At 43.2% G+C, this 248,346-nt stretch overlaps 1 protein-coding gene across 11 annotated transcripts; it reads right to left on the bottom strand.

The window, feature by feature from the left end:
- Positions 1-17,720: 17,720 nt before the first annotated feature.
- On the bottom strand, positions 17,721-211,384 carry HTR1F (5-hydroxytryptamine receptor 1F). Of its 11 annotated transcripts, XR_012154089.1 has the most exons (6): positions 211,068-211,384; positions 179,066-179,254; positions 133,755-133,888; positions 43,648-43,810; positions 20,097-31,153; positions 17,721-19,543 (listed from the first exon to the last, which is right to left on the bottom strand). XR_012154089.1 is itself a non-coding variant. In XM_073304247.1 (4 exons), exon 4 carries the CDS (start codon positions 31,113-31,115, stop codon positions 30,021-30,023), a length of 1,095 nt encoding a protein of 364 aa, XP_073160348.1. In that variant the 5' UTR covers positions 31,116-31,153; positions 43,648-43,810; positions 133,755-133,885; positions 211,068-211,384; the 3' UTR covers positions 17,721-30,020. The 11 variants fall into 11 exon arrangements, 3 of the variants coding, with proteins under 3 accessions (XP_073160348.1, XP_073160379.1, XP_073160388.1); XR_012154088.1 differs by lacking the exon at positions 179,066-179,254; XR_012154060.1 differs by lacking the exon at positions 179,066-179,254 and having other exon boundaries at positions 133,755-133,885.
- Between the last annotated feature and the right edge of the window lie 36,962 nt (positions 211,385-248,346).

Here is a 248,346-nt window from a genome sequence, read left to right as displayed (position 1 = left end):
TCAGTTTTAAATAATAAAATCACTCCTATTACAACATTTCTTAACATCCAACACTGAATATTCTATGTCATTCCTTAAAATAAACATTTAAGGACATGCTTTTAAAATTTCATTTCTTTTAATTCACAGGGGAGGAGATTGCTGCAAGGGGTGGGACTAGTTTCATATCCCTGATGAGGGACAACACATTGGCCAGTTAGGAAAATGCTGCCTAGTCATATATAATCACAGCTTGAGTGATGTTTTCATTTCGCCTTCCCTTCCTGTGTCCTCTCCATATAACAACATAGTATCTGCAGTGGTCAGTATTATGGGGGTGCTGTGATGCCCTCACATCTCAGTGGAGACCCTCCTTTCAGCACCGTAGAGGATGACTCTCATTGCTTATTGGCACATGTGTCTGATAAGAACCTGACAGGCAGAACAATCTGCAGTGAGAGGATGTCCTGGAAATCTGGAACTGATCATGAACTTGCACTTAAGGTTGAGCCTGTGAGACTCACTGATGGGGGGGAATTTACAGCTGTGAGATTGCAAGGAGTGATGGAAACCTACACTGAAGCTTCTATCAGATTGTTAAGTAAGGAACACCTTGAGCATAGGCCCCGGGTTTATAAAAACAATTTTGTGAGGCCCAAGGGGGTCAGGAGCTGAAGGTCCTAGCTGGGATGTAAGGGGCAAAGCCCCTACACTTGGAGGCCTGGGGGAATGAAGCCCCTCCAGTAGGTGTAGCATGACAGAGGTGTGGCTCTGCCAAATGTGAGTGGCATTGCCATCCTGTGTGCTAGGTCACAGTGCCACTCAAATTTGGGGCGGATGGGCAAGTAATGTGGGCCCCCTCCTTAGCAAAATTCTGGTTGTACCCCTCGTTCAAACATTGGTGCGATTGAGCCCACTTCCCAGAATATTGGACCCCACAGGTCCATATAACTCAGTACCTATGACCGTGTCTCACATTCTCAACAGTGGGGCAAAACCCCAAACTGGTCATGAGAATCATGCTGCTGAGTCACACCCCATGAGTGAAGGGGAGAAATTGTCTGTATTCTTTGGTTACTATCAATCACAATGGTCAGGGGAAAGAAAGAGCTGTTCACTTCCTGCTGCCTCTGCCACTGCTGCCCTCCGCCTCCCATCCCAGCTGTTTAACCCTCCCTCTTTCCCTCTGTCCCATCTGACTGGCACTCAGCTCTTGAGGAAGTGGAACTTCAAGAGGCCATAAAATTGATTTTGTAAATCTTGCAGTGGCGTTGTCCAATAGCAGAGCACTGCGCTGGTTGAGGTGGAGGTGGAGTGGTAGGAGGGATGAAAAGAGAAGAAACCTTCCCCAGAAGCAATCTTCCACCTAATAGCCAGCAGCAGCCCCCATGCTGGCATTGCCCCACCCAGAACCAATACCTCACCTGCCGAGCATGAAACTCAAAACACTGACACACAGGTCCCCCAAGCAGCACCAGCTCCAGGAAACAAGCGTGCACACCCCAGCTCCCAGAAGCAGGCATCGTTTTTGGTAAAGGCTCAAATTACATAATCACAGGATTGTGGGATTGTGTGGGTGGCAGCAAAAAGATGCTGATATATTTAGGATCCCTGGTGGAAGCAACTTGAGAACCACTAGTACAAATTACCTGATTGGCCTCTGACCAACAGAATCCCGCTCCTCCTCTGTTGCAGAGAATATTGCAGTTAGCATTTCACCACTGGAAACCTGGGATAAAATATTGGTTAAGTATTATGTGAGTTTGGTGTCTTCGATTCAGTTCCTAATAGTTTGACCCATGTTACCTCTAAAATTCAGGATGAGCACAAATGATCAAAGCTTCATCAGCCCCCTTTCCACGTAATTACACCACAGTGGAGCCTGTCTGATGAGTAGATGAGCTTTCAGTTAGGTCCATTTTGTTCCCGGAGTAGGAATTTTCCTTATTTACAGAAAAATTCTCTTGACTATTACGGTTCCCAGCTTCCTCCTTTGATGCTGTAGCCAGATCACACTTGAGTCCAAAATATGTTCTAGGACTGATGTAAATATTTATTCTCTTGGTTCTTTGCTTCTTATGTCACCAAAGAAGAGGAGCCAGAATCTGATTATGGACTCCGCAAGGCTTCATGCCCTAAGATATTATCTGATCCAGATGGGGGACTCCTGAGGTTTTCACTCATCCTGCATACAAGCACCTAAGCTTTTCACACGCCGGTGATTCTTAGGCATCTATGATATGAATGTAACACTTGATGGAATAATTCCTTTATCCCATCTGTCTGACTCCTCTCACCATCGTTATCCCCACTCCTTCCTGCACTGATCTCCTTACACAGGACATAGGTATGGGGCTTCTTCCAGGATAGAAAACTGACATGAACATTTTCCCTCTTGCCCTCCCGTACGGTCCATCCTGAGGTGACACTGACTCTAGGCAGCTGTGGGATTTCTGTGTACAAAGTTCCTGCAGGGATAAAAGCTGTACAGATCTCCTGGGTCCCAACTGGAGACCCATGCCAATGGGAGGTTGACTGTTCTAAATATATACAGGGTCAACAGCACCTACATTAACAGTGTGACTTGCTTTATCTAGCCTCCAGCAGGGACATGGAACAAGACCATATAACTCCTGCCAGGTGAGTATTTTCGCAGTAACTGGTTTTAACTTTTAGTTGGTAACTCCTTGCTCATCAACTCAGGCGAGTGGCTTTCTATTTAAGTGGCAATGTAGATTGACAATGAGCTGTGAACCCCTGTATGTTTTGAGACCTGGCTACCCTGTGAGACCATCTCTCTCCATATGCATTTTTATGGCAGTTGAGATCAGATGATTCATATTGAGTCCCTTCATGTGAATTTATGTCTGGAGGCTGCTGGCAAGATTTACTCAGTGGAGAACAGTCAGCTCTGGGACTCACTTCCCACATTTATCTACCAGATACCAAGACTGTTCTCCACCAAGGCCCAGAGCAAAACCCACCTATTTTCCAAGACATTTGTCTGTGTCAGGTGGAGGCATTTATTTATGCTTTGATCTACTATGTGGTTTTATTTAGCTAACATTGTTAGATTTAGTTGTTTGAATTGATGCATGCGTCCAGAGATGGCAACAAAGGGGAACAACGACGATACAATAAAAAGTGCCAGCTGGAACGGTGAGGCCATGCACGAGGTTGCTAGGGAATTCAGATAATTGCTGTTCCAATATGCTCCATAATACGTTCATAGATGGAATCGAGCCACAGAGCTATTCTTAAATGGTTTTAAAGAGAAGTGGAGATGTTTTAATTTGTCTTCCTGTAGAACGGCCTAGCTTTTCCATGAAGTGTTCTTTGCAAAATAATCTGCAGTGATGCCAGAATCTCCCCTTTGTTTTTGAGTCTTCATCAGCAGAAGTAATCTGCCTGTTGCTCCCTTAACCAGCTCTCAAAAGTCCACAGCAGACCTTCTACCTGAGTCACTAAGTGCATGGTCTGGTTGGAAATCTGGAGTGAAATCCTGGTCCAGTTGAAGTCGATGGGAGTTCTGCCACTGATGACACTCTGCCCAAGATTTCACCCCTGCTTTCCAAAATGTTTAAAATTCTTAACTGGGAAGAGGAGAGTTTGAGCTCAGAGCACTCTGGGGTGGGGTGGAAGTCAGCCTTACAGATGTTAATACAATGGGATGCATTTTATTTGCTCACACCAAATTCTGTTGTTAATTTATCATTATGGATACAAGTGGGAGTCACTGAATTCTATACTTTACCCCTATTATACTATGCCAAGAACTACCCTAATGCAATGTTAAGATTGACATTTTAACAGCACGAAGGTCAGTGAATTCAGAACTAAGGCTGACCCAGCATTCTTGCAATGTGACAGGATGCATGTATTGGCATCAGAATGGCTGCAGAAGTTTCAGGGAAGGATAGTGGAAATAGCTGCATGCTGGTGCACAGCATTGTTTGGAAGCAGCTGGCGAGGGACCAACTATCAAAAGTCACTGAGAATATTATTATCATTATATTCTATCATCTGCCAATGACTGGACCTCCTGGTTCAGCATTTGCTGGTAGCACAATATGTTCCTGACTGTAACATTTAAAAAAATGCTATATTAATTCCTTTTCTGGCTGTAAGTCACTCACATATATAACATCCTGACAATTACCCACACATTGCTCACCTCTCTCTTCCTTCCCTAACACTCGCTCTTTGCTAAGCAACTACCTCTCATACTCACAACTCATAGAGATCCAGCACTCCTCCTCTCACTCTGCTGTGCATCAAACACCCCGGCACCACTCGGTGTCAATTGCCCACCAGGGCTTATGCTTGTCACTTTTCTCTTCATTTTATTTCTTCCAGAAATTCTTACAGAGTTTTCAGAGGATGAGCTCGTTTCCTCCATACTCCATTATCTCCTCACAAGACTTTCGTTCTGTATTTTCATCGTAGTACCCATTTGAGGCTACAAGTTATGATGCCAAGGTAAGTCACTCGGAACCTAGACACTGACCGCTCTTGGACCTAGAGAAATGCCTCAGTGCCCTGATACCAACTAGGTCTCAACCCACAGAAATGCCCTCGTGCCTCATCCCTGACAATGTACAGTGGGAAGGAAACGTCCTGTTTCCCTCTTGCCATTTGTGCTGGGGTGCATGCTTGGGCTTTATTACACTGTCTGGGCCTTCATATGGTGGTTGTACCCTGATGTACAGTCTCTGACGTGCCCTTTTAGCCTCCAGCAGATGTGAAAGCCTGACATCATAGAGGTATTAAAGGTAAAAGAGACCAGTATGTGCTATTTGAGTATCATTTGTACTTTGGGGCTGAAGAAGAGGGAATCTGAAGTTTCTCTCTCCAGTTCCCTTCCTGGAGAAGAGCAAGAATGATATATCTGCTTTGTGTTTATAGCTTGGATTCTGTTACTACCCCCTCTTCTATGTTTCCTGGACTCCTGGAGTACGTCCCTCTGGCACTGGAGGCTAGATTCACAACAAAACTTAACAGACTCTCAATTAACGTTTAGGCACCTAGAAAATCACTGGGATACACAAAGCCTGAGCCGTGTGCCTAAGCTCCCGATACAGTGAATGGAGGGAGATAGGCACCTCAGAATGGGATTCACAAAAGCCAGCACACTAGGTTGTTCTTTGCCTAATTAACTAATGGGAGCTGTGAGGGACGTGTGCTAAGCCCCTCCCACCATTTGGAGAATAGGTGCCTAAGTCCAGCCTGCAGGGAGGTGACTCTTTTCGCTTGGGATTCTCAGCAGCAACCCTGGCTTGACACTATCTGTGCCATTTTTGCAAGAAGCGGAAGTGTGAGGGTAGGGAGAGAAGCCCACCTCCCTCATAATATTTAGCCTAGGGGTTAGGGTCCTCCCTTGGGATGTGGGAGACCCCTAGTTCAAATCCCCCCCACCAGCTGAGGGAGAAAAGGGATTTGAACAAAGATCTGCTCTCTCTCTGAGTGCCTTAACTACTGGGCGATGGGATACCCACACGTGGGGTTCCCTCAGTCTCTCCTGCTGAAGCTGTTCCACTGTGGATAAATAATTTAAAAAGTAACTGGAGCAGGGGAACAGGATGCTGGGCCTCCTACCTCCCTGGTGCAGGCTACAGAGTCATTTTCATGCTTGTGCGTGCGCTCTCTCTCTGGCCCAATGATCCTTTCATTATTTATCCACAGTGGAACAGCTTCAGTAGGAGAGCCTGAGGGAGCCCTATAGCATAGCTCAGTGGCTAGGCCACTGGCCTGAGAGGTGGCAAAACACTGTTCAAAGCTCTTCTCCCACTCAGGGAGAGGGAGGAGTTGAACCAGAGGTCTCCCACGTGAGTACTCGCAGGTGAGTACCCTAACCACTTAGCTAAAAGTTACAAAGGAAGTCAGCCTCCTCCCACCTAGCGTCTCTCTGTAAGCTCATCTATAGGCACCAGATTCAGGAGGCGAGCTCTGAGAATGCTTACCCGATTGGGTCCCCCAGGCAAGTTAGACATAGGAACACCTGTCTTCTGGTGTGTGAATGGCTTTGGGGATGAGGTGGGGTCCTGATGCCTGGAGGGAAGCAGCAGTGTGCATGCACAGGATGAGAAAACCAGGCACCCTAGGGAACTTTACTGCAAATATTTAGGTGCTGAGCAAGTTTAGGCTAGGGTGACCAGACAGCAAGTGTGAAAAATCGGGACTGGGGGTGGGTGGGTAATAGGAGCCTATATAAGAAAAAGACCCAAAAATTGAGACTGTCTCTATAGAATCGGGACATCTGGTCACCCTAGTTTAGGCACCTTCAGGGTTTTGTGGCAGCTGAATGGGAGCTTAGTGAATCCCAGTGGGGCCTGACTCTGGGATTTAGATGTCTAAGGCAGTAGTTAGGTACCTACGTTCTTTTGTGACTATAGCTCTGGGGCTTTATGCAAAACTCCTGCTGGTCCAATGCTTTCTGAGTAGGATGATATCCTCTTCCTGAGCAGGCCTCAGGCACTTCTACTGATTTTCATAATTCAGGTCCTCTTTCTTCTCGAAAGGTGGCACAATGGCTGGTTAGGTGAATCCAAAGATGTATTACCTGTGGGATACCCCAGGCTGGGGATCAGTTCTGTTTCCTATTGTAAGGTGGTACGATAAAGGTGAAAACTGGAGTACAGCCAGACTTTAAGGTAGGTAGGTATTACCAAATGGAAGAACGGCAAAGTTACATGACACTTAAAGCCTAATCTTAACAGTTTCCTTTACATCTCCTGCTGCTGTTTTCATTCACAAACCTTGGCTTTTTGCTCTCATTGGTCATGTTTCTCAAATGACATTGTGAGTATCTCTGGGCTGGGAAAAGAGAAGACTGGGACTTTTTAAATGGGTTTCAATCAACATTAGAGTAATTAAACATTTTGTAGAAACAGGAAATAATACAATGATAAAATCTGTGGAAAGAGACATTAAAAGACTGAAAACAAAAACATAAATTAAACTACTGGGTTCAAGAGTGTTAAGCTTAGTCTTCCAGCTGGCAGTAATTGTGGGCAGGTGAGATACTAATTGTATCAGTGAAGCCAACTTCTTCCTGTCAACCCCGTCTTAGCTGTGGGGGTTTTGTTCTGGGTCCTCTAGTTCTCTGGGCAGAACGCTGTTGCTGTTGTACTGCTGGGGGAGGGTGTAGTGTGTCCCTGTTTCATGCCAAGTGTATTTGTTTTCATCTTTTTTTCTTGTTTCCAAATGTGAGGGTTGGAGTCTGTTGACTCACGTCTCTGATATTTGCTGTGCATGTGTGAGCCCAGGTTTCAAAACTGGCCACGTAAATTAGTACCTGCACCCATTGTGTAGCCAAAGTCTGTATTTGTGTAGACAAAATTGGTAAATGTGTCCACCAGTGGGCATTTCTGCATGTAAAGATTGCTGTATTTGGTGTTAGAAAGGAATTTCCCACCTGGGTCCCACCTTGGATTTAAACTTGGAGAGTGGTCAGTTTGGATGAGCTATTACCAGCAGGAGAGTGAGTTTGTGTGTGTATGGGGGTGGGGGAGGGATGTGAGAAAAACTGGATTTGTGCTGGAAATGGCCCACCTTAATTATGCACATTGTAGGGAGAATGGTCACTTTGGATGAGCTATTACCAGCAGGATAGTGAGTTTGTGTGTGTGGTTTTTGGGAGGGGGGTGAGGGGGTGAGAGAACCTGGATTTGTGCAGGAAATGGCCCAACTTTATTATCATGCACATTGTGTAAAGAGTTGTCACTTTGGATGGGCTATCACCAGCAGGAGAGTGAATTTGTGTGTGGGGGGGTGGAGGGTGAGAAAACCTGGATTTGTGCTGGAAATGGCCCACCTGATGATCACTTTAGATAAGCTATTACCAGCAGGACAGTGGGGTGGGAGGAGGTATTTTTTCATATTCTCTGTGTATAAATAAAGTCTGCTGCAGTTTCCACGGCATGCATCCGATGAAGTGAGCTGTAGCTCACGAAAGCTCATGCTCAAATAAATTGGTTAGTCTCTAAGGTGCCACAAGTACTCCTTTTCTTTCCACCTGGGTCAGATTGTCAGAGACCTTGGGAGGTTTTCGCCTTCCTCTGCAGCATGGGGCATGGGTCACGGGTCACATGCAGGTTTAAACTAGTGTTAATGGTGGATTCTCTATAACTTGATGTCTTTAAACTGTGATTTGAGGACTTCAGTAACTCAGCCAGAGACTAGGGGTCTATTACAGGAGTGGGTGGGTGAGGGTCTGTGTCCTGCAATGTGCAGGATTCAGACTAGATGATCCTGATGGTCCCTTCTGGCCTTAAAGTCTATGAGTCTATGTGTATGCAGTGACCATTTTTTGTATGTTAATCCTAATGGAAAAACCCTATAGACTTTAATAGACAGGGATAACTTTTATATTGAAATTTTTAACCATCTCGTGAAATGCAATAGAAAATTACTGTATATCCCTGCTATAGAAGTCTATGGAATGGCTAAAACAACTATGGAAATGATATAATTCTTTCTTGAATTGTTTAGGTTTTAAGAGAAATTTCTGTCTGATCCTGTTGATTTTGTCCCTATTAAGGCTCAGATCCTGCAGACACTTACATAAGTGTTTAACTTGACTACCATGCGTAGTCCCACCGAAATCAATCGGCTTACTTATAATAGTAAAGATAAGCACATGGGTGTTTGGAGGATTGGGATCTAAATTGTAGGAGACATTTTTATAAGGGTGGTGAAAGGATTTAACATTTGCAGAGCTTATTGGAAAGTCCAACAAGCCTACGTTTTCCAAAGTGATTAGTAATTTTTGGTGCTCAACCTGAACCTCCTTCAAGAGGTCTGATTTTCAGAGGGTGAGTACTTCAGGTCTTTCTAAAAATCAGGCCCTGTTAAAGTGTTTCAAGTTGGAAGCACTAGATGTTACTAATGTTGTTGTCCCAGGATATGAGCAAGCCAAGGTGTGTGAAGTAACATCTTTTACTGGACCCGCTTCTGTTGGTGAAAGAGACAAGCTATTGAGTTCCACAGAGCTCTTCTATAGGTCTGGGAAACAGCTCTGTGGAACTCAAAAGCTTGTCTCTCTCACCAACAGAAGTGGGTCAGTAAAAGATACTACCTCACCCACCTTGTGTTGTCTCGCTTAAAGTTACCAGTCACTTTTGAAAATTTAGGCCACAAAATTTAGTAGGGATGAAACTAGGCCCTCTCCTTTCTTCTTCTATAAAATCAGAAGGAGTTAAGCCTAACCTGACTACTCCTACAACCAACTTCTCAAGCCATTGCTCCTTCGAATGGCATCTAGTAGGTTGGTTGGTTGGTTGATTTATTTTTTGTACTATTATTTATATTACAGTAGTGCCATGAGGTCCCATAATCTCTACAGTATGCTAGTCTCAATCTGCACCCATATTTCTGCAATATTTTATTATCACGAGTTTAACGGTGACACATTGCAGAGCATGGCTGTAGTTGCAGGGTAAAGGAGAATCATTAATTCAGAGAGAGGGTGTAATCAGAACGCACCTTAAATATGAGGGATTATTTTATAGCGCAATCCTTGAAGGATAGAAGTAAAATGTACAGAGAGATGACAGGCAGAGTAGGAGGAAGTCTGCTGCAATTACCAGACTGCTCATTCCTGAATCACAGCTTCACATGGAAGCAGCCCTCATATACATTTGGGGAACAAGTGTAGAACTTTGCAAGTACCATCCTTCCTTCACATGAGAGGTTGTTAGCATATTTCTTTCCCCCGGCCGCATTGTCTCATGGTAGATTGGTCACTCTTCTGTATTGCTACCTTGCTTCTCTCTGCCTGGCAGGGTGAGTTTTCTCTGGAATTTGTGAAAGAGGTTCTCAAACTCTCCCTGTGCGTCATTACTGTTCACTTCTCATCTGTGTTCTGACTGAGCTGGCTTTAGAGATCACAGATCTCCAACCAAGGGTAGTCAATAGACGGACTGGAGTCCAAATACGGACCGCCAGATGCTTTTCGGTGGATCCCAGGGGCAGAGGTGATGTGGGCGGGGTATGCCTTCCCCCCTGGTTGCTCTGGATGCCTCTGAAGGGCATGCCCAGAAGCGAGGAGGTGGCAGTCCCCGTTGCAGCTGCAGTGGGGGCAGGGAGCAGGGCAACTGGCTGAGCTCCCGCCCCGCCCCACATGGGGCTGCTTCACCTTCTCTGCTCCTGGAGTCCCAGCACTGCTGCCTACTTTGCAGACCATCCACGGAGGTGAGTCGGGGTGGAAGCAGAGACAAGACATGGGACCCCAGGAGCAGGGAAGGCAAAGCAGCCATAGGATCGTCCTGGAACTAGGGGTGTTGGGGATGCTGCCGCACCCCCTGGTGTGAAGTGGTTTGCATCATATACAGGGGTTACAGTTTCGGTCAATGGCTCTCAGCACCCCTACTATACAAATGGCTCCAGCACACCTGGAAGCAGCCCCATGTAGTGGGAGGAGAAGGAGGAGCTCAGCCAGCTGCCTGCTCCTTCCTTCCTCCCTCCCCGTGCTGCAGGGACACATGGAGAGCGCTGCTCCTAGGGGCAGAGCTGCTTCCTTGCTTCTGGGTGTCCCGAGAAATCGGGTGGTGGGGGGGCACGTGACCCCCCCCCCAGAACTTTTCATCTATGCCTCTCTCCCACTAGCCCCAGCTATGTGTCACCTCTGTGTACGGGCTTAAGCTGAGTTGGGGCTCGAGCCATCCAGAGTCATGCTTGTGCTCCGAGCAGCCCCGGAGCCCTCTGCCCCTGAGTGGTCCCCAGACTCCCCCCCCCAGCCTTGTGACCCCCACACCCGAGCAGTCCCTGGAGCCCCCCACTCACCCAGGTCTCATGCCCCCTCCCCCCAAGCGATCCCAATAGCCCCTGACCCTAGCCTTATGCCCTCCCCATCCCTGTCCTTCAGGGCCAGCCCCCCAACCCCATTGGCCTCTTTCCCTTCCCAGTCTGCCTCCAGTCACCCGCTTCTGCCACATCTCGGCCTCCCCCCATCTTCCTAGGGCTGTTATTTGGTGTCTCCTTGGTCCCTCCTGCTACCCAGAGCCTTCTTCCTGCCCCTTTGCTATCCCAGCCCCCAAAGATACATCACACCACAGGCTGGATCATAGTCCAATAGCTTCACCTCCTGGCTCCAAACTCACACCCTGCTTTGCTGCCCACACCATTCCTCTCCCCCTCAGCCCCATCTCAGCTACTTGGCTCAACTGGGGGCACGGAGAAATGTTTGGGTGGGCAAGCGGCAATGCCAGGTGGCTACGGTCACTCCCATGTGTCCCATTTTCAGTTTAGGGAAATAAGGTCACCTAACTCTCCAGGCAGGGCAGACGGGGAGCTGGCGGGGGGGGGGGGGGCGAGGGGGGAGAGGCATTGGAGGGTCAGGGGATGGGAGCTGGGTGGATGTCTGGACCTTGACTAGACCTTGACCAAGAAATTTAAACCCTGACAAAAAATAGACTACCCCTGGGAGTCAGCAGTGCCAGTAATCTCCCGCAGGAGAAGTGGGACTGTTATTCTCTCGAAAGGAAACTGTATCCCAGCACTGCTCACTTGTAACACTGAAACTGAACTGAGTGCTTGATTAATGATCTTCACCTTGTGCCTCTGGAGACCGGATTGGTTCGGAATGGGAGTTTATTTGATTGCCGATGATTCTGTGTATTGCTGCTTCTTCCTTTGCTTTCATAAATGCTGATATAAAGACTGAATTCTCTGCATTGTGTAACTGGTGATGGTAAGAATCTAAATAAATGGACAGAGTTCTAATTAGATTTTGAATCATAGAATATCAGGGTTGGAAGGGACCTTAGGAGGTCATCTAGTCCAACCCCCTGCTCAAAGCAGGACCAATCCCCAATTTTTGCCCCAGATCCCTAAATGGCCCCCTCAAGGATTGAACTCACAACCCTGGGTTTAGCAGGCAATGCTCAAACCACTGAGCTATAGTAGCCATGTCATCCATTTGAATAAGACCTGATAGGATATAGGTGTTTGTGGCAGGCAGCACAGACCCTTTGGGGACTCAAAAGGGGGTCTTTAGGGTGATAACTCCCCTAATCCTAGTTCCCTTTGTGAAATTATGCAATATCTGTGTGAGAGTGAGATCCTAGAACCCAGAGGAACTCAGGTGCTCAAGGGGGAGGAAGCAGGGGCAGCTGGACTCAATTAATTTGCTAGCAGTTTGCCTGTAGGAAAACCAAGCAGAAAGGAACCAACTCCTCTAGAGAGAAACAACTCTTTGTCCTGGCTTCAAATCGTATGTATTGTGTTAGTGATTTGGTTTGTTGTAAAAGTAGCTCAGAGGGACTGAGGCCCTTTATCTGGAGAGAGTTTCCTGGGTGTTTGGCTCTTTTTGTTCCAACAGGGAGTTTTCCTCAGATAATCTGTCTCCTGTGGGTAGGGTGGGGAAGTTTCTTATCTCACCTCATTGCATCTTGTAAGGGCATGAGGTCCCTCCTTTGTGTGCCCTCCCTGTTATTTTGTTAACTATAAATGTGTACAAAGTCCCCCCAAATCCCCCTCTACCCCTTTGGAAGGTTACTTTGGCCTCTGGTTCACAGTTAAATTTAAGTTAGGCCATGTGGGTTTAGGGTTTATTTAATCTGACTTTAGTTTATTTTTAGGGAATTATTTTTTTAAAGGAGTAAGAATTTAGTTTTCCTGAATGGCTTTAAAAATGCTTTTCTAGGTTGATATAAATGAGCTCAAAAGGTCCATTCTTTCTGACTGAGCTCCCAGAGAGAAAGAAGAGCCTTCAAGAGTCTACCCACCTCCCTGCACCCACCCAAGTGACATCTTTGCAGTAATTTTAGTGTGCAGTTAAACCAAAAATTCTCAATTATTTTGCTTCAATTTAGTATTTGTGTAGTACATCTTATAAACCACTAGAGGGGACTACCAAACCAGGAAACAATAACTGTTGACTGTATGACAAGGTGTTTGAATGACACCTAGGGTGACCAGATGTCCTGATTTTATAGGGACAGTCCCAATATTTGGCTTTTTCTCATATAGAAGCATATTCCCCCGCCCCCCCCCATCCTGATTTTTCACACTTGCTGTCTGGTCACCCTAATGACACCAGAGTTTAGAAGGCAGAGAAATGCAAAGTTCAGCTTCTGAGATATGCTTAGCTTGGCATCTGCTTGCTCAGTCAGAAGATGATTTCCCCTTTACTTCACCAGGTACGGCTTCTGTCTATGGACTGCAACAGTCCTGGTCTGAGTCTTGGCTCTGTTAATGGAGTATAGGGTGTGTTGGTTGCACGATGAATATGTGGAGAGTATATTCATCAGAAGGAGAATCTGCTGATTTGTTCAGACTGGCTCTACCATCTGCTGATGACATCAACTCTAGACCCAGGATAGCTCTGGGGCTAGGAGATGCTGGGAGCAGGAGTCATGATGGGAGTGCATGAGAAGTGGGCAGAGAAAGGCAGAAGGGACTCTGGCCGATAACTCTCCCACTGTGTGTAGAGAGACATTAGAAAAACTTTCTCCTACCTTACCTGACATATGAGTCCTCTCTGCAGAATGATTGGTCCTGATAAACCACAGTGTTACCAAAGAGTTGCTGTTTTCTGTCTTGAGAACCGAACTAACTAACATTAACAGAAATGTTTTGGAGCTGGTACCGGCAGCTAAAATGGGGGTGGCTCCTTTAGTTTCTCTGACAGATCTCAGAGGACAGCACAAGGTACACCCGCCCCAAAAGGCGTCTTGTGCTGTGTTCTACAACTTCGATCTCGTCATTCCTTGACTTTAATGTGCACATGATGCTCCTCGGAGAATTCGAGCAGAGGTACAGGCTGCAGTGCCTTGAGCTTGCTTAGAATACCCAGATTGACATCTTCAACTCTTCTGCCCGGGTTGGGTTGGGTGAGCATCTTACCTAGCATCTCTCGGTGTAATAATTGTTCAGAGAGGAGGGCTAGCTTGCAGGTTGGGGGAAGCGATGAGAAGAAATGATGGAGGTGAAATGAGCTCCCTGGATGGAAGGAGGAAGTTTGTTGTTTGTTACTCAGACAAAGTGGAGGTCTTGTTAAGTAGCAGCAGTAGGGGAAGCTGCTTTTTTCTCTCTGAGCTTGTGTGGAAGGATAGGGCCCTTCTTTCGAAAATGGGCCCTACCACTGGTGGTCATGCTTGTGCGCTACACGGGGCTGCATGTTACAGGCGCTGCCTGTAGGTATCAGTGTGGAGTTCAAGGTGCAAAACCCTAATTGGTTTTGGAGCTGGTTACTTGAGACACTGCTTCTTCCCATGCCAGACCCTGCAGTTGTGCTCAGCAGAGGTGCTCAAAATGGAGCTTCCTTGATCTAGACAAGGGAGATGCTAGCAAGGAGGTGTTCTCTAAGAGCAGGTTCTTAACTTGGGAGGTCCTTTCCCTGTCTTGCTCTGACATAGTTCAGACCTCCTGGTTTTCAGGAGATGTGGAAAAAGTCCTCTGTTTTCCTCGGATTTGGGAGAATGAGGGGTATGGAGAGAGCTGGTAATCGTGGGTAGAGGGGAGCAGTGCCTGGGCTTGTCTTTCATACTTTGGTTGGTTACTTTCCGGTTTGGGGTGAGGAAAGACTGCTGGTTTTATCCTTGTTGGTGTGATTGGTTTATCAAAGGTCAAAAGCAGTAAGGCTCAGATCCTCAAGTTATTTAGGTGCCTAACTCCCATTGAAATCAATGAGAGGCACCTAGTGGGGTTTTCAAAAGCACCCATCTGCATCATTATCTATAATATCTTTTTTTAAGAAAAATCAGGCCCTCAAAGCCTTAAGAGGAGCTCCGTTCTAATATGTACACCCAAATACATAAAAATGAAAATCTGCACTGATGTGAAGAGAGCAGTAGAGCTTGAATGGCAAGGCAAATAGTATAGATTGTGGGGTCTGATCTGCAAAGCTATTCACTGCCAGATTGTTATGGTAAGATAGCAGAGATGTTACAGGGATCTTTCTGGGTGCTTTTTATTTTTATTTTTTTGATAGATTCACAGGTCAAACAGGACCACTGGGATCCTCTAGTCCTACCTATTTCACGTATGCTATATAGAACTTCCCTGAATTAATTCCTGTTTGAACTAGAGCATATTATTTTAGAAAAACATCCAAGCTTGATTTAAAATTTAAAATATGCCATGTGGTACCAACTTAAATGCCTTTGAGGTCTAAGTACATTACATCAATTAACTTCAACCAAACTAGCCATCTCTCTTTAAAAGAAAAAATCCAGTTAGTTTGACAAGATCTATTTTCCATTAATCTGTGTTGATTGGCATCAATTATATTACCATCCTTTAATTCTTTATTAATCAAGTCCCCATCAGCTATTTCATTATTTTGCCTAGGACTGATGTCATGCTGACAGGCTTATAATTACTCAGGTCATCTTCTTTACCCCTTTTAAATTTGAAACAAAATGAGCTTTTTTTCCAGTCCTTGTACTTCCCCAGGGTCCTAAAACTTACTGACAATTAACATTAATAGGACGGAGAGCTCCTTTTAAAACTCTTGGAGGCAAGTATCTGGGGACCTGATGATTTAAACACGTCTGACTTTAGTAGCTGTTGTTTAACATCCTCCTTAGTTACTGTTGCGTATTGGCTTTAGATGCCTTCTGAACCATTTTTAAAAAAAAAACTTTGTGAGGCCATTTTTATGCTCTGAAGGATCTTGTTGGATTTCTCTGTGGACTAGTTTTAACTCCCTGTGCAAGGTTTTGTAGTTTTTGGACCATGTTTGGTGGTCCTCGTTTCAAAGGAGGTGATGACTACAACTGAGTCTCTCTCCCACTCTCCTGGGAAGGTTGGAAGGTGCAAAGCTCCCTAGGTGTAGCAGAGTGGGGCTCTTCCCCAAACCCATTGCCAAGCATGCAGAGGTTGCCCTTTGTAAGGTCCACACCTTCAAAACCCTGTCAGAGCCCTCCATCTATTTTACTAGATTGTCATCCATGTACAACTGTGCAGTGATTCGTCCTTTCACTGCATCCTTTGGCTGTTTCTGAATCATTGGTAACTGAAGCAGTGAGATGGCGCCTGTAGAAATAGCATGGCCAGTGCAAACATGCTGTTGCTTCAGGTGCAGTTTTAGATGTCAGGGAGACTACTCAAAGAGAAAGGTACTGCTCAGCCTGAGTGAGTCAGGGTGGGGGTGGGAATCAAGCCCTAAATGAATAATCTGCTCTTGTCCTGTTGGATTGTCTCATCTTCCTAGATTATTTATATCCTCTTTCACAGCATGTACACAAATACTTAATTCCCCCACAACCCCAGTATACTCTTTGCCCCTGTACAAGTTCTACCCTCTCATCCTTTGCCATATTTTTTCTTTGATTTCCTACCCTACTTCATCCCACTAGAGATTCTTTCAAATGAGCTCTTTTGTCTAATTATTTAAAATAAATGAAATTCATGTCTCTATTTAAACCGACTCTCTTGCTTGCTCCATTGTGCACATTTGCTGTGGGTGGGAACAGCCAGGACTTGGAGCAGGGTAAATGGAAGGGATGGATCACAGAAATGTTACTCAATTTTATATTTCATTGTATGTAGGGAGAGCTCAAGTTTTTGTCTCTCCAAGCTTCAGCCTGCAAGTGAAAGAGTGTTTTCAATGATTTCTCATTACTTCAGTTGAGGGGGGGCGGAGGAATGCAGAAAGCAAAGTGAGTTTGGTTCTACTGTGTTTTAGTTCCACACCAAGTGAACTGGAGACCTGTGTAGGTTGGGCAAGAGAGGAAAATAGTTGTTGTGTGATTCTGTCTTTGTGTCCCATAACACACGTTATTGGCTGCACTGTCTCTCCTGGACCTCCTCCGAAGGTTGTGTGCATGCCGCCTATCACGTCCAATGTAGATGAGAATTTTGCCCTGGCTTAGAATTCCAGCATAATCTGATGTTGGATCTGCCTATCTCTAGGGGTGTTAATATGGGGGAAGACTTTTCAAGGGCACAGATGGCATTCAAGCATTAGTTTTCACTGGTTTTTAATGGCAGTTAGGTGCCTAAAGGCCATTTATGCCTTTGAAATTATCCTTTGGTCTGTACCCAGGCCTGTGGGAGGCCTGCAGATCACAGCACTTAGAAAGCTCCTAGGCACACACAAACAATGGACTAGCTGGGGCCAGTAATGTTATCTGAAAGGATGCAGTAAGTAAAGGTGCTAAGTGCAGTGGTGACTCTGAAGGGGATGGTGTCTGTGGCGGCTGGTCGAGCTCCCTGTTCAGTTCTCTGGAGATGTCGGCTGACTTTGGAGTGGGCCTGCATAGCTCGTACAGAAGTGTAGCAAAGTCAAGGAAGTGCCTTTGTGGCTAGTGGATCTCATTAGGAGATTCCTGCTGAGCCTCTCTCTCCCTCTTGCCACCTTCCCCTTTTCCTTGAGTCACCTCATAACAGGGTGGGTTGATCTAATCATAATTTCACCAAATGGAAAGTCTTGACTTAAAATTGATGATTTAAACCACATTTCCATTTGACTTCAGTAATTTTCTAAAGAAAGGTGCATTCTCATTGGTTGACAGAATTATTAAAATATGTTGATTTTTCAACTCAATAGAGCCTTTACACTAGCCTTGGTACCTCGTTTTGCTTCCTAGAAGGGAACACTATAACTACACACATTTATTCAAGGAATTGTATAGCTTAATATTTTCAGATTCTTATTAATTGTACATTTTTTAGTATACTAGAAAATGGTGAATGATATTTTTTTATTTACTAGAGAATTAACTTTTTGCTTATTATTTGTGTCAGGCTACATTAGGATGGAAACTAAAATGTAATTGAACACAAAACAGCATATAAAATATATTTTATTAAACAAAACAACCTTAAATGTTTTGGATACATAAATTTCTCACCAAAACACATTTCACATTTACAGCTAAATGATTTATTAAACAGAAGGATTAACTGTAGTTAGTGAATTAAATTGGTTATTTGGGGTCAGCCTGGGCAAATTTTCAAATATGCCTACGTGAAAGTGACTGGAACTTAAGGTCCTACTTGCCCAAGTCTCTTGAAAATGAGATTGTTTCCTAAATTACTCTAAACTGTCTTTCAAACTTTTCAACTAGTAGATCTCATCCTCTCCCTCCTTACTCTTATTCATAGACTAGAAGACACAGACAAGTTTTTGTGTTGTTGTTTTTTCTCCAACTCCCAATTGATTTCTCAGTTTGGAATGAATGAGTCCAAATAAAGAGAATATTTTTTTCTGTACCTGCAGAAGAGGCTACCACTGTCTAAAACTGGTTTAGCACTTCATCAAAGTCTGGTTCCAGGTGCTTAGCTAGTGATTTCCACCAGTTCAGTGGTGTGACTTTCTTTAAACCATCATCAGCAAACATGTACTGCTTGAATGGTTCACGTCCAGCCCTGAAATTTATTATTGGTATGATTAGTGATACCCCATGTCATAGCAGCTGCTGCTTCTTCAGCAGTTACATATATACCTGGTAATTGGCAAGAAAATTAAGTGCAGTAAGTGCTTGATCCATTTGTTTCTTTACTGCCTGCAATTTAACTTTGTAGTTGAGTATTTCTTTTTTTAATGTCTCAAAGTTCTTTCCAAATTTCAACAACTTCAGCAATACAGCAGTAGTCGTTCTACTGTTTGTTTAAGGCTATGAAAATAGATATCTGTATTTCAGTACATCATGTATATTCTCTTTAGTCTGATGTTGACTACTTTGGCTATAGTAGTTCCATCTGTTTTGTTGCAATTTTCTTCACAAATTGTCATCAGAATAGGACAATTCTTAATAAATAGCTCAAAACAGTCAACCACTGAATTCCATTGTACGTCATAGAGGAAAATTAGTTTAGACCCTCCTGTTCTCTTTGCTGAAGCGAACTGGTGGTGATGAGAATATTTTGCAATTTCAGCAACGTTTTCTCTTATTCTTGGAGTTGTACGTAAGTCTTTGGCTAAAAGATGCAGCAAATGAGCACTGTACCCATAATGTTGTACGTTTCAGGTTTCCTTCATTATCTTCTAGATTTTGTTTAATCTTTGCTACATTTGCAGCATTGCCTATGACAAAGGTATACACTTGAATTTTTTGTTCACAGTTTATCGATTTTACTGCTGCTTAAATATTCTGCTAAATGCATGTTTCCTGATGGATCAATTGTTTCTGTAAGATAGACAACTCCGTCTTTGTCACACAAGCACAGACTACTGGATCATTGTGTACATTGCTCCACCCATCAATTTAATGAATTTCCTGTCAATATTTATTACACACTATTCAGTTTACTTCTTATAGATTGTATCCAGGAACCTTCCAGGGATGTCTGCTCTGTTGGGTGGAGTGTTGACTGGTCGTAATGAGCGAAACTTGTCAATGAAACGTTTGTTCTAAACAAGACAAAAAGGAGGATGTGTTGCAAAAGTGAACCAAGCAATCTTTTCATCTCTGGTGTCTTGCTGGAATTTGCTGGTCCTGATTATTAAGTCATCTAGGGTGTTACCGGATGATGAAGAAAGGCTGTGTGGTGTTTTTTATTACAGGTAATTTACTGTCTGACAAATGTGTAGTTGCCATGCTGCTTGTGGTGTTGGCAGATGACTCTGAAGTTGCAGACGATGGACATTCGTAGCCCCTTATGTGTAACCTGGACTCTGGAAAAAAAATATGGTAAAAAAAAAAAAAAAGTCACGGTCACTCCCTTAGTATTACTCAGTGCACTGCTTTAAAAACATGAGATTGTAAATGAAAGATTCCTCTTACTGCAGCTATTTATACCGCTGTTGAAGCAATACAATTAATTCTAAACCCAGTTCATACTGAAAATAATTAATCTAGTGCAAGGATTATTTAAATCTGTTTGAACCCTTATCTCTAGCACCATACCAAACATATTGGGGGAAAAACACTTTTTATATGTTAAAAGTCATAAGTGCCTAATAAAACTTTACTATTAAACAGGAAATCTTCACCTAGGATGATTGCACTATTGAGCAATAAAAAAATCACTTCAGAAGTCCAGCAGTATCAGTAAAAATGTAATTGATAAATACTCCCACAACTAATTAACTTACTAATTATATTTTGAACACAAACATTTTGAAGTTCAGAAGTAAGTAATCACCCAAAACACAAATGTATCTTTTAGCAGCATAGTAAGACATGGTGGGTCGTCCATAAGAATGGTGCAAAAATAAGTTTACTAACCAGTTGATCCAGATAGTTCAGACCTGTCCACATCTTCAAAGTCATTGCCTCTTGAAGAGCATTTTTCATGTTGTTTTATTCTGACAACCAGGCCTTGCAGCTCTTTCTTGCACTGCTTACATTTGACACATGTTCCTTTTTACCCAGAGGTACAGGAATTTCTTGAAAATATTCCCCGATAGGGGTCTTTTTTACAACCTGCCCCCATGGCAGGTTTTTTCCTTCAAGTTCCCAGGTGTTGAAATCAACACTAGAGGCTGCACTCTGAAGAATGTTGTCTCTTCTTCCCCTGGTGTCCTGCTTTGGCACCAGTTTTGCTCCTTGCTGGTTGCGCCCTCTGCTCCTGCTCCCTTGTTACGAACTCCTCTGCCCCCAGAAAAGCACACCAACTACCAGCAATTCAAGGCTTCTGCCCGTAATACCTACATGCCTTTTGCACTGCAGTATTTGATTGTTTAGAGATGGGGGGGCAGTTGAGAAATTAATGGATTTGTGTCTCTCTGCAAGCATGCAAGGACACAGACCAAGGCCATTTACTTGAAGTGACCAGTCACCCAGACACAATGTCTGGTAGTTACTGAGCAATCAGTGTTTTAACATGAGCTGGAGAGTAAGTGCCCATGGTGGTTGAAGTAAAAAAAATTGTAATTTATGAACTGAGCCAATCAGAGCTCAGGTAGGGAGCCGCTATAAAATAGGAGACTGAGACCACCCAACTGGGCTAAGTGGATGATCCTGTTGATGTCTCCTAGAGTAAGAGGCTGTCCCCCAATGCCTGTGATGACTTTGCCAATTTCTTGCACCAGCAGCACTGCCTCTGGGTCCCCTACCAGATCAAGCCCTTCATGAAAGACCTATTGTGCCCTATTTATAGAGCTTTGTTTCAAAAGTTTAGATGCTTTCCCCTGATTCTTTCTTTCTTTCGACAAGCACACTTTTCAGGCAACGTTTTTGATACAGGCTCATGGGTTCAGCATATTTTTTTTTAATTTAAATGTCTTCAGAGATTACAAGTAGAATAGGCCTTAACCCATTTTGTATTGAAATCAGGTTTCATTTGAAAGAGGTTTATTTTTTTTTAAATGTATAATAGATCTATTATTTTTTTAAAAATACACCGTGTCTCATGATGTATACATGGAACTTGGTTAGGTGCGATACTGCGGCCTCTCCACATTGCTGTCCTGCTCTCTCTCAAAAGTTGGGTATGTCAGCCACAGCCCTTTCTATCTCTTCCCGGCCTTATGTAGCCCCTGCCCTAATCCTGACTTTCCCTCCTTCCCTGTATTAATTCTATAAACCCTCACTAAATCCTGTGTTCGTTTTCTCTCTCTCTTCAGTGTGTATGTGGGTCATTGCTCTGTGCACCATCATGGTTTAAGGGTGCACAGATTGCAAGCAACCCATCAGGGCTGCTATTTAAATAGCTTTTGTTGCACCTCCTGGCATAGTCCATTCTCTTAGTACAATTAATTTTTGAGCACCTGGTGCAGACCTTTAGCATTTTCAGGAGTTCACGGGGACACCTAACTGGGTGCCTGTGCTCAAGCCATTGGCTGCTCAGTTAGCTTGGGTGTGGACCAGTCACCATCTTTCAGCCTCCTGAATGGCACCCAAATGACTATTTGCTGCTGTCCAAGCTTTTGAAAATGTTGGGCATTAAACTTTTCTTTTTTCTGTGCTTTTTCACTCATCTGTAAAATGGAGATAATACCTACCTACCTCAAAGGGAGGCAGTGAGGGTTAGTTACTTAATATTTCTTCAGTGCATTGACATCATAAAGTGAAATTATGGGGAGATAAGACTCAATAGTTGAGGTTGCAACAATCTTCTAATGTAAAGTTCAGCTTTAGCTGCAATAGGTTGCCCGCCTGGAGAATTGATTGGGGACATTGGAAATGATCAGATTTAACCTGAAGGCAAATGTGGAAGAAAAATCCATCCAACTATTCTTGAGATACAGGTTATTTAAAAAAATAGCCTAATTTGAATTTTGTACTTCATGCTTATTTGTCTTTCCCCATGTTTAGAACTGGCTGGCTGCTTTACTACCATTTCAGATTCTTCAGCATTGTGCCCCCTTAAATTGCATACTGTTTTCATTTGAAGAAAATAGGTTGTAATTTGTGGCAGTTTTTGTTGTGGGTGGCTAGAGACCCCCCCTTTGTTCCCACTGATTCAGGATCTGTGTGCTTGTGTATGCGAGTGGGAGAACATGTCCTCTTCCATCAGCTGTTTGCAGCACAGAAAGAACTCGAGACCTCCTATGGCTGATCTTTTAGCTCAAATAGTTGAGGACTATTCCTTGGAGTTCTGTAATATAATGGAAACTAATTGTAAGTAGAGTGACCGCTAGCAGGCACCACTAATTAGGTGCAGCCTTCAAATGCTGGGGTGTTGCCAATGAAGCTCTAGATATTGCAAAAATTGTCTACCACTGGTTATATCCTAAAGCATGAAGATTATTAGTTCTTCTGATTACACCTTAATTGTTTCACTAGTGCTATAAAAAGGAGTAACTGCTGTTTTTAAAAAGCTAAAGGATAAAGATTAACTTGAGTTTCAATGCAATGGATATTTAGAAAGAAGAAAGCAATGTTTAATTTTGGGATGGTGACACGTTACTATGGACCTAGAAGCCATCTTGGGCTATAAGTGGAGATGAGAACATATTTGCTAATACTGTTCATTTTTTATGTAGCAACTTCTTATATCTTCAGAACTGGAGCTAAAATTATACCTTCCCTAAAACATGGATTCAAGTGATTTGAACTATTATTGTATTAAAAATATCATCACTCAAATAACTGATGTGATTCACCACTTAAATACTTTTTTTGGCATTATTCTGTCTCGAGAATTTTAATATGCAGTTAGTATGTCAGCTATTTAACTAACCAAGCCAACTGTTCTTTTATCCAAAAATGTTTCTGTTAGAAATGTCTTCAGGGGCTCGAAGGTTTATAGTTGAAACAAAAATTGATTGGAACGTAAGAGAGAGGAGAAGCCTCTGATTTTTTAGACTCCAGATTCAATAAGATTGTACTAGTGTTGTTACTTTGCTCCGCTAACATTATTGACTTGCTCAGCTACAAGGTTTGGCACCAGATCATTTTGACACAGATGAGTTTCTGTTTAGTGCCGCATTATTCACACTGACGTTACTGACTTCCTTCTGCACCATTTTATATGATCAAAATCTGTAACCTGGTGCCTCTTGGCAAACCTGTGCTGCATCAAGTTTCCCAAGTCTTGAAAATCTCCTAATATGTCATAAAGCCCCTGAGCCAGGTAGCTACACAAGAGAATCAAATTTCACTTCCAAAAATGTTTATAACCCTCATGATTGCACAAAAAAGCATGAAAATAAAATGTTTATAACCCTCATGATTGCACAAAAAAGCATGAAAATGTGACCTAAGTGCACCCTGTGGTTGGCAACAGTGGAAGGCTTAGAACTTGGATCTAACTATGCCCCTTTATTCAGAGACCAATCCCACCCTGTCCCATGTGGTGCATTGTGGGGTTTTGCATACCCACAGCCGGTGCATGAAGAAACACTCCAAGACCAAACCTGTACATCTACCCTCTGCGCCATGTGCTAACTCCTAACTTACCCCTCTGCTTCTCAAATGTGTGGCCATAATGGCAAGTCTGATGTGGACTGAATCTGGGGATACCGGTGGGCAGGCATCTTTGTAACATATCTGTGTCAGCAGGGATCCAGGATTAGGTATGCGTGTATTCATGTATAATTTTGCGTGCGGGGGATGGGGGAGGTGTGATTCATTGTCTTTACTTATGGCTACCCAGAAAAAACTGCCTCTGCACTCTCTCGCAGCTAGAGGAAGTGGCACAGGGCCAAAAGAGTGGGACGCCCTACACAATCCTGGTCCCTAGAATTCAATGGGTTTGCTGCTTTGGGCAAAACCTCTTGGCTGTTTCAGGATCTGACCCGTAGCAATGTAGCATTAAATGTTTGCCTTAATCTTTACAAGGTTTCTAACGGTCCTTTTCACATACCCTGTATAGGGGAAAAAAGGAATCTTCCCTCACACTGCCACAACCAGGGTTTTATACTGTCATAGTCACATGGACAGCAAAGACCAAGTGTATTCTGACAGGTATAATATGTTGAGTTTGGAGTTGCCTGTTGAGTGATTTTCCTCTCATTGTTACAAAGATGGCACTATTAATACTGCAACTAATGGCATTAAGAGTTTAGAGGATGGCTGCAGATCCTGATTGTCCAAAAGCACGCTCTGATCGATTGGATGGGGGTGTCTCTTGATGCAGTTGTGCCCCAGCTCACAATGGTATACAAGTGAGACCTCCTCACTAAAATAAACATGCTCACAAATCTTCATGCCCTTCTAAGGGGGGTCAGGGAGACATTCAGGGAGAAAAAGAACAATAAAGCAACCTGGGGAGAGGAAAAAGTGACCCAACTGAGACTACCTGCTCTCACATACTAGGTGTGGCCTCTTCAACTACTTCATTTTTTACAGTAAAAATGAATTTAAACTGGGGACTAACTGTTCAGTATTCCAAATTGTTTCAGAATAGCAGGAACTAGTAGCACGATCTCTTAAGGTTGCCTGGCAGTTCCTAATATAAGACACTGTTTTTAATTGCTTTTACCTTTATCAAACCTTAACCATTTGGGCTAAAATGTTCCATGTGAGGTAGGTGTCTCAGGCTGAACATTTCTGGAAAACTTCACCCAAAAGGGCTCGGGTATTTCTGAGAATGAGGCTAGGAAAAATGTTGGTTTTGCACATGTTAAATTGTTGAGATTTTTTTTCTTTGAAAAGTTCTAGTGGCCATGCTTTAGGGCAGGGACTTGAAATATAGCAAGGAGGTGGCTGGTGTCAAGGATGTCCCTTTTGCTATCCCTGTGAAAATCCACCCAAATGTAGCCAAGGCATAAGGCTTGGCCGAATTCAATTTTTATTTTTTTCATGGTGTGGATAGGTTATATCAGTTGATTTCTAAGCAATCTTTTTTTTAAAAAAGATTTTTATAGATGTAAATGTTCACCATTGTGATCTGACCCCCTCCCATTTTCCACAATTGACAGTAGATGTTGAGAATCAAAAAGCTGAAGCTTTAACTGTTAAAACACAAATTGCCAACATCATATGTCAACATATAAAAAGTAAAACTGTGTTCTCAGGCAAAGAAAGAGAGAGTGGTATTTTATCTGTAAATTTCAATGATCATCAATGAAAATATTGTTTGTTTGGTGTATACACAGTGAAATGGATGTTTACCAATTAAATCTAATCCATCCCAGCCTAGTTCTAAGCCTTTGAAAAATCACAGTTCACATGTTCAGACTTCAGAGATTTTTGTCTATTAACATTAAAGATTCCATGCACATTGAGCATGCTCCAGCCTCTCATGGCTCCCATTGCTGATCAGATGGCATCTGTGCCATCCCCACAGAACTGAGCATGCTCGGGTCTCCAGCATCAAAGCTGAATTTTCCCTCTAATTAATCCTCCAGGTTGGGGTCAGGCTGGGCAGCTGCTTTCAAGAGCAGGGAGCCTGTGACACTCTCTTCCCCCAGTCTGTGCCCAGGCAGTGGTGGGGGACGAGAAAGATGCCCGATTTGAAAGCAGAGGGGACAAACAGCAGACTAGGGAGAGGAAAAGGAGATTGGGACTGCAGAAGGGGAGACAAACTGACTGAGAGTTTGGGGAGGGGGAGCGTTGGGACTAATTGGGCAAGGACACTAAGACCTGGTGAGGGAAATGGGGTGGACAGGAGGAGAGAAAGGAACTGTGAGGCAGTTGGCTGGGTCATGGGTAGAAACACTGAGATCTGAGGAGGAGGTGGGGGAAAGACTGGGACTGTTTGGACAAGGAGACTGGGCCTAGGAAGTCGTGTGGGAGGGAAGAAAGATGTGACAAGGCACTGGACTGTGGGGGGAGAACTGGGACTGCCAGGACAAAAAGCCGGGAGGTGGTGGGAGACAGATTAGATGCTGAAGGGAGACACGGACTGGAAGCCAGGGAAGGGGAGAAGGAAGGGAGGAACTGGGACTGGCTGGGCAAGGAGACTAGGACAAGGAACCAGAGGTGTGGAAGAGACAAGACAGGGACAGTTTGGAGGGGGTGGAGCTGATCCAACTGTGACCTGCTCCTAGCAGAAGGGGTCACACTTGATGGAATGGGGAGAAGTCTGTACCTATGAGAGACCACTCACCACCAGGACCTGGAATGGAACCCAAAGTTCCTGAGTCTCACCCTTTCTCTACTGCCAACAAAGAGCTGTGAAATCCCCTGTGTCTATCCCCCTCAAGTGCTGGTCCACAAAGAGGATGATAACCTACTACTGCTATCAATTACTCCAGACAGAGAATGAGGGGAGGGGGCTATAAAAAGCTTCCTATTTTGATTTTATATATATCCATATACGCACACTTTTTCCCATTTACTAAGAACCTTTTCATAGGGGCAGGTTACAGGGTAAAATTTCAGTGAGACTTAAGTGCAGTCAAATTTTAGTTGGATGCCTAAAATCATGCATTTAAAAACAAATGAAATGTAAAACCAAGGTAGCCCATTCTGCTAGCAAAACGTCAGGCCAGGGTATGCCTATTGCTGTTGATGTACTTTTGCGTGTGAGTGAAAGCACAAGGCTGTATACAGCAGAGGTACTGAATCACGTGATACAGAACTACTTCAGTCCAAGAAGAAAAACTCTTACACACACGTACAGCATGCTGGAGAAACACCAGAGGTGAAACAAATCGTGTGTGTGTATGAGGAGGGAGATCCTGGATGCTGTTAGAGAACTGGAGGTGATGGGAAGCAGCTAGCCACTAAAGAAATGGTACGCCATGATCTGCAAGTGGGGTGGGTTTTTTTTGTTTTTAAATAGGAAAATTACCCACTAATTACCATAGATTTGTTGGCGTCATATCTTTCACTACTGGTGTGTTCAATGATAAGCAGATGCAGCGCTGGGAAAACAATACAAGGAAACCACCTCTGCATCTTGTTTAGCAACTTAATTGGAGTTAGTGTATACTACTAGCAAGATGCAAAAATGACAACTCTCTCTTTATCTGTATATTGTGCCATTCTTTGAGCCTGAGCCATTGTATCTAGATCTGATAGCTTCAGGACCTTTCTCCTCAACAGCAATGCCTATTTTTGTCTGTCATCCGCTTTCACAATGTGTCACCAAGTTGCTTATAAGTGAAAGTAGTATACTCTGGCCCTCAGCACCAGCTCTGAAAACAGATGGGATCCACCACGCACTGCTCAGGTAGTAGCACTCTGACTTCTGGGTTAGCAGCTCCTGGGTTCAAGACCCACCCCAGGCTATCCAAGCTGGAGATGGTGGTAGTCGGGAAGCACTGCACTGTTGGAGGTGAAATCCTTCCATTGAAATGTTACAGGGAGATGCCTTTGGTGGTGTATCTTTTTGAAAGTTGGATTCCATGGCACTGTTTGCAGAGAGTAGGGGACAAGCTATCGGGGGGGAGGGATAGCTCAGTGGTTTGAGCATTGGCCTGCTAAACCCAGGGTTGTAAGTTCAATCCTTGAGGGGACCATTTGGGATCTGGGGCAAAAATCGGGGATTGGTCCTGCTCTGAGCAGGGGGTTGGACTAGATGACCTCCTGAGGTCCCTTCCAACTCTGATATTCTATGATTCTAAGTTATGTTCACTTGCAGCACAATGGATTTGGACATTACAGACTGTTGCTAAGGACAGAGTGGCTGCTGAGTCAGTGTACACTCACTGCGATGCTTTGGGTTACCTGGAGCATGAAAAGTATTTATATGCAGCCACGATCCATTCTGTCATATCCTAGTGTTTTTAAAATCTAACTCAGCTACGTAGATGGTATAGCTAAGCTTTGAATTGGATTCCTAGACAAGCTGGTGGATATATGTCTGGAATCAATAGTGAGGCAAATTTGCAGTTGCTAATCTGACACACCTGAGTAACCTCAATCAAATCTTGGTGTGGAGGCAGGAACCCCGGCAATAAATTCAAAGTGGCAGAAACATAAGCTAAACACAACAAGCTTTGAATCCAATAGTTGTTTTGCAAGAAATGCCTCTTTTTTTTTTTTTTTTATGTTGTTGCTGTCTCAGCTGGTAACTAGCTGACAGAATACAAAAGGCTGTTAATTCTAGAGTTCAGCATACACGAAAAACAACACTGCTTTCCTTTGGTTACACACAGGATTTTTTTGTCTAATACTTTGAGTGCAATATGTCTCTTAAAATTAAAGATGAGCAACGCTTTATAGAAGCAACAGTTCTTCAAACCAAGGGTATAGGTACCAAGTACTGTACTTCAGGCTTTTGTAACAGATGCCCTAAATTACCGCACCCTGTGTTAGCTAGGAACCTCACTGCTGCTGCTTGCACTCTTGGCTTTGACATTAGGAGTAGCCCAAGTTCCAGTGGCTGTTAGAAGACACAGTTGGATGTTGTAGGCAGTGTACACAGGCTAATAAAGCCAATGGCTTAGCCTGGCAAACTGGTATATTTAGTCCTGAAAGGGTGTGAACCACTGGTCTGAAGTTTTTATAGCAGTCTAACAAGGGGCTCTGTTGTGGCTTTGAGCCATAGACCTGCATTGGGGGTGCAACCAACAGTCTTTCAGGGGTGGTAGTTTCCCTGCATACCCATAGGTGCTGGAGTGAGGGGTGCTGCTGCACCCCTGAGCTTGATGTGGATTCCATCATATACAGGGAAGATATGTATATGATGGAATCCATGTCATGTATGTATATTTTGGTTCAGTGGCTCTTGCATCCTCGCTATAAAAATTGTTCCAGCCCCCCTGGGCTAGGGCTGTACCCCAACCCCACCTTTGAGATGGCTGGGGCACTAAGGGGTATTAGCAGGGAGCAGCCCTGGGCATCGGGAGTACAAGGACTGTGCTTGTGCCTGTCATCTGAGGTCACTGGGGAAGGAGGCACAAGCAGGGAGGCATTTTACACCTTCCTCACCACTTGCACTCCCAAACCTTGGCCAGCTGCAATCTGACACTTCAGAGACTCTTCAGTTGCTGCTACTTGTCACCATTTAAACAATGAACTGTACTCCCCTCATCCTGGGTGCTCCGGCTGTTGGTTCATCTTACCTAGGTCAAGATTGCGACCATCCTCTGTGTGGGCGTGAGAGACCATGGAGAACACATAATGCTTGTTCTCACTGGACTACTTTGCCGAGGCTTGCGAACAGCTGGAGAGCCTTCTGTGCTGCAAGGGGGTAGTGGTCCCTCAGTGCATGCCCAGAGGTACACTTCATCTCAAAGGGAGGTGTGAGGAGACAGGGCAATAGCTGCACCCCAGCAGGCTCTGGTAGGATGCTGCATATCCTAAGAGTGCCCCCTACCTAGCGTGGGATAGGGTGGCTCCACACTGCCCCCACTGCAGGCCTGTGCCTAAACGGTATGATCGAGCCCTTAATGAAAACAGGTATTCTCCCTTTTCACAAATGCTTTATGGACCAAATCCTGGCTGTGTTTTACTCGATCGAAACACCCATTGATGGCGGTAAGTTTTGCCTAAGCAAAACTTTAGCAGCATTTAGCCTTGTAGTATGATCAGTGAGTGATGTTTTAGGCTCCGATCCCGCAAAGACTTATGAATGAGCTTAATTTTAAGCATATAAGTGGTTGACTAAGACTACTTGTGTCTTAAAGCTAAGCAGCTGCATAAGTCTCTATACAGGATTGGGGCCATACGGAACCTCTCCTTTTCTAGCACAACATTGACCCCAGAGAATCTGTCTCTTTACAGCTTACCTTTGTATCAGTCGCACCTTGCCATGTATGTGTATGTCTTTCCTAAACACAACAAATGTCTCTCTTTAGAAGTCTTATCAATTTATATATATTTTAAAAAAAATCTCTTTTCAGGTTCAGTGTTAGAAGACCAAATACTCTGTCATTGCTTGCATTGCACAAGCTTCTGAAATGCTTTCTTGAAGTCTTCATTAAAGATTGTATAGATTAGCGGGTTAATAAGAGAATTGATGTATCCCAGCCATGTCAGGAAATTGGACATTTCTTCTGAAATGTGACATCTTTCACAGGTGTTAACAACAACTTCCTTTACAAAAAAGGGGAGCCAGCAGATCACAAATGCGCCCAAAATCAAGCCCAGGGTAGTTGCTGCCTTTCTTTCTCTCGTGCTGGAGATTCTTTGTTTTTTCCAGGTTTTCTCTTGTTTGGCCTCTGACTTAGGGCTTCGCAATGTGGTATGGATTTTATCCAAGTCTGTCGAGGGATCAGATGTTTTATCTGTTGTGTAGTGCGTCAAAGCCAATTTGGTGCTTCTCTCACTCGGTTCCAAGAGGACTTGTCCATTTACCTCCTCTCTTACAATGCGGCTTACGCTCCTTCTGTGAAATGTCTTTGCTGCTTTGTAGATTTTATAATAAAGGATCAGAATCAATGCCAGTGGGATGTAAAAGGCTCCAAATGTGCAGTAAATAGTGAAAGCTATGTGGTCGTGTTTGATGATGCATTCGTCATCTTTGCTGGTTGTCTGGTGCCTCCAGAACAAAGGAGGCATAGAGATAAAAATGGATATGATCCATACCACTGCAATCATGATGCCTGCATGTTTTGGTGTTCTTTTCCTGGCATACTCCACAGCATCTGTGATTGCTCGGTACCGATCCAAAGCAATAGCAGAGAGATGCAAGATAGAACAGGTACAGCACATAATGTCAACGCTCAGCCAAACGTCACACATTATTTGTCCCATGATCCAGGTCTCCTTCACAATATACACAATGCTGAAGGGCATCACTAGGACTGCAACTAGAAAATCAGTGACTGCAAGGGAGCAGATTAAATAGTTGGCAGGGTGATGGAGCTTCTTTGTCACAATTATTGCAGTCATCACCAGAGAGTTGATGGCCGTTGTCATTAGTGCCAGCACAGAAAGAGTAAATGAAACAAGAATCTTTGATGTCACTGTTTTAAACAGTTCTTCTGATGTGTAATTTTGTTCAGTTGAGTTTATGGGATCCATGTTTCCTTTTAAAGGTGACGTTTAACCAAGGAAGACACCTGTGGAAAAGGAAACACAATTCAGAAAGTGTGCCCATAAGGGTCTTCAGGAAAGGCAACCGGCAACATTTTAGAAGGTGCCTAAGTCCCAGTTACAAAAGCGACGTAGGAATCTGTCTGTCTGTCTGTCTACACTGGAGCTAGAAGGTCTGATTGAGTGTAGCTGTGGTGGCAGGAGCAGCTAACTGCCCTGAGCACAATCCCAACCAAGACCAGCGGTCCTTACTTGAGCGGCTACCTCTTCTACCGCTGCAGATACGCTTCTATTTTTAACTTGATCAGAGAGAGAGGGAATGTCTTTGCAAACTGGAAATGACACCTTCCAGCTCAGGTGCAGATATGCCCAATGTCCCATGGAAAGCCCCATAGGTTTTCTGAGCTCAGTCATAAACCATACCCTCACATAAAAGTAAACAAGGATTGGTTTACACACTATTAGAAGTTGTGCAGGAGAAAATTTAGCAAGGAAAATATATTGCACTTAAATACTAAGAAAATACATTTTAAAACCTACTTTAGGCTAGGTACAGTTTTCAAAAGTACCTAAATTATGAACAGAAAATTGGCATATGTATGTATAGTTCATACTTTAAACACAATGATTCATCTCTCCCTTTAAAAATATATAAACTCCCAATTTATTTTAAATGAACAGAAACATTTTTCCTTCACCATCACATCAGTATTATGTTAATACCTTCTGAAGCAATGGTAATTAGCAGGAGAAATATTATGGGGATAGTAATCTTTTAGGGACTTACTAGTGAAATAAAGTGTAGTTATTTTAGTTGAACAAAACTCATTTAATTGCTTTTAAGAACAGTTTTCTCAATATATTTCTTGGTGAGAAGATTCCAGCAGCTAGTCTTACCTTAGAAAGCTTTAACTATCCAACATAGTCAATTATCTTATGCATTTCAGACTGCCTGATATTATTACTAAATTACCAGCTCGCAAAAAGCAATTTGTAAGTAATGAAACTTGAGTAACTGGTTTGGAAAGGTAGGGCAGGCTTTATGTAGGAGCCAGTGGAGCATGAGCGAGCTCTATCATTAAGAAAAGTGGCATAGGTAGATTCACAGAAATGGAGTCTGGGTTTTTTTAGATGACAGGCTGTGCATTCCTCCGGCTAGATTTGCACTGAGAACATACTGCAGGAGCTTTATGGGAGAATAACGACCATATGTCTCCTTACCAAAACAGCACTGTATATGCTTTTCTACTGGTCCCGTCTTGCACAGGCGTATGTGGATAGTTTAATACCTGCTAGTTTCTACAACACTACAACAGCCCTCCTACTACACTCGTGGTGCATATATACACCTTCTTGGGAGTCTTCTCTTCTGTTTAGAGAGGCATCTTCTCAGCTAAGCTAAGGTCTGTCCTTTTCCTGTTGTCCTCCTGGCAATTTACCCATTGTTTGTACTTGGTGATTTATAAGCTCTGCTATGGTTGAACTGCACTTCCATTAGAGCACTATGAATACCAGTCCAGATGTTGCTGTTGCACAACTAGGGTGTGCCAACTAATCTAGCAGCATCTGAGACAATGCGTCCTGGCAGTAAGAACTAGATTTGCCTTCCAGCTGGTGACTTCCAGCTATAGGTTAGAGATCCATCCACCTGCTCATGCCACGTGGGGTTGGATCTTTTGAAAATACCAAGCTCTGCAGGCAAGGTTTCTTGGATTTCCTAGCGTACTAGGCTGGTGAACCTGTTGTTGTGGAAAATGAAAACGAGTCACACCATCTATTTGGTTCAAACAGTCTGAAGCCCTTTTTTGAATAAAAGCATGCAGGGAGAAGGAGACAGATGGTCACATGCAGGTGCCACCCTGGTGTCTCTCTGCCCTGCCCCTATAATACCAGACTTATATAGGTCCAAATTCAAGCCAAATGATACATTTCCTTACCACTCAAGCATTATAAATAAAGCCTTATAAGGAATTAACAGAAGGGCAGTTTCATAACTGACGCACTGTATCATGAACAAGGTCAGCTCCCAGACTGCTGCACTGAGCAGCACAGCATGGGGAGGAGGTGACCAGCCCTCTGTGGAGAAAGAAGTGGTTTGGGACTATTTAGAAAAGCTGGACGGGCACAAGTCTATGGGGCCAGATGCGCTGGATCCAAGAGTGCTAAAGGAGTTGGCGGATGTGATTGCAGAGCCATTGGCCATTATCTTTGAAAACTCATGGCGATCCGGGGAAGTCCCGGATGACTGGAAAAAGGCTAATGTACTGCCCATCTTTAAAAAAGGGAAGAAGAAGGATCCTGGGAACTACAGGCCAGTCAGCCTCACCTCAGTCCCTGGAAAAATCATGGAGCAGGTCCTCAAGGAATCAATTCTGAAGCACTTAGAGGAAAGTGATCAAGAACAGTCAGCATGGATTTACCAAGGGCAAGTCATGCCTGACTAATCTAATTGCCTTCTATGATGGGATAACTGGCTCTGTGGATGAGGGGAAAGCGGTGGACGTGTTGTTCCTTGACTTTAGCAAAGCTTTTGACATGGTCTCCCACAGTATTCTTGCCAGCAAGTTAAAGAAGTATGGGCTGGATGAATGGACTATAAGGTGGACAGAAAGCTGGCTAGATTGTTGGGCTCAATGGGTAGTGATCAATGGCTCCATGTCTAGTTGGCAGCCGATATCAAGTGGAGTGCCCAAAGGGTTGGTCCTCGGGCCAGTTTTGTTCAATATCTTCATAAATGATCTGGAGGATGGTGTGGATTGCACCCTCAGCAAGTTTGCAGATGACACTAAACTGGGAGGAGAGGTAGATACGCTGGAGGGTAGGGATAGGATATAGAGGGTCCTAGACAAATTAGAGGATTGGGCCAAAAGAAATCTGATGAGGTTCAACAAGGACAAGTGCAGAGTCCTGCACTTAGGACGGAAGAATCCCACGCACTGCTACAGACTAGGGACCGAATGGCTCGGCAGCAGTTCTGCAGAAAAGGACCTAGGGGTTACAGTGGACGAGAAGCTGGATATGAGTCAACAGTGTGCCCTTGTTGCCAAGAAGGCCAATGGCATTTTGGGATGTATAGGTAGGGGCATTGCCAGCAGATCGAGGGACGTGATCGTTCCCCTCTATTCGACATTGGTGAGGCCTCATCTGGAGTACTGTGTCCAGTTTTGGGCCCTACACTACAAGAAGGATGTGGATAATTTGGAGAGAGTCCAGCGGAGGGCAACAAAAATGATTAGGGAACTGGAACACATGAGTTATGAGGAGAGGCTGAGGGAACTGGGATTGCTTAGTCTGCGGAAGAGAAGAATGAGGGGGGATTTGATAGCTGCTTTCAACTACCTGAAAGGGGGTTCCGAAGTGGATGGATCTAGACTGTTCTCAGTGGTAGCTGATGACAGAACAAGGAGTAATGGTCTCAAGTTGCAGTGGGGGAGGTTTAGGTTGGATATTAGGAAAAACTTTTTCACTAGGAGGGTGGTGAAACACTGGAATGCGTTACCTAGGGAGTTGGTGGAATCTCCTTCTTTAGATATTTTTAAGGTCAGGCTTGACAAAGCCCTGGCTGGGATGATTTAGTTGGGGATTGTCCTGCTTTGAGCAGGGGGTTGGACTAGATGACCTCCTGAGGTCCCTTCCAACCCTGATATTCTACGATCTATGATTATCAAGATCTTATCAAGATCTGCGGCTTCCTGTGGCAGTGTTTTGACTAGAGACTTTTTCAGGGTTGAGGGTGCATATAATGGACTGCTAGGGACTCTTCTGGAGGCCCTTTTGGTTCTTTTCTAGTTAGAGATTGGCCTCGTTCATTATCTGGGTCAAGTGCCACAGCCTAGCATACGTAAATGCTTTCGCTTAAGCCAAGTCTTAGAGGATACAGGCCTGTGGGCCTCTTGCGTTACAGCTTTTGCATATGTTGCATATAGCGCATAGATTTTGCCACAGAATGGGATGGGGTCAGTTTCAACAGCAAGGTTAATAGCAATTTCCCCCATACTGTTTAAGTCACTGGAATTTATACAGGCCCAGCTGGGCACTGGACAGCACTGAACAGCTAGCACACTGTATAATAGACACTTCCAGGATGTGTTAGCCTTGGGTATTAATATGCTAAATTCAAATCAATCAACTTCTCACTCTGCCACAGGCTTCTTGTGTGAATTTGGGAAAGTCACAATCTCTCAGGGAAACTAAAGCACAATGGTGATGGGTAGGCATGGCTGGGAAACAAGAATTCCATTTTGTAAAAGAGAGGTTTCAAAACTTGTTTTTATTCCACATCAGATCAGAACAAAGCCCTTTAAAAAAATTTTGTGGAAAAACCATGAATCATGCACCAAGATACCTGCCTCAGAATAGTCAATAGTCTAGTGGTTAGGGCACTGAGCTGGGAGAGCCAGGTTCAAAGTCCCTGCTCTTAATCAGGCAGTGCAGGGACTTGGGATGTGGAAGAGCCAGATCCCAGGTGAGTGCCCTAGGCTATTGGTGATTCTGGGTTGGATGTCTCCTCTCACTTGCAGCAGGAATTCCATCCTGGAACTGAGACACCTTCCTGATAATTTCATTGAAATAGAGAGGCTTTCATGAAACATAGTTTTGATGTTAGAGGTTTTTAAGGCCCGGCTTGACAAAGCCCTACTTGGGATGAGTGAGTTGGGGATTGGTCCTGCTTTGAGCATGGGATTGGACTAGATGACCTCCTGAGGTCCCTTCCAACCCTGATATTCTATGATTCTGCATTCTCCAGGAAGGAAAAATTCCTGACCTCCTCTGACACTATTTTCATTCTCCCACCCTTTCCTATCTATATAGTCCTTGCACTGAAAAGTGTACGCTACCTACCACAATGAAGCTAATCTCAGTTGGTGTTTCTAGATGCTTTAATATTACTGAACATAGGGCTAAGTGCAGACTTTGTTGTTACTGCGATGGGATCACACTTGTGTGAGTAGTCAACTTCAACTTCCAGGTCTCTGCATGAAAATTTATCACAGTGCAGAGGCTGCATGCAAGGCCCTATTTATGACATAGGTCCTTACACAATATACAGAGCATTTTATAGGAGCCTCTTCATCTGTGGATGAGTCAAAACAAACCATCTGTGTTCATGCTGTATTGAAGAGGGTTCACATGGTAAAAGTGATTACGGAGACAGTAAAGCAACACACTCTATGTACTTATACAAAACTATTTTCAAAATCCAAGCTTCTTGCAAGCTTGACAAAAGTGGCCTTGAACTCCATGCTTTGAGAGGGGGACTAAGGTTACAGTATCCATGGAGAGATTTTTCACATATAAGGAACTGTGTTCCATTTTTAAAGGGCAAGGGTATAAGACAATAGCAGATATTTGAAAGACTTACAGCATCTGCTACAGGGTATTGCATTATGTTCTTCCTCAGAATCAGCTCAAGAATCCCTGCCAGTTAGCTTCGTATTTTCCCTGCCACAATAAACGTTAATGCAATTAAGAGTATTTTACAAAACCGCTATTAAAACATGAATTTGCTAATTCAATTGATATTCAGTTTCTGGCACTTAGACCAGAGCCTCTCTCAACCCTATGTGTGTGGGGAGGGGGGTGGAGAAGCTGCAATTCACTAAGAACATTCACATTTGAATCCGTTGTTACTGTGGATACTAATACTGCTGCCTGAGGAAGCATCCAGTTCTAGGAAAGGCCGTTATTATTATTTTGCACTGCAATGACTTGTAGTGTACTATGACAGTAGGTACGGTGTTTTACTATGCGAGTACATGCATTTTACCATACTGGCAATATGTAGGATGCATATGGAAAATGCATATACAGTACAATGTAATCAAGAAAAGATGCATATAATGGGGTGTATTAACAGATGTGACATACCAAATCTGTCTATTGGGGAGCCAGAAAAAACAAGAACTGGGCAAGATTTCTCAATTTTGTACAGGAGTTCCCCTTCCCCCCTCTAGCCCCCTCAAAAAACACACCCCACCCATGTTTACATTTGATGCAGAAAACTTAACATGGTGTTAGTGGGACACGGGTTCAGGATGCCTTTGAGAAGGTTGAGCTCCACCCCCAGTGTTATAGATTAAGGTTAACCTCCAAGGTGAAGGTTTATCCAGAGTTATGGAATTATTTTACTTTCCTGCTATAACCACTAACAATCCTGGGAGAAACCTTGTTGACTGCAAGTTTTTCCCCATGATTTCATCTTGGCTTCCTGTCTGCAGGTATATTAAAGTATTGCAGTAAACAGCATGTCCAGCAATACCAAACAAACACATACACCACAGGGATATGTTGCTGGGAGAGCCATACCTCTATGTTTAACTCTGTTATGCCTTGCAAGTATTAATGTATTTTACTCCAGGAAATATTTATCCTCTACTGCATCCTTTATACTAAACAACTTGCTACATATTACAGACTAACACGGCTGCTACTCTGAATCTGCAAAAAGAAAAGGAGGACTTGTGGCACCTTAGAGACTAACACATTTATTTGAGCATAAGCTTTCGTGAGCTACAGCTCACTTCATTGGATGCATGCAGTAGAAAATACAGTGGGGAGATTTATATACACAGAGAACATGAAACAATGGGTGTTACCATACACACTGTAAGGAGAGTGATCAGGTAAGGTGAGCTATTACCAGCAAGTGGGGTGGGGGGAGATGATAAAACCTTTTGTAGTGATAATCAAGGTGGGCTATTTCATAGAATATCAGGGTTGGAAGGGACCCCTGAAGGTCATCTAGTCCAACCCCTGCTCGAAGCAGGACCAATTCCCAGTTAAATCATTCCAGCCAGGGCTTTGTCAAGCCTGACCTTAAAAACCTCTAAGGAAGGAGATTCTACCACCTCCCTAGGTAACGCATTCCAGTGTTTCACCACCCTCTTAGTGAAAAAGTTTTTCCTAATATCCAATCTAAACCTCCCCCACTGCAACTTGAGACCATTACTCCTCGTTCTGTCATCTGCTACCATTGAGAACAGTCTAGAGCCATCCTCTTTGGAACCCCCTTTCAGGTAGTTGAAAGCAGCTATCAAATCCCCCCTCATTCTTCTCTTCTGCAGGCTAAACAATCCCAGCTCCCTCAGCCTCTCCTCATAAGTCATGTGTTCTAGACCCCTAATCATTTTTGTTGCCCTTCGCTGGACTCTCTCCAATTTATCCACATCCTTCTTGTAGTGTGGGGCCCAAAACTGGACACAGTACTCCAGATGAGGCCTCACCAATGTCGAATAGAGGGGAACGATCACGTCCCTCGATCTGCTCGCTATGCCCCTACTTATACATCCCAAAATGCCATTGGCCTTCTTGGCAACAAGGGCACACTGCTGACTCATATCCAGCTTCTCGTCCACTGTCACCCCTAGGTCCTTTTCCGCAGAACTGCTGCCTAGCCATTCGGTCCCTAGTCTGTAGCGGTGCATTGGATTCTTCCATCCTAAGTGCAGGACCCTTACTTCCAGCCCATACTTCCTTAACTTGCTGACAAGAATACTGTGGGAGACTGTGTCAAAAGCTTTGCTAAAGTCAAGAAACAATACATCCACTGCTTTCCCTTCATCCACAGAACCAGTAATCTCATCATAAAAGGCGATTAGATTAGTCAGGCATATCCTTTGTTGCAAGGATAGTCAGGCATATTTCCAGCAGTTGACAAGAACGTGTGAGGAACGGGGGGCGTGGGGGGGGGAATAAACATGGGGAAATAGTTTTACTTTGTGTAAAGACACAGCCACTCCCAGTCTTTATTCAAGCCTAAGTTAATTGTGTCCAGTTTGCAAATTAATTCCAAGTCAGCAGTCTCTCATTGGAGTCTGTTTTTGAAGTTTTTTTTGTTGAAGAATTGCTACTTTTAGGTCTGTAATCGAGTGACCAAAGAGATTGACAGGTTTCAGAGATGGAAGTGTTCTCCGACTGGTTTTGGAACATTATAATTCTTGATGTCTGATTTGTGCCCATTTATTCTTTCACGTAAAAACCGTCCAGTTTGGCCAATGTACATGGCAGAGGGGCATTGCTGGCACATATCACATTGGTAGATGTGCAGGTGAATGAGCCTCTGATAGTGTGGCTGATGTGATTAGGCCCTAGGATGATGTCCCCTGAATAGATATGTGGACACAGTTGGCAATGGGCTTTGTTGCAAGGATAGGTTCCTGAGTTAGTGGTTCTGTTGTGTGGTTGCTGATGAATATTTGCTTCAGGTTGGGGGCCAGTCGGTAAGCAAGGACTGGCCTGTCTCCCAAGATCCCAATGGCCCATCTTGATCATCACTACAAAAGGTTCTCTCCTCCCCCTTTTCCCCCCCGTAATAGCTCACCTTACCTGATCACTCTTGTTACAGTGTGTATGGTAACACCCATTGTTTCATGTTCTCTGTGTATATAAAGTCTCCCCACAGTATTTTCTACATGCATCCGAAGAAGTGAGCTGTAGCTCACGAAAGCTTATGCTCAAATAAATTTGTTAGTCTCTAAGGTGCCATAAATACTCCTTTTTTTAACTTGCTACATACAATTCATAGTGCATAGTCTTTAATGGCTTACAAATGTGTAAGCCCTGTTACTTGGCACAACATCTGCAAGAGAAGTTTACTGTGTCATTTCTTGGCAAATAAAGGGCCTGAGCTTGCAGACTTGACTCATGTGAGTCAGGGTTGTAGGATTGGGCTCCTAATACAGGTTTCAGCTTGTTCTTTTCTATAACGGACATGGTATGCCTCAAGGTGAACCAAACCACATATGCAGTCCTAGCTAAGGCAACTTCTGGTTGAGTGCCTTTATGAATGTCCTTTGATGCAGCAAATGACTGTTTTGAGTCATGGCATATCATTCAGTAGGTTGCTTGCACCTAGGGTGACCAGATGTCCTGATTTTATAGGGACAGTTTTGATTTTTGGGTCTTTCTTATATAGGCACCATTTACCCCAAGCCCCTGTCCTGATTTTTGACACTTGCTGTCTGGTTACCCTACCTGCACCTACAGGAAACCCACAGAGCATCTTACTCCGCGTCTATTTATGTACATCAGACATGCAATTTACTGATGCATTAAGAAGTTTAATCTAAATGTTTTACCCTTATAGGGGGAGTACCTATCATTGCTAGTAACTTTGGATGTACAGCAACAGATAGAATTAATCTCACTATTCCATGTGAGTTTGTATCTTCATGTTTCCCAACAGTGACCATCCCTGCTGTCTCTTCTGTTTATAATCTAGATGACTGATATTATAGAGCACTATACTCTTTGTTTAGACTTTAACAGCCTAGAAGGGAGTTTTCAGCTTCTGATGTAGAGGAATCCCCCGGTGTTGAAAAGCACAGACGCACAGGGCCAGAAACTTGCACCACCAACTTCCCCATGCGGTGCAGAGGGAATGCTGGGGTGAGCTAGGACTGGAAGGCACTGTGCTTCAGTGTCCTGGACTGGTGGAACAGCTGGTAGAAGTTACAGAAACTGGCTGACCATTGGATCAGGGAAGGTTGAAAGCGGCCTCCCAACCAGCTGCACAGACTGAGGTCAGCACAGAAGAGGATCAAGCTCCTTCTCTTTGTATTTCCTGTAAAGCACCAGCTGTACTTCTGGCATAGCAACAGCAACTTAAAAAAACCCAAAGAACTAGACAGGATCTTTGTAGACAACGTATTTTGTTGACAACGTAATATGTTTAGAGTCAACATACCGTACAATAAAATATTTGCAAGTGGAACACATTTCAAATGAGTAGAAACTATCTGCAATATATTTCTAAGACAAAGGGATCTCCTCACATTTATTGATATACACTCACATTTATTGATATCACAAGGTATATGCAATTCCTGGTGGCAGGGCTCAGAGAACTATATTGCATGATATGTCACCCCACCCTATCAGCTTAAATGCAGTTGTTGGTGTGGGTGAGGGGGAGTTGAGTTTTTGTTTAAGGGATGAAGCAGGAATCAGAAAATATTTTACCGCATGGTACTAAATTGCCTGGTTAAATATACTTCAAAGGTTTAAGTCTGTCTTTTTCCCTAAAAGTAATATTCCCTATTTTCTGGCTGCAACCGATATTATTAATGTATTAAGAAGCTGATTCAGGTATTTTTTTTTATTGGACATTTTTAGGGCTGAAAAGGCTGTAGGAGAGAATTTCTCTCTAAAATGAGGCTATTAATCTCTGCAGTTTAAATACCCCCTTTTCTGCTCCATATATTAAAAACTTACTAATATAATGTAGAAAGCTCTTGTCCATAACTTTATTTAGACCAACTTAATTTGGCCTGAGAATGATAAACTCAAACTTCTAATTGGACACCTTGTCCCTATGTCTTAAGGAAGTGTGACCTAGGGACCTCTTGGTTCCAACTGGCTTGTTTTCTTCCTTCTTAACCCTACAGGACCCATCCTAAGGCACAGCCATGTCTCCCCAATACCTTAGGAGTCAATCCTGCATACTACTCTCCCTCCAGGAAAGACTCCATACCCGTATGAAGGTCTATTCTGCCCTCCTGCTGGTCCTATTGCTAGCTTCTTTGGTCCAGGATGTAAATGAACTAAGCCTGGTTTCTGGATATCAGGTAAGTTCAATACCTAATCACCCACTGGTACCTAAACTAAGGCCATGTCTACGCTACCTGAAATCAATGCAGCGGTGTCGATCTAATGGGTCTGGTGAAGACATGCTAAGTCGATGGGAGAGTGTCTCCTGTCGACATAGATAGACTTACAGTGGTGTCTACACTGCGATAAGTTATGCCAGTTACGTAACTAAAGTTGACATAGCTTACAGCAATATTTTAGAGCAGCCCTAAAATGAGTTTTTGTAAATAAAAGATAAAATTATCAGGGCACTTAAAAGCCTAACTCACTTTTGAAAATGGGCTGATGCATTTTGACCATCCCCATGCCCAGACATCTACAAAACAAAAATCTTTGTTATCCAAATGGCAGTTGCCCAGTGAGGACCACACCCAACAGAAGGAATGATGGGAATTTACTGGAAGGCAAAGAATCCTTTTGGACTAAGCCAAGTAGGTAAACTCCTTCCTGACCTTCAGTCTGGTGCTCACTAGTTTCTGGTGTGTACCACTGTAATAGCAAAGGGGGAAGAGCCTGGCAACTCCGGAGCAAGAACACTTCCATCCTGGAGTGATCAATCCCAGAAGCAGTGGAAGCTCGCTTTGAATGTGGGGTCAGAGAGTCAAACAGAGGAGGGGAGGTTAGGTTGTCTGGGGATAGCTGCTCCCAGTTCCTGAGAATGAGGCAGGGCTTGGGCCTCAGGGGGCGGTGTGTGATTGATTGGGGGGGGGGCGCAGAAACATAGAGCAGCCCCCACAATATTTCTATTGAGGAGGCACAAACCTACTCATCACTGTGTTCCCACACCTGCCTAAGACCCAGCTCCCAATGTTACGCTTAGCCAAATAGTGACAGATTGGGAGACTCTGCCATTTCCATGGTCCTCAGGCATCATGCAATTCTACCCCTGGACAAGGAGTGATAGAGAACATATGAGGTATCTGTGCACTGGGGGGTCAGGAAGCTGCCATCCATGGCATCCCGACCAGAGCCAGTCTTCTCTTCAGTGTGAACTACCCTGCTCAAAAGTAAGCTATCCAGTAACATTTGCCTTTTTTTTAAGCAGAGTATTGTAGTCTGAGGAATGTTCAAGGACACCTCTCTTGCTGCCAGTATTTCTAGAGAAACACCTTCTATGTCATCTGATTTAAAAAACAAAGATGATAACCTTTGAAGCAGCCCAAAGTGAAACACTCCACAAATAGCTTTAAAACAAATATTCTTGAGGCAGGTAGTGAAGCTGAACCTGGCTTTAACCAGATGGGGAAACCCCTCTGCTATTAGCTTTTCTCCTGCTGGTATTTGGAGGAATGTTCAAGGGCACATCGGCTGTTGTCTGCATTTCTAGGTAGTAGATTTTGGACCTAAAATTTACTGGCCAGCTAGAAGAACAATACTGCAAAACCAATTTAGCTCTCACAGCTGAGCCTCACTTAACTGGAATTATTCATCCTTTCAGCTTGCAGAAATGGGTCTATGGTGGCCGCCTAGGCCCATACACCAAAAATAACTGTAAAACCACAAACGTATCAGCAGAACTAGTGTCAACTAAAGATAATAAAGAACTTCATCATCAAACCACCCTCTTGTGATAAGCCTGAGTAACAACAGCACATTGCATGGCCTCTGAAAGCCAGTGTACCAAGAGGTGAAGGTAAAGTCTAGAGTCCCCTGAGAATGCCTCCCATGCAAGATGTACAAATCCATGGGCTATTGACTTGAAGTCCGCCACACTCTGATGTCCGGGGTAATATACTAGATGTATAACAAACCTCCTTCAGGTATTTTTTGTATCTATATAGTAGGTCTGTAAATCTAGCTAACAAATTTCTCATCAATGTGTGTTGGGGCAGACACACTGTAAAAAGTGTTCCTTTTCAGACAGCTCTTTAAATGCTCACTTTCAGCCAACAGAAAAAGAACCGAGGCAGTCACAGATGGCTAGTGAACTCACCTCCATGTTTTACTGAAACTGTGGGCACTATGGAGTGATGTAACCCTGGCTGTCTTTTCATGACCGTCTTTTCTTAGTCTCCTCAGACATGTACCTCTCCGGAGTGGCGGAGTGCCTGCTGGGGTAATTTTCAGGGATTAGTGACTGCTCCTTGTTTCCCCATCTGTAACAAAAGAGCATCTTCAAGCAAGAATGTGATAACTGTGTACAATAAGCATTCTCAAACTGTTTGGTGTTTTAGCCTGGATGGGCTCTTATGAGAGCTAGTGCCTCAGGGACACTGCCCCTCACATTTGTGATAGTCTGACTCATCTCCCCTCCCACCGCGGTGGCAACGACAGCAATTGCTTACAGGGAATAATAATACTGGGAAAGTTATTTATGCATGCCTGACTGCTTCTTTTTTGGGGAAAAAAATTAGTCACGCTGTGTTTGCTCTTCGTTTCATCTCCCTGTGCCATCTGTTCTAAGCCGGCGGAGAAAAAACAAGGAGGAGAGCCAGGTCCTGTTAACCAACCAGCCCTCCATGGAAATTCAACAAGTATTCCATGGTCCACTGTTTGTGAAACTTGGATCTATGTAAACCACCTGATTTACTTTACCCTGTGTAGGAGGCTGCCCCTCACAATTCTCAACTGAACTGGAACAGGGATGGTTGAAGAGTGAACATACCATAAAACATCTTGATTTATGTTGTGAACCCTAGGGGGTCATGAAAGGCACTGAAAATTTACTATCAGCTAAAGCAAAGACACTTTTTCTTCCCACTCCCAACCTTATCCTTCATGTCCAAGTATCCTCTATCAACCTTTTGAACACACACACACAATTTCAATAGGTTTAGGATTAGTGCTACTGTACAAGAGTAAAAAAAATATGTAAGGGGGTTGGGAACACTTGACTTTGAATAAGGGGTCCCTAACCTGCAAAGGTGGTGGTAAGGAAAGATGGTCCTTTTCAGTTAAATATGTTGGTGGACCATCTACTTTGACTTTTATAAAACATGTGCACTCACTGCCTAAGCCTCTAGCAAACGTACATTAATACTTCACGGCAGCATGTCAAATGTGACCGGCTAACACTTAACTGAACACAGTGGAGTCTTGGCTCCTTAAAACATGTGTTTCTCGGTTTGATCTATAAAAACTTGGGCAGTTTAAATCATTCAAGTGGCAACAAATGAGCTCTATTAACACAACACATGGCACAGACAACCCCGTAACTGGCAAAGATCCATATATTTCAGTCTACAGAATTAGAAACCTGCACTTTCAGAATATTGACTGGCCCTCCAGAAAGATTCTATTTGCTCACCAAGATACCTTTGAGATAAAGCTGCTCTCATAAGTATTCCATTGGGGTCACAAGCAAAAACGAGCATGCCAGTATTCAACTGTTCTGTGCAAAACAGGAGAACATTAAGCAGTGTATGGTTAACCCTGGAAAACGCCAAAGTTAAAATTTGTATGTACAATCCCCACTTTGCTCCCTTTATAGACAATCATAATCCATAAGCATCAGTGATGAGCTGCCAAAATCTTAATGGGTTCCCTCCTCATCCCACGAGGGGGTCGTTGCCCACCCCCCCCCACCCGGAGCCCTGTCCCCTGAACCGGGCAGGAGGGTATTGTGGGCCACCGTAGTGAGTGCCCACCCCATCCCTAAGAGCCAGAGGCACCCGCCAGGGGGTGAGGTGGGGAGTCCCGGAGGTGCTTACCTGGGGCAGCTCCCAGGAAGCATCTGGCAGGTCCCTCTGGCTCCTGGGAGCAGTCGCTCCCACACTGATCACATCAAAAGTGGCACCTTAGGCGCTGACTCCCTGGGTGCTCCAAGACTGGAGCACCCACTGGCAGCTCCTCAGCCTGCGCCCAGGCCTATATCACCTCACCTCTGCTGAATGCGCTGCCCCACTCTGCTTCCCCCCCCAAACCACAGCTTCCCATGAATCAGCTGTTCCGGCGGGAAGCCTGGGAGGGCTGAGAAGCAGACGGCAGCTTCACACTTAGGCCGAGGGTGGAGGAGGTGAGCTGCGGCGGGGAGCGGTTCCCCTGCGCTTCCCGCCCCCACCCCAACGGGTTAACTGCTGCGGCACGGGTGGCCCTCCTCGCGCTCCCCTCCGCCTCCTGGGCCTGAGCAGGAAGCCGCAGCCTGCTTCTCAGCCTGCCCCAGCTGATTCATGGGAAGCCTGGTGGGGGCAGAGAAGCAGAGCGGGGCGGCGTGTTCAGGGGAGGAAGCAGAGGCGGAGCGGAAGTGAACTGGAGTCGGAGGTGGGGCGGGAAGCTGCCGGTGGGTGCTCTTCATCCACCAAATTTTCCCAGTGGGTGCTCCAGGGCTGGAGCACCCATGGAGTCGGCGCCTAAGGCGCCACTTTTGGCTGGTTAAATTTAGAAGCCCTTTTAGAACTGGTTGTCCCTCACGGACCAACCGGTTCTAAAAGGGCTTCCAAATTTAACAACTGGTTCTTGCGAACCAGATCCAGCTCACCACTGATAAGATTACATAACGCTTCTCAAATCGTATCATACAAGTGTGTCATCTCGTAGTTTTGTCCCTTTTTATTTACTCTAACTTCATCATTGTCTAATATCGCTAATATCATTGACTTGGACTTTTTATATGGTGGTAAGCTTTCCTCTCTCGCGATGGTGTCCATTTTACAGGTTCTGTAAACATTCATGTGAGACAGACAGGGATATGGTGATTTCAAAATGTGAACTTGCCCAAGGGCAGCTTGTTGTATTGCATTCTAGACAGTTGCTCTGCCTGGGAAAGCTGTTTGATGCCTCGCAGAAGTCCCATCAGTGAGAGCAATCTGGAGCTATAGCCTTTGAATGAGACTCACCGATAGCATTGGCTGTGAAAAACGTTGAGGTTTTGGAAAAGTCCCACCCTACCTGAGATGAAAAGCCAAAACATTCACCTTTTTGTGTGGAAGTCAAATTCCAAAATTTTGTTTCAGAAAGGATGGCATGTTCTGACACTGGGAATGTTTCCCAAATGAAATATGCTTCCCACACTCCCTGGGCTCCCGAAAGCCTGTGCTGCCAGGGAAGCAGCTGGGTGAGTTGGCCAAAAAACAGACAGGTTTCTGTCAAAAGTTTTGTCAAAAATCACCACAAACCTGTAGAGCATTTAGATTTCAGCAAATTGGCATTTTCTAACCAAGAGGGAGTGTCTGTTAAGAAATTCTTCTGCTACACCTGTGTTCCTTGTCTTTCTGCCACGTTACCCCGAAGGAGTTAAACTAGTAACCAGGGGGCCACAGCCTAGGTGCAACTTTGGAGAAGTTGTGCGTAAGCAACCAAGAGTGGGATTGGGGGAAAGCTCAGGAGGTCTTCCACTGACAGTCTAACCTACCTTTATAGTGCATCCCATGTCCCCAGGAAGGGAGTTAAACAAGTGATCTGAGCCTGGGAATGTGCCTTAGAGGGACAGTCCTAAAAACAGTGACTAGACTCTGTCTAGACCCCCATATTAGGGTTTTCTTCCTGGAAAGCAATTATTTGCTGCTCCCATGTGCTTTTTTGGTAGATTAAGGTCTAGCCTACGCTAGAAACTTGCAAGTATAATGGTGTCTGTTAGGGGTGTGATTGACTGAATTTACGACATTTCTATACTGGCAAAAGCCCGAGCGCAGAGACCGTTACACTGACATAAAGGTGCTTTTGCTGACATAGCTTATTTGTCTCTGGAAACAGGTGGGAAATGCCACAGTTAGAATGGGTAACACACTCTAATTCATGGAAATATATTTTGTACAAAAGTTTGCTTTTAAGAGGAGTAATACCAGCAGGAAATGGTATCTGAATGTAGACCAAAGAAACAGGTAAGAATTATTTTCTACAGGAACTTTTCTGTATTAATCTCACTTCTGGGTATGTCAGGCCTTCTGTTGGAGACACTTTGATTATTAAATCAGGCCTTTTAAGCTTCTAGTGCTTGGTGAACTCATTTTCATTTCTGATAGGAAAATAACAGACTGTCACACAAAGCCTTTTCCTTTGCATAATTTTCTAACATACTTGTGACACATGGCATAGATGACAGTGAAAGACTTAAAATTTAAGCTGATGATTCAGAATTAATAATGAGAAAACTTTATTATTGTCTCGGGGATTCAAAACAGGTTGCTGATTGTCTAACACCATTTGCACAACTTTAAATGGCATACACACAAACCAGGAAACCTGTGCTTCATTAGAACTGCTAAAATCTCAAATCATATTGTAGCCATAGGATAAAACTACCTCTAGAAGTGTATTGCAAGTTTTTATACTTTTTTCTTTTACTTCAGAAACCTTACTAGTGTGATCTTTTAGAAGATATTCAGAAGAGTGCCAATAATGCTGCAATAGCAAAGCCTTTAAATACCTCAAGACAAGAAAGCTTAAATTCTGCTTTACGTTCGGACTGCCAAGGATGCCTGTAGACTGCTTCCCCACACCCTTTTAAGCCGCTGAAGTAGAAAATTCTTGGGTAGTCTGATGCTGTTATCTTTAGATCTAATGAAGACTTTCAAAGCCTGTTGCATAAGAAAATTCTAATGTAAAGGAATGATCATTTCACAAGCTTTGTTTTTTCTGGACATTAGAAGCTAAAAAGAACGGACATTTTCTATACTGCACAATATTTCTTTGAAATGCTTCACTTTGGTGCAAGACAGCACACACAAATTTCACAGCTGGGTTTGTTGACAATGTTTAAGTGAATCAGAAAGCGAAGAAAAAAAAGAAATACCAGAGATAAAGTAGACCCCACTACAAAATGAGGGAGCCAAAAATCAGTAAGTCCAAGATGGCTAAACAACTGACCAGCTCTTTTATGATCAGCCTTTAAGAATATAAGGAAAAGAGGATTGAACATTTTGAAGTAACAAAGAGTTTGTCAACATGCAGAAGCTGCTGATTACAGAATAAAAAGATGAGGAGATGCTTGGGAAAACTGATGATTTGTAGTAAGACTTGTTTTGGGTCTTACAGTAGTACCCACTGGCCTCTGTAAGGATCAGGACCCCATTGTGCTTGGCACTGTAAGGTCATGTCTACACCACAGACTTTGGTTGCTGCAAGTTAAGTCCGCATAAAGTTGCTGCAGTCAGTATATTGCTTGTGCACACTCGACTCTTTGTGTTGGCAGTGTGTGTGCTCACTAGGACTGCTTGTGCCAGTGCACCATGGGTAGGTATCCCAGTGTGGAACCTGCCAGTGCAGTGTGGTTTGGGAAGTTTTGGCAATGCATGATGGGACAGAAGCAAGTCACGCAGGGGTGACTGGGAACAAGGGGTCAACTTCCCAGCATGCAATTGTCTCCATCCCATAATGTCCTGAATCAGTTTGGTGCCTTTGTTAAATATCTCATTAACCCGCATGGCCTTCCTTGCCGTCCACCATCTCTGACAGAAGCCTGGAGTCTGCACAGCTCCGCATGATTGTTTATAAGTGTTGCAAGCACAAGGTGTGTGATCCTCTGGAGTTTGCAGAGCCGTAAGAAGAACCTCATCAGTGTAGAGCATAACAGTTTCTTGGAGGACAGATTGCTCTGGGACACAGCAAGAATCAATTCAAAGTCACTGGTGGCATTCTCAGAGCTGCTGCAGATGGTGGAGTGCTGCTTCTAGGCCTCAGAAACTTGGAGTAACTGGTGGGGTTACATCATAACACAGGCCTGGAATGATGAGCAGTGGCTGCAGAACTTATGAATGCTCAGGGACAGGAGAATGAGAGCTGCACTGACAATGGAGATGCGACTGGAGATCGTACTGTGGAAACTTCCACTGTGGGAGCCGTTGTTAGGCAATAAATAGTTTCCTGCTATGCAAGACAGTGATTCTTGGCAATGTGCAGGACACAGGATGGTTTTGCAGCTATGGGGTTCCTGAACTGTGGTGGAGCAACAGAGAACCCATACATCCCTATTTTGGCACCAAACCACCTTGCCACAAGCGTACAATCAGAAGAAAGGGCTACTTTTGTATGCTTATTCAAGCACTGGTGGATTACCAGGGATGTTTCATTGCTGGCTGGTCAGGGAAGGGGCATGAAGCTTGCATCTCTAAAGAATACAGAAAGCTACAATCAGGGACTTCCTTTCCCCATGGGTGGATTATCATTAGCAATGTTGAAATGCCCAAAGTGATCCTGGGGACCCAGAATACCCCTTGCTCGTGAAGCCCTATATCAGCCACCTTGACAGCACCAAGGAAAGATTCAGCTATAGAAGAACCTCAGAGATACGAATACCAGAGTTATGGACTGACTGGTCAACCGGACACCATAGGGAACTGGAAGTAACCAATCAGGCAGCAGCAGAGATTTCCCCCCTGCCCCAAATACTATACTATGCCTGTATTCCATCTTAAAGGTAGGCACATCTGCGCTGCCTGTCCCCGTCCCCATCCCTTACTGCCCCTTGCACGGAGCAGCCACTTACAGGTAAGAGGTGGTGAACGCTGTTTTCCCCTCTCCCTGCATCCAATGCAATGTGGAAGAGTGGCAAGGGGTGTGAAGGGAGGCGCTGTAATGGAGTTCTCCATGGACTGCGAAAGGAGGTGAACCTGTGATTGTTGAACATGTAGGGCCACAAGAATCTGCAGCATCTGTGATTCCAAATTATGTCCTGGTGCATCTCCCTCTCCTTCTGCTGAGACTCTGGGACCTTTCTCCAGTCTACCTCTTCAAACTGTCTGCAGTATTCACCCTCCAAGCCCTTTGCGCACTGTCTTACAGGATCTCATTGAACAAGTCATCCCTCATCCTTTTCTTTCTCCTCTTTATCTGGCTCAGACATTCCATAGCTGTGGAGAGGGGAAATCCCTCAACGTTGCAATGGCAGCAGCTGCAGCTAAAACGCCTGCAGGTACCATTGTCAGTACTGTCACAACAGAAGTCAAAAGTTAAGATTCAGAACTTCCTTCCCTTGCTCCCCAGAAGTTTTACACGAGGCATGCTTATTGACACTTCTGCTTTGGAGTGCTTGTGCCCAGTGCCATGCAGAGCACCAGCCCCGCTGAGTATGGCCTGCCAGCAGTGAGGAAAATGAGGGAATTGCTCAATTGCATGAAACTATGAGTATAGGGTGCTGGCAATGAATACTGGCACCATCTCCCACAGCCCGGGATGATTCCAGCTGCTCGCTCACTCCAGAGGGTAACAAAAGCAAAGAAAGCATGATTGCTGCTAGTGCCCTGAAGCCACCCAGGCCCATATGGTGCATGCCTGTGTTCCTTCCCCTGCACTGGGACTAACTGCATTGGGGTGGAGTCTCAAACAGGTCAAGTGAGCTGTAGCTCACGAAAGCTCATGCTCAAATAAATTGGTTAGTCTCTAAGGTGCCACAAGTCCTCCTTTTCTTTTTCCGAATACAGACTAACATGGCTGCTGCTCTGAAACAGGTCCTGGTTTACCACACAGCTGCACCTCCCAATCTGCATGTCAACCATCCTCCACCTCCACACTGTTCATGCTACAGGCCCGTGACTCAGGCTCCACAGTGGTCTGTGGGATAGGAGTGGGGTCTCTGCCAAAAGGCTCAGCACTGGATTGAATGTTGGCCTCTGTAGCCTTCTGTTATATGCCTGCCGCAGTTCCTTTGTTTTCATGCAGCACTGCTGCTCATCCTTGCCGCATCCCTTACCCTGTCTCCCCCGTGCAATCTGCTTGTAGATGTCCATTCTTACAGTGGATCCATAGTGGTGCTTGCACTGTCTCTTCTCGCCACAGGCCCAATGTCTCTTGTCTAGTCCAAACGGGAGTGTGCTTGGAGTGTGTAGCCAGCATGGGCAGCTGCACACCAGAATGGAGAGCTGCTACGTGTGCTCACCAAGCTGGGCAATCAGGAAAAGGCATTTCAAAAATTCATGGGGCTCTAAAGGAGAGGTGGCCCTTCCGGTCTCCGTGACCCTGGGGCAGTGGAGGTCACAATTGTGAGCAGAGCAGTCAGCATCGGGTATTGTGGTACAGCTGCTGGAGGACTATGAGGATTAACATCGTAATGTAGCGTCTACTCTTGCACTGTGTTGACCTCGGTACACATAGACTACGGCTCAATGCCACTTGGGGAGGTGGTGGTGCTGTGTTGCTGTAATGGGGCATATACGTTGGCAGGAGACGCATTTAAGTGTAGACACGTGCCCCAACTAGGTTGACACTAAGTGGCTTAGTCAACCTACCTTTGTAGTGTAGACCAGGCCTAAGAAACACCTAGTCCCTGCTCCTAAGATCTAACAATCTAATTTGCATGTCAGTTCCTAGGGGAGTTAGCAACTGCAGTCACTCAACCATGGCTGCTTTTTAAGAAAACAAAACAACCGAACAAGCAAAAAAAAGCCCCCAAGGCATTGGAAAAGAACAAATGTGACTCCACGTTTGTTTTTTTATCTTGTAACTTCAGTCCTTGGTAAAATAATTGATTAAATGAGAGAGAGAGCTTGAACTTCAGTATACGGGAACCATGTATAATAGACAATATGGATGTGTCAACAAATGCTGCAAGGCAAAGTTGAACGCTCTTTCATTATGGAACAGCAAAATTAGTGCACAAACAATTTAATAGGCATAGCTGCAGAAAGGAGGGTGAAGTGTTGCAGGGGGAAGACCCTGCCTATAAGCTGTGGTATGAGCCAATGCGCTGGAGAGGGAGCCAGGCCAGAAGCTGCTGCGGGGTGAGCTTCCACTCCAACATCACCCGGGACCTCTTGCCCCTGGGGACAGGGCCCAACACCTCTGCAGGCCTCCTGCCACACTTTAAATGGTGCTACCCAGCCGCTGATAGGTCTAGTACGCCTACTAAAAGAAATTATGGTTGAAAGTGCTTCAAAGGTATTAGTCTAACAGTACCACAAAATTAAACTTCACATACATTCTGCAGCTTCAAAGAATATACAATGTTAGCAAGTCTGGAAATGAGCAATTAAGGGATCCCGCCAGTTCTATGCTGCCATATCATCCTTCTTTACTCCACCTAATTTAAGCATTGCCAACCCTAAGCATTCAGTCATGAGATTTTAAAACAAAATGTTGGGGTTCTTTTAATTTGTCCTCTGGATTCTGAGCCTTTAGTATGCACTTGGGTTGCATTTTCAAGCTTTTACCCACAACTCAACTCTCCCTGCCGCCTTCCCAGAGATTCTCCTGTGATCACCTGGCTACAGGAGTTGGGGCTTTAAGAAAATTTTTTGTAAAACTTGCAATAAAATTGTTAGTTGGTAACATTGCAATTACACCACCCACCCAGCCTTAACTTCGCCCCCTTGTTTTGTTCTGTAATGGATATACCTTGTTGGATGCATTCTCCTGATTTTATATAATTATTACTGAATGTGTAGCAAAGATTTAACGGAATATATTCCCTGGGTACACCTGGATATGCCAGAGTTCTAGATGTTCTTATAGTGTGCTGTGTTGGTGGAGTGGAAAACTTGTATCAGTATAACTAACCATTTTGGTGTTTATGTACTATGCTGATTACATACATAAATCTAAAATATGTAATGTTATTCTTGAACGTTCATATTTTTAACTATACAAGCATAATTAAGTTTTATTGCAGACTCACTTAGAATTTATAAATGTTACTGTACCATATTGAAAATGGATCTCCTGCATAGAAAACAAGATCCAGGAGCTATTGGAGAGACAAGGTGAGATGCAGGACTGGATGGAAATAAGTCAGGAGTGGAGAGGAAACCCTGTATGTCACCAGCACAGAGCTGGCAGTTAAAGCCTTATGAATGGATACTGCCCTTTAGAGAGTGTATGTAGAGGAAGAAAAGGAGTGAGCAAAGGACATAGCTTTGTGGGAGGACCTACTGGAATGACTAGCGTTATAGAAGAGAACCTGGAATGAAAGAGTCCAGGTCTTCACTACCAAATTTTGCCAGCAGAGCTGTGTCACTGGGGGAGGTGGTTTAACTATAACGGCAAAAGAACTGCTTTTGCCAGTGTGCACTGCAATTCTGCTACACCAGCAAAGTTATATAGTGTAGCTAGCCCTGAGTCATGCAAAGCAAAGGAGGACAAGATTTCAAGAAGATGGGTATGAAACACAGTATCAAAGCAGATGGAAAAGGTGTGAGGTTTATGCAGACCACTTGAACACTGGGCAGGCACTGCCTGTCATAGATTGGCCACCTCTAAGTTAATGCACAAAGGACAGTTAGGCTTAACATTGCAACACCTAGCTGTAGGCACCGTGCCACCTAACAGAATCCACAGTCCCAAGTTAGATGTCCAGGCTCCCTGTACAATGAATGAGGCCACTTAGGGAACATCTACACCACAAAAACAAAAAAACACCTCACCTGCGGCAGCAAGTCTGAGCCGAGGTCGATTGACAGGAGCTAAAGATAGCAATGTAGACATGGTGGGCTTGGACTGGTGGAGGGGTGGGCAAATGTTTTGGCCTGAGGGCCACATCGGGGTTCTGAAACTGTATGGAGGGCCAGGTAGGGAAGGCTGTGCCTCCCTGAACAGCCTGGCCCCTGACTCTCCCCCTCAGAACCCCAACCCACCCTGTCCCCTGACGGCCCTGACCCCTACCCATACCCCCCAACTCCTGACAGGCCCCCCGGGACTCCCAAGCCTATCCAACCGCCCCCTGCTCCCTGTCCCCTGGAACCTTCTGCCCCTTATCCAACCCCCCTTATCATGCAGCTCAGAGCAGCATGAGCTCACAGCCCTGCCGGAGCCAGCCCTCCCGGAGCCAGCCACGCCACCCGGGAGGAGCGGCGGGCCAGAGCGCGGGCAGCGCAGCAAGGTGGGGCTGTGGAGGAGGGGGGACAGCAGGGGAGGGGCTGGGGGTTCAGGGGCTCGGGCAGGATGATCCCATGGGCTGGATGTGGCCCACGACCGTAGTTTGCCCACCTCTGGGCTGGAGCCTGGGCTCTGAAGCCTGCCTCCCCCACTGGATTAGGGCTTTTCTTGAGAAAAACAACATGAGGTGGTGATGGCACCCCTCTTACACTCAGTGGTTAGAGCATTTGCTCAGGATATGGGAGACCTGGTTGAAATTCTTCTTCTCCCTAGTTCAGAGCAGGGACTTGAAGCCACATCTCTTCCCACCCAAGTAAGCACCCTGACCATTGGGTTATGGAGTATTCTACGGTGAGTCTTTCAATCTCTCCTGTGGAAGTTGTTCTATTTTGTACAAAATACACAATGAGCCAGAGATAGTGAGAATGACTCAATAGGTCAATGGTTAGGGCATTCACCTAGGAAAGCTGAGTTCAAGTTCCTGATCTGAATGGGGCCAACTGGGGATCTGAACACAGGTCTCTTTTGCCATGGAAGAGTGCTCTAACCAATGAGCTGTGAGACATAAGGGATTTGGGCTGCCACCACCAAAACCTCCTCTGTTTTGTGCAGGGCCCAAGCTAGTCGGCCATCTTTAAGGCAGCTTCTGAATAAGTCTAGCAGATCAGGCACCGCAGGTGAGACAGGTGGAGAAAGCCTAGTTTGTGAATTAGTCTGGGGCTTAGGCATGAGCTCAGTGTTGGGTGTGTCAGGACTTTGGGCATGCCTATCAGCAGAAATTTAGGTGTCATGGGGACTTTACCACTGGAAACGTAGGCACCTGCAGAATTTAGGTACCTACAGGGTTAGGTGGCAGCTGAGCAGGGGTTTGAAGGATATAAATTTGGGACTTGGGTACATAAAGTGGCAGTCAAGAACCTAAATGGCTACGTGGAGCTTGCCCTGAGTAATTCATCCTACTGCTTTGGCTGGGTCAGACATGATTGAGACCTAGTAAGTAACACTCAGGTCTACAAGGGCTTGGTAAAGTGAAATTTCATAGGATGGGGGAACAGAGAGAAAAAAATCCTCTGGAAGAACATCTGCACAGTTGCCGTGAGGTTGCACTCATCCCTACTGTGTGGCCCTGATCTGGCGAGGGTAATGGTCAGCAAATTCACAACAAGCAGCCTAAACTCCTATCCTGCTCTCCAAATTAAATCCTGCTATGCAGAAATGTGACCGGAATCCCTATGTAACCATGCTACCTGATCTACATGGGTGTGCCCTCCCCTTCCCCATGCAAGCTCAAGAAATCTTTCACTTCTCTGTGGTCAAGTGGTTCCATTGGTGGTCAGAATATGCAGGATTTTACCTGATTTGCACATTGGCAGTCAATTTAACTGAATGTTCATAAGGAATATAAAACCACTAAACTAAGGAATCTCATAAGAATATTCTGTGTGAACCACAGGGAAGCAGCACACATGATCACAAAAAAAAATTCTCACTAGGAGAAGACATTTACTCAAAATCATCAAACTTGCATATTAAAACACAAATACTGAACAATTAAAATACATATACTTTACCAGAAAGTTTATGTAACTCTAAGAAGAACAAAAAACAAGTCTGTGATAAATACAAAGTGATATTTTCTTGAACTACAATGATCTTATCAAAATCCCAGTATGGCTCACTTAGAGTTTTCCCTTTTGGCTCCGCAAGTGACAAGCAAATAATTCAGCGACTGATCGCACCTCTTTCCCTTTCCAGTAAATGTATGCGACTATCATTTGATGCTTTAAGTACAAGGGTAACCTACTTAAATAAATGAACAGGAGAAAACACGTTGTATGGGTGTTACACACAGTCCTATTTTGCCTCAAGTCTATCGCATATACAGATTCTTAAATGACCATTTAATATAGGACCCCTCAACATCCCAACCAGCTAAAATGTGACAACCATGATTCATTGCACATAAAATGGCACCTTATATCACAAGCTACATTAATTAACCTGTATAATTAATTACAAAATTTTATAAATATATTTTACACAGACACACCTGCAAATTTAAAATTGTAGGAATGACTCCTCTGATTCGCTACACTACCTTTCATCCTTGTTGTCTCTGTTTTTTCCCTTAAAAGTCTAACACTTGGTTTATCTAATTCCAAGCTTATTTTTTAAAATTTATAGATGATATTTTCCTATGAATGTTTTCTCTTGTTTATTTTATCTGCATTGTTGTTCTCCAGTAGTTTTACCTTAGCACTTAGAGGGGAAGGGTGGTCGAGTGGTTAGGGCACTAGGCTGGGATATGGGGTTCAATTCACTAAGCCATAGGTAAATCTTTTTGTGCTTCAATTTCTCACCTGACTGGGGGGTTGAGACTAAAAACATTAGACAATTGTGAGGTACTCAGGAGAAAGTCTTAAAAATCTCACATGATTCCTTCTTTTAACAATCTCTCCAGCTATTTGCATCAAGGCACTTCTCAGGACTAGCAATGCGCGGGCAAGAGATGAGCCTTGCAGCATGCCCTGAAGGCCACTGAATCCGGGCTTTTGTCTGAAGGGAGATCCCTCACTGAGAATGCCCTTCCAGTAGCCCTACCTTATTAAAACCATGGGACAACTAGCTTGGATGATCACAAAAGCCATGGAATCGCACAAGGAAAGAGAGGGTCTCTAAACAAGCCAAGCCTGTCTTTTGGGCTCGGTAGGGCAAAATCAACATCTAGGACTTCATTTGGAAATCAACTGGCAGCAACAAAAGATCACAGGCAGGGCGTGCTCTTTGCATAAAACACTACTTATTATAGACCGTAGTTGTACATTTAGTATCTTTAATTTCCAAAATGGACTTATGGGGTAAGGGTACTTGCAGCCTTGTCCAAATATTCTAAGCTGCTCGGTGAGCTATTTGCTTTGTTGTTGAGTTTAGTCAAAGAATTTCTTGTTCTGGACAGAGGCAAACTGGAATGACACTGCCGTACAATTATACTGCTGCTCATCCATTTATAGTTTGAATACATCTGACATTGTTTAATTCTGCCAACATCTATAGCAACTTTGTTTTCTTTCAACTACTACTTTGTAGAATGAAGAATGAAGACAGCATAAAAGTCTAGTGTTAGACTGTGCAACTTAAGAGAATGTACTTGTGCAAGATGCAGCTATAGTTTGGCTGTCACCATTAAGCAGCACCGGGGGTAAAATTGGCACAGCCTGCAGGGGTAGAATCATAGAATATCAGGGTTGGAAGGGACCTCAGGAGGTCATCTAGTCCAACCCCCTGCTCAAAGCAGGACAATCCCCAACTAAATCATCCCAGCCAGGGCTTTGTCAAGCCTGACCTTAAAAACTTCAAAGGAAGGAGATTCCACCACCTCCCTAGGTAACCCATTCCAGTGCTTCACCACCCTCCTAGTGAAAACGTTTTTCCTGATATCCAACCTAGACCTCCCCAACTGCAACTTGAGACCATTACTTCTTGTTCTGTCATCTGCTACCATTGAGAACAGTCTAGATCCATCCTCTTTGGAACCCCCTTTCAGATAGTTGAAAGCAGCTATCAAATCCCCCCCCATTCTTCTCTTCTGTAGACTAAACAATCCCAGTTCCCTCAGCCTCTCCTCATAAGTCATGTGCTCCAGCCCCCTAATCTTTCCAGTTTTTCCACATCCTTCTTGTAGTGTGGGGCCCAAAACTGGTATTAGTCATAGAAGTTTATGGATGGGTAGGTGGCACCATAGACCCATCATATCCATTACACCATCAAATTTGTGAAGGGGGCAATCTGGCTCCACCTGTAATACAAGTATAGCAAGCCTCATTGCCCAGCATGATCCATTCTGGGAGCTATTGGAAAGCTTAATGCTCCAGGCATTGTCACATGCGTGGTGCATCTCCTCCCCAGGCCTAGCACTACTTTTCCTCATAAGGAGGATAATTGAGTCCTGAAGGTCCAGTTAATGACTCTCTTCATTAGAAGAAGCTGTTGGAACAGATAAAATTAATGCAGCAGCCAGCATCCGAAGAGATAAAATGTATTGCACAAAAGCTCTCTCCTTTCTACAAACATTTACTTCCCCATATTTTTAGGTCAAAATTTTTCTACAACAATTAGCTGCAGTTCAGAAGCTTGTCACTGCCTGACCTCTACTGCAATATTTATTATCCTTAAAGACAGTTCAAATGGATTGCATTAGGCAGAAGGAGAATATTGCTATTATTGAGATCATTTATTCCAGTGACTTTTTCCTGTTATATCTGATGGTAATGAAAAAACTTCATCACCAAGCAGATTAGCACAGCTAAATTGTATTCTCAAACCCTTTGAATTTGCTGAGTCAGAAATACAATTTTAATGAGAACACATGCTTATAATTTTTTCTCTGATCACTTTAATTTAGCTGGGGATGGCCACGGTGCTGACCTTCACTGCGCTTAATCCAGGTCAGGCGTGTACCCAGTGCTGTCCAGAAGAAAACCTCTTAAGGGAGCCATCTGCACAGCAACTAGTTGCAATTCAATTCAAATCATACAGGATGTTATGAGAGTACAGCATTATTAGCAATGTGCAAAATTTTTAATTGACAGCCAAAGAAGGGGGAAGGAGGAAAACCCCCACTGTACTTGCAGTCTTAAAAGTATTGAAAAGACTTAAGCTATGTCTACACTACTGCCAGATCAACACTCCAGCGATCGATGCACCAGGGGTCAATTTAGTGGGTCTAATGAAGACCTGCCAAATTGATCGCAGATTGCTCTCCAGTTGACCCCGGTACACCACCCCGAACAAGAAGAGTAAGGTAAAGTGACGGCAGACACTCTCCCGTCGACCCAGTGTGGTGCAGACACTGTTATTCACGTAGCTGGAGTTACGTAACTTAGGTTGACTTAGCCTAGTTGTGTAGACATAGCCTTATTCTCAATCCTGATCCTATACATTTTTCAGATAGCAATGGAGGGAGCACAGCAAATCTGGTCCACAGATTTCAAGCATTCTGAGCCCTACAACCATAGTACACATCAAACTGGATTTGAGTGCATAATCTAAAGATCATCAGTATTTGAGGGAAGCTCGTGACATTAGAAGCAAGGAATAAGCAGCTTTTTATTATGCCATTGCTATATGATTGGGTTTTAATGAAGGCAGTCTGTTTTGTCTTTTAAGAATTGCACACTGCATACACATTTGTTCCCTTTAGAACCAGTGTGTCCTTTCTATACATTTGTTTCCTATCTCTATACTGGGAAATTCTTCAAGAAATGGTAACCGCTTTCAGAATGGTAGGAATTAAAGGGGCCCACTGTATACAGATAAATATGCAGATCACAAATATTTAAACCACTAAGAGGTGGTATCACGTAGATCAATCAGAAGTTCTGTATAGTATAGGGAATAAATGTAAGCAAACACTTAAGTCAAATACAATCGGAGTTTTATTCCAACAAATCGTAAAAATAATGTGGGATATACAATTATGACACAGTAACTTCAGTTTATGATACACGTGGTTATGTATGTATAAGATGAATACTCCAGTTGCATTTAATAGGGTCACTAAACTACTACATACCAATCTTATGATATGTACTCATGTAGGGACTGCATGTCAACCTCATTTTAAATAAATGGGTACCAGACAAGACTATCTGTTCTTATTTCTGCTGTTTATGCTGGCTTTTCAATTTTTTGCTGTGCTCATGGGGGTGGGGGAGGGGGAATGCAAGGAAGACGTATCAACCAGTGAGGAGTATAAAAGTTGGGATGATTTAAAAAAATATGTTTATATGCAAATGATGCTTTGCTTCTCTCAACAGATTCAGAGAATGCTGATAGAGACAGTGATAATTTTCTATGCTGTAAATTGAGAACGAAGTCAGAAAAAGTGAGATACTGCAGTTGTCAGACTACTGTGCCCTTGTATAATACCTTTTCAGTGGCAGTTTAGGGATTCTCCTCAGTAGAGCCTTAAAAAACATTATGAAAAATATTTATCCACTGTGCAATGACATGCAGTAATAAATTCAAAAGAGATTCAGTTCACTCGGAGGGGCAGAATGCAAATCTTCCCAATGATAACTGATCCCACATTTAATTAGGTTTTCAGTTTGGTATGGCACCCTGACAGAGGAAGGCTTTCATGATGGGTCTGGTCTTGTTTACACCACAATATATTTTCACATACATAAAGGCCACAATAAGAATATACATATTAAAATAAAACCATGAAAATTGCCACTGTCTGATGATATGAATCAACCATGCTGCTGATCTTTTCCCAGACTGGCTGCTTGCAATTCTAGGAAGGCTCCGCAGCATATAGAGGAAGGGACTTTGGGTGTAAACTAAAAAGGTACGCATCTTACTCAAAGTAAAATGATGATTTCCACAAAAACTCTGCTGCCCTTCTATACAAAGTGTGCCATATATATAAAACACATAATGAAGAGAACTGTCTTTATGGTCCAGTCTCGAATCATAGTAGCATTTCTGTCCTATATTCCCACAAGCAGCGCTATAAAGCTACCAGGGTGCACTACATTTCCCGGGCTCCTGGAAGAGACCAGATAGGAAATATCATGGGACATCTTCCCTCTTCCTTCAAGAGTTCCACCCGACTCCTCCAGAAAGTCCAGCATTGGGCCTGAAACTGGTGACTGCAGAATGGGCTTTTTACAGTAGCCCCATATTGCCTCCCTGAGGCCATTTCCTCCCCACAGTGACAATGACTCACCCTCCTCATCCTCTGGACCCCAGGAGAAAGGATGGGCTCTAGCCCAGGCCATGACACCGGAGTTCAATTCCTCCTCTTCCATAAATGGCCTTGGGCAAGTGACTTAGTCTTTTTGTGACTCAATTCCTTATCTGTAAAATGGGGATACCTGTGCTTTCCTACATCACAGGGGCGTTGTGAGGGTAAATACATTAAAGACCATGCTGCGCTCAAATACTACAGTGACTGGGGTCACATAAAGAAGATAGAATTCCTGAAAAGCACAGAAGCCAGGATCTGGTTCAAGTGGTCTGTCACTTTATATACAATCCATCACTCTCTCAGACCTGATCATGGTCAAGTTTTAATTTAATCAGCAGATCAATTTAATTTCAACAGACAGTACTCAGATACTTTGGTGCAAAGTGTCATAAAAATCTAGATAGTCCAACCACAGACTAGCTCTAAAATAACAAAATTTAATACTTACAGATATTGCCAAAGTAAAACGCTCACATGGTGCATGAGAATCCCTTATGGAGCTGAGTAATTATTGAAAGCCTGGTTCACGTCTAAATCTGAAACAAACCTGAGGTCCCACAGCCAGAGCCATTTAAGAACCATGGGAAACCATTCCATTAGCACCATTTTCTCCAGTAAAGCAGCAAATACACCTCATCCCTCTCTCTCCTCCACCATCCTGGGAGCATAGATAGGTCACATGACTAAACAATAAGATGGGTTTTTCCCAAAAGAGCTGTCAGGCATTGGAAACACAAGCTGATTATTTCACAGCTCGTTCCCCGAGATAGCTCTCTTCCCAGCTAGTGAGACTGTGTCTGTTCCCTTCAGCGTTCCACGTCTATCCCATGCCCATAATAGTGTTAGTTAATCCCTTACTAACTTGCCGAATGGCTGCCAAGTCAGAGAGAGAATAGCAGAATTGTTTTTAAAGACACAAATAGTCTCTCTCATACTACTGTTACTAACCAGTCCCTTGGACCACAAAGCATGCTGCAAAATCTCCTCAAGATGGAATACCTACAAATGGTAGCATATGAGGTTTGATTGTTTCTAAGTCTTGTGCTCTGGCTAACATACAAAAATCAGAAAAATGGTACCTGAGATTCAGTCCTTACTCAAAAGAAAGCATTAGCAGAGCTGCTGAATGTTTTAGTGGGAAAAAATAGTAATAAACCTAGAATGCGGCTCAGATGCATGATGAAAAAGGAGTCATGACAAATGAATGTTTAAAGTATAATTGCTGAGATAGTGGGATGCAGACTATCAAACCAATAGTACCCTGGGCACTTGTACTATTTGCTTGATTATGTAGCAAGATGAAACTAAAGGATTTTTTCAGTCTAAGACTAAGAAGTTGTAGTTAGTAGACTAATGGACTTCTGTATGCCTTTTTCTTTAATATCAGAAACAAGAGATTATTTTGCAGGCTGCTTCAGCTGGTTTTGTTGGCTGTGCTGGAGGCTCATGATAAATAATACCTATTGAGTTGCAGATGGATATTTTCATATGGGAATATTTATTCATTTTAGTGCTCTCAATTTGTCATAGTTGATGTTTATGCACTTGTGACTTAAGATCAGTCATGAACAGCTAGCAAAAGGTACATCATGAGAAATACAACTGCCTTTGAAAAGTTTTGTAAGCAATGCTATTAAGTATTTATATGGGTTACTTTTTATCTATTATCTTCCTAAAGAATCTCACACATGTTGCTTGTGTCCCCCAGAAGTGATATTTGGAGTTTATGTAGCCAAAAAAGGGACTGTCAGCTTTCTTCTGGGTATAGTAAAAATGTCAGTCTAGGAAATTCACACAGTATGTTCATTTTTCAGCTTTTCACTTGGTGGTCCAACTGCCCTTTAAAAACATTTGATCAAAACACAAAAGACACATCTTCAGTCAGTATCCAGGGCACTATTTAACTCCTGTATTTATCATTAATTCTTCGGCATCTGTAGGTTCAATGAAAAAAAAACAAACAAACCCCAAACCAAAACTAAAACCAGACTATTTCTTCCTCCTCCTGGGCTTAGTCTTATATGGCATAAATCAATGCTCTGCTGTATTTAAAGAGCCCTATAAACACTGTAATTATGGTAATCCAGGGGAATGTGAGAGAACCATATTTTCTAAAAAAATGACAGCCAACATTTTTCACACTTGTATTTGTTAACCTTAGCCAAAGGGAACTAGGTGAACCACTTGTTTTTGCTTGAACCTCGGTTTACAGATTCATAGATTTTAAGGTCAGAAGGAACCATTATGTCTGACTTCCTGCACAGCATAGGCCAAAGAACCTCACCCAATAATTTCTGCATGAAGCCCATAACTTCTGCTTTGAGCTAGAGCATCTCTTTGGAAAGACATTCAGTCTTGATTTAAAGATTTTAAGTCATGATAATTCGGTAACAAATTATCCCCAAACTTCAATTCTATTAATTTAATAGAATTAATAGTAATTTAATAGTGCCTTTGTCATCTGCTTATTATATACATCTGTTGACCCTCCTGTTACACTTAGAGCTTATCCACACAGATATTTAGTGTGTGGCTAACTGGGGTGTAAGGGCTAGTGTCACAAAGAAAGCTAGACGTGGTGATGCTGAGTGGCACCATGCCTAACTTTTAGGCACCTCGAAAATCACCGGGATTCACAAAGACTGAGTTTGGTGCCAAGACTCCCGATACAGTGAACGGAGGGAGACAAGTGCCTCAGAGGAGGATTCACAAAAGCCAACGTGCTGCACAGCTCTCTGCTTACGCTAGCCAATAGAAGATGCCAAGGCAAGAGGTGTGTCCTAATCCTGCTCCTCTCAGGGGTTTGATGTCTATATTAGGGATGTAAAAGGTTAGCATTAGGCTTACCAGTTAACCAACCTTAACCGTTAACCCCAGCTGGGCCAGCGGCCAGAGCAACCCAAGCCCCAGCCCACGCCATGCCAGGCCTGCCGGAGCTACCTGTGTAACTGTTAACCGGTTAAAAGATATAATTTTAATTGTTTAATGGGTTAACTTTAACCGATATTTACATCCCTAGACTAAATCAGGGCTGCAGGGAGGCACCTTCACTTGTTTGGGATTCTCAGCTATAAACACTCTCCTGGGGTTAGCAGCCTCTGACATTTTTACAAGAGGCCAGGCAGAGGAGGGGAGAGGAGGAGGACCTCCCTCATAACTTTTAAACCAATAGTTAGGGTACTCAGCTGTGATGTCGGAGACCCCCAGTTCAAGCCTCCCCTCCCCCCCCACAACTGAAGGGGAGAAGAGATTTGCATCTCTCAGGTGACTACTCTAATCACTGGGCTTTGGGATACTCTGATGTTGGGCTCCCTTAACTACAAATTGACAGAACACTCCCTTCTTCCCCCCCCCCCCTTCCTAGCCCTCACTAATGAGGAGATGAAAATCCAGGCTGTGGCATGATCATATATAGATCCTGAATTTAGTTAGAACAATGCACAGGTTAATTCACTGACTGTGTAGCAGATAATTCAGCATTAAATCATCTGTAAGTGTTCCCCAGTTTGGGAAACTTTAAGTACAACTCCTTCTGAACCTCAAATTAAAAGCGTAGCCTGCTTCCCTGCCTCAACAGGAGCTCAGAAAGGTTGAGGCTCCTTTTGTCAACTATTACAGTACTATCCTCTGAACTCTTTCAGGCTGTTTGATGTGGAGTCAGTGTACAGCAAAACACGCTGGCTTGGGTTACAGAGGGGATGAAAGTACAGTGGTGGGCTTCTAGAATTAGTAAGGAACACTGAGAACATAGGGACCATTTACGGAACCTGGAGAACTGAACACATAGGAACTTCAATAAGTTTCAAGGCTGCCCAACAAACCCACTGTGACAAGGAAATTCACAGTTATGGATGACTATTAATGGTTCTCTGTATTTATGTATTTCATCTCAAAGCATCTTCTAAGCCCTACAATATCTTGTGAAGTAGATAAACTGAGGCACATATAAGTGAGTTTCCCAAGGCTGCAAGTTAAGTTAGTGGCCAGCTGGGACTATAACCTAAGAATTCTGCTTACTAGCCTTCTGCTCAAACCATGAGGAAACACTTGCTAAAAGAGCACCATCAGCTGTGCCATAATACTGAGTGGGATATAGTCATTAACTGTGAATTTGGTTTTCTGGATGTGTCTCACTATAGAGCTAACATTATTTACTTTCTGAATTTTAGATTTCCAGGCTTATAGATCCAGCCACCGGAAGGGGACAAAAATTACCATGCTCTAGGTAAGGCTGCAGTTAGTGACTTTGCCCCCTAAGCCAGGAGAGGGCAGGGAATGAATTGCAACTCCAGATAGGGTCTCGGTTAGACTAAAGTGGTGCATAGCTTTGTACTAGCTCTGTACACAGGTGTGAATTTCACCTTGTGGGTAGATGCTTATCGTGCAAGTACTCTCAATGATGTCAAAGGGACCACTCTGATGAGTAAATATTACTCCTGGTGAGGAAAGATGGTAGAAAGGGACTCTAGGGAAAATGGTTGTATTTTTTTTTTCTTTCTTCTTGTTATAGCTGAGGCAAAGCATACACCAGGGCTCCAACCATTCACGGCAAAGCCTGGGATAATTTCCAGCCAATAAAGTTTGAAAAACTTTTACTTAAAATCAAACTTCAACAGATTTTCCCATGAATGACTTTTTTGGTACTAAATTTGTATCAGTACCCCTTATATTGGCAACCTATGGCTGAAAAATGACAATTCACAGGGCCAGATTCTGGCACCCTTTCTTCAGTCACATCCAGCTCGGGTAAACAGGATCGAGTGAGAGCACTAAAAATAGAAGCATAGCTGTGGAGGCGTGAGTGGCAGGAGGGGCAAGCCAACCTAAGTACGATCCCATCTGAAACCCCAGGCATGGATTTGGTCTGGCTCCCCTCTGGGTGCTTGCATTGCTGCAGATGTGCTTCTGTTTTTGAGTTAATGTGAGCGATGTTTACCCGAGAAGGAAATTACACATCCAGATCCAATGTAGATGTGCCCAATGAGCTCATTCCTGCTCCCATTCAAATCAGTGGCGAAACTCCTATGGACTTCAATGGCCTCTGGCAGACAGCACCCCTGAAATCAATGGGGTTACTGGTGAAGGAAGGACTAGCCAATTGAAGTAACGATGGTGGAACCTGGCCCCAGATTAGGCAGCTTCCTTGTCATCCTCTTAGCAGTTATTCATCCCACACATTGTGTTACAGACAGTTACGACTCCTCTGTGGCCCATCTGCACACTTTTCTTGGCTTTAGCAAACAAATCATACACACTGAATTTAGAAAGGAGAAGCAGCCTTAAAAGCTGCACAGATTACTCTGACTTTTAAGTCACATTTAAAATTGGCAGACTCTCTCTCAAGTAGTGCTTTATCTCAGTGTTTCAGATGGAGTAGGCCTCAGTCTATCTCATCAAGAGCCTGGGGAAGGATTAAAGCAATAGCAAGCATAATTGATACTGTTTATATGTTTTGCCATTTCAGTCCCTGACATCTGTTTGCATCAGTGACTGAATACATAACTCAAACCCCATTTGATAAGTCAGCGAATACCTCATATATAGGAATACATACAAAATCTAGAAACAGACCCCCTCAAAAAGTGTTTTTGCCAGGGTAAGTGCAAAATGGGTCTTTAGGCATAAATTCCATGCAGTGGGGAAATGGATTCCTAATGCCACAAATTAATATTTAATACTAACAGTATCATAGCGCAGATTCCTACAGATCCAATAAAAATAGCCAGGTTTGTCTTTATCAATTGCTTATCACGCAAGGTATAGTCTTTTTGAAGCTCAGCTAGTTCCCAAGATGATGCCCTGTTGGAACTGGCTAATTTTCAGATGTTGTAAAACAATCAGATTAGGGGGTCAATGCTGTGGAGGAGATAGGTCTCTGGACACAGCATGTCAGAATCCTTGTTAAAGCCAATCTCAACTCAACTTGCATCCTCTTTCCTGGGAATGTCCTATTCAAGGACCTGATCCAAAGCCCACTGAAGTCCAATGGAGAGACTCTGGATCTGGATTCCGCCTGCTGGTGCCTCCTGCCATAACCCCAAGACTTGCATCTGTTAAGTCTAGGAGCAGGACTGAATCGGATCATGGCCCTGCCTCCTCTTTTGCACTGATCAGTGGGGCTGAACTAGTACAGTGGAGCAATCTATATTGTTCTTTATTAAAAAGTGTAGGAGTGGCTGCTGCGTTGTTCACTGTCCTATCACTCCTTGCATTCACTCCTCATCGCCTCCCCTACTGTAAGCTGTGGCTTGCAAGCCACCCTAACCCCCCTAGTGTCTAGTACTTGAAAGGCTTCTATCATAGCAAATTAAGTCTGACATTCAGAATTTATAAAAATAGAACAGTAGATAGCAAACTGAAAGTGAATTAAAATCTAAGATGAGCTACTAATGCACATTACTCGAACTGATCCATATTAAAATAAAATACCAAAGAGCATGAAGAAAGTTGGGCATATTATTAAAAAGAAGGCTAGAAAATGCAGAAAGACTAAAAGGCCACATCAGTCTGCAAATCCAGCCACTGTAGGCCTGCTTCATCAACAAGAGCAAATTAATGTTCTCATTGCCCGGTTGAATCTGCACTGTCAAAATGAGAGCATGTCCATAGCTGAATTATTTAGCATAGCACCAATTAAAATGCCATCCAATTACTGTAAAAGTAGTTAGCACATGATCAAATGAGAAGGGAAAATACCAAGTGTTAAACAGAAGATATATACCAAAGGTGACGAAGGGCTTCCAAGAGGAATTTTACTATGTCACCAACAGCATCACAAAAATCAATGCCATCACAACTGGCAGTTTATCGGAGAAGGAAATATACCATAGAAACATTTAGAGCCTCTGTAAACAATTTTCCAATCTAGTCTTGCCTAGCTGCACTAATGAAAAAGATAGCTAATCCAATATGAAAGTATAGTAAGGATATACAAGTAAAGGAACATACATTGATTTTTATTCTAAAACCAAAATTAACTCATCACTCTTCTGCTAGTCCTAGAACAATGCACAAATAGCTATTAAAAGTAGATCTGAGGTAAGGTTAACATCAGGGATTGTTTCTCTTGGAAATTTAATATCAGAAGAGTTTCCCAGTTACCTTTGCATCCTTACAAAATGGGTTTAACTTGGGAAGCAATTATGAGCTAAGGTTTCATGTAATTTCAGTTTATCCTCATGACTGTTTGCTTAGATCACCTGAGCTCTCCTATAACCCTTTCAACATTAAAACTTTCCTTCTCCTCTTCTCATCTAGTCAGAAAATGTTATACAATGCCACTTGGGACATGTCGTCATCCTACTTTTGGTAGTCTCTCAAAGAAAGAGAGGTATACCAGTTAAATGTGTGCTCCAATGAAAGATAACGGTCAGACAGTGGTGTACAAAATCTGCAGGCAAGTCTAAAATGAAACTACAATTTAAAATCTCAAAGAATTTACTAGGCTCATGCACAATCAATGGCATGCACTGATGATGGAGGGATTGAGGTGACAGTCTAATATTAGGAAATTGCCAAATACCTATTTAGTCAATGCTGTAAATGTTAAGAAAAAAAAAGTGTGGCATTATAAGTTGCTCTATGAGTTGCATGATTTTTCATCAACATGTGGGTCCAAAGATTTGTACAATGTAGATTGCAATTGCCCTTGACTGTGTAAAAACAATGATTCTCAGGAGATGGAAAAGCTCATGTCCCATTTTTAAAAGACCGGTAACTTTAACATGGCAGAAGTTGCTTCATATGAGACCTTTTTCATTTATTTTGTTAATTTTTTGTGACACAGAGAAACTTTTCTCTCACAGAGGAAATCATTGCCGGGGGGCTGGGCATTTGAGGCCAGGAGGTCTCACTGTGGTTTTGTTTGCAAAGCACTTGTTGCTCGTCCATAGTTTTAAGTCCACGTATACACAAGAACACTGTTTTAAAATCAAAGAAGGGAGAACATATATCCTTCCCACTGTGTCTTCATAGAATCATAGACGGTTAGGGTTGGAAGGAACCTCAGGTGGTCATCTAGTCCAACCCCCTGCTTGAAGCAGGACCAATCCCCAATTTTTGCCCCAGATCCCTAAATGGCCCCCTTAAGGATTGAACTCACAACCCTGGTTTTAGTAGGCCAATGCTCAAACCACTGAGCTATCCCTCCCCCCTCTTCCTACTCCCTATCCCAAAGGTATCTGCATAGAACTAAGACCTTGCTACCTCATTGTTCGTGGGATTTCCATGCGTTTCCTGGATACAGCTTGCTGCTGGAGAGAAACCAATGAACAGAGTCAGATGGGACAAGAAATCTCTTTCAGCTTCCCCTTATGGTGTTTCCTACCAACCATCCCTTCAAAGGCAAAGGGCATTTTGGAGTCTGGCTGAGGTCATAAGGCGAGAACTCCTAATCATAGGAATCCTTCAGAACCATAGCCCCATGGACACAGGAGCCATCTGCACAGACAGCTACCCTTTCATGCTACTTGATTGGCCCTTCTCTTGCTGACAACATAGTTCCACTAGGAGCCATGCTGCTTCTGACCTCTTAATTTGCCATTTGCTTGTGCTGCTCCGATCTCTTGCTGACAACTGCAAATGGGACACAGGGACAGTTAATACACCTCCATAATGTATTAACTCCTCAGAGAATGGCCCAGCAGAAATCCAGCAGGATGGGGGATGGCACCACTGATGTGGCTAGTCTTCTTCGTCTTGTCCCCAGCCTCTTTGCTACCCGCAAGGACTCCACCGAACTCCTTCAGCACAGGGGATTCTGTAGGGTTTTGGGGAGGAAGGGGATAGGTGGATGATGCTATAGGAGTAACACTTTTTCTGTGGGACGTCTGTTCATGGATCCCAGGCATCTGATTCAGTTCTCAGCCTGGCTTCTATTAGACTATTAGAGAACGCTGGATGCTGGGCAGACTCATCAGCACAGAATCTGTCATTATCACAGAATAACTAGGTTGACTGTTCCCAAGAGGACAGTAGGAAAAAAAGAAATCTAAATTAACTCATAGTGGTACCAATTCAACCAAATGACACCCATGCAGATTTTGGCTTCAGCAGCCCTAACGGTTTTCTTTAAGACTTTTACATCCACAACATTTACATCCATTGCAAAAGCACAAGTTACAAAACCAAAGAAGTTACTTGGAAAAAAAATATTCTGTGCCACATCAGCAAAAAACTCACATGAGTGAGACTGGTGAAGAAGGAAAGAAAAGTGCGTTGGTACACAATGCAGAAAATGGCCAGATGATTGAGAACATAAATTGCAGAGAAGAAACTTCTCCTCGGGAACACTCATGTTTATTTATGACCTGTTTTCACAGTGTGCCAGGTTAAACGAAAAGCAGGATGAATAATACGTCCCCAACTTTCTAACTAATATGAATAAACCAAATCTCAGGTGGAGGACACTTTATTTTGTATCAACCAGATTAATAAAGTACACCCATAAATTTTAACTCATCTATATACACAGTTCTGTACAATATATTTGATTAAGTCCTGCAGGAGGCAATTGACTACATTTTGGGTGCCTAGAAGTAGATAGGAAACCACTCTCTTCCAGATTAAAAATTCTCTCCTGCCTGGTATGACTGTGGTTCATAATTCCTCTCAAAGACTTCTTCTACCACCTTCCTCTTCGACCAAACCCACATATTTTCCCCCTTTATTTGCTTACCTCTACTCTGAATCTCTATACTGCAGTCATAACTCTCCCTTCCTAGCCACAAAGTTCAATGCAACTCTTTCTGGAGATCTACAGTGATGCTCCTTGAATCAGCTGACATAAGATTTTCTCTCTCCTTTTTGAGGCTGTGTGTGTTTCTCCCAAGACTGATAAAAAAAATTCATTTTGGGGGGAAAATAATCAAAAATTGGATTATTTTTATTTAAAACAGATTTTTTAATTTAATAATGTTTTCTTTTTAAAAATAACCCTGTTAAAATGAAAAGCTATTTTAATACAAAATATGTTAAGGCCTAAACTTATTATAATCTCTTAAAATATTTAAATTGAAAATAAATATGCTGAACCCATGAACGTCTATCAAAAACTTTGCGTTAAAGGCTGCTTTTTTAAATAAATAATCAGGGGAAAGTACGTAACTTCCGCCACCATAGATGTTCTGGATTTCAGTCTCTTTCCTAGCAGTCTAAATTTGGTCTCCAGGATGTCTCTCCTACCCTTCCCTATGTCATTGGTACTTATCTGTACCACGACCACTGGCTCCTCCCCAGCACTATACATAAGTCTATTTAGATGCCTCGAGAGATCTGCAACCTTTGCACCAGGCGGTCAAGTCACCATACGGTTCTCCTGGTCATCACAAACCCAGCTATCTATGTTTCTAATGATCGAATCTCCCATTACTAACAGCTGCCTTTTCTTAATGACTGGAGTTCCCTCCCCTGGAGAGGTAACCTGAGTTTGAGAGGACACTCCAACATCATCTGGAAGGAGGGTCCCAACTATGGGAAAGTTTCCCTCTGCTCCCATTGACTGCTCTCCTTCCCTGGGCCTTTCATCCTCCTTAACAGCACCGGGGCTGTCTGACTGGAGGTGGGACAAATCTACAGTGTCCCGGAAAGCCTCATCAACATACCTCTCTGCCTCCCTCAGCTCCTCCAGTTCCGCCACCCTGGCCTCCAAAGCCTGTATGCAGTCTCTGGGGACCAGGAGCTACTTGCACTGAACACACACATACACCACCCGCCCACAGGGCAGGTAATCATGCATACTACACTGAGCACAATAAACAGGATAGCCCCCACTCTGCTGCTGGGCTTCTGCCCGCATTCTCTCCTACAGCTACCTAGGTTAATGGCAGGAGTTTTTGTTTAAGAAAAAAGAAAAGGAGTACTTGTGGCACCTTAGAGACTAACCAATTTATTTGAGCATAAGCTTTCGTGAGCTACCGCTCACTTCATCGGATGCATACTGTGGAAAGTATAGAAGATCTTTTTATACACACAAAACATGAAAAAATGGGTGTTTACCACTACAAAAGGTTTTCTCTCCCCTAACCTCACTCTCCTGCTGGTAATAGCTTATCTAAAGTGATCACTCTCCTTACAATGTGTATGATAATCAAGGTGGGCCATTTCCAGCACAAATCCAGGGTTTAACAAGAACCTCGGGGGTGGGGGGTAGGAAAAAACAAGGGGAAATAGGCTACCTTGCATAATGATTTAGCCACTCCCAGTCTCTATTCAAGCCTAAGTTAATTGTATCCAATTTGCAAATGAATTCCAATTCAAACAGTCTCTCGCTGGAGTCTGGTTTTGAAATTTTTTTGTTGTAATATCACAACTTTCATGTCTGTAATCGCGTGACCAGAGAGATTGAAGTGTTCTCCGACTGGTTTATGAATGTTATAATTCTTGACATCTGATTTGTGTCCATTTATTCTTTTACGTAGAGACTGTCCAGTCTGACCAATGTACATGGCAGAGGGGCATTGCTGGCACATGATGGCATATATCACATTGGTGGATGTGCAGGTGAACGAGCCTCTGATAATGTGGCTGATGTTATTAGGCCCTGTGATGGTGTCCCCTGAATAGATATGTGGGCACAGTTGGCAATGGGCTTTGTTGCAAGGATAGGTTCCTGGGTTAGTGGTTCTGTTGTGTGGTATGTGGTTGCTGGTGAGTATTTGCGTCAGGTTGCGGGGCTGTCTGTAGGTAAGGACTGGCCTGTTTCCCAAGATTTGTGAGAGTGCTGGGTCATCCTTCAGGATAGGTTGTAGATCCTTAATAATGCATTGGAGGGGTTTTAGTTGGGGGCTGAAGGTGACGGCTAGTGGCGTTCTGTTATTTTCTTTGTTAGGCCTGTCCTGTAGTAGGTGACTTCTGTGAACTCTTCTGGCTCTATCAATCTGTTTCTTCACTTCCGCAGGTGGGTATTGTAGTTGTAAGAATAATTGATAGAGATCTTGTAGATGTTTGTCTCTGTCTGAGGGGTTGGAGCAAATGCGGTTGTATCACAGAGCTTGGCTGTAGACAATGGATCGTGTGGTGTGGTCAGGGTGAAAGCTGGAGGCATGTAGGTAGGAATAGCGGTCAGTAGGTTTCCGGTATAGGGTGGTGTTTATGTGACCATCGTTTATTAGCACTGTAGTGTCCAGGAAGTGGATCTCTTGTGTGGACTGGACCAGGCTGAGGTTGATGGTGGGATGGAAATTGTTGAAATCATGGTGGAATTCCTCAAGGGCTTCTTTTCCATGGGTCCAGATAATGAAGATGTCATCAATATAGCGCAAGTAGAGTAGGGGCGTTAGGGGACGAGAGCTGAGGAAGCGTTGTTCTAAGTCAGCCATAAAAATGTTGGCATACTAAGTTTTGATTATAGTTTAGTTTAAAAGGTTGTAAAGAATGGCAAGTGTACCTCGCTCCCTTCCCACACCCCCAACTCCCTCTCGAAACTCTCTGTTAGTGGCCCGTGGTCGTTTGCTCACTGCTTTATAAAGCCCTGGCTTCCTTGATAGTCTCGCCCCCTGACTAAGGCTCAGCCAATGAACAGAGGCTTCTAGATTTCAAACCTTGTTTAGAAGCTCACAGCTTCCAACTGAAAATAATATGAAAGATTAATATTAAACAGAGCTGGGACTGACCAGGATAGATAGAGAAGCCCCCAAATCTGGACCTGGCTTTAGTGTCTTTCTGCCCCAGCTGAGGGTGTGATTGTTAGTATTTTTCACTGTTTTGTGGCATTATCCTGGGGCAGCCTGGCTTGCATTTTTGTGAAGGTCACGTATTCCAGTTATAGGTGCATGTTCAGAATGTAGGTTTCAGTTCAACCAATCCATTCAAACACTTACATATCCATCAGTGACCAGTACAAACTCCATCTATTTCAAAATGTATTTCCCCAATAAGTGACATGCTAACAAGTCTGAAAATAAAGTATTTGCTCCTTTATTTTTTTCAAAATGGCAGCTCAAACTAATGGCGCACATGAGTGTACAGATTCAGTTCTAACGACAGGAAAGCCCTCAACATCTGTCTTTAAAATGTACCATATGCACTATGGTAATTTCCAATATTTTAAATTTATAAGGAGTTTATTACTTCATCCATTTGTTTAAAATAACTTTGCTATTTTTGGGGATTTAAAAAAAAATCTGTGCATATTAACTTACTTTGATATTACATCCTCTGAGACAGGCTTCTTGGTAGTTTTAGTCACAATTAGCCTAACCTTCCTGACGCTGTATAAACTGTACTAATTCAAGCAGAGTTTATTTAATTATCTCCTCCAATTCATCCAGAAATATTATGCAACTTTCTCCACAGGTAATATCAGATTGACTGGTCTGAAATTTTACAAGCATCAAGAATATTGGAAAACATCTGCTTAGGTAAGATGCATCAATGTTCATCTCTTCACCTTCAGATATGTGTTGTCTTCTATATTAATTTCTCCTAATCTCAAAATACTACATAATAGTACAGCTTTCTGCGGCACCTAACATTTTCCCCAGACTTGCAGATTTGTTCTAATAATTAGAGAGATGACGACATATGAATATTTCCTACATTTGAGCGGTCTGAATGTTATTGGCAAATGGTAGACTTTTCTTCATCTTCAAATAATGTAACACTCCTATTCATGTAGCTAAGATTCTCCGGAGCATCTTAATATTCAGCATACTAGTTATATTTCTAAAAAGCCGTGGGCCAGATTATACTCCTACATGATAATAACTGCATTAAGGGACAGGGAACCTTGCTTGGCTCCCCTTGTGTAGATCCTCTGCATTCGTTAGTTGGGATTGGTGGCATCCCGTCATCAGGGACCTCTACTAGCTACAGAAGGTATTGGCTTTCCACATGTGAAGGACCTATGCCTCTACACGAGCTCGGACCACCTCTGCTGCACATCAGGCCTTGCTTCATGACTGCATAGCTCCTTTGAAGCTCTTCTACCAGGGACCTCTCTAGGCACGGCTGCCCTCAGGATCCCTTTTAAAGTGGGGGATATTCACCACATAGGAGGGGCAGCCTCTGACTGTGTTCCATTTCTGGCAATCTCCACTGAGTGCAAGAGTGATGGGAGATTATATGGGCCCCACCTGGTCTGTCTTTCTCCCTGCAGAGATTCCTTGTTCTGCAGAATGCCTTTCACAGATTCTAGAGGAAATACTGCAATGGAGGGGACTGTACCTCCTTTCAGAGTACACTTTGCAAAATTATCTGCAATATCCATATCAGAGAGTAAACTCTAGAACCAGAAACTTTATGTTGTATCCTATAACATTCATTTGTCCTCAGACAAGAGAACTGCTGAGTTACTACGAAATTCCAGCTGCAGAATTTAATTACTTGGCATTACCATTCATTTTGACTGTTATCATGCAAAACATTTTGTTTTTAAAGCAGCAATTACATAATTTATTGCATTATTTTTTGTTGCAAAAAGTATTAAAATGTGGACAATTGTATGTGTACAATGAACACACATATGAGTGAAGCTAATGCTTAATGATAGGGAAAAGCTTATTAGCAAATCTCTATTTGCCATTAAGAATCACTTATATGCAGACAAAATTATCTAAATGAGCACATTTTACTGGCTAGATAAATTCTTTCTTGATTTGTTTGACTGTTGTTTTAGGTCATTTCTCAGGTTTTTAAAAGGATTTTAAAATAAATTTTTAAATTATATTTTTAGTAATAAGCCAAGTAAAACTAAGTGTACAAATAGATTCTTAGTGTACAAAGGTAAACAGTGGAGATTATGGCATACACAGTGAATTGACCACACCTTGGGTCCATTTCTGTGCTCAGAATACATTGTTGCAAATCCAGAGTTTCAAAGCTTCAATGGAATTGCTCTTGATTTATACAGGTGTAACTGAGGCTATGTCTACACTGCAATTGGTGTAATTTGCAGGTCATATAGATGTACCAAAGTAGCTTTAATCTAGCTAGCTGGGTAGAAATATCAGTGGGGACATAGTAGAGGCCTAAGCAGGCTTGTGCAAACCATGCTGATGCCAGTGTCATCATATTCTCATAGTTATTGTTACCAAGCTAGAAGGAGGATGCTTACATAAGCTGCAAATTGCACCCCCCAGTTGCACGGTAGACATAGCCTACTAATGTAAATATGGACATTGTTCATAATACAGAATTGTTAGCCACAGGCCTTTCCACCTCCCACAAAAATTCCACCTACTGAATGCTATCAATTTCTTCCTAACCTAAACTTAATGAGTCCTTTTCCAGCTCATATGGCTGGGAGTCGAGGGCGGGGATGGGGGGTGAGGGGGAACACACTTTCCAAACACAAACTGAGGGTAAACCAATGCAATGCTGCCTTTCTAAATCTACATACTGCTTTACTGCCTTTGTCGCTATTCAGAACTTCTACAAAAGAAACATGAAATAAGACAAAATGTAGCAGTTGTAACAAAACCTAAAACCAGCTGCGCTCAGCCAAGGTCCATCAAAAGGTTCTCAGAGGTTCACAGATGCAAGCAAACTTGTATCTAATTAAATGTTGTGACCGAATGATGCAGTAAAAACAAACAAACAAACAAAAAAAACCTCATGGGTTGTGACTGCCAAAGGTCAATCATTTCTAGTAGACAGTACAAATTTTAACAGGACTTGAAAGCCTAAGTGAATGAATTGTGCTGCCTTTTTTATGGTTTTCTCCATAATATCCAGTTTGGGGCACAGAATGTACAGTTGTAGCCGTTTATTTAGATTCCTTTTTCAAAAATGAATGAAGGATTCCCAAATGAAATTTAAATCTTCTTCTTTACGTGTGGGTATGAAAGTCACCTTTTCGAAGGAAAAGGAGCTTGCAGGTCTATTTCAACCAGCCCAAGAAGTGTAATATGTTTCTTCTCCATTATAACAGCAATATGTACTAATATTTATATGTTTAATCGTAATCCTACTGAGCACATGCAAAACATATAAGTTTGAAGCTTACAGGGTGGTCTCCTTGAGTACACTTCTGGAAATGCAGTCAGCTATCTCCTCCCACAAGAGATTAAAAGAAAACTTGATAAATTGTGGAAAAGCTAAATGAATTATTTGCAGTGGACTTCACTGCAGAGGATGTAAGGGAGATTCCCACACCTGAGCCATTCTTTTTAGGTGACAAATCTGAGGAACTATCCCAGATTGAGAAGCTAATGTAGGTGGTTTTGGAAAAAATTGATAAACTAAACAGTAATAAGTCACCAGGATCAGATGGTATTCACCCAAGAATTCTAAAGGAGCACAAATGTGAAATTTCGGAACTACTAACTGTAGTCTGTAACCTATATCATTTAAATCAGCTTCTGTAGCAAATGACAGAAGGATAGCTAATGGCATGCCAATTTTTAAAAAGGGCTCCAGAGGTGATCCAGGCAATTACAGGCCAGAAAGCCTGACTTTAGTAACTGACAGATTGGTTGAAACTATAGTAAAGAACAGAATGATCAGACACAGATGAACATGATTTGTTGGGGAAGAGTCAACATGGTTTTTGTAAAGCCTCACCAAGCTATTAAAATTCTTTGAAGGGGGTCAATCAAGTATGGACAGGGGTGATCCAATGGATATAGTATACTTGGCCTTTCAGATAGCCTTTGACAAGGTCCCTCACCATAGGCTCTTAAAGTAAGCAGTCATGAGATAAGAGGGAAAGTCCTCTTGTGGATCAATAACTGATTAAAAGGCAGAAAACAAAAAGGTAGGAATAAATGGTTCAGTTTTCACAGTGGAGAGAAGTAAATAACATGGTCTCCCAGGGATCTGTTCTGGGACCACTGCTGTTCAACATATTCATGAATGATCTAGAAAAAGGGGTAAACAGTGAAGTGGCAAAATTTGAAGAAAATACAAAATTACTCAGGATAGTTAAGTTGAAAGCAGACTGTGAAGAGTTAGAAAGGGATCTCATAAAACTGGGTGATGGGCAACAAAATGGCAGATGAAATTCCATGTTGATAAATGTAAAGTAATGCACATTGGAAAGCATAATTCCAATGATACATAGAAAATGATGGGGTCTAAATTAGCTGTTACAACTCATAAAAGAGATCTTGGAATCATCATGGATAGCTCTCTGAAAACATCCACTCAATGTGCAGCAGCAGTTGGAAAAGCTAGCAGAATGTCAGGAAATATTAGGAAACGGATAGATAATAAGACAGAAAACATCAGAATACCACAATATAAACCCATCATACACCTGCACTTTGAATACTGCGTGCAGTTCTGGTTGTCCCCTCTCAAAAATATATATAATAAAACTGGAAAAAGTACAGTGAAGGGCAACAAAAATGATTAGGGGTATGGAACAGCTTCTACCCGAGGAGAGATTAAAAGACTGGGACTGTTCAGCTTGAAAGACACACTAATAAGGGGGATGGGATAGGATAGAAGTCTGTAAGGTCACGACTGGTGTGGCGAAAATGAATGAGGAAGTGTTATTTACCCCTTCACATAACAAAAGCAGCAGGGGATCATCCAATGAAATCAATAGGCAGCAAGTTTAAAACAAACAAAAGGATGTGCTTCTTCACACAACGCACAGTCGACTTGTGGAACTCGTTGCCAGGGGATGTGGTGAAGGCCAAATGTATTAACTGGGTTCAAAAAAGAATTAGATAGGTTTGTGGAGGATAAATAGGCTGTCAAGTTTCCTCCCCTACTTTGAACTCTAGGGTACAGATGTGGGGACCTGCATGAAAAACCTCCTAAGCTTATCTTTACCAGCTTAGGTCAAAACTTCCCCAGGGTACAAAATATTCCACCCTTTGTCCTTGGATTGGCCGCTACCACCACCAAACTAATACTGGTTACTAGGGAAGAGCTGTTTGGACGCGTCTTTCCCCCCAAAATACTTCCCAAAACCTTGCACCCCACTTCCTGGACAAGGTTTGGTAAAAAGCCTCACCAATTTGCCTAGGTGACTACAGACCCAGACCCTTGGATCTTAAGAACAATGAACAATCCTCCCAACACTTGCACCCCCGCTTTCCTGGGAAATGTTGGATAAAAAGCCTCACCAATTTGCATAGGTGACCACAGACCCAAACCCTTGGATCTGAGAACAATGAAAAAGATTCAGTTTTCTTACAAGGAGACTTTTAATGATAACAGAAGTAAATAGAAATAAAGAAATCCCCCCTGTAAAATCAGGATGGTAGATACCTTACAGGGTAATTAGATTCAAAACATAGAGAACCCCTCTAGGCAAAACCTTAAGTTACAAAAAAGATACACAGACAGAAATAGTTATTCTATTCAGCAGAGTTCTTTTCTCAGCCATTTAAAGAAATCATAATCTAACAAGTACCTAGCTAGATTACTTACTAAAAGTTCTAAGACTCCATTCCTGGTCTGTCCCCGGCCAAGACAGAATATAGACAGACACACAGACCCTTTGTTTCTCTCCCTCCTCCCAGCTTTTGAAAGTATCTTGTCTCCTCATTGGTCATTTTGGTCAGGTGCCAGTGAGGTTACCTTTAGCTTCTTAACCCTTTACAGGTGAGAGGATTTTTTTCTCTGGCCAGGAGGGATTTTAAAGGGGTTTACACTTCCCTTTATATTTATGACATAGGCCTATCAATGGCTATTAGCCAAGATGGTCAGGGATGCAACACCATGCTCTGGGTGTCCTTAAGCCCCTCACTGCCAAATGCTGGGACTGAACAACAGGGGATGTATCAATCAATAATCACCCTGTTCATTCCCTCTGAAGCATCTGGCACTGGCCACTGTTGGAATACAGGATACTGAGCTAGATGGACCATTGGTCTGATTCACTATGACCATTCTTATATGTTTAGGTTCTCAGCCCCTTCAGAGTCTTCAAACTCCAGTTTCCCACAGCAATTTCTCCATAAATCAGTTTAGCACTGACAGTGCAGGACCGTGCTATGTGCATTAAAATCTTGAAGAGCTTTACAAATATTAAGTAAGCCTTGTTACAGCCCCATGAGGTGGGTACTATTCTAGTTTTACAGATGGACAAACTGAGGCACAGAAAGACTAACTGATCTGCCTGTCATCTCACTCCAAGTCAGTGGCAGAATTGGGAACAGAACCTAGATCTCCTGGCTCCCTCAGTCCAGTGCTTTAAACATTTTAACCAAACAAGGGTAGTGCTGGTTCTACAGGGACAATATCCAGATAAATGACACTTGCACTTATTTAAAATAGTTTTGTTCAAGCTGAAATAAAAAACAATTAAAATAATTGCTTGAATAGATCAGTCTATGAAATCATGTACATTATTCTGGTTCAGAAAACAATGCTGGGTGGAAAAACAACACTCTCTGGAAAACTCTCTTTCGCTACTGTAAATAATCTTGCTGACGTAAGGTAGCTAAACTGCCATGCATGCACTGGGTTACCTTTTTAAGGAAAGGCTCAACTGACTATAAAGAGGCTCTTCACTTATTTTCATTATTGGCATTTGTTACAATAGCACACCACTGGCAGAGTAAGTGTTAACAGCAGCTGGATGGAGCACCCCGATTCTGTGGAACACAATGAGTTCTGCTCTGCTCTTCTGGTCAGGACCTTTGTTTTATAGAGACCAGCTGGAAGCTAAATCCTGATGGCAGGAGCTATTCATTGTACAAATGACACAGTGAAAGGCACTTTGCAGACCCACCATTCAACTAATGGCAGCACAAAATATTTCATAAACCTGTATCTGAGTCTACTGATGTTTGACACTCAAACCCATGTTTTAACAGAATTGTCTCCTATATTCCAAGATTAGTCAGTACTGTAGCAACCCTCCCCCCCGCACACCCTCTTACATAGAAAAATTAAATCTGCTTGTGGGAATAAAAAATGCCCCAAAACTATTAACAGAAGGGCCAGAACCTCAGCTGGTATAAATGGGCATAGCTCCAATTTACACCATCTGTGAGGATCTTGACTAGACTGTCTATTATCCTTAACTCTTGAACAATAATATGCTCCCACAAGAACAGTATGGGTTTAAAAAAAAAAAGAAAGTTGAATCACTACTAGGTCTCTACTACTTTCTCTCCCTGACTGTAAACTTGGGGCTTTACTAAAAATCTGAGGTCAGTATTTATGAAGTATTAGCCAGTTACGTAGGTCTCTTTGGATGCTGCCAGTTTCTCTTAGACTATGAAAATTACTCCATTATCAGCTAAGCCTACAAACTGATTTTGCTAGACAGCGCTTACTTTCTGAAAACTAAAATGCCTCTGCTCCTACAGCTGGACTTTACTGTCTTGCCACCTCTGCTGAAAGGGTCTGTCAGACTCTGCATATCTGCAGACAAGCACATGAATTATTAGGAAAGTTTAAGTTTGGGGGGGGGGGGGGCAGGAAGGCAGTGTCCTCTTTTCCTTTTCACAAAAGATGCCAGCTCTAGAGCATCTAGCATATAGATAAAGATGAGCTGACTCTGCAACAAGTAAGCACCCAAATTATCAGCAGGGTGTAGTGATCTCCGTCCAGTGGAAAGATTTGGATCCAGAGCTGCTCTGCTGGGTTTATTCATTCCCACTGGGGCAGGGGAGAGGCAAATGACACCTCCCTTAGGGAGCAGCAACTGCTACACTGGCAGAGTTGGCAACGCTGCATCTCCCTGAGGTGATCCACGTGGAGAGGTCAGCTTTAACCCACGGACAGTGCACCCAAGAGCCCTACTGGCAGAGGCTGCCTAGGGGATATAGTGAATAGGAAACATCCCTCAGCTGCTTTGGCTCCCTCTTCTACTTTGAGGTTGTGCTAGCCACCACAGAGGAGGCTCTGGGCACCTTGTGTCAATTCAAACCAAGTCCAGCTAGATGTTTTACAACAAGGGGGCCCATAGCTATATCTAGCTCATGAAGTCATTCAACCCACCATGTTCTCCTCTGCTGAGCTGCATCCAAACATCATGGTCTCCAATGTGGCAACCACAATGGGTGATAGCATGTGGTGATGCTACCTCGCATGAATCTGCACGCCACAAATCCATTCTGATTTATTACACGCAAACAGTCGTCACGTCTCCTTTCCAGTCCCTCACACCATGGAACTATCAATGATTTCCAGAAGTCTGAGGCCACAATGAAGTTTAATAATGATCTGGCTACCTTATTTTTAGCAGTTACCATAAGTAAACTTGTATGCTGTCTGACAATAAGACGTAAGTGTTCAGTATTAAAGATTACAAGCTGCTGTACACCTAAACAGTATTGTTTTATTCATTATTTTTAAAAGAAGCTGAAAGTCTATTTTCTACGCAGCAATGATTGCTGTCATCTGACCTTTTCACCCTCAGATTGGCCAAATATAATTAATCTTGATAGGACAAGTATTTCAAAGTAGACCAGCTGGGTACTTGAAATGACTTTCTATCTGGTTCGCACAACTGAGGGCTGTTTCCCTCTAGTGTGAATTAACTTGACTCTTATAGCATTTTGAAACTATCAATTCCAGTTCATGAGCAGTACATTTTGTGATATGACAACCTGTTGTCAATAATCTTGCAACTTCTCACTCTTTTATACTTCTATAAACAGAGACAGGACAAAATGTTTTATTCACCATGGGACAGCTGTGCATAACAGAATCTCCTCCTCTTGCTCAAAACATGTTTCAAAACAGCACTGTCCTGTTATGACATGGATGAAATGACTATTTTTGTACATCATGTTGTTCAAGTTTTCAGTGCTCCTCTCTTGCTTTATAAAAATCTCGGGCACACAGATTTTCTGTGTACTGGCAGGCCACTACTGATATAAAATGGATTACTAATATACGACTAATAGGGATACTTTGCACTTCTATAAAGCCTTCCATCACAGCATTTCAAAGCACTTTACAAATATTAGTGAACCCTAATCCTCACTGTTAAATATTATCCTCTTGTTTTCACAGAGGGGAAACTTGAGGCACAGCAAAGTCAAGTCACGTAGCAGAGCTGAAAGAAAAGGAGTACTTGTGGCACCTTAGAGACTAACCAATTTATCTGAGCATGAGCTTTCGTGAGCTACAGCTCACTTCATCGGATGCATACCGTGGAAACTGCAGCAGACATTATATACACACAGAGATCATGAAACAATACCTCCTCCCACCCCACTGTCCTGCTGGTAATAGCTTATCTAAAGTGATCATCAAGTTGGGCCATTTCCAGCACAAATCCAGGTTTTCTCACCCTCCACACCCCCCCACACAAACTCACTCTCCGGCTGGTAATAGCCCATCCAAAGTGACAACTCTCTTCACAATGTATATGATAAACAAGGTGGGCCATTTCCTGCACAAATCCAGGTTCTCTCACCCCCTCACCCCCCTCCAAAAGCCACACACACAAACTTACTCTCCTGCTGGTAACAGCTCATCCAAAGTGACCACTCTCCCTACAATGTGCATGGTAATCCAGGTGAGCCATTTCCAGCACAAATCCAGGCTCTCTCACCCCCCCCCCTTTTTTTTTCCCCCGGGGACACAAACACACACACACACACAAACTCACTCTCCTGCTGGCAATAGCTCATCCAAACTGACCACTCTCCAAGTTTAAATCCAAGTTTAACCAGAACGTCTGGGGGGGGGTAGGAAAAAACAAGGGGAAATAGGCTACCTTGCATAATGACTTAGCCACTCCCAGTCTCTATTTAAGCCTAAATTAATAGTATCCAATTTGCAAATGAATTCCAATTCAGCAGTTTCTCGCTGGAGTCTGGATTTGAAGTTTTTTTGTTTTAAGATAGCGACCTTCATGTCTGTGATTGCGTGACCAGAGAGATTGAAGTGTTCTCCGACTGGTTTATGAATGTTATAATTCTTGACATCTGATTTGTGTCCATTTATTCTTTTACGTAGAGACTATCCAGTTTGACCAATGTAAATGGCAGAGGGGCATTGCTAGCACATGATGGCATATATCACATTGGTGGATGTGCAGGTGAACAAGCCTCTGATAGTGTGGCTGATGTTATTAGGCCCTGTGATGGTGTCCCCTGAATAGATATGTGGGCACAGTTGGCAACGGGCTTTGTTGCAAGGATAAGTTCCTGGGTTAGTGGTTCTGTTGTGTGGTATGTGGTTGTTGGTGAGTATTTGCTTCAGGTTGCGGGGCTGTCTGTAGGCAAGGACTGGCCTGTCTCCCAAGATTTGTGAGAGTGTTGGGTCATCCTTCAGGATAGGTTGTAGATCCTTAATAATGCATTGGAGGGGTTTTAGTTGGGGGCTGAAGGTGACGGCTAGTGGCGTTCTGTTATTTTCTTTGTTAGGCCTGTCCTGTAGTAGGTGACTTCTGGGAACTCTTCTGGCTCTATCAATCTGTTTCTTCACTTCCGCAGGTGGGTATTGTAGTTGTAAGAATAATTGATAGAGATCTTGTAGGTGTTTGTCTCTGTCTGAGGGGTTGGAGCAAATGCGGTTCTATCGCAGAGCTTGGCTGTAGACGATGGATCGTGTGGTGTGGTCAGGGTGAAAGCTGGAGGCATGTAGGTAGGAATAGCGGTCAGTAGGTTTCCGGTATAGTGTGGTGTTTATGTGACCATTGTTTATTAGCACTGTAGTGTCCAGGAAGTGGATCTCTTGTGTGGACTGGACCAGGCTGAGGTTGATGGTGGGATGGAAATTGTTGAAATCATGGTGGAATTCCTCAAGGGCTTCTTTTCCATGGGTCCAGATGATGAAGATGTCATCAATATAGCGCAAGTAGAGTAGGGGCTTTAGGGGACGAGAGCTGAGGAAGCGTTGTTCTAAATCAGCCATAAAAATGTTGGCATACTGTGGGGCCATGCGGGTACCCATAGCAGTGCCGCTGATCTGAAGGTATACATTGTCTCTAAACCGAAATCTCTTGACTCCTGCTCCTGTGCTTTGATGACAAGACATTCCTCCTTTCTCCCTGGCGTCCTTTAACCCACTCAGAGGGTACATTCTCCAGTGGAGTATGTACACCAGCCTTGAGTGCCAACCACAAGGCCCACAGTCAAAGAGGCATGGAGACAGCAGCAGCAGTATCTCTGCTGGATGTACTGGACAATGGCAGGCCTAGCCATGTGGGTCAGAGGCATTTTCTCTTCTTTCCTTTTTTTCTTCTTGGCCTTTCCCTTCTCTCTTTCCTCTTCTGTCTTTTGGACTGAACCACACCCCACTAACTACTGGATAAGGTTCTTAGTGCAGGAGGGCAGAGAAGCTTGCCCCAGGGAGTGGGCCACCAGTGTGATGCCAGAATGTTTAGCCTGACACACCCTAGGCACCCCATTTTTGTCGCTCTTCTTGACTGAAAAGAACAAAAGCTGGAAGAATTCTTCCAAAAAGAAGGAAGGCGGAAGCACCTGCCCTTTTCAGTCCTCAGAGAAAGCACTTCTAAAGGACTCTCCTCTCCTTCCTGAATATTAGACGTCGTGCTTAAGGGGCCTCCCCTCATTATTACCTGGCACTTTATTCAGCAGGTATCTAACTTACACCTCCTCCTGGAATCATACTTGCTTAGCTTCAGACTCAGAGCAGCCTGACATCCCCTCCCCTCCAATGTCGCCATGAGAGGAAGGCCAAAATGAAACACTTTGAACCCTATAAGGTGTAAATACTCTAAAAAGCCAAAAAGTGTGTTTTCATTTAAAAGAATAAAGCAAATGCATTTCCCTCCTCTGAGGAGTGTAAACTTTCTGTCCTTACTCCTTTCAGTCTGCAGGAGTCTGACAGCGACAGACTCTTTCAAGGTAAAATGGTTGGATTAACATCCACTGTCATTAAGACACTGCGCATGAAGAAGGAAAAGAGAATCCTTTCAAAAGTGCTGTAGAATTTCCTATACCTGAGCCATTACAAGGTATTGTGGTCTCAGAGCACCTCAAGAAGAAGAAATCTCTCAGAGAGGCGTGCCAAAAAGCATCACACAACAAAAGGAGACAGAAGGAGACCAATATCCCTATGGAGTGTGCTGCCTCTCTGAAGAACCTAGATGACAAGCAGATTGAACACGACTCAAGCAAAGACTATGAAGTCTGTAACAACTTTGAAGGGCTCGCTGACTAGCATGGTTACAGCACAGGCATTGCTCACCTGGGTTAAGCTCCTTGCAAAGATGCTTACAGCAAAAGTCAAACCCAAATGCATCAGAGAGAAAATTATATCCCTCCCCACAGTCTTTGTTTGTGATGAATGTGATGTGAAAACACCCATCATTTTTCTTTCAGTCTCCTTTGTTCCACTGTAGCTAGACTGAATTATTTGGTTCAGAGCCAGGAAAGCAGACAGTGGGTCTGATTCTGCTCTCACTTATAATTGTATGAATAAGAAGGAATTTCACAGGTATAAAACCAGTTCAAGGGACCAGGATCAGACCGCACTAACCTGACAACCTGTCATAACCAAGGTCCTTTTGATGGGCAATACCTTTTTTGGAGAAACTCCGGACAAGGGAATTCAATATTCTTCTGACCTGAGAAAGAAGCACTACGAGAAGTTAAAGAGGTTGCATACAGATTTAAATCCTTGCAGGTTTCCTCACAACTCCAGAAGAGACTCTTTTCCTTATTCCAGGTCCAAGTCATATTTCTCATTCACCAACGTCCAGTATCAGGTCTCCTCCTCTGCCAATTGCATCCACAAACAGGAGCGAAGACTTACAAACCACAGCCTTGCACATTGGGGCAGCCATGACTATCTTTTCACCCAAGCCTGGAAAAGAATACTCCAGACCGATGGGGTGTAGAAATTATCCAGCACAGCCACACACTGTTCATGTCATTCTCATTTCAATCCACCTCTCTCCCCACACAACCTTCTTTGACCAAAAATAAATAAATAAATAAATAAATAAATAAAAAATCACCCTTTCCTTTTACAAACCAAATAACCTCTTCTTTCTACTGCAGTCAGAATAAGTGATCCGAAGCATATGAGGATTCTATTTTCAGATGGGTCAAAATGGTCATTCATGTAAGACACCAGTGCCAACAAACTCACCTCCATCAGATACAAGGATTTGTTTTGCACCCAGCTCTGAACAGAACCTCTTACTTGCACTCTTCACTTGAGCTATCATTCACACACCGCATCATAAAGACAACATCCAGTCCTTAGTCAGCACGGCCTTTAGGTGCAGAAGATCTCACAAATGGAGGATCTCTACTATTCGTTCTGCTTTATCCTTCCTACCCCACTATAGACCAACAGCCTGTTCCCTCCTTCCACAGTATCTGAACCTGTGACAGTTTTGCTATACCTAAACATTGGTCTTTTCATAATTGAGTGCATCTGCCAATCTGAAGTCCACTCCCTCCTTCACCCGTTTTTCTCTCTTGCTGTATGTATTAAAGGTCAGGAATAATCAGGTCCCTTGAAATCTCTCATTCACAGTCTCCAAAATGTCCTCTTGCCCAGCAGGAAAAACAAAAATCCCTGTGTTGCTTCTGTACCATTCTGATTATAGTCAGACCATACCAGACAGGCAGATGTACTCCTATGAGAAGACTAATTAAAAAAAAAGAAAAAAAAAAAGGAGGACAAAACTGTTTTAGTGCCAATTGGAGAACATGGATAAATGAAAGTCTAAATGCTTCTGGGGAAATTTATCACCACATTTTAAAAAGGTTAGTCATTTAAAAAACATGCAATGCACCTCTCAGCATGAGACATTTCAGGTCAAAAAGCAATGTTTTGTAGCCCTTGAAAATTAAAATATCTCAACCATAAATACAACATCACTACCATGATGTGATAATAAAATATATAAATGCTTCAATGGGTTTATTCTTTTCTTGGATATTTGTTTGAAAAAGATTTTAATTATAAATAACGTTTTAAAGGCTTCAGCACAGATTGATGTAATCTTTCCACACACAAGTTTACTCTCTTCTCCGGAGGGGAGAAAGACAAATATAAAATATGTAACTGTATAACATCTTCTTGAAATGACTATAATTCATTCTAGTTGCATAAAAGCCAATATCAAGAGGTAGCCAGGAGGGAGAATTTTGTTCAAAGTAGGAAACTAATTAATTGAAATGGAAATGAGGGTTTTCCCTAGAATTTTGGCTCCAAAAGATGCAAATATCAGATGCAATTTTCTGCATTGTAGAAGACTTTATAGGTAGTCCAAAACAAAGATTTTATTATAAATCATTAGCCTGCCTGGTATTTATATGAAATTTTATTATATTAAAACCAACAGCTATCAGGATTCACCAGGGGCTAGCTCTACTGCACTCAAGTATTCCCCTTCAGAGGCTAACACAAATACACAGAAATTATTCAAAAAGATAGCATTAGCATAGTGAACAAGCAGATCCAAGTAGGTTAACTTCTTCTCCATCCCCATGTAAAAACACTGGGCTTCTAGCCCCAGCCCTGTTTCCCAAATTCTCCTCTCTCTCACAAAATCATATGCTCGGATTATCCCAATACGTAAAACGAAGAGAGTTGAATTTCTTACTGCCATTTCATTAAACTTGCTGTAAAATCAGTATAATAAAATCAATTCACTGTGGTAGATCTCCCTCTCCCCCTTCATTCTTCACTCAAATTGGGGGAGGAGGACTGGCTGCAGCTAGGAACTTATGTGGCCCCCCTCCCCAACAATAACAACAAACAAACCACAAAAAACACACTCAGTGGTAAGGGTAGGGGAAATATATATTTCATTTCTATTCTCTTGTGCTCATACATTAAACATGCTGAGTGTAGGGATATTTTTTGTTGCTGGAGTGAAAAGTCCCCAATTGTGCACTGCTACGATATCATCAAAGCTTCCTTTCCTTGAGCTTCATAGTTTAGCTAGTCCAACATGCAGACTTTACCATGTAAACAGGAAGCACCTTTATATTGTTACTTAAACATTCTTAATGAGAAACAGAATTGTGTAACATGCCTAAATGTTGGTATTGCCAACTCTATTCTACAATGCTTAAATCGCATATAACCAAATGTGGGAGATAGACAACTTTAATATGGTCAGTGGTATCATTTCCAGTGTTGTACATACTGTGTTTAAAATACCAGGGGTAGTACGTGAAGATGACGGCTAATTACCGTTTTCTAAATATTTAATTCTATGTTAAATATTATTGAAACAAACTGCTTTCACAAAACTCTACCAAAATCTTTTCTATGTGGTCCTACTGAGGAAACCATTGTTCTGTATCATGATAATCTGCTTAGTTAAAAATAATTACACAGAGTCTAACATTTTCTTCTCTATTTAAAAAACATGACCAGTCTTAAGGATATAGTTTAAAGAAGACAACATAATACAGGAGAGTTATTTACAGATGCTTAAGTTCTAAATATCCAGAACTTAACTAATGGAAATAAGAATGAAAAAAGAATACCTATTAATATATTAAACCATATCTGAGGTAGTGTAACACACTCCTGTTCATAATAATGGAAGCTTGTTTGTCATATACCAAACTGTTTGTGTCATTAATGGCACTCGGCAATGACTTTACTGCATAGATTTGCTAACTGCTCTGCAAACAAAAGGGGGCTAGACTTTAAATAGGCATTATTTGAAAACCGTGGAGAAGAGGGATGGAGACATGTGGCATGTCTGTAAACCTTTAATGGAGACTCTAGCTGGGCTTCCAAAATAAGTAGCCACTTGAAAATTTGAGGCACTGTAATTACTCTTTGCCATGAAGTTAGCCTTCCACTTATAAGGATTTAGTAGAAATTACAGGTATTGAAGCAAAACTACAGTGGAGTTATACTGGTAACTTCAATATAATTATATTCACTTTATTTCAGGTTTCTTATGCATGAAGTATTCTTCTGTTAAAAGGGACACACAGTTTCCTGGGTTTTGTAGACTTCATATTTCAAAGCCCTTAATAACACAGATTATTATAAAGCAACATTGAAGTTGTGAAATAAATCCAAATATGCAACAAAATGCAAATGCAAAGTGGGCTTATAACTTTGAAATCTTCCCCTTTCTTCCTAGGCATTGCAGCACATATGTTCTTCCAGGTATATATTATCTGCTGGGGACGCAGGGATCCCTGACTTATTAGCTAGGCCTTGTAGGGGGAGGGGACATCAGATTTTCCTATAGCAGCAGTTCTCAAACACCCCGGGAATAGAAGTTGTTTGTAACTCTGACACGTTCGTAATTCTGAACACAGAGTTCTTTCAAAAGTTTACAACTGAACATTGACTTAATACAGCTTCAAAACTTTACTATGCAGAAAAAAAAAGCTGATTTCCTTTTTTTTTTTTTTAGTAGTTTACATTTAACATAGTACTGTACTGTATTTGTTTTTGTTTTTTTTTCTGGTTGGTCTCTGCTGCTTCCTGACTGTGTACTTCTGGTTCCAAATGACAGATGTGGCTGACTGGTTAGTTCATAACTCTGGTGTTCCTGACTGTAAGGTTCTACTGTAGTCCAGCTTGTCTGGGTGGTAAATGAGACTGGAGCGCTTAGGGGACTGTCTGTAGCTCCATGGTGAGCTAGTTTAGTGCTCCAGGAGCACAGTTTATTGCTGGTTTTGTTACATCTAATTATAGAATATACCACCAGCTTGGAGTGTGTCTGCCCAGTTGGGACAGTCTGACCTAATACTGGCATTCACAGTTGTAACCCACACTAGACACTGTTGACAATTTGGCATAGTTGGACCAGGAGTCGCACGCCACAGTTCAATTGGGCTTAAAGATCAGAACCCAACACTAATATAAAGTTTAAATTTGATAATGGAGAGTTTCAAGGGTGGGAATACTATGACAGATACAGAGGCAGCAATGGTAATGACTCAAGTAGTGGAGGACACAATGAAGATGACTGGATGTGGAAGCTGTGTTATGTAAATGATACTGGAAGGAGTACCTGGAAAGAGTTTCGTCTGCATGAAGTGCCGCTTGGTAAAGCTGATGGAAGAAAAGATCTGAGGATTGGAGATGCAGGTGGAAAGTCTGGTTGAGTTTAGAGGGGGGTTTGAGCAGATTATGGAGCAAAGACACAAGGCGGCTGAAGGGAAAAGCTCAGACTTGCAGATGGAAGCAGGACCAAAGAATTCTGAGGGGCGACTGCTGGGTGAAGAAAATGGACAGTGTAAGCATGTGACTAAGAGAACCAGGCAGAGGAAAAGACGGGCAAGTGAAGGAGAAACAGAGCTCAAGAACAGGTTTGCACAGTTGGAAAATGAAGAAGGGGTACAGGAGGTGGACACTGAAGGTGGAAGGGTAAGGAAGAAGAGAAGAGCGGCTAGTCCTATAGGAAAAGGGGAAGAGTCAATGGGGACAACATCAAATGTGAGCCCCAGGAGGCTACAGGATGAGTTGAAGAGGATTACAAGGGAGAATAGGAATGGAAAGAACTTGCAGCCAGAGGGAACAGGGGACAGACCGGCAAATTGCACCTTCACCAGGAAAAGGCAGGTCTACGTGACTGGGGACTTCTTACTGAGAAGGATAGACAGGCCTGTAACCAGCGCTGATCCAGAGAACAGAAGGGTGTGCTGTCTACCGGGTGCTAAGATACGGGATGTGGACCTTAGGTTGAAGAGGATCCTAAAGGGAGCAGGAAAGAATATACTGATCATCCTTCATGTGGGAACAAATGATACCGATAGATTCTCGCTGGAATGTATCAAGGGAGACTATGCCAGGCTGGGGAAGACGCTTACGGAAATCGAGGCTCAGGTGATCTTCAGTGGGATTCTGCCTGTTCCTAGAGAAGGGCAACAAAGGTGTGACAAGATTATGATGCTCAATAGATGGCTCAGGCAGTGGTGCTATAAGGAGGGCTTTGGGATGTCTGGCCACTGGGAGGCATTCATGGACAGAGGACTGTTCTCTCGGGATGGACTCCATCTGAGTAGGGAGGGAAATAGACTTCTAGGATGGAGGCTGGCACAACTGAGTAAGAGAGCTTTAAACTAGGAATTTGTGGGAGATGTCCAGGTGATCTCCATGCCAGATTTTGGCATTGAGAGGGAAGAAAATGAAGTAAGAAAGGATACAGCTGTGGGTAGGAGAATGGACATAAAGCAGGAAGGGCAGTGTGGATACCAGTCCAATAGGTTATACTGGCTGTAGAATGGCCGTGCCTAATCAGGTGAAGAAAGTGAGTGAGGCCAGACAGCAAAAATTAAGATGTTTGTACACCAACGCGAGGAGCCCAGGTAACAAAATGGAGGAACTAGAGCTACTGGTGCAGGAAGTGAAACCAGATATTATAGGGATAACAGAAACATGGTGGAACAGTCGTCATGACTGGACGACAGCTATTGAGGGGTATGTGCTGTTTAGGAAAGACCGAAAAAAAGGTAAAGGTGGTGGAGTAGCACTGTATATCAATGATGAGGTAGACTGTAAAGAAATAAGAAGCGATGGAATGGATAAGACAGAGTCTGTCTGGGCAAAAATCACATTGGGGAAGAAAGCTTCTAGAGCCTCCCCTGGGATAGTGCTTGGGGTGTGCTATAGACCGCCGGGATCTAATGTGGGTATGGACAGAGACCTCTTTAATGTTTTTAATGAAGTAAATACTAGTGGGAACTGTGTGATCATGGGAGTCTTTGATGGGGATCAATATGAAAACTGAAAGGTGGATAAGGAACTGGTTAAAGGGGAGACTACAGAAGGTCCTACTGAAAGGTAAACTGTCAGGCTGGAGGTAGGTTACTAGTGTAGTTCCTCAGCGATCAGTTTTGGGACCAATCTTTTTATTACTGACCTCAACACACAAAGTGGCAGTGCGCTAATAAAGTTTGCAGATTACACAAAGCTGGGAGGTATTGCCAATTCAGAGAAGGACCGGGATATCATACAGGAAGATCTGGATGACCTTGTAAACTGGAGTAATAGTAATAGGATGAAATTCAATAGTGAGAAGTGTAAGGTCATGCATTTAGGGATTAATAACAAGAATTTTAGTTATAAGCTGGAGATGCATCAATTGGAAGTAACAGAGGAGGACAAGGACCTTGGAGTATTGGTTAACCACAGGATGACTGTGAGCCACCAATGTGATATGGCTGTGAAAAAAGCTAATGCGGTCTTGGGATGCATCAGGCGAGGTATTTCCAGTAGAGATAAGGAGGTGTTAGTACCGTTATACAAGGCCTCACCTGGAATACTGTGTGCAGTTCTGGTCTCCCATGTTTAAGAAGGATGAATTCAAACTGGAACAGGTACAGAGAAGGGCTACTAGGATGATCTGAGGAATGGCAAACCTGTCTTATGAAAGGAGACTCAAGGAGCTTGGCTTGTTTAGCCTAACCAAAAGAAGGCTGAGGGGAGATATGATTGCTCTCTATAAATATATCAGAGGGATAAATACCATGGAGGGAGAAGAATTATTTAAGCTCAGTACCAATGTGGACTCAAGTACAAATGGATATAAACTGGCCATCTGGAAGTTTAGACTTGAAATTAGATGAAGGTTTCTAATCATCAGAGGCGTGAAGTTTTGGAACAGCCTTCCAAGGGAAGCAGTGGTGGCAAAAGACCTATCTGGCTTCAAGATTAAGCTCAATAAGTTTATGGAGGAGATTGTATAATGGGATAACATGATTTTGGCAATTAATTGATCTTTGACTATTAGTGGTAAAATAGGCCCAATGGCCTGTGATGGGATGTTAGATGGGGTGAGATCTGAGTTACTACAGAGAATTCTTTCCTGGGAATCCGGCTGGTGAATCTTGCCCACATGCTCAGGGTTCAGCTGATCGCCATATTTGGGGTTCAGAAGGAATTTTCCTCCAGGGCAGTTGGCAGAGGCCTTAGGGGTTTCTCGCCTTCCCCGGCAGCATGGGGCACGGGTCACTTGCTGGAGGATTCTCTGCACCTTGAAGTCTTTAAACCACGATTTGAGGACTTCAATAGTTCAGACATAAGTGAGAGGTTTATTGCAGGAGTGGGTGGGTGAGATTCTGTGGCCTGCGTTGCGCAGGTCAGATTAGATGATCATAATAGACTTTCAGGTCAGAAGGGACCATGAGTCTATAAAAGGGTTAAAGATCAGTTACAATGAGTGAGCCATGGACATATGAGGGTCTCGACAGAAAAAACCTTGAAGATTTGTGCTCACAAAGGGGGGTTACCCTGTAAGAAGAAACCCCCAGATCAGGAACTGGGAGCTTTGCTCATGAACTCTGACAAGAAAGTACGTTCTCCACCTTCCCCTGCCCCAGTTGCCAGCTACAGCAGAAGTGATCAGAGTGTAGATAAGGGCAGCCGAGAAAGGACATGATCAGGAAATGCAGATGGTGGAAGCCTGGATGAAAGAAAAAAGCAGCTGAGGAAGTAGAGAAGAGAGCTCACGAAAGGAATAAGAAAGCCCATCAAAGATGGATGAAGCAGCTGGAAGCTGAGAAAGAAGCCCACCGAATACGCAGGAAGTGGCTGGATGTTGAGGAAAGGGCAGTCTCACCTAATAGTGGCACTCACATATGTGACCCACACTAGACACCGGTGACATCCTCCATAATAAAAACTCTCTCTTTAAAGTTCAGTTAAATATAGTCAGAAGGGCTGCTGGGAAAACTGCCTTCAAAAATCACAATGCTAACTAACGGCTGCTGTGGTCTGCATGCAATTTAGCCCAGCCTATGCTGTGAAAATGCCTGTGCTTGAAAGCTATTTTCAGGAATGGCTACGGAAAGTGGTTACAAGTAGCACAGTTGTGCCAGCCACCAAGGACAAGGATATACAATTTAAAATTACATTTGAACCATGTTCCCGAATATTGGCTCTTAAAAAAGGATTCACAATCTGTTTATATCAGTATGAATGTATCCATAGACTAAAACAATAGCATTAAGCAGGGCGTGAGCTTCACCCTTTCTTTTTAATGAGATGTTAACTTGGAAACTTGATTGTGAGCATTTAATGCCGGTTTTATCGATTAAATTACTGCTGTTAAACATACAAGAATCATTCAACTAATGCTTTTGTGCAATAGGGACGGAGGGAAGCCATTTCACAGAATGAGGTTAGGGAATGATATGGTTTTTTTGCCCATGTAAGATTTTATTCTTTTAAAAACAACAATTTTGTTGAGATGCTCTACCACTTCTATTCTCCAGAACAGGACTTTTAAATCTAGCAAAGGGGCAAGGAGGGACGTCACCTTGCTATCAAGGATGTGCCTTGTGATGTTCAGGTGAAATGTGGCCAAATTTAGCCAAGTTATGAGACTTAAAATATCTGTTTGCACATGTTCAGTTAAGATGTTAAACTTTGGCCACTACATTCTCTGAAGACCCTGTATGCACTCAATGTGCTCCATCACAGGGCTGAAGGGGCTGAGCCTGATTTTCCATGCAGTTGCTCCTCAGCACTTTCAGAAAGAAGCTACGGTGGTGCATGGCACCAGAACTGACAGCAGGGAGACTTTCTCTTAGGTGCACTCAGTGCTCTCCCTGCTGGTAGCCAGAAAGCATGGACGAAAAGGGAGGAAGCAGCCTGACTGAAATGTAGAGGGGTGAGAGGCACGGCCTGGAGGGCTGGTGAGTCAGGAGATTGAGATATATGGTGGTGGGGAGACTGGGATTAACAGCCGAGGTGGTGGGGGACTGGGACAAGGACAGAAGGGTCTGTAATAACTAGAGTACAATCCCTCAGAACTTGGAATAGAACCCGAGATTCTCTAATTTCGACATTCCTCTACTGTCCAAAAATAGTGGTGAAGCTCACCAGCAAAATGTGGGTTTTGTGACACACAGGATGGCAACCTTCTATTGCCAACCTTCCACACAAACTTCCTTGTGGCTGGACTTTACAAAAACTAGACAAGACATTTACAACACACACTTTGCTTCTCTACAAAAGAAAAAGGACACTAAACTATCTAAACTACTACATGCCACAAGGGGCCACAACAGTGGTTCCCTTAACCCACCCAGCAATATTGTTAATCTATCCAACTATACTCTTAGCCTAGCAGAAGAATCTGTCCTATCTCGGGGCCTCTCCTTCTGCCCCTCCACCCCCACGAACATGATACAGTTCTGTGGTGACCTAGAATCCTATTTTCGACGTCTCCGACTCAAGGAATATTTCCAACACACCTCTGAACAACATACTAATCCACAAAGACCTTCCTACCAAGACTACAAAAAGAAGGATTCTGGGTGGACTCCTTCTGAAGGTCAAAACAACAGACTGGACTTCTACATAGAGTGCTTCCGCCGACGTGCACGGACTGAAATTGTGGAAAAGCAGCATCACTTGCCCCATAATCTCAGCTGTGCAGAACACAATGCCATCCACAGCCTCAGAAACAACTCTGACATCATAATCAAAAAGGCTGACAAAGGAGGTGCTGTCATCATCATGAATAGGTCGGAATATGAACAAGAGGCTGCTAGGCAGCTCTCCAACACCACTTTCTACAAGCCATTCCCCTCTGATCCCACTGAGGGTTACCAAAAGAAACTACAGCATTTGCTCAAGAAACTCCCTGAAAAAGCACAAGAACAAATCCACACAGAGACATCCCTGAAACACCGACCTGGGGTATTCTATCGGCTACCCAAGATCCATAAACCTAGAAATCCTGGACGCCCCATCATCTCAGGCATTGGCACCCTGACAGCAGGACTGTCTGGCTATGTAGACTCCCTCTTCAGGCCCTACGCTACCAGCACTCCCAGCTATCTTCGAGACACCACTGACTTCCTGAGGAAACTACAATCCAGCGGTGATCTTCCTGAAAACACCATCCTGGCCACTATGGATGTAGAAGCCCTCTACACCAACATTCCACACAAAGATGGATTACAAGCCATCAGGAACAGTATCCCCGATAATGTCACGGCAAACCTGGTGGCTGAACTTTGTGACTTTGTCCTCACCCATAACTATTTCACATTTGGGGACAATGTATACCTTCAAATCAGCGGCACTGCTATGGGTACCCGCATGGCCCCACAGTATGCCGACATTTTCATGGCTGACTTAGAACAACGTTTCCTCAGCTCTCGTCCCCTAATGCCCCTACTCTACTTGCGCTACATTGATGACATCTTCATCATCTGGACCCATGGAAAAGAAGCCCTTGAGGAATTCCACCATGATTTCAACAATTTCCATCCCACCATCAACCTCAGCCTGGACCAGTCCACACAAGAGATCCACTTCCTGGACACTACGGTGCTAATAAGCAATGGTCACATAAACACCACCCTATACCGGAAACCTACTGACCGCTATTCCTACCTACATGCCTCCAGCTTTCACCCTGACCACACCACACGATCCATTGTCTATAGCCAAGCTCTACGATACAATCGCATTTGCTCCAACCCCTCAGACAGAGACAAACACCTACAAGATCTCTATCAATTATTCTTACAACTACAATACCCACCTGCTGAAATGAAGAAACAGAATGACAGAGCCAGAAGAGTACCCAGAAGTCACCTACTACAGGACAGGACCAACAAAGATAATAACAGAACGCCACTAGCCATCGCCTTCAGCCCCCAACTAAAACTTCTCCAACACATCATCAAGGATCTACAACCTATCCTGAAGGACGACCCATCACTCTCACAGATCTTGGGAGACAGGCCAGTCCTTGCTTACAGACAGCCCCCCAACCTGAAGCAAATACTCACCAGCAACCACACACCACATAACAGAACCACTAACCAAGGAACCTATCCTTGCAACAAAGCCCATTGCCAACTGTGTCCACATATCTATTCAGGGGACACCATCAGAGGGCCTAATCACATCAGCCACACTATCAGAGGCTCGTTCACCTGCACATCCACCAATAGTTACCCTATTAGCTCAAGTGTAGAGGTCTGGGCTAGGGATGTAAGGGTTTAGGCCCAGCTGATGGCCTATATGGGTATCAATATAATGCCACTTGAGGGAATTTCTGTGTTTTTAAAGTTTGCCTCAGCTTTTTTAAGAAAGCATTTACACAAAAAAGTACCCTACATCAAAACAAATTGCTAAGCTTGTAAAGTCAAGCACTCCAAGGTTAGGAAGTACCAGAATTAAGGTTGTGTGTATACAGGATGGATGGTGCTCCTGGGTTGTGTAGTGTAGTGTAGGAAGTAGAGGACTGCAGGAAGAGAAAAGATAGTTTTATGGCTAAGACAGTTGAACGATGCACTGGAGAAATGGAGTCTATCCTTGCCTCTTCCACAGAATTCCTCTGTGATACTTGGAAATTCACCTAAGCCAATCTTTTCACAAGTGGTCACTAATTGTATGTTCCCCATTTTCTCAGTGCCCAACATGAGACCCTGCGGTCTGATTTGCAACTGCAAACTGAAATCAATGAGATAAATATCATGCTTTAAAAATAAAGTGACATAAAATACTAAGGTAGCTGGAAAAATCAGGCCACTGGTATCCGAAAATAGGTACCCAAAATTAGTGATCATTTTTGACAATGTGTCTGGGCCTCAGTTCCCCATCTGTAAAAGGGGAATAATATCACCTAAAGTTGAATTTAGTAAACGTTTGCAAAGCACTCAAATATTATAGTGATGAACACCATGGAACAGCCCATGAGGAAATGAATAATTCTGGTTTTGGAGCAGTATTTGAATAATGTGTAGTCAATAAGTCACATGGCTTCACACTGAACAATGGGGATAAAACAAAATAGTGAATAGCTGCTCAATCAGTGGGTGCTGTCCATCCCATGCACTGAATGAGGTATGATCCTGTAGATAAAAGAGTTTATTGGCCAAAATGAAAAAAAAAGTTTTGTTTTTCTTTTGTTTAGGATCTACCTGAAACTAATTGTTTTGACTTTCCTGAAAAACCACGGGGCGGGAGAAATGGTTTCAGGTTGACTGAAACACTTCATTCATGTGACCTGAAAAATCCAAATGTTTGGATTTCAGCCACTCTCAAAACTGAGGTGGCGGCGGTAATGGTGGCCTCCTTATACATTACAACCCTGTAATTAGAACACTCACCCTGGGATGTGGGAGACCCAATTTCAAGTCCCTGCTATGAGAGTCGGGCAGACTGGGGACTTGAACCTGGGTCTCCCTCGCTACAGATGAGTGCTCTAACCCTGGGGGTGATGGGGCATGAAGGAGTGGAGGATGGTCTGTGTAGCACCATCACCCCCACCTTCTCCATTTTGTGAATGGCCCCTAATCTCTCTTGTGAATCTAGCTTCCCCCCACCTCCCCTCCAAAAACAAAAGTTCTTGGGCCAAAACTATTCAGTGAATTTGACAAGAATTTGTCAATAGTTTCAGGTTGTTCGAAATTGCATTTTTCATGACTAAGTTATTCATCCTAAAAAATGTCATCCACTTCTAACAATAATGCATATGCTCATGGGGCCTGAATTAAAGTTGCACAGGAAACTTTAATTTAGGCATTTCCTACTTTCTCAGTGCTTCATTTTGCATCCTTAATTTTCTTTTAACGCAGTTTTTTTTAATATGATACTATTAATGTAGTATACATGTACATGATGACTCTACTTCCCTTCCAAAAATAAAACAAACAAAAATCACAGTGCTATATTTGGGTGTTATACTGTACACTGAAATGCATATGTTATGCACAAAACAAATCTCAAAAAGCAATAAAGTATAAAGAAAAACTTCTTAATGGATAAGGATTAAAAACAGAAGAGACCTCCAAGAATTATTCTTCTTCAGTTTTAACAGATTCCATTCAGACGCTGCAGTTGTGCTGGGGGTGTCTAGAATAGTTTTTTCTACGTTTATAGCCAGCAGAAACCATCTCTGCCCAAGATCAAAGAATAAAAGTAAGACATACATCTTCCTTCATTTTATGTCACATATTAAATCCAGAGATTGTTCTAAAGATATTTTTAACGGTTTTGCTTGTTAGAAACGTCAGCCTGCCAAGTTTTCTATATTTCTTGGATATGAAGCATAAAGTTAAGTCATGCAGAACTATGAAAAAGAGCTTCTGGTTTAAACTGGAACTTCACTCTGCATGAAATATTTTTTAAAAGATTTTAATTTGCTGTTTCTTAACACACACAAGTATCTGAATCCTCAGTTTATGAAGTTGTTATTGGGAGCATGGAAAAAAACTAATTAGACTGAAAAAGGAAACATAATATCCATTTAATTATCTGGGTGCCATTCATAAGCTATGCAGAAGACAATCTGAATAAGACAAATTTTCAAGTTAATTCTACCCCATCATGAAATCTTAATGCACTTCTGTTTATAGCTTTATTATTTTTGTACAGCTGAATGCCTCTATTTTAATAATTACAGATTCTATTTCTACTGCCTTTTCTCAACCTCTATCCCCAAACCAGCAACACAATAATTAATTAATCTGTCCCCTATTACTTTAAATAAGAAATACAATACAAAAATATAAAGTCATTCCTATTTACTGCCCTTTATCAAGCTGTGTGTATACATAGTAAAATCCCTGTCCCCTTGTTGGATGACCACAGCAAAAGCTTTGGGAGGACATGAACAGTGATGTCACACAAAGCTCTAACCAAAGTTGCAGCTCTGTCTCTCTCCATCGGAGGGAGGAGGAGATGCTTATCCTGGGACTGTCAGATGCCCATATCCTGACTGGAAGAATCCCAGTACATTAAGGCTGGCATTAAGGTCAAGACATTAACTGATGCCTGTTCTGCAGAGTACGTGGGAGTAATATGGGGATGCCTGCTTTTCTTAAGAGGTCTCTGTGGTAATCTCAACACCACCTGCCTTGGTATAGGTGATGCAATAAGGTTTCTCTGATTCAATTATTATATTTTCTAGATCCACAGAAATTTAATTAATGTGTTTCCTTTTTGATGCCTACATACTGATGAGGACAGGTATAACCTTCTTGGTGGTCAGCAAACAGGTTACTGCCTCAGTTCAGGTTGTTTACCTGCTTTGAGTTTTTCAGGGATTAACTATAGAGTAAGGCAAGTTAAAATCTTCAGTATTGCAAATAAATTCAGAGCTCAAGTAAAAATTGATTCGGAAGACTTTGCCATACATCCTTTGGCGGAGGGGTGGAGGGGTGATGGTAAGTCTGTAATCATTGCTTTCTCACTCCATCATCACAGAATTAAAAAATATTAACAAAACAAAGACGTTTGTGGGATCAGTTTAAAATGTGAATGGATTTCAATCAAGCTATCGGAGTGGTGTTTCAAATTGGTTTTCAGCTCTTGGGTAAGAAGATGAAAAATCATCAGTAACTTCTTTTATTCTAGAAGGAATGGGTGGAGTTATCTATTAACATAAGTATAAAATCAAACAGTACAGTTTAAAGCCTGTTTAAATTTGAAAGTCTTACAGGCAAACAAGGAACCAATACAGGTCAGTAAGGTGAAAGAAAATGGTAATGAGAGCAAATTGTTGTGCATGTCAAACGAACTATCAATGGTAGATGAGGAAGAGTACCAGAAAGTCATCTGGTGGTCTAAATAATCTATAGTTTCTCATAGCAAAACAAAAACATAGAAATCATTATTGTTTTGCAGCTTTGTGGGCTTTGGAGTAGCTTTGTACTACGCCTCATCCATATACTATAACACACAGTGTTCTTATTATGAAAATAGCTACCACTTATCCTTGATAATAACGCTTTCAATGCATACTTGACTGAACTATAAAAACCCATCTGGTCAAGTGCTGTTTTTAATATGCAGAGGCACAACCTCACAAAACGCCATAGCTTGTTTCCATAAACTACAATTTAACTGTCAAGATTTAATTACCAAACAGACTGTTTGGAGGGGCATAGGGATTAGAAATATCCCTCTTCGGGTACAGATGCCCTTCAAAAGTGTATATGGATAAGTATTAATGAACAAACCATCCACCTTCCAATTAATGGATCATACATTACTACTCCACCTCACTGTCCCTCTCAAAGGGCCTCAAAGGGTTAGTTAATCAAACCCCATTAGTATGCCCATTTTACAATTTCAAAAAGCTGATACACAGACTCCCAACTCCCAGTGCTGTGCTTTAACCACATGACTTTCCTCCATCCCTAACATAAAAACATCATCTTCACTAATCTATACCTGAATAAGCCTCCCTCTACTTAACCATCAAATAAATGCTCACCATGTCAAAATCCCTCCCACAGCCATTCTCCCTCTCTCGTTAAAAGTCTTTGGAGGACTTTGGTACCCCTTATCCCAGGTATACTGCCATCTGGACCACTGTTCCTCTACCCCTAAGTCTATAAGGATCTTTGGAGTAGGGGAGGGGAGGGAAGATGGAAACAGTCTACCCCCCTTTTCTTGTGGTAGCAGGTGCTACGAAATGCTCTTGCTCCAAATTATGGCCATCTCACAGAACAAGACCAGGGCAGAGACAGTTCATAATCCCTAACATGGTAGGGATGAGTTTTCTTTTGCCTAGCACTCCGTTGCTAAGGAACACATTAAGTACCAAGCTAGATGTATGGGTTCTCTCTCTTCAGCCTCACTGTGTAAACTGACTGCCATGGGGAGTATTTCCCAACTCTGCTGCCTTAAGGAGGCTTCCTGCCCCAACAGAAGATCCTGATGCAATTGGGGACAGTGGCTCAAATAAGGCAGTACCTGCAATGAATCTTCTTGGTAGATGAGGAGTAGCTACTGAGTATCCCCAAACACCCAGCTCAAGGATGGGAGGAGGTCCGTCACCTTGCCAAACCCTTAGGAGAGATCAAAAGGCATTGAGATGATCGGAGGTTCAAATGACATTTGCATGGAGGATTGGGAAATACAGCAATAGATGAACAGCATTCTCAGGTTCAGGGACCTCTCTCAGATCTCACTGGATTTTCACCAAGGCAAGACGACACCCAACTCACAATGATTTTGGATGAGTTCAGGGCTCTATTTCAAACCCTTGCACAGTCCTAATATGGATAGTTAGTCTTCAGATGTTCACTGTTCTTGTGGAGAAAGAGAACCTTCATGCCAGTGTTCCCGATGTGACCCCTAGAGCATGCACGGGGCCCAGGCTTTAAAAAGCACAGTCTTCCAGTGGCTGGTAAGACATGTAGCGGGTGAGACAAGGGCACTGGGAGACCAGGGAGTTAACCAGCTGAGTTTGCCAGTGGAGGAAGACAGTTTTTTCTCAAATGGTCAACAGGAGCAGATCTCCACAGATGGGGAAGAGGACTCACCTAGCCCTAAGGCTGGGATGCTCATGGCCACCACCTGTGAGGAGGAGGCGGCAAAGGGTGGTAGTGCTAGGGGACTCCCATCAGAGGAAAATGGAGGCAGCCATTTGCTCACCTGGCATCCTAAGAGGTGTGCTGTCTGCCTGGAGCCTGCATCCAAGATGTTATGGAAAGGTTGCCAAGTCTCATCTAGTCCTTGGACCGCTACCCCATGCTGCTCATCCATATGGACACTAACTATACTGCTAGGTATCGTCCTGAGCAGATCAGCAGTGACTACAGGGCTCTGGAAGCAAGGCTGAAAGGGTCAGGGGCACAGGTGATATTCTCATCCATTCTGCAGGCTGAGAACAAGGACCTGGGCATGAACACACATTCTGGAAACGAATGTATGGCTGTGCACATGCTGCCATAGGGGGGGCTTTGGCTTCCTAACCGTGGGATGCAGTTCTGTGAAGGAGGACAGCTAGAAAGAGATGGAGTCCACCCGACAAAGAAGAGGAAGAACATCCTCAGCCACCAACTCACTAAACTAGTGAGGAGGGCTTTAAACTAGATTCAAAGGGGCCAGGTGATGAAAGCCCACAGGTAAGTATATAAAGAAATTGACCTTGCCAGAGGCCTGTAAGTTGGAGGTGGGAAGGAAATGGAAAATTACAACAGGGTCATAGGATCAACAAGAGGGAATACAGAGGGGGAATGTGGTCAACATCTTAGACATCTATACATAAATGCAAGGAATATGGGGAATAAACAAGAAAATCTGGAAGCCTTAGTACACAAACTAAAGTATGACTTAATTCGAACCACAGAGACTTGATGGGATAAATCTCATGACTGGAACGTTGGTACAGAGGGGGACAGCTTATTCAGGAAAGACAGGCAGGGAAAAAAGGGAGGTGGTATTGCATTGTACATCAATAATGTTCTGAGGTCAGGTCCTTTTTCTGAGGTCCTGAAGTAGGAGAGAGGCAGACCAGTTGAAAGTCTCTGGTAAAGATAAAAGGGGAAAAAACAGGTACAATGTCATGGTAGTGGTCTACTACAGATCACCAAATCAGGAAGAGGAGGTGGATTGGCATTTCTAGAACAAATAATAGAAATATCCAAAACACAAGACCTGGAAGTAATGGGGGACTTTTTCCAACAGACGTCTGGATAGTTAAAGTTCTATGGGAAAGGACAAAATATCCAACAATTTCTTGGAATGTGTGTGGGACAACTTATTGTTTCAGAAAGTGAAGGAAGTAACTAGGGGGCAGCCATTTTAGACTTGAAGAATCTAGTGGAGGAATTGTTTGTGAATCTGAAAGTGGAAGGGAACTTGGGTGAAAGTGATTATGAAATAATAGATTTCATCATTCTAAGGAAATGAAGGTGTGAAAGCAGCAGAATCAGGGCAATGAAGCTTTGTTCCCATGGGCCACTAAGGGAAAAATGGGTTAGGGAGCGTTGGCAGTTTCTCAAAAAGACAATGTTAAAGGCACAACCACAAACTATCCTGGCAAAAAGGAAAGGCTGGAGCAAGAGACCAGCACGGCTGCACCAGGAGCTCTTTAATGACCTGAAAATCAAAAAGGAATCCTACAAAAAGAAGAATCATAGACCAGTTGCTAAAGAGGAGTACAAAAGAATAGTGCAAGCATGTAGGTAGAAAATGAGAAAGGCTAAGATACAGAATGAGTTACACCTAGCAAGAGACATAAAAGGCAATAAGACAAGATACTATAAATGCATGAGGGGCAAGAGAAAGATGAAGAAAACTATAGGTCCATTACTTATCAGGGAAGGAGAGCTAATAATGGATGATACGAAGAAGGCCGAGATCTTTAATGTCTATTTTGCTTCAGTCTTCATTAAAAAGGCTAATTGTGAAAAGATGCTTAAAGACATTATTAACAACAAGGGTGAAGGAACACAAGCCAAAACAGGAAAGAAAAGGTTAAAGAATCTTTAAATAATTTAGTAAGTCACCAGGGCCTGCTGAACTTCACTCTAGGATACTTTCGGAACTAGCTGAAACACCTCAGAACCATTAGCGATTATCTTTGCAAACTCATAGAGAATGGGTGAGGTCCCTGAGGACTGGAGAAGGGAAAACATAGTACCTATTTTTAAATAGGGGAACAAAGAGTACCCTGTGAATTATAGGTCAGTCAGCCTAACTTCAATAACTGGAAAGATACTGGAAGAAGTTAACAAACAATCGGTTGGTAAACACCTAGAGAATAATAAGGTGATAAATAATAGCCAGTGTGGATTGGTCAAGAAAAAAATAATGCCAAACTAACCTAACTTTCTTCTTTGACAGCACTACTGGCCTAGTGGATGGAAGGAGAGCAGTAGATGGGATGCATCTTGATTTTAAAAAAGATTGTGACACAGTCCCACATGACATTCTTATAAGTAAATTAGGAAAATGTGGTCTAGATGAAATTGCTATAAGGTGGATGCACAACTGGTTGAAAAACTGTACTCAAAGAGTAGTTATCAAAGGTTCATTACCAGAGTGGGCGTACGTACCTAGTGGAGTCTCACGGGGTCAGTCCTGGGTCTGGTATTTTCATTAATGACTTGGATAATGGAATGGAGAGTACGTTTATCAAATCTGCACATGATACCAAGCTGGAAGGGATTACAAACACTTTGGAGGACAGAATTAGAATTCAAATGGATCTTGATAAATTGGAGAATTGATCTGAAATCAACTAGCTGCAACTCAATAAAGACAAGTGCAAAGATTATATTTAGGAAGGAAAAATCCAATGCACAAATATAAAATGGGGAATAACTGGCTAGGCAGTAGTACTGCTGGAAAGGATTTGGGATATAGTGGATCACAAATTGCATATGAGCCAACAATGTCAGAAAATTGCAAAAAAAAAGATAGTATTCAGGGGTGTATTAACAGGAGTGTTATATGTAAGACACAGGAGGTAATTGTCCCACTCTACTCTGCACTGGTGAGGCCTCAGCTGGAGTACTTTGTCCAGTTCTAGGAGCCACACCACTTTCAGAAAGATATGGACAAATACAAGGGAGTCCAGGGGAGAGCAACAAAAATGATAAAAGAGTTGAGACTGTGACCTCTGAAGAAAGGCTAAAAACATAGGATATGTTTAGTCTTGAGAAAAGAAGACTAAAGGGGGACCTGATAAGTCTTCAAATCTGTTAGAGGCTGCTATAAAGAGGACAGCAATCAACTGTTCTCCATGTCCACTGAAGGTGGGACAAGAAGTAATGGGCTAACTCTGAAGCAAGGGAGATTTAGGTTGAATGTTGTTAGGAAAAACTTATTAACTATAAGGATAGTTAAACTCTGGAATAGGCTTCCAAGGGACGCTGTGGAATTCCCGTAACCGGAGGTTTTTAAACAGGTTAGACAAAACATCCATCAGGGATGGTCTAGGTTCACTTGGTCCTAGCTCAGCACAGAGAGCCAGACTATATGACCTCAAAGTCTTTTCCAGTCCTACATTTCTATAATTTCATGTCCAAGAATTAGAAAAGCTCTCACAAAGGGCTAGTCTGAATTGGGAAAAATGTTACAACACAACACTAAGTATACACAAGAACTGCCATTATTAACATCATGTCAGCTGGATGAAGTTAAGTCTAAGATCCTTGAATCACCCACTGAATGTGTTAGTTAACATGGTGTAATTTTCCAGTGTAGACAAGCCCAAGAAGCAGCTTAATTTTACTTTTCAATTCATTGTTTTCCTTCTCCAGACCCCATCCTGTAGACCGACTGCTGCTATACTAGGGATAAATATGGGAGACAGTTTGGTGCTTACTAATGCTCACATTGTTCCCATTAGCAGTACAGTATGTCTGTACTAGATTAAGTTTTTGTGCCTGGCTACATGTATGCATCTTCAGATGAATCATTTGTACTTTACACAAACATTCAAACTTTGGTATCTTCCATAAATATTGTAAATAAAACATGGAAAAAAGTTATTCCTAGAAAGTCTATGAAACTAAAAGTGTGTTTCTCCAAAGACAGCTAGGTCCTAACATACATACTGTTTCTTCGCTCACTTTTCATAGTGCACTGGATTGACAAAGCAGCACTCAGACTGCAATAGGTACAGCTCAGAATTCTACATTTTATGCAGTTCCAAGAGTGATATGTATCAATGTAATACCAGAGAAGAATGCATTCTCCCTGGCAACAAACATGGGGTTTTGGCTCCAGCACTCCATTGCGTGGCAAGGGAGTGACACTCTACAGAAGGAAAGAAGAAAAAGTATGGCAGAGTTAAAGTGTTGAGGCTGAGCAGAGAGGTTGACACAATAAAAGGCAAAAACAGGTAAGTCTGAGTTTGACCCTCTGACCACCCTCGTCTCACCAAATACTATGGTTCTATGAAGAGACATGTGAGAGAAACTCAGTCTGTGCAAATAAATACTCTGGTGCAGCTGCTATGTCCACCTCTAGTTTCCTCCCATCCCTTTCACTTGGGATCACTGTTTTCCCATAGGTGACAACGTATCATATCTATCTAATGGACACTTTTTAATACATCATAAGTTTAGCCAGACGTGGGCCCCCATTTGCTCTTTCAAGTGTAGTTTGTATAGTTTCCTGTTACGCTGTTACAAAACCACAAGCAGTAGCGTAAGTTCCCCATGATGTTAGATGCTTGCTTAAAGCTATATTGCTCTATATCACCAATTGTATTCATGCTTATGAATATGTAATCAATTAATGTAAGGAATGAGTGAGATAATGTGAACAACAGCCAATGGCAAAACAAAGAAGCAAATATCACCTTTTATGGAATCATGGTATTATCTTGGTGAAGGTATAAATCTCGAGACAGGCAACCAGGAAGGTTATCAACAAGGAAATGTAACAGCACGCTAAACTCAGGACCAGACTGGAAGCAGTAGAGCCCTCCCACAGATCCGAAGGGACTTCGGGGACCCTCGTCGCCTTGCGGCCAATCTCTGGGCAGCTGTCGCCTGACCAGCCTCAGCCACCTGCGAAATCGAAACCAACACCCGCGCCTGCAGCCAGCATGAATGAGTTGTGTGTGTGAGTATAAAATTGCACAAATAAGGGAAGCAATAAATAAACCCTCAGTGCTGCTCTAGTTCACTCTTTCTTCGTAGTTATTTCTTGGCTGGTTCCAAGAACGGGTAATAACAAGGTAGGTACATATACCACCATGGTACTTTTGGCTCATGAGAAAAGAGAGACAAGACTTATGCCAATGCTGCTCTATGAATGGATCCCATTCAGCTGCTGCTCAAGGGACCCTATACAAAGGAGGTATCCCCAGTGTAGAAGCCAGGAGACCTGCAGAAGATTTAATGCGTTAGCAGGCTGCATTAACTCTTTAGTTGGTTTGCCACAGGGCTTGAGAATAATGGAGAGTTAATGATGGATGTCCCTCCCCCAGTCCTCCTGCTCCCACTCCTTTCCATCCTGATCCTGTCGAGGAGTGGAGGGGGTGTTTCCTGAAAGTTCTGTGGCAGAAAGAGGCTGTCCCACAGAAGCAGGTGAGCTCCCCCTCTCCTTGGAGATGGGAGAGGATCCATATGGAGGGTCCCCTGTGAAACAGCAGGAGTGTTTCAGGCAGAATACAATCATTATATATGGCATTTCACCACTCTGCACTTCAGTTTCCCCATCTGTAATGGAACTAATTCTAACCTAATTCAGAGGGGTGTTGAAACAAAATTTGCTTTGAGATCCTCAAGTATGAAAAGGGCTAAATAAGCACGAGTTACTCACTCTAACATTTATCCCAAGACTGTCAGTCTGACTTAATAAATAGCTGTTAAAAAGTCAACCATGTTTCTGCTCCTGCTTTAATGGGAGGCGTTGACTGTGGAAAGTCAGTGACCCTTAGATTAAATTGAAAAACAATTTGTATTAACTGTCACCATGCAGGAGCGCTCAGGGCATTGTACAAATGTAAATACAAGTTGATACACAAAACACTCCCTTAAAAGGGATACTAATCCTCCCAAGTTGGTGCGCTTCAGTTTTTGATTTAGCTTTGAAAGGAGGCACTAGCTTCTGATGTCACAATCCCATTACTGAGATGGAAAAGGAGGGAGAGCTAGTACAGACTACACTATGCTCATCTGAGATCTATGTAGCAGATTTTTTTCTCTTTTTTGTGAATGAAAGCTTGCTTGACAAATTATATATATATTCACACACAATTTAAAGAAAAAAAGAACCACTAAAACAGACACAAATGATGATAAAATTACAACAAAGAAGCCTAAAGAGTGGTTAGACATTGTTCACTGACTCACAGTAACACAAATTAAAAAACAGTTCTACTATAAACTCAATATATTAAGGCTAATTGCTATTTACTGTATTATCCATGAACATATAATGGGAAAAGTTCATTATCTGTTTCAATAAGGCTAAGCTAATTTTAGCTGTCAAAGGTTGTAGTCAAAGACCTATAAAATAAAGATCCATTTCCTCAGTGAAATTAGAAGGGACATTTAATTTGTTTCTGCTCTATTAACCGTGCTTCCAAAGAAACCATTTTGAAACAAATAATGATTACAAACAGGCTCCAGACTCTCTCCATGGCCTTTTAAATTATAAACACTTTCCTAAGATTTTGTAAAGCGGAATTTGGAAAATGGACCCAAGGTTCTCTCTCATACTTAGTAAAGGTCTTAAAGTGGTTGTGTTCAGAGAAGATACATGATCCTTTAAAGCTTAAAAATTTTAATACATAAGAATATTTTTAAAGTAAACAAAATTAATTGACTGCTTAGTGCTAAATGCCAGTGTGAATGAAGCCCCAGCAAGGGATTTCAAAACACAAGTTACCGTAAATACAAAGTTTTTATTGTTGTAACCAAATTGTGTATTAAATATTAATACTTTTTATACAAATCCTATAGGGTTTTAACAGTATTGTCTCATCCCAGGTGGTTATCACTGAGAGTGTGATCATAAACTTGGATAAAGTTTAACAATTGCAACTTCTATTCTAGATGTGATTATTTGAAGATTAGTCATGTTGTATTGAGCTGTTTAATATTAAAGAGGAAAGCTATAAATAACAAAGTAGTCTGCCAGACCAGACCATTATTACTACAATATAGCATATGCTTAGCTTACTAAGCCTAAAGAGGCCAGTTCTGATCTTAGTTACGCAAGTATAAATTCAGAGAAATTCAACTGCACTACAGATGTACACTAGCATAACTGAGACCAGCTTGTGGTCCCTTTATCTGTATCCAAGAGCAGCTACCTTCCTTGTGGTGTGAATTCCTGGAAAACATTCAAGATTTGTCCCAAACAAAAATATTAAGATACTTAGTTTGTCACTAATGGTCCTTGTGGTAATGGTTATGAAGCTATGGTTACGGTTATGGTTATGAAGCTACAATTTTCAGTGGTGCTAAGGTATGTTGAACACTTCTGTGCTGCCTATTCTCAGCCCTGCTTAGTGGTAGGGGCTCCCCTATCTCTGAGGTTGTTCCAGTTTCCTACTATCTTTGGGGAGGCAGAAATTCACCTAGGAACCACTCTGGGTAAATCTATCCCAACACCTTTATTAGAATGGATAGAACCCCAGTCTCATTGAAAAGAACAGTCAATGGGAGAAGGACATAAATTCCAGATGCCTAAATGAAACTCTACCTCCATCAGTCACAAGGAGTCTTGATAGATCGTCTTGCCTCCATTCATTTGTCCTTAAGCTACCTCCTTCCTTTTGGGCATTGACCAATTCTTACATGAGGTGCAGGCTCAGAGGGACCACACACTCAAGCTGCAACCTGGCCTGTCCCCCAACCCTAAGCTCGGACTCTTAGCCTGCTGCACCCTTGCATTGCAGCACGTGCCCTCTTCTGTAACCTACACAGTTCCTCCTCCAATCAGAGGACAGCTTACAGCACAGAGTAGGAGTGGGATTTCCTGCCAGCCAGGCACTTAGGGTGTTGAAGAGGCCAATTTTTTCCGGTCTACCCATTCCTTAGCCAATCAGGGTTCCAGGGGGCAAACCAGCCTTCACAGCACAGTTGCTGATCTATGGAGAGGGGGCTCAACCGAAGCCTATAGAACTAATCTGACTTACTTGATTGGTTAAGGTTAGCTATGTGAACAGAGAATTATTGTTGCTAAAATTCTAATTGGTGTTCAGAGTAGAGGAAAGAGCTACTCTACACTACGCTACACTACATTCATAGTGAAATGCAAAACCACTTGAAACTGAAGTTCTGGTATTTCATTATGTACTAGATTAACAGGTGAATTTTCCCAAACATTCATACTTGGCTTCATTAATTTGAAGAGTCAAGCAACTCGCTTTCTTAATATACAGTCCATCATCATTTATGCTTTTTTGACCACTACTCTGAACTGAGCAGATATTTCTACCGCAGCATTCAAATTGATACTGAAGTCTTCTTCCTGAGTGGTTAGTTAATTTAGAATCTGTAAGTCTCTGACAACACTTTCTTTCTTTACTACCAGCAAAGGATAGCTACAGGAAAGGTATCTGCTCATCATCTTCCATGGTGCAATGTTATCCTCAACTTGGACTTCTCTCCTAACTCACTGGTCGTCTAGCACAGTGGTTCTCAAAGCCGGTCTGCCGCTTGTTCAAGGAAAGCCCCGGCGGGCCGGGCCAGTTTGTATACCTGCTGTGTCCGCAGGTTCAGCCGATTGTGGCTCCCATTGGCCGTGGTTTGCCGCTCCAGGCCAATAGGGGCTGCGGGCAGAGGTGAAAGTAAGCTGGTACGCCCCGGCACGGCATACAGGCAAGAGCCAGTGCACCGTCCGGGGTGGATTGGCTTCCCCACGTGTAATTTGAAGGGCCTGCGGCTCCCAGCAGCAGCTGGAGCTCCCAGCCCTTTAAATTGCTGCCAGAGGCCCGCTGCCAGAGCCCTGGGGTAGCGGTGGCGGGGCTGAGGTGTTGATTTAAAGGGCTGGGGACGATTTAAAGGGCCTGGCAGTGGTGGCCGGAGCCCCATCCCCAGAGCCCTGCTGTCGGAGCCCCGGGGAAGCGGGGGCTCCGGGGACGATTTAAAGGGCCCAGGGCTTGGCCGCCGCTACTGCCCAGGGTCCTTTAAACTGTTGCCAGAGCCCCCGGCTGCCGCTGTTAGCCCAGGGAGTGGGAAAGAGGCACTTGCTGGTACAGGGTGGGCCAGGGCTGGCTCTGACCTCCCCCAACCCCGCCCCTTCCGCCTGAGGCCCCGCCCCTTCCAGGGGACAGAGCCAACCCCAGCCCAGCCCCGTACCGGTAAGTCCCTATACTTACTTTCACCCCTGGCTGTGGGAAGGGTGGCCAGCACATCCCTCAGCCTGCGCTGCTTCCCACAGCCTCCATTGGTCTGGAGTGGCGAACCACGGCCAATGGGAGCCGCGATCAGCTGAACCTGCAGGACACAGCAGGTAAATAAACCAGCCCGGCCCGCCAGGGGCTTTCCCTGAACAAGCGGCAGACCGGCTTTGAGAACCACTGATCTAGTAGACCCACCCACTCTTTCAAGTTTCTTACTACCGATATGCGTAAAGAGTATTGCTATTTTTATTTTGTTTGACAGGGGAAGATTCTCTACTCTGATCTTATTCCATGGAAAGGTAAAAATTCCACCCTTGATATATGTAAGATGCACCTATCCTGTTGCTTTAACAAAATATCCACCTTGCTTTTGTGTTAGAGCATAAAAAACTTATTTTTAATTTGTTTTGAGTTTGGTGGGCTGCTACAACACGTCTTTTAGTCTTGACAACTAGACATGGAAAAACATGTTTAGGTCATCTAACGTATCCATTGGCTAGATTGTTTCCCACAATATATTTCTGTAGGGCTCTTTCCAGTCTTTTTATATCTTTCTTGCATGTTTTCATAGGAAGTAATTTAAGAAGTTGGAAAATAGACAGAATATCGGAAAACAGTTTTTAATAAAATACTTATTTGTAAAGTTATGTAACAAAGCTTACTGACAAGAAATACTGCTGCAAGTTTAAACCCAAATTAATTATAAAATGGGTTATTGTAAAACATGTAGTACATTGCAGTGATGTAAAAGACCTATAACAAGAATAGAATAGGAAGTGCAATGGAATTCTCATATTTAAGCTAGAGTTATTTTTCCAGATGGTTAATAGACTCATCTGAGGTAGAGCATGGGACATATCAGTCTTGGAGAATTGGACTGGAACATTTTATTGTTTCTCAAACTTCATTTGAAGAAATAAATGGTGTGGGTTGGGATGATAGAGACTGAAGCAAACAGCAGTATTAATTATAATATCGGCAAGCATAATCTCAGTTTCCTGCAACTATGTATGGTGTACAAAATGACCACATATAGGTTACAATCACAAAAACATGGTAAAATCAGCAGCTTTGGATTCAGTTGTAGTTTTCTCGACTGCCGTTAAACAGAATCCTCTGGCATTTCCATTCATCTCTTGTCTCAATGCCAATTTGACCCTTTCATCACTTGCCTCCAATCTAAACCTTCACCTTCCCCAATTGAGAATAAATGATACATGCTGGCATCATAATATTATATACTGTAACATTTGAAATATGCGAAGGAAGTACCTGAACCCATACAGCATCAAGCTGTCAGATTAAGATGAGTCACTTACTGTGGTCTGTAACAAATAAGTAATAGGAAAGCGATAAAAGGGTCAGTGCATAAGGCTAGCATTTCAACCCAACCCACGGCACAAAAAGTCTCTGATGAATTTTAGTTTCCTAAGACTTTCTTCTATATGCTTTAGATGTTTATAGTTTGACTTACAAAAGAAGATGCTAAGTAATAGGGATTTTTTCCCCCATCTTTCCCTAATTTATTACTTGTACTTTCTCTAGAATGTAAGAACAAGCTGCTTACCTAGCATAACACCACTATTTACCACCATAGTTAGAATACCAAGATATGTGTTTCTGCCACGTGATATGTTTAAAATTCAGCACATTTGGAAAAATATATAAATACAGGTTTTTTATTTTACTCTTAATATACTAAATGCAGAGATACAAAGCAAGCTGCTATAGTAGCACTAGCCTTGGCCATGGGATGCCAGCAATGGAAGAGGCCTAAACACACACTCATCTGGTCTTGCCCTCCTTCTGAGAGACATTCAAATAAGATGAAGAGGGAACAGAATGGCTCAGACTCCCTGTTGTGATCAAGATAAGTCTGAGTGGCACAGTGGATAACTAGGAAATGCCATTCTGTAATTTGTGATAGCAAAAGAAGTTAAGGAGGAGATTTCCTGACTGAGACTGACATCCCCTTGGGGGAAAACTGAGATAAGTACAAAGAGCCACCTTTCCTTGTAAAAATCCAGGCAGGATAGGACAGATAGGTCACAAGTGAGGACCAGCAGTTCACTTACTCCATGGACAGAAGTGATCTCTATTAAAAAACTTCTTGAAGGGGGCAGAGAAAGGGAGGGACCTGAGGGGTTCAAAGGGATCTGAACACTGTGCTTTAGCTCTCAGTTTGAAATTCCAGGGAGGGACTGCAGACCTAATGGTAAGCTTTAGGTAAGATTGTACTTTTTGAAATCTAGAGATCACGATTAATATTTATTATCTTTATTGCAGTACCAGCTAGGAGCCCCTGTTATGAACCAGGTCCCCACTGTGCTAGGTGCTGTACAAACAACAACAAAAAAAACAGTCCCTGCCCCCAAAGAGTTTACAATCTAAGTATAAGACAAGCAACAACAACTGGATACAGAGAGATGGGGTGGCACAGAGAAACAATGAGACAGTACTGGTCAGTCTGACATGCTGTGGTCACAGCACATCAGCAGCCTAAACATTGCCAAGTATTTTTGTAGGCATCGCGGCACAAGTGACTGTTAAGGAAGGATGTGAAGGCCAACAAGGTGGATTTGTTCATGTTTATGGAGAGCTCCTTCCAAGTGTGAGGGACAGCATGGGAGAAAGCACAAAAGGTACTTAACTGAAAATTGAACATGTGTTTGAAAAAAGCTGGCATTCTTAGCAGATGGGAGGCAGAAGTCTTATCCATCACAGATATGTATATAGTCCCCCATTACTGTAGTATCGGAGTGCCTCATTCTTTAATGTATTTATCCTCACAACACCCCTGTGAGGTAGGAAGTGCTATTACATATGGGGAACAGAGGCACAGAGAGACTAAATGACTTGCCCAGGTCACAACACTGAACTGAGTCCCAGGCTATTGCCTAATTACTGGACCATCCTTCCTCTCATAATCCACATCTCAATAGCATATGAGAGAACAGATCAGGGGTAGGAGGATTAGGCCAGGAGAGTGAAATTAGTTTATGTATGGCATGATGGATATGGTGGATCCACTGAAGGGATATAGATAGAGGAGTGACATGGTCAAAGCAATGAGATAGGAAAATGATGTTTGCCACACCATTTTGAATCAATCAATCTGAGTGGGCAAGAGTGCCTTTGTCAAGGCCAGAAAAGGGGGGCATTGCAATAATTCACAAAACGATGAGGGCCTGGATGAGAGTTTTGGCTGTGTGGGTTGTTAGGCAAGGCCATATCTTAGAGATATTATGCAGGTAGAATTGGCAAAATGTACACAGCCTGGATGTGAAGATCTAGAGCAAGGTCCAAGTGAAAGAGAACACCCAGGTTAAAGGCCTGAGTGACAGGGAGGATGGTGGTGTTGTCCAGAGTGATTGAGAAAGGAGGGAGCATGCAGGGACCAGGTGAAAGATGGCACTTATTTCAGTTACATAAGAACTGAACTGTCTAGATGGCCAGAGTTACAGATCTCCCATATTAATTACAACAGCAAGTTCTTGGCCAATTTCCTTGCAACACACTTTAAAATATTGCCTACCCCACTTAGTCTCCGCTCATCTTGCAGGAATCATATTTCCCAAAAAAGTCTAAATTGATACAAGCCAGAAGTTAAGGAATTTAAGTCTGAATACACTTGGGTGCACACGGTTGTAACTACATATATTTCAAAACCAATTTTAGTTAAACTGGTGCAAACTGTGTGTGTAGACAAGGCCTTAGTCCCCTAGAATTTGATTTATGCTCCTTTCCCCTTTTCTTTCCTACTTAGCTCTTTGGAGAAGAGACTGCATGTTACTCTGCATCTGTACAGTGCCTAACACACTGGGATTCCCGGCTAGGTTGGTCCTGATGCACTACTGTAATGAATGTGATTAATAAGTAACCTCCAAAAGGTATTTCTATATAATGTAGTATACACGCATTCTCCTTGTACACACTCACTTGTATCTAGTCATTGTTTACAGTATAGTACTCTGTCAAAATATTTCTAGGTGTAATGCAACAATTAATTAAGCTAATCATTAAAATACTCACTTGGAGGAGCATGCAGAAGAGCTTTATTGATCATATTTATCTGCAGACTCAAAACCGCACAGCCGTTTTTGTTCCTTTAGAATGGAAATTACCAATTAAGTTTTAGGCTCCATTTCTGCTTTTTGAAATAAAAGGGGGAAAAGATGACAAACAAGCACATCAGAAATCGCAGCGTCTCTCTCTGACAAATCTTGCCCTTTCTTTCTCGTGGATGTGGTCACTTTCCATTTTCCTCTGCAGGCTACTGGCATATCAGCAATGCTTTCACATACCATGGTCAGTTTATTTTGTCTTTTTATAGTCAGGGTTTCAACTTAAACATCTGCCGCAGTCTGGTTGACTAATCCACAACAGGTTTCCCATTCTTTTCTTTGCCAGATGTAACAGACCAGCACACAACTGCTCATTGTATTAGGAGACGAATAAACAACATGGCTGAAACCAAAGGGTTCAAACAGCTTTGGCAAAATACGTATGGACAGAATACAGAGTATTTTCCCCTAGTTCTCATCTCTTTTCTGATTTACAACAACAAAATACAGACACCCTAGCAGTACAATTTACTTGATCAATATATATTACATTTTACATAAGCCATTTCTAGTGTTAGGTTCTCCTGTACTCCTCATGGGGTTTGGAAACAGTTAAAAGGAAACTGTTCACTTTTTTCCCCCCAGCCCAGCAATGTGAATGTTCAAAAGTTAAGAAACTTTTCTCAACGTGAATAAAAAATTAAAATCTCTGATAACAGACATCAAATATTTGGCCTGTTTTTGCTCCTAGTCAAGTCAATAGCAAAACACCCAGTGATTTCAGCCAGGGAAGAGCTAAGCCCATTTTTCTTTTCATGGGCAGCGTAGGTAAATGCTATAGTTAAAATTGCCTGACAATTTCCATTCTAAGCTCCTGTTTTAAAATTGCTTATTAATTTGCCCAATTAATTATCTAGGCTGAAATTTTCCATGTTAGGTGTCTGCCTCAGGCTCATATTGTTTTACATATAAATACATATTTTAGCAAATATTGCTCAGCCATTTTTCAGAATGGGATTGGGGAAAATGCATTGTTTTGGCCATGTTAAGAAGTTCTTACAATTGTTTCTTTGATAAGCTCTAGCAACTCCGTGCTCCACAACAGGAACTTGAAATTTGGCAGCAGATGTTCCTGGTATCAAGGGTGTGTCATTTACTGCCCTTGTGAACTTTCACCCAAATTTGGCCAAGCTGTAAGCCTCTGAAAATTGCAGTTCATAAATGCTCAGTAATTCTCTGAAAATTCCATTTGTACTGAGCCCCTATGGGCTGCATGTGAGCCATCACCAGAGAGTGACTGAGCATGCTTCATCCTGGGGTTGCAGGGACTGAGCAGGCCTTATGCCATTGCTGCTCCCAGTAGTCAAAGGTGGCTGAGGCACCTAGCACAGAAACTGAGATCAGGGAGACTCTCTCTCAATGCTTCACAGGCTGGTACGTAGGCAACGTGGAGAGAAAGGAGCAGCCTCACTGGAATGCAAAGGGTTGAAAAGCTGGGCCTGGAGGGTGGGAAAACTGGGGCATGGAGATGGTAGGGAATGGAGACAGGACATGGAGGAAATTAATAATTTTGTATTTAGAGCTGGGTTTGGACAGTGTGCAATAAATAATGCCTGGGACTACACGTTAAATGATGATGATAAAAAGGATTACTGAATAGCTACTAGTGAGCAGTGTTCATTCTGTGCACCAAACAAGGCAGCATCCTGTAGGGAAAAATAGTACGTGATCATGTGATGGAGTGTATCATAATGCACAAGGGGGCAAAAGCATATTTGCACACGCAACCTTAAATCTGGCATTTCCTAACTTTTGATTGCTTGACCCTTAATATTCTTTTAATTATCTTTGTATGTATTATTGGTATTTGTATGGCTGTAGAGGCTAGAGGCCCGAACTTGAGATCAGATACTGCAAAAATACATAGAAAGACCCTGCCCATTCCTTGCAGAGCTTGCAATCTAAAAGACAAAACAGACAAATGGTGACAGGAGGAAGAGAGATGAAGGGTCTCCGGAGGCCATGGATCACATTACTTCCCTACTTTCCAAGTGGAAAGTGCTTCCTATCTTTGGAATTTTTCAAGCGCTGGTCTGAGCAAAATGAATATACAAGGTGGGTACAAATTTCTAAAGCGACTTAGGAGCCCAAGTTCCATTTTCAAGTGACTTAGGCTCTTAGGCTCAGCACTGCAATGCCTAACGTTTAGGTGCCCTGCTGCCAAGCGGAATTGACAACTCTGAATTAGGCACCCATAATCCCTATACAATGTATGGGGAGAGTTCGATACCAAAGAAAGGGAGCACAAAAACGAGATTGCTGAGTGAGGAGCTGTCTAAGCTAGCCAATGGGAAATGTCAAGGAGAGGGGTGTAGCATCAGGCCTGCCCCTCAAAGGGATTTAGGTGCCAAAGTCCAGGCCAGACGGAGGCCCCTATCTTCAATTGGAATTCACAGTTGTGAGCTTTCTCCTGGAGTTAGGTGCATAAACCATGTCAGCACTTTCTCACAAACAGGCCAGTGTTTAGCATACTTGCCCAGGATGTGGAAGATCCAGGTTTAAATCCCCATTCTGCCTTACATAGAAAAGGTCTTTTACTCCCTGGTGAATGTCTTATGTACGTGTATATCTCAGCCTTTTCTGTTGAAGCTGTTCTATTACAGTATTTTATATGACGTGTTCATTGCATGATGGGGACTGGACCTGGACTCTCCGATATCTCAGGAAGATGTCCTACCACTGGGCTACAGAGGCACTCTCACTCACTGTCTGCCTCAATGGTTATTTAATTATTCATACAAAGTGGAACAATTTCAACAAGAGACACTGTGAGTTCCACCCCAGAATATCCTATAGGCCAGTGGTTAGGGCACTCACCTGCAAGATGGGAGGCCTGGATTAAAGTCTTCCACAACATGCAGAGAGGGATTTGAATCTGGGCCTCCCACATGCTGGTTGAGAACATAAGAATGGCCACACTGGGTCAGACCAAAGGTCCATCCAGCCCATTGTTGATTTATAAAAATATCCTCAACTTACTTTCTTTTGACTCAAATATAAACATCCCTGTTCACATAGGGCCAAAATCATCCCCACTGGAATTCTAATGACTTCAGTGAATATCTGACATGGATGAATTTGGCCCTTAGAGTCTACATTGACTATAACCTATAGCAGTAACAATGCATTTCTTGCAATACCTGATAAAAGAAGCAATTAACAGGGTAAGCTTTTCAGACATCTTTTTGAAATGTCACTAAGTATAATCTTCTGATATGACCGTGTCAGTTTCTAAACCAAAAATCTGTAACTTTTGATATAAATAGATAACTTCTAGTTAGAATAATCTGATTTGTTTAAAATAACTTCAAGATCAAATTTGAGAAGCTAGCAGCTACTTTAAAAAGTCAATTAATAACCCCCCCAACCCCCAAACAACTTCTTAAAATATGTGCAAGTAAAAGGGAAAAATATTCAAAATTGCCTGTTCTTGGGAGTATACACATAATTAACACTGCTAATTTGTGTTTACTAAAATTATCCCAAATATCTAAAACAAAATATTGCTGATTTAAATTATTCATTTACATAAATTGGTATAGGTCACACCAGAATCAAGCCCATCAGTGAACAAAAGGCCTATCCATATTTTAGTATAAAATTTGTAAATCTTATTTTCTTAATGCTAACTTCATTTACCATAATGGTAACCTAAAAGGCATCCGAGTGAAATATCAGTATGTCTGCCAAAGAGATACAGCTATTGAGACAAGGTCTGGCAACAAAGAATAAACCAGATGCCATACAATTTGAGAAGAATTTACGGCCACAGACTTGCTCTCAATCAGTCAATATTTTAATTTGTGTCAGATGTACCTTGTTCAAAGCAGCCAAGAGAAGTGCTAACACTGACTCAGTGACGTAATACATGAACATCTATAGATCAGAGTTTCAGTCTGCCAAAATGCATGTGCAAAACAGAGAAGGTGGTCATTAGACAAACTACAGAGTTCATGCAGACAACCGCTCATGTGGACAACTACATAAAGAAAACAGCTGTGTTTTGGAAAAGAATCAGCTATACAAAAAATTGCAAGCCAGTGTCCAAATGCTGCCGGAGGTGGTCAAGTTTATTGATAATGCAGCAAAGTATTTCACAATTCTCTAATTCCACTATCAGCATTGTGGCAATTATTTAGGAAATTCCACTGAGGATTCACCACTGATCTGCTCTCCATGCGGGACACTGCATATGCGCTTGATAAATTGGCAATATAATACAGTACTTAAGTAACAGAATGCTTTGTAGAGTATTCTTGCATATTTCAGAGGATTCAGAGGCACTAAGTGATTTGTACACATTAATACCACAGAATCCCAATCTTAGAGACCTCTGGAACTTTTGTAAAAATCCAGGAGTCACATAATCATGGCTATGAGGGAGCTAGAGCACTCCAGATCTCCTAAGCTCTGGAAGGCTGAAGTTAAGCCCCTGTGGAGCTCTGCAGGACTGAAACTCCCTAGCAGATCCCCAATTGAGATGTAGAGGAGCATCAAAGATATGGGCACTGAGTGTCAGTCAACGTGACTCCTGCGGGATATTCCTAAGCTTTTGAAAACTGGGAATTTCAATTAACCAGAGTTCAGAAAGTCAGAGTTGCACTGAACTCAGTTGAAGGGGGTGTGTGTGGGAGAAACAGGACCCAAAATTAAAAAAAAACAAAAAAAAAACTGAATCACATACGAGATCAGTACCAGTGACTTATAACCCAATCAGAAGATGGTTTAACATGCTGTGTTAATAAAAACAACAATAGTACCCTGAGAGAACATTAAAAAGTCCTGGCCATATTCTAACAAAAACAATGACTTGGATTTTGCTCACATTGGCTATAATGCATGTAAATATTCAAAACAAGTAGAAGAGGGACAAGATATGCCTGCCTGATGTTGAAAGATGTTAGTGTTTACTACATTGGAGAAAGGATTCAAGAACAGCACATCCCTTTGAAATATTATCCTTGTAATGTGTTCCAAGGACTGGGACTTCAAAAGCTATCTGCTAGGCACAGAACTTATGTCAATTTTGACCTTACTGAAATATAAGATATTTATGAACAGGATCTTTAAGTTTGGTCTACAAAGCTGTTAAGAGTTGAAATGCTAAAAAGTTAGTAAGTAATTTTTCCCCTCATGCCAAAACTTCACTGACAATTTTCTGTTAAAACATGCAATTAGGTGTCTACATCGTTTTATTTTGAATTGCACTTGGCAATGAAGCAACGCATTTTCACAAGAGCCTTTCCTGCATTACTTTTTAGTAAGGGTTCATTTAAAAAAATAATATTTTAAGAGAATACATGCATCGGAATAAGAATACAGAGACAAGATAACTGAAAAAATAATCATGCACTATAATCTCAACATTTAGTTTAGAAGTCCTCAACACTTTGAGGATAACGAGGAAAAACGTTGAGCCTCTTAAAGTAAGCTAATGGCTATTGCATTACTGGCTTAAATGCATCCGAAAGTAGCTACTGACACTTGTTCCAAAATGTGACTGGAGAGAATTAGATAACACAACATCAGAATCATTTTGGTATTTTCAGAGGACTACACCATGTTATAAAAAAATAACCTTTACTTTCAATTTTGCAGGAAAGGAGTACAGAGGCAGAAAAGAAAAACGTCATACCCAAAAAATACTGTTTTTCTTCTCATTAAAGTAGCCTTTGAAACAGTCACGAGCAATTTTATTAAACAAAATATTCTCCTTCCTTTCCCAGAGATGATTTCAGTTACACTTATAACAAAAAGAGTGCTCCGCAAGACCTGTTGCGGCAGTTCTCAGATTATGGGGCAAAAGAGGCATGGGAATGTGCCAAGGGAGGCACGAGCTGTGTGTCTTATGGTTGGTTTGTTTTTGAAGAGCTCTGACTGTCAGCCCCCGGTTGCTGGGCCTCATGTCGAAGGGCCATGCACACACAGGGATAAAAGGGACAGTCAGAGCCACACCAGCGGAGCTCAGTCTCTTACCCCTACCCCATCCCTCACCAGGAGGCAGCCCAGGCTTGGGCTCTCCTTCCACCTTCCTTCTATGCCTATGCTCAGGCTCTCCTTCTCCCCCCTCCCAACCTCCAGTTCCTCATCGGGAGGTGGTGGCAGGGCTCCAGCTGTCAGCCCCAGGGTGGCAGCATCAGCACAGGAGTAAGGGTGGCAATGGGGCGCTAAGTCTGCTGTGAAAAGTGATATTGAGAAGTATCACTTTTCACATTCCCACCCTTACTTCTGCGCTGCTGCCCTTTTACTTCTAAGTCTGCTGTGAAATGCGATACTGACAAATCACATTGCTACCCTTCAGAGCTGGGTGGCGGTATATATGTGTGTGTGTGGGGGGAGGGGAGGGCATAAACAACTTCAGACACAAAGGAGGGGGGGCTGATCAAATAAGTTTGGGAAGCACTGACTTAGTGGGTGGTAATGAAATCAATGGCAGTTTTACCATGACAAAGTATAAAAATAGAATAGTGCTCTCTTAGCTAGAGAGAAAACAAATGTAAACAGCTTATTGTCAAAAAATTGAACTGCTGAAAGTTATCGGGGACGAATTCTCCACTAGTACAGAGGAGCAAAAGAGGAGAAAGTGGAGAGTTCAGGAAGGAAAAACAGAGCTTGAAAGATACCTCCCTGCCTTTCCTTGAGAGTACTCACACAGCCCTTCAAGCTACCACATCTCTTCCCCTTGAGTCCTGGAAAAAAGAAGAGGCAGCGTGGTGCTCGGAAGCAACCATTAGTCTCGAGGGTTTATTGCTCTGGGGACAAAAGAACTGTCTGAATGGAAATGTGCATAGGAATTAGTATTAACTTCCTTCCGCTACTTCTGGCGGACCTGTTGCGAGTACTCAATGGCAGGAAATCTAAGAGGCCTTTGCTGCCATGTATGAGATGAGCCCCAGGGTGCAGAGCAAAGAAAAAAGCCCCAGAACTTGCACATCATGACTTTGCTAGTCTATTAAACCACCAGTTCCTTCCTTCCTTTCTAGGGGAGGATGCAACTTCAACTCTGAGGTACCAGCAATGCTGGATTTATCATATTCCCCCTACAAGCCTTCGATGATGTGCAAGGAAGAGTGTCTTTGTTTATCTGAGAGACTGTCTTGTAACAAGCTGAGTACAACTGAAGTTCATGGGTTTTTAGGGCTCATGTCCCATATAAGACCAGTGCAAGAATTTCTGCCAATGATTTGTAAGAGCCTTTTCAATGTGAATCAGTGATATATTACTTTGCCTTATTGACTTATTTTTCATAGCTTCCCTTTTAGCAGCTAGGCTAAGTTCAGTGATTGAGGTACCTGGCACAATGGTCTCTGACACAGGACATCTGATCTCATCAGGAGATTGATCGGAAAGCACGCTGACATCTGTATTCTCTCTTTAAATCATGGTCTCTTTGGCCAGTGTGGGTCAACGAGTATGACCATAGCTGTTTTCCTCTACACCTTCTGCATTACCTTGGCTACCAGAGGTACTAGGGGATATGTATATATCAGTTATGGTGCATCAGAACACCAAGTCTGGATGACTTTCTGTTGACTGGCCTGGAGAAGAACACTGATATTAGGAAGTTTTCAGCTGAAGTGAATCGATCTATCTTTGGAGCACCCAAGAATCTCTCCCCACATCCTCTTTCTGGTTCAGGGACTATTCCTCTGGCTGTCAGCAGCTTTTGTTCAGGGAGTCCACTTTGGTATTTGAGACTGGCTTTATGCTCTAAGGGACGGGCTTCCATACAATGAAAAAGACTTATGATCTCTGGATGCTGTTTTATCCTTGTCAGTTCAAATACCAGACTGTGGTTACTTTAGAGAAAAACCTGAAAAACAGTAATTTTATTAGAGTCAATCTTGCATCCCTCAGCTCCATGAAGCTGATGTGACTTCTCCTATCATTTGACCAGATTTGCTGGACTGAGGCATCTCCGGAGCAGGCTACCCACCCTCTAAGGTAGGCGCTGCATTTTAGGACAGTTGCACTGGCTGCCACTAGTGGTATCTCTCTAAAGTAACCTATTTTAACTTCAGTCCACCAAGTCAGGAAATATTTTACATCTTCCTGGATTTTTATGTGAACATTCAATGAAGCTGAACTCTTTCATTTGAAAAAGAATGAACCTCTGAAAGGACCTTATTCTCCAACATGCCCACATGAAATCTTCATTAAATTATAGAACTATCCACTAGAAGGAATATGACAGATTTTCGTGACCGATTTACTGTTGGATTTGACTTAGGTAATTGTTATTCAGAGGTTTAAGAATGGTTGGTTGCTCTAGTCCATATTGATGATAATTGTCCCTGAGGGGCTGATGTGGTCAGCTCATTGAAAGACTGGGAAGAGGCAAGAAGTTTTTTTTAACAGGACTGATTCATTTTCATGGATGTTGCTCATGAAAAAAAGATTTAAATTCTAAATCCCCATCCTCCTATGATCAAGCAAAGCAGCTTTTTCTACAATTTTTTTAAAATAAAACTTGAACAGAACAATCACCACGTACTAAATTGTCCTGTACTGTTATAGTCCATACGCTCTCTCAGAGAAGACAAAAAGCAAGCATAACTAGCCAATTATGAGTTAGTCATGGGTCTAATGAGCATAATTAAATAGATTTCTAATCAAAGAATCCAGTATTTATTTTTTTAAAAAAATCTATCAACCTCAGAGATGGGAGAGGGGAGCGGGGCATGTGTGCCTGCATGATCACTGTTGGAGGGGGGCGGGGCTAGATGTACCTGTGTCCCTCTACCTTGCTACTGCAGCTCACTGGCATGGAAGGGTAGGGCTTTTTATTATGCATGAGGCAGGCTAGAGGCACAAATGTAGCAGCCCTGCCTGAGTTATGTAGCAGCCCTGCCTGAGTTAATTGATTCAATCTCTGAGGCACAAATGTAGCAGCTGACTCTGTAGTTAATAACATTGTTAAAGTTGCTGTTGATGGTTAATTGAGCTCACTCTCTGAAGCAGAAATGAAGCAGCCTGACTGTTAATGTTAATGTTGCTATTGTTAGTTAACTGTTCCCATTCTTAGTCAATTCCCCCAGAAGCATAAAACCTGTGAAAGTTTTAAGGCCCCTACATTGCTAGAGTGATGTAAAGGAGTCTTATTATAAATGATGTAAGGGAATCCTCAGCTAGGAAGATCTATGTGCTTTCTTACTTTTTTCCTGTGACCAAGGGGCACAATGGGGTTAGATTATAGCTAAGGATTTAATTTACTTACCCACTTTAAAAAAAAAAAAGAGACTGAGGGCAAACAAAACATTTACTAAGCAGTCAATAAAATGTCAGGACAATCAGAACCAAGCATTTCCCAAAGTACCCAGCCAGGTCCAGATGAAGTTACCAAAGGGCAAAGAGATATTCATTCTTTTGCACAACGTGAATGTCCTTCACATCACGCATCAAAAACAGCTACTCTAGCTTCTCGTGCTCACGAATTTCCTACAAAACTGCATGCGGATGGGGACAAATTATTTTGCACATTATACAATGTTGTTCTCAATCATGACCGATGCTCTGTAATTGTGGATAGTTTTCCATAAAAAAACCCCACAAACTGAAGGAAGATGCGGCTTAAGAGGAAGGCAGAAAGAAACGTTAGAAGACCATTATAAGTACACTTGAAAACAAAACACTGGCAGAGAAAGAACATGTGGAGGTGAGTGGAAATATAAGAAAATGTTATAATACAGAAAAATAAGATAAGTAGCATAGAACAGTTATAGTGATGGGGTCTCTTCACTTGCTCCGAGATCTTGAATAGATATCACTTACAAAAAAGTAGTTTAAAAACAGAGCTAACTGTGTGATCATTTACTATACTATAAATCTAAATTAAAATCTAGAAATTCAGAAATATATGAATAAATTATTAATCTAAGATTAAAGATGTTAGATGGATGGTAAATATCTGTGCTCACTCAAGACTTATCTAATTTCTTCTACGTTCAGATTTGTACAGCATGGGTGAAGACACTAGCAGGTGCCAACATCCCCTTGTCAAAGACTGACCACCCACTTGTGAGGGAACTTCTTGACAGCAGGGTCCACAATGGTGGTGCGATTCTTGGTAGGACACAACTGACTGAGACATACCCTCAAAGGAAAGGAAAACTTAAAACTGAGGCTTAAAGACAAGAAAATCGCTGTTCTCTTTGATAAATGTTGTGATGATGAGGCAAGATCAGTTCTGAATGTATTGTTTGCACCATTACAACCTGATTGCAGTGGGCATGGTTAACACTGTTCTTAGACGCTGTTAATCACTCAACTGTTTCACAGGCTGTAGTCAAAGGAGTAAATGAGTACCAGATTGATTATAAAAATGTTGTAGTAATTGAAACAGACAATGCTAGTTACTTGAAAAAGGCATTTGATTCTGTGTTTTCTACACTGTTTCCAAATTCTGTGCATATAACCTGTTTGGCACATATTGTTAATTTAATTGCTGAATCATTTAGAAAATCTTTTCAGTTGGTTGATACATTTGTAAGGTGCTTCAAAAACATGCTCTATAACTCGGGTAGTCAGAAAGCAAGGTACCTCTATTTCATGAACCAGAAACTACAAGAGGAGTCTCCAGATGCCAAAGCATCCATGCCTCCTAGTTCAGGTAGAACACGCTGGAACAGCTGGTTCCATGCTGTCCAGTATCACGCTAAGAACTTTCAGTTCTACAAATAATTCTTAATGAAGAGTGTAACAGCAGCTCCCCAGTTTCTGTGCAAACTATTCAGAAAATGCTGAATGAGCCAACTAATTATGCATTGTTGAAAGTACAGATCACTTTTCTAGCACAGAAATATGAACAAATTCTCAGTTTACATCTGGCATTTGAGAGCAGGAAGCCTTGCACAGTTAAAGCACCTTCTGGAAGAACAACACATATATTTCAGATCACACCTAGAGCTCCCTTCAGAAAGCACCTCAGAGTTCTTGAAATTTATGGAGGCAGAAAACTTATCTCATATTAAAAGATTTGCCTGTCTAGATCTCCTTAAAGAGGCATTCCATGCAGCATCTGAAAAGCCTGACAAATATTTGTAATTTGGACAACCAGGTCTAAATTTTCTGATAGCTTGTAGGTTATTTGATCCTCATTGTGTTTATATCCTGCACGAACACTGTGAATACTTTCAAGTAACACCTGGTTTCTCTGAGGTACCGGAACAGCAGCTAAAATTGTACAGGGAAAAGATTGTGCCTGAAGCTATTCAAAGTCAACCTATTTTTGTAGATCTGCAAGTGTTTTGGCTTTCAGTGACCGAGAGAATTCCAAATATTGCCAAGCTGGCCTTGAATTGCATAAATACGGTCTCAAATTCTGCAGATGCAGAGAGAAGTTTTTCACTGTACAATTTGATCTTTTCTAGCAGAAGGAAATCACGAAGTGAGAAAAAGTTGAAGGTTCTTTGTTTTCTGTACTATAATTTAAATGAAAATACTGGATTGCACTGAAATACAGGACAATGATTTGCAAAACTGTATGACTTTCATGTGAGAATGTCATTTTAAATTGATCAGACTTTCAATTTTGTTTTTGCTGTTTGATGTTCTGTAATGTAATTTAAATAAAAATCCAGAATTATAACTGAATTCAGGGTATTAGTTACCAAGTGTTTATAACTTAATTTTCATGTGTTTAGGAAATGCTGAATAGTTATTGTGACTTTTTTTTGTGCTGTAGTTTAAATAAATTACCAAAACAATTGAAACTAGTGTGATTATATTGCATTATTTTGACAAATAAAATATGCAGAATTTTGAAACTTTTGGTGCAGAATTCCTCCAGGAGTAGTATTTATAGCTTTATAGATTCTAAGGCCTGTGCAGTCCCAGAAAAGCCCTCTAACCTGGATCAGGCTACAGATGTACTTGTTGTGGAATGGATACCATTAGTGGATAAAATGGTCTGGATAAGGATTTGAAGGAAAGCATCCCTGAAGGGAGCTGAATAATGAGAGGTTGGGTCTCCTACATCTAGTACAGCAGGGAGCTGACTCGCCTTCATTTTACATCCCCCTTTCACCTCATGTGAGGGAGGGCACTGGAGTCTCAGCAGCAGGATGTTTGGGACCAGCTTGGGGATTATGTGGAAATGGTTAAGGAAATGGTTAAGGAAATGAGGTACTTCCAGATACTTCACTTGACTAAACTGCAACCTAATTAAACCACATCCATTACTGCCTGTCTTTCTTCCTGCATGGCTGGACAAGGTGGAGTTGAGGACTGGAGACGGGAGGGGATGGTTAACTTGTGCCCCCCCAGATATATACTGTTCATTCATTAAAATCTATATGTATAATTTGTTAATTAAACCAGTTAAATAACTCCCTCTTTCAGGCATTTTACAGTAATTGTTTTTGTTACGTAACAATTTATTAAATACCAAAAAAAACCCTTTTCTTTTTGAATAAGAATTTCAAAAGGGCACTCTGCCAACTCTTTCAAAAACCACCATTATGGGCATGATCATGCAAGGGGCCAAGTACCCTAAACTCCCACTGGAGACTGGGAGCAGTCAACACCTGGCAGCATAGGGTTCTTTTTCATGCTACAGCAGGACAAGTAATGAGACTGGATATGACACTCTAGAAAAGGATGGGTTATCTAGAATATTAAAATATAGTGCAGTTCCCTACTCTCTGTGGGTACGTGCAATTTCAGGAATTTTATGAGCAATCATCTCTTTATGTGTGATTGTTGCAGACAACTGACTTGAACATTTACATTTGTTCCATGGTATATTATCCTCCATGTCTCTATATGACAAGATAGTTTTCTCTCAACAGAGTGACCTGCAGTTTTACAGTTCTGTTTTTAAATATTCTTGCATTTATACCACTGAAATACTTTAAGAAACAAGCATTTATCATTAAACTATTGCGCTTGAATCTTATTTTCTGGAGGGGTTTGTTTATTTGTTTGTTTTAAAAAATTCCTTGCAAAATGAACACACTGTGCAGGGATATAAAAACAAAACAAAAAATTACATAGACCTACAAATGCAAAATGAGTATAGGACAACATAAAAGTGATTAATCTTTGCCCAAGGAAGCTCTGTGATCTGTTAACATCAAAAGGTTTAGGAGGTCCATTTAGGCATTCTGCGGTTTGGTTGGTTAGAGTACACAGTATCACAGTACTTTTCATCTTCACAGTGCTTTACAAAAGTTAACTGATTCTTCACAACATCCCTGTGAAATAATTAAGCATTATTATCCTCCCCCACTCTTTTCTTCCCTCCCAGATGAGGAAGCTGACACTGAGAGTTTAAGTAAGGTGCTCAAAGCCATGGAGGGAGTCTTGTCAGATCTAGGAGTACAACTCTGGGCTTTGACTCCCAATTCTGTGCCAGGCCTCAAATCCCTCCAACCTTCTTTTCAAAGATCCGTTGTCCTCCATGACCTCTCCTCCCAAGCAGGCCTACAACTTTCTGTATCTCTACATATTTTGATCTCTACCAGGTAGGCCCACCGACAACCCTATCACTAAACCTTCCCCCTACCTCTGATTTCTCTCTCTATTCCCGAAGTCACCACCTCAGATCACACTCTGGCACCACTTTCTAGCCTAGCTGATCTCACAGAGGAGGCTCAGCACAACTCTAAGCTCTGTGCTAGATCCTCTATAGTTCAGTTAGTGGGCACCCCATTAAATAGTTTAGGTAATCCCTAGCTCTGCACACAGACTAAATCCCACACTGGCTCCCAGCAGATGGCGAGGGCAAGCAATCCATCATTTTCCATGTTTAGACTAGCATGGAAATTCTACCCCTATTCAAGAAAGTTTGGGAGTTAGACTGGAAGCCGGAATTAATTCACCCTTGACTAGACTGGATGTTACCAAGTGCCTACTATAAAGCACAGGGTTACAAGTATATATGACCTCTAGGAAGCTACTGCGACAAAGAGGAAGTAAAAATCGTAAGCCTCAAATCTGTAATTTCCAGGATTTCTTCATGTACCAAACTCCCAAGAATGGATACAATGGGTCAGTCTCTAAAGGTGTCGCAGTTTATTTCAATGAAGCAGCGCAGTTCACAAGACCCTAAGCTCAGCTATCTGAAATTCTCTGGCGTGTAAAATTCAGTTAGAACTCTCATGAAAACAAGCTCTCTGGCAGTCGCCTGTACTTTGGCTGTTGGCCCCAAATAGAAATGAAAAGAAGAAAGGTGAACCAGATTTTTCTGTACTTCAACATTCAGACAAAGGAACACAGGCCTGGATTACTTTTTATTGTAGCCAAGCCAGCTGAATTTATCCTTTGTTGTCAAGGTGGGCTTGATACTAAAGTGCTTTCTGTGAGGTGCTGAGGACCCAAAACTTCCATTAACTTCAGTGGGAGTTGAGTGCTCTGTACTTTGCAGAATCAAGAACACATGCCATTAATGTGTCAGCACATGAGTTCTTTGAATTACATGATATTGTATCCTGTGTAATCAAAACATGGAAAGGTTTGTTTTTCCAGAGAGAGGTGGCTCAGTTATGCAACCATCCAATGAAGCAACGTGCAAGAAAACGTGCAAAGCAAAATGAGAAATACATCTTTTCTACAAAGAAAAGATGATTCCAATTTTTAAAAAAAAAACTAATAGCTAATGCATCTAAAAACAAAAAGTATCAGATACCAAAGATGCTTTCATTTCAAAGCATAAGCGCAATAACTAAAACAAATTAAACAAAAGAAAAAAAACACCCTGTTACCATACCAAAAATAGATCAAGGCCCTCTAGAAAGGTAAAATAAGCCATTTCTCACATGTTATCAAAGAACAATATGGTAATTAATTCAGAATAGAATTAAAATGAAAACTAACAGCAAGTGCAGTTGAATACGATTTCGCTAGGGATGAGTTTTCACAGCACAAAAGCTACAGGACCTTCTCTGGTAAAGATTTTCAGGATAGTAACATATTGTTGTACAACTTTACACGACATTAAGGACCAGATCCTGATTCTGCTGTGACAGAGTTCCTTCAGTTAGGCAAGGCAGGTTTGGACACGCTGGGCCAGATTTGCTGAACTAACTGTTAGACACCTAGATACCTTTAAAAATTTGGTCCATAATTCTTAACTACTGCTAAAAGTGCTAATGAAACACCGTGAAGGTACCCACTGAATTTAGAATTACAGACTCAGTCATGTGCATCAGTGTATTTAAGGTAAGTTCATTTTGCAAAAAAACATTATGAAAAAGTAAAAGCCATTTAAACCCTGCTAGTGTATTTGTCTTAATGTTTGTGAAATATTTTAAAAACAGTCTCCTGCCTAGTAATGGATAAGTAGCCAACAAAATGTAATTGTCAGCAATATTGTATATTTTAAAATGTAACCCTAGAGCTCCCTCTCTCAAGGCTTGAGTTCAGTGTTCAGCATTTCTGCAACTCCACAAAGACCTGAGCAAGGTAGAATGGATCAGAGAAGACTGAGGGCAGCACAGTTTAGCACTGCTGCAGAAATGTGCAGAACGTGCTCCCTCAGCACCTACTACTTATATGCAGCACTGAGCCCTGGTCTACATGGGGGGGGGAAGGGGGGTTTTGGGGCGAGGAGAGAAGAGGATCTAAGTTACGCAACTTCAGCTACGTGAATAACGTAGCTGAAGTCGACGTACTTAGATCGACTTACCGTGGTGTCTCCACCGCAGTGAGTCGTCTGCTGCTGCTCCTCCGTTGACTCTGCCTGCGCCTCTCGCAGCACTGGAGTACAGGAGCCAATGGGAGAGCGCTCGGAGACGGATTGCTGCCCGCTGATCCAGCAGGTAGTGAAGACATACCCATAGTGGGTGGCTTGCAACAGCCACAAGCCAGACGTGATCAGGAGAGTTTTATGACAACATTTACCCAGGCTTCAGCATGGAAGGTAAAACCTTCCTTTTAACCTTGGGTAAAACCTTTCTTTGTCCCCTTCCCACTAGTGTAATCTCAAAGGACAAGGGAGAACTGGGGCCTAAATTAAAATACAAGAAACAACCAGAGCCAGGATATTTTGGGGGACCCCTTAAAATAGCTGAAAGGATTTCCATCTTCAAAAAGCTGGCTTAAGAGTGCGGAAGTGAACTCTGATCTTGTCTAAGCTCCTCTATACCAAATTTCAGCCCAAAGTAAGATTTTATGGCTAAAATAATTTCTAGGCTCTGGCCAGATATTCCACAGACTTCACCTCACATTTCTAGCCAAAGTCAAAGCTCTATCCCAACCAAACTCTAGACTGTCCTCTAACAGGCCCGTCACCTGATGCCTCTGCTTCTCCCAGGTGTCCCTCTTAAACAACCCATTCTGATTCCTTGTACTCATCTTCACACCTTCTTTCACACTGCTATTTATGCCTGACCTTCCGTGTCCCAATTTGCATTGCAAGCAGCCAACTTTCTTTACTCAAATCTTGCCTAAAATCACACACACACACTTTTTTCTGCAATGATAATCTCCCTAAGGAAAGAAGGCTTTGGTTATTAGAAGAATCAGTAGAAGAATCTTCTAGATGCCATAGTTGCTCTTTGGAAATCAAACCATCAGTTCATCATCCAGTGTACGTCACATTATGACTCCGAGCGGATTTTCTTTACTAAATTACAAGGCAAGTCAGTCTCTTGGAACATGGACCAGATGTTCCAGTCTGCTGTGTGTACAACAAACTTCATCAATGATTTGTAACTAGAACACTAATAGAGCCTTACAGCTATGCTATAATAAAACAAGTCCTGGTCCATGTATCAAATCCAGGTCCACATTTCAACTCCATGTCAGATTATGACCCTTGCTAGAACAATCAGTAAAACATACATTCAGTCAGTAACCTTATGATTTAGAGTTACTAACAATCCAGGTATCAGATCATTTCTGGAACAGTTATCCCGATAACAGATTACAAAGAGGGAGACTTACCATAAATTGTTTGAATGGGGACTTTCGGAATCACAGTTAAGTGATTTACAACCCAGGTAATTTTTCTTAAGGCAGGATCCCCCAGGGTATAAGAAAAGGCTCCTTAGAAAATCTCCATTTCAAAATCCTACATATTCTTTGTTTTCTTGTTTCAGAAGGAGAAACCAACATTTTAATGGTTGATCATACTAGTTTAAACCACAACATATAATTCTATACAAACTAACCGGAACTCTTTTTATACAAAGAAAGCTCATTCAAGATCTGCCTAATATCCTGGTGTTCCCAATTAATGAATTAAGTCACCTTACCTTTAGATAGAAAGCCCAGCATAAGCACATCTGCATCTGCCTCCAACTCCAGATTGAACACATCATTTCCATGGCTCAACAAGCCTTCAAGATTCTCCTCCTTCCCATACTGAAAATGTATTATCTCAAATCTGCTAAGAAACAAATAAATAAAATCATCAGTTCCTCCTTTCCCCACCGCCAGCAAAAACGGCGATGTTGTGAGGACACTGGACCTAATGGGAAGCAAAAGAAAAAGGTCTGTGAAACGCATGCAATATGAAACGCAGGTCTTTCGCTATTTAACCATAGCAACTGCAACAATTCCATGACAGTCTGGAAGGGATTTTCTTACTCTGCAGAGGATGCTAAATGAGACTTCTAAAATGGTATCCTCCATTAAGATAATTATGGGGGGGAAAAAAACATTCAACTATACATGAAAGCTACAGCTATATTAAGACTTCAGCTGGCAGCACAATTTGCTACAGAGCAGAAGACATGGATTCAGTATCAAATACAGGATTTCTGTCTTCCCACAAAGCCAGAGGTGACACAAAGGGAATGACAACTTCTGCAGAAGGCAAACAGAACTCATTCTGTGATCCTTCTCTGAGATTGCCCATCCTGTGGCATGAACAAGGACAGTGAACAGAGGCAGGGGATTAAAAGTGGAAACAACTGCATCTTCAAATGACAGGTTGTCCTTACTAGACTGGCATGAGTTTGGGATGGGTGTTATGTTTTTCTTAATTTATACTAACCATGAAGGAAGTCTCAGAAAGTGACTGGTCAACATGATTATATAACTCCTCAAAAGGAGGCACGTGGCACATCTTTTTAATAACAATTCACAAAAGTCTACCAGGAGAAATCAAAATCCACAAGGGCAGCAGACTGAGCAGAATAAAGAGGGATTCAATATCCTGAACTCCAAGGTTGACAATGTCCAGAGGGCAAGTACAGAGGATGGGAAGCAAGAGCCTACGCTCAAATGCCAAAATACTCCCTGCCTCAAATCAGACAAAAACAGTCAGCTTTCGATACGTGCACTTTGCACAGGCAGAGGAAGCAAAAGAGGAAAGAAAAGGAGAACAGTACTGAGCATAAACATAATTTTTTACTTATAAATGTAGGATGAACTGTTAGCAGATCTCATCTGCAATCAAACAGTGGATCATTTCAGAAAACTACTTCAATGAAATTTAATTAACCCTTTAATACTTGGTGGTAAACTGTGGAAAAAATAGATATCTAAAATTTAAAAAAAGAATATAAGTGAAAGATTAAATATATAGGAGGGTTTCCTTTATGGGTGCAATTTGTACTTACATATTTGAAACTCTAAGTGAATCGCAGAAACAAATCTGACTATGACTGTTGCTCCTCTCATTACCTGATGGGGAGTGCAAATAAGCTGGAGGCACAAGCAATTAATTTTGCAGGCGTAAACTGCATCCACTAACAGACTGAAAAAAGTTAATTAAAAATACACTCATTTTTCTGGAAGAAATTCTATTTAGACATAAAAATCAGAAAACAAACTACGCAGGGATCTTTCATTTCCCCTCAGCTTTATTACTAACTGCATTTGTAAGATAAAGGGATTTTTGTTCCATCTGAGCTTTGCTGCTCCTGCTGCTGATTTCCCACCTGAAATCATAATAGTCTGTTTGTGATGTCTTGGTTGGTTGTGTGAAGAGGAGCACAGTAGGTCATCACTGACTGAGGAGGAGAACTTCAAGTGGGAATATGCAGGATCAGAAAGACTCCTATAGAAACAAAGATCTCGAAAGCCTCAGCTCAAACGGCCTGTAGTTTTAACTCTATTTCGTCCATGATGGTAAACTTGATCTCTCATTTGTCTGCGTCTCTCTCAACCATTCTTTGCCTTTTTCTTTGCCTCAGCTTCCATAGGAAATACGCTCTGTGCTGAAAGACCACTATCCTGTCCTTCAGATCCCTCCTCGAGGCCCACTTCTGCCATAATGGCTACACAAACTAAGTCAATTCACAACAGCATGAGAGTGGAGCAGTTTGGGATAGCCAATATTTACACAGGTTTTACAGTGTTATATTCTGATTTTTAGAGTTTTATTCTTCTCCTCTACCATTTGAATCTTTCTGGTATTCTTCGATTGTAAACTCTTCTGAGCATATGCCCTACGTATATGTTCAGAGTTTATAGCACATTGTGTGCACTACCATGCTACAAACAGCAGTAGTTATGTACAAATAAATCCTAGCCAGCCGCAAACAATGCTTTTTGAAAAGGTAACAGTGGGTAATAATTTAACTAATATTATGTAATTCTTTTAACATTTTACAGCAACAACAAGCTGGGACTGTATGCCAGGGATGGATCACTTGATAATTGCCTTGTTCTGTTTGTTCTCTCTAAAAAACATCTGGCATCGGCTACTGTCAGAAGATAGGATACTGGGCCAGATGGAGCATTGGTCTGACCCAGTATGGCCATTCTTATGTAAACATACGTCAAGGTTCCTCCCCCCACGCTGAACTCTAGGGTACAGATGTAGGGACCTGCATGAAAAACCTCCTAAGCTTATCTTTACCAGCTTAGGTCAAAACTTCCCCAAGGTACAAAATATTCCACCCTTTGTCCTTGGATTGGCCGCTACCACCACCAAACTAATACTGGTTACTGGGGAAGAGCTGTTTGGACGCGTCTTTCCCCCCAAAATACTTCCCAAAACCTTGCACCCCACTTCCTGGACAAGGTTTGGTAAAAAGCCTCACCAATTTGCCTAGGTGACTACAGACCCAGACCCTTGGATCTTAAGAACAATGAACAATCCTCCCAACACTTGCACCCCCCCTTTCCTGGGAAATGTTGGATAAAAAGCCTCACCAATCTGCATAGGTGACCACAGACCCAAACCCTTGGATCTGAGAACAATGAAAAAGCATTCAGTTTTCTTACAAGAAGACTTTTAATAAAAATAGAAGTAAATAGAAATAAAGAATTCCCCCCTGTAAAATCAGGATGGTAGATATCTTACAGGGTAATTAGATTCAAAAACATAGAGAACCCCTCTAGGCAAAACCTTAAGTTACAAAAAAGATACACAGACAGAAATAGTTATTCTATTCAGCACAATTCTTTTCTCAGCCATTTAAAGAAATCATAATCTAACACATATCTAGCTAGATTACTTACTAAAAGTTCTAAGACTCCATTCCTGGTCTATCCCCGGCAGAAAACCAGCATAAGACAGACACACAGACCCTTTGTTTCTCTCCCTCCTCCCAGCTTTTGAAAGTATCTTGTCTCCTCATTGGTCATTTTGGTCAGGTGCCAGCGAGGTTACCTTTAGCTTCTTAACCCTTTACAGGTGAGAGGACCTTTCCCCTGGCCAGGAGGGATTTCAAAGGGGTTTACCCTTCCCTTTATATTTATGACACGCCCCCCAAATCACAGCTAGGGTGAAACACTGGCTGGGATTTCTTCCTGGAGCTCTAGGAAAAACAGAGTTAATAAGACACATGCATCTCTAAATATACTACCAAGTACATAAAGACTAACAATATTTTCTACATCTCAAGGACGATTTTAACCAGTTGATTCTGGGAAACTTTCACGGGAGAGTGCATCAGCCACTTTGTTAGAAGCTCCTGAGATGTGTTGGATGTCGAAATCAAAATCTTGGAGAGATGAACTCCACCGAAGAAGTTTTTTGTTAGTTTCTTTGACGGTGTGAAGCCACTTCAGGGCAGCATGGTCGGTTTGCAGGTGGAAACGCTGTCCCCAAACATATGGGCGTAGCTTTTCCAGAGTGTAGACAATGGCGTAACATTCTTTTTCAGTGACTGACCAGTTGCTTTCCCTCTCAGACAGTTTTTTGCTGAGAAACACTACAGGGTGGAATTCTTGATCAGGTCCTTTCTGCATTAAAACTGCTCCCACACCACGCTCGGACGCATCTGTGGTTACTAGGAACGGTTTGTCAAAGTCTGGGGCCCTTAGTACAGGGTCAGACATGAGTGTCACTTTAAGCTTGTTAAAGGCCTTCTGACACTTTTCGGTCCACTGAACAGCATTTGGCTGTTTCTTTTTGGTTAGGTCTGTCAGTGGGGCGGCGATTTGGCTGTAGTGTGGTACAAATCGTCTGTAATAACCGGCCAAGCCTAAGAAGGATTGAACCTGTTTCTTTGACTTTGGGACAGGCCACTTTTGGATAGCATCCACTTTGGCCTGTAGGGGGCTGATAGTTCCTTGACCCACCTGGTGTCCAAGGTAAGTCACTCTGTTTAGGCCTATTTGACGCTTCTTAGCCTTAACAGTTAGTCCTGCCTCCCTTATGCGCTCAAGGACTTTTTGTAAATGTTCCAGGTGGTCTGCCCAGGAATCCGAAAATATGGTCACATCGTCAAGGTAGGCGACTGCATATTCTCCTAATCCCGCTAGGAGACCATCTACAAGTCTTTGGAAAGTGGTGGGTGCATTTCGCAGCCCGAAAGGGAGTATATTAAATTCATACAGCCAGAGATGTGTGGTGAAGGCTGACCTTTCCTTGGCAGATTCATCTAGCGGTACCTGCCAGTACCCCTTGGTTAAGTCCAAGGTAGAGATGAACTGGGCCCGTCCCAGTTTCTCTAATAGTTCATCTGTGCGTGGCATTGGATAGTTGTCTGGGCGAGTTACAGCATTTAGCTTATGGTACTCCACGCAAAAACGTATTTCCCCATCTGGTTTGGGAACTAGAACCACTGGAGATGCCCATGCACTTTCAGAGGGGCGGATTACACCCATCTGTAACATATCCTGGATCTCCCGTTCTATAGCAGTTTTAGCTTGAGGAGACACCCGGTAAGGTTGGACCCTAATTGGGTGAGCATTACCTGTGTCAATGGAGTGGTATGCCCGTTCAGTCAGTCCTAGGGTGGCTGAGAACGTTGGTGCATAGCTAGTGCACAGCTCCTTGATCTGCTGTCGCTGCATATGCCCAAGGGTCACGGAGAGGTTCACCTCTTCCACACCACCAGTACATTTCCCTTCGTAGTAGACACCTTCAGGCCACTCAGCGTCGTCTCCTCCCTGGGCTGTAAACTGGCAAATCTTTAATTCTCTGGAATAAAAGGGCTTTAGAGAATTAATATGGTACACCTTAGGCTTTCGGTTGGAGGTGGGGAATGCTATGAGATAATTAACAGCTCCCAGGCGCTCCTGGACCATGAATGGCCCTTCCCACGATGCTTCCATTTTATGGGCCTGGAGCGCCTTTAAGACCATGACCTGGTCCCCTACTTTGAAGGAACGCTCTCTGGCATGTTTATCATACCAGGCTTTTTGCTCTTTCTGAGCATCCTGTAAGTTTTCTCTAGCAAGGGCTAAAGAGGTTCGGAGGGTGTTTTGTAGGTTGGTTACAAAGTCCAGAATGTTAGTTCCTGGAGAAGGTGTAAATCCCTCCCATTGCTGCTTCACCAATTGCAATGGCCCCTTAACCTCACAGCCATATACAAGTTCAAATGGGGAAAACCCTAAACTGGGATGTGGTACAGCTCTGTAGGCAAAGAGCAACTGCTGCAACACTAGGTCCCAATCATTGGAGTGCTCATTTACGAATTTACGTATCATGGCCCCCAAAGTTCCATTAAACTTCTCCACCATGCCATTTGTTTGATGGTGGTAAGGAGTGGCAACCAAGTGATTTACCCCATGAGCTTCCCAAAGGTTTTCCATAGTTCCTGCCAGGAAATTAGTCCCTGCATCTGTGAGGATGTCGGAGGGCCAACTTACCCTGGCAAAAATGTCTGCTAGTGCCTGGCACACACTTTTAGCCCTGGTGTTGCTTAGAGCTACTGCTTCCGGCCATCGGGTGGCAAAATCCATGGAAGTCAGTATGTACTGCTTTCCTCTGGCTGTCTTTTTCGGAAAAGGACCCAGAATATCCACAGCTACTCGCTGAAATGGAACTTCAATGATGGGGAGTGGCTGGAGAGGGGCTTTGACCTGGTCTTGGGGTTTTCCCACTCTTTGGCACACCTCACAAGACTCGACATAGGTAGAAACATCCTTGCCCATTCCCTCCCAGTAGAATGACCCCCCCAAACGGTCTTTGGTCCTGTTCACCCCAGCATGGTGATCATGAGCTAAGCTCAAGAGCTTGGCCCGGTATTTAGTTGGAACTACCAACTGTCTCTGAGGATGCCAGTCTTCCTGGTGTCCCCCAGAAAGAATTTCCTTGTATAAAAGTCTTCTTTCTACAACAAACCTGGATCGATTAGAAGAGGTGAGAGGCGGTGGGTTGCTCCGTGCCGCCGCCCAAGCTCTCTGGAGGCTTTCATCTGCTTCCTGTTCGGTCTGGAACTGTTCCCTTGATGTTGGAGACATCAGTTCCTCATGGGATTGTGGACCTAGGCTTGCTCCCTCTGGAAGTGATATAGGGGATGGAGCTGTTTCTGTTGACTGTGAACCGCTCTCCGCTGGTGCACTATGTTGGGATTCAGGCTCCGGCTGAGCCTCTTGTGTAGGGTTATCGGCTGCTGCCAGTTCAGGGTCGGTGGGGCCCTCTGGTGTTGAGGTTGCAAGTATTGGATTCAGTGCTGACACTTGGTCTGGTGTTGGTTGTTCGGCTGGTTCTGGTTCTGGGACTGGTTCCGTCTGGGTCTCTGGGACTGGATCCACTACTGCTGTTGCATACATTGGCCTGGGGTCCGGGTCCATCACCTCTGACCGGGTCCTGATAGAAGTTTCCGGAACAGAGCTAGGCCTCACGGCTTGTTTAGCCTGGCTGCGGGTGACCGTTCCCACCCTCTTGGCCTGCTTCACATGATTGGCCAAGTCTTCCCCCAACAGCATGGAGATGGGATCATCATCATAGACTGCAAAAGTCCACATTCCTGACCAGCCCTTGTACTGGACAGGCAACTTGGCTATAGGCAAACTGAACGAGTTGGACTTGAAGGGTTGAATTGTCACTTGGATCTCTGGGTTGATTAAATTGGGGTCCACTAAGGAAGCATGGATAGCTGACACTTGTGCTCCAGTGTCCCTCCATGCGGTGACCTTCTTCCCGCCCACACTCACAGTTTCCCTCCGCTCCAAGGGTATCTGGGAGGTATCTGGGCCTGCGGACCTCTGGTGTGATTCCGGTGCAATGCACTGTAATCTGTTGGGGTTCTTGGGGCAGTTGCCTTTACATGCCCCAGCTCATTACATTTAAAACATCGTCCAGCTGACGGGTCACTGGGGCGAGGTGGGTTGCTGGAGAATGGGGTGGTGGGACGATAAGGGGTCTGGAGGGTTCTTTGGGAGGTAGGTGGGGCCTTGGGCGGCCCCCGGTAATAGGGTGTGGTCTGGGGTGGTTCCTTCTGGTCTCTGCTCCAACTGCGACCAGTTTTCTTCTTCTCTGCCACCTCCACCCATCTGGCTCCAATCTCTCCTGCCTCAATTACAGTTTTGGGTTTCCCATCTAGGATGTATCTTTCTATTTCCTCAGGAACACTCTCTAAGAATTGTTCCATTTGCATTAGGAAGGGCAAATTTACTGGAGATTCAACACTTGCTCCTGATATCCAGGCATCCCAATGTTTCACAATGTGGTAGGCATGTCGGGTAAATGACATGTCTGGTTTCCACCTTAGGGCTCTGAACCTCCGACGAGACTGCTCGGGTGTTATCCCCATTCTGACTCTCGCCTTGGATTTAAACAGTTCATACTTGTTCATGTGTTCTTTAGGCATTTCAGCTGCCACCTCAGCTAAGGGTCCACTGAGCTGCGGCCTCAGCTCTACCATGTATTGGTCAGTAGAGATGTTGTACCCAAGGCAGGCCCTTTCGAAGTTTTCTAGGAAGGCCTCAGTATCATCGCCTGCCTTGTAGGTGGGGAACTTTCTGGGATGGGAAGTGGTACTTGGAGAAGGATTGCTAGGGTTGGTTGGGATATTCTGCTGAGCCTTTATCTTCTCCATCTCCTCCACATACTTCCTGTCTTTTTCCTTCTCCTCCAGTTCTTTGTCCCTTGCTTCCATAGCTCTCCTGTGAGCAGCCGCTTGGTGTTGTTCTGCCTCTCTCGCTGCCTCCCTTTCTTGTTCCTTCTTCAGCTGCATGAGTTCTGTCTGTCTTTCATGTTCCCTTTGTCTTTCCGCAGCCTGAAATCTGGCTAATTCCAGCTTGTGTCGAGCCGTGGATTTTGTCATTCTAACCTCTCTGTTTTAACTAACTTTACACCCAAGGTTTAGAAATAAACAAAACTTGGCTGTAAAATTTTGCTGTGCTGGAATAGAATACCTATTCTCTGATAGTGATTGTCAGCCTACAGAAAAAGACAATTCCCTTGTCTCTGCTCTGGGCCCAAATCAAAGCAAAAAACCTCTAACTACTTGGAAACCTGCTTACCAGCAGCCCAAAGGAAAAAAAATTCCTTTTTAAACTTGTGCTCCTTGTAAAACAAAAAAATCAAAATCCTAAAAAAAAAAACCCTTGCCACTTTTGTCTCCAGGCAAATGGGTAGAACACCCCCCTCCCTATTTACTTTTAGGGAAAAAAAACAACCTCTGGGTTGGAAGACGGAATTTCCCTGCAGGAGTTAAGTACCCTGCCTACAGGCAAAGAAAACCTGCAATTCACAAATATAATCCCCTTTTGTCTCAGCTCTGGCTCCAAAGCAGAGAGAAAACGAGCTTCTTTTCCAGCAGCTCCAAAGGAAAAAAAAATTCCTTTTTAAAATCTGTATTTCTAGTTAAAAAAAATCTCAAAATTGATCTCAAAATGATTTCAGGTTAATCCCACCACTGTGCCACCATGTCAAGGTTCCTCCCCCACGCTGAACTCTAGGGTACAGATGTGGGGACCTGCATGAAAAACCTCCTAAGCTTATCTTTACCAGTTTAGGTCAAAACTTCCCCAAGGTACAAAATATTCCACCCTTTGTCCTTGGATTGGCCGCTACCACCACCAAACTAATACTGGTTACTGGGGAAGAGCTGTTTGGACGCGTCTTTCCCCCCAAAATACTTCCCAAAACCTTGCACCCCACTTCCTGGACAAGGTTTGGTAAAAAGCCTCACCAATTTGCCTAGGTGACTACAGACCCAGACCCTTGGATCTTAAGAACAATGAACAATCCTCCCAACACTTGCACCCCCCCTCTCCTGGGAAATGTTGGATAAAAAGCCTCACCAATTTGCATAGGTGACCACAGACCCAAACCCTTGGATCTGAGAACAATGAAAAAGCATTCAGTTTTCTTACAAGGAGACTTTTAATAACAATAGAAGTAAATAGAAATAAAGAATTCCCCCCTGTAAAATCAGGATGGTAGATATCTTACAGGGTAATTAGATTCAAAAACATAGAGAACCCCTCTAGGCAAAACCTTAAGTTACAAAAAAGATACACAGACAGAAATAGTTATTCTATTCAGCACAATTCTTTTCTCAGCCATTTAAAGAAATCATAATCTAACAAGTACCTAGCTAGATCTTACTAAAAGTTCTAAGACTCCATTCCTGGTCTATCCCCGGCCAAGACAGAATATAGACAGACACACAGACCCTTTGTTTCTCTCCCTCCTCCCAGCTTTTGAAAGTATCTTGTCTCCTCATTGATCATTTTGGTCAGGTGCCAGTGAGGTTACCTTTAGCTTCTTAACCCTTTACAGGTGAGAGGATTTTTTTCTCTGGCCAGGAGGGATTTTAAAGGGGTTTACACTTCCCTTTATATTTATGACATAGGCCTATCAATGGCTATTAGTTATTGACATTTTCGGGCAAAGGATTAATCAAACTGATGTTAGACTGAAAATTTATCACTTCTTTCTCACGTTTCCTGTTTACGGTTTCTCAGCACACAGAAAATACATGGTGTTCTTCTGCCAGAATTCTAAGGTAGAATTTATTCCATCATGTCAAGGTTCCTTCCCCACTCTGAATGCTAGGGTACAGATGTGGGGACCTGCATGAAAACCTCCTAAGCTTACTTTTACCAGCTTAGGTTAAAACTTTCCCAAGGTAAAAACTATTTTACCTTTTGCCCTTGGACTTTCACTGCCACCACCAAACACTTAACACTGGTTACTGAGAAAGAGTTCATTTGGAAACGTCTTTTCCCCCAGAATCCTCCCAAATCTTACCCCCTTTTTTTCTGGGGAAGGTTTGATAAAAATCCTCACCAATTTGCATAGGTGACCAGAGGCCCAAATCCTTGGATCTTAATAACAATGAAAAAGCATTCAGTTTCTTAAAAGAAGAATTTTAATAGAAGAAAAAGTAAAAAGAATCACCTCTGTAAAATCAGGATGGTAAATACCTTACAGGGCAATTAGATTCAAAACATGGAGAATCCCTCTAGGCAAAACCTTAAGTTAACAAAAGACACAAAAACAGGAATATCCATTCCCTCCAGCACAGCTTATTTTCTCAGCCATTTAAAGAAAACAGAATCTAACACATATCTCGCTAGATTACTTACTAAGTTCTAAGACTCCATTCCTGTTCTGTCCCCGGCCAAAGCATCACACAGACAGACACAGCCCCTTTGTTTCTCCCCTCCTCCAGCTTTGAAAGTATCTTGCCTCCTCATTGGTCATTGTGCCAGCGAGGTTATCTTAGCTTCTTAACCCTTTACAGGTGAAAGGGTTTTTCCTCTGGCTAGGAGAGATTTTAAAGGTGTTTATCCTTCCCTTTATATTTATGACACATCATAAAACTTTTCCATTGAGGTCTATGAATAGCACAAGCATTTGAATCCAAGATTTAATGCTACAAGAGCTCTGATGAAAGCAGTGATGTTATGGGCAATATGTAGACAATATTTTGGTTCCACTCTCAGATACCCACCTCTTCAGTGAAAATCCTAAAATTGGGAGAAAAATTCCCCAAGATCTCTTAATACATAATAAAGAAGGAAAATCATGAGGTAACATTTTTTTCCTTTATGGCTCCAGGCTCATGATTTCCTTGTCCTTGGGCTGAACAGAAGGCAAGTTCTTATTTGTCCATCACCATATGACTAATTCCTCCCCTCTCTGGAAAACCTCTTCTCCTCTCCCACCCCCAAAAAAGAGTTTCCAAAGCTGTAACATTGTACATAGTACTCAGGACAAACAATATGAAGTTTTACTTAAGAATTACATTTTCCTGAAATATCCTTCCATGGAACTCACCATTACTGAACTTCCACTTTTCCTACAAGGGTGAGTAGGAATAGGAAGCCTGCTACTGAAAAAAAGAAGATGATCAGGTAACAAAGTTTTCCTTTATATATTACATCTAAGCTTGCTGTTCCTACAAAAGCAAAGTCCCCACGAATGGAACTTTAACCTGTGAGAATCAGAATACTGGTATCTATGAAAAGGTGATCCCTATCGCTCAAAGCATCTTTCTGCTGTAGATGGCATGTGTCATGGCTTGGACATCCAGGTTAGTTTTTTGAGAAAGTATGAACTGATAATCAGTGTCTGCCCTGCAGATCTCCTCCTGAGAGGCAAAGGAGCATTAACGCTATCCACAATGCATTTCCTTTGAAGTCAGTAGCAGCACTGGATCTGCTCCTGGTGGCAGTGCTGGATCGGCTCCTGGCAGTACTGTTTTCTTCCTCTGCTGATACTCTGTCATAGGACTTGATCTGCCCATGGCTGTTCTAACATAGAGCGGACCAGCAGCCAGTAAGTAGTGAAGCTAGACCAGAGGTGGGCAAACTACAGCCTGTGGGCCACATCTGGCTTGCGGGACCATCCTGCCCAGCCCCTGAGCTTCCGGCCGGGGAGGCTAGCAGCCGTCCTCCCCCCCACATAGTGATGCTGCCGCGCCGCATCACCAGCGCTCTGGCCCGCTGCTCCTCCTGGGCAGCGCGGGCAGCGTGGCTGGCACCAGTGGGGCTGCAAGCTCCTGCTGCTCTGAGCAGCATGGTAAGGGAGTGGGGAGCAGGGGTGTTGGATAAGGGGCAGGGGATTATGGGGGGCAGTCAGGGGAGAGGGAGCGGGGGGGTTGGATAGGGAGTGAGGTCTCAGAGGGGCAATTAGGGGTGGGGGTTCCAGGAGGGAATGGTCAGGGGACAAGGAGCACGGGGATTGGATGGGTTGGAAGTTCTGAGGGGGGGCAGTCAGGGGACGGGAAGTGGGAGGGGGCGGATAGGGGACGGGGGCCAGGTTGTTTGGGGAGGCACAGCCTTCCCTACCGTTTTGCAACCCTGATGTGGCCCTCGGGCCCAAAAGTTTGCCCACCCCTGAGCTAGACAGAACCCCCTCTCCCTCTTAGGCTTGTTCTGGTCAGGCGCGTCTACTATGCTGAGAAGTAGTAAGGAGGAGAAGAATACAGAGGTACCACATGGAGAACAAAGAGCCAAGGGAACTGATGATTTTGAGGCAAGAAGTACCTGTATAGATTGAAGACTCTAGATGGTCAGCATTGCTGAATTTAGAAACAAAAAGATAAATTCCTAAGAGACAGCTCTGAAAACTAGGGAGGAGTCTCAGTCCAGCTTTTTGCTGCTTTGGGAGCAGAGAAGTCTGTAGGAGGATATCCTCTAAGCTACTCCCAAAGGTCCCATATTGTCCCTCCCTCCAATTCAAGCTAAAAGGAGAGGGAACCCAGTAGGAAGACAAGTGGACAAGACTGTGCCAAGAATGGAAGAAAAACATAAATCACCATTATTCCCTTTAAATGGTTAAGGCACACACCCTCAGAAACTGAGCAGAGCACTAGCTACAATGCCCTGTTATCTTTGCACAGGATACCTTTGCATCTGATTGGTCTTGTTCAGAAAAGGTACCAAAGCTGTCTATAGACGCTTGAAAGCACTACAGCCTCAGACTCTCTTATGCTTTTTAACTGAAGGAAAAGCACAGAAGATAAGAAATGTTGTACTTATTTGGAGGGGAGGGTTGCTTTAATTTTTCACATTTTTATGTGAGCCTTAAAAGTTATCTAAATTCCAACTGCTATAAAATCAACAGTGCAACAGAACAGCAGCAACATAGCAAAGATTTATCCAGCAGCTCATCCAGCAAGAGCAGATCACAGAGAAACTGTAAAGGCTTGGAGATTTGAGAGAGAGAGAGAGAAGAAGAAAAGCTATGCAAAAGACAAAAAGAGTTACATAAAAGTTGCTTCTAAGTTGAACAAAGGAGAAGCAACACAATGAAACTTACACAGGTGAGAGATTTAAACTCCAGAATTAAATGGAAAATGTGCAAGGGAGAGGGAAATGGGCAAAGAACAGAATGTAGGGGACATTCACAAGAAACAGGACAGAAACATAATGAGCAGGTGCTTAACAAGATCTAGTTTTAACTTTTACCTCTTCACTAATCGTAAACTGCAGCCCTCTTTGCAGTTCCCCCAGGAGGTGGCTCTTTGTGGCTGTACTTTTGGTACACTGATACCCCAGGGGATTTATTCTAGTTTTTATTTCTGTCAAAGTGTTTTTAAAAAATGTTAACAGGCGCATTTGTATCTTATGACGTCTAGGCCTCAGGCTCTATGTTCTTTTGATCTCTACTACAGTGCATCACTTCCTCATTAGAAGTCTATTAAATTGCACTAGTGTAAACTCAGCATGAGATCAGAATAAGGCCTGGTATTGGTACCTTGTTCTGTTCTTTACTAGAACACCAACGGGAGGCAGATTTTTATATCTCCATGCAAACAAACTAAATCTGTCACCCAACAGTTAACAAGTCGGGCCGACTTTTTATGATCATTGCACCTAATAAATAAATGCTGTTCAATATTTCAGGTACTTCATGTTGCCTTGTGGGATCTTTGCTTTAAAGAATAAATCATTGCCTAGTGGTCTCCTCATGAGAAATGGGACAATGCATCATTTAAATGACTATCAATCATGAAAGAAATTCCCTGTTTAATTTTTTTCCTATCAAAGGGCTCTCCCCCCAAAGGCATTTGACACTGTTCCTTGGTTATAACTCTATAAAAGAAGCCAAAGATGATAGAAAAAAAATTTTTTTAAAGAGATTCTGTTTTAACATCATCATGTCTGAAAGCTCCTATCTGAATTTCTTCTCATAATTGGGAGTCTATGGAGAAGAAGTTATTATAAGTAGGTCTCCCTGAAAGCACCCCATTTCCTTAGGGCAGGGGTTCTCAAGTTTTTCCACAGTACAGACCACATCTTACTACAAGATTGCCTCAGTGAGCCTCTCCTCGAATTGAGCCATGATCCCCTTCAGAATCGCACTACAAAAAACGCTCAGCAGTTGCTTAAAGCAAGTCAATCCCATGAAAACAATCCCACTCCTACCTCTCAAGTCATTATGTTCAACTAATGCTATCTATCCACCTGCATGATCATAAATCTAAGTGCTTTGCTCGGACTGGCACAAAAAGAGTGTGCATGTACGTCGGAAAGAGCCTAACATTTAAAAAAAACATTTAGAGCCATAGGGAAAGCGGTTATCCCTGGAGACAGAACACTGTCCTTACTCCTGAAAGTGCTGTTCTATAAGTTTTTGACAACCTACAGTAAATTCCTCTTTGGAAATGATGCAGATTGTGATGCACTTATTACTCCAGGCCTCCAACACTGACAAATTACAACACAGAGTCATTGCCAGACTCTGTCTGATGAGTTTTTAGCAATCAAAGTTAAATCACTGTCTTCTCATGGATTATCGCACTGCAACACGGGCTGACAGCGTCACAGGACAAATATTTCCCAGTTTCAAAGCAAGACTTTTTTGGGTTTTTTTAAGCACCAAAGGCTTCATGAGTCAAAACAGCTTTTAAAGTGTCATCTCAAGAAAGTGGTCTATTACAACAACTTAGATCGGGGTACTCAGTAAGTGCATCGCGGGCCAAATCTGGACCGCCAGACACTTTTGAATGGACTGCAAAATCTTTTTATTTACTTATCATAATCATTATTGTTATTCTTTTACTCTGCAGTCTGGACCCTGACTATACCTTGACCAAGAAATTTGTACCTTGACAAAAAATTGATTACCTCTGTCTTAGATGCGCTTCCCAGGATCAAAGCCTAGAGATGATCATAGCTCAAATGCACAGAGTCCCCTGTTCTAATCACAACACTCCCTCCATAGCCTTAAGCAAGTCACTTAAATTCTGCCTCAGTTTCCCCATCTGTAAAATGTGATGACAATACCCACATATCTTGCTCTCAGAAAAACTGAAGACTTTACTAATTAGTTAAATGTTTGTAAAGTGCTTTTATGATTAAAAAATAGTGTATTTTCATCACCATCAAGGCTGCCAAGCATAAAAGCAGATAAAAACAAGGGCTTCCAAATCAAACAAAGCATCACAGAAGGGGAGTTCAATCAGTAGAACCCAGCATCTGATCCCAATCCGCAAACCTGGATAAGCAGATTATCTGCAGATTTGCAGGGCTCAATCAGTTGGAAGCTTAAGAGCAGTTTCCAGTGTTATTCTCTAAAATACCAATCCAAGTCTCTTCAACAGTCAAAGGACTGTACAGCAATATGTGGATCATCTCCCGAATTTCTTAACACACAGTAAAGTGTGAGTAAAGCCCATTTTTTCTTCAGCATTGGAAGCTAAGCAATGAAACAATGGGATCTAACAAATACCAAGTGTCAGAAACCTCTCAGCAAAAAGCCACCATAGCAACCGTATAATATTTCATGGAATGTGTCAAATAGGCCTCTCAGTTGGTGAATTGACACAGCTAATTAACCTTGTAGGATGAAAGCTAGAAAGCTCAGACAGCAGAATGGGTGAGAAATCTGAAAAGAAACTAAGCAAAAGTTAATAAGAGTAAGAAAAGGTTTTGCTAATTCAAAGATGCAAAAAGAAAGCCAGCCATTGATTCTCTGTAGAGGAAGTTAGATGCAATAGACTTCAATAACAAACAATCTATATTCACCTGAAACACTTGCTGTCTTTTTCAAAGTGCACAATTTAAGCAAGCTTACCCGTAAATTAAGTTTCTGTGAATCAACCACAATGATCTAAACATTCCCATCCAGCTTTTGGTGATAAGGGCCAACTGAGGTAATGGTTGTAAAAGCTTTTCCTTCCTGTTTGGTGCTTCAATCATAATTTTTCAAGTTAAGACTAATATTGGGAGCAGCATTACTTAAATCCCTGCTCTTTCCAAATAAGAGCTGCAGTTTCCATGGGCTACGTGTCACTCACCAACTGGACTAATGGCAATGGCACTTGGAACCTAATAGCCCCCGCCCTTTTAAGAGCCTAACAGCCCCTCATTGGTCATGTTTTCTAGACCTTTAATCATTTTTGTCGCTCTTCTCTGGACTTTCTCCAATTTGTGCATATCCTTCCTGAAATGTGGTGCCCAGAACTAGACACAATACTCCAGTTGAGGCCTAATCAGTGTGGAGTTGAGAAGAAGAATTACTTCTCGTGTCTTGCTTACAACACTCCTCCTAATACATCCCAGAAGGATGTTTGCTTTTTTTGCAACAGCATTACACCATTGACTCATATTTAGCTTGTGGTCCACTATGACCCTCACATCCCTTTCCACAGTACTCCTTCCTAGGCAGTCATTTCCCATTTTGTATGTGTGCAACTGATAGTTCCTTCCTAAATGGAGTATTTTGCATTTATGCTTAGTGAATTTCATCCTATTTATTTCAGACCATTTCTCCAGTTTGTCCAGACCATTTTGAATTTTAATCCTATCCTCCAAAGCACTTGCAACCCTTCCCAGCTTGGTATCGTCTGCAAACTTTATAAGTGTACTTTCTATGCCATTATCTAAAACACTGAAGATATTGAACAGAACCAGACCCAAAACTGATCCCTGTGGGAATACCCTTCCAGCATGACTGTGAACCACTGATAACTACTCTCTGGGAACAGTTTTCCTACCAGTTATGCACCCACCTTATAGCAGCTCCATCTAGGTTGCATTTCCCTAGTTTGTTTATGAGAAGGTCATGCGAGAAAGTATCAAAAGCTTTACTAAAGTCAAGATATACCATGTTGTTGGGGACACTGGGCATGGCCACTAGGTAACTCGAGGGGATGGAAGACCACGAGTGTCGATGAAGCCCCCTGGCACTAGGCCCAAGTGTCCTTGGCCCCCCTGCCCGGAGGCACTCGCAGCAGTCATGCTGGGGATTTTACAACAATATGTTGCAAAGTCAAACTGCCTGAAACTAAACAAGGCCAAACAGGGCAAATATGGCAGAACAATGCTGAACAAAGCAGCTTTATGTCTATAGTTTAATAGATGGTACAAAAAAACAAGGGAACTCGCTGGTAACTGGATTGGCTGGCTATATGGATACTATTGCTATTGGATAAGTATGCTAAAAAAAGGATGTATAAAAGCCTGTGTAACTTCCTGCTCTGTGTGCAGGATTTGAGATTCTATTCTCCCTGTACCTTCTTTGAAGCTTCAAATAAACTTTTCCGCTTCTCCACCCCGTTGGGATTATTGGGTAACGCACACAGGGCAACGAACCCCCGCTGTTGCTTGCCTCTGGCACTGGGTGCCGGCAACAATGTCTACCGCTTCTCCCCTATCCACAAGGCTTGTTACCCTGTCAAAGAAAGCTATCAGGTTGGTTTGACATGATTTGTTTTTGACAAATCCATACTGACTGTTCCTTATCACCTTATTATCTTCTAGATGTTTGCAAATTGATTGCTTAATTATTTGCTCCATTATATTTCCAGGTACAGAAGTCAAGCTGACTGGTCTGTAATTCCCCAGGTTGTCCTTACTTCCCTTTTTATAGATGGGCGCTATATTTGCCCTTCCCCAGTCTTCTGGAATCTCTCCTGTCTTCCCTGACTTTTCAAAGACAATTGCTAATGGCTCAGATAGCTCCTCAGTCAGCTCCTTGAGTGTTCTAGCATCTACGCTATGGAGGTTATAGTGACATTGCTGCAGCTGCACTACTGTATGTAGTGCCCATAGTGCAGACATATCCCAACAGATTTGCTTCTGTCTTGCACAGCTCAAATCACATTTAACACTGTCTTCTTCGGCTAATCAAGGAGCACCACTGACTAGCCCTTTTGGGAGTCTCGTTTACTTCACCTTATGCAGACAAAAAAGTTACCTTGATTCATGCCTCAAAAGCAGGGGTGGAAAGCTGAGGTTCACAGGGTCTGGGGAAAATATGCATTATTTAAATGACATGTGTCTGTTGAAAACATATAATTACATAGTAAAATACAGTGTCTCAGTGATATTTCCATAATGCATTTCAAATGCTTACTATGGTGTCTCAGGCACGTAACATAGAAACAGCCCAAGTGTGATTTCACATGCACGGTCGCTAGCCACTTTTCAAACTTCAATTTTTTTTTATTTTTTAATGTATTTTTTAAAAACAATGTGCTGCACTAAAACCAAATCCACTACATTAAGGGCTAATTATTTTTCCGATTTAATTTTTACATTTCAGTACCTCATTCTTCACTTTTTTTTTTACTGGGCTGTTTTAAACACTCCCCTCAACGTATATTTTAATTACGGAATTTGCCCTGTTCATTTATTCAAACTTTTAAAAAGCACCTGAAAACTAATCGGAATACAGCAATATAGAGAAAAGTTATTAACATTCATACTGTTTACAAACTAACCCAATTATTACAAGAGAGAAAAATGTGATATCAGAATCAGATCTTGCATGCCAAGTTCATAATTTTAGAGCTAATCTAGTTAGAGAAGAAGCAAGAGAATTATCTTCCTTCTGCCTGAAAACATTAGAAACAGTCATGTTTAGAGTTCCCTAGGGTATATCTATTTCTGCATACAACTTACTGTTTGGAAATTAGATGTATACAAATTCTTACCTAAATCTTTCCCAGAAGAGTGGTCAGACTCTCTTTCGTCTGTAAGGAAACTACCAGCCATTTCAGAATGCATTTTGCCTGATAATAAAACTAAATATATACTTGGCGTTGCTACATTATGCACAATACTTTGCACAAGGCGAACAGCAGCAATTGCAAACATTATTCTGGAGATCCAATGGCTCTTGCCCACAGGGTGTTCTATAGTCTCACAAAGGTGTTGAGAGAAGCCAACAGAAGCTGACTGCAATGGGAATGGAGGGAATTCAGCAACTTTATGCACCAAGTCTTATTTTCCTTTAGTCAGTTTACAGTGAACTCCTTTAATGAATCACTCCAGTTCCAAAGTTAGCTCACTATTTTCTCTTGGATTTCTAAAGAAGTTATATATTTCTGTTACGGTTTAATCTCTTCCGAACCACTAAATTTGTCTCCAGCTACTGCAGAGCCCTTGGTCCGTGTGGATATACTGGAATACCATGAGGTAGATTCCCCACTGTAATAGCTCCATTGAAGTCAATCCAAGTATGACAATTTACATCAGATGAGGAGCTGCTCCCCATCTCTTTAAATGAGAGAGATGTCAGTGTATATTATGCATTTTTCAGAGAGGCTGGGTATCACAATGCACAACCAAGATTTCAGAAATCAACCATGGTGAAGTTCCCTTGGGGAACTCAGTTTCTCCTCCACTCACCAATCTAACAGGGCCAAAGTTCTAAAGACTGAACATGAAAAATTCCAGTCACCCAACTGAAGGGGAAAGTTAGAACTAACATCTCTAGTTTTGCTTTCTGCTGGGATGAAGCCACTGTTCAGGACGAAAAGCATAAATTAATGGAGTATATCTGACCAATTTAATAGAAGAGAGGCTTTAAAAAAAAAAAAACAACAAAAACTGGAACAAAGTTCTTCCTGTTGGCATATTTACTTAACTGACCATACCCTCCTCAGACAAGTACTTCCAGAGCTGTAGAGATTTATAGTATTACAATATAACATGAAGAAAAGCACAACCATTTGTTGCTGTACTTGTGACTGGTTAGCCCCACTTAACATTCCCTCTTATCCTTATTTAAGATTAAAGAGAATTCTATGCTAAACCATATATATGAAACTCAAGGGAATCATAAGATCTATCCAAAGCAGTGTAGCTATATTAAGAGAAACCAAAATTATATGTAAACAGTTAAATTAGGCCTCTCCCCAACAGTGAATTCTGTGAGTTATGACTTCTGCCCAGAAAGTGGAAGTAGCAAGCAGTGGCCATCATCCACCAGCCACAAAGGGAAGCACAAGTCCATGGGGTCGGATGCGCTGCTAAAGGAGAGTGCTAAAGGAGTTGGCGGATGTGATTGGAGAGCCATTGGTCATTATCTTTGAAAATGCATGGCGATCGGGGGAGGTCCCAGACGACTGGAAAAAGGCTAATGTAGTGCCCATCTTTAAAAAAGGGAAGGAGGAGGATCCTGGGAACTACAGGCCAGTCAGCCTCACCTCAGTCCCTGGAAAAATCATGGAGCAGGTCCTCAAGGAATCAATTCTGAAGCACTTCAAGGAGAGGAAAGTGATCAGGAACAGTCAGCATGGATTCACCAAGGGCAAGTCATGCCTGACTAATCTAATTGCCTTCTGTGACGAGATAACTGGCTCTGTGGATGAGGGGAAAGCAGTGGACATGTTGTTCCTTGACTTTAGCAAAGCTTTTGACACGGTCTCCCACAGTATTCTTGTCAGCAAGTTAAAGTAGTATGGGCTGGATGAACAGACTATAAGGTGGATAGAAAGTGGATTGTCGGGCTCAACGAGTAGTGATCAATAGCTCCATGTCTAGTTGGCAGCCAGTATCAACTGGAGTGCCCCAAGGGTCGGTCCTCGAGCCGGTTTTGTTCAATATCTTCATTAATGATCTGGAGGATGGTGTGGATTACACCCTCAGCAAGTTTGAAGATGACACTAAACTGGTAGGAGAGGTAGATAGGCTGGAGGGTAGGGATAGGATGCAGAGGGACCTAAACAAATTAGAGGATTGGGCCAAAAAAAATCTGATGAGGTTCAACAAGGACAAGTGCAGAGTCCTGCACTTAGGACGGAAGAATCCCACGCACTGCTCCAGACTAGGAACTGAATGGCTAGGCAGCAGGTCTGCAGAAAAGGACCTAGGGGTGACAGTGGACGAGAAGCTGGATATGAGTCAGCAGTGTGCCCTTGTTGCCAAGAAGGCCAATGGCATTTTGGGATGTATAAGTAGGATGTGACAAAGTTCCTGCTCTACCTTGGTGGGTCTTGTGCTTATTGGTGGATTTGCTCGCCTTGGAGCTTCACAGCATCCCTCAGTTTGCCGTTTTTCTGAACCCACAGTCGACTCCTCCTGTGTCTGACATGGAGTTGGGAGAATTTGGGGGGAACCCCCGCCCGCCCTCTGCTCCAGGTTCCAGCCCAGGGCCCTGTGGAATGCAGCTGTCTAGAGTGCCTCCTGGAACAGCTGTGCGACAGCTACAACTCCCTGGGCTACTTCCCCATGGCCTCCTCCCAACACCTTCTTTATCCTCACCATAGGACCTTACTCCTAGTGTCTGATAATGCTTGTACACCTCAGTCCTCCAACAGTCCGCGTTCTCACTCTCAGCTCTTAGTGCCTCTTGCTCCCAGCTTCTCTCACACACACCACAAACTGAAGTGAGCTCCTTTTTAAAACCCAGGTGCCCTGATTAGCCTGCCTTAATTGATTCTAGCAGCTTCTTGATTGGCTGTAGGTGTTCTAATCAGCCTTTCTTAATCGTCTCCAGAAGGTTCCTGATTGTTCTGGAACCTTCCCTGTTACCTTACCCTGGGAAAAGGGACCTACTTAGCCTGGGGCTAATATATCTGCCTCTCCTCTATCCATCTGGCCTGACGTGATCATTCCCCTCTATTCAGCATTGGTGAGGCCTCATCCGGAGTACTGTATCCAGCTTTGGGCCCCACACTACAAGAAGGATGTGGAAAAATCGGAAAGGGTCCAGCGGAGGGCAACAAAAATTATTAGGGGACTGGAACACATGACTTATGAGGAGAGGCTGAGGGAACTGGGATTGTTTAGTCTGCGGAAAAGAAGAATGAGGGGGGATATGATAGCTGCTTTCAACTACCTGAAAGGGGGTTCCAAAGAGGATGGATCTAGACTGTTCTCAGTGGTAGCAGATGACAGAATGAGGAGTAATGGTCTCAAGTTGCAGTGGGGGAGGTTTAGGTTGGAAAAAGGAAAAACTTTTTCACTAGGAGGGTGGTGAAGCACTAGAATGTGTTCCCTAGGGAGGTAGTGGAATCTCTTTCCTTTGAGGTTTTTAAGGTCAGGCTTGACAAAGCCCTGGCTGGGATGATTTATTTGGGGATTGGTCCTACTTTGAGCAGGGGGTTGGACTAGATGACCTCCTGAGGTCCCTTCCAACCCTGATATTCTATGATTCTATAGATTTTAGCTAACATTTTAAAAAAATATTTTCCAAACTGTCCCATCTGGCATAGCAGTAAACAACAATCCGTATGTTGAAAACAATGTTTGCTAAAGTATCTAATAGAAGACTAAGATTTATCCATTAATTAACTATCAATTACAGTAGGTTTGTAAACGCCACAGTGTTGACACTAACACCCAGATAATTTCAAAAGTATTAAAATAATACTGGAAAGAACTTTGTAGCAACATATTTAAAGCACTCATCTTTATGTCTGAAGATATACACTCTGATAGGTTTAAGAATGTTTATCATAATATTTACTTTGATTCTCATTTATATAAAAACAGTCTGTTGAAAATGTACACATACTGAAATATAGGGAAGACATTTCCACCTAAAAGTGTAAACACCACCTGTGGGTAAAAGACACCGTGATAACTGGATGATTTTCTGAATGAGTTAGAACTAAACATGTGCTCAGACCCTGGTCAGTGACACTGTTTATTTGTTGCCCACTGTGAAATATATTAGGCATGTGCGTTCAATCAAAGCAGCCTTTTGGGGGCTTTATCGCTAGACCAATATGTACTTTGATTTTAAAAAGAAATATAAAAAAGGGATCAGAATTATTATACAATATGACAATTATTAGTTACTGCTTTACAAGAATGAAGAAAATGAGACCCTCAATTCATTGTACTGAAGAGTTCTTCTTAAATACTGAAAAGATATTAGGAAGGTTTCTGATCTCAGCTGTATCTGCAATTCCAAGTAAGTCCATTAATTTAAGATTTAAATTTAAACTGATGTAATCAAGTTTGGTATCTAACCATCTGATTTTTTCTCCTTAACATATTCATTGTGTGGTGGACAGTCTTCATATTTATTATCTGGTCTATGAGAAATTAACAGCTTGTCCATTTTAACAAAATGAGAAATTACTTTGAACTTAATACTGAATATCCCTGGCTGCTTACCATCCATGCTATTTCTTTAGAGCAACACAGTGGATCTAAACATTAAGTCTTCTGAAATTTAAAGCAATTAAAAGAAATAGAAATTTTAGAAAGTGATCTTTTTAACACTATTTAATGTGTTATTCAATTGAAGAACAAAAACAACTTTTCCCCTGGTAAGTCTTGGTATGGTATCATAGAAACTAAAGACAATAAAAGGAATATATTTTATTTATACAGTAGAAATAAATGTGAACAGCAGCAGCATTAAATCCCAATCATTCCAAAATTTATAATCGAGAGGATAAATTCTTTCTCAAAGTCTATAGTCTGAAAAATGATTGACATAAATGGCCTCTCACTCAGGTATGTTATTTATGTGTATTTGGAGTCATACCTAACTTATTTTTAACACTAACATTTTCATAGCATTTTCTTATGTTAGCTGTATGGCGACGGACATCTGATACAGCAGACTAGATTCAAATACTTCTATTACATCAGAATTGTTTACCAAGTTCTGGACAGTAACAGCTGAATCAAGCCTTAGCTGAATATATTAAATTAAATACAACATAGAACAGAGAAAAACATGCTAGAAAACTTTATTCCCAGCTAAAATAGTCTGTCAATCAAACCGAATGGTAGAACTAATGATGAATTGTTATAAAGGCAAACTACATGGAGATAACTCAAGAGAACAGATAACTATACTGGTTTCTTATACATTTTATTGTACCTATATTTCTTTATTTCTAAATCAAATTATTTATTCAATCCTGAGATCCTCTATCCTTTTTCACTGAATAAACACAATAGAAATATGTATTGCTTATACAAGATGGTTTTGACACTAATTTTCAAGAAGAAAGTTAATGAGGAAGTTAGAATCAGGCTGAAAGCAGAAATCACAAAATTGAAATTTATTACATATATTTACAATTGCTACAGAAGATAGTACATTTAGAATTAATGAAGATACCATATGCACTACAAAATAATAGACATGAAGGAAAATGGCTTGGTTAAACAGAGAAGTACAGTTTACCTGGATTAAAAATGCTAACAGAAACAGAGAATTGTTGGCATGCAAGATACATAGATAAGAGTGCAAGGGCCCAAACCTTGTAAATACCAATACCCAACTGACCTTAGCCGGACACCCCCCCCCCCAAAACAACAACAAAAACAAACAAAACTGAAGGGTGACCAACTTCTAAAAAGCAATTCTGGAAATAAAACAGATTAACTGTACTTTTCATTCACATAGTCCCTTTCATCATAATCTCACAAAACTTTACCAATATTAAATCTCACAACAAATTTGAGCGGTAAGCCAAGTCTGAGTAAAATGAGGCAGAGATGTTATTTGAATTACCTAAACGACAGGCATCAGTAGCAAAGGATTCTTGATTCCCAGTTCCCTGCTTTAACTGTGAAGTACTCTAGACAAAAATAGCAGTAGTGTTTGCTCAGTAACATTTAGAAATAGGCCATATCTATACTACAGAGTTTACAGCTGTGGGCATAGCTGTATCGATGCAGCTGCACAACTGTAAGATCTCCCATGTAGCCGCTTCATGCCGATGGAAGAGAGCTCTCCAACCGGCAGACTTCAACTATCCCCAACGAGCGATGGTAGCTACATCAGCGGGAGATGTTCTCCCACCAACATAGCACTGTCCACACCGGCATGTCTGTCGGTGTAATTTATGTCGTGCAGGGGTGTGGTTTTTTTTCCACACCCTTGAGCAACCCAAGTTACATCAACAAAACTGCTAGTTTAGACATAGCCTTAGCTAAGGTTGCAACAGGACATCTCTCATCCACTCAAAACCCTAAAAGCATGGAAGAAAGAAGTGAAGGGGAAGACTTGTGAATTCCTTTCCACCTTCACGTTGCCTACAATGCCGTCAGTAACTCCACCATTCTACAGAGTTTACACTTCCATTCCCAAACACATACCCCAAAGCAATACAGTACATACTCCAACTTCATCAAACGTGCAGTCCAATGAAAACCCTTCAGTGACCACCTATGTTTATATCCATTAGATCAACAGATCTGCCATTTGGCTATCACACATTCCATGCATTTGAGAAGTTATTCTGAGTTAATGCTGCCTAGGTCATTGTTAAGGTTTTGTATTGTTCTGATCCTGGTAGTGAATGAAGACAGACATGCGGATGAGTTTTAAGTGACAGGCCACAACTTTACTAAATTTAGCACAGGGGAGGGATGCTACCCACCCTTTCACCCAGACTCTCACGTACAAGGCATTTTAAGTGACTCCAGTGTGGTGGTTGTGGGGCTCCTTCCATGTAACCCATAACTCGGGGTAGCCTCTGCTTAGCCTATCCCAAGGAGTCAACTTGCTCGGCTGAGTCCTATCACCCTCCACTCCCACAAAGGGGACAGAAGGTACTAAAAAGGGAGAGAAGATCTCAGCCCATGAAGGCCACAAGGTTGCCCCCATCCCAGGAGCATAAGCCCCGTCAGCAAAATACCATGTCTTTTACAGCTGGGAACTGGTATTTTAACCACACTGGGAACTGGCCATAAGTTGCAACGAGCTAACACCTCTATCAAGTACTATCACTAATTACTAAATCCTATTGGTATTTAACTTAACTGTGCCTCCAGGATGCTGCAAGGAAGGTGAAGAGAAAAAAAAACAAACAAACCCCACACTGGGCCTCTGTCAACTTGGCTTTAACGGGAAAGAAAAAAATTCCTTCCTGACCTCAAAACAGGCAAACAAACAGTTACACCCACAGCATCTGCAAAACACAGCTCTGAAACTACAGTTACTTGGAGGAAATGAAACAGAGACGATTGTCATGGTCCAAGCTAAGGTTTAAATTAATGAAAGGCTAAAGCAAGGGACCAACCAGCTCCCTACCTCTTCCAGCAAGTCATCTCTGAGTTTCCCAGCAACCTTATCTCCTCCCGCTTACTACTAGGGCTGTCCCAATCACCACTGGTCCCATCAAGATTTTCACCTGTTGATGCAGGTATGTAGGATTCTGAGTACAAGACTGTTCTAAAGAGGTCTCCTTACTTGCAGCCATGTCATTTCCCCCCACCAAACACACACCACCCCCAATAGATCAGCAGCAGGGTTTGAACCCCTTGATGAAATAGTAAAGACTTAAGTTACAGGAGTAATTATCAGCCCCTTTTTAACCCAGCCACTAGAGGATGACTTGACATAGACCTTCCCAGTGGATTACACAACTATTTACTAGTCAGCAGTAGAATATGGGTGATGAGAAATCCTGGATTCTGTCTCTGGAGAAGACTAGCGTTTACAGTGGTTAAAGACAGGATAATCCAAACTGATTTAGTGACTGAAAAGCATTTAGACACAGTGGATAAGACTAAATTTTGTCATGCTGGAGACCTGAGCTTTGCACAGAGTGACCTTGCATTAGCTGTCTGCTAAATTACTTAAATAAAGTGGGAGAGCATTCAGCAGCCCTTCTGTGTTTTCTATGTTGGGGTTTACAGCTGTAGTTAATAATAACAGTAGTGAAGTGCATGGGAATTGAAACAGCAGTTAGAGGTGAGATTAGACTTCCTCATGTCCCTTCTTAGTCAGGGAAATACTTGTATGCAATGAAGTTGTAGCCATGTCAGTCTCAGGATATTAGAGAAATAAGGTGGGTGAGGTAATTTCTATTGAACTAATTTCTACTGATTAAAGAAACAAGCTTTTGAGCCACACAGAACTCTTCTTCAGGTCTGGGAAAGGTACTCCAAGCATCACAGCTAAGTGAAAGGCGGAACAGATTGTTAGTATAAGTAGTTAGCACATAGGGACCATTCAAGGTAGAGGGGCTGTTCAGTCCATGATGGACTGAACAGACACACTGGATTTGTGTCTTAATACAACAATCTGTAACCCACTGGCCCACTCTTTCAGTACCATGAATGCAGAGGCACTAACGGGCCACTGTACCTTGAATGATCACTTAGAATGTATGCTAAATGCTTATGCTAAACAACATGTTCCACCCTGCATTTAGCTGTGCCACTCGGATTCTTACATGTTGGAGTATTATACAACAGCAGTTTAGAAACATTTAAGCAGCACGGAGCTGGTGATAGTGGCCATATCAGAGGAAAAACTAGTATAACAGTAGACTTTAAATAGCAAACTCATAAGTGAGGAGAATACATGGCTTAAATAGAATTCTTTATGTATAGAGCAGTATCACGAATTAAGAACAAAATACACACACACACACACACACAAATAAAAGCTCATTTTCAGGTGAGCAATACCATGCTATAGTTCACAACTTCCAGATAAGATGATTGCAGGATGCTCCTGACAACTACTCGGAAGCTTTAGTTAGCAGAGAACGCAGCCTCTTGCTCACTTAGCAAAGCTAGCTGCTTGAAGCACGGTGGATTTGTACTCTGGTTATCAATTTTTTTTTCTGGGTGCAAATCAATATGCTGATTTTGCTCTATAAAGACCTACAGAGCTTGGATCTTGGATACCTTGCGTGTCAACTTTCCCTCATGCACCATCTCCTCAGTTGTAAACAGATGCAGTGCTCTTGCTAACGTTCCCAAGTTTTGAACTCAGTGGGTGGGGCACTCTCAGCTCTGGAATTCACTGTCCCTGTTGATTTGACAAACCATGAGCTTGCTGAGTGCAAAGTTAATCTGTTTTTTCTATGGGTAGGTCTATACTGGCAGAGTTCTATAGGTCTATACTGGCACCAGCAATTACAGCACCGCTCAGAGAGTGCTGAAAGGAAACTGCTGTTGTGTGTTCACACTGTCAGCTGCCTGCGCAATAGCATGTTCACACTTGCGGCACTTGAAGTGGTATTTGGAGCAGTGCACTCTGGGCAGCTATCCCACAGAGCATCTCTTCCTCTTCTGCCACTAAGAGTTGTGGGAAGGCAGAGGGGGCATCCTGGGTTGTGTGTGAGAAGAGGGTGATTGAGTGGGAGAATAAAGACTATGATGGGGTGAGGACAGCTTCTTCAGGTAGGCAATGTTTTTTATATACTGTTTATACTGTAAATATACCCAGAATTTTAACAATAGGTTCATTTGTATAAGTCAACAATAGATTTAAGCTTATATTCCCTTTTTGATGGCAACTGTACATTTTAAGCACCAGTACACTGAATACTTATGTTTCCGTTTTCCTCTCTCTTGCCCTTTGTTTTTATCATTTCTTTAGCTAGATTCTCAACCTCCTCTCACACTCTTTTTATTCTGACTCCTCTTTATTTTATATTGCCTTTTGTTTCTTCCCATTCCATCTTTTTCTTTCATCTTTCTGGTATTCTCTCTGACCTACCTCTCAGTTTATTTTTAACTCCTGCTTTCAAACGTATTTCTTGCTTCACTTGTCTCTCTTTTGTAACACTAAGCTCTCTTTGTCTTGAATATTTTGAAGGAGAGGACTTCCAGCATTGTCGGGTCTGTATTGCCATCTCATCATTAAAATGGACTGAGTGGAAAGTCCACTTTACAGCATCTGTTGCCTAGCAATCTGCTTCTCAGGTTCCTTCAGCTCAAGAGTAGGCTGAATGATCAAAGATTTTTAAGGCAAGCGGAGAAGAAAACAGTTATTGCAATCAAAAAATAGTGCTCCCTGGAAGACTTTGCATAGTAGTTTTTTAATATTACAATGACCAAACCCTGGTATTATTTTATACCCTATTCGCCACCACAAGATACCAACAGTTTTAAGATGTGATTCATTTTGCGAAGTGTACAGCAGCAGCATGTTGCACTAAACGTTCATTACTATCAACAATTGTTCAATGGCCTATCCGTATGTGACACAAGTTAATAGTGTTAGTCCAATTCCTAGCAGGCAGGTATTTACATCACCAAAACCATTATCACAACTGGCATCTTGGTTGGTAATCTCAGCGGAAGCCAAGGGCTTGACATGGTATGTCCCACTAGGATACTGCTAAGGCACACTAAATGGGGTAGCTTGGAAAACTGCAAGTTACACTCTTGATCTCCATATTGTACACAACACTTAACTTTGTTTTAAAAAATCTGCTGTAACAATGCTTTCTAAACCAATTTCCCATGAGAAGAGAAAGTTTTTGATACTGCTGTGATAAGTGGCTAAGTCTCATCCAAAGAGCCCACACTGAACTTGCTGTTATATGGTCCCTGACTAGTACCATTTGCCACCAAATCCAAAATTAAGCCATTAGTTACTAGCTTTGTACTACTCAGCATGCTGCTAGATAGCAAAAGAGAACAGGGAAAATCCTGCCCTCAGTTACATCCCTGCAAAACCCCACTGATCTGAGTCAGGACCCATGGATGAAATCAAAGACTGAATTCAGACAATATACCCCAAGGACATACGTTTTTTGGCAAAAATTTTCAAAAGCATGAAATAACTTAGGAGTCTAATTCTCACTGACTTACAAATGCAATTTTACCCTAGGAGTTACTCACAAGTCCACAACTATGTTCTCCCTATATAAACACACACAAAGTACATAAAGAGGAAAAAAATCATGAGCAAAATCCTAGGTGCAGACATTTCCAAAATGGTAAGAGGTCAGCCTATTATGACTAATCACATAGTTATCTTAGGTTTCAGAGGAACAGCCGTGTTAGTCTGTATTCGCAAAAAGAAAAGGAGTACTTGTGGCACCTTAGAGACTAACCAATTTATTTGAGCATGAGCTTTCGTGAGCTTAGTGTTCTCTCTTCATAAGGTTGCATCCAGTAAGAGATCTGATCATCAGATTTTTCAAAAGCATAATATAGAAGCACAGGGGAAACAGAGATCTCAAGTTCCAACACTCCAAAGTGTCCACACTGGCTAAAACAGGTAGGTATGTATCTCCCTGTTCAGAAGATGCAGTTTTTCCTTTGCAAAATAACTTTGAAACCCCATAATGCCACTTTTACACACTCATTTTTCCCTCTCTGAGGTACACTCCTGCAACCTAAACCTGGGATCTGAAAGGACACCTGCATTCTTTGTGATTGGAAGGTGATACTACATAAATGAAATTTCAGACCAAAGAAAGTCCTCCTTTATAAAAGTAAAACCAATTTTTCTAGTTACACAAGCCTAAGGATTTTCATTCTTCTAGACCTAATTAATGGGGTCATCTGTGCTGTATCAGATTCCTTTCAGACTGAAATTCTGCTAAACAACTACTTTCTAGAAATTATTTTTAATAGCCTTTTCTATTATACTAAAAACAAGGGCTTAATTAGGTTGGGTCGTGGAGGGTCAGTGAGCCAGTTGAATGTTCACATACTGAACTCCAGAAATCTGTATATTTATTTAAGTTTATTTTTAAGTTTCCATTCTTTTGTTTGCAAAATTGGATTTCAAACTGAGAAACAAGAGTAAATCAATGCAGTGATCTTCATTTGAGTCTACACAGAAATTGAAAGTGCTCTGAGAGGAGTGTGAATTGCCTCTATTCATTTCAATGCAGTGCTAACGCCCGAGCCTAGTGATAATTTAAAATGTCAATATTTCACCACTCAAAGCATGCAAGGAAGGACAACAACCAGCTGATATTTCTGCATGCGAAGCATGGAAAAAGAATGAAGGTAATTTTATGAAGATGTGCAGAACCTATTGTGAGTGGCAAGTAATCCTGGTGTTCCACATAGGGGTTAGGGAGAGGGCTGAGATTGTACCATTATTCCCTGCCCCTCCCCACCCAGTTTTACTCGTGGCTATGGCTGAAATCCTAGTCATCTCCCCATGCAATCTTATCTCCAGCTATGGGTGAAATCCCAGGCACATCTGCTTCATAAAGCCCTGAAGACCTGCATAACCTGCTTGGGGTCCATAGGACACCTGCACAGCTCTTAAAGGGTTCATCTCCACAAGGCAGCTACACATTGCTTATGGAGATACTTAACTTTTCCCTCTTCCACTTCCTGTATCATATCAAACCTGATTCCCACCTATGGCAATTAGGCCTCTGGATCGAAGATCAGGGCAGGCAGCATGTATAAACAATTTCCTCCCTTGGTGGTTTGGTGTTTAGATGTTGCTTGTCATTATTAGAATTGGGAGCACTGGCTGTTGGGAGTCTGAAAGGACAGGAAACAGGAAGGAGGGGAGAGGAGTTGAAGAGGCTGAGGGAGAGCTACTGAGGGTGCAGCAGCAGCTTGGAAAAGAGGTTTCCACTTTAAAAAATAAAGTCCTGTTGAAGTTTGTTAGTACATTGCCTGCTACTACAACAGGTGGTCAGTTAGTAATGGAGAGACTGAATGGCTGCTTGGTCAGAAGAGAGATCTCCTGGCTAACAGTTCCAAAACAGAGCAGCAAGCCAAGTAGAACAGAGGAGGGTCCATGAGGACCCATTCCCCAACATTGTCAACAAAGGAGGAGAAGATTCACGCCAGGAATGGTCCCACACAACAAAAGCAGAGACCCTGTTTCCAGTCTCTCTCATTCTCACCTTGTCCACATAGGATTATTATTTTTTGTTCTGCAAGAGCTTTCATATTCCCCATTAGTACAAATAAATAGCAAGACAAGCTCCCAAGAGCTAAGTAGAGTCTAAGTAGACTAGAGTCCACAGAGATGCAAGAAGATGGTTCCGGGGATATCTGTCTAAGGCCTTGGTTACACTTCAGAGTTTTTTCACCAAAAGGCAGCTTTTGGAAATGAAACGGTGCAGGTGTACACACTCCAATTCCACTTTCAGTGATAAAACTCTTCAGTGTTGGTGACAAAATAAAAACCACCTTGATGAGAGCCACAGGGCTTTTTATGCAAAAGTTTTGTTGCCAAAGTGCCAGTGTAGACAACGTATTTAATTTTATTGCTTTAATTGGCTTCTAGAAGGTGTCTCACAATGTTCATCCTGATCACTCTGGTCAGCAGTTCCAATTCTGCTGTCCTGCAGCTAGGTAAGCAGCCTTCTGCTCTCCCCCTTTAAAGCCCTGTGAATTTTTGAAATTCTACTTCCTGTTTGCTTGGCATGGAGAGCTCAGATCGCATATTCCCAGCTGACAATGGTGGCTCCATGTGGGAAACGCTCTCCCGTTTGGACCAATGCAGAGATTCTGGATCTGCTCAGTATTTGGGGAGAGAAGCCTGTGCAGTTCCAGCTGTGCTCCAGCCATAGGAATTTTGATACCTCTGGGCAGATTTCTTGAAGCTTGTGTGAAAAGGGCTATGATCAAGACATGCTGCTGTGCCGTGCAAAGATCAAGGAGCTGAGGCATGCGTACCAGAAGGCAAGGGGGGCAAACTGTGCTGTGCCACAGATCTGCCATTTTTATAAGGTGTTGGACGCTATCTTCGGCGGCGACCCCACCTCCACTGCCAAGAGTCCCGTGAATACTTCGGTAGGGCTGGAGCTGGCAGAAAGTGGACCTAACTTGGAGGACGAAGTCATCAATGAAGAGGTGGAGGTAGACGACAATGTGGAACCCATGGCGGGGTCGCCTGATGCTGCATGCAGTCAGGAGCTGTTTTCCACTCCAGAGGTGTCTAGCCAGTCTCGGTAGTTGCTCTCTGGCGAGCGAGAAGTGGGAGAGGAGACCCCTTGTAAGTGGTTTTGCTTTGTAAAGTGCGGAGGTGGGTTGAGGGCATAGAGATATAGAAGGCTTGCTGTGTTTCTGTGTGCTGGACATTTCCCCGTACAGCTAAGCAGTGTGGCGGAACAGGGTGTTGATGCACATCGTGATTTCACAGGAATCCTCCAGAGAGAGCTCTGCATAAGAACGGCCATACTGGGTCAGACCAAAGGTCCATCTAGCCCAGTATCCGGTCTTTTGACAGTGGCCAATGGAAAACTTTCCTGGAGGTACTTGGCAATCCTCTGCCAAAGGTTCTCCTTGGAAGAACTCTTCTCCTTGGAAGAACTGTTTTGTCCCTTCCCCCATGGAATCACTTGCATAGGGACCAAAGCAGCACACAGGCGAGCAGCATAGGGACCGGGGCAGAAGCTGCAAGCATGTAGCAGATGCAGCCTTGCTTCCCTGCTTACCCTCAGGAGTGAGATATTTGCTACAATGACCCCCGCCTGTGGAAAAGGGTGGGAAACTTTAGAATACTGTCCCTAGTTGACTGCAACACGACCCTTTCATATTGCTTTTCTCCCTATGTACAATGCCCCTTGCCCCAGGGAAAATTCACCATGCTTGGGGTGTTCGCTAGCATGTGTGCTTGTTAAGGGTCAGTGAGAAAGTGACTGGTATGCTACCAGAGGTGGATATTTTACGGTACTGTTTCAGTGCTGTACGTGTACTTACTCAGGCTTCTGTACATTGTTCCTTGTGCTTCTGCAGATATGGCCTTCAGAGGCACCCCTTACACCACTGGCAGAACTCCTCTGCCAGATAAGGAAGTGCCTGAGAGAGAGCAAGGAAGACACGTTCCAGGAGGTGCTGCAATACTCAGATGCAGAAAAAGATGGAATGCAGGCAGTGGAGGGAAATCGAAAGGCAGGACAGAAAAGAAAGTGAGGCATTTGTTAGGGACACAACTGAGAGGATGATTAAAATTGTGGAGCAGCAAAGCAAGATGCTGAAGTCCCTCATAACGCTCCAGACTGAGCAGATGTTTACCCACCTTCCCCTTCAGCACATTCAGAACTGTTTCCCATGCCCTCCCCAAACTCCACCTGCACATTCCTTTCTGCTTTCTCGGATTTCTCACTTTCCCATTCACTCCACCCCCACAGACACCTTATCAAATGATAGTTGGTCTTATGCATTGCTCTGAAAGTCAGCCCTACCCTGACACCCCCTTTTCTCCCCAAGCATGTGTGTATATGGGGGAGGGGGGGAGGGTATATTTTTTGTGCAGTAAAAGCAAAGATTTTTGAATGATAAGCAATCTTTATTTGTCTCCTGCAAACTGTGATGGCAGATGGCAGCAGCATGTAAACAAGCTGTTTGATCATCTGCTTACATTGAATCTTAGGCCACACAAATCACAAGTGCTTCCTTGCAAAACTCAGTTTCATTAAGCATTGCAGTCCCAGGCATAGTAACATATATTACTGGTTCTCATCTTCAGAGTGTTGCCTCAAAGCCTCCCTGATTCGAATTTCCCCTCCCACCCCCCAATAGCCCTGGTATCTGGCTGCTCAAAAGCAGCGAACAAGAGGTCTACACCTCAGCAGTCCCCTACTGAAACACCTTTATCACCCTTATCTTCACAAATATTGTGCAACATACAACACGCGGCTATGACCATGGGAATATTATCCTCACTGAGGTCTAACCTGCCATAAAGGCAGCACCCAGTGCACCTTTAATATGCCAAATGCACATTCCATGGACATCCTGCACCTACTCAGCCTATTGTCGAACTGCTCATTATGGCTGTCCAGGTTTCCCATGTAAGCCTTCATGAGCCATGGCATTAAGATGTACTCCGGATCTCCCAGGATCACTGTGGGCATTTCAACATCCCCTACTCAACATCCCCCTAATCTTCTTGTCTGGAAAGAAAGCCTCCACTTGCAGCTTTCTGTACAGGCCAGTGCTCCTGAAGATACGTGCATTATGCACCTTTCCGGACCACCCTGCGGTGATGTCAATGAAACACCTGTGGTGATCCACAGGCTCCTGCAACACCATGGAGAAGTACCCCTTCCTATTGATGTACTGAGTTGCAAAGTGGTCCGGTGTCAGAATTGGGATAAACAGGCCACCTATCACCCCTCCACAGTTAGGGGAATGCATTTCTGCAAAGCCATCCACTATTTCATGCACATTGCCAAGAGTCCCGGTCCTTCACAGCAGGATGCGATTAATGGCCCTGCATACTTGCATTAACGCAGCCCCAACTGTTGACTTCCCGACTCCAAACTGATTCGTGACTGACCGGTAGCAGTCTGGAGTCACCAGCTTCCACACTGAGATCTCCACTTGCTTTTCCATCGAGAGGGTAGCTCTCATTCTGGTATCCTTGCACCACAGTGCTGGGGCGAGCGCTGCACCAAGTTCCAGGAAGGTGACTTTCCTCATCTGAAAGTTCTGCAGTCACTGCTCATCATCCCAGACCTGCATATGATGTGATCCCACCACTCAGTGCTAGTTTCTCAAGCCCAAAAGCTACGGTCCACCATGGGCAACTGTTCTGTGAATGCCAAAAGTAATCTAACGTTGCCCCTATCAATGTCAGACAGCACATCAGGCAACTATGAATCCCGTTGAGTTAGGAACTTCACTATTTGCTACTGACAGCTAGCAGAGCACTGAAGAGCAGTACAGGATCCATTCTTTCAGACAGAGATGGCAGGGCAAGCATAAAACAAGGGATGTTGAAAAATGCCACGAAACAAAGATGGAAGCACATGGAATGTTGGGACAGAAAGCAATGGACCATGGGACATTGAACCTGGACCCATGATGCGCTGTGATCTGCTCCACCTTCCCACAAGACCTAGAGGCAGAAGGTGGAGAGCTGACCTGTGGGATAGCTACCCACAGTGCATTGCTCTGTTGTCGATGCTTCTGCCTCATGTGAGGAGGCACTCTGAAGAGAGAGGAAGACAGTGTGAACAGGTAATAACGATTTTCTTTTAGTGCTTTTTGGTCGTTGACCAAACTTTTGGTGAAAAACCTCTGCCAGTGTAGACATGGCCTTAGGTACTTATCTGGCCCCCACTACCAGGATACTGGAGCACCTAATAATCTTTAATCTATTTATTCTCAACACTCCTGTGGAGTGGGGAAGTGCTATTATCCCCATTTTACAGATGGAGAACTGGGGCAAATCACTTAGTCTCTCTCTGTCTAAGATGACACAAGAGATGTGTGGTGGTGAAGGAAACTGAACCTAGGTTTCCCAAGTCCCATATCAGCATACTAACCCCTGATCCATTCTTCCTGCCTGCATTACACAATCCCTGCTAGGGGAAGAGACAGCATTGTGTTCTGCACAGGACTGGAAGTTCATTTACATAATTTCTTCCTCCCCCAAACAGTTCTGTGCTTGCTCCTTGCTGTGCCTGCTCTTGTTCTTTTCCAGCACAGCCACCCCCAGAACTGGTCAGCACATTGTGCAAAAGGGTTGAGGTCATAAAAGAGGTTACCAGGCTCCTCAATGTCATGAAACAAGGTCAGAAGTGCCCCATAGCACTTGCTGAGAGGCTAGATTACGGTCATTCTGAACACTTAAAAAGAAGCCATATATAGCTATCAGGACTAACAGTGCGTCTACTTCATCAAATTTATCCTGACTCTTGTTCATCACCAATCCCAGTGAGCTTCTTAACAACATACAGTATTCCCAGATGAAACTCAATCAGTTACTTGAGTGTTAAAGCCCGGCAAGAATGTCAATGTTATCAAAAAGCAAAATGCGAGGAAACTAGGAAGATGAAATATATAATGGTAACTCAGTTTCAGTTTTACTTGTAAAGATTTGGTCACCTTGCTATCAATTACATACATACTATTTGGCAAAATTAAATAATGGGTTAGAAAATTCATGGCTGACATTTATTTAAAGGTTAAAAACCACACACCTAATAGAACTCCTATCCCAGTCTTGGGAGCCCTTGTTATCAGGTAAAATTTCCATAAATACAGTCGTTAAGAATCAAATCAGTACCACATTTCCCTGTTTCATACCTACAACCACCAGGCTGCAAGATGGAACTAAATCAAGATCTTCCCTCCCACAACTTCCCAAAGAAAGCCCCATTCACAGCCCCCTCAGCCTTTCCCAAACATCGCTCAAAAAAGCAGGAAACTGCAAAGGGTTCTGAAGATTAAAGAATGCACGCAGTTCTTGGACCAAGACGGAGGCGAGTGCATTCCAGAATCATGAGTTCCCTCACAGAAAACACCTGGCCAGTAGCCTCTTATCAAGGGCACCCTGCCTCCAGTAACTCTCACGTATTTAGCATTTTTTAAGTTAAAATCACCTTACACTGCACCAGGAAGCAAGTGTGCAGTCATTGCAGAGGGGCATCATGTGCTCACAGTGTGACAGTTCATTCAAACAAGCTGACATGTCATGCAGTAACTTCAGCTTTTAAAATGGCTTCCAAGTGTAGTAGAGTGTCACCTTGGTCTGGCTTGTCCTCGTCCATCCCTCCATGAATGTAAGTTGATGCCACACCATTCTGTTTTGTTGCAAGCATGTTCTTTCCATTTCTGGCCAAAGAGTTTTGTCATGGGATTGGCCCAGCATATTTCCATCTGCCCAGCGATTGCTTATGGTCTCTGGGGATCCAATCACTGATGTGGGTTTTCCACCTATTGTCTTACCTGCAGACTACATAACCCACCCACCTTAGCTTTGCATCATACATTGCCTGCACTACACTGGTCACCTCTGTATGCCTTCTGATCTCCTCATTCAGTTTATGATCATGAATGAGGAGATCAGAAGGTATAGAGACTGAAAAAACATGGACTGCAGTAGGAAGGTCTGCCCTTAAGAGAAAGGCATGCAACTTCCTTGCTGGACTCTGATAGGGCAGAAAACAAAGTCTGAGTCAATGACTCTATTTGATCCTCTTAGGAAGAGCTGGGAATCTAACCAGACTCAAATTACAAACAAATAATGATAATAGAATAACCTCCAGAGGGTAGATATATATCTCAGCCAACTCCTGCAATTGCTTCCTTCAAACCATCATGGATCCCTTCAATCTAATCTGGATTGAATCTCAGCCAATTTGTTCATACACATGCCCCAGTCTTCCCTAGACACTGGGGAAAAGATACCAGACTACATTCTCTGGGCTGGATGAAAAACATATGGATTGCTGAGTTTCTGCAGCATGCTGAAGAGCTCTCCTCCCATCTCTCTTTACTAAATGCAAAACATTTAGGAGCATATGCCTCAAATGAGAAAAGTAGCAGCACAAATCTTTGTTGTATCCCTTACAGGAGAGGAGAAAGAGTAATTGCCCAACAAGTATCACCTTGTTTTGGAATGGGTTTGGAAGGAGAGGCATTCTCCTGTCCCCAAACAATATTATTCATTCCTCCCTCCCTTGGAGATTAGCATGTTTCATCTCCAGGCAACCTGTGCTGCCCTTGGGTGCTTCTGTTGGGTACCGCAGCTATTGACGATATGGCAGCCACCACATGGTGGGAAACGGGGGCTTCTCAGGGAAAGGGCCACCAAAATCTTAAAATAATTGAAATCAAGATTAACCACTTACCCACCCTGACCCTTATGAGAAAGTCACTGATTGCTTCAGTCCTTCAAAGGTCATCTAATCAGTACCAGCATTCAGAGGACAGTCATTAGTCCAGACAATTTGTGACAGAGGGAAGAGGAACATGATCTCTTCCGACTACCACAAAACAAGGCTGTTTTAATCAAAACTGAACATTTGTTTAGCCGATTTTCTGTCTCTTAATTTCTTTGCCAATTTATTAAAATATCCTATTTTTTCATTGTTCATATCCTTGGAATTGCTCAGGGGGGTCTCAGAATGGCGATTCCTATAGCTCATGCTGCACAACAGAAAAATCTCTGTAGATAAATGGCTTTATTTTCAGGCTGATTTTAGTCTTTATTTCTTTAAATGAAAGATGCTTCTGTGGGTAAGACAGATGAGCCTCCACTCAGTACACAAAGAGTTCTCATTTGGGTCATCATCCAATAATCGTATACAATTATAATGAGAGATTTATAAAGTCAGTGAGAGGACACATCTGTATTGCACATTAAATAATCAGTGAACACATTACAGAATGATGCAATTCAAAAAGGAGTAGTTCTCATTAAGAATTCAAGTACACTCTTACAAATGGTCAGGCCTGGGATAAAGTAAACATTTATAAGTGTTCCCAGTGTGTCACGGCTTAAAAAAAATAAAATAAAAAAAATCCACACAATTCAGAGGCAGCAAAAGAAGAAAGCTCTCGTGTCTGAAGTGGTCTTCTGTATATTAGCATTGGTTTCTTCTGCTTAGCTGATGTTCAATCCATATGGTCAGTGCACTTTGTTTCAGAAATATAGAGAAAAGCCACTATTACCAGGTTGTCACTCACTTCCAATTTTTGTGTCTCTCAGCCATTTTTTTTCCAGTTGTTTTCCACGTAGAGATTCCCAAATTATAGAAATATGATTTAAAAACAAAGAGGACAGCATACTATGTTGTAGAAAATGTCAAGCAGGTCTCATCTTCAAGAATCTTAGGCTATGTCTATAATGTAATCCCATGGTTCGATTACAGCTCGAGTAGACATACCCAAACTTTCTTTAATCGAGCTATCTTGGGTCCTGGAAGCTGCAGCAGCACACGTTTCAGCATGGGCTCTACATGCCGGCCCTAAACCTTGGATAGCTACTCAATGGACTAGTCAGTGCTGAAGCACATAATATCAAAGCTTCACTGCACCAGGCCTCAAGCTTAGCTAGGGTACATCTACCTGAGCTGCAATCACACCTCACCGTTGGAGTATAGACATACCTCAGTTATTCAAGTCCTCAATACCTTTACAATTCTATGCAATATTAGTGCGCCCCTCTATCTAGATTCTTACATCACACACACATCTATGCCTCATAAGTTATTAAAGACAAAACCTATGTATTTCTTCCTCTCCTTCCCCCTTGCTGTACACAAGCTTTTGTTGTTAAGTACTAGACATGTGAGAGTTTTTGGTGAGGTTACTGCAGGAAGACAAAGCTATCTTCATTTTTCTCTGCCTTCTGGTCCCATTCAAGAATCAGGAAAGCAGAAACGAAACTGTGGCAGAACCAAAACTGTGGCAGAACCAATTTTTCCAATAGCACCCAAAAGAGCCTGTTCTTATGAGTTTTCCAGGAAAGATGTCAGAGTTGGCTAATATTTGAATCACCAAGAAAAGATCAGTTTGAGTCACGGGTGAATGTTCAGGTTTTTATCCAAACTGATTGTTTATGCTCCATTAGTCCTGCTTACTTGATCCCCAACCCACACCCCAAAACAGCAACAAAGAGGCTATTTTGGGCCCAATCTTCTGAGCCAAACCACTAAAGCTTCAGGGCCATTATTAGGCAATGCCACAGCTGGTATAGTTTCTATAGCACCAACTCTACTTCCTCTTACTGGTTTCTGGTATTTGAAAATTTCTATAAAAACTTCAGTGAAAATATTGACCATTTCTATAGTGCTTTACAAACATGAACCAATTAATCCTCACAACATACCTGCAAGACAGAGCAGTATTATCCCTGTATACAATACAGTGGTGCACAGACTAAGTGTAGGGGATAATTTCCTGATGCAAGTGCTGGAGGAACCAACTAAGGGCAGAGCTCTTCTTGACTTGCTGGTCACAATCCGGGAAGAATTAGCAGGGGAAGTGGATGGGAACTTGGGAGGCAGTGACCATGAGATGGTCGAGTTCAGGATCCTGACACAAGGAAGAAAGGAGAGCAGCAGAATACAGCAGAATACAGACCCTGGACTTCAGAAAAGCAGACTTTAATTCCCTCAGGGAACTGATAGGCAGAATCCCCTGGGAGAACAACATGAGGGGGAAAGGAGTCCAGGAGAGCTGGCTGTATTTTAAAGAATCCTTATAGAGGTTATAGGGACAAACCATCCTGATGTGTAGAAAGAATATGTAAATATGGCAGGTGACCAGCTTGGCTCCACAGTAAAATCCTTGCTGATCTAACCACAAAAAAGAAGCTTACAAGAAGTGGAAGATTGGACAAATGACAAAGGGAGGAGTATAAAAATATTGTATAGGCATGCAGGAGTGAAATCAGGAAGGTCAAATCACACCTGGAGTTGCAGCTAGCAAGAGATGCTAAGAGTAACAAGAAGGGTTTCTTCAGGTATGTTAGCAACAAGAAGAAAGTCAAGGAAAGTGTGGGCCCCTTACTGAATGAGGGAGGCAACCTAGTGACAGAGAATGTGGAAAAAGCTAATGTACTCAACGCTTTTTTGCCTCTGTCTTCACGAACAAGGTCAGCTCCCAGACTACTGCACTGGGCAGCACAGCATGGGGAGGAAGTGACCAGCCCTGTGTGGAGAAAGAAGTGGTTTGGGACTATTTAGAAAAGCTGGATGAGCACAAGTCCATGGCGCTGGATGCGCTGCATCCGAGAGTACTAAAGGAGTTGGCAGATGTGATTGCAGAGCCATTGGCCATTATCTTTGAAAACTCATGGTGATGTGGGGAGATCCTGGACGACTGGAAAGGCTAATGTAGTGCTCATCTTTAAAAAAGGAAAGGAGGAGGATCCGGGGTACTACAGGCCAGTCAGCCTCACCTCAGTCCCTAGAAAAATCATGGAGCAGGTCCTCAAGGAATCAATTCTGAAGCACTTTGAGGAGAGGAAAGTGATCAGGAACAGTCAACATGGATTCACCAAGGGCAAGTCATGCCTGACGAATCTAATGCCTTCTATGACTAGATAACTGGCTCTGTGGATGAGGGGAAAGCAGTGGATGTGTTGTTCCTTGACTTTACAAAGCTTTTGACATAGTCTCCCACAGTATTCTTGCCAGCAAGTTAAAGAAGTATGGGCTTGATGAATGGACTATACGGTGGACAGAAAGCTGGCTAGATTGTCGGGCTCAACGGATAGTGATCAATGGCTCCATGTCTAGATGGCATCCGGTATCAAGCGGAGTGCCCCAGGGGTCGCTCCTGGGGCCAGTTTTGTTCAATATCTTCATTAACGATCTGGAGGATGGCGTGGATTGCACCCTCAGCAAATTTGCAGATGACACTAAACTGGAAGGAGAGGTAGATACGCTGGAGGGTAGGGATAGGATACAGAGGGCCCTAGACAAATTAGAGGAATCTAATCAAAAGAAATCTGATGAGGTTCAACAAGGACAAGTGCAGAGTCCTGCACTTAGGACAGAAGAATCCCATGCACTGCTCTAGACTAGGGATCGAATGGTTAGGCAGCAGTTCTGCAGAAAAGGACCTAGGGGTTACAGTGGACTAGAAGCTGGATGAGAGTCAGTGTGCCCTTGTTGCCAAGAAGGCCAATGGCATTTTGGGATGTGTAAGTAGGGACATTGCCAGGAGATCGAGGGACGTGATCGTTCCCCTCTATTCAACATTGGTGAGGCCTCATCTGGAGTGCTGTGTCCAGTTTTGGGCCCCACACTACAAGAAGGATGTGGAAAAATTGGAAAGGGTCCAGCGGAGGGCAACAAAAATTATTAGGGGACTGGAACACATGACTTATGAGGAGAAGCTGAGGGAACTGGGATTGTTTAGTCTGCGGAAAAGAAGAATGAGGGGGGATATGATAGCTGCTTTCAACTACCTGAAAGGGGGTTCCGAAGAGGATAGATCTAGACTGTTCTCAGTGGTAGCAGATGACAGAATGAGAAGTAATGGTCTCAAGTTGCAGTGGGGGAGGTTTAGGTTGGATATTAGGAAAAACTTTTTCACTAGGAGGGTGGTGAAGCACTGGAATGTGTTCCCTAGGGAGGTGGTGGAATCTCCTTCCTTTGAGGTTTTTAAGGTCAGGCTTGAAATAGTCCTGGCTGGGATGATTTAGTTGGGGATTGGTCCTGCTTTGAGCAGGGGGTTGGACTAGATGACCTCCTGAGGTCCCTTCCAACCCTGATTTTCTATGATTCTACAGATTGATAAACTGGGGCAGACACATTTCCTGCTTTGCCACAGTCTCTCCGTGTGACCTTGAGAAAATTACTTTGTTTCTCTTTGTGTAAAATGGGGAGAAGAGTAACCTTCCCTACCTCCCAGGAGTGTGGGGAGGATTAATATATTAAAGGATTTTGAAGCACTCAAATATTATGGTAACGAGGGCCACATAAGTACCTATGATAGAGAACTGACTCGCCCAAGGCCCTACGAGTACAGTAACAAAGACACAATTGACGGTGCCTGACTTTCATGCTAAATCCGCATATACTGGTAGACGTGAATACAAACTATTTCTAGAATTTTTGTTTACTTGGATGCTACCGACAGGGATAATTCTTCACATGGTCCTTGCTTTATTTTTCAGACATTGCATTGGATAATTTTAACAAATAGGTTTCCAAAGAGATTCATTTAATGGGCTTTTCTGAATGTATATATTTAGAAAAAAGGGGAAGACTGTCAAAAATATGTTTCTACACTTAAATCCAACTAAGGTCTGGAAGTTTTGAATTTTAGAGCATAGAACAGTGTCAAGATATTTGCTTTATATATACAGTACACATTTATTCCAGCAGAGGTCAGCTTCTGAAGGGTTGTTTCTTTTAGTTTTGTTTTTCATGGGTGTGAAAAAAATTCTACTGGAAACTCCAACCTGGTGGGAGTTGCGTATGTATGATCACAGTACACATTTCTTCCTGTTTCTCCCTTGTACTTTCTACCTGAAACCCATTTCCCTCTAATGCACAATGCTGGAGAACTGGAAATATTCACTATAACGATCGGACATGGTCATGCTGGAGAGTAGCATCTGCCAAAAGAAGTCTTGTAAAAACAAGGGATGAGGGAGCCTAAAAAGAAGAAGCAAATTAAGTCAAGGCAACCAGAAGTGCTCTTTTTCTTGATGCTCTTGTGGAATCACTATTCTTAGCAGAGGAAGAGAGAACACCTGAAATGAAGGCATAGGAATGTGTAATTTGAGAATGGACTGGTTTATATTTGAATTTGTATGAAATTGGAAGTCTGCCATTCGGTGTCACGTAAGCGTTGGGGCAATGTGTTCATTCTTCTCGGAATAAGTGATGTCTCTTATGCATATAAATTTCTCTTCCTCATCCCTGCTCTGTGGTGATTGTTTAATATCTATCTTTTCCTTGTTGCATGAGACATAGTTTTCACATTCCAAATTCAAGATGCTCCTATTTTCAGTCCTTGACCTGTAACAAAGGAACAATGATGATTCACTGGATGGTGACAACAGTTAATTTCTACTGGTGGAGCCTTCCCACATTTTGAATAGGTCTGCAAATATGATTTCCCCATATACTTTCCCCATATACTTATTTGTAATCCATTTTACCCATTTGATCATCATTTGCCAGTAACGGGACTTGTGCGTAAAACACTGTGCATGCTTTCTTCTATAGTCTTACTGTCTTTATGCATGCCAGAGGTTTCTGATGGTACTTGCTGGCTTGCCTCTCTACTTAGCGCAAAAGGGATTTCACACCACAGGCAATTGGGATAGTTACAAGCAATCCGCTGTATGCCAGATCTTCAGAAAATGAATAGAGGTGATTATTTCCTTATGTGGACCCTTCTACACTCACAGAAGCTGTACTCCCCATCTGAGGCTCATATGATTAGTTTAAAAAAAAGGCGGGGGGGAGAATGGGAAACTACAGTGCTTTAAATATTTCCCTACTGCAGCATAGATTTTGTTTCCAGGAAATAAAAGAGAAGCTTGTGGTAAATCCCATGATAGAAAGCCAGAGATTTAAAAAAAATCCAAGTCCTGCCCAAGATAGCTTTAATATCAGAAATAACATTCAAAAGTAGTGTGGAGAAAAATAAAATATATTTCTTTGTAACTGGGTTTATATTTCCTGCAGAAATCTTTACTATATTGTTGACGCGCATCCATTCTCTGGAAAAGTATGCAACAAAATAAGGCCACAATACCCTTGCCCCAGAAAAGCATTTCTTTATAGTCAGTGTATCTTTTCCTCTAAAAATTCCAGCAGCAGAAGTGACATCAATATTCTAAAGTTTCTAAAACAAAGTCAGAGTTTTCTAAAATAAAGTAAATAAATAAATGCTTCCCCATTTGATTAAGCTGATTGATCTCTCCCCCACTTCTTTTCCAAGTAGATCTTTTACTAAAAAAAGACACACAGAACTCCAACTACTATAATTCTCAAATTCCTTCTCCTCATCTCTTTCCACTCTAAGAAATAAATCACACCACTAACAGTAATGCATGATTTTTGTCATGGATTCAATGACTTTCAGATCTGGGCATTTTATGGGCAGAGTAGGTGGGTTAATAATTCTATTAAAATTCTATTAAAATTTACAGAGCCATATGGTGTTTACTAGAAGTAATTTGGTTTCTAAAAAACACATCTGGGATTGACAGTTTCACCATGTGTGACAAATATTTGTACAAGTTGTAAGGTTCCACTTACTTGACCCTATAATATAGTGTACCTTTGACTACCAACAGTAGACACCTGAAATCAGAAAGACTACCTGGGACGAGAGTAGTACTTCTCATGGGAGGCTCAGGAGCAACTGCAGTTCCTATCCCTTAGGAGAGGCCACTGGCAATGAACAGCAGTCCATGCGGATACAAAGTATGTGACTTATGACTTACCCTTACACTAGGTCCCACCGCTGCACAAAGCTGCCCAGTTATATTACTGAAGAGGGGAGAACAAGCTTCGCCTTCTCCTAGAGCTTCGGCGTAGGTAGATCCAGGGGCTGCTGTGATATGACAGTGCCACTGCCAAACTAATCACTATTATCACAACACATGCGCACCTCTTGTTGTTTGCGACAAAAACTGGAGGGGAATAAAAAGGTTAATTGGGGAGAACAATTTCCACTCCTTGATTTTTCTGAGCCTTTTGCCCTTAATATGACCTTCTTGTGTCTTTTCTTAAAATCACCATGATAAACCCGTAGAGTCTTAATTGCAAGGCTTGTATTTTTGTACTTGGGAAGGGGCAATTGTTGTTCCACCCTTCAGTTAAAGAAACCCACAGGCTACACAGTTTGTATTGACCTTCCACACAGCTCTAAGCAGGGGTTCACACAACAAACTTTCTGGTAGCCTCAGAGTATATTTTTCCTAAAATACTTAATTAAATTTAGGAAAAACAAATAAATATGCACAGATATGTCCAAATCGTTGTTGTAATTTATGTAGTAGCAAGGCAGTAGGAAGTAGAGCTCCCCATTCAGCGCACCCAGACTTTCTTACTTTTCTTATGCCCATTGCTCACATGCAGGGATGTGTTTGGTTTGGTTTGACAGTGGGCTGCAGTCAAGATCTCTTGGTACACTGGTTCTACACTGCTTACAAGGGTCTCTCCCCACTCATTCTACTATATCAGGTACACCTGCAATTCTGCCTACATTTTGTACAGTGATGCTGCTGCCAGACAGGTGACCAATCAAACAAAGATCAAGAAAATAATCAGTCCCCTTGCATGCAATACCTTGATTCTAATGGATGGCAGAATACATTTTCACAGCAAAACAGGACTGAGTCTAAGCTTTGCTTTCATTTTCCTTAATTAACATTTTATTTTCCAGTGCTTGGGAATCAATTAGGTCTCACACACCCACCTAACTAAAACTATGATTAGTCAATGAAGTGTGTATGTCTCATACTGCTGACTTTGCTTTCATGAATTTCAACCTCTTCCCTTCTCCATAAATATTTTATTTCCTGTTCCATTTGATTTCATAATCTACCCTAGTGGTTCCCAAACTTGTGCCACCACTTATGAGGGGAAAGCCCCTGCCGGGCTGGGCTGTTTACCTGCCGCATCCGCAGGTTCGGCCGATCGCGGTTCCCAGTGGCCGCGGTTCGCTGCTCCAGGCCAATGGGAGCTGCTGGAAGCGGCGTGGGCCGAGGGACGTACTGGCCGCCGCTACCAAAGGCCCTCATTGGCCTGGAGCAGTGAACCGTGGCCAGTGGGAGACGCGATTGGCCGAACCTGCGGACGCGGTAGGTAAACAAACCAGCCCAGCCCGGCAGGGGCTTTCCCTGAACAAGCGGCGCAACAAGTTTGGGAACCACTGATCTACCCATAGACCCCGTTCTCTCTAACCCCCACAAAAGAAGTTGTTATAATTTTCAGAATTATTTTTTGCTTCAGAATGTATAGTATAACCCTGGAAGTTAATAAGATGCAGTTTCCACTTAAAAAAAAAAGAAAAAGAAAGATTTAATTATTGCTGCATTCAGCAGTTCTGCTAGCTGACTATTAATGATTGACATGCTTTACAGAATTTTCAGCTTGAAAGTTAATGTCTGTTTCTTTTCTGAAATTAAATATGTCATGCTTTCATGTTTCATTTAGTCAGTAAAGGTGCAGTACTAAGAAGCAGCAACTGTAAACTAAGGATGGCATCAAAAAAACCAAAAAGCAGTAAGAACTTCACTGTAAATTCATCATCTGGTTTTCCTTTTTCCTACCTTCTTGTTTAAACTTCTCTTTTTGATACAATTTCTGTAGGCTGAAAGCACAGGTGAAGTTACAGCCCAGCTGTGCACCCTTTTTGTTCAATTAGAGAGATTCAGCAGCTTGGAATGAGTATATGCATTATGTTCATTTCACACACATGGCTATATACAACACAGGGATGAGTAAATAGTTTTCAAATACAAGATCAAGGACAAAGCTAATGAAGGGCAAACTTGATTTGTTACCCAAGAATATAAAAATGAAACATAAGCTCACTGAGAAGGGATAATTAAGGTACATCATCATTGTGAAGTCACATTTTCTTTGACTTGGACTAAATATAGACTCTTAAAGTCTTATGAATGTTACAGAAAGTAAGGAAAATTAGTTTCTCTTTTAACTTTTGTTTCTCATATTGGAGGCATTGATTGGTCTGGAATTCACAGCTGCCATTTCACAGCCAAGACAAGCCGCCTAAACATGGCTTAAAAAAAAAAAGTTAAGACTCCCTCTACTCAGTAATTACACTATCACCTTCTTTATTATTTTAAAAAATAGAGATTCAGAAATAAAAGTCTATTTGTGAATCAGTGTGTTACCCAAGTTATATACTAATTGTATTGATAATGATAAACTAACAATTTGAAACCAGTTTATTGTGGAAGTATTTTTTAAACTTGTAATTTTTCCTCCTTTTTCTTCTTGTAAATAGTTTTTGGTTTGTTAGTAGCTTAAGCAAATGGAGTTCACACCTTGCTCTGAACAGAATCTACATATGCTCAGTTTAGTCCAGAAACTTATCCACATACTAGTAACTCACACAGCAGCAAATATGTCAACCTGCAGAGACTTCACTATACAGACCCCAGCTTCTCTGACTTAAAGAGCCCTCACTATAGTCTTCAGTTCATTAATGAGCTACAACTGCCACAATAAGTCAACAGAAATCCATCAGCATCTTCATGCAGGGTTCCAACCTCTGCTAACAGGATGTGGTGCAAAAAATTAATTTTGTCCCCTTGTTAAACTATAAACTGAGTGTTCAATAATCCTCATTTTGCACATCAGACACTTTCCCTCTTTGTAACAGCACCACTAAATATCAAAACACACTTTGGAGACAGCCTCTGGAAAATGCCCACAAACCTAGTTTGTCTTTACTAGACTCTTCATTTAAACCACCAATCTTTGTCTTCCAATTAGGTTTCAGAGTACCAGCCGTGTTAGTCTGTATTCGCAAAAAGAAAAGGAGTACTTGTGACACCTTAGAGACTAACCAATTTATTTGAGCATAAGCTTTCGTGAGCTCTGTAGCTATAGAGTTCACGAAAGCTCATGCTCAAATAAATTGGTTAGTCTCTAAGGTGTCACAAGTACTCCTTTTCTTTTTGTCTTTCAATTAGTATTTGCATGCAAAGATAGTGGGTTCGCTAAGGCAAATTTCCTCTACAAACAGTTCAAACCATCACTGAGTTCTGTGCCAAAAGCTCATGCAGCTTAAGGAGGTAACTGAGACAGAAAATTTTGCATCACTATTTTGCCAGCTGCCAGGAAATAGCTGGCTCACAGTACATTGAACTGAACAGAGCCTTATCTACTTCACCGGGCTTTATCCAAGGAGAAGCCTTACTTTGAAGTGGGAAATGGGAACAAAAATTTGAGGCCCAAGAAAATGTTACCAACACAACCTTAGATTCTTAATTTTAGAATTAAAATTGTTTCTTAAAAACCTCAAGGTTTTAGACAATGCAAGAGGAAGTAGACAGTGGTGATGATGGAGATGCCATCTTTGCCACCAGCACTTGCCAGTTTTCATGTGACTTCATAGAAAGTCCCCTGGATTCACAGCAAGATCATCTGAGGAGACGGTCTGGATTGACTAACAGAAAAACAAACAAGCCTTAAATGGAATATAAACTCAAATGAGCTTGATTAACTCTGTTTAAAAAAAAAAAAGGGCCTTGTTCAAGAAGGGTTATTATACAATGATGTCATTAAGATGAATTCAAGGATAATTTATTTAGAAGCACACCTCAGGGAGGACAGAGTGGCAGACATTTCCCTTGGAATGAGGTAAAATGATTCACAGACTTAAAACACAAAACTCTCAAAGTGATCATTAAGAAGAAAAGCTTCAATGTTTTGTTAGCCTTGCAAAGTTCAACTCCTCCATTCTCCTGAGGTAAGGGTTTGTGGGAGGTTTTTTTGATGGTCAAAGCAAGCATCATTAGCTTTTGCATTATCATCATCACAGCAAGGATTGGTGAGTAAAGAGTATCTGGCATATTAAGCGTCTGTGGATGTGCAGTATGAGCAGGTTGCTTAACAGTGGAAGAGGATGAGACTACCCATTGCAGCAATGGGAGGCAGCAAGAACTTGATGTCTTTTCAAGGGACAGATCTATGTCCTATGCCAGTACATCACAGGCCTGATTTCTGCCTCCAAGCTGCAAAGTAGGATGGAGACCCAACACTGAAGGTCTGTAGGCTTGCCTGCGAGCATGCTCACCCAGTCTTTGTCTTCTCAACAGTGATGAAGAGCCAGGTATTGCTGATGTGGAAAGCTGTCCACTGGGAAATGAACTGCACCCCCCAATTTAGTCATTACAGGCTGGGCCTGAACATGTCATGGTGAAAGGCCCTGCACCACCTCCACTAGTTTCCTGAACCATACAGTTACACACACACACACACACACACACACACACACACACAGGCAGTTTTTTCTTTAATTAAGGACTTGTGTTTCATTTGTTGTTTTATTTTGTTGGTGTGGTGAAGGAAAAGGTTCTCTGTCCATTGCAGCCTGTGTTAAAAGCCAGCGTTCTTTCCACTGGCTGACTCGTGCACTGCTGAGTTGTTTTTATTTTTCCCTTTATGTAAGCAGGCAATGCGGTGAAGGGTGATTTTAAAGTTACAGCTTCACATATTGTGACACTGAAAGAAGTATTGCAACTGCCTGTTTCTGAAAACTTACAGCTATCGGAATCATAGCCAGAAAACCTGGAACAAAATGGTTCTGTAAGATTTTTTTCTTAGTATCCTCCCATATGCAGTCCATGTACAGGAGGGATAGGGACCTACGTGCATCTCCTCCTGTGGTCAGTTCCCCAAAAAAGAAGGATGACTGTAGCAGGGGTTACTTTCTTTTCTGTACCAAGCCCCCCGCAGTTTAGGGATTGACAGTTGTTGCTGTTAATCGTGTTTTGCCTAGTTGCAGAGGAGTGCAGGGGAGTCTTCTTGCTGCTGTGTGTCAGGAGCCAGGACATACCAAGGTGTATCAAGAATCTTATTATTTTTTACACAGTTCTATTTCAAGTTTCCACATCCTGCCAGCTGCAGAGAGGTCTCCATTGATGAAAGAACACATAATCATCTTCATCCATTCTCTACAATGGATGTGTGTTATGATGGCAAGTGACAAAAGCCCACAGATAAGTCAAAAACGTGGAGACCTGGGAGAAGGGTTGGAATCGGAGGAAAGTGGGGGGAAAGGAGGGAGAAGCATGAGCCACTATCGCAGGGATCAGGGAGAGACAGGAGAGAACATAAGGGGAAAATCAAATCAGTATCTTAGATGTCTGTATACGAATGCAAGAAGTATGGGGAATAAGCAGGAAGAACTTGAAATGCTAATTAATAAACACAGCTATGACATAGTTGGCATCACAGAGGCTTGGGATACACCACTGGAATACTGGTATAGAAGGGTACAGCTTGCTCAGGAAGGATAAGCAGGGAAAAAAAGGAAGGAGGTGTTGCCTTATATATTAAAAATGTATACACTTGGACTGAGGTCGAGATGGAAATAGGAGACAGACTTGTTGAAAGTCTCTGGGTAAGGATAAAAAGGGGAAAAAAACAAGGGTGATGCCATGGTTGAGTCTACTACAGACCACCAAACCAGGAAGAAGAGGACGAGGCTTTTTATAAACTAACAAAATCATCCAAAGATCACGTCATAAATATAAAGGGAAGGGCAACCACCTTTCTGTATTCATTGCTATAAAATCCCTCCTGGCCAGAGGCAAAACCCTTGCACCTTTAAAGGGTTAAGAAGCTAAGGTAACCCCGCTGGCACCTGACCCAAAATGACCAATAAGGGGACAAGACAAAAAAAAAAAAAAGAAAAGGAGTACTTGTGGCACCTTAGAGACTAACCAATTTATTTGAGCATAAGCTTTTGTGAGCTACAGCTCAATTCATCGGATGCATAAAGTGGAAAATACAGTGAGGATGTTTTTATACACACAGACCATGAAAAAATGGTAATTACCAGCAGGAGAGTGGGGTGCAAGCCTTCCAACTCCTGTAAAGTTAGTAAGTAATATAGCTAGAAAATGCATTAGATTTTCTTTTGTTTAATGGCTGGTAAAATAAGCTGTGCTGGAGGGAATGTGTATTCCTGTTTTTGTGTCTTTTTGTAACTTAAGGTTTTGCCTAGAGGGATTCTCTGTGTTTTGAATCTGATTACTCTGTAAGGTATTTACAATCCTGATTTTACAGAGGTGATTCTTTTACCTTTTCTTTGAATAAAATTCTTCTTTTAAGAACCTGATTGATTTTTCATTGTTCTCAAGATCCAAGGGTTTGGGTCTGGGTTCACCTGTACCAGTTGGTGAGGATTATTATCAAGCCTTCCCTAGGAAAGGGGGTGTAGGGCTTGGGGGGATATTTTGGAGGAAGACGTCTAAAAGTGGTCTCTTTCCCTGTTCTTTGTTTAAAACGCTTGGTGGTGGCAGCATACCGTTCAAGGACAAGTCAAAGTTTGTACTTTGGGAAAGTTTTTAACCTAAGCTGGTAAGAATAAGCTTAGGGGGTCTTTCATGCAGGTCCCCACATCTGTACCCTAGAGTTCAGAGTGGGGAAGGAAACTTGACAGCACAGGACTTGGTGGTGCTGGGAGATTTCAACAATACAGCAGGGCACAGATTATCCAAACATGTTCTTGGAATGTATTGGAGACAATTTTTTATTTCAGAAGTTGGAAACAGCTACTAGGGGAGAGGTTGTTCTAGATTTGATTTTTACAAATAGGGAGGAATTGGTGAGAATTTGAAAGTGGAAGGCAGCGGGAGTGAAAGTGATCATGAAATGGTAGAGTTCATGATTCTAAGGAATGGTAGGAGGGAGAACAGCAAAATAAAGACAATGGATTTCAAGAAGGCAGACTTTAGCAAACTCAGGGAGTTGGTAGGTAAGATCCCATGGGAAGCAAGTATAAGGGGAAAAACAACTGAAGACAACTGGCAGTTTTTCAGAGAGACATTATTAAGGGCGCAAGAACAAACTATCCCACTGTGTAGGAAAGATAGGAAGTATTACAAGAGACCATCCTGGCTTAACCAGAAGATCTTTAATGATCTGAAACTCAAAAAAGAGTCCTACAAAAAATGGAATGTGACAAAGGATGAATATAAACACAGCATAACACAAGTATGTAGGGACAAAATTAGAAAGGCCAAGGCACAAAATGAGATTAAACTAGCTAGAGACATAAAGAGTAACAAGAAAACATTCTACAGATACATTAGAAGCGAGAGGAAGATCAAGGACGGGATAGGCCTGTTACTCAATGAGGGGAGGAAAAACAAAAAATGTGGAAATGGCAGAAGTGCTAAATAATTCTTTGTTTCAGTTTTAAGCAAAAAGGTTAGTAGCGATTAGACGTCTCACACAGTGAATACCAGTGAAAATGAGGTAAGATCAGAGGCTAAAATAGGGAAAGAACGAGATAAAAATTACTCAGACAAGCTAAATGTCTTCAAGTCACCAGGACCTGCTGAAATATATCCTAGAATACTCAAGGAGCTGACTGAGGAGATATCGGAGCCATTAGCAATTATCTTAGAAAACTCATGGAAAATGGGAGAGATTCCAGAGGACAGGAAAAGGGCAAATCTAGTGCCAATCTCTAAATAAAGAAATAAAGATAATCTGGGGAATTACACACCAGGCAGTTTAACTTCAATACATGGAAAGATAATGGCGCAAATAATAAAGCAATCAATTTGCAAACACCAAGAAGATAATACGGTGATAAGTAACAATCAGCATGGATTTGTCAAGAACAAATCTTGTCAAACCAACTTAATAGCTTTCTTTGACAGGGTAACAAGCCTTGTGGCTAGGGGGAGAAGCAGTAGATGTGGTATATTTTTAAGTAAGGGCTTGTCTACACTGCCAACTTTTTTCACCAAAAGGTATTTTTTGATGACAAAACATTGGAGGTGTACACACTGCAAAGCCACTTTTTGCAACAAAATTTTTTCAGTTGCAGTGTTGTAATGAAACCCCCTTGACGAGAGAGTCATAAGGCTTTTTTACACAGAAGTTTTATCGCCATAGTGCCAGTGTAAACACAGTGATTGATTTTATCACTGTAATTGGCTTCCAGAAGGTGTCCCACAATGCCTGCCCTGACCGCTCTACTCATTGTTTTGAGCTCAGTAGCCCTGCAGGCATGCACCCTTCCCCTTTCAAAACGCTTCTGACAACTGAGCATGCTGCTCTGCTTTAGGAAACAAAGAGCAAATCATTAACCTGGAATAATTCCGCTCTCTCCCACTCTACCAACACAAGGCAGGCAGGCAGGCATGGAGGTATGTGTGAAAGACTGCTGTGCAGAGCCAGGGAGGGAGGCGGGGGCTGATGTTGAGGGGTTGTTGCCCCCTATCCCACCTCAGGACTGAACTTATGAGACAGCAGGCCAACACACCCACTCTCCCACAACACACACTGTGTGACAGAGAGCATGGGGGAGGGGAGGAAGAGAGCAGAGGGACAGACACTTCCCCACCTTCCCCCCACTTCAGTTGAAAAGCATCTTGCAATCTAGCAGGATGACCACGGAATGATGGGATTGAAAAGCCTGTATCATGTGATGTTGAGCTGTCCCTCCCCCCCCACTGCCCTGTGCTGCTCTTGCCCTCTGCCTTGGAGCTGGTCTCCAAAGCCTCCTGCTTGTTGTGTGAGGTGCGGGGAGCGGGGGAGGAAGAGGAGGGCTAATGTCAGGGTGTCCCCCTGCTCCTGCACCCCTGTCATAAATATGAAGGGAAGGCTAACCACCTTTAAATCCCTCCTGGCCAGAGGAAAAACCCTTTCACCTGTAAAGGGTTAAGAAGCTAAAGATAACCTCGCTCGCACCTGACCAAAATGACCAATGAGGAGACAAGATACTTTCAAAGATGGAGGCGGGGGGGGGGGGGGGGGGGGGAAGGGGGAACAAAGGGTTCTCTGTCTGTGTGTTGCTTTTGCCGGGACCAGAGCAGGAATGCAGGTCAGAACTCCTGTAAAGAGTTAGTAAGCAATCTAGTTAGATATGCATTAGATTCTGTTTTGTTTAAATGGCTGATAAAATGAGTTGTGCTGAATGGAATGTATATTCCTGTTTTTGTGTCTTTTTGTAACTTAAGATTTAGCCTAGAGGGATTCTCTATGTTTGGAATCTGATTACCCTGTAAGGTATTTACCATCCTGATTTTACAGAGGTGATTCTTTTACTTTAATTAAAATTCTTCTTTTAAGATCCTGATTGATTTTTCATTGTTCTTAAGATCCAAGGGTTTGGGTCTATGTTCACCTGTGCAAATTGGTGAGGATTTTTATCAAGCTTTCCCCAGGAAAGGAGGTGTAGGGCTTGGGAGGATTTTGGGGAGAAAGACGTTTCCAAGTGGGCTCTTTTCCGCTTATATTTGTTAGATGCTTGGTGGTGGCAGCAATAAAGTCCAGGGACAAAAGGTAAAATAGTTTGTACCTTGGGGAAGTTTTAACCTAAGGTGGTAAAAATAAGCTTAGGGGGGTTTTCATGCAGGTCCCCACATCTGTACCCTAGAGTTCAGAGTGAGGAAGGAACCTTGACATGGTGGCAGAGCGGTGGGATTAACTTGAAATCATTTTGAGATCAATTTGAGATTTTTTCAACCAGAAGCACAGATTTTAAAAAGGGAATTTTTTTTCCTTTGGGCTGCTGGAAAGCAGGTTTTAAGCTGAAAGCAATTACAGGGTTTTTTTTCCTCTGCTTGGGAGCCAGAGCAGAGACAAAAGGGAATTGTCTTTTGTGAGCTGGAGTTTTCTCTACCTAAAGGCAAGGTAGTTAACCTCCTGCAGGGAAATTCACAGACCTGAAGAAGTTTGTTTCTTTGTTTTTTTAACCTAAGAACAACTCGAGGGGTTTTCTGTCTATTTGCCCGGAGACAAAGGTGTTCGCCTACAGAAAAATCCTTAAAAAAAAAAAAACAAAAAACCTGACAATCACTATCAGAGAACATAGGTATCCGGTTACAGCACAACCTTTTTTTTTTTTTTTTTGACAAGCCAAGTTTTTGTTTGTTTGTTTGATTTCTAACTCTCGGGTGTAAAGTTAGTTAAAAACAGAGGGGCAAACATGACGTAGCCCAAGGCAAAAACAGCCAAAGAGGCTGCCCACAGGAGAGCTATGGAGACCGCGAAAGAGGCAGAAAAAAACCAAGAGGCTGCCCACAAGAGAGCTATAGCGGCAGAAGAACACCAAGAGGCTGCTCACAGGAGAGCTATGGAGGCAAGGAAAAAAGAAATGGAGGAGAGGGAAAGAGAGAGGAAACATGAACTAGAGTTGGAGAAGGTAAGGGCTTAACGGAATCTACTGGATAACCCTAACCATCCTTCCCCAACAATCCACAAATGGGAGTGACTATGTCCACAGTATGATGAATCTAGTGATATTTCTGAATATTTTCTCACCTGAGAGACTATGCACTCTCCATAAAATTCCTGAAGCTCACAAGATGACCACATTGGTCGCAAAATTGACTGGAAGAGCTCTGGACATATTCAATAAGATGCCTATTGATGAGGCTTCTGACTATAATAAGTTCAAGGATTTGGTTTTAAAACAATTTCAAATTACATCTGAAACGTACAGAGTAAAATTTCGAACCCTTAAGAGAGGGCCTGGGCTAAGTAATGTGGCTTATCTAAACCAGATGAAGGATCTGTTAGATAAATGGGTCCAAGGAAGGGGTGTCACTAGCTTTGATGGAATGTGTGATTTGATAGCTCAGGAGCAATTCCTGAATATGTCCAAGGAGGAAAAAAAACAGTGTTTATGGGATAAGGAAATGGACTCAGCAGAAAGTCTTGCTTCTTATGCTGATCGATACGAGCAGTCCCAGACCACCAGAGAGGCGGGGCAAGCCGGAACAAAACGGGTGGAGGGAGGAGAGAGGAACAACCCTGGTCGCAGTTGGAGTGGATACCAGAAAGGACACCCTCAGACCACACCCTACTACCGGGGGCAGCCCAAGGCCCCAACTACACACCAAGGAATACTCCAGACACCTTATCCTGCCACACCATTCTCCAGCAACCCACCTCGCTCCAGTGACCCGTCAGCTGGACGATGTTTTAAATGTAATGAGCCAGGGCATGTAAAGGCCAACTGCCCCAAGAATCCCAACAGATTACAGTTCATTGTACCGGCATCACACCAGAGGTCCTCAGACCCAGATACCTCCCAGATACCCTCGGAGCAGAGGGAAACTGCGAATGTGGACAGGAAGAAGGTCACCGCGTGGAGGGACACCAGAGCACAAGCGTCGGCTATCCATGCTTCCTTAGTGGACCCCAATTTAATAGACCCAGAGATCCGAGTGACAATTCAACCCTTCAAGTCCAACTCTTTCAATTTGCCTACAGCCAAGTTGCCTGTCCAGTACAAGGGCTGGTCAGGATGTGGACTTTTGCAGTATATGAGGATTATCCCATCCACGTGCTGTTGGGGGAAGACTTGGCCAATCATGTGAAGCTAGCCAAGAGGGTGGGAATGGTCACCCGCAGCCAGGCTAAGCAAGCCGTCACGCCTAGCTCTGTTCCGGAAACTTCTACCAGGACCCGATCAGAGGTGATGGACCCGGACCCCAGGCCAATGTCTGCAACAGCAGTGGTGGATCAAGTCCCAGAGACCCAGACAGAGCCAGTCCCAGAACCAGAACTGGCAGAACAACCAGATTCAGTGAACCTGAACCAGCAGTAGCCGATAACCCTACACAACAGGCTCAACCAGAGCCTGAAACCCAACATAGTGCACCAGCAGAGAGCGGTTCACAGTCCACAGAAACAGCCCCATCCCCTACATCACTTCCAGAGGGACCAAGCCTAGGTACACAATCCAATGAGGAACTGATGTCTCCAGCATCAAGGGAACAGTTCCAGACCAAACAGAAAGCAGATTAACTCCTCCAGAGAGCTTGGATGGCAGCACAGAGCAACCCACTGCCTCTCAGCTCTTCTAATCGATCCAGGTTTGTTGTAGAAAGAAGACTTTTATACAAGGAAACTCTTTCTCGTGGACACCAGGAAGACTGGCATCCTCAGAGACAGTTGGTAGTTCCAACTAAGTACCGGGTAAAGTTGTTGATCTTAGCCCACGATCATCCTAGTGGCCATGCTGGGGTGAACAGGACCAAAGACCATTTGGGGAGGTCGTTCCACTGGGAGGGAATAGGCAAGGATGTTTCTACCTATGTCCGGTCTTGTGAGGTATGTTAAAGAGTGGGAACACCCCCAAGACCAGGTCAAAGCCCCTCTCCAGCCACTCCCCATCATGAAGTTCCATTTTAGCGAGTAGCTGTGGATATTCCGGGTCCTTTACCAAAAAAAAAAACAAACACCCAGAGGAAAGCAGTACATACTGACTTTCATGGATTTTGCCACCTGATGGCCGGAAGCAGTAGCTCTTAGCCCTGGTGTTGCTTAAAGTGTGTGCCAGGCACTAGCAGACATTTTTGCCAGGGTAGGTTGGCCCTCCAACATCCTCACAGATGCAGGGACTAATTTCCTGGCAGGAACTATGGAAAACCTTTGGGAAGCTCATGGGGTAAACCACTTGGTTGCCACTTCTTACCACCATCAAACAAATGGCATGGTGGAGAAGTTTAATGGAACTTTGGGGGCCATGATACGTAAATGAGTACTCCAGTGATTGGGACCTAGTGTTGCAGCAGTTGCTCTTTGCCTACAGAGCTGTACCACATCCCAGTTTAGGGTTTTCCCCATTTGAACTTGTATATGGCCGTGAGGTTAAGGGGCCATTACAGTTGGTGAAGCAGCAAGGGGAGGGGTTAGTTCCTTCCCCAGGAACTAACATTCTGGACTTTGTAACCAACCTACAAAACACCCTCCGAACCTCTTTAGCCCTTGCTAAAGAAAACGTATAGAATGCTCAAAAAGAGGAAAAAGCCTGGTATGATAAACATGCCAGAGAGCATTCCTTCAAAGTAGGGGACCAGGTCATGGTCATAAAGGCGCTCCAGGCCCATAAAATGGAAGCGTCGTGGGAAGGGCCATTCACGGTCCAGGAGCGCCTGGGAGCTGTTAATTATCTCATAGCATTCCCCCCCTCCCTCTAAACTCCACCCTGTAGTGTTTCTCAGCAAGAAGCTGTCTGAGGGAAAACAACTGGTCAGTCAGTGAAAAAGAACATTACGCCATTGTCTACGCTCTGGAAAAGCTACGCCCATATGTTTGGGGACGGCGTTTCCACCTGCAAACCAATCATGCTGTGCTACAGTGGCTTCATACCGCCACCAGAAATAATGAAAAACTAATTTGGTGGAGTTTAGCTCTCCAAGATTTTGATTTCGACATACAACACATCTCAGGAGCTTCTAACAAAGTGGCTGATGCACTCTCCCGTGAAAGTTTCCCAGAATCAACTGGTCCTTGAGATGTGGAAAATATTGTTAGTCTTTATATACTTGGTAGTATATTTAGAGGTGCATGTGTCTTATTAACTCTGTTTTCTCCTAGAGCTCCAGGAAGAAATCACAGCCAGCGTTTCACCCTATCTGTGATTTGGGGAGGGGGGGATGGTCATAAATATAAAGGGAAGGCTAACCACCTTTAAATCCTTCCTGGCCAGAGGAAAAACCCTTTCACCTCTAAAGGGTTAAGAAGATCCAGGGTTCTCAACCTTTTTTCCTTCTGAGGGCTCCCTTCCACCCCACAACATGCCATAAAAACTCCATGGCCCGCCTGTGCCAAAATAAAACTGGTTTTCTGCATATAGAAGCCAGAGCTAGCATTAGGGGTAGCAAGTCAGGCAAACCCCATGCCACAGGGGGCCCTGTGAAGCTAAGATGCTCAGGCTTCAACTTCAGCCCCAGGTGGTAGGGCTCAGGGCCCTGGACTTCAGCCCCATGCAGTGGGGCTTCAGCTTACTACCCAGAGAGTCTAATGTTGGCCCTGCTTGCTGGCCCGCCTGAAACCTGCTCGCAGCCCTACTGAAGGCCCCAGATCCCTGGTTGAGAACCACTGGACTAGATTACCTCTCGAGGTCCCTTCCAGTCCTATGATTTTATGATTTGTCACATCAGCTGAAGAGAAATAACGTGGTCATCAATTAGAGCGCAGATTCCCATCCTGCATTTAATCCAAACGTATCCACTTCCTGGGGTTTGGCTTTATGACATTTGAGTTACCAATAAATTTCAGCCTAAAGTCTCCCTAAACTGTTGCTAAGGTTTCTCTAGGGACAGTTCTCTGTTCTAGATTCTATATCCTCAGATTCAACATCACTTCTCTTCTTTTCAGAGTCTTACTGAGCCACACCTACCAGGGTAAGTTAGCAACACTCAGCATCTCCTGGCACCTTTCCAACACCAGCTAACAGTTGGTCAACAAAAGAACCCAGCCACTCTGAAGTTTTAGGGTCAAACACAATGTCAGATGCTTGTCAAAATAATGGACTACAAACGAGTTACAAGATTGCTTAGTAAATGCCACATCATTTGTTTCATATTAAAAGCTAGCAACCAGCCAAACTTACATAGAGAATATTTAATTTAGTATAAACAAACTCAAAAAGTTTCAAGGGAGTACATCCCTATATTCAGTGCTATCATAGGGCTTGCATACGGTAATAATTCATTTAGTGTAAAGACCAAAACTTGGCAATTTTTCCTTTACATGAACAGGATTCCCCACATCTTTTCAACAGAAAAGACAAGTACAACATGAACCAGAACCTGTGCATCTGGAGTTTAAAGTATACAGTTATAACACAGCCTCTATTCCTTTAGCAAGAAAATTTTCCATTTGTTATATAATACAGCATACTTACTATAGGGATGGTGTATACTGGCCTTCAACACTGCTTAAATATAAGTGATACAACCCTCACTTAAGCCCACACAGAAGGCTTTAGAGCAGGGGTCGGCAACCTTTCAGAAGTGGTGTGCCGAGTCTTCATTTATTCACTCTAATTTAAAGGTTGCGTGCCAGTAATACATTTTAACTGTTTTAGAAGGTCTCTCTCTCTCTAAGTCTATATTATGTAACTAAACTATTGTTGTATGTAAAGTAAACAAGGTTTTAAAAATGTTTAAGAAGCTTCACTTAAAATTAAATTAAAATGCAGATCTTATCAGTTTAGTGCAGTGGTTCTTAACCCGGGGTGCACGCATCCTCTGGGGGTGCAAGATGCCCTTTCGGGGGTGCGAGACATGCGAGATTTTTTTAGAAGGTAAATCATCAAAAACACAAATTAAGGACAGGCACATAAGTACAACTACTTTATTTCATCAAACCTATGTATTTATTAACGTTATACATTTAACGATTACTGTAATATATAAACAAAGTTTTCAAGCTAATTGCAGTGTAATTTTTAATAAGGGGTGAGAGAACATATTTTGAGAACTCCAGACCATCAGTGAGCTAAGTGGGGCTGGGTGTAGTGTATTAAATTGCTCCCCATAGGAATGTGCTACTTACAGTTTACTACTTATGGCTGCCAGTCCTGATGCTCCCAGAGGCATGGTAAGGGGACAGGGAACAGGGGTGGAAGTGGGCCGGCTGTTTGGGGATGCACAGCCTTCCCTACCCTGGTGTAGCGTATTACATTTCTCACCGTAGGAATGTGCTACTTATGGTGTGCTACTTATGGCTGGTTTCAGAGTAGCAGCCGTGTTAGTCTGTATTTGCAAAAAGAAAAGGAGTACTTGTGGCACCTTAGAGACTAACCAATTTATTTGAGCTTAAGCTTTCGTGAGCTACAGCTCACTTCATCGGATGCATTTTATGTGAGCTGTAGCTCACGAAAGCTTATGCTCAAATAAACTGGTTAGTCTCTAAGGTGCCACAAGTCCTCCTTTTCCACTTACGGCTGCCAGTCCTGGTGCTCCGCAAGTGGCACATTCCTACGAGGAGAAATGTAATACACTACACCAGCGGACAGAACCCCAGACCAGCGGCGGCGCCCAGGACCCTGGTTGGCAGCAGCGTTCCAGTAAAAATCGGCTCGCGTGCCACAGGTTGCCAACCCCTGCTTTAGAGTCAAGGTAGCTCAAGTGCATTCTCTATCAATGCAATCATTAAGACTCCAGGAAATCAGATAAACACATACATCCACAGCAGCTTCAATTCACCTGCCTTACCCATCCAAATTCTCTTATCACCATAAATCCCTTAGGCACACATTTAATTCCAACCACAGCTAGGTTTAGGTATATTCCCTAAATCATTATGTAGTTGTAAAGCAGACAAACTTGAGCTGTAGTTCTCACAGCCCCCAACTGAGCAAGAAGGGGAATTTGACTCCTATGTAGTCTAAGGGTCCAATCCAACAGGAGCAGGATCTATAACTTAGAAACCCCTCCTGTAGGGCTGGTTGAAAATTCAATGTAAAACTATTCTTCAACAGAAAATTAGATTTTCAACTAGCTTTTGTGACTTCACCTCCCATGATGCAATGCAGCCATGATATACCTTTTCTTTTCACCAATGGGGAGACAGTGGTGCAACATGGGAGATGCAGTCTGAGCAGGAACCCCACGCTATGGAGAATGGGCCTCTCTATCTCACCTGAGCTACAGCTCCCATGAGGCAGTGTAGCAGCAATTCATAATTGAAATATTTCAGTTTTTGATTTTTCCATCAAAAACTTAAAACATTTTGGAGGAGAAAGGTTTCAGAGAGGTAGCCATGTTAGTCTGTATCAGTAAAAACATCGAGGAGTCCTTGTGGCACCTTAGAGACTAACAAATTTATTTGGGCATAAGCTTTCACGGGCTATAACCTACCTTATCAGATGCACGGAATGGAAAATACAGTAAGCAGGATAAATACACAGCACATGAAAAGATGGGAGTTGCCTTACTAATTGGGGGGTCAGTGCTAACAAGGGCAATTCAGTTACGGTGGATGTGGGAACGGGCAACTCCCATCTTTTCATGTGCTGTATATTTATACCTGCTTACTATATTTTCCACTCCATGCATCTGATGAAGTGAGTTATAGCCCACAAAAACTTAAGCCCAAATAAATTTGTTAATCTCTAAGGTGTCACAAGGACTCCTTGTTGTTTCTTCAGTGGAGAAAAAAGTTCTGACTTATTTCCCTGCTCAGTTAGGGGCAAGGTCACCTACAGTCAGGTTTCAGCTTATTGTGAGGTCACTAACCCACCACAGTTCTTCTGAAGAACAGGGAAGTAAAGACGTAATATTTCTCCCCCCTCAAGAAAAGGAGCAATAAAGGGCCAAGCCAAACATTTTAAATGTTGTGCCACAACTGTTGGCAAATGCTGATCTTTCTTAATTGAGGTTAATGCAGGAAAAAGAGAGAGAATAGACTTTAGAGGCTTCACAGCATCCCACAGATTCCAATAGTTAGTTCCCTCTGGGGGTAATTTTAAGGACGCAGAGGCACTGCTGTTGGAGTGGATTCACAGTTAAATGGGATTGGCAGAGGAGGGGGAAGAAGAGGCTAAATTTGATTACATTTTTATTTCATCCCAAATCAAGTTTGGGGGATGGGGAGAGGAGAAGGTGGTGATGGTGGTGGGGGGGTGGGGGGGTTGGTTTGCTCTCTCAGAAGTGCTTTGCAGACTGGAAATATTTAACCACTAAAAACACAGTCTTTTCTCTCTTCTCCCCTGTGTCCAGTTTTGTTATTGCAGTACCAACAGCAGTTTCCCTATATTAGGAAAACTAATGAAAAAAAATCCTTGTGGCAAATCTGGCTATTCTGTGGCTAACAGGAAGAATATTACCAGCAGGGAGGACTTTGTCTTTTTCCTCTCCTTCCTTCTTTGATTTCCTTCCTGCTCTCTCCTAATCCCTAGTTGTTCTGAAGAAACTTAAGAATTCTGAAGTTTTGGTGACTTTTTGCTCATTCATTTATCAGTTTGTTCCAGCACTACTTCTTTGGACCCCTGAACCCTGATAATGCCTCATCTTTGCTCCCTGAAGAGAACAGCTATCTTCTCAACATTCTCTGTGGTGAAGACTAATTTCTTAACCATTTAGCTCCTTTGCCATATCCTTCTTGCTCTCTGGTGAGCCAGCAAAACCACTGAGTCTCCTGTAGGTTTCCTGCTTCTTATATATTGATATTCATGGTAAATAGGCCCAATGGCCTGTGATGGGATATTAGATGGGGTGGGATCTGAGTTACCCAGGAAAGAATTTTCTGTAGTATCTGGCTGATGAATCTTACCCATATGCTCAGGGTTTAGCTGATCGCCATATTTGGGGTCGGGAAGGAATTTTCCTCCAGGGCAGATTGGAAGAGGCCCTGGAGGTTTTTCGCCTTCCTCTGTAGCATGGGGCACGGGTCACTTGCTGGAGGATTCTCTGCTCCTTGAAGTCTTTAAACTACGATTTGAGGACTTCAAATAGCACAGATATAGGTGTGAGGTTTTTTGCAGGAGTGGTGGGTGAAATTCTGTGGCCTGCGTTGTGCAGGAAGTCAGACTAGATGATCATAATGGTCCCTTCTGACCTAAATATCTATGAATCATTGCCCAGTTTCCATTATCAAAGAAGGACAAATTTATCATAGAATCATAGAACTGGAAGGGACCTCAAGAGGTCATCTAGTCCAGTCCCCTGCACTCGTGGCAAGACTAAGTATTATCTAGACCATCCTTAAGTGTAAGCAGCCATAACTCCACTAATTATAATGGAACTGCATGTTCTTACACATGGGGTGAATTTGCATCAGACTACTCAAAGATCATCTTTGGAGGAATTATCCAGGAGCTTGCCAAGGCAGCCATTTCTCACTGTGATAAGTCATATCTGCAACTTGGGCTGCTTGCCTTTCAAACACAAGTTTTGAAATTCATCTTGCATTTTGATGATTAAAAACAGTGCTTAAACACATTCAACAAGGTGTGGTGCAGATGTATTTTACAAAAAGGCAGCATTGCAATGAGAGTTGTGCCAAAATTCTCTCATTCATAAGTGAAGCCAGTGTCTTTGGGTTTGTCCACAGGAAGACTTAGTGCTTGGCAAGCTAGGGTGTAAATCTACAACATACTAACCTGAAGCAGCAGTACATCAAAGAGCACTAGGGAACCTTTGGTGCATGATAGCAGGATCCACATGCCCTGTTGGTGCCTGGCTACCTAGTGCACTGTAGATTTACACCCCCTGGTTACAACACATTAACTTGCCACGTGGACAAGCCCTTGAAGTCCTTGGGGAGCTCCCCTTTGAGTGCCAAGTTTCTGGTATTTCGCAATAGGAAAAAGCCACGTTTGATATTAAAAGCTGTTTAGCCTCCTGTGGGCTCACATACTTCATCTGCTGGTGGAAAGACTACATATGTGCAGACACACAGATGCACAACTGTAAAAGACAACAACATCATCCATTGTCAACTTCTAACTAAGCCTTGTATCACCTCTTGGGTACTGCACCATACTCCCAAATGGTGATCTGACATAACTATACAATAGGCAATGGAAAACTCAGAGGTGTCAGAGCAGGATACTCTATCTTCCAACCTTTTGGGGCCAGACTTATGAAGCTTGGAAGGTCCATGGCTCACGTGCGCATTTCTTCAAGGAGACGAAGAACAGGGGAATTAAAGAGAAATAGCCATCCATTCCCTCCAATAGAGGTTTGCAGCACTCACGTATGCAACACTTAAATTTATATTTTGAAGGGCAAACACTTGTAGAATGTCTTCATTTTGGATTATAACTATAATACAAATGAAGAGTGCTCGGCACATCAGGAGCAGCAGCCTTATTCAACCATCTTACTAAGCCTACCAAATGCCAGTTGAAGGGCAGCCCTGCTTTATTGTTGCATAATAATTTCTACTGTTTTATTTCTACATTGTGTTTGCAGATTATAAATAGCAATATTATGTCTGATACATATAATTAGCTTGAAAATAATAGAACCAGGAGGCAGAGAAATGTAATATTTAGGTAGAATAGCTCATAACCAATTTCTCTTTAATAGAGTAGTTGCAGGATAATGCTGAGGAATCCTTCCTGCTAAGCACCACTGTGACATAAATGAGCATTCTTCTAGAATTACCATAACTGCTGAAGCTTCAATTAGACATTCCATAACCTTTGTTTGCCCGAGTAAATTACCCATACAACCTGCAGGCAAGAATAAAGATTTTAAAATAAATAAGTCTAATGCACAAGAAGCCATGAGATGCCACCCACCAAATAATAAAATTGCATTATTATAAGGTTAAGTCTGGTACCTAATGTCAGTCATTTGGGTGGATAATAATACAAGTTACTTCAGGCAGTTTAGATGGTGCCCTGTGGGATAACTAACAACTGGCGATCTAGTCCTTTAAAAAGAAAAAAAAAAAAGAGCGTTGAAAGTAGTTTCAGGTACAACACCCATCCATAAAAGTAGGTTTCTTTTTGGTTTTGCCACCATGTTGTTTTCATCTCTCCCCTGTTGCTAGGTGAAAGGTTCATAAAGAACCAGTTAAATAGACTATAGTGAAACCAGCTATAGAGAAGTGTTGTAAAATGGACACAACAAAACTGAAAAAAAGGCTTCTACTCTTTCAGTTATAGTAATCTTAGCCCTGGTCTACACTAGGACTTTAGGTCTAATTTAGCAGCGTTAAATCGATTTAAACCTGCACCCGTCCACACAATGAAGCCCTTTATTTCGACTTAAAGGGCTCTTAAAATCGATTTCCTTACTCCACCCCTGACAAGTGGATTAGCGCTTAAATCGACGTTGCCGGCTCGAATTTGGGGTACTGTGGACACAATTAGATGGTATTGGCCTCCGGGAGCTATCCCAGAGTGCTCCATTCTGACCGCTCTGGACAGCACTCTCAACTCAGATGCACTGGCCAGGTAGACAGGAAAAGAACCGCGAACTTTTGAATCTCATTTCCTGTTTGGCCAGCGTGGCAAGCTGCAGGTGACCATGCAGAGCTCATCAGCACAGGTGACCATGATGGAGTCCCAGAATCGCAAAAGAGCTCCAGCATGGACCGAACGGGAGGTACGGGATCTGATCGCTGTTTGGGGAGAGGAATCCGTGCTATCAGAACTCCGTTCCAGTTTTCGAAATGCCAAAACCTTTGTCAAAATCTCCCAGGGCATGAAGGACAGAGGCCATAACAGGGACCCGAAGCAGTGCCGCGTGAAACTGAAGGAGCTGAGGCAAGCCTACCAGAAAACCAGAGAGGCGAACAGCCGCTTCTATGATGAGCTGCATGCCATTTTAGGGGGTTCAGCCACCACTTCCCCAGCCGTGTTGTTTGACTCCTTCAATGGAGATGGAGGCAGTACGGAAGTAGGTTTTGGGGACGAAGAAAATGATGATGAGGAGGAGGTTGTAGATAGCTCACAGCAAGCAAGCGGAGAAACCGGTTTTCCCGACAGCCAGGAACTGTTTCTCACCCTAGACCTGGAGCCAGTACCCCCCGAACCCACCCAAGGCTGCCTCCTGGACCCAGCAGGCGGAGAAGGGACCTCTGGTGAGTGTACCTTTTAAAATGCTATACATGGTTTAAAAGCAAGCATGTGAAAGGATTACTTTGCCCTGGCATTTGCGGTTCTCCTAGATGTAGTCCTAAAGCCTTTGCAAAAGGTTTCTGGGGAGGGCAGCCTTATTTCGTCCTTCATGGTAGGACACTTTACCACTCCAGGCCAGTAACACGTACTCGGGAATCACTGTAGAACAAAAAGAAAAGGAGTACTTGTGGCACCTTAGAGACTAACCAATTTATTTGAGCATGAGCTTTCGTGAGCTACAGCTCACTTCATGCTCACGAAAGCTCATGCTCAAATAAATTGGTTAGTCTCTAAGGTGCCACAAGTACTCCTTTTCTTTTTGCGAATACAGACTAACACGGCTGTTCCTCTGAAACTGTAGAACAAAGCATTGCAGTGTATGTTTGCTGGCATTCAACCAAAATCCGTTCTTTATCTCTCTGTGTTATCCTCAGGAGAGTGAGATATAATTCATGGTCACCTGGTTGAAATAGAGTGCTTTTCTTCAGGGGACACTCAGAGGAGCCCATTCCTGCTGGGCTGTTTGCCTGTGGCTAAACAGAAATGTTCCCCGCTGTTAGCCACAGGGAGGGGGGAAGGTTGAGGGGGTAGTCACGCGGTGGGAGGAGGCAAAATGCGACCTTGTAACGAAAGCACGTGCTATGTATGTAATGTTAACAGCAAGGTTTACCCTGAAAGAGTGTAGCGACTGTTTTATAAAATGTGTCTTTTTAAATACCGCTGTCCCTTTTTTTTTTCTCCACCAGCTGCATGTGTTTCAATGATCACAGGATCTTCTCCTTCCCAGAGGCTAGTGAAGCTTAGAAAGAAAAAAAAAACGCACTCGTGATGAAATGTTCTCCGAGCTCATGCTGTCCTCCCACACTGACAGAGCACAGACGAATGCGTGGAGGCAAATAATGTCAGAGTGCAGGAAAGCACAAAATGACCAGGAGGAGAGGTGGAGGGCTGAAGAGAGTAAGTGGTGGGCTGAAGAGAGTAAGTGGTGGGCTGAAGAGAGGGCTGAAGCTCAAATGTGGCGGCAGCGTGATGAGAGGAGGCAGGATTCAATGCTGAGGCTGCTGCAGGACCAAACCAGTATGCTCCAGTGTATGGTTGAGCTGCAGCAAAGGCAGCTGGAGCACAGACTGCCACTGCTGCCCCTCTGTAACCAACCACCCTCCTCCCCAAGTTCCATAGCCTCCACACCCAGACGCCCAAGAACGCGGTGGGGGGGCCTCCGGCCAACCAGCCACTCCACCACAGAGGATTGCCCAAAAAAAAGAAGGCTGTCATTCAATAAATTTTAAAGTTGTCAACTTTTAAAGTGCTGTGCTTAAAGTGCTGTGTGGCATTTTCCTTCCCTCCTCCACCACCCCTCCTGGGATACCTTGGTAGTCATCTCCCTATTTGTGTGATGAATGAATAACGAATGCATGACTGTGAAGCAGCAATGACTTTATTGCCTCTGCAAGCAATGATTAAAGGGAGGAGGGGAGGGTGGTTAGCTTATAGGGAAGTAGAGTGAACCAAGGGGCGGGGGGTTTCATCAAGGAGAAACAAACAGAACTTTCACACCGTAGCCTGGCCAGTCATGAAACTGGTTTTCAAAGCTTCTCTGATGCGTACCGCGCCCTCCTGTGCTCTTCTAACCGCCCTGGTGTCTGGCTGCGCGTAACCAGCAGCTAGGCTATTTGCCTCAACCTCCCACCCCGCCATAAACGTCTCCCCCTTACTCTCACAGATATTGTGGAGCACACAGCAAGCAGTAATAACAGTGGGAATATTGGTTTCGCTGAGGTCTAAGCGAGTCAGTAAACTGCGCCAGCGCGCCTTTAAACGTCCAAATGCACATTCTACCACCATTCTGCACTTGCTCAGCCTGTAGTTGAACAGCTCCTCACTACTCTCCAGGCTGCCTGTGTACGGCTTCATGAGCCATGGCATTAAGGGGTAGGCTGGGTCCCCAAGGATACATATAGGCATTTCAACATCCCCAACAGTTATTTTCTGGTCTGGGAATAAAGTCCCTTCCTGCAGCTTTTGAAACAGACCAGAGTTCCTGAAGATGCGAGCGTCATGCACCTTTCCCAGCCATCCCACGTTGATGTTGGTGAAACATCCCTTGTGATCCACCAGAGCTTGCAGCACTATCGAAAAGTACCCCTTGCGGTTTATGTACTCGGCAGCTTGGTGCTCCGGTGCCAAGATAGGGATATGAGTTCCGTCTATAGCCCCACCACAGTTAGGGAATCCCATTGCAGCAAAGCCATCCACTATGACCTGCACATTTCCCAGGGTCACTACCCTTGATATCAGCAGATCTTTGATTGCGTGGGCTTCTTGCATCACAGCAGCCCCAACAGTAGATTTGCCCACTCCAAATTGATTCCCAACTGACCGGTAGCTGTCTGGCGTTGCAAGCTTCCACAGGGCTATCGCCACTCGCTTCTCAACTGTGAGGGCTGCTCTCATCTTGGTATTCATGCGCTTCAGGGCAGGGGAAAGCAAGTCACAAAGTTCCATAAAAGTGCCCCTACGCATGCGAAAGTTTCGCAGCCACTGGGAATCGTCCCAGACCTGCAACACTATGCGGTCCCACCAGTCTGTGCTTGTTTCCCGAGCCCAGAATCGGCGTTCCACAGCATGAACCTGCCCCATTAGCACCATGATGCATGCATTGGCAGGGCCCATGCTTTCAGAGAAATCTGTGTCCATGTCCTGATCACTCACGGGACCGCGCTGATGTCGCCTCCTCGCCCGGTATCGCGTTGCCATGTTCTGGTGCTGCATATACTGCTGGATAATGCGTGTGGTGGTTAATGTGCTCCTAATTGCCAAAGTGAGCTGAGCGGCCTCCATGCTTGCCTTGGTATGGCGTCCGCACAGAAAAAAGGCGCGGAACGATTGTCTGCCGTTGCTCTGACGGAGGGAGGGGCGACTGACGACACGGCTTACAGGGTTGGTTTCAGGGAGCTAAAATCAACAAAGGGTGTGCCTGTACATCAAGGAGTATTTCAGGCAGGACTGCATGGAGGGTTCCAATAAGAAATGGTGCACCTAAGTTATTGTCCTTATTGGAACAAGAAGGTTATCCTGGCCTCTGATTGATACACGGCTAGATTTACCTCGCTGCACCTTCTCTGTAAGTGACTGCAGTGTGATCTAGAAGAATGAGTCCCCTAGACAGGGGAGGGGGGAAGCAAATGAGTACAAAACAAATCTGGTCTATTTCTTGTTTTGATCCACTCCATCTATCTTTTACATCTTTGGCTGGCAGCAGACGGTGCAGAAGGACTGCATGCCATCCACATCTCATGGCTGCTCGGCAGAAGATGGTACAGTACGACTGCTAGCCATCTTCATCTCTTGCCTGCCTGGCATAAGATGGTACAATACGACTGCTAGCAATCCTCATCTCTTGCCTGCCTGGCAGAAGATGGTACAGTATGACTGCTAGCAGTCCGTATCGCCTGCCCGCTCACCATAAGACGGTTCAATAGGACTGCAGGACTAAAGAGAATGACCTGGTCAAGTCACTCCAAATTTAGTCCCTGCGCCCATGTCTGCCCAGGCGCTCCCAGCCGACGTGGCCAGGAGCACCTCGGACACGACGAGGACGACTACCAATCGTATTGCACCGTCTGCTGCCAGAAGGCAATGGATTGCTGCTACTGTGCAACAAAGCAGTACCGCGTCTGCCAGCACCCAGGAGACATAGGGTGACGGTTACCTGAGCTGGCTCCATGCTTGCCGTGGTATGGCGTCTGCACAGGTAACTCAGGAAAAAAGGCGCGAAATGATTGTCTGTCCTTGCTTTCACGGAGGGAGGGAGGGAACGGGGGCCTGACGACACGTACCCAGAACCACCCGCGACAATGTTTTAGCCCCATCAGAGTGCTCCATTGTGACTGCTCTGGACAGCACTCTCAGATGCCCGATTGTTTGCCATTGCTCTGACGCTGGGAGGGGCGCTTACAGGGTTGGCTTCAGGGAGCTAAAATCAACAAAGGGGGTGGCTTTACATCAAGGAGTATTTCAGGCAGGACTTCACGGAGGGTTCCAATAAGAAATGGTGCACCTAAGTTATTGTCCTTATTGGAACAAGAAGGTTAGCCTGGCCTCTGATTGATACATGGCTAGATTTACCTCGCTGCACCTTCTCTGTAAGTGACTGCAGTGTGATCTAGAAGAATGAGTCCCCTAGACAGGGGAGGGGGGGAAGCAAATGAGTACAAAACAAATCTGATCTATTTCTTGTTTTGATCCACTCCATCTATCTTTTACATCTTTGGCTGGCAGCAGACAGTGCAGAAGGACTGCATGCCATCCACATCTCATGGCTGCTCGGCAGAAGATGGTACAGTACGACTGCTAGCAGTCCGTATCGCCTGCCCGCTCACCATAAGACGGTTCAATAGGACTGACTGCAGGACTAAAGAGAATGACCTGCTCAAGTCACTCCAAATTTAGTCCCTGCGCCCATGTCTGCCCTGGCTCTCCTGATCGACCTCACAGAGGCGACCAGGAGCATCTCAGACATGACGATGACGGCTACCAGTCGTACTGTACCGTCTGCTGCCACAAGGCAAGGGATTGCTGCTACTGTGTAGCAATGCCGTTCCGCGTCTGCCAGCACCCAGGAGACATAGGGTGACGGTTACCTGAGCGGGTTCCATGCTTGCCGTAGTATGGCGTCTGCACAGGTAACTCAGGAAAAAAGGCGCGAAATGATTGTCTGCCCTTGCTTTCACGGGGGGAGGGAGGGAACGGGGGCCTGACGATATGTACCCAGAACCACCCGCGACAATGTTTTAGCCCCATCAGGCATTGGGATCTCAACCCAGAATTCCAATGGGCAGCGGAGACTGCGGGAACTGTGGGATAGCTACCCACAGTGCAACGCTCCGGAAGTCGACGCTTGCCTCGGTACTGTGGAAGCGCTCCGCCGAGTTAATGCACTTAATGCACTTAGAGCATTTTCTGTGGGGACACACACACTCGAATATATAAAACCGATTTCTAAAAAACCGACTTCTATAAATTCGACCTAATTTCGTAGTGTAGACATACCCTTAGATGTTGCCATTTTTAAAAATGGCATGTTAATCAGTGCTTGAATTCTCAAAGTATTTCCCAGCACTGCTGGGGCTTGGGGCTTCAGCCTCGCATGGGGCTGCCGGAGCTTCCCAAGGTTTGAAAATATTTACCGGAGCTCTGCTCCAGATGGATCCAGCTGAATTTAAGCCCTGATGTTAATAAATTTACAAAGAAGTTTTCTATTTAATTAACTTTAAATTTCACAAAACAAACAGTAGTATGACACCCATTGGTACGGACACAACTGCTGATTATAACTGGCTGAAAAGTGTCATATGGCATGCCCCTCCCCCGCCACGTAGACAGTGCTATGTCAACAGCAGAGCTTCTCCTGTCGACATAATCCACCTCCCCGAGAGGTGGTAGCTAACTCCACTGACAGGAGAAGGTCTCCAGTCTGCATACTAGTATCTTCACTAAAGCGCTGCAGCTGCTTTGCTGTAGCACTGTACAGGAAGACAAGCCCTTAATCAGAGTGTCACAGCTAAATACACAGTGGAGCAGACTGTTTAGCATAAGCTGAAGTGGCCTATTAACACCCCTCCAGTCATTCCAAAAGAGGAGCATGGGAGCTTAAATTCATAACTTTGCTAGATACTAAAAATCAGGGACTAAATAAGCAATGGTCTCAAGTTGGGGTGGAGGAGGTCTAGGTTGGATATTAGGAAAAACTTTTTTACTAGGAGGGTGGTGAAGCACTGGAGTGGGTTACCTAGGGAGGCGGTGGAATCTCCATCCTGAGAGGTTTTGAAGGCCCAGCTTGACAAAACCCTGGCTGGGATGATTTAGTTGGGGGTTGGTCCCGCTTTGAGCAGGGGGTTGGACTAGATGACCCTCTGAGGTCTCATCCAACCCTAATCTTCTATGAATAGAGATACTGGACTGTCTATGGTTTATTACAACAATCTGTAACTGACTAACAAACCCCAGAGCTCCTTCCCTAGCCCTCTTCCTTTCCTCCTTATGACTGGAGGGGTGTTAATGGGACTGTTCAAGGTGAAATGGCCCTTGAAACATGTGTTAACTACTTATGCTAAACAATCTGTTCCAGCTTGTATTGAGCCGTGTCACTCTGATTAAGTTTCCGAGACCTGAGGAAGAGCTCAGTGTAGCTCAAAAGCTTGTCTCTCTCACCAAGAGAAGTTGGTCCTATAAAAGATATTACCTCACCCACCTTGGCCTTGTCTACATTACAAAGTTTTGTCAACAAAAGTTATGCCGCTTTAACTAAAGCATTTTAATTAAAACCGCTGTCGCACATCCACACTAACTCCTTGTGTTGGCAGAGTGCATCAACACTGGCCACAGGGTGCTTTGGGAAGGGTTTGCAATGCCTCATGGGGCAGGTACAGCATCACATGATGCAGGTTTCTCAATCCCATCATTCCAGGGGCATCCTAGTAGATTGTCAGCCACTTTTTCAACTGAAGGGGGTGGGGAGGGGAGAAGGAGAGGAGAGTGGTGTCTGGGGGAGAAAGCAGGCTGACCACCCTATCCTGAGGCAGCAGGAGGGTCAGCCCCCGGCTCTGCTCGGCACAGCAGTCTCTCCTGAAACAACCCGCTCTGCCTGCCTGCCTATGGTTCTGTGAATCCCTTCGAGTTCTCCCACAGCCTTCTCAGCTGCCAGGAGCAGCATCCTGAGCAGCTCTGCGATTCCTCAGCACAGAAAGCTCAAAGCAGCACACCCGCCCATGAGGAGACTTAACTCCAGAGGCCTGGAAGGGGCATGAGGGCATTACTGGGAAAAGTGCACCTTTCTATTCCTGGAAAACAGTGAAAGCAGGTGAATGAGCCATTGGGGGAGGCTAGCCCCGATCCCTCACCAGAGCCAAGGTTGCACACATACACACACACACACCCCATGGCCGCCGGATCCCCATGCACCCCCAGCCCCGGAGCACCGGGCAGGCAGAGTGGTCCCAGCACCCCCAACCCTGGAGCACCGGGTGGGCAGCATGACTTGGCTCCAGTCCCAGCACCTCCTGCCCTGGGCCTTACAAGCACTGACCCCAGCCTGCCTGCCCTAGCCTCTCTGCCACAGAAGAGCAGGAAGGGAACTGGAAGCAGGCAGCAGGGGATCTGGGGGTGGAGCGTGGGCAGGGCCGCACCAGGCTGTTCGAGGAGGCACAGCCTCTCCTGTACTAGGATACCCACTGCCCACGAGTGAAGGAGTCACAGCCCTAGCCTCGCCCATCCAGCAATACCCACCTCAAGTCACTAGTGCTACCCACCTCAGTCCTTCAGCCCTCAGAAGGGAGAGCTAGATTACACCCAGTCCCTATGTTGTGGAAAATGAGTCACACCATTGGTTTGGTCCAAACAGTCTGAGGTCCTTTATTGAATACAAGCATGCAGGTAGAAGGAGACAGAGATGGTCACATGCGGGTGCCACCTTGGTCTCTCTCTGCCCTACCCCTATAATACTAGACTTCTATAGGTCCAAATTCAAGCCAAATTCAAGCATTATTAATAAAGCTTTATAAAGGAATGAATGGAAGGGCAGTTTCATAACTAGCACAGTGCTGACGCACCGTGTTATTATTAAGATCTTATCAAGATCTGCGGTTTACTGTGGCAGTGTTTTGACTATGGACTTTTGCGGGGTGGATGGTGCCTATAATGGACAGCTAGGGACTTTTGGTTCTTTTCTAGTTAGAGATTGGCCTAGTCCATTATCTGGGTCAAGTGCCACAGCCTAGCACACGTAAATGCTTTATCTTAAGCCAGGTCTTACAGGATACAGGCCTGTAGGCCTCTTGCGTTACAGCTCTTGCATATGTTGCATACAGTGCATAGATCTTGATGCAGAATGGGATGGGGTCAGTTTCAACAGCAAGGTTAACATCAATTTCCCCCACACCTCCACGGAGGGAGAATCAACTTCCTACACTTCCCTCTCTAACACACCCATGCAGGGGGACGCATAATTCAGCCCTCAATAGACATGTAACAGTGACATATGTGGTGATTCTTGTTTTGGAGAACAAAACGACTTGCTGTCCCCAAAGGCAGATATTTACCACCTGGGTCAATAGATTTGGATATTCAGCTCAACATCTACTACTTATTCCATGCTGCATCATTGCTTATTCTCTATTTTTAACAATAAGGGGGCAAGTGATGGGTGATCAACAAAAGCTTCTTAAGATATGCTTGTATTTGAACCTACTTGGTTTAAATAGCTATAGGTTCCAATATAAGCATAAGGATGGCTGTCCATGTTTCCAATCCTCCATGGTCTGGATATTGGGTTGGAAACCTCCCAAGAACATACTCTTAACAAGGCTGCCAATGATCCTGGGCTCCATTCAGGTTACAAAGATCAAAAATAGCTTTTCTTGTAGTTCTTTTCCTCCCAAGTGAAGAGATACAGCGCTTTTAAACTAATAGTCTTGTTCTTTAAAGTAATTTTTTGTAACAGGTTACCACTCCCAGTGCATGACTGGGATAAGACTATGAAGAGTTCAAAGTTCTAAGAAATCAGAGTGTGTAACAAGACAAGGATATACCCGAGAAAGAATACAAGGAATATTTAACATCTCCCAAAACAGGATACTCATACTCTATAGAAAGGCATGTTATGCCCAATCCAGTAAGGCCCTCGACCACTATAAACTTGCACCTAACAGCCATTGCATATAGTTCCTAACTTCTGCATTCCTGAATTCCTTTTCTCAGAGGAAACTCCACAGGAACATGAAGTTGGAGGCAGATTTCATTATGATTCTGAACTTTAAATGGAATCCAACTTCTTATAGTGTGGAGGAATACCATTTACATTGTAAGCTGTTTTGGGCAGGGACTCTCATTGTTCTGTGTTTGTACAGCACCTAACACAATGGAGTCTGATCCATGACTGAAGCTTCTTAACACTATGATAATGCAAACAATTTGATTTGTTTGGGATGATTTTGTAAATCAGTGGAGGATTCACAAACAGAATTAAGATGAAAGATTATGATTTACCATTGTGAAGACTCAAAATTTACTTGCACTTCAGATGAAATTTTTTATATGAAATCACACACACTGAGACCTACAAAAATCCATCTGCACTGTATACACAAATATCTATGGTATGTGTATATCACGCAAACACAAAAACAATGTAGGGGGGAAACAAAACTTCCTTACCAGATCAAATCTGACCCAAATTTAAACTCATTAAAACAAGCTATACAAAAACTTAAGAACTATATATAATGTTTCCAAAACATCTTTTTAAAAAACAAGCTTTTATTAGAATATTTTTAAACACACATTTTCCTGCTGTGATTGGGATCTAAACATTAGTTTATTGTGCTAGAGCAGGAGCACATTAAAACGTGAAAATAACTAAAACCAAGCTGTGACCAAAATGAAATTAAGCTAAATTTTACACTTCACTTAGTTTGAACAAGTATACAACAAAGAAAACAGTGAAAAGCCAACTAGAGCTACAGTTTTAATAATTTAAGATAGTTCCTATGTTTCAAATACTATATTTGTAAGTATTTTCCCCCCGAATATACAGGCATCAATCTATAGAGAAATTAGAGACACAGACGACTAAATTTTAATTTCCCCCATGCAGTTTATTTTCCTTTGCATTTCACGAGGAGTTAGCCAGAAATCCGAACACAGACGGGAGAAAGGGCGAGATGAATTAACTCAGTATTAAACTAGTTCTTATAGCCCCTGAGAGGCAGCAGCACACTCAGGCTCCGCTATTGTATGCAACAGCTGAAATACGGATTGTCCCTGCAGGAGGCACAGCGGGCTGCCCTGCTTCCGAGTACACAGAGCGCAAGATAAGCAGCATAGACGGAGAAGGCTCGAGACCACCACTTTCCCAAGCAGCAGCAACTTTTCGTTTAGATTCAGAGCAAGGGGGTTTGGTGGAGATTAAAGGCTCGCCAGCAAGACTCCGATACCAAGAAGTGGGAAGGAAAATCTCTTCAATTAGAGTCTTCTCCTTCACTCACCCTCGCTCTCCTACTAGATAAACGGGGGAGGGGTTCAAACGGTGTTAGAAACATTATGGATTTCTTGTTGTAAATGGCACACGAAGGTAACGGTGCACAAATGCACTTCGCCCTCCACGCTGCTCCTGCACTGATCTCCCGGCACGCAATGAGTAGCGGAAGGCAGGCAGAAACAAGAACCCGACCGTTTGCAGAGGCGAGGGGCTTGCACGTCTGCAGGTATAACCGAGGGGCATGCAAGCCAGCCCATGTGGGCGCAGAAGGAGCCAGGGGCCCAGCGCCCGCGCTCCACCGCCCCCCAGCCAGACCAGGAGCCCCTCTCACGCCAGGGCTGGCTGCACTTCCAAGCAAACCGGCTCTCACCTGTGCTGCGGGACACCCGCGTCCTCCTCTGCTTCCCGCCAGCTCCCGGGAGCGGAGCGGGGCGCTCGTCTAGGCTGCGGAGCCCCCTCGGATGGCAAGGGGAGCAACGTGCAGCCGCCGCGGCTCTGAGTCTGGACGGGGGCTGAGTCTGCAAGCGGCGGCGGCTGCTCAGGAAGGAGGCGGAGGCTGCTGCTCTGATCGGCTGCTGTCGGGGGGGGAGGCCTGGAGCTCTTCATCCGCCCACCGCTCCTTACAGCCAGCGGGAGCGGGGACAGCAGCCCCCTGCCTGCCGAGCACCCGGGCTCTCCCACCCCGGTTAAGGGGGGCCCTTTCCCCCACCTGGCCACCCCGCCCTTTCCGAGCCGTTCCCCCTTCCCGCCCTTTATTATTCACTCACCCCCCCCCCACACACACACACTTCCCTTCCACCGAGCCGGTCCCCAGCTCTTCCCCCTTCAGTTTGTTCCTCTCCTTTTGCCATGCGTTGCTTCCTTCCGCTGCTAATCTTCCCTGCCCCCTTTTCTTTGTGGAGTTCCCCACTCCCTGTCCAGCCAGAGGAGTTGGTCCCCTCCCCTCCTGGGTTCTCCTTCCCCCATTATTTTGACTGTCTCTGCTTGTGTTTGCCCCCACTGCAGGGGGGAAGAGCCTTAGCTCCCCCCGCTCCCCCCCCCCAGCACACCCTGACACAGCCAGGGCTGAGGCTGCTGCTTTTATTGGCGGGGGGGGGGGTGTAAGAAGGATCAAATTAAGGGGGGGCAATCACCATTGCTGTACCCCTCAGGTTTTGGCCCCCGCATGGTCCCAAGTGCCTTCATAACACCAATAGCAGGTACAAGTGGGAACTTCATAGCTGCCACCACTTGTGCGGCCACCTCAGCTGGCAAAAAGGGACTGGATAGGGCCCTGCCTGGAAGCCCCCTTCCACAACAGCTGCCCTGGCTACGCCCCTCCTTTTCCATTCCTTCCACCAGCTGTGGGGTTACAGCTCCTCCAGCTGCGGGGGCATTCACCCACCTGCCTATGGCTGGGCCTGCCATACCATCTGCCACAGCCCCTCCCCCCACCACTGCTTCTTCCTTCATGACTGCCCTACCCCACACTGAGACCTACGTGGGGCAGCGGCATTGGCACAAGTAGCGGGGCTCGCAGCTGTGGAGATGGCCTGCCCAGACATCTTGGAGGCCATCTTCCCCCTGGCAGTGGAGGTTGCTGCCCAGGTGGATGTGGAGAAAGGCACCTCAGTGGAAGGTGTCTTTGTCCCCCCCTTAAGACTCTGGAGGATCTGGGCCTACGGGTGGTTTTCCCCTCTGTCCCACCCTTCCTTCCTAACACTGCTCTTCTGCTTCTTCTCTCTGCCATGGGAAAGCTGGTCTCCCATAGCACCTTACTGCCACAGGGCTGTGAGGACCCTGCCCTCCTTCAGCTGATCTTCATGCTGAGAGGATACCTCCAGCTACCAGCAATGGCACATGGTAGCGATGCGGCCTGGAGGGGTCGTTCATGGTGCCCATTAGGGGTCTTCTACATTATTTGCCGGGGAAGGCTCTTTGCTTCCCCTGGCAAGCACCGAGGCATGTCCAAAGGTAGTCCCCCTTGGGCCAGCAAAGAGGGGGCACTGGGCCTTCCTGGGCCTCAGGACAGCAGCAGCACCACCACTGTTGGCAACCTTTCCCATCCAGCTCCCCTCCTCCATCTAAAGCTGACATCTGCCAACTCCCCTTGGGCATCAGGAGGAATCCTTGTCCTGCCTGGCTGAGCAGGCAGACCCAGCCTTCGATAGCCATCTGGCAGGGTCCTTGAGGGGTGCATGTGTGATGATGGGCAAGGGAGAGCCCCTCCTCCCCCTTAGAGGAAGGCCTTCCCTCTCCCTGGTCATGTTCTCTTTCGCCCCCATCCTGCCATCCTTACCTGCCAAGCCTTCCCCTGCTAGCCCTCCTTTTGTTATCACCAATGAGGGCTGGGTGCTTGTCTCAAAAAGTAAGTGTGATAAACATAAGTCACGGCCCAGCTCCTTCCCTCCTTTCAAGAGGAGGCCCCTGCTGAGCTTGCTTCCATGCCCCCAAAGAAGGTATGCCCCACTGAGAGCTGTAGGTGAGTGGCCTCAAGTGTCAGGTACTCTCCCATGTTTGGGCAGAGGGTACTCTGATCCTCCTGCAGGAGACTCCGGAAACCAGCTAGTGCACAGGAGGTTGGCCCTGGGTGGTGTCATCCAAATTAGAGCCCATCTTGAGTATGGCGAGTGGGACTGGGTAGACCCCCATAGCGCTCACCTAGTGCATGGTGCTATTCACCCTGTGGGTTCCGCACTGTTTGCTCTAGAAGGTGAAGGCTGCTCTGCCAGCTGCCTCTCTCACTTCTCTCCCTTTGCATAAAGGAGCATCTGGTTCACCCAGTGTTCTGATGATGAACATGTTAAAAGTATTTAAATAGATCACATACTTCTCTCCCTTCACTTCAGCCTGAAATTGTTGTTCACAGAGGCACATAAGTATTTATAACAGCCTGCATTTAAAAAAACAAACCAAGCCATTGTTCCAACTAAACCAAGCACTAGCTGTCATCGCAAGCAAGCAAGCAAGCAAGCTTTAAAAGCTAGAGGTGCTGAAAGTTGAATTTCACTTAGAAAGTGTTTTACACGAAACACCTGTCTACACAGAAAGCTGCACTAACAACCACATCCACTTTGTAGTTTCTCCCAGGTTTCCAGGAAAGTGTTTTTTAATCCGTTGTTAAAGGACACCTCCTTGGGTGGTCACGAAGGACTATTGCACATTTTAAATTCCAGATTTAAATTGAATCCAATCTTTGTCTTGCAGATTTTGCCATTAGCTAATACAGTTTTATCCATGCTAATAATGTAACCCCCACCCCTTCCTCGAATGAGTGGAGGTTTAGTTCTGACATGAACACAAATGACCTTACATGGCGCACTTTATGCGGCTCACTGCTGCCCTGTCCACACCTGCTGCTAAACAGAAATAATCATTTATTATTAAACTGTGGTAATTTTGTGGTCTCCTCTTGGCTTCAAATTGAAGCCATTACACTCTTTTTACTTGTGAATGTGCCTCTCTGGAGATGTTGATTTAGCATGATTTTTTTTTTGCCACACCTTGAGTTCTTTTTTAAACAAAGAAATTTGATGCTGGTAAAAAGTGCTTGACTGACAATGATGGTGATAGAAACTCTCTAGTTATCCCCCCAAAACAGGTATAGGATAGGCAATGGTAGTCAGAGTCCAAGCTAGGAATCTCTACAGTTCCTTCTTCAAATCTTTTCCTAGAGTACCTCCACCCATAGAACGATGCCTACAAGTTACTTGACAGCAGTGTGTATTGACCACTGCTTATTACACCAGTCATAACTGCCTCACTGTTACTTTGTTTTTCCTTCTGTCTTTTTGCTTTACTCACATATTGTCTCATCTTATATGTAGATTGTACTACAGAAGCAGCTAAAAGCTGTAATAAGAATTTAGTACAGTGCCAAGCACAACTGAAGTAATGGTCTCTGCTCCATAGAGGTTACAATTAATAAGAGGATCCCCCTCTCATTAACTATATTAGCCACCAATTTATGACTAGGCTTTTAAATAGTTATTCCTGAGCATAGCAGTACACAGCCTCTCTGCCCCCTACTCCCAGCAGGTGCGGTAGATGTTTTAGAGGAACTCATTATGGCTGAAAAGAGATTCCAACTCACCCCAAGGAAGGTTAGTAGCAACTTTTACTCTTTCCCATCCCATACTTACTTGCCTCCTAGCAACTTGTTTTCCTCCCCACAGCAAAGGAGAACAAAGTGGAATAGAGGTTGCAGCTAGTCTGCAAGCTACAGTCCTTTGGACGCTGTCTTTTCTCTAACATAATGCCCAGTAGGCTTATATGCATACTCCAGGGATGCAGGCTTTGCAGGTTTATTTTCCAAATTTAAAACCTATTTGGGAAAGAAAAAAAAACCCCAAGTTATAATCCATTAGTAGTATATATCCCCCCGAAGGAGAAGGTTTTTACTACTCCGGCTACAAAAGCCTTCTCCTAGGATACGTTTCTTTTTGTATGGTCCAGGGAGACTAACAAGCTTCAGCTGTTTGCCATCCCCCCTCCATACACTTGGACAGCTGGTGTCTAGGGTTCTCCTCAGTCACTTCTGCCCCTCCCAGTGCCTTGGCTGATAGCATGCCCCTTCACGCAGGACATGGGGATTGGTCCAGTGGGGCTCCTACTTTTTCATCCCATTCCATCTTCTTACTTAGGCATTAAGAAGGGAGAGCTAATACTGGTGCTTTGGCATAAAAGAGGGACTAGTTGCTCCCGCTGGGTGGGCTAGCAAGCTCCTGCCAATTCCTGCTGCTCAGCTGAGGCTAGGCAAGAAGCTGACAGGTGGTTACTCCTCTCGCCTCAGCCACTGCTCATTCCACTCAGAGATGCCAAACAGCAGCAGTGTGGGGCTACTGAAACAAGGAGTGAGAATAGACACTATATCAACTGGGTCAGCCAGACCGCCACAGGAGGGCCCCAGCAGGAACAGGATGAAATGTGTGTGATATTTACTGTTCAGCTGCTGGTGCTATAGGGAGTAGAAGCTTTTTTACTACTGAGCCTTGTTGTGACAATATGAGCCCTCAGGGATCAAGGATGTCACTCCCTTTTTGATTGCCCTTGCTGAGAGCAACACCAGTTCCTCTCCATCTTGTTTAATAGGAAATCTCCATCCTCCTGCAAACATATCCCTGTTCTAGGCACATTAACTCATTCCCCATCAACTCCTGTGGGAATGAATACCAAGCCAGCATGATAGAGGGATTTGGAGCAGGTGCAGCTATAGGAAGAAAGTTGAATACTACATTTTGGTCCCTAGAGCTAGGAAACATAACTGAATGGCTGTGTGGGTGAAAACAGATTTTCTTGAATCAGTTAATGGGATTAGCAGATGCTCAGCATCAGGTCCACAGTTTGGAAATACCCGGGCTGATATATTTTGTGATCCTTTCAGTTCCTGCCTTTGTGTTTTCTGCATCATTGTACATATCTATATACTGGGGAGCAATTTCTCCACTAACACCCCAAATTAACTTCAGTAGAATTGGACAAACTGTAAAGTTAATGAAGAATTTAGCCTCACTGAGTCTCTCATGCCTTCCTCATAATGAATTAATTAATGAATTCATGAGAGCAATTCAGCACAGGTGGTAATAGACCAGCTGTAATGGAGAGTAGCAGGTGCCCAGCACTACTCCAAATCAGACCACTTGTTTGCATTTTTTTTAATTAAAACACTGTTAGGTCTCTAATTATGACTAATACATGAGAATTCAACCAGCTATTTAGAAAAGCCACTGATTATTTTGCTTAATGAGATGAATGGAACATTTGCTTCAAGCATTATTCAGCAAGCTGCACTGTCAGCATTCCGTACGTAGGGCTACACAGAGGAAGTGCTAAGTTTAAAAAGGAAGTCTTGCAGTAGGAAAATCAATGCAAATTTTCTTATACCTATTTTCTATTTATATTCCATGAATATTCACCCACACACACACACCCTTCTCACCAGGAGCATAAAGATTAAGAGCTAACATGCCCCATTGCAGATATAGGAAGGGTGGGAAAACTCCTTTTGCCCAAGGCGAATGAGCTTGGTGGGGCTTTTCAGTCACTTGCTCCTCACTGGTGACCAGCCTAGTCAAGACACTTTCTTGGAGAGGGGGAGTCAGGGATCAGAGTTCATAGATTTGCAACTCTTTATGTAATAAGGGGGAAAAGTCTGTGCTCAGATGAATATCTGTGGGTGGTAGGGGAAAGAGGGAGAAAAGTGGGGGGAAAAAAAGAAAGGACATCATCAGACAGAGAAGGAAAGAGGGATCAGACAGAAAACCGTGCAGGAAAAATAGTTCCATTATCTATGTTAACAAAGAAAATTTGGTATGAAGCCAGGAAGAAAGAGAATAAGATGGAGTAAGTTACCTTTACAATTATTAAATAGAAAGTGGATTGACAATGTTACAACTGAATAAGAGGGGGAGTGAAGCTTTGCAGGGTGTGTGTATGTTTTTTAATTATTTTGACTTGCAGAGGACCGGATTCTGCCACCCTCATGTTTAGTACTTTACACTACAATAAGCCATTAAGCTTTCTTACCAACCTCAAACCTTAGCATTCTTTTAGAAATCTCCCTATTGCACATATATTAATAAATATCCCCACAAAAACCAATAGAATTCATACTCCTTCACCCTTCCTGAAATAAGGAGATGGGACTTCCCTTAATTTCTTCAAAGGTTATTGCCTACAATGCTACTCTCCTTTATACAAATAGGTAGTTGCATGAGAGATGTTTTAGAAAGAAGCGACCATCTCAGCAGCAATTAAGCATCAAATGCTCTTACAAAGAATGTCATTCATCAAGCAATTTGGGTTCTTCAGACTGAAATTTATATAGTTCCTGTGATACTCACTGCTAAATTAGTGACAGCTGATCCACAAAGGTACTTTGACATCTAAATCTTCATTTTAGGTGCCTAAAGTCCCACTTTTCATCTCTATTCTGGTCCTCACAGCTCCTGCCAAACTCTATAGGTGGCTAAACTCACTAAGTTTTCAAGGCAAGAGGTTCTGGGCAGCAGATTTGTAGAAATTTTGGTGGTGCCCAGAACCTACCCCCTCAAACTCTGCCCCCAACCTGCCTAAGGCTCTGGGAGGGAGTTTGGGTTGGGGGAGGAGGTCTGGAGTGCAGGCCCTGGCCTGGGGTATGGGATTGGAGAGCAGGAGGGGTGCAGGCTGTGGGAGGGAGTTTGGGTGGGAGAGAGGGTCTGGGTTTCAGGCTCTGGGGTGGAGTTTGGGTGCAGGCTCAGGGAGGGCGTGCGGAGGGCTGGGGTGCAGGCTCTGGGAGGGAGTTTTGGGGCAGGAGAGTGTGTGTGGGAAGGGGGAGAGGGTTCAGGCTCTGGGAGGGAGTTTGGAGGTGGGAGGGGGTGTGTGGGAAAGGGGTGGAGGTGCAGACTCTGGGAAGGGGTGCGGCGCTTACCTGGGGCTCCTAAGCCAGGCAGGCCAGGGGGCCTCCATGTGCTGCTACCCCCAGGCACTGCCCCCGCAGCTTCCTATTGGCAGCAGGGGCGCTTGGAATGGGAGCAGCACACGTAGACGCAGGCCCACCCTGCCAGGGGCCAGCAGCCACATGGAGTAGGCAGGCAGGAAGCCACTCAGCTCTGCTGCGCTGCCGGTGGTGGGTGGGGGCCCCAGACCATTTTAAATCGCCTGGGGTTGAAAGGTGTGGCCGAGGAAGAGACCCAGCCTCAAACATCCTTGGACCAGGAATATTCCTGGTGCCCAGGCACCACGGGCCCATAAAACTTGCCACCCCTGCCTAAATTTCTGCCTCTGGATGTGCCCACTGTCGGTGTCTAGACACCCTTCTCTTCTCTAATCCTAGTGCAACTCACAAATTGAGGGAAGATAGGCAGGCAAACACCTATGTTGCACGTGGGACCAAATCTGGTAGGCATTCTCAGAGGCCAAGGTCCCATTCAAAATGGGCCTGGAAGAGGTGGTGGTGGTGATGGTGCCCACCATATAACTGCTAGCCCACTGGGAAGAGCACTCCTCTAGGATGTTGGAGATCTAGGTTCAGGGCCCTGTTCCTCTGCTGGAGGGGGAGAAGGGAGACTCCTGTTCAAATCTTACCTTTCATGAGAGTGCTGTAACTTTGTGCTCTTATGCATATGCACTACTGTACAGTAGGTAAATACATATTATTTTGTCTGCAGGAACCCTGCCTTATTCTGTGGACAGCTCTAGTGGCATCTCTTATACTAAATATATTTCATTTTTATTTTTCAGTGTGGCTGAACCATTTTTTCCTCACACTTTCCAGACATCTTTGTTTCCAGTCTGACAACAAGTATGCTAAATTTCATCTTAGAAGGTAAAAGTTTGACAATTAGTGGTGCTTGAAGCAGATTGAAACAGGTAGGGGAGCTCTCACTTGCACCAGCTGAGAAGGGAGGAAAGTCGAAGAGATCTGTGGAAGGGAAAGTGCTGGTTACCTAGAAGCAGAGAGACCTCTCCCTGGCTCATCAGAGCAGTGTAGCAGTGATCTTCCCCTTCCTATAAGCAGGGATTACAAGTGTTTGAAAATAATCCTTTAGAATCCTTAACTGCAGGAGTCAGTACATGCTATACCTACCAGTATAACAACCAGCTTCCTCTTTGGCTATTTCTTTTAGCATTTTACTCTCCAAGGTTCAGACAATAAATGATCTTTGCATCATCCCCTCTTAACAGGTTATCAGATCTGAATTTTTCTAGGAGGAGTGCCTTCACTCTGTTCCTAATGGGACCACCCTGATGTGCGTGCTCATTTTGCTCCATTCCAGCTAGGGGTGTATACCTTCCCTATTTTGTATGACTCCAACATGTGAGAAACGTTTACTGATGCCCTGGAGTCAGACTCATTCTCAATGAAAAGTAAAATAGGGACTTTGTCACTTAATAGACAATTTCAAAATTAATAAGTAGATTGATAAAGCCAGTATCTAAGTTTTGCATCCTTGCCGGTATTAAGAAGGGCCTAACAATCTAAGGAGTAAATAGGCAATTCAGGGTAGAACAAGGGAATGGGAGTCATGGAATCTGTTATCAGAAGGGCAGAGGAGGCAAATATACAGTGCATTCAAGGCACACCTATGCTCCTTGCTGGAGAAAGGATGGGAAGGGTAAAAAAAAAAAGTGGGAATGAGCTAAAACAAGAAAAAAGTCAAACGCATTTGGGGTGAACAGTCATTGGTCCCAATTAAACTCAACTATTTCACTAAATCCTGCATTCTTTACCAACCAAGATTCCTATTGAAATTCCATGTTCATTTTTTGCGTAAGTAATACCTATCTCACCCAGAGCTCAGCACCTGTGACTCCCATTGGAATTGTGAGTGCTCAACGCCTCTGAAAGACATTCTATACCTGTGCCGAGATCCAGAAACACGTAAGTCATTCCTTAGGGTTTGTGTACAACGCAAAAATCATCCATGACAAAGGGTCTTAGAGCCCAGGTCTATGGACTCAGGCTCAAGCTAAAGTGCTAAAAATAGCACTGAAGATGTTTCTGCTCTGGCTCTGACACGTGGTTTCAGAGCCTGAGGGGGGAACATCTACACTGCTATTTTTCACACCGTAGCGCAAGCCTGAGTTTGTGGACCCAAGCTCTGAGATTTGGGGTGTGGGAGGGGCTTAGGGATGGAGCAGAGGGTTGGGGTGAGGGCTGCAGGGTGGGGCAGGAAATGAGGGTTGGGGGGAGGGATAGCTCAGTGGTTTGTGCATTGGCCTGCTAAACCCAGGATTCTGAGTTCAATCCTTGAGGGGGCCATTTAGGGATCTGGGCCAAAAACTGGGGATTGGTCCTGCTTTGAGCAGGGGGTTGGACTAGATGATCTCCTGAGGTCCCTTCCAATCCTGATATTCTATGATGAGGGGTGTGGGAGGGGGCTCCAGGTCGGGGCAGGGGGTTCAGGTGCAGGAGGGGGTTAGGGCTCTGAGCTGGGGGTGCAGGCTCTGGTGTGGGGTGGGGTCGGGGATGAGGGGTTTGGGGTCCAGGAAGCAGTTCTGGGTTTGCAGAGGCTCAGGGCTGGGGTAGGGGATTGGGGTACAGAGTTGTGGTGCGGACTTACCTCCGGCAGCTCCCGGTCAGCAGCGCAGCTGGGGTGCAAAGGCAGGCTTCCTGCCTGTCCTGGCACCATGGACTGCGCTGCGCCCCAGAAATGGCCAGCAGCAGGTGCGGCTCCTAGGCGGAGGCACGCAAGTGGCTCCGCCTGGCTCTTGCCCACAGGCACCCCCTCCCCTGCAGCTCCCATTGGCCGGGAACTGGCCAATGAGAGTGCAGAGCCGGTACTCAGGGTGGGGGCAGCGCACGGAACCCTGTGGCCTCCCTATCTAGAAGCCGGACCCTCTGCTGGCTGCTTCCAGGGCACAGTGTGGTGTCAGAACAGGTAGGCACTAGCCTGCCTTAGGTGGGCAGCACTGCCGACGGGACGTTAAAAGTACCAGTTGGCAATGCTGACCAGAGCTGCTAGAGTCCCTAGGTGCTGAGCAGGGCAAACCAGTGCCTTACATGCCACGTCCCATTACTGGGTCGCGACCCAAACTTTGAAAAAAACTGTTCTGGGGGTCACAATATCCAAGAGAAAGAGGGGGAGTATTATTGAAGATGATTACCACTTCTGTGAGAGGAAAAACAGCAAGAACTTTACTTTGAAAGCTTATCTTATTATGGCTCACAAAATTTGCAACACTTTTGTATACACCACACAAAAAACGTGACAGAGCAGCAACATGTAACATATAGCCTCTATTCACAGACATAACTTTCTTTGCAAGTAGCTAGTTCTTACTAACTCTACCTACTCCAATACTGCCCATTTTATAAGAACTTCTTCTCAGGACAAGTTGGTGAGGGGATGGGACTGGCCCTTTACATTTACAGATACAGAGAGGTGTAGTTCTAAAGTGACCATTTTGTAACTGAACCCTCTCACCCTACACTTAGATCCCACTACACTAAGCCCCTCTATACTTGGTTCCTCCTGGGCTGTGTGTGCCTGCCACAGAGGGGCAGGGCTCCAGGGTGTTTCTGGGGCAGCCCCGGCCCTTGCACTGTGTCAGGGTCAGGTGCAGCCTCACTGTCAAGTCCCTGTCCCAGGTGAGGGGAGTCACAAGCGTTGACTCCATGGGTGCTCTGGGGCTGGAGCACCCACAGGGAAAAATTAGCAGGTGCTCCACACCCACCATAAGCTGCATCCCCAATCCTCCCTCTCCCTCCCAGTGCTTCCCGCCCCCCCACCACCTAACAGCTGTTTGGTGGCACTTAGGACTTTCCAGGAGGGAGGGGAGGAGCGGGGATGCAGTGCGCTTAGGGAAGGAGGCAGAGAAGAGGCAGGGCAAGGGTGGGGACTTGGGGGAGGGGGATAGAATGGGGGCAGGAAGGGGGTGGGGCTGGGGTGGAAAAGGCAGGGTGGGGCGGGGACTTTGGGGAAGGGGTGGGGTGAGGGCAGTGCAGGGATGGGGCCAGAGGCGGAGGGGAGTCGAGCACCCCCCGGGCAGAGTGTAAGTCGGTGCCTATGCGGGAAGTCATTGCAGGGTGATCCCAGACCTCCATGCAGCCAGTGGCCTGTGCTCCCCACTGCCATGCTGGAACCTCTACATTTATTTATTGACAAATAAAATTTGCAGAATTTTGCAGAATTCTAAAATATTGTGGTCTGCATTTTTATTTTTATTTTTTGGTGCAGAATTTCCTCAGGAGTAATGAAATTGATATGTACAGTTTATGCTTCAGTGCCAAATTCTGATGCACTGGAGATAACGTTTGTACAAAGTTTTATGAAGTTTGAATTCTGAAACAGGAATAAAATTTTGATTTAGCAAAGGGTATAATGCTGAATGGCAATACTCAGTTCCTCAATAAAAACTGGCAATTGCAGAAGTTGAAAGTCCCTAATGAAATACTTCTTTCAAATTTCTCCATGCTTACCTATGGGAAGTGTAGTCTCATTGTCTCCCTGCTTTAAGCAAAAATAATGATAATTTGTAAGTTTTACCACTGAACAAATTATTTACATATATTTGTTAGATTAGAATTCCTGCTTTGAATAAGCATTTGTATAGCATTTGTATAGCATTTGTATGCTGCTTACTGTCCTTTACAGGAATTTTAATGTGTCAAGCAATAATTTGGAATGCAGATACTTTATATCACTTTTCAAGTTTAATCAAAACCCTGCCTCCTACATATTTTATTTAATTGTAATTGTTAATTGTATAAGGCCTGATTTTTCATAACTATGGTGCAAATAGCAGACTTCATTGGCTTTAGTTTTTTTCTTCTGGTGTCTAATGGATAGTATTTATTACACAGTTTTTCAGTATATGAGTAGTACATAAAATGTGCCATTATACAGAGTAGAAATTGCACAGTCATTTTGATTATAACATTAAATTCCCTGTTCAAAAAAAATAAAGAGGAAAAAATGTTCTTAATTTTTCTAGTTCAGTATCACAATAATCAAAGATGCTTATTCAGAATGTTAACTCATGTTAAGCTTTATAAATATTTCTAGGTGCTTTTACAATGTGTAGCACCCTTTTATGGCTGCTAAGGGTTATACATATGTATTCACACAGTCGGTAGTAACATTTACTATGCTGTTAAAATATGTCTTCATACCAGCACATCAGTTGCACCTGAAAAGTTCAAGTCCAGTTCCAAATAAGAGTCTACCTCTCTTTGTTAAAAAATTCAATAAGAGTACCCAACCACGCACAGAACAAGCCAGTTGAAAGGAGATTTGAGGGTAATTTTCTTGATTTGCAAAACAGCGTAGACTGGGGTGAAGGGCAAGGGAATTCTGTTTAGTGATCACTCTTCAAAGCAGCCATTCAGCTATGTGGCTTAAATCTTACCTTTTCTATTGGTGCGGACATGTCTGACCCTTTCTTGAGGTGCCATCTGCACTATATATCATTAATGGGTTTGGATCCTTGTTACAATGCTGCAGTGACATCCTTTGCCCAGCAGCCAGCTGGAATGCAGTTTACCCACCCTGGGAGCTCCCTGAGGTTGTTAAAACATTGTTCAGTCCTATCAACCTTTGTTTTAACTATGTTCTTCAAATGTGCTGCGGCCTCAGCCTGATCCTATAAATGGTTAAACAGATGCGTGACTTTTTGCAGGCTCAAGGACATGGACATTAGCAGGGCAGTGGTTCAGGGATGTGGTTAAAATCTCCACTGCTCTCTGATCTTGGGGAACTATGGGTCAAATCCATCCAGGGTGTAAATCCATTACAGCCCAGGGAAATATGTCTGGAATGAGGTTAGCACATACATTTCAAGGGGGTAGATGCGGCACAATCAGATCACTGATTGCTGCCTGGTTACGAAGCCAGAGTTCAGTGTTGTTGTGGAGGAGTAGTTCCATGGCTTAATTAGTCATGCTAAGGAGGACGAAGAATACTTTTTAGGGAGATGTTTTCCGTCAGAAGATGGGGGGGAAAAAGTGGCTTCCATTAGAAGCGTATAGCAGCACTATTTTCTGTAGAGTTTTTAACTGTACTTTTGTTTTAAGCAACGTTAAAGCTGGGACAAAAGTATCCCAAGTTAATCTCCGTGTGTGGTTCTGTGCTTTGGTGTGGTGCCTGGAAAGCCTTTCTCTACTGCACAGACCCAAGGAAGGGAATGAAAGGTAATGGTGGAATAAAAGATTACCTTGGGAAGGGACATTGTTAGGGGAAGGCAAATTCCCTTTGTTTCAGCTGTTCCACGGCAAAAAAGCAGCGTGCTGTTCTTAGCTGTGTCTTTTGATCTTCACTGGAACCTGTAAAAAGAACAGAAGGACTTGTGGCACCTTAGAGAGTAACAAATTTATTTGAGCATAAGCTGCTACACTGGAACCTGTGAAATTGACTCATACATTTCTAAATATAATGCTGGCTTTGTTGGCCTTGCCTCTCAAGATACAGGTTTTTGTTTCTCACGTTTTATAGGGCTGTGCAAAATACTATAACATCAGGGGTATCTGACTGAATGAGGCAAGATCCCATTGTCTAAAACACAACAAACTTTTAATTTAGCCAGAGTCCTAACGAGAGCTGAGTGGGAATTTTTCAACCAAAAGTTTTTTCTTTGGAAAATGCCAGTTCATCACAATAAAATATTTTGGTGGGGAAGGGTTGGCTTTGATTAAACTTATGTGAAGGTTTCTCAAGTCCAGGAAGGAATTTCTGGTCAAACCAGAGAGAGAGACACCCACCCCAATGGTCAGGACACTCACCTGGGTTGTGGGATACCTAGGCTTAAGTCTCTGTTCCATCTGATTTGGGGCAGGGACTTGAAACCAGGTCTCCTCCATCTTAGGTGAGTGTCCTAACCACTAGGAGCTGGGCTATTCTGTGGTGAGCCTCTGTCTCTCTTGTTAGTGCTGTTCCACTTTATATAAATTTATATATATAAATGTAATAAAGCAGTGGACGTGTTATTCCAGTGGACTTTAGCAAAGCTTTTGACATGGTCTCCCACAGTATTCTTGCAGCAAGTTAAAGAAGTATGGGCTGGATGAATGGACTGTAAGGTGGATAGAAAGCTGGCTAGATCATCGGGCTCAACGGGTAGTGATCAATGGATCCATGTCTAGTTGGCAGCCGGTATCAAGTGGAGAGCCCCAAGGGTTGGTCCTGGGGCCGGTTTTGTTCAATAGCTTCATTAATGATCTGGAGGATGGCGTGGATTGCACCCTCAGCAAATTTGCAGATGACACTAAACTGGGAGGAGTGGTAGATAAGCTGGAAGGTAGGGATAGGATACAGAGGGACCTAGACAAATTAGAGGATTGGGCCAAAAGAAATCTAATGAGGTTCAACAAGGACAAGTGCAGAGTCCTGATTTAGGATGGAAGAATCCCATGCACCACTACAGACTAGGGACCGAGTGGCTAGGCAGCAGTTCTGCAGAAAAGAACCTAGAGGTTACAGTGGACAAGAAGCTGGATATGAGTCAACAGTGTGCCCTTGTTGCCAAGAAGGCTAACAGCATTTTGGGCTGTATAAGTAGGAGCATTGCCAGTGTTAGGGGGCTTATTCCTTCATCCACTTACTTCTCTAGTCCTTCTCGCAATAGCAGAGAGCAACAATACCCAAAGTCCAAAGGTGCAAACAATTTGATGTTTATTGGGATGAACTTCCAGCAAGCATGATTCCCGTTTCCTTCCTTAGTGTCCTCCTCCCCAGCTCTGACACCACAGAGTCTTACACCTGTATCCCTGTTCCCATTCCTGCCCTTAGCCAAAAATGATTCTGATTTCCCCACCCCCATTCCCTGTTCCCATTTCCCCCTTTATCAAAACATGATTCCCATTCCCCCCCACCCACTCACTTCCTGATTGACTGTAGACTATATAGTAAAACTTGAGTTCTGCATTGCTATACCTTAACCAATCATTTTCCTGAAATTTAACTAACCAATCCTAACATATTGTAACATGATTATGTAACCAATTATATCCCACCACCTTAATCAGTTTACACCCAGCAAAATTAATTATACAGTAGACAGGAACAAACTCAGAACCAGACAGAGATTATACAGACAAACAATAGCAAAGTGGGAACTATAATGACAAAACAATACAGAAGTGAGGATTTCACTTCCCAGCTATTGATAAGTGAGTTCTTGCCAGACAGAATGCTATCAAACTAAGTTTCCTTTTACATTTTCTAGGCACTTCCCTTTCTCTGAAGGCGATAGGTGTTATCAGGACAGGATTATATTCCTAACAGCCCAATAGCACCTTATTTCAATGTAACTAGTTTGGAATGTGAGGATGTGACCGTTCGCTTCCAAGCTTATGGCTGCCTCTGTTGCTTAGCCAAAGGCCTTAGCCTTAGAACAGAGCCTCAGACTGTCACAGTAAGAGAAGGACCTTACACTGGCAGACAGTGATTTTAATTCTTTCTTTTATACCTCTATAACTAGCCAAGTGATAAAAATACACCTAAATTCTGAGAGTATAGGCCTTTACAGACAGGCCTGAATATCTATATCCTAACAGCCAGCAGATCAAGGGACATGGTTATTCTCCTCTATTCGGCATTGGTGAGGCCTCATCTGGAGTACTGTGTTCAGTTTTGGGCCCCACACTACAAGAAGGATGTGGAAAAAATTGGAAAGACACCAGCGAAGGGCAACAAAAATGATTAGGGGGCTGGAGCACATGATTTATGAAAAGAGGCTGAGGGAACTGGGAATATTTGGTCTGCAGAAGAGAAGAATGAGGGGGGATTTGATAGCTGCTTTCAACTACCTGAAAAGGGGTTCCAAAGAGGATGGATCTAGACTGTTTTCTGTGGTAGCAGATGACCGAACGAGGAGTAATGGTCTCAAGTTGCAGTGGGGGAGGTTTAGGTTGGATATAAGGAAAAACGTTTTCACGAGGAGGGTGGTGAAGCACTGGAATGCGTTACCTAGGGAGGTGGTGGAATCTTCTTCCTTAGAGGTTTTTAAGATTAGGCTTGACAAAGCCCTGGCTGGGATGATTTAATTGGGGACTGGTCCTGCTTTGAGCAGGGGGTTGGATTAGATGACCTCCTGAGGTCCCTTCCAGCCCTGATATTCTATGATAAATTAAATATTCATTGGGCCCAAGAGAGTGACTGACTCTGTAACCCAGTGTTTAGGACACTCCTCTGGGAAACAGGAGATGAAGAGACTTGAAACCTGCGTTCCTCACAAGATTGCCCTAACCTCTCCAGGCCATTGGCCATTCTGGGGTGGGAGTCTCTCTAGTTTTTCATGTAAAAAAATTCAGAGGAGCTTTGCAAAAAATTTTCCTGTTCGTCATTAGGATGAAACAATCTCAAACAATTTCACAGGACAAGAAAACAGTTTCCTGCCCAGGTGAAGGCCTGACAGGAGAGTGCCTGCCAAGAGCTGCCCCACCTGCCACTGTTATGCTTTGTTTTAGTGCTATTCCCCCAGCATCTCTTCCAAACCACAGTCACCAGCAGCTTTGCCACTGTGGGGGAAGAGAAGCCCATTACAATATTTTGCAAATAATATTCACAATGTAAATAGTTTGTGGCATTTTCCACATGCTGCTCCTTTAAATGGAAGGAAGTCCCCCTCGCTGCGGCAGATGCTGCTGCCATTTTGTGTTTGTAAGTCAGCGGCTACTGAGGAGGGGGACACGCTATATGCTGCCATGGGGACTTGTCTTGTGCTTTGTTGTTTCAACATAAAATAAAGGACAGCCTCATTGAAAGTATGTAGTTGCCCTTTGTGTATGGAAAGAGACACACGAAGGGCAACGAGGGTGGCAAGGATGGGATCTAAGATGAAGTAAGGAAGAAATAAAAGAATTAAATCAATAAAGGTAAAATGACCACTTGCAGAAATATGAAGAGTTTAATGGACAGACATGAAGAATTCGATCATAGCTTTAGGTAACAGCAGTATTTCTATGCAAACACCATAGATTAGCGACAAGAAGAAAAACAGATTTTCTTACACTGGTGGGACCTGTTTAAAGATGTTGCCATGTGCAAATCCAAATGTAATTAGTCACACTGAAATGGGCATTATCTTCCAGCTGAAACTTGTGCATCTACTTAAGTCATATGGTACATATGCTTCATCTGTATTGTGCTGATACCATTTATGTTTGCATATGAACAAGGAAATGAATGGATCACAGTCCTATTGCTTTGTGGTCCATAGGAAAATCAGGTGTAACATCAGGGGTTTAGTGACAGTCCCTTTAAAACCCCATCCTAAGGAGAGGAAGTGCTGATTGTTCCAGGGTGAAGGGTGTTGAGAGAGGGAGAGTGACAGGCATGTGGGTGTCTGTAGCTCCAGACAGTATTGCAAGCAGGCCCTCATGTACTGAAGGATTCAAGAACCAACCTGAATCCTGGGAAGGACAGAGCAGCTGACTTTGGATGTCCCAGGACAGGAGGCGAACACAATACCAGGATGGAATCACTTAAGAAGGATAAACGGTAGCAGGAACCTTCGTCACCATTGCCAAGAATTGTACGGGGCCATGAGTACTGTACTTGGGCTTATGACTTTGCATTGAGAATAAGGAGGTAGATTGTTGCTCTCTAGGGGTTTGTGGAGAGGGCATTGTAGGGGAAAGTTTACTGGCACCAAAGATGACCAGAAGCCCTCAAGACTCTGCCACACTGGAACTCTGAGTTGAGAGGTGATGCTCAGCTCTATTGGTTTATATAGTGGTACCACTGGAACCATGGGTCCTTTTGTTGGATGTAACCCTGTTTTACTGCTCCCCTATCTTTTCCTGCTGTCTTTTTCCATTCATCCCGTCGCTTTCCTATATTTGTTGTACTATTCCAGTGTCTGTTTGTTTTTACTCTGGGGAGGTTGCCCGAGGGGTGGAAGGGAGTTTCCCTGCTGAATCCCTCTGTGTGCCTTTTCTTGGCAGGAGCCAACCTACAGAGTGGACTCCACATTGGCCACCAGGGAGCTATAATTATATGGCAGGGGGAAGAATCAGTGTATACTGTGATGACCAAAATAATCAACGTATAATGAGACAGGTCTTTTCAATGGGGTTTTTATGAGCCATCACATATGTAAGTGGAAAGAACAAAAAATCAGCAAAGACTTCATTTTTGAGTGTCTAAATTGGCTTGTCACACAACAGTGTGTTTAAAAAAACTACATCATGATGAAAGGGGTAAACTCACCAAATCAACTGAAGTGCTCTCTCCCAGGGCTGTTTTAAGCCTTTCAAGGCAAGGCCAGGGGGGGGGACCATCCTGCCTCAGGGGTCCATTGTATTAAATGAAAAAAGAAAAGGAATACTTGTGGCACCTTAGAGACTAACAAATTTATTTGAGCATAAGCTTTCATGAGCTACAGCTCACTTCATCGGATGCATAAATGAGTGGTTTATGTATTATTGTGGACCAGGATTGTATGCAATCTCTCAGTGGGGAGGGAGAGATGTGACAGATGTGAGAGCCAGGGTTTCAAAGGACTATACTGAAAATGTTCCAGATAAGAATGGACTTTTGGAACAAAAAGTGTTAAGTGGTTTTCCTGCAGAATATCTAGGGAAAGGTGAATGCAAATTTCCCGTTTCTGGTTATGCAAAACCCCAGCCTTTTGAAGCTATGCCCTGAAGAGTGAGCCATTGTCTGCTGATCACCTGTTACATGAGGGCAAGATCAAAGGCCCAAGCTGTATAAAGGAAAGACTGAGCTATTCAGTGTGTACTAGTGTGACAAATATGGGGAATAAGCAGAAAGAACTCGAAATGCTAGTAAATAAACACAACTATGACATAGTTGGCATCACAGAGACTTGGTGGGATAATACGCACCACTGAACTATTGGTATAGAAGCATACAGCTTGCTCAGGAAGGATAGGCAGGGAGAAAAGGGAGGAGGTGTTGCCTTATATATTAAAAATGTATACACTTGGACTGAGGTTGAGATGGAAATAGGAGACAGATTTGTTGAAAGTGTCTGGGTAAGGATAAAAGGGGTAAAAACAAGGGTGATGTCATGGTAGGCGTCTACTACAGACCACCAAACCAAGAAGAAGAGGTGGATGAGGATTTTTTTTTAGACAACTAACAAAATCATCCAAATCACAGGACTTGGTGGTGATGGGGGACTTCAACTACTCAGACATCTATTGGGAAAATAACACAGTAGGGTACAGATTATCCAACAAGTTCCTGGAATGTATTAGAGACAATTTTTTTTTATTTCCGAAGGTGGAGACAGCTGCTAGGGGAGAGGCTGTTCTAGATTTGATTTTGACAAATAGGGAGGAACTGACTGAGAATTTGAAAGTGAAGGGCAGCTTGGGTGAAAGTGATCCTGAAATGGTAGAGGTCATGATTCTAAGGAATGGTAGGAGGGAGAACAGCAGAATAAAGACAATGGATTTCAAGAAGGCAGACTTTAGCAAACTCGGGGAGTTGGTAGGTAGGATCCCATTGGAAGCAAGTCTAAGGGGAAAAACAATAGAAGAGGGTTGGCAGTTTTTCAAAGAGACATTATGAAGGCACAAGAGCAAACTATCCCACTGCATAGGAAAGATAGGATGTATGTCAAGAGACTACCCTGGTTACCCAGGAGATCTTCAATGATCTAAAAATCCTACAAAAAGTGGAAACTAGATCAAATGACAAAGGATGAATATAAACAAATAACACAATTATGTAGGGATAAAATTACAAAGGCCAAGGCACAAAACGAGATTAAACTAGCTAGAGACATAAAGGGTAACAAGAAAACATTCTACAAATACATTAGAAGCAAGAGGAAGACCAAGGCCAGGGTAGGCCCATTACTCAATGATGTGGTGTGGGGGGGAAACAATAACAGAAAATGTGGAAATGGCAGACATGCTTAATGACTTCTTTGTTTCGGTTTTCACCAAGAAAGTTGGTAGTTCTTAGATGTCTAACATAGTGAATGAAAGTGAAAATGAGGTGGGATCAAAGGCTAAAATAGGGAAAGAACAAGTTAAAAATTACTTAGACAAGTTAGATGTCTTCAAGTCACCAGGGCCTGATGAAATGCATCCTAGAATACTCAAGGAGCTGACAGAAGAGATATCTGAGCCTTTGAAAAGTCATGGAAGATAGGAGAGATTCCAGAAGACTGGAAAAGGGCAAATATAGCGCCCATCTATAAAAAGGGAAATACAGACAACCCAGGGAATTACAAACCAGTCAGTTTAGCTTCTGTACCCAGAAAGATAAGGGAGCAAATAAGCAATTAATTTGCAAACATCTAGAAGATAACAAGGTGATAAGTAACAGTCAGCATGGATTTGTCAAGAACAAATCATGCCAAACTAACCTGGTAGCTTTCTTTGACAGGGTAACAAGCTTTGTGAATGGGGGGGGAAAGCAGTAGACGTGGCATATCTTGACTTTAGTAAAGCTTTGGATACTGTCTCACATGACCTTCTCATAAACAAACTAGGGAAATGCAACCTAGATGGAGTGCATAACTGGTTGGAAAACCATTCCCAGAGAGTAATTACCAGTGGTTCACGGTCATGTTGGAAGGGCATAGAGAGCGGGGTCCTGCAGAAATCAGTTCTGGGTCCGGTTCTATTCAATATCTGCATCAATGATTTAGATAATGGCATAAAGAGTACACTTATACAGTTTGCAGAGGATACCAAGCTGGGAGGGGTTGCAAGTGCTTTGGAGGATAGGATTAAAATTCAAAATGATCTGGACAAACTGGAGAAATGGGCTGAAATAAATAGGATGAAATTTAATAAGGACAAATGCAAAGTACTCCATTTAGGAAGGAACAATCAGCTTCACACTTACAAAATGGGAAATGACTGCCTAGGAAGGAGTACTGCAGAAGGGGATCTGGGGGTTATAGTGGATCACCAGCTAAATATGAGTCAACACTGTAACACTGTTGCAAAAAAAGCAAACGTCATTCTGGGATGTATTAGTAGGCGTGTTGTAAGCAAGACATGAGAAGTAATTCTTCCATTCTACTCTGCGCTGATCAGGCCTCAACTGGAGTATTGTGGCCCATTCTGGGCACCATATTTCCAGAAAGATGTGGAAAAATTGGAGAAAGTCCAGAGAAGAGCAACAAAAATGATTAAAGGTCTAGAAAACATGACCGATGACAGAAGATTGAAAAAATTCTGTTTGTTTATTCTGGGAAAGAGAAGGTTTAGAATATCATATTGCCTCTATATAAATACAGGGTATGTCAGCATCTTGAATACTAGGTGCAGATGTGGTTGTCCCATCTCAAAAAAGATATATTGGAATTGGAAAAGGTTCAGAAAAGGGTAACAAAAATGATTTAGTGTATGAAACAGCTTCCATGTTAGGAGAGATTAAAAAGACTGGGACTTTTTAGCTTGGAAAAGAGACGACTAATGGGGGATATAATAGAGGTCTATACAATCATGACTGGTGTGGAGAAATTAAATAAGGAGGTGTTTAATTACTCCTCATAGCACAAGAACTAGGATCACCAAATGAAATTAATAGGCAGCAGGATTAAAACAAACAAAAGGAAGTATTTCTTCACACAATACATAGTCAACCTGTAGAACTTAACTCTTTGCCAGAGGATGTTGTGAAGGCCAAGACTATAACATGGTTCAAAAAAGGACCTAACTTCCCTGAATTTATCTATTTCATCAATGGCTATTAGCCAGGATGGGCAGAGATGGTGTCCCTAGCCTTTGGTTGCCAGAAGCTGGGAATGTGCGACAAAGGGATGGATCACTTTATGATTACCTGTTCTGTTCATTCCCTTTGAAGCACCTGGCATTGGCCACTGTCAGAAGGATCACTTTATGATTACCTGTTCTGTTCATTCCCTTTGAAGCACCTGGCATTGGCCACTGTCAGAAGACAGTGTCACCCCCCCAGGGGTTCCCTGGGAAGGCAAATCAGCTCTGTATGCTGCTAATGCTGTTGTAGGCATTGCAAAGTATTCTGGGAAGGGTTAAAGGTGTGAGTGTGGGTGAAAGGTTCCTTTGCAAATTGCAAAGGGCCAAAGAGGGAGGGAGAGAGCAGAGAACGAGTTAACTCAACACTTTGGCTAGTTTGGTCTGAAGATAAGATGCTGGCTCCAGCTCAAGGCCACAGCACACAACTGACTCTCGGCAGCCTACCAAGAAAGACGGGGCAGGGACCTGGATTCCAATTCCGACCAGCCGCGAGAAAAGAAGATTCAACTGCATAAACCTGCAGCAGCTGCAAAACTGAGTGAGACAGTGAAGGCCAACGAGGGGGAAAACCACTGATGTAGCGTCCCTAAAGCCAGGATGTTTTGGGAAAACCGAAGAAGCCACAAAAGGTCGGCTCAGACTGGTACAAAGAGCATGGGGGCGGGGCAGAAGTCCTGGACTGAAATGCCCCCAAAGGATCCTAAGGTTTAAAACCCTCCCGAGAGCTGAAGCAAATCGGAGATTGGCAGCAGACCCTGGATGACCTGTGCACACAGGACAGAACTCCCGTCCACCCCTCCCCCTCTTCTTCTTATGTTACACCCAGGCTTGGCCAGCCTCGTGTAGTGTGGGTGTGAGTATGAAAGTGGGTTGGGGCTGGGGGCACTAACACTTTCTTCCTTCCTCTGAGTGACGTGGGGAGCACCCATTACTCTCTGCTGTTGTTTTATTATTTTATCAATAAAGCTTTAAAACTTAGACACTTGGTGTGTTCCGTCATTTCCTCCTTTAACGATCCTGTGGCCTCAGCCTGATCACTTGACAGCTCAGGCAGAATGGTAACAGAAAGCACCTGGAATTGGCCACTATAAGACAGGATACTCGACTAGATGGACCTTTGGTCTGACCCAGTATGGCCATTCTTATATTCTTAATTACCTAATTTGACAGTAGTAGCATCCTTCTTATGTGAAGCAGACCCAGAGATGTTTTGTTTTGTGACATAAGGTAAATACATTAATTTACTTCTTCACAGCATGTAATTTGGAACATTTTGTCAGCTTTTGCTTAAGAAAGGCTTGGGATAGGATTTAGCAGAATTTTTGCAGATGAAGAATGAGGGGTAGAGCTGTAAAGGAGGAGGAAGCTAGGACAGTGTCTTCACAACTATGGTGTCACTATCAGGCCACCATAATATAAGGTAACACCAGAGCTGTCATTTCAATAGTCATTTTAAACATTTATTTTTCAGACTGTATAAATGGCAAACAAAAATAGAAATTAAAATTCATATAGTATTTGAATTTTGCATGTTTGATGCAAAATGAGTTGAACATGAACAGTACTGCCGTACAATCTGTCTCAAATTTTTTTACTTATGTATGAAACATAGAAAAAGATTTCTATTCTGAGTCTTAATAAAACAGCAATAGAATTTTTAAAGAAATATATTTGGATTTGCACTAATTTGTACTTAGAGGAAGAATTCCCTTATTCTATATATAGATTTTTGTAGAGAGCCCTAATTTTTGTTAAAGTGTCTAAACTGCAAATACTTATAAAAGTCTGACTTTGGAAGATTGAATTCAGCTCGGAGATGGTCAGAAGATTTAGTCAGAATTGACAAAAAACTAGTGAGCCAATTTTAATCCTGTTCTTTCCCATCTTGTGATTGAGTCCTGAGGACCTCCTTTCTCCCTTTGTGCTTTCTGAGCATTTACTGAATTTAACATATCTGAGTAACTTTGTAAATTATATGTAAGAATCTTGCTCACTGCCTAGAGAATACTGCACAGAGCATTAATCTCAGAACAGATCTACCAAACGTCCATGGAAGCTAAGCATAACATTAATAGAGGAAATATATCTGAATTATGAAATGGGTTTGTGAGGAAAAAATCATGTTTCTTCCATGCTAATTTCATTTAGGATTAAGGACAGTAAAGATTAATATCTTCCAAGTATAGTCACATTATTAACTATATTTTGATCATACCATCATAAAAAAACATCTTATACATTTTCTACTCACATTAGACTCACAGCAAGTTCAATGAAAATGTTGAAGGGATATGATGGGAGGAAATGGCTCTAAGTTTATATAGAAAGACAATGATAGAAACCAACAATTTTAAAATCTAGGTTAGGCTTCTCTAAGCAGTTTCAAAACCAGGTAGAATTTTTAGTGGCACTTCTCCAGCGTAGACCAAGCCTGATCCTTCCTAGAACCATTTAGTTCCCCATGCACTTGTCAGGCACCTTGCTTGTATACACAAGTATTCCGAATGGTGTACATTTTATTAGACTTGCTTTCCAGTATGGAGTGATTTGCCTATGGGGGGAGGAAGATGACCAGTTGGGTGACACTTCCATATTTTTGGCTTCTGAGACAAATAGACATCACTTTTTGATCCTAGCTACCCTGAACAGTGTGAAAACTTATATGGAGAGGACCATAATTTTTGGTGACAGCAGCCTTAAATTTAAGGTAATTGTCTTTTAAACTCTGACTCAGCAGTTGGGGCTAGAGAAAGAGAGTGTTTTGTGTGTTAGTGAAGTATGCTTTTAAAAAGGGAAGCCATAATGGATTGTATCCATTTGTAGGTATTTTGAACAGTCTTGCAGTGCTTCCAAGACACTCTCCAATGACTTGGACATGGACAAACTATAGTCCCTTATTACTTACTTAATGTCCTTCACTTTGCTGCTTGTGAGGTAAGACTTTACTACTTATATAAACTAAGTGATATACAGTGCACACGGTCATGTGTGTGTGCATACTTAAATTGTGCACACATAAACTGTTTGTTGTTTACATGTTAGAAAGCATTCTTTCCCTAGAAAATGACAGGAAACCACATAATCTAATTCTACCTCATTGAGGAGAATGGCAAAAGATTCCTCCTTTGCAATCAACCAGTTTTGGATGCTTGTTCTAGTAATGAATTAGTTTACTTTCCAAAATAGCAATGAACTAATGTGGCATGTCTAATTAAAACGTGTTTTTTTAAAACATTGCATTTGGTATGCAATATTTTGCCTGTTTTATTGTCAAGTTTTTCTATATTTGTTGTCAACTGCACATGCCTTAATCTGTACTCTTTGGAATCTCAAATTGTCTGTTAAATTCATTAGTATAATTACACTGTATGTAATCAGACTCATAAAATACATTCTTGTTCTGTACACAGTTCCCATGGAAGTGTGTGGGAGTATTGCCATTGACTTAAATTGAAACACTGTTGGTCCCCTGAAAATATTTTCTTTGTAAACTTGACGCTAGTGAGGAAAGAATTTTGTAGTTCAGAGAGCTGAGCAAGGGACTAAAGTTTAAATGCTCATAAAAATGTAGGGCTAGAAGGGACCTCGAGAGGTCATCTAGTTCAGCACCCTGCACTAAGGCAGGACCAACTAAACCTAAAACATCCCTGACAGATGTATGTCCAACCTGTTCTTAAAAACCGCCAATGATGGGGATTCCACAACCTCTATTGGAAGCTTATTCCAGTGCTTAACTACCCTTCGAGTTAGACAGCTTTTCCTAATATCTAACCTAAATTTCCCTTGCTGCAGATTAAGCCAATAACTTCTTGTCCTGCTTTCAGTGGACATGGACAACAAGGGATCACTGTCCTCTTTATACCAACCCTTAACATATTTGAAGACTGTTACCAGGGCCTCCCTCAGTCTTTTTCTCTCAGGACTAAATATACCCAGTCTCTTTAACCTTTCCGCATAGATCAGGTTTTCTAAACCTTTTATCATTTTTGTTCTCCACTGGGCTCAGTCCAATTTGTCCACATCTTTCCTAAAGTGTGTGCCCACAACTGGGCACAATACTCCAGCTGAGGCCTCACCAGTGCCCGTTAGAGTTGGACAGTTATCTCCCATGTCTTACATATGACACTCCTATTAATACACACAAGAATATGAGACTTTTTCACAACTACCTCACTTTGTTGACTCAGATTTAATTTGTGATCCACTGTAATCCACAGATACTTTTCTACAATACTACCACCTAGCCAGTTATTGCTTATTTTTTAGTTGTGCATTTGATTTTTTCCTTCCTAAGTATAGTACATTGCACTTATCTTTATTGAATTTCATCTTGTTGAACTCAGATCCATTTTCTAATTTGTCAAGGTCATTTTGAATCTAATCCTGTCCTCCAACGTACTTGCAACCCCTCCCAGCTTGGTGTCGTCTGCAAATTTTATAAGCATGCTCTCCATTCCATTATCCAAATCATTAGTGAAAATATTAACTTGACGGTGGGCGTGGTGGGTCCTGGGACCCCACTAGATAATTCCAGTTTGATAGCAAACCATTAAAACTACTCTTTGAGTACAGTCTTTTGGCCAGTTATGCCCTCATTTTGTAGTAATCCACTCTCTAATAGTATAGCATAGTCATCAGGACTATCCAAACTCTCTCAGCCCGTAAAACTGGTAGGAAATCTCATATGCTTACTTTCTGATCCAGCTTGGAAGTACTGTGAAAGGAAAATCTCCCTTGTGGTAACTCTGATTCCAGCTCCTGCTACAAAAGGAATGGAGGGTAGTGCTGAAATTAAAGTAATTGAGGGGAAAAATTAGCTGAACCATTGGAATAAAAACAAGCACTGTTCTGCAGTAACTTTGCAATAGGACCGCCTATATTTCAAATCTATGCCACTCAGAGGTTTATACCCAGACAGTGACCTAGTTTACCCCCACCCACACAGAGAATAGTATGGTGCCCAGAGGGTATGAAATTGTGAAGTTCCCTTCATGCAGTTTCCCCAGAACCATTCCCCTCTGAGAAGGTGAATTTTTGACGCTTTACTCCCACTCAGAGATATAGGGGATCTGCTTTAAAGGAAACCGCTACACCACCATGAGACTTGAGTCATCTGCTGCCTTTCTGGGTCCCATCCTCCATAACAGCACTGTTTCTGGCAGCATCTTCTCTCCAGCTAATGAATAGCTTCTATAGAGTACTCAGATAGAAGCAATACAACTCTGAACTGGATTACCTCAAGCCTGGATTTCTGCATTGAATCTGGGGACAGAACAAGTGATGGTGCCACAGAAAGCAGCCTCTCCCCTTGTCCACAAAGTCCAAGCCCTGCCCCAGTATTTATGGTGCCTCACCAGAGAGAGACATCCTCAGGGAACTGTGGAGGGATGCACTACTCCAGCCCCTCCCACTCCCTGCAGAAAATGGGAGATCTCTGCATGAAGGGCTCCCTCTGTGTGTGGATCTCTCTGGGATGATACGATCTCCTGGTAAGATAGAAAGGAGTGTAAGAATAATGGGTGGGTTTGGGGACACTTGAGTAGCTGAAAAGTGGAATTAAATTCTATATAAATCAAAAAGGAAAACAGTAAAAATGCACTGTTGAATGATTCAGACTTAGAACAGCATTTTGATGAGTCGAGGCTACTTGGCCTAGTGCTACAAACTGGTAACGTAATTGGGTTTTTAAAATTGTATTATGAGAAAAAGCCTGAGTGGGAGCGTGGGATGAACAGCTGGTCAGGTGTCTTTTTTGTTCAGTAAGTGGAAAGACCATTGTTATTCTTTCAATTCTTGTCATAAACAGTAGCAGGCTCTTTGCATAGTGACAAGCCAAGGTACTAATCTGCTGGAGTGGAATGAATGTGGAAAAACATTCTGTTCCACTCTATTCCTTTGTGATATGCAGTTTAAGGACCAGGCATAGTGCCGTTCTCTAATGTTTATGTTGGCCATCCATCGGTGGGTGTTCATTGTTTATACTTCTGTGTCTGAAGGTGGCTGTAACTATAGGTAAGTAATTAGTAACTTTTTGTTAGCTGTGATATTAGACCCGTCCCTCTGCCCCCCTAAAAAGGGTGGTGGGCTAGGAGGGAGTTGTGAAAATTGTTGACCAAAAAAATTCCTGTTTAAATAAAACTTGGAATATTCACCTTTTTTATTTCAAAATTTGAACCTTTTTTGAAATGTCAAGATTCAGATAATTGTTGACTAATCTGAAGTGAGTGTTTGGTGTCAATTTATGTTCAAGTGAAAAAATACCCACACCTGAAAAATTATCACTATATATTGGCACCCTTATTGCCAGTCTCCTCACAGAGGCCAAGGGTTAAATAGGCACAGAGACTAGACTAAGCTTCTTCCCCTACCCCCAGTGATGGTCGGAGCAAAACAGGATTGGATCACTGTAGTAATGTGTGGGGAAACTTGCCTAGCTTCTGCCTATACCATTCCTGATCTGTATCTAAACAAATAACTTCATCCTCACAAGTTGTCAAACCACCACCTTTCATTAACACTTAAATTCATTTTTTTAAAAAGTTAATGGTTTACCTAGAGCATATCTAACACTTTGATGGGTGTAATCCACTATCATCATAGGATTTTCCTCATTAATTCAATCCAATTCCTTTCTGAGCTGTCAGAGGTTGCTTAGAGCACAAACAAGTGTCCTCCATCCCTGTCTGCCATGCTGTTTGCCAGAATGGCTACCTTGTGTTTTTTATAACTTTTCTGTGAAAGTGGGTGGTTGGATCTATTGCTCAAACCCCAACCTAAAGGACCGATGGACTGCTTTTCATCCGGTCCCTGCCTTTTGACCTGTCTGGCTTGGATGGCCCTATGAGGAGTTAAAACTCCCACCAGCATAGCTCATGGGGTCATTGGAACATACAAGTTTTCCCATCACATCAAGGTGCAGTCCTAGGGAAGGGCATTGATACAACCAGTGGAAATATTTTGTACTTCAAAATTTCAATAATATTTTGAATGTTTTGAAATTTTTAAAAAAACCCATCACGCCAATTGTCCCCTTTGCGTCCCCCTCCTCATTTTGTGAGCCAACTACAGAGCTGGTTGGCACCTTTCAAATTTAGATTTTTAGATTTATTTTTTTTTAAATGCAGGGAGTTACCTTTTTTCCTGACTAGCTCTGCTCATTGCATCTTATTTTATTTATTTGTATTATGGTAGTACCTAGAAGCCCCATTGTGCTATGTGTTGGATTTCCAAACAAGCACAAGCCTCTTCTGAGTAGAACTTGTTATCTATGCTTTCAGGAGGCAAAACAGGTTTTTGAGGGCTAGAAAGCCTCTGCATGTGTTCAGATGAAAGATGGCCATCTCACATAGCCCCTGTTTGTTTAGTTCTGCTGGAGCATTCTGCAGAGATCATTACATCTTCTCTCTAGGTTGACTGGACACACAAACTCGGTTTGCAGGAAGGAAGGTGAAGGCAGAAGTTAATTTTTCTATTTATTCTCGAATCTGGCCCTTAAGTGAAAAGACTTTTCCTAAGTGTGAGAAGTCAAAATAGGCATTCATTGCCATGGATGTCTAGCAATCTTGCCCTTCTGACTTATCTAAAGAAATGTCTGCTCACTTGGGTTCTTATGTTGATTCCCAGATGTACAGGAAAATTCGTTCAGTAACAACTTGACTGGATTCTCCTGATGACCCAGGTGTTGGCAGGTGTTGCAGCCCTGCTGGGAGATGCTGATTGGTTCATGATGACTCACTGCCAGATATAGACTAACTCCTCTGGATAAAAGGGAGGTGGGGGAGTTGCCATCTGAAAAGAGGGATCTAGAGTCTGAGGTTGGGCAGTTCTAAGGGAGGAACTTTTGGAACAGTCAAACTTTGGGAGAAAGGTTGGGCTAGAGGTTTTTGTGTTAATAAAAGCAAAGGAATTTTAATCACATGTACTGTTTATTTGTGCTTTGGAAGAGTGTAGGAATACCACCATGCTAAGATGAGCCCTTTCTAATGGTGATCTGCAGATTTTTGTCAGTGTAACACACTACTGGAAACACCCAGAGCTGTGAGCCACTATGTAACCTCTCCACCTCAGCAAGAGTGAGCTTTGCTGGAGACGAAACTGCGTGTCAGTCCCTACCACATCAGTTTGTTTTCCTCACCAGCAAACTCCTCAAGGATCTCCCAGCCTGAACCTTGCCTAGTAGGTAATAATGAGTGAACTCCAGTTCCTGGGCTCCTTAGAGATGTTTCTCTGAAATGCGCAGCTTCGATCACTGTACATTCACAGAAGATATTAAGTTTGCTGCTCTTCTAAAGAGTCAGCACATTACGTTCACTTAATTGGGGTAAACACACCCTTCCCTTCAAACACAGCATTGAGTTGGTTTACAGTAAAATAAAACAAGTTTATTAGCAAAACAACATGGGGTAAGTGATACCAAGTAAAAGGAATAAAGACAGAACAAATGTAAAACTACATTTTCTAATGGCTAAGATGTAACAAACTGCAGTCTTTGTTCAAGGTAGTTTCTCCAACGATCTTCCTTTCCCAGCAATAGCTGACTCTTTTAGCCAGGGTCCCCACAGAGTCCAAGGAGCTGGTTTTCCTTGTCTTTTCAAGTGAAGAGTAATCCAAAGTCTTTCTGTGTCCCCTTATAACTCAAAGACTGCCGTTGTTTCAAGGGAAAATTGATTCCCTGGGGTTCAGTCTCCTGTATCCTCTGGGGGCTGACTCCATTTGAATTAAAGTGTCCTCTGGTATCTTCCAATGTGATGCTTCCTGCTGCAATTTTACAAAGTTAGTGTTCTCTCCCTGCATCTTCAGTACAAATCCCACTGAATTTGACCACTTCTGGTTTGAAGTGTTGGCCTCTTTCCTTTGGGGAGAACCTGTTTATCAGCTTCCTCTGGCATGCCTGCTTTAAACACCTTTTAGTCACAGACTTGAAAGCGTAACATCAGTGAGTATTCTTAACTTCATATTCAGAATTGTCATATTCATTTCATAATGATGTTATTGACCAGTGTGCTATTAGTTTTCAAGTGATACCTCACAAGGCATATTTTATACAAATACTGCAGTAGTGTGTAGGGTGTGAATACAGGGGTGTGTAGGGTCACAGTCCTGGCTACACATGGGATTAGATGATCAGTGTGTATTTTACTGCAAGTGCCATTATCCTTCAGGAAGCTTCACTTATGGTTCACTGATGCAGTACACCTAGAAGTCTAGATTTTAGTTGCTAGCTACCTTCTCCTTTGGTGTTTGCTTATGAAAGTAACCCACATTACATTCTCCTCTCTGTTACGATACAGAGAAAGGAACAAAAGTTCACACCCCTTGGCAGCCAAAGTTGTGAAAGCTTTAATGGTATAAGGAGCAAGAATAAATTACTGCAATGTTGCAGTGAGTAACCTATCGGCTGGGTGGCCTCTGACACTCAAGAGTACATTACTGGAGAAATTCTGCTCTCTGTTACACAGATACCTTTAATGGGAATTACAATGTGAGTAGATGTTATATAGTGACATAGCTGATTCATAATTTGGTTCCATTGGCCAGATTCCAGCCCCTACTGCAAGACGCCTTGTGCTACTCTGGGAATCCATAGGTAATGTAGTCCATCCCCTATAGGCCATCTCCCCTTGAGCACAGCAGTATGGCTGAAGTGCTGCTATGCTCTGGTGATCCCCAGCTGCTGCAATGGCCACTGAGGGCAGTTATGGTGGACACATATTTTAGAAGTCCTGAGATGATGGCTATTTCTCCTTTGTTGAGTCATGCCTACTATCTCATCACAAGTAGCAAGGCTGAAAGCCTCCAGCAGTCCCTCTTGACACTGCCATTGCTGTGCCGGTTCTGTGGAGAACAAGATGTTGTGTCGCTAGGTCAGTCAATTTAGCATGTGATAAAATGACCTTAATAGGTTACTTTTTCAATCCCCCTCCCTCCTCCCAGTAAGGGAAGGGATGGTTTCAGGGATATGATTGGATCAGTCTTGTAGGCTCTCCTTTGATTGGAGATGAATAGCTGGTTCTGTTTGTTCTGGCAATTGCAACTTCCATTTATTGTACTGGTTTTTTCTTTGTTTTTAAACATGGTGGCTCACTGATTTTTACTGTGCTGTGTTCTGCTCTGCTCTTCATTGTACTGCATTGGGGAAGGCTGTATGAACACCCTTTGGAAGAGGGCTCTTCCCTTCAGAGTAAGGCATGATAGGAAGCATCTATAAAGTCCTGTCTTACCATAAGAAATCAGTGTGGTGGAGGCTTTGTTTGAAGAAGGCCCTGTAGAAATTTACTTTAAGGCTAGTTTGATAATCTAATTGATTTATAGTGGGTTTCTGGTCTGCCTTTTGCTTTCATATAAGTTTGGTGTATTTGTATGAATACAAAAAGAAAAGGAGTACTTGTGGCACCTTAGAGACTAACCAATTTATTTGAGCATGAGCTTTCGTGAGCTACAGCTCACTTCATCGGGTGCATACCGTGGAAACTGCAGAAGACATTATATACAGAGAGACCATGAAACAATACCTCCTCCCACCCCACTCTCCTGCTGGTAATAGCTTATCTAAAGTGATCATCAAGTTGGGCCATTTCCAGCACAAATCCAGGTTTTCTCACCCTCCGCCCCCCCCCCAAACTCACTCTCCTGCTGGTAATAGCCCATCCAAAGTGACCACTCTCTTTAAAATGTGTATGATAATCGAGGTGGGCCATTTCCAGCACAAATCCAGGTTTTCTCACCCCCCACCCCCCTCCAAAAACCACACACACAAACTCACTCTCCTGCTGGATTACCAGCAGGAGAGTGAGTTTGTGTGTGTGGTTTTTGGAGGGGGGTGGGGGGTGAGAAAACCTGGATTTGTGCTGGAAATGGCCCACCTCGATTATCATACACATTTTAAAGAGAGTGGTCACTTTGGATGGGCTATTACCAGCAGGAGAGTGAGTTTGGGGGGGGGGGGGGGCGGAGGGTGAGAAAACCTGGATTTGTGCTGGAAATGGCCCAACTTGATGATCACTTTAGATAAGCTATTACCAGCAGGAGAGTGGGGTGGGAGGAGGTATTGTTTCATGGTCTCTCTGTATATAATGTCTTCTGCAGTTTCCACGGTATGCACCCGATGAAGTGAGCTGTAGCTCACGAAAGCTCATGCTCAAATAAATTGGTTAGTCTCTAAGGTGCCACAAGAACTCCTTTTCTTTTTGCGAATACAGACTAACACGGCTGTTACTCTGAAACCTGTATGAATACAGTAGAACAATATTTACATTTTCTTTCCTTGAGCCCAGTGCGGCTTGTGTTATGAGCGCTAAATATCATGTCTACTCTATGGTGAATGGTATATCTCACATGCACAAATCAGCATACCAAAAGGTTTAAAAACATGCCAATTTGATCATTAATATGTAAAAAGATGCACCCTATTTTCAGTTTATACATTACATTTTAAAGAAGAAATATGGGTCAAGAATATTTTAAATGAGCAAGAAAGAATTCCAATTTCTATGCATCAACTCACAAGATTATTAAACAGGTTGGAGATTTACCATGCTAAATAGATTAAAGCTGTAAAATGAATGTTCCACCTTGTCTAGAATTCAAAAGTAATCTTTTGCTGCAAGGGACTACTTTGCAAGAAGCTGATGCACTAGAAAATAGCTCACTGAGGGAGGCAAAATTTCAACAAGCCTTGTGGAGAATGTAAATTCATAGAGCAAGAAGAGAGGCTTAATTACTGATCCAGTTCACAAATGACATAATTCAGCATGATGGGTGAAGCTGCCACCACAGATTATTAGAACTGGAAAGGACTTGTTATGGCTGAATTGTATTAATGCAGCGGTATTAGGAATTTTGTATAGTATCTGCCTGCACTGTTTGTGCTAATTTCTCAGATGCCCTGAGGCTTTATGTCCCTGATTGATAGTGCAATTTGCACCCACAATTAATGGGGCCACATACCTTAGTTACACCTCTAATTACTTGAGTTGTGCCTGCAGTCAGGTAGTAAACGATATAAACACTGCTCCAAAAGTTGGTCAGAAAGTTTCAAGAAAAATTGAAGACGGAAGGGGGAGGGGGAGGGAATTTCAGCTTTTTTAGTGAAGAACAAAAAACCTGAAATATTTCAGCCAAAACCCAAGATGAAATACTTCAATTAGGAAGTGTCTCTGTGGTGCTTCATGGGATGTGTAGCATGTGTGCCTCATGCCCCTATTTGTCTCTATAAAGTGGCTATCTAGCTGTACTCATGTCCCATAATGCACCACAGGCTCCCCCCTCGAAGAGTCATTTTGGTGCATCCTAGGAAATGGAAGTCAGCCTGGGGAGCCTGGCCTAAAGAGAGAATGGGGGCATGTGAGGTATCTGAACTACAACTCCCATGAGGCACTTCAAAATTTTAATATTTCTGGGTTTGGCCACAAATGTTTTGGTTTCCAGCTGTCTGGTTTTAGCAAACAGTTTAAATTTTGTGCAGAAAGCAGACACTTTCTCTGAAAAAACTTAGTTTAATTGAAAACTCAATTTTCCATCCAGCCCTATAAAGTGCTAAGATTTGCATCCATGAGTCATGGCAGGTGGTGCTAGCCACTGAAAATTTGCTCCTAATTGTCACTAGCTAGTGTCAGACATTCACTCTGTTTTTCTTAAAGAAACTTTGAGTAAACTGAAAACCTTATTCTTTATCATATGATGAGGATAAACAGCATCTGTTGCAGACTTGGTTTATTATAATACAGAACAACTTAGAAAATAAAGACATTTTGGTGCATTTTTTTTCAAGCAGTGGTATGTAATGTGGCTAGCCATTGTCCCACTGTATGGTCACATGTACATATTCTACTGTCTCATGTTATTTTGTCTTTTGTATTACCTAATTTAATACTATATGAGTTGGCTTACCCACTTTTTACCTTGAAATATAACTGCCATTGGAGGAAGATATGGCTGTAACCATGTTTCTTGATTTTTTTTGTCTCTATCCTTGGTGATAGATACAGTACTTCTGCTTTCTGAAATGAAGCCATATAATGCTTTGAAGTACTGCTTTGAGAAGACATTTTTAAACAACAACAATCAAAAGGATTCTGAAAGGTTAATACAACAGATTTTGAGGGTGATGCTTCTAAGATGTCTAATAAAAAATCTGAACTTTCCACTAAGAGGTTAATAGCTTCATTTTGTTTCTTTCACAGCCATTAGCATGACAAAAGAAGCCTAAATATCATTCCCCTTCATATCATTCCCCTTCATTCCCCCTATTAAAATGTGTTGTATTTTTCATACAGGTTAACTTAATGCCAGCATACATCCAAGTCACACTGATGGAATCACATGCACACTAAAAACTGTGCATTTTTAATTTGCATTTTTGAAGCACTGGAGTCAGTGCTGTAATGCTACTGTGGTTCTTTTGAATTTTCTATCACCTACTTTTGAAATTTGAGTTACATTCCGCCATCAAAATCTGAAGCAGAGTTACCATGAAAGTACATACCCTTGATAAGGGTCGTCTGTGTCTTTAAGGGTATGTCTACACTACAGAATAAGGTCGAATTTTTAGGTCGGTTTTTTAGAAATCGGTTTTATATATTCGAGTGTGTGTGTCCTCACAGAAAATGCTCTAAGTGCATTAAGTGCATTAACTCGGCGGAGTGCTTGCACAGTACCGAGGCTAGAGTCGACTTCCGGAGCGTTGCACTGTGGGTAGCTATCCCACAGTTCCCGCAGTCTCCGCTGCCCATTGGAATTCTGGGTTGAGATCCCAATGCCTGATGGGACTAAAACATTGTCGCGGGTGGTTCTGGGTACATATCGTCAGGCCCCCGTTCCCTCCCTCCCTCCATGAAAGCAAGGGCAGACAATCGTTTCGCGCCTTTTTTCCTGAGTTACCTGTGCAGACGCCATACCACAGCAAGCATGGAGCCCGCTCAGGTAACTGTCACCGTATGTCTCCTGGGTGCTGGCAGACGCGGTATGGCATTGCTACACAGTAGCAGCAACCCATTGCCTTCTGGCAGCAGACAGTGCAATACGACTGGTAGCCATCATTGTGTCTGAGGTGCTCCTGGCCACGTCGGCTGGGAGCGCCTGGGCAGACATGGGCGCAGGGACTAAATTTGGAGTGACTTGACCAGGTCGTTCTCTTTAGACCTGCAGTCAGTCCTATTGAACCGTCTTATGGTGAGCAGGCAGGTGATACAGATTGCTAGCAGTCGTACTGTACCATCTTCTGCCGGGCAGGCAAGAGATGAGGATGGCTAGCAGTCCTATTGCACCATCTTCTGCCGAGCAGCCATGAGATGTGGATGGTATGCAGTCCTTCTGCACTGTCTGCTGCCAGCCAAAGATGTAAAAGATAGATGGAGTGGATCAAAACAAGAAATAGATCAGATTTGTTTTGTACTCATTTGCTTCCCCCCCTCCCCTGTCTAGGGGACTCATTCCTCTAGGTCACACTGCAGTCACTCACAGAGAAGGTGCAGCGAGGTAAATCTAGCCATGTATCAATCAGAGGCCAGGCTAACCTCCTTGTTCCAATAAGAACAATAACTTAGGTGCACCATTTCTTATTGGAACCCTCCGTGAAGTCCTGCCTGAAATACTCCTTGATGTAAAGCCACCCCCTTTGTTGATTTTAGCTCCCTGAAGCCAACCCTGTAAGCCATGTCGTCAGTCGCCCCTCCCTCCGTCAGAGCAATGGCAGACAATCGTTCCGCGCCCTTTTTCTGTGCGGACGCCATACCAAGGCAAGCATGGAGGCCGCTCAGCTCACTTTGGCAATTAGGAGCACATTAAACACCACACGCATTATCCAGCAGTATATGCAGCACCAGAACCTGGCAAAGCGATACCGGGCGAGGAGGCGACATCAGCGCGGTCACGTGAGTGATCAGGACATGGACACAGATTTCTCTGAAAGCATGGGCCCTGCCAATGCATGCATCATGGTGCTAATGGGGCAGGTTCATGCTGTGGAACGCCGATTCTGGGCTCGGGAAACAAACACAGACTGGTGGGACCGCATAGTGTTGCGGGTCTGGGACGATTCCCAGTGGCTGCGAAACTTTCGCATGCGTAAGGGCACTTTCATGGAACTTTGTGACTTGCTTTCCCCTGCCCTGAAGCGCATGAATACCAAGATGAGAGCAGCCCTCACAGTTGAGAAGCGAGTGGCGATAGCCCTGCGGAAGCTTGCATTGCCAGACAGCTACCGGTCAGTTGGGAATCAATTTGGAGTGGGCAAATCTACTGTTGGGGCTGCTGTGATGCAAGTAGCCCATGCAATCGAAGATCTGCTGATATCAAGGGTAGTGACCCTGGGAAATGTGCAGGTTATAGTGGATGGCTTTGCTGCAATGGGATTCCCTAACTGTGGTGGGGCCATAGACGGAACCCATATCCCTATTTTGGCACCGGAGCACCAAGCTGCCGAGTACATAAACCGCAAGGGGTACTTTTCAATAGTGCTGCAAGCTCTGGTAGATCATAAGGGACGTTTCACCAACATCAACGTGGGATAGCCGGGAAAGGTACATGACGCTCTCATCTTCAGGAA

The sequence above is a fragment of the Lepidochelys kempii genome, chromosome 1, assembly GCF_965140265.1.
Source record: "Lepidochelys kempii isolate rLepKem1 chromosome 1, rLepKem1.hap2, whole genome shotgun sequence".
Classification (NCBI taxonomy): Eukaryota; Metazoa; Chordata; order Testudines; family Cheloniidae; genus Lepidochelys; species Lepidochelys kempii.
The sequence above is the reverse complement of the archived record's forward strand: the minus strand, read 5'-3'. Positions and strand labels throughout refer to the sequence as shown.

Coding starts and splice junctions, on each gene's coding strand:
- HTR1F (XM_073304247.1), bottom strand. CDS start 31,115: ATGGATCCCATAAACTCAACTGAACAAAATTACACATCAGAAGAACTG.